Genomic DNA, 288,358 nt, shown 5'->3' on the forward strand with positions numbered 1-288,358 from the left:
AATCGATTTTATCCACACTCAGTGTGGGAGGGTATGCTCAGACGTGAGTCCCTTGCTCATTGCACCATCAGGATTCAGGCAAGCCGGGCTGACGAAGGCTGTGATGCCAGAAACCGGTCCCCGGAAGCTTGTTTCCTTCCCAGTATAAGAATTGGCTTGGTAGTTTGGTTTGCCCTGTTCCCATCATGCACTGGGACAGGTACAGACTAATTTGCATGTAGCCAGGTTCTGAGCTGGGATGGTGCAGTGAGCTAAAAAACGGTGATGGATTAAAACCATGATCTCTTGACTTGGTAAGAGTATTCTGCATCATTCAGAAACTCTGTCCATCACCACCCCCTTTTTCCCAAATCGATTTTATCCACACTCAGTGTGGGAGGGTATGCTCAGACGTGAGTCCCTTGCTCATTGCACCATCAGGATTCAGGCAAGCCGGGCTGACGAAGGCTGTGATGCCAGAAACCGGTCCCCGGAAGCTTGTTTCCTTCCCAGTATAAGAATTGGCTTGGTAGTTTGGTTTGCCCTGTTCCCATCATGCACTGGGACAGGTACAGACTAATTTGCATGTAGCCAGGTTCTGAGCTGGGATGGTGCAGTGAGCTAAAAAACGGTGATGGATTAAAACCATGATCTCTTGACTTGGTAAGAGTATTCTGCATCATTCAGAAACTCTGTCCATCACCACCCCCTTTTTCCCAAATCGATTTTATCCACACTCAGTGTGGGAGGGTATGCTCAGACGTGAGTCCCTTGCTCATTGCACCATCAGGATTCAGGCAAGCCGGGCTGACGAAGGCTGTGATGCCAGAAACCGGTCCCCGGAAGCTTGTTTCCTTCCCAGTATAAGAATTGGCTTGGTAGTTTGGTTTGCCCTGTTCCCATCATGCACTGGGACAGGTACAGACTAATTTGCATGTAGCCAGGTTCTGAGCTGGGATGGTGCAGTGAGCTAAAAAACGGTGATGGATTAAAACCATGATCTCTTGACTTGGTAAGAGTATTCTGCATCATTCAGAAACTCTGTCCATCACCACCCCCTTTTTCCCAAATCGATTTTATCCACACTCAGTGTGGGAGGGTATGCTCAGACGTGAGTCCCTTGCTCATTGCACCATCAGGATTCAGGCAAGCCGGGCTGACGAAGGCTGTGATGCCAGAAACCGGTCCCCGGAAGCTTGTTTCCTTCCCAGTATAAGAATTGGCTTGGTAGTTTGGTTTGCCCTGTTCCCATCATGCACTGGGACAGGTACAGACTAATTTGCATGTAGCCAGGTTCTGAGCTGGGATGGTGCAGTGAGCTAAAAAACGGTGATGGATTAAAACCATGATCTCTTGACTTGGTAAGAGTATTCTGCATCATTCAGAAACTCTGTCCATCACCACCCCCTTTTTCCCAAATCGATTTTATCCACACTCAGTGTGGGAGGGTATGCTCAGACGTGAGTCCCTTGCTCATTGCACCATCAGGATTCAGGCAAGCCGGGCTGACGAAGGCTGTGATGCCAGAAACCGGTCCCCGGAAGCTTGTTTCCTTCCCAGTATAAGAATTGGCTTGGTAGTTTGGTTTGCCCTGTTCCCATCATGCACTGGGACAGGTACAGACTAATTTGCATGTAGCCAGGTTCTGAGCTGGGATGGTGCAGTGAGCTAAAAAACGGTGATGGATTAAAACCATGATCTCTTGACTTGGTAAGAGTATTCTGCATCATTCAGAAACTCTGTCCATCACCACCCCCTTTTTCCCAAATCGATTTTATCCACACTCAGTGTGGGAGGGTATGCTCAGACGTGAGTCCCTTGCTCATTGCACCATCAGGATTCAGGCAAGCCGGGCTGACGAAGGCTGTGATGCCAGAAACCGGTCCCCGGAAGCTTGTTTCCTTCCCAGTATAAGAATTGGCTTGGTAGTTTGGTTTGCCCTGTTCCCATCATGCACTGGGACAGGTACAGACTAATTTGCATGTAGCCAGGTTCTGAGCTGGGATGGTGCAGTGAGCTAAAAAACGGTGATGGATTAAAACCATGATCTCTTGACTTGGTAAGAGTATTCTGCATCATTCAGAAACTCTGTCCATCACCACCCCCTTTTTCCCAAATCGATTTTATCCACACTCAGTGTGGGAGGGTATGCTCAGACGTGAGTCCCTTGCTCATTGCACCATCAGGATTCAGGCAAGCCGGGCTGACGAAGGCTGTGATGCCAGAAACCGGTCCCCGGAAGCTTGTTTCCTTCCCAGTATAAGAATTGGCTTGGTAGTTTGGTTTGCCCTGTTCCCATCATGCACTGGGACAGGTACAGACTAATTTGCATGTAGCCAGGTTCTGAGCTGGGATGGTGCAGTGAGCTAAAAAACGGTGATGGATTAAAACCATGATCTCTTGACTTGGTAAGAGTATTCTGCATCATTCAGAAACTCTGTCCATCACCACCCCCTTTTTCCCAAATCGATTTTATCCACACTCAGTGTGGGAGGGTATGCTCAGACGTGAGTCCCTTGCTCATTGCACCATCAGGATTCAGGCAAGCCGGGCTGACGAAGGCTGTGATGCCAGAAACCGGTCCCCGGAAGCTTGTTTCCTTCCCAGTATAAGAATTGGCTTGGTAGTTTGGTTTGCCCTGTTCCCATCATGCACTGGGACAGGTACAGACTAATTTGCATGTAGCCAGGTTCTGAGCTGGGATGGTGCAGTGAGCTAAAAAACGGTGATGGATTAAAACCATGATCTCTTGACTTGGTAAGAGTATTCTGCATCATTCAGAAACTCTGTCCATCACCACCCCCTTTTTCCCAAATCGATTTTATCCACACTCAGTGTGGGAGGGTATGCTCAGACGTGAGTCCCTTGCTCATTGCACCATCAGGATTCAGGCAAGCCGGGCTGACGAAGGCTGTGATGCCAGAAACCGGTCCCCGGAAGCTTGTTTCCTTCCCAGTATAAGAATTGGCTTGGTAGTTTGGTTTGCCCTGTTCCCATCATGCACTGGGACAGGTACAGACTAATTTGCATGTAGCCAGGTTCTGAGCTGGGATGGTGCAGTGAGCTAAAAAACGGTGATGGATTAAAACCATGATCTCTTGACTTGGTAAGAGTATTCTGCATCATTCAGAAACTCTGTCCATCACCACCCCCTTTTTCCCAAATCGATTTTATCCACACTCAGTGTGGGAGGGTATGCTCAGACGTGAGTCCCTTGCTCATTGCACCATCAGGATTCAGGCAAGCCGGGCTGACGAAGGCTGTGATGCCAGAAACCGGTCCCCGGAAGCTTGTTTCCTTCCCAGTATAAGAATTGGCTTGGTAGTTTGGTTTGCCCTGTTCCCATCATGCACTGGGACAGGTACAGACTAATTTGCATGTAGCCAGGTTCTGAGCTGGGATGGTGCAGTGAGCTAAAAAACGGTGATGGATTAAAACCATGATCTCTTGACTTGGTAAGAGTATTCTGCATCATTCAGAAACTCTGTCCATCACCACCCCCTTTTTCCCAAATCGATTTTATCCACACTCAGTGTGGGAGGGTATGCTCAGACGTGAGTCCCTTGCTCATTGCACCATCAGGATTCAGGCAAGCCGGGCTGACGAAGGCTGTGATGCCAGAAACCGGTCCCCGGAAGCTTGTTTCCTTCCCAGTATAAGAATTGGCTTGGTAGTTTGGTTTGCCCTGTTCCCATCATGCACTGGGACAGGTATAGACTAATTTGCATGTAGCCAGGTTCTGAGCTGGGATGGTGCAGTGAGCTAAAAAACGGTGATGGATTAAAACCATGATCTCTTGACTTGGTAAGAGTATTCTGCATCATTCAGAAACTCTGTCCATCACCACCCCCTTTTTCCCAAATCGATTTTATCCACACTCAGTGTGGGAGGGTATGCTCAGACGTGAGTCCCTTGCTCATTGCACCATCAGGATTCAGGCAAGCCGGGCTGACGAAGGCTGTGATGCCAGAAACCGGTCCCCGGAAGCTTGTTTCCTTCCCAGTATAAGAATTGGCTTGGTAGTTTGGTTTGCCCTGTTCCCATCATGCACTGGGACAGGTACAGACTAATTTGCATGTAGCCAGGTTCTGAGCTGGGATGGTGCAGTGAGCTAAAAAACGGTGATGGATTAAAACCATGATCTCTTGACTTGGTAAGAGTATTCTGCATCATTCAGAAACTCTGTCCATCACCACCCCCTTTTTCCCAAATCGATTTTATCCACACTCAGTGTGGGAGGGTATGCTCAGACGTGAGTCCCTTGCTCATTGCACCATCAGGATTCAGGCAAGCCGGGCTGACGAAGGCTGTGATGCCAGAAACCGGTCCCCGGAAGCTTGTTTCCTTCCCAGTATAAGAATTGGCTTGGTAGTTTGGTTTGCCCTGTTCCCATCATGCACTGGGACAGGTACAGACTAATTTGCATGTAGCCAGGTTCTGAGCTGGGATGGTGCAGTGAGCTAAAAAACGGTGATGGATTAAAACCATGATCTCTTGACTTGGTAAGAGTATTCTGCATCATTCAGAAACTCTGTCCATCACCACCCCCTTTTTCCCAAATCGATTTTATCCACACTCAGTGTGGGAGGGTATGCTCAGACGTGAGTCCCTTGCTCATTGCACCATCAGGATTCAGGCAAGCCGGGCTGACGAAGGCTGTGATGCCAGAAACCGGTCCCCGGAAGCTTGTTTCCTTCCCAGTATAAGAATTGGCTTGGTAGTTTGGTTTGCCCTGTTCCCATCATGCACTGGGACAGGTACAGACTAATTTGCATGTAGCCAGGTTCTGAGCTGGGATGGTGCAGTGAGCTAAAAAACGGTGATGGATTAAAACCATGATCTCTTGACTTGGTAAGAGTATTCTGCATCATTCAGAAACTCTGTCCATCACCACCCCCTTTTTCCCAAATCGATTTTATCCACACTCAGTGTGGGAGGGTATGCTCAGACGTGAGTCCCTTGCTCATTGCACCATCAGGATTCAGGCAAGCCGGGCTGACGAAGGCTGTGATGCCAGAAACCGGTCCCCGGAAGCTTGTTTCCTTCCCAGTATAAGAATTGGCTTGGTAGTTTGGTTTGCCCTGTTCCCATCATGCACTGGGACAGGTACAGACTAATTTGCATGTAGCCAGGTTCTGAGCTGGGATGGTGCAGTGAGCTAAAAAACGGTGATGGATTAAAACCATGATCTCTTGACTTGGTAAGAGTATTCTGCATCATTCAGAAACTCTGTCCATCACCACCCCCTTTTTCCCAAATCGATTTTATCCACACTCAGTGTGGGAGGGTATGCTCAGACGTGAGTCCCTTGCTCATTGCACCATCAGGATTCAGGCAAGCCGGGCTGACGAAGGCTGTGATACCAGAAACCGGTCCCCGGAAGCTTGTTTCCTTCCCAGTATAAGAATTGGCTTGGTAGTTTGGTTTGCCCTGTTCCCATCATGCACTGGGACAGGTACAGACTAATTTGCATGTAGCCAGGTTCTGAGCTGGGATGGTGCAGTGAGCTAAAAAACGGTGATGGATTAAAACCATGATCTCTTGACTTGGTAAGAGTATTCTGCATCATTCAGAAACTCTGTCCATCACCACCCCCTTTTTCCCAAATCGATTTTATCCACACTCAGTGTGGGAGGGTATGCTCAGACGTGAGTCCCTTGCTCATTGCACCATCAGGATTCAGGCAAGCCGGGCTGACGAAGGCTGTGATGCCAGAAACCGGTCCCCGGAAGCTTGTTTCCTTCCCAGTATAAGAATTGGCTTGGTAGTTTGGTTTGCCCTGTTCCCATCATGCACTGGGACAGGTACAGACTAATTTGCATGTAGCCAGGTTCTGAGCTGGGATGGTGCAGTGAGCTAAAAAACGGTGATGGATTAAAACCATGATCTCTTGACTTGGTAAGAGTATTCTGCATCATTCAGAAACTCTGTCCATCACCACCCCCTTTTTCCCAAATCGATTTTATCCACACTCAGTGTGGGAGGGTATGCTCAGACGTGAGTCCCTTGCTCATTGCACCATCAGGATTCAGGCAAGCCGGGCTGACGAAGGCTGTGATGCCAGAAACCGGTCCCCGGAAGCTTGTTTCCTTCCCAGTATAAGAATTGGCTTGGTAGTTTGGTTTGCCCTGTTCCCATCATGCACTGGGACAGGTATAGACTAATTTGCATGTAGCCAGGTTCTGAGCTGGGATGGTGCAGTGAGCTAAAAAACGGTGATGGATTAAAACCATGATCTCTTGACTTGGTAAGAGTATTCTGCATCATTCAGAAACTCTGTCCATCACCACCCCCTTTTTCCCAAATCGATTTTATCCACACTCAGTGTGGGAGGGTATGCTCAGACGTGAGTCCCTTGCTCATTGCACCATCAGGATTCAGGCAAGCCGGGCTGACGAAGGCTGTGATGCCAGAAACCGGTCCCCGGAAGCTTGTTTCCTTCCCAGTATAAGAATTGGCTTGGTAGTTTGGTTTGCCCTGTTCCCATCATGCACTGGGACAGGTACAGACTAATTTGCATGTAGCCAGGTTCTGAGCTGGGATGGTGCAGTGAGCTAAAAAACGGTGATGGATTAAAACCATGATCTCTTGACTTACTAAGAGTATTCTGCATCATTCAGAAACTCTGTCCATCACCACCCCCTTTTTCCCAAATCGATTTTATCCACACTCAGTGTGGGAGGGTATGCTCAGACGTGAGTCCCTTGCTCATTGCACCATCAGGATTCAGGCAAGCCGGGCTGACGAAGGCTGTGATGCCAGAAACCGGTCCCCGGAAGCTTGTTTCCTTCCCAGTATAAGAATTGGCTTGGTAGTTTGGTTTGCCCTGTTCCCATCATGCACTGGGACAGGTACAGACTAATTTGCATGTAGCCAGGTTCTGAGCTGGGATGGTGCAGTGAGCTAAAAAACGGTGATGGATTAAAACCATGATCTCTTGACTTTGTAAGAGTATTCTGCATCATTCAGAAACTCTGTCCATCACCACCCCCTTTTTCCCAAATCGATTTTATCCACACTCAGTGTGGGAGGGTATGCTCAGACGTGAGTCCCTTGCTCATTGCACCATCAGGATTCAGGCAAGCCGGGCTGACGAAGGCTGTGATGCCAGAAACCGGTCCCCGGAAGCTTGTTTCCTTCCCAGTATAAGAATTGGCTTGGTAGTTTGGTTTGCCCTGTTCCCATCATGCACTGGGACAGGTACAGACTAATTTGCATGTAGCCAGGTTCTGAGCTGGGATGGTGCAGTGAGCTAAAAAACGGTGATGGATTAAAACCATGATCTCTTGACTTGGTAAGAGTATTCTGCATCATTCAGAAACTCTGTCCATCACCACCCCCTTTTTCCCAAATCGATTTTATCCACACTCAGTGTGGGAGGGTATGCTCAGACGTGAGTCCCTTGCTCATTGCACCATCAGGATTCAGGCAAGCCGGGCTGACGAAGGCTGTGATGCCAGAAACCGGTCCCCGGAAGCTTGTTTCCTTCCCAGTACAAGAATTGGCTTGGTAGTTTGGTTTGCCCTGTTCCCATCATGCACCGGGACAGGTACAGACTAATTTGCATGTAGCCAGGTTCTGAGCTGGGATGGTGCAGTGAGCTAAAAAACGGTGATGGATTAAAACCATGATCTCTTGACTTGGTAAGAGTATTCTGCATCATTCAGAAACTCTGTCCATCACCACCCCCTTTTTCCCAAATCGATTTTATCCACACTCAGTGTGGGAGGGTATGCTCAGACGTGAGTCCCTTGCTCATTGCACCATCAGGATTCAGGCAAGCCGGGCTGACGAAGGCTGTGATGCCAGAAACCGGTCCCCGGAAGCTTGTTTCCTTCCCAGTATAAGAATTGGCTTGGTAGTTTGGTTTGCCCTGTTCCCATCATGCACTGGGACAGGTACAGACTAATTTGCATGTAGCCAGGTTCTGAGCTGGGATGGTGCAGTGAGCTAAAAAACGGTGATGGATTAAAACCATGATCTCTTGACTTGGTAAGAGTATTCTGCATCATTCAGAAACTCTGTCCATCACCACCCCCTTTTTCCCAAATCGATTTTATCCACACTCAGTGTGGGAGGGTATGCTCAGACGTGAGTCCCTTGCTCATTGCACCATCAGGATTCAGGCAAGCCGGGCTGACGAAGGCTGTGATGCCAGAAACCGGTCCCCGGAAGCTTGTTTCCTTCCCAGTATAAGAATTGGCTTGGTAGTTTGGTTTGCCCTGTTCCCATCATGCACTGGGACAGGTACAGACTAATTTGCATGTAGCCAGGTTCTGAGCTGGGATGGTGCAGTGAGCTAAAAAACGGTGATGGATTAAAACCATGATCTCTTGACTTGGTAAGAGTATTCTGCATCATTCAGAAACTCTGTCCATCACCACCCCCTTTTTCCCAAATCGATTTTATCCACACTCAGTGTGGGAGGGTATGCTCAGACGTGAGTCCCTTGCTCATTGCACCATCAGGATTCAGGCAAGCCGGGCTGACGAAGGCTGTGATGCCAGAAACCGGTCCCCGGAAGCTTGTTTCCTTCCCAGTATAAGAATTGGCTTGGTAGTTTGGTTTGCCCTGTTCCCATCATGCACTGGGACAGGTACAGACTAATTTGCATGTAGCCAGGTTCTGAGCTGGGATGGTGCAGTGAGCTAAAAAACGGTGATGGATTAAAACCATGATCTCTTGACTTGGTAAGAGTATTCTGCATCATTCAGAAACTCTGTCCATCACCACCCCCTTTTTCCCAAATCGATTTTATCCACACTCAGTGTGGGAGGGTATGCTCAGACGTGAGTCCCTTGCTCATTGCACCATCAGGATTCAGGCAAGCCGGGCTGACGAAGGCTGTGATGCCAGAAACCGGTCCCCGGAAGCTTGTTTCCTTCCCAGTATAAGAATTGGCTTGGTAGTTTGGTTTGCCCTGTTCCCATCATGCACTGGGACAGGTATAGACTAATTTGCATGTAGCCAGGTTTTGAGCTGGGATGGTGCAGTGAGCTAAAAAACGGTGATGGATCAAAACCATGATCTCTTGACTTGGTAAGAGTATTCTGCATCATTCAGAAACTCTGTCCATCACCACCCCCTTTTTCCCAAATCGATTTTATCCACACTCAGTGTGGGAGGGTATGCTCAGACGTGAGTCCCTTGCTCATTGCACCATCAGGATTCAGGCAAGCCGGGCTGACGAAGGCTGTGATGCCAGAAACCGGTCCCCGGAAGCTTGTTTCCTTCCCAGTATAAGAATTGGCTTGGTAGTTTGGTTTGCCCTGTTCCCATCATGCACTGGGACAGGTACAGACTAATTTGCATGTAGCCAGGTTCTGAGCTGGGATGGTGCAGTGAGCTAAAAAACGGTGATGGATTAAAACCATGATCTCTTGACTTGGTAAGAGTATTCTGCATCATTCAGAAACTCTGTCCATCACCACCCCCTTTTTCCCAAATCTCAGCATTTGTGGCAAGTCGTGGTAGAGTTTAGGGCCCAGATACGCAAATGCACGGCCACCTTGGTAGGTTTTCTCAACTCCAGATCCTGATGTCTAGAGCAGAGTGAGTGTTTTGCAACGTATCTAGACACCAAAGGTCTCAGATACATGGGTCCTGTGTTTGAAAGGCACTTGCGCATACAACATAAGGCCTTATAGGATAAGACCTTAAATGTCGGTGCACCAAATGCGTGGTCTTGAATCTTTAATCCACAACCAGATACACCCTGTCTCTTTTCTTACTCTTGCAGGTCCCTGCTTTCACCTTATGTGATGGTTTTCCATCTTTCTCATTCTTTGCCTTCAAGTATCATTCCCTCTCTTGCTCACAGTCAATGTTTGAGAAGGAAAAATAAGTGCCGGCCCCACCGACAAGCATTGGTTCAAATTAAGCAATGAACATGTGCAATTGGTGAATTTTTCATCATTGTGAGTTGCATAAATCCGAATGAGCTACATAATGCTTTCCAGCTAAATACTGAAGAGCGAACTATTACTATTTACCAGGTGCACAATTTGAGCCCAGGGGTTGATCCAACTGGGAATGGGGCTAAATGTTTTCTGCAAATTATATCTTATGCAGAACTATTTTCTTAGGGTTAAATTAGGGTAATATACATGACATAAATTATAGCAAATGTGGATTTCATATAGATGGTGCAAAACACAGTCTTCCACAGACCTTAGTGAAGAGTACAAAAGAAAACATTTTGCAACCTTGCTCACTCCTTCTTGCAAACTGATATGGAAAAGGGTAACGAGCTTGGAACGAATGCAGGTTACCTTCAACTAATAGGTCAGGATATAATAAAAACAGCATTAGTGAGGATGACCTGAACAAGGCTGTTCCCCTCCGTACCTCTTAAGGATGATATGCCAGTTACCCTGCCTAACTTCAAAACATAGTTTCAAGGAGTGCATGGAAGTCTCGAGCTGTGCCTGCCCAGACCTGGCCCAGTTCCCAAAATGAAGGAAGACTCCACTCCATGAAGGTCTGCATTCCTTGGCCCTCCACGCCTTCACTTCTCACGGTCACATTCAAGGACTGGACCTGGAGCAGGATTTTGGTAGAATGTGTAAATTAGGGGGGTCTTGGATTGAAGCATTGGTAAGGAAAGGGGGGGGCACAATGCACCAGTGACATAATAATGTGTATTTACATGTAAGTGGATGTAAAAGCCACGTCCTGTTCGAGTTCTCCTCGTGGTTGCCGGTGGCAAAGTCTGCAGATATCCAAACATAAGCAAATCATCATCGAGCGGTGGCTAGTAACATCAGCGGTTCTAAGAGGGGTGCAGGGGTGCCTGTTTCTCTAATTAGTGCATCACAGAGAAAGGCTCAGCCCCCAGGGCTACACCTAATGAAAGAAACTGTTGTCCCTCAAGGGGGAAGTGTGAACCTCTACTTCCTTGGAGAAAAATATTTTTACCATCAAACGATTGGTTCCATTTCTAAACAAGACAGTTTTATTCAATTGTGTTCGATAATAGAAACAAGCATTGCGATTGTATACTCAAGCCAATTTGAAAGTAAAAAGGTGATCCCTAACGGCACCACTGCAGTGCATGTTGAACATGCCATGGTCCCCTTGACTGGTCATCCACCTGTCTGCCTCCACCAGTCTGGAGCCTATCACAGCCATCATTTGGCACGCCTGTGAATCAACTCTCATCGTGTGGATGTCATCAGCTTTGATACCACCTTGAGCCCTTTAATAAGGTAACAACTTCCTCACACTCGGTGATTAAAATGGAAATATAAAAGTGCAGGTACTCACTATCACAGAGTACCTGCTTGCTGCTGAGAAGTGTGACACGCTCCTATTTCTCCTTCTTTTTCTACTGTTTACCTCGTGTTGCACCGCTGCTGTGAAGTGCGTATAAAGCACTGCATTGCTCACACACTAGAAAGTTGTTCGCCTCTATTGACTTCATCTGTCATAAACAGCCATTTCGCACTCCTTGTAGAAGTGGTGGGACAGCATCTGCGCTGTTTGGAGAGTGAAAGTAACCAGGGCGCGGTGACGTGAGGCGCAAGACGCCGCGAGCTCAGAAAGGAAAGAGATGCCTGCTCCTGGCGTCGCGCGCTCAGCATTATTGCTTCCTCTTCAACGCCGCAATACAATACAGGAGCCTGGTGGGCGCGCGACGCTTCCTGGAATTGTGCCGGCGCACGAGCTCCCCACACAAACAAACCGAGCTGGGGAGTCGGACAATTAGGGGGAGGACTAGCCCCCACTGTAATACCGCCCTTAACAGAACTGCCATGGATTCTCCCACAAATTTTGTTCGACTGACCAAAGACGCCTGAACTAAACTCACAAACACACGAAGAAGCCTATTTGCCCAACTTTATAACGAATGCGTCTTTTTCCAGAGCGGTTTTTACATATAAAAGGCCACACATGAACTGCAAGCATAGCCTCGATTTGTGTTGTGAGGGACTGGTGAGGCGAGGCCTTTTACCCATTCTTTTATTACCTGGGTAAAGAGCAGCGGAGGGAAATGAAATGGCACGTTTTTGACTTATCTCCATTGTGCTCAAATTACCACAAACAAGCATAGGAAAATTCACCTGATCAGTGAGTGATATACTCAGGACAGGCCTTCATCCCTCCTCCCCTTTCGCTGTGATGGACCCTTCCGCGCGCGTGGAGGAATGTATAGAGGAAAGGCCTATCTTCGCGGCGGCAGAGGGGACACGAGTGTATTCGGGCCTTGACCCCAGCGCCTGTGTGTCTGAGCCCAGACTGCTGCGTGCGCAGAGGCGCCGGCGGCGTCCCACTGGCTACCCTATTCTCTATTTACTGAGTTCCGTCACCAAACAGCTCATTAATATGAGCCTGACAGCAGCAGTCAGGATGTGGCCATCCATCAGAATGATTATACAGGGGGAGCAGAGAGGAGCCCAAACACTTCCCCGAGATAACTGCAGAGTGCATCCAATGTACAGCAAGCGCCACCCCCTGTCCTGCCAAGACGTCTTCACTGTAAAAGAACACCACCCACGCCGCTCCGGAGCGGGCCTCTGGTCCCCACTGCAGAGCATCCACCGTCACTCTCATAGCCCGGCCAGGGAGAGGCCTGCCTGCAGTGCAATGGACTGAGCATCGCCGCCCTCCAGCCAGCGGCGCAGCCAAATCCCCACACACCTCGGCCAGAGAGAGGGCCTTCCTACTGTATACATACACAGTGAACAGTGCACACACAACCCATCTGGAGAGAGCCTGGCCCGACTGCACAACACAACAGATGCCTCAACCCAGCTCGGGACACTGCACCCTCATTGAACAATAAACAACAGCAAAAGCCCAACTAGAGTGAGTGAATCATTCATTCATTCCAAATCTTTATTCGATCAAATACATTTGATGATAAAAGCACAGGTTAAAAACACAATGTCTTAAAAGAAGCACTAAGATTTCCCTCCCTCAAATTCATTGTGAGCTCTGAGATGGAAAAGCACAGTGCAATAAGCTTATTTCATCAGCTGGGAGGGCTATACTTTCGATTGCAATTAAAAAAAAAAACAGAATTTCTCAAGAAAGCAGGTAAAAACATTTCCCCCCCTCTAATTCATTATAAATTCTAAGTTAAAATTATTTCATCAATGGGAATACTATACAATTGGATTGACGTAAAAGCAACTCACGGTGCTTGGCACATCCCCCTTCCTCTTTCTCATGCAAGCCAATAGGAAAGTCGCTACCAAATAGCAAAACAACGGATCAGATAATGATTTCAAGAAATACAATGCCACCCTACACTGTTTAAAATCCCTTTGTTTTAAAATTGGGGTGAGGTTATCGTTCCTTTCTTTTTTGCAGAGCCTGCAAAGGACTAAGTGCAGCTCTGTCTGTGATGAATGATTGTCACAAGGACATGTATTTAAGTCTGAGTGATTAAATGTTTTTTCCGGGTACCCTATCATCAGGGGGATCATGTTCAAGGGGAACCTCAACAATATGAATCTGTGTTGCGGCCAGGAGACATTTACTAAATATAAAAACCCCTCCTCTGATAGTGTGGGATTTTGATGGTATAAACAGACTGATCGTTTCTCTTTATGGTGTTCCTTTCGCTTGAACTCAGACGACAATAAAAACATGTTTGTGACCTTTTGTTTGGAGACCTTTTGACAGGCCAGTGGGTTATAAAACAAATCGGGGAGGCCGATCTCCTTTAAAGTGCATTCCACATAACTAAGCTATCTAGACATCTTCCACTTGTCCATACCCAAGCAACTCTTCACTATCGTTTGGGTGAGTGTCACTGTCTCCCTCCGCCAGATTGAGTGCCAGAGTAGAATCGGCGCTAACTGTATGGGATCAGAAATGTGTGATAAGGCCAATTCCAAGTGTAAAGTATAGTTTGAGATTGAGGGAGGAAGTCCCACTAAGGATTTGAAGAAACTGTTTTCAGTGGACTGGAGTACTGTGGATGATGCCATACCCCACACACCCGCCCCATAGGTCGCTGCTGCCTTTACCTTGGCCCGATAGATGTTTTTCATAGGTAAAAAGTGAGTGAATCCTTACTGTACAACTAACGTCATCACCCACAGCCCATCCAAAGAGAGCGCTCTAGCAGAGTTTCTACCCCACACCAAACCTCTTTCACTAATGAAAACAAATGCAGACCACATAGTTTTTAAGGTAGAAAAATGGTTGCAAGTTTATTAATCAACATGTTGTAACACAGGTGGGTTAACTAAGACTATCAGGAATTACAGCCTCTCATTGAAACCAAGTTTAGCGAAGCCTTACTGCTGACACTGCAACCTCACTTTATAACAAGCACAACCCAAACAACAGCCAGAGAGAGCGACTTCTTCCGGTAGAAGCACAACTCAAAGCCCAGCTACGAAGAGGGCGCCATTACTGTACAACACTGCGCAAAGCCCAGACAGGGAGAGTGCATCCTTCTTACTACACAACAAACATAATTATGAGTCAAGTTAAGGAGAGTGCAGAGCTTGACTGTTCAACAAACACAACTCAAATCCCAGCTGGGAAGAATGCAACATTACTCCACAACAAACACAACTCAAAGCCCAGCTAGGAAGAGTGCACCATTACTGTATAACAAACACACCCCAAAGTCCAGCTAAGCAGCCTGCCCCCCAAACACAACAAAAAGACCAGCTGGAGTCAAGCTATACTGGCTGATGAGGGGTGAAACCCCGAAACCGGTCCTAGGATGCGTGTTTCCAGTCCAGAGAAGACCTGGCCTTGCAGTTCGGGCTGGACTGTTCCCATTGGGCGCAGGGTCAAGCCTGATTTGCATATGGCTGGGTTCAAACTGGAATGGCATGGGTAGCAAAATAACGATGCATATAGGCCCAGATCTCTGTACTGGGGTGAATGTATGACATTGTTCTGCATTCTGTCCATCAATTGTTCTTAATAGGTATGAGCATTGCTCTTGAGCTATCTGAGAATACATTAGTTCTTGACTGAAATTTCTGTAAAATAAAATTAATTTCCCTTTCACTAATCCATATTGTTATTTAGAAATGTTCTCAGGGATACATTTTGATATGGAATCCAGCTTTATTTGGCTGTCCCTTCTCCTCTTCGTAAGAATGGTGTTTTGCAGCTAATTTAAAACTGTTTGAAAATCTTTCCCATCTCTGTTATGAGGCCCCTTTCTCTTCCTCCTCTTTGTGGTCTCAATTATAAAGAAACAGTTAAAAATATAAAAATAACTTAAATATGAATTTAGTCCTCTACTTTACAGAGCTTACAAATGCACTTACCTTACAGTCCCTCTGCTTGGTCTCATCTCATCGAAGGAGAGCCACGTCTCCTCAGCATCCCTTTATCCTTTCACAACAAGCACATCTTTACAAGGTGTGAGGATATCACTGATCGTCACGTGGACCAGTGTCTTCATAATGACACATGGGTGAACACTACTCCCTTCACTGAAGTGGAAACACTAGCCGTAGCCACCAGAGCCATTTAAAGTGCCTACAATCTACATTAACAAACATAGTCATTATCAAAATTAGTCTATTTTTGGCTACCTAAATGATTTTCATATCTCATTTTCCCACTGGTGTGATGTAACTCACACTCAGATATATACACAGGTTTATTTTTCTCAGTTCCAATGGGGCATCTGCTGTATCAAGTTGATTAACTTTTGCATTTAAATAATAAAATATGTACATTTAATACCTTATATTGGTTTTATTTATGACTTATCAGCATCCCTTAGAGTTTTTTGACAATTCTTGTGCTGCCTTTTTCTGACTCGTAAATTCACCCTTTACCATTTATATGAACTAAAGTGGTTGGTGATATCAAGTCAATCTGTTCATTTAATTCTGTGACCTGCATCAGCTTCAAATATCCATTTTGTTCCTCCTGTTTCAACCTTTACATCTGGTCATCTCGCCTAGTGTATTTATTGCTCTGTTCCAGGATTAACCAGCATATATTATTCTCATCTTTGATACCAAGCTATAATTCAGTGCTCAGATCAATGCAGTGACCTCCGGGGGCTACTATTTGCTTCAGGTTCTGAAAAAAATACTTCAGTTTATTCCGACTGAACTTCAGAAGACCGTAATGTTGGCCCTAGTTGGGTCGAAGTTAGATTATTGTAATACACTCTATGTAGGCATTCCTAAATATTCAATAAAAAAACTGCAGTCTCTCCAAAATGCGGTGGGAAGAACACTTTTAAACAGTCCGAAGTTCATTCAAACCTGTGGCGCATCTACTACATGGCCTGCACTGGCTCCCTGTGGAGAGGAGAATTTCAATGCATAAGGCACTTCATGGTACTGGCCCCCTTTGCTTTCAGGAGCTATTTACATGGTATACTCTTAGTAGGATGTTGAGACTCAGCACAGAACACAAGGTTCAGATCCTGGGAATTAAGCGATTAAAATGGGGCGGAAGGACTTTGACATTTCAGGGGGGAAAGTTATGGAATTCCCTGCCTCTGGCCCTCCGCTCCCAACAAAGCCTGCAGCTGTTCAGAAAGCAGCTGAAGACCTGGCTGTTCCCGCCGACTTAGCCCTAACGTCTGGTGGCTGTTCTCTCCTTTCGTCTTGTTCTGCCCAGCGCTAAGACATCCTTGGGTATTGCACGCTTTACAAACTCAATTCATTCATCATGGAGTATTTCTTTGAAATCCTTAATCAGGAGCTTGTTATCAGCATGTCCCTATTGCCAAACAAATTTCAGGTCATCTGGTTGTCGCTTCTCACAGTCTGCCCAACATGCAATTTTACACAATGGCATAATATGCCCTAAATTACAAATTTATGTCTACATTTAGTGTCGTCCAATAATTTTCTCTACATGGTTTTGTATTAAAAAATGTTGGTTCTCATACTAAATATACATACAGTGTACAAACTGCAGCTGTTATTACCCATGTAGGATGGAGCCCACATTCTTCTATAAATACACTCCTTTTAGGAGGGTTCTCATGGTATTTGTGATCTAAGTGCCAGGTCAATAGAAGAGTGTTTTTGGGGTTACCCTACAGGAACCTCAAAAGATTTTTGAAAAGTCACCTCACCCACAACTTCTCATGGCATGCTTCATTATAGGCAATTTTGCAAACCATGGTAGGTTTTTATTTTAATGTAGACAGTGTGGGCGCCTACTCCTTCACTGCCATGTCCATTTTTTTAAAAGTTCCCTATAGGCCAGCATGTCCTTTTTTAATAAATTTCCTTCTAAACAGCACTGAGAGCCTACTCTCGCGCTGCCATGTCCCTATTTTTGTTATTTCCTTGTAGGTAAAACAGGGTACCCACTCCTGCACTGCCATGGCCGTTTTAAAATTTCCTTGTAGACAGCGGGAAGAGCCCACTCCTGCGCTGCAATGTCCTACCATAGGGTCTGCGGAGGGAGGCCCGTGACACCACAACCCGCCGCCTCCCCCAGCACCCTTCTTGGTTCTGGGTAAGCTCTGGATTCTCTTGTTTGCCCCCCCCCCCTCCTCATACATCCCACATGATCGATGTGAACAAATTTACAATTAAGATAGATTAATGAAACGTTCCCATAGTCTTTTTTCCTTCAAACGTTCATGCAAATGTAATTCAACTATGTTCATGAGGGGGTAATTACATTTTCAATGAAAGTAATGACCCCACCCAATGTGGATGAAGATGTCAATATACAATCATATATTTCACAGAATATACATAAGGCCCAAGTGGGCTTAATTACATCTATCATATCTAAATGTATTGATCCACATAAATATATATTTATAGATATATATATATATGAAAGGTCCACAGTTGCCCAAAGGTGCGGGGCGCACTCTACCATCAGCACGTTCAAATTGAGGTAAGAAACAGAAGCATCCAGCGCCAGCAGCGCCTGACGCATTTCGGGCTACGCCCTTCCTCTGAGGCTTGCTGCATACTGAATGCCTGCCAACATAAGGACTCCAGCAATACTCCCATATTTAATCAAAATTGCACTCAGGTGAGTATCATCATCACAAAGCTTTCTGGGATTGGTAGTCCTTAATATAAAACCCCAGTGGGCTGAAAGCAGGCATAAAGTAAAATGTTTCCAAATCATGGGTGCTTCTGCTGACATCTCACCCTTTCAAGTCAACGCCAGATGTATCAGCGCTGATCTTGAGACCAGCAGCGGAACCATTCAAATCCCCGGCGGTGCGCCCCCCGGCCGGGTCGGCCGTAATTTATGAAAGGTCCACAGTTACCCAAAGGTGCGGGGCGCACTCTACCATCAGCGCGTTCAAATTGAGGCAAGAAACAGAAGCATCCAGCGCCAGCAGCGCCTGATGCGTTTCGGGCTACGCCCTTCCTCTCAGGCAACTATAAGTCATGCGACCGCAATCCTCTGCTGATGACGTCAGATATTACATCACTGTATTTAGACACTTATTTACCCATGTCTTCTTCCATTAATCTTTAGCTATACATATATTACAAATATTTATTTTTCAGAAAGACACATATGTCATCAGTGATGTAATATCTGACGTCATCAGCAGAGGATTGCGGTCGCGTGAGTTATAGTTGCCTGCACTAACTATAACGGGGGAATTTCATTGTTTTTTTACGAGGGAAATGTCCAGCTAACTATAACATGTGTGAAACCTATGGTTTTTTAAGTGAATTTGCAAGGTTTTTTAAATGCTAATTCCTAACTATAACGTGTGTGAAACCTATGGTTTTTTAAGTGAATTTGTACGGTTTTTTAAATGCTAAGTTATGTATTCATTAATTTTTTTTTTTCAGGTTTTTCACCGTGCGCGCACCGTGCGTGCACTGTGAGCGTTCCGTGCGTTTCGCGCACCGAACACCCACAATGTGTTGTGCGTGCCGTAAAAAAAAAAATAGTTTTTTCCACTCTGGGGGGTCCTTCAGTGACCCCCTGACAAAGGCTAGGGGGTCAGGAACTGTCCACCCTGCCCCCTTTTCACGTTCTCCACCTTTGTTTTTCACTGCCTCAGACTGCGAGAGACAAAATGGCGGCCGACACTTCCTGATTTCGACCGATTCGAATGTTTACTGACATCTAACAACCAATCAGAATTGCGCTCGCGCACGTCACTGTGCGCGCACCGTGCGCGTACGGTGCGCGCCTATAGATATATATGTACTTTTAACTGCAATTTTCTCAGGAACTACTGAACTGATTGACTCCAGATATCCAAAAGGCACATCCCTGACCTGAGGACTACCTCTCTGCCAAATTTCAAGTAATTCTGTTCAGCCGTTCGGGCTGTACCTTGGACTAAAGGTCCCTATGGAAAAATGCATGGGGAAAACGTGTTTTGGGACCCCCCTTTTTTCTCAGCCCCCGCTTGACGAATCACCCCGAGACTTTCAGGGTAGGAGCGGAGCGGAGCGCCCCACCTATTTTGAAAATTTCACAAGGATTCGTCATCCGGCGCCAAAGTTATTCAAAATAGAATTTTCATATTTCCTATGGAAACACGGTCCTAACTATAACTATCTACTGGCGACCGCCAGTAGATAATATGTATATATATATATATAAACATATATATACATATATATATATTTTTTTTTTCATTCATCTGCAATTGAAGGTCGTGATGTGCTACAGTCAGCCTAGTTGTGTTCCTTCCCTGTTTTGCTAAATTAAGCTAACTTGGTATCAAACATGCTGGTTGTATGTATTCACCTCCACTTCATCCAATTAACAATTTTCCACTCAGTCCATTATACACCTGAAAAGTTATGGACAATACACAGAAGTCATTCTTCAGCCCGTATTTGTTGCCGAGCAGAGAGGGGCACAGTTTCTTCCATGTGATTTGAGATGGCCCAGTAATTCAGTTTTAATGGAGCACCATTAAGGGAACCCTGTCCACAGTGGTTGGTTGGCCAGCAGAGCTTGACCCCAAGCATGAGCTCCTGGGACTCATGTAGAGACAGGGTGGCGCTGGGACTCACATTCCTTTATTGGATAGGTTTCCTATTGGTAAAGAGGGAAATAGTGAGCCAATAGCAGTCACCTCAAGTCCAGCCCATGGACAGCCGCCTGAGAGAAATGGACCACTGAAGAAAGCTTAACTAGAGCTAGAGGGTGCCCGGGAAAGCATAAGAAAATATGGGGACAGTGGGCAGACCATTTCAACACCTTTGGAACCAGATGCAGATGTTTAGTGATGGGACAAGAGCCTCTAAACTATCTATGACACCATTGTGGGGTTGTGTCTTGATAATATCAGTCAGTGTTGCTGCTGAGTGTCATCAGATACATTGTTCAATGTTTGTCGTAAGCAAAATCTAATCAGGAGAATCTTTCACAAAAAATCTTTAATCCATGGTTTCTATTGAGGCCCCAGACTATGTTGCTCACCTACTTCAAATGTCAATGGCATTCCATCCACAGGGGTCTTGGTGAACAAAACCGAAACCATAGTCACATCAGCAAATTCAGCTACAGCCTGTGCCATCTGGGCATCACATCATCTGCACAACCAACAAAGGAGAACAAGGAAGGAAACCAGTCCTGGGCACAAGAAACCCACTTATGCAAGCTAAGCATTACAGCAGAATGATGTGCTGCCTTCAGCAAGGAAGACTATGTAGAAGTGAAGCCATCAATGCAACATGACCAGTGAGGCAGATGGTGGAGCGGGTGGGCAGCGCAGATGGAAACAATAAAGTGACGCGTGAAATGCTTTAATTATTCTCAGCCACTGGTAATTACTCGGAGCTGTATTCCAATCTATCATTTTTCTGTCCATTATCCACCTCAGACAGGAACAAGGCATACGCAAATGATCCTTGGCCCTGCTCCAACAGACACAGTGGAGCCCAAACTGGCACACCAAGTCCCCTTCAAATGGAAACACAAGCAACTCCAGACCGGTTTAGTCTATTTAAGCCTCATCAGTGAAGCCTTACTATTGATCCCCTCTGTCGCATCCTGTCACAGTCCGCCTTTGTCCCGCCCCCGCAGTTCTGGCGCAGAAATGCTACAGTGCTTGTATCAGAAGTTCCAACACTCCATCCCTCTAAAATTCAATATAATTTTCTAAAAGGTGATAACCGAAGAAGCGCAAATGTATGACTTTTTTCTTGAAGTTTTGCGTATAGTGCCTTCTGTTTTCATGAAAGTTCATGTTCGTCAGTCAACAAGTTCTAGGTCAAAATGTTTGTACTCTTGGATAGAAAGAATGCAAAACACACCTCACATCTGGGGCTTCCATCTATTTCCAGACCTCCTTTCCAATTATTTCCTAACATCAGCATGGTAAGAACACAACAGATACTCTATAGGATGGAAAAACGAAAACAAATGTAGGGTGGAGTGTGTGAACGCATTTAGATAATCCATGCAAGGGCTTTAAAGCAGATCTGCATAAAGGGAGGTCTGCAGAGAAGGGTGGGTTTATTCACCTCATGTTATGCACTCCTCCTGCAATAGACATCAAAACATCTGATCACCAACACCTAAGTTGCAATCAAGGAGGTGCAGCAGCATCATTTTGGCTCTACCCTTACACGTCACAACTACGCATAATATACGTGCACTTAGCGCCATATACTCTGTGCCTTAATGTTAATAATGTAAAGTGTTGCACTTAAACACATTACTGAAGTGCATTCACTGTAGAACTAGAGGTTTATATACGTTTGTACACTAATGTTTATTCTAATTGTGAAGAGATGTAGTTTCATGCATATTTACAGTTATGATTCAAGTTATGTTGCATTTATTTGAAAGCATTGCATCGCTTTCCTGGTTACATTTGTAACGCTGCATTTATTTGGAAGTAGTGTGTGCATCTACAACCATGGAACCGAACAGGCACATTATAAATACTTGCTTTAACTTGACCATAGTAGGCCTGCGATCTCAAAATGTATTTCCTGCTTGAATTCCATGTCCTCTCATCTGCAGGTGCTGCGCTAAAGCTTCATTGGTGAGAAGAAAGGACTCCTGCGCATTAGAGATAGAGAGGCATGAGAAGAACATCTTGGCATAAGTGTGGAGAACTGCTAAAGCTGTGAATAAGCTGTATATGAATTGCATATTTGCAACAAATGAGGTGCTCAAGGCCATGTGAGTGTCCAGGTTTCATGAGATGGGAGAATTTGTAGATATTGCTAACTTAATGAAAGGCTCACCGCAATTGGTTCATGGACAGGTGGTGTGATGATCAGACCATGAGAATGTATCTGTGTGTTTTAATGAATGTATACGCTGTTAATGTATACGCTGTTAATGTATACGCTCTTAATGTATACGCTGTTAATGTATACGCTGTTAGAGTTGGAGGAAAGACCCCTTTGCACGTTCAGAGGTGCTGATTTCTCTGCTTGCGCTTTCCTTGCGCGTGTAAGGCTCTATGCGAAACACTTGTTCTCTTTAGAGGTTTTCTACTGAAATACTCACAATGCTGACACCTTTCTGCATTTACATCCAAAGTTGACCATTACCTTATGACCCATCTATAGGTAGATTCTAATTATTTTAAACTACTTTTCAATTATTCATGTTTAGGGAAGAGCAGAGCGTCTCACAGGAGCACTGAACTCTATTCTTCGTTACCTGCTTTGTTCTTACAGCCATCTTTATTGGACTTTTGCTTTGAAGACCAAATCCACATCGGCGCATTAATATACTTGTTGTAATGCTTCATGTACATAATACTTTCCTGTTTTGCTTACTTGGTGGTTTGATACTTAACGTTTATTAAATCCACCTTAACCTTGATTATTGATTGCTGGCCCTTAATGTGTGACCAAATAAAATAGACTGTTAAACTGTGATTTGTTGAATGCTAACTCCCTTCTCCTCTCAGTCAGCCACCAAGGTCTATTAGATGTAAGTTGTAACCGAGGGCCAACTCTCCAACAGAGGCAACAAGAGGGCATCAGATGGCACACTGAGTAGCACAAGTCTCATAATACTGACGCGCCAGCTTCTCCATACTTCCTTGGGAGGCCACATTTAGTCCTCCAAAGAACAACTGGGCTGCTCATGCATGCAAGAGAACATAGGCCTTATCTTGCACCAGACTCCTAGACTTGCAGGATTTGAAGCTACTGCAACAAAACCCATCTGAAGAGTCCGCTCCCCACCTCCATCAAGGCCCCACTTTGCGATTGACCTCTCAGTTCCTGGTGGTCTTCTCCACCTCCATCAAGGCCCCACCTTGCGATTGACCTCTCAGTTCCTGGTCATCTTCTCCACCTCCACCAAGGCTCCACCTTGCGATTGACCTCTCAGTTCCTGGTGGTCTTCTCCACCTCCATCAAGGCCCCACCTTGCGATTGACCTCTCAGTTCCTGGTGGTCTTCTCCACCTCCACCAAGGCCCCACCTTGCGATTGACCTCTCAGTTCCTGGTGGTCTTCTCCACCTCCACCTCCATCAAGGCCCCACTTTGCGATTGACCTCTCAGTTCCTGGTGGTCTTCTCCACCTCCACCAAGGCTCCACCTTGCGATTGACCTCTCAGTTCCTGGTGGTCTTCTCCACCTCCACCTCCATCAAGGCCCCACTTTGCGATTGACCTCTCAGTTCCTGGTGGTCTTCTCCACCTCCACCAAGGCTCCACCTTGCGATTGACCTCTGAGTTCCTGGTGGTCTTCTCCACCTCCATCAAGGCCCTACCTTGCGATTGACTTTTCTGATCCTGGTCTTCTCCACCTCCACCAAGGCCCCACGCCGCGATTGACCTCTTAGGTCTTGGCGGTCTTCTCCACCTCCCATAAGGCCCCACTGTCTCATGAGCTCTGCCTTCCACCACCAAGGCCCAAGAACTCAACATGACACCCAGGGCCTCTGGGGAGAGCGTTCATATTGGTCGCCTCCTCTCTCTGCCACCAGTCAACCACTCAGAGCAGCTATGTGGTTTTACCACTGCACTTACAGGAAAATATGACTTTTCACCTATAATAAAGGAGACTGTATATATTTATGTACAGAAAAACGCCTCAAACCCTCGCTATATGTTCAGTAGTTAACACAGTAATGCAAGGCTGGAGTCTAGGAATGTGGGGATATTAACACCAATTACTAAATTGCCCTTTCCTTTAAGGCCAAATGTAAAGATATTTTGGGAGTATCACCAACGCCTGACTTTTTTATATGTCATATTCAAGTACTGAGAAAGCAGACAGATTTGAGGAACATTGTAAAACTCCATTAAGCAAGCCTCAGTTACACGCTCGCCAAAACCCGACGTCAGACGGGAATGATTTGCAGCAGGAAGTGGAACTTTTCTTTGTTTGCCTAATTAGAGTAAAGGATATTTTAGGAGGCCGAAACTGAAAGTAACATAATGACGTGCCAGATCTTTTTTTGCCAAAAAGTGGTAAATTAATACCTATGCATTTAATACGTCACTTTGGGAGCTGCCATGCTCTGAATCCTTGCTAGCTGCCCTATATGTTTCCTTTAATCTTCTGTACTTTAAAGACATTTAAAGAGGGGGAGTATGCCTCCAAGGTTATTCTCTCCCATTTGAATTTCTTTGCAGACAGGAAAGGGTCCCCCCTCCGTGTTTCCTGTGTGCTGCACTGGGCTGCTGGGCACGCATTCTCAAGGTCATGGCTGCCAGTATTCTGTGTCTGGGAATGTGAGCCGAGGCCACGTGCATTCATAGCCCGAGCTGCTCTTCAGAACACTGGGCTGGCACAGCGCGAGCTTGTGCCACCCGGACCGAATGCCAGGCTGCTTGCAGGAAGCTGTCACCGGGGGTGAAACTGCCCAGGCCTTGAAGTGGACGAGGCGTTGTTGCCGCGAGCTGTTCATTTATGCTGGCTAATGAGCAATACATTCTTTTTTCAGCCAAGGCAAGCCAATGCGTAATGAGGCTTATGTTCCATGACACAGAAATGCATCCTTTGAAACAAGGGCTCCGTGATTGTTGTTCGCTGTTGAATTATCATCGCCATCAGTTTCTTCACCTGCCAGAGGTGGGTAGGACGAACGTGGCGCACAAAAGGACTGGCCCATTGGGCAATCTGGCAGTGCCAGATGGGCTTGTCTGACTGATTAGTGTATGGGCTCGTTTTTGGGTTGTTTGTGGACCTGTTTTATGGTCTGGTGGGCCTATTTTTACTATTGATTTCTCTGATATTGCCACAAACATTGCCTGCAGCAAGCACAAATGCATGCAGTCTCCCATACATTGCAAAGCATCCATACAGCTTGTCTTTACAAGTTCAAACTCGCCTAATTTTTCAATTTTGGCTTCTTTTTAAGCTATTCGATTACCTAATGGGGACCACTTTCATTTTGGTGCCTGGGCCCATCTCCTATCCCAGTTCAACCCTGCATGTAGGCTTCGCGAAGATAGTAGAGTAGAATTCAATCGTGTATATCACGTCTTTTTTTATTTCTGCTAACAAAAAATGACATTTTAGAGAGAATTATTATATGCATCCAAATCATAGGCGCAAACTATGGATACAAAACAGAATGGTATGCCGTTCCTACCGAACAGTACAGGTAAATGTGTGTTTAGAGAATTATTCTGTTCGCTCTAAGCAGGAGAAAATGTCCACCTTTCGGAAAGAGACCCTCACACACCCAATCATATCGGTGTCTTGCTTCATCATTGGCTCTGCTCCTCATCGGGTCGGCGCTGCAATACCCGATCGTCACCAATGATGGGGCCTTTTAGCATATATCTTTTTTCCTGGCCGTTGGGTGAAGTGCGTGTGAGGGGCCTAGTGAGTGTAGATGTAAAAAAGTGGAGTTAAAACAGGAAATAAAGGTCCACCCAGAACAATTTTAATGAATGTGGCCAGTATCCTAATTAAAATAAAAGTGCGGGCACCCCTGCTATAAGGTTATAGGGAAATGCGCTAAGAAATTAGGTCAACATGTTTCTTGCCATTTAGTCATGTAGACGGCAATTCTTCAGGACCAATATCAGCTCTATCTACCCTTTTTGGTGGTGGTCCAAATTAACCAAAGTGAGTGACCACACATACAGCACCGTAAAAAGTGGTACCTGTAGATCTTAAAACATCAAGCTGTAAAAAGAAAGAATTATAGAGTTTACTATGTCATCCCATATCAACCTCTATCATATTCAAATGAAATTACTATTCCCACTCCAGAGAGTGAAACAGTAGAGAAAGCGTTGGATAGCGTAGGAGTAAAAATTACCAATCCCACTCCAGAAAGTGCAACAGTAGGGAAAGTGTTGGATAGCGTAGGGGTAAAAATTACTATTCCCACTTCAGAGAGTGCAACAGTAGGGAAAGCGTTGGATAGCATAGGTGTTAAAAATAACATACTTATAAATCAAATAAATATTGTAATTAAATAATGGTTTATTAATAAATTAACAATAAATAAAATAAACATTAAAAATAAATTAATAATTACTTTCATAATAAATAAATACTTCCCACCCTATTCCCCAATAAACACACAACACACTCCACATAAAATTCCACACAATTAATTAAATGTTCTATTAAGCAATTAATAAAAATTAATTTGCAATTAATAATTAATTAACAAAAAAATTCATTATCAATACCAATAAATAATATTTAATAACAATTAATACCCCAAATGATAATTAATTAGCAAACACATTAAAAATTAATACCAATAATTAGAAATTAATAATTCGTAAATTAAAATTAAATTACTTCCCACCCTATTACCCTATAAAACCACAACCCGCTACAGAACTAAAAGACAAAATGTAATTAAAAATAATAATTCCTAAAAATTAATATTTAATTTACTATAATTAAATTACTTCCCACCCTATTCCCCATTAAACACATAAACCGCTACGGTACTAAAACGCATAATTTACTTTTTTTTTTAATTACTAATTTCTAAAAAATGTATACAAATATTTTAAAAAACAGTACAATACTTAACAAAAAATATAGAACACATACATATAAAATACATAATAAAATACATAACACTAATATAAATATCGATATTATTAATATTGATAATTTTACTATCGATATTACTAACTTCGATATTTGCAACATCGATATTTCTTACCTTAAGTTCTATATTCTGGTAGTCGCTATTCTTGATTTCAATACTCTGTCCCTACGATATTTAAAACTCGATATTTATGTACTTCGATATTAAACAAATCGATATTTTAACTGTTCACCATGCTCTAGTCTTGTCGGTCAACACAGGTGTCTTGCAACAACTCCATTGATCTCACCCATTGCACCATAAGTATGTTATTGAGTAGGGTCAAAAGAGGGTCTGCTGCAGATCCCTCTGGGTTACCGTTATGTACTCTTGGCGCACCAGTCACACTACATACAAGAGTTGCTAATGAGCGCTACGATGCTTTATGGTTAAAGCTGATACAGCGCTGTCCCAGCCACAATCCACAACGCCACAATCCACGCCGGGCATCCCCAACCATGGATACCATATTAGTAAAGAATTATGCATTTATTAAAAAAAATAGAGCAACTAATCAACACAATTTTTAAGTCTATGCCTGCTAGAGACGTCTTGGGGACATTCAGAAAGCTGACCTAGGAATACATTCCGTCCATTGCTGACCACTGTCTTTCTGGTTTGTAACTCACATTTCTGACTTTTTATTTACTGGATTTATTTGTTTTAGGCTGTCCAGCTTGAGTCTGTCCCTCCCTTCAGCTAAACCTTGTTTACTGTAAACAGGCCTTTAAATCTTTTTTCTCATCTTCTCACTTTTGCTGTGCATTCAAAGACAGAGGTCAACTGTTAAGCTGTCTTTCAAAGTAGCTTGGTGCTTACTTTTATTTCTCTGACTTCAAAGCTAGAGAAATTATGTGACAATCCTACTGAGTATCCATGTAAGAGGAGAGGGCGTAGGATGCTCTATTTTCTAGCACACACCAGTGGGGCTGTAAGCAGCACCTGCCGCAATGTCAATAATGCATGGTGTGCATTGGCATGCACAACGTGACAGGCACCGCGCGGTGCCTGCTACCTTGTCCATGCCAATGTTGGTGGGGTACTATAGGTACCCCCAAATGCAGCCATGGGGGACCGCAACGGGCCCCCGAAGCGAAATACGCATGCCTTTCTATGGCAGAGACTAAAGGCATTGTAAATGCCACATACTAATATGGAGGCGTTGCCACCATATTAAGAGCCTTTTCCGCCTGGTCGGGAATCCGACTGGCAGAAAAGCGGCGGACGGTCTTTCCGTCTGCCGCGGAGCCCCTCACCATACTAATTTAGCTGGAATGATACGGGGCCATTGGCAGGCGGATCACCACCGCCTGGCTGGCGGTGGCGATCCGCCCGCCTTCCTAATGGGGGCCTAGGCGATGACATTTGCACACATTATATTTTGTGGCCAGTCAAACCCTATTTAAAAGCCCCTCCACTCTTAAGACACTACAACACGCCACGCTATGTCACTCAACTCCATGCTACTCCAGTCTACATCACTCACTCCACAACACAGCACGCCACATCACTCTATGAGCTAGATGTAAGAAGCTTTTTCCAGCTTGCAAATGGCTCGATTCGCATTTGCAACCTGAAGTAAGCATTTTTAAATGTACAAAGCCCTATTTGCAATTCGGTAAGCTATTACTGAATCACAAATTGGGTTTGTGAGTCTCTATTAAGAGGGGGCGTGGAAAGGGCGTCCCTTCCTAAAAGCGAGTCACACTGGTATGTAGGAATGTTTTGCCACCGGGAATGCGGGTGCAAAACATTTGCAACTTCAAGTTGATGGTAACCCATTCGCAAAAGGGAAGGGGTCCCCAGGGGACCCTTTCCCTTGGTAAATGTGGGCGCCAACATTTTTGAGAGCAGACAGTGGTGTTACCGACCACTGCCTACTCTTAAAAAATGAAAAGGAAGCTTTTAATTTTTCTTTTTTTAAATGCATCCTGTTTTCCTTTAAGGAAAACGGGCTGCATTAAAAAAACGTACCTTAATTAAAAAGCCGTCACAGACATGGTGGTCTGCTGACCCAAGGAGCCCACCATCGCTGTGAATACCAGCCATTCCCAATAGGTCACAAATTGCAACCTGCCTCATGAATATTAATAACGCAGGTCCCTTGAGACCCATTGAGAATCGCAAACAGCGCAACACACACTGTTGAACATAGATGTTTTCGATTTTCTAATAGCAAATTGCACATATTCTCTATTAGGAAATCACAAACGGAAGTCTATGTACATCTGGCCCAATGCCCCCCCACTCCACACCACTTTCCCCACTCCACTGTACCCCACTCCAATCTACTCCACTCCAATATACACCAATGTACCCCACTCCACTTCACTACAATCTATGCAAATCTACTCCACTCCACTCCAATCTATCCCTCTCAAATCTACCCCACTCCAATTTATCCTACCTCACTCCAATCTATCCCAGTTCAATCTACTGCACTCTAACCCAATCTACCCCACTCCACTCGAACCTCATCCACTCCACTCCACTGCGATCCCATCCACCCCACTCCACTGCAATCTACCCCACTCCAATCTACCCAACTCCACTCTACCCCAATCTATCCCACTACACTTCAATCTGCCCCACTCTAGTCCACTCCAATCTACTCCATTCCACCTCACTCTACTCAATCTAACCCAATCAACCCAACCCCACTCCAAACTACCCCAATCCATCCCACTCCAATCTACCCCAGTTCAACCCACTAAACTCCAATCTACCCGACTCCACTCCAATCTACTCCACTATACTATACTCCAATCTACCCCAGTCCGATTTGCCCTACTCCATTCCAATTTACCCCACTCCAAACTCCATTGCAATCTATCCAACTCCTCTTCACTTTAATCTACCCCACTCCACTCTACCCCACTCCACACCAAGTTACCTCACTTCAATGTACCACAATCTACCCCACTCCACTCCAATCTAACCCACTCTACTCTACCACACTCCACTCCAATCTACCACATGCCAACCCAATCCACTCCACCTCAGTCAAATCTACCGCACCCCACTCCACCCCAATTTATCCTACTAAAATCTACCGCTCCCCAATCTACCCCGCCCCAATCTACCCTACTTCACCCCACTCCAATCCACCGTACTCCACCCCAATCTACCCCACTCCACTCCAATCTACCTTACTCCAAACTACCCCACTCCCATCATCTGTCTTCAATCTACTTCACTACAATCTACCCCACTCAATTCCAATATACTGTACTCGAATCAACCCAATCTACCCCACTGCACTCCGCACCATTCTACCCCACTACACTTTTCCCCAATCTATTTTATTCCACTCTAATCTTAACTCCACTCCAATCTATCCAACTTTTCTCCATCCTACTCCACTCCAATCTACCACGTTCCACTCTGCCCCAATCTACCCCACTCCAATCTACCCACTTCAATCCACCCAATCTACCCCACTTCACTAGACTCTACCCCAGCCTATTACAGTTTACCCCAATATATCCCACTCCACCTTACCCCAATATATCCTACTCTACTCTACCCCGATCTATCCTACCCCTATCTACCCCACTCCCCCACACTAATCAACCCCATCTACTCCATTCTAGTCAACCCCACTCCACCTAATCTACCCCACTCCACCATAATCTACCCCAATTCAATCTACCCCACTCCAATCTACCGCACTAATCTACCCAACTCACCCACTCCAATCTAACCCACTCCAATCCACCCCACTCCAATATTCTCCATTCCACTCTGTTCTACCCCCTCCTAGCCACCCCACTTCAATCATCCCTCTTTAATCTACCCCACTACTATCTACCTTCACTCCACCCCACCCTAATCTACCTCACTCTACTCCACTCCACTCTAATTCAACCTACCCCACTCCACTCTTCCTCAGTCTATCTCATTTCACTCAAATCTATCCAAATTCACTCCACCCCTCTTCACTCTACCCAAATCTAACCCACTTCAATCCTCCCAATCTACCCTACACCACTCTACCCCAACTACTACATTCCATTCCACTCTACAATCTGCCCTACTCCACTTCACTCCAATCTACCACACGCCACTCAAATCTACCCTACTCCAGTCCAATCTAACCCACTCTACCCCACTCTGCCCCAAACTGACCTACTCCAATCTACCCCACCTCAAACTACCCCAATCTACCCTCACTCCATTCCATCCTATCCTACTATAATCCACACAATCTTCCCCACTCACTACAATCTACCCCAACACACCCCACTCTTCCCCAGTCTACCCCTCCCTACTACAATCTACCCCAATATATCTCACTCCATTCTACCCTAATTTACCCTACTCCCACCAACCCCATTCCAATATAGCCCACAATAATCTACTCCAACCTACTCTATTCCAGTCTACCCCACTCCACCTCAATCTACCCCACTCCACCTCAGTCTACCCAATTCAATCTACCCCACTACAATCTACCCCACTTCATTTTAGCCCACACTAATATACCCCAATCTACTCCATTACAGTCTACCCTACTTCACCCCAAGCTACCCCAACTCAATCTATCTCACTCCAATGTACCACCTCCTGGTCACGGACCTGCTCTCTACCCCGTAGCTCCGCTGGTGTGCCGTTACTACAGTAATGACGCTGCCCTGACTAGCAGGGTTCGAGTCCGCTCTCCGCCGACTTAAATAGGTATCGTGCCCTGCTCTGTGAGCCTGTATTTGGCCTCATTTTGTGACTTGTGCCTTGCATTTTGCCTTTTGTGCCTGCCTTGTATTCTGCTTTTTGTGCCTGCTTCCTTTTTTCTTTTTCCTCTGTGCCCACTTCACCTCCCTTTCCCACTGCTGCCCCAGTGGCCCCCTCCCCCTGCCACTTCCCGCCTCCCAGCTGCGCTTTCCCTCCCCTTCTCTATTTAATGCGCGTCAAAGGCAAGCCCATCTGCTCCCATCAGCGACCCGATAGCGACCAGTGCCAGGGACCCTGGCTCTACGACCACCCACCACTACGACTCAGCTGCCCTCCTTGCACTCAACCCCAGAAGGAACAACATCTGCCAGCTGATCACACCTAGCACCACCCACGGCCAGTTCTCCTGCCGCCACTGCCGGCTAACCTTCACCACCCTCCACACCACCTTGGCCGCCGCACCCACGTCAGACGTCAACACCACCGAAGCCCTGAAGTGCATCCTCCTCAACGTGCGCTCCCTGCACAGACACGCCTTGTTTATTGAAACCTGGACCAACGCCTCCTCCGCCCCCGGCATCACCACCACCATCCTCGAAGGATAGAAGATCCAGAGGAAGGACCACCCCAACCACCATCGGGTGGGGCTCGCCATCGCACATAAGAGCGCCCTCTGACTCTCCACCTCCACCACGAGTAACTCTTTCTCCACCACTGAACACCTTCACTTCCAGGTCCAGACCAGCCCTAGAACCACACTTCATGGCACACTCGCCTACAGACCCCCCGCTGACCTCATTGCACCCCACGACATTGGCTTCATGGACTACGTACTCATCAGAGACCTGAACTTACACCTCTACAACCCCAGAGACCCCAACTCCCCCACCCTCCTGAGCAACCTCGACAACCTCGGTCTGAAACAGCTCATCATCACCCCCACCCACATGGCCGGACACATCCTCGACCACATCTTCCAGGAGGGACCAACATCAGCTTCAGCCACACCACGCAACCCCCATGGACAGACCACCACTGCCTACACTTCCTCGTCAACAAATCCACGCCACCCAAACCTGCACCCCGCCCTCCTTGAAGAAACTGGAGCAAAGTCACTGAGGAGCAGCTCAACTCCACCCTCAACCTCGATGCCCCCACCACCTTAATCGACACCAACCTTGCAGCCAAGGAACTCCACAGATAGATCTCCAACTGAGCAGACAAGCTCACACCCCTTCGTAACCCTCACAGACAGCCCCCCAGGAAGGCCACCTGGTTCACCACCGACCTTCAAGAATCTAGACGCACCTGCAGACGTCTCAAGAAGAACTGGAGAAACAGCAAAATGCCGGAAGATCGCACCACTTACAAGAACCCATGACGGAATACCACCTATGCATCAGATCCACCAAAAGAACCTTCATGCTGAATAAGATCCTCGCCAACTCCAGCAACTCCAAGGAACTCTTCAGCATCATCCAGGAAATCACCAAGCTCCCCAGCGAAACCACGGACATCACACCATCCCAGGATCTCTGCAACAAGCTCGGCTCCTACTTCCATCTGAAAATCAAGGCCCTCTACGACAACTTCAAAGACCAAACACCTGACTCCGAAAACCACCTTCTACTCCAGCAACACAAGCCAGCCCACCATCTCCTTCTGGATCCCAGCCACCACCGAAGACACCTCCTCAACCATGAAATGCATCCACTCAGGAGCCCCCACGGATCCCTTCCCCCTGCACATCTTCCACAGAGCCACCGCCACCATCGCTCCGGAACTACGACGCACCATCAACACCTCCTTCGAGACCGACATCCTTCCTGATGACTAGAAACGCGCAGAAATCAGACCCCTGCTCAAGAAACCATCTGCAGATCCCACACCGACCAATCTCCCTCCTCCCCTTTGTGGCCAAAGTAACCAAAAAGACTGCCAATGCCCAACTATCAAACTTCATCAAAGAAAACGCTAACCTCGACCCCTCCCAATCTGGATTCCACAGCAACCACAGAATCGAGACCGCTCTACTCGCCACCACAGACAACATCCGCACCCTCCTCGACCAAGGCCACACCGCGGCCCTGATCCTACTTGACCTCTCGACATCATCTCCCACCGCATGCTCACTGCCAGACTACACCACGCCGGCATTCAGGGTACTGCCTTTCACTGGATCCGCTCTGTCCTCACTGGCAAAATCCAATGACTCAGACTGCCACCATTCCTCTCCGAACCCAAGGAATTCAACTGCAGAGTACCACAAGAATCGTCGCTCAGCCCCACACTCTTCAACATCTACATGGCCCTCCTCGCCGCCATCGTCAGGCAGCACAGACTCAGCATAGTATTCTATGCCAACGACACCCAGCTCACCCTCTCCCTCACCAAGGACCCCATCACCACCAGATACAAATTCAAGCAAGGAATGAAGGAAGCCGCATCCTGAATCAGCAGCAACTGCCTGAAGCTCAAATCAGAGAAGACAGAGGTCCTCGTCCTCGGACCCTCCTCCTCTGCATGGGAAAACACCTGGTGGCCCAAAACCCTCAGCAGCCCTCCCATCCCCAGGACCACACCTGAAACCTCGGCATCATACTCAACTCATCCCTCTCCATGACCCGACAGGTAAACGCCATCGCCTCCAGCTGCTTCAACACCCTCCGCATCTTCCGAAAGACCTTCAAATGGAACCCCCCCAAATCTAGGAAGACCGTCACCCACGCACTCATAACCAGCAGACTGGACAATGGAAATGCCCTTACGCCGGGATCAACAAGTCTCTGCTCCGCAACCTCCAGACCATTCAGAACACCGCAGCCAGACTAATCCTCGGTATCCCTGGACACGAACACATTACCCAACACCTGCGGAACCCCCACTGGCTCCCTGTTGAGAAGAGAATAACTTTCAAGATACTCACCCACACCTACAAATGCCTCCACAACACCGGACCCCAATACCCCAACGAGAGAATCTCATTCCACGTACCCAAGAGAAACCTCCGATCCGCCGACCTCGCCAGAATCCCGCGCATCCGCAGAGCCAGAACTGGTGGAAGAGCCTTCTCGTACATCACGGCCAAACCTGGAAGGCACTCAAGACTTGGCTCTTCGACTGAACGGAGCTGCTTACTCCCCCCTAGCGCCTTGAGACCCTCACAGGTGAGTAGAGTGCTCTACAAACCCACTGATTGATTGATTGATTGATTGACTCTAATCTACCCAACTTCCCCACTCCAATCCATCCAATTCCAATCTACCCCACTCCAATCTATATCACTCCACTCTACTTCATTCCAATCTACCATACTCCGGTCTACCCCATTCCACTCAACTCCAATCTACCATACTCCATTCCACTCTACCTAATCTACCGAACTCCACTCCACTCCACTCTAATTTACCACACTCCACTCAAATCTACCCTACTGAAGTCCAATCTATCCCACTCCCCAATCCACCCCTCTCCAATCTAGCTCACCTCACTACACCCCAAACTACCCTACTCCAATCCACCCCTCTCCAAACTACCCCAATCGACCCATCACACCACTTCATTCCATTCTAACCTACTATAATCCACCCAATTTCCCCACTGCGATCTAACCCACTCCACTCCACTCAAATCAACCCCCACTCCACTCCAATCTGCTCCAATCCACCCCATTCGAATCTTCCCCAATCTACCCCACTCCATTCCAATCTACCCCAATATATCCCACTCCACTCTACTCCAATATGTCCCACTTCACTCTACCCCAATCTACCCCGACGTACCCTATCTCTATCTACCCCACACCAATCTACCCCACTCTAATCTACCCCAATGTACACCACTTGTCTACCCCGCTTCACCCCAATCTACCCCACTCTACTCCAATCTACCACAATTCAACCTAGCCTACCATGTTATCTACCCAATTCCCCACTCCAATCTACCTTACTCCAATCTACTACAATCTACCTCACTCCACCCCACTCCAATCTACCCCAATCTCCTCCACTCTATTCTACCATACTCTACCCTCACTCCATTTTGCACCTATCTACCCTCTCCACTCGACCCCCAATCTACCCCATCACACTCCACCTCAATCTACCCCACCTCACCACACTCCACGCCACTAACTTTTAGCCATACATAACAGCAGCCACAATATTGTACAACATGGCTAAAACACCTTTAGCTCGCTCATAGGCGAGACCTATTGGCTTTGCCAATGCTTGTTACAGTATAAGTGCGAAGTTGAGTATATTCTGCGTATTTTAAGGCACTAGTATTCTTATTTGCTCATTGTATTTGCTGTACATTAGCAGTACGTAGAAATCTTGTGCCACTTCCTTGATGTCCATCTCTAGAATACCCTTCCACTCCTTGGACAGGTTAACAAAAAATCGTACATATCATTTTGTCCTTAAAGAACTGTCTCACTGAGTTATCTGCATATTAAGAAATGATAATAAATATTTCAAACAGGAACAATTACCTATGGACACAATCAGAAAGTAGACACAGGTCACACATGCTGCACATCAGAGGTTCAAAGAATTACTGTGTTTAGGATAAAGAATGTAAATATACCACACCCTACTGATAGCATCCTACAGAACTATCTATAATGTAACATAACAAGGAGGTTTCTCTAGTGCCAGCAGTACTGTTGCTATCAGAATGTCTGTACACATGCAGGAAGCACTGGTGTTATCAGAATGTATCTGTTGATGGAGTGAAATGAAATGAAATGAAAAGACCATTTATAGAGCGCGGTAGCTACCCTGAGGCGTCCAAGCGCTACGGACCAAGCATGTGGGTAGTGGGCTTAAGGGTTTATACTGATCTATTGAAAAGCAGGGTTTTTAGTTGCTTACGGAACCGCAGAATGTTGGGCTCAGAATGAAGAGAAAGGGGAATGGAGTTCCATAGGATGGCCGCGTTATAGGAGAAGAAGCAGCCTCCACACCTGGTTTTCTTAATCCTGGGTATCGTGGCGAGGAAGGAGGAGGCTGACCTGAGCTGTCTGGTGGGTTTGTAGGGGGTGATAAGTGAGTGGTTGATAGCAGCCCCGGTTTTCAGAAGGCTCGATGAGCAATGCATAGGGCCTTGAAGCCGATCCTCTCCCTGACCGGGAGCCAGTGGTGGTTCCTTAGGCCGGGTCTGACGGAGAGTCTACGGGGTATCAGGAGCAGGGTTCGGGCGGCACAGTTTTGAAGAGTTTGGAGCTTGTGCAGGATGGCTTGGGGGGGCCCCTAAATAGAGAGCGTTCCCGAAATCTAGCCAAGACAGAATGAGACCCTGAACCATTATCTGTCGTGGTTGGGGCGGCAATAGGGGGAGAATCTTCTGCGGGAGTAGACCAAAGCAGGTGGCAGACAGTTTGACTGCTTGATGATTAAAATTGAGGGACTTGTCCAGCCAGATGCCAAGGCTCTTTATTTTGTCCTTAGGGGTGGGGGCAGGGCCGAGAGAGGTCGGCCAAGATAGGGTGATAGGAAGCGGAGAGGGATTGCCTAGGAGCATCAATTCGGTTTTGTCCCCGTTGAGTTTGAGGCATGATGAGGTAATCCATTTGGTCACCTCCTCGAGGCAGTCCCTCATGCTGTTTTGTGGGGTGGAGGATTGATTGAGAGCCACCACTAGCTGAGTATCGTCGGCGTACGTGACGATTTACATTCCAAAAGGGCGGACTATCTCAGCTAGGGGGCTCATGTATATGTTAAACAGGGTAGGGCTTAAGGAGGAGCCCTGTGGCACTTTGCAGCCAAGGGGTTTATCCGGGGAGGTAAAATCTCCCTCGAAGACCTGGAAGTAGCGGTCGGAAAGAAAGGATTTGAGCCAGTCCAATGCAATCCCTGAGACTCCTAAGTTAGTGAGTCGATGTAAGAGGATATTATGGCTAACAGTGTTGAAGGCTGCGCTTAGGTCGAGAAGGATGATTGCCGCGCATCCTCCCTGGTCCAAGATGTTTTTGGCTTCCTCCGTTACTGCGACTAGGGCGGTTTCAGCCCCATGCATGGGCCGGAATCCAGTCTGGGAGGGGTCGAGTAAGTGGTTGGTTTCAAGGAATTTTGCCAGAATGGTGTTGGCATATTTTTCCAGAATTCTGCTCAGCCATGGCAGTAAAGATATTGGGCGGTAATTAGTGGGGTTGTATGGGTCTAGATTAGGTTTTTTCAGAAGGGCTTTGACCATAGCACGCTTCCAGGAAGGCGGGACGCTGCCAGTAGATAGGGATGCATTAAGTAGGTTGTTTATGGTGGGGAGGATGTTCCCAGTGGTAGTCAGCAAGGTGCGTGGAGGTGCTGGGTCATTGGGGGAGCCAGATTTTACCTGGCGCAAAAAGGGTTCTAGCGTGGTGGGGTTAAGAGGGGGAAAGGAATCAAAGGTGGACCGGGGCTGGGATCCTGGCTCGGAGGGTAAAGGAGGGGTTGGGTCGGTCGAGGTGGGGAAAAAGAGGTATAGATAGTTTGAATTTTTGGGTGGAAGAACTCCGCCAAGTCATTACAACGGGTTTGTGTCAGAAGGTTTGTCCGGGAGTTTGAGGAGGGTTTTTGCAATACGATAGATTTCTTTTGGTCGGGAGACAGCTGCGTTAATTTTGTCTTCAAAGAAAGTGGATTGGGTATTTTTTATCTCATTTTTGTAGGTTCGGATCGCTTGTCTGTAGGCGGCTTTCCTGGATGAAAAGTAGTCCAGCCCCCACTGCCTTTCTAGTTTTTTGCATTGGCGTTTCAGGTCGCGCAGTTCGGTGGAGTACCAGGGAGCGGTTTTTGTAGAGCGCTTAATTTTGGTGCATTTCATGGGGAGCACAGAATCAAGTGAGTCCGAAATCCACTGATTGTAATCCTCGTTTGCTATGGTGGGGTTGGGATTGTAGGGAGGTCTGGAGGTTTCGAGGGCTGCCTGCCATTTTTCTAAAGGAAGCTTAGACCAGTTGCGATCTCTACGAGTGTCGGTGTTGATGGGGGGATGGGAGACGGCGGTGGCCCATAATAGGGGAATCAAAAAGTGATCCGACCAGGGAAGAAGAGAGGGGATTCCTACAGAGAGGTTTTCACTGTTACTAAATACAGGGTCAAGTAGATGCCCCTTAATGTGGGTAGGTTTGGAGACAAGTTGTGTCATTTGTAGTGCAGATAGACTTGAGGATAGTTCTGAGGCAGTGTGGTCCAGAATGTTATCGAAATGGATGTTGAGGTCGCCTAGAAGTGTAAAATTGGATGAGCTACAGGCTAGGCTGGCAATGATGGTGGGAAGGTTATTGGTGAATTGTCCTAACGTACCGGGTGGGCGGTATACGAGTATACCGGAGAACGTGCTGGTGGGGGAAAAGTCAATGGCAAAAGAAAGACTTTCGCAGTCAGGTAGTGTGTTAGGGGTGCTGCGGCACGTATAGCAGTCTCTGAAAATGATCGCTAGGCCACCTCCTTTCCCTGTTTTCCGGTCTTCCCGTGAGATTATATATCCCGGGAGGAGAGTCTGGACAAGGTCGTGCTCTGAATCCAGATTGAGCCAGGTCTCTGTGAGGTATAGGACGTCAGGATGAAGCTCTTCTAGTAGTAGGGAAATTTCCGTGGAGTGTTTAGGCAATGACCTGCAGTTCAGGAGGTACATGGTTATTTTGGTCTTTTTAGTGGGTGGGGCCGAATGGGGATGGAAGTCGCAGTGTGGGCACGGTGTATGTGGGTCGGCAGGGTTCCAGAGAAGGTGGCAATTAGCGGGGGTTGTTCCTCTAAGTTTGAGAAGGGAAGAGGAGCTATAAACTACTCTACGGGATGAGAGGCGAGCTGGGTTTGTGGCCCCTGGCCCCTGCCGGCCGCGGACGGGCGCAGACGGGCTTGCCTTTGGCGCGCCGCCGGCGCTCCCGCTGCCCGCGTCCGCTGTGCGTTCTGCTCTGCATCGGTTTATGTGGGGAATGGGGAGGAGACTAGACCGCAACCCTCCAATCGGAAGCGACTTCCCTCCACACGATCGGGATTAGGACCCGCGGTGGACCGGGGAAAGCAACCTGGGGGTGTGGCGATGTGAGAAGCCCTCGTGAGTCAGGTATTCTCTCGGTATAGAGGTTTTGATATTTTTTTAAAAACACAGTGCAGCAAAAGAAAGTGACAATAAGGAGAATTGGATTAAAACAGCACAATAACAGTGGTAGCAGCGTCAACAGCTAGCGCCAAGCCACTACCTCAAGCGCGTCCGCGGAGTGACCTTGGAAGCATGCACCCAAACAGCTGGTAGCATTAGGTGAGGGATAAATATTCCGATTTTACAGTTGGATCAACTATGTGTTTTTGAGATGCGACCTATTAACATGTTGGTCAGTTTGCAAAACACTACACTGCTCGCAAAAATTCCAGTGTTTAGTACATCTGGCCCTATGATTCTTAGTGGCTCAACGCAAGGTTCTACTGGCTGTAATTTGAAGAAATAGTTTAACACGCACAGAGTCATCTTTTGCACTAACATTATGCGCAAGATCCAATGAACACAATTTTATTTTCTTTCTCCCCACCATCCTCACACGCGTTCACATATACTAGAGCAGGAGAGCCAGCAAGTGGGGTAGGAGTAATGTAAAAGGAGAGAAAACAGAGACACAGGACTCCACACACTCTGCCTCCTCACTTATGGGGTTAATGAAGGCTTCAGGATGTAGTGGATCGCTACAGTATAGATACCTTAAGTAACTTGTCATTGCAACACTGAACAAAACTGAACAGCTCCAAGAAACCAATTGTGTATGTGTGCTATAACATAACATAATATAACATAATTGTGAAATAGTCTGTCTGTGCTTTGACTGGATATTGGGAACTCCTGAAAGCTAAACACAAAGACTTAAGTATCTTAGGAAATGTATATTACCCAGTGGCTGTTGTTACTGGGTATTTATAGTTAGGATCAATTGTGATTCCATAGGAAACATATTTGTTGTGTTGCTAATAACTTTGGTGCTTATTATTTTGCTAGTACTTGATGCTCCCAGGAAGGCTATCCCGCCATTTACTTGGCGGTTTCCACCTTACTCACTGCTGGACCCAGTCTTCAAGGAGGAAATGGCTGACGCTATTGAAACCTTTTTCAATATTAACGTGGAGACTGAAAATAGCTTTCAGGTAGTATGGGAGTCCTTCAAGGTCTATATCCGGGGGGTGGTTATGTCTAAGCATTCCGGGGTTTTGCGCTCTATTCGGTGAATGCTAGCTGATCTCGAACGGAGACTGGGCGACCTGGAAAAAGGACAACAGTTGAATAATGATGAAGCCATATCGAGTGATATCAAAGCCTTACTTGAGGAATATCATGAGGCTGCAGACAGTGAAGTCAAGCATCTCAGGAAGTATGCCACGGCAAGGGTATATGGGGAGGGAGATAGCCCGGGCTCGGTATTGGCATGAATACTAAAAGCGAACCGCAGCAAAACGCTGGTCACCGAACTTAAGTCTGCAGAGGGCGAGACATTAACTGATGAAGTGGATATAGCGAATAGGTTTAAGCAATTTTACGTGGAACTGTATGTGTCCCGGTCATCCGGCACGGAAGAAGAAATCCTCACCTATCTTGAACGCATCAAATAACCGTTTCTCACCAACACCCACCGCGAGTTTCTCATGCGCCCCATTGAAAAAGAGGAGATCCTATTTGCTCTGTCCAGTATGAAAACTAATAGCGCCCCGGGGGCGGATGGCCTTTTACAAACACTTAATTGATTTGCTACTCCGTTACCTCTCTGAGCTTTTTGATGATATGTGCGTGTTGGACACAATGCCGCCCTCGATGAGGTAGGCGATTATTGTGGCCACTCCTAAACCTGGCAAACCATTAGATGAATGCGGTTCCTACCGTCCGCTCTCCCTGTTAAATGTAGACAGAAAGTTGTTTGCTAAGATACTCGCTAACCGGTTAGTACCACTGGAGCCAGTATTGGTGGCCCTGGAGCAAGCTGGGTTTATTCCGGACAGGAACCTCACATACAACCTACGCATGGTGTTTGGCACATTTCAACACACTAACCCGAGCACCAAAGCGGTCTGGTCTTCCTAGATATGGAGAAGGCCTTCGACTCTGTCGAATGGCCCTTCATGCGACAAGTTTTAAGCAGGATGGGTTTGGGCGAAGTCTTTCTCCAACTGATTGGGGTACTTTATAACTCTCCCTCGGCGCGAATCAAAATTGGCGACTTGGTGACGGACTCAATCGAGGTTTCTAGGGGCACGAGGCAGGGCTGCCCGCTCTCCTCAATCCTATACACATTGGTAGCTGAACCATTGGCCTGTGCTCTACGTGAGTATCATAGCCACAGGGTTGTCCGCTTTCCAAATTATAACATCATAGTGTCCACTTACGCAGATGACACATTGTTATATGTCCGTGAGCCGGAAAACAATCTTTCCATCGTACTTAGAGAGGTGGTGCACTTTGGAGCACTGTCGGGTCTGCGTGTAAACTGGCCTAAGTCAATGATGTTTCCGATCACCTTAGCCACGCTACCTTTCGAACCGAACTATCCGCTACAATGGACCACCGATGCGATTCGATATCTCGGAGTCCGGCTACACACGGATTTGGAGAATGTGTTCAGAGAAAATTACGGCACCGCGGTCAGTAAACTGGAGCACGATGTGGAAGCCTGGATTAAACTACCACTGTCTTTAATTGGTAGAATCTCTATCATGAAGATGGTTGTCCTGACAAGATTTTTGTTCCTTTTCACGAAAATTCCTATTGTTTTGCCCGTCTCTTTCTTTCGGAGAGTTAACACACTGTTGATAAAACTGGCTTGGGCAGGTAAACAAGCGAGGGTGAATTGGCAGATACTCACTTTACCATATCACTTGGGGGGGTTGGGCGCTCCAGATATAAAATTGTATTATACAGCGGCGCAGGGTGCCCTAGCTTATTATTGGATGCATAGTGCGCCGGATAATCCGTTTCTGCGTAAGGAGAGTCTCTTCGCTGCTTCCCTTCCCCTACTGGCCCTGATATTTGAGCCTACCGACCGCAGAACAGGGATACTAGACTCGCTTAATTCCACTTGGCATGCACGGCATAATATATTGCATATGCACGCTGGGGCACAGCTCTATTCCCCTGACATGCACATAGATTGGACCCTTTGGTTGGCTCCGTGCAGGGATAAAGGGGTTATCCGGACGTTACAGTCATTGAGCATAGCGACGACTGGTGATTTATTTCAAGACGGTGTAGTTAAATCCTGGGAAGATGTGGAGAGCCCTGTGGTAGCTAGCACTATGCTCCAACGGTTTCAATTTCATAGAGTGCAGAGAGCACTGTGCAGTATTTTAGGAGACGAGCTACTGGAACCCTCTGAAATTCCAGAACTGACCTACATAATTAAAGCTAAGTCACTCCGGAAAATGGTCACTAATATATATAAATTAGGTATGTGCCATCGGGCGGATCAGTATACTAAGGCCAGACTTGCCTGGAAACGAGACTTGCAGCGGGATATAGATGACGTTATGTGGACTTATTGTTGCACTAGCACTAGGCGTATCTCATTACAAGGGAGACATAGGCTGATTCACTTTAAGTATGGTAATAGGGTGTACTACACACCAGAGCGCTTACTCAAGTATGGATTACGAGAGACACCGGCTTGTGAAATATGCAGAACACTACCTACAGACTTTTTCCATTTGGCGTGGCAGTGCCCGGGGGTGTATGCATATTGGGAAACCATATTTCAGGAGTTGGGGAACATAGTAGACACAGAACTTGCCCGGTACCCGTTTCTTGCCCTACTAGGGTATACTAAACAACTGCCCAAATCAGTGCATAGGTTGGTGGATATGGGTCTCCTTATATCGAAGAGGCGAGTAGCAATGTGCTGGTCGAGGGGCCCCTTACCCACGGTCACACAGTGGTCACAGGACATGCTATACTGCAGCACTTAAACTGAGACTTTTAGTGAATTGCTCCCTCCCAGAAGTAGGCCCAAGACTTTCTGGGGACTTTACACAACCTATCTACTTACCAAACACTCGGACCCTGCAGATGCTAACCCCACGGACCTTGGGGGCACTGCACTTGCCGACACTGCTTAGTCTGTACCAGGCAGTGCATATCTGTTGGAACCTCTTGGGGGCAACACCGAGACTGAGTTTAGATGACTCTCCCCCACTGTCACTGTTTCTGGGGGGCGAGAAGTTCTAGTTTAGTACTGACCAGCTGGATTGGTTCCGTGCCCCTCCGAGTATTCACCCTTAAGCAACATCTCAACCCTTTAGGTGAGACTGGACAGCACAGTACGGTCATAGGCTGAATGGGCATAGTTAAGGGAGCTTTTGTTACATTTTGAGTTTTCTTTAACTTTTTTGCGTATATGACATTCTTTCATTCTTGGTCATTAATCGCTGCCTGCCCCTTGGGTTGTTGGCTTAAGAGCTGTGTTAGCATACTCACTAAACCATGCTGCCGGCCCCAGGGTTGTAGGTGAATGGCTGTGTATATATGTGGTATACGCAATAAAATTCTTAATAAAAAAAAACTTTGGTGCTATTTGACGAATCGTCATGAATCTTTCCAAAAAAAGTGCTACTTTTTGACTAGTTTATGCATGGAAACCCTCAAGGTCATCCATCAAGCGGGAGCTAAGAGGATTCCAAAATGTGCATTCCCCATTCATTCTTACAGAGGAACTTTAGACACAGCCACAGCCTAAACCACCAACCTGATTTAAACCAAATTTGGCAGTAAGCTAGATCTTGTTCCAGAAAGAGTGCCTTTTTTGTGTTTTGGTGTCAATCTGTTCAGTAGTTTCTGAGCTATTTATGATCAAAAACGTTGTATATCTAGGGACGCGGAGGCTCAGCATATCCTGACAGATCTGAAACTGAGATCTGATTGGCTGCCACCAGCTCAACCAGGAAGAAGTGGCAGCCATCTTAGGGCTCCACTCCTGAGTCCTAAAAAAGTTTTTTAAATGACATGAGGGGGAGGGTAGGGATACCCTGACCACTCAGAGGGACCACACCTGAAGCCCAAAAAGTTTTTAGTTTTTTAAATTTGTGCAGCAAATTTACGGAGGATCTGCAGAGACACACGTGCGGGCTTGTGTGCTTGTTTTTTAAAATCCCCCTGCGATGTGCCAGGGCCTGAGGGGTATGAGGCATTTACTTTTTCGAGGACGGGGTGCACCTGGCCTGCCGCACCAGGCTGATTATGACACTGGGAACACCACTTCCCGGGGCCCAACACTTTATTTAGAAGAGAGGGACATGCTGCTCCCCTCCTCAGGCTCATTTCAGACTCAAGTACCCCTTCCTCTGGGGTCTGATGTCTTTTTCAGCCCCCTTCCCTGGGCCGTTTTTGGCCCAGGGGACCCCATTCCCCAGGACACTACTTATTTTTGAAAGGGAGAGGGCACACGGCCCCCCCTCCCCGGGCTTCTATCGGCCCCAGGGATGCTCATGGCCTATGGTCCAACATATTTTTTAAGAGGAGGGGGACCATGCAGCCCCCCTCCACAAGCCTTTAAAAATCCCCGGGAACCCATGCCCCGGGCTTCTAAACTTTTGAAAAGGGTGGGGCTGCGTGGCCCCTTCCTGAAGCCATTAACGACCACGGGACCTCATTCCCCCCGGGCCGGCTCACTATGTCCGAGGGAACCCACACCTGAGACATTGCAGTTTCCCAGCCTGCACGGGCAGGGAAACCTGTGTTTGCTCCCGTATGGGAGTGGGAGTATTTTCAAAACTCCTGCGACACTGGAGGGAGCTTTGACCATGCTCCCACTGGCTGGGAGCAGACTTTTGATCTGTTTCCCTGCCCGCACTGATGCAGGCAGGGAAACAGATAAAAATATTGCTCCTGCCAGAGTGAGCATTAGAAGCTGGTCCCTCTGGGCGTGAGCAACACCCGCTCCCACTGCATGCGGGGAGCTGGCTGGGTCCTCGGGTGGGTGATCTGGGTGGGCATTAGGGCACCCACCTTTAAGTAATGAGGGCCCCAGTGGATTGGCTCCCCAGGGCCAATAGTGGTTCAGGTTGAGTGGCTATGCAGCCCCCCTCCTCTTTTCTCTTAGTAATGGCCCTGGGGTTCCCAGGGCCTATCAATGTTCAAGAAGGGGGCCACATGACCCCCCCTCCCCTTTAGTTTAAAAAAACGGCCCTGGGGGATGGGGTCCTAAGGACCTTTCAAAGGCTCCAGGAGGGGGGCATGCAGTCCCCTCCCCTTTATTTTAAGTAGTGGCCCTGGGATCTGGGGTCCCCAGGGCCTAATAAGGCTCAGGGAGAGGGGCCACATGGCCCCCTCCCTCATAATAAAAAAAAGGCCCTGGTGATTGGGTCCCCAGAGCCTAATAAGGATTGGGTAGATGGGCCATACGCCCCTGGGTCCTGCGGGATGGGGTCCCCTCCCCTTTATTTTAAGTAGTGGCCCTGGGAGACGGGGTCCCCAGGGCCTAATAAGGCTCTGGGAGAGGGGCCACATGGCCCCCTCCCCCATAATAAAAAAGGCCCTGGTGATTGGGTCCCCAGTGCCTAATAAAGATTGTGTAGATGGGCCATACACCCCTGGGTCCAGGGGGATGGGGTCCCCTCCCCTTTATTTTAAGTAGTGGCCCAGGGAGATGGGGTCCCCAGGGCCTAATAAGGCTCTCGGAGAGGGGCCACATGGCTCCTTCCCCCATAATAAAAAAAGGCCCTGGGGATTGGGTCCCCAGGGCCAAATAAGGCTTGGGGAGAGGGACCACACGCCCCCTTAGTCCAGGGGGATGGTGTCCCCAGGGCCATAATAGGTTCTAGGAGGGAGGGCCATGCAGCCTTGCCCTTAAAAAAAAAAAGGCCCCGTGGGATGAGGACCACAGCACCAGGCCCTGCCGCCAACCCCTGCCACGCACGTTCGAAGGCTGTGAGTGGCGAGAGGTTGGATTTACGTATGGTAAATAAATATTACTTTACATTTAAAAACCCAAGATGTTCACTGAAAAGAACAAGGGTTAAAGTAACGTTATAGTTAGGTGAAATGTTCAGTAACAGCATAATGTTTTAAACTAAAATCCATTGAAATTCACCAGTTATAGTTATAGTTATCTCAATTAACTATCACTCATGCCCTAAGGTAACTATAACTAGCGCCCTCTCCATGCACTGCTAATTATCCTACATAATACATCACCCATGACATCTTCTATGGCAACGTTTGTAGTGAAATTATTCATGAGAAAACTGTACATGGAAGAGAAACCTAAGGACCCTCAGTGTAGATGATCTCTAAGTACTGATTTCTCACACACATAGCTAAATAATTTTCAGAACTGAGGTTCCTCAAAAAAAACCTCTCTCTTCATATGGACGGACTCTGGTACTTGCCTCATCAATTTCTATTTCAATACCAATATGCTTCATTCATTTCTTTGGACCATACATTGGGCTGATTTGGCCCACAATTTTATTGCCAAATTAATAATTGCAATTATCATAATACAATGAGCATGAGAATTTTTGTTATTAAGCTACGTAATAGATACAACTTTGATGGAACAAGTAAACTGCAAACCATGTGACTGCAAGAAGGAGAGAAGGGCAATTAACGCCATATAACACACCCTTGCTGACTATTAACCTGAGAAACCTGTTGTAGCGCTGGCGCTTTGCGAGCGCTGGGTACCTGGAATCACTGGCCTCTGGCTTTTTAAACTTCCCTCGTTTTTCTATATTATTTAATTTTCATGTGGAATTATTCCCTGGTTTTAATCTGTAGGTCCCCTGCTTGCACTATAATTTGTTTTGCTCACCGCTGTTGGGCGGGTCCACCTCCCGGTTGCATTGTAGTTGATAGGGCGCCATCTTGGGAGTACTAGGAGCTGAGCGTGTGGCTTGGACGCTCTAGCTCTCCGTAGGACCATAGACACTAGATAAGGGAGTCATGGCTTCGCGCAGCGGACTCGCGCAGCGGGCTTGCCGGACTTCCGCCGGAGTTACGCCTGAGTTCAGCCCGTCTGCGCCCGTCCGCGCTGAGGACGTGCTGTTGGGCGGGCTGGCCGACCGAACTCCGCATTGCCCGCCACAGATAGTGAGGAATTATTCTAGAGGTGAGTTACTTTCCTTCAGGCCTCGACCGTTAGCTTGCCATTTTTCCCTTTCCCCTGAGGATTTGAGATCTTCCTCCTCTTGTCGCCTTTGTGAGGCGGTTTTTTCTCCATCTAAAGGGATCGGGGGAGGTTCTGTTAATCTATTAGCTAGCCGGACTATTACACAAACCAAAAAGGGTTTCTTGATTAACGCTAGGTCGCTTATCAAGAATAATATTGCGTTCCATGAGTTCGTCACTGATAGGCAGCCAGACTGGGTTTTTGTTTCGGAAACCTGGGCCTCCGACTCTTCTGGCCATGATTTATTACTAGCTATTCCGGAGGGCTTTACGATTCACAGACAGGATAGAGTGGGACGTAGAGGGGGAGGGCTGGCAATTTTGTGTAGAGCCCCACTCTCCTGTGTGACAAAGACTGTCTCTGAGCCCTCGGACTCTTTCGAGGCTATGTATTTTTGTATCTCTTCTTCACCTACAGTTTCCTTCACGGGCATTCTCGTCTATAGACCGCCTGGTCCCAGAACTAGTTTTTGCTCCGATTTACTTCGAATGTTAGAGTCTTATTTTGGTAAGTCGCAGCTCACTATTCTGGGGGATTTAAACTTTCATTTGGAGAACTTTGGAGCAAGTGACACACTTCAGCTGATTAACTCGCTAGAAGCTTGTGAGCTTAACCAGCTGGTGAAAGGCCCCACTCATCGAGCGGGCCATACACTAGACGGGGTCTTTACTAATGACCCTAGACTTTCAGCTGGCTCTCCCATTCCCTTGGCCTGATCGGATCATCTGGCTGTACCCCTTGAACTCACAATTCCTATTGAAGACCCCCATAGCTATGCCATCAACAATAGAGTCTGGAAAAGGAGTTATAAAAATATTACCACTCAAGCCCTCGCTCCTCTGATAAAAGGTTCTGGGGCCCTGTCCTCACGAGATGTTAACGTGGCGGCCCAGGAGTTGGCTGATTCCATTAGCAGAGCGGTTGATGTGCTTGCCCCCGCTTCTTTGCGATATGTGGCTCGTCGTAAACCCTCAGCGCCCTGGTTTACAGAGTCCCTAAGACTCCTCAGACAAACCTGTAGAGCCAAGGAGAGGAAATGGCGTAAGTCTTGGGATCCTTCTGACAGAGAGGATCACAAGCTGTCTTTACGAACTTATAAACTTAATGTGATCAAGGAAAAACAAGTCTATTTTTCTAATTTGACGGCTTCCCTCTCTTCGTCTAAAGAATTGTTTAAAATAGTTGACTCTTTGTGTTCTTCTCAGTCACCGGACCCAGTTGTGGACTCGCAGGAGCTATGCAACAATATTTCCGAATTCTTTTACAAGAAAATTTCGGATATTCATCAGGACTTGGCAACTCAGAGGATTCTATCAGATGATGGTTCCCTCCTTGCGATTAAGGCCGCGGAGTCCTGGAGGAAGGGACCTAACAATAAGCTCCTTACTCTTTTTCCGCCGCTCTCTCTTGAGAGTCTCAATGCCCTTCTTGATAGGACTAAGTCTGCTTCTCCTGCTGATCCCTGTCCCTTAAGAGTCTTAAAGGATTGCAGGACGATCCTTCTGCCTCCATTGCTGGTAGTGATGAATGAGGCCATAGCCCAGGGTACTTTTCCTGTGACTTGGAAAAAGGCTATAGTCAGACCTCTCCTTAAAAAGCCTTCCCTTGATCCGGGAGTATTGAAGAATTTTCGACCAATCTCTTTGTTACCTGCTCCTGCCAAGATGCTTGAAGCACATCTCAATTTCCATCTATCCACCTTTCTTGACTCCTCTGAGTTTCTCGACAGTTCACAGCATGGATTCAGGAAATTCCACAGCACTGAATCTGCTCTGACGATGGTGGTAAATAACATTCGCTGCAAGGTTGATGGGGGTCAGACAACTATTTTAGTTCTCCTGGACCTTACTGCAGCGTTTGATACCCTGTCTCCCTCCATCTTAACATCTCGGTTAAGGGAGGCAGGGGTGGCTGGGCCGGCTTTAGGCCTTCTTGACTCTTTTTTACATCTGAGAGAGCAAAGAGTCATGCTTGGAGACTTCCTCTCCCCTGCTAAATCTTTGCAATGTGGGGTGCCTCAAGGGTCTGCTTTAAGCCCAACTTTATTCAACTTTTATGTTGCCCCCCTTGCTAGGTTAGTAAGATCTCAGGGGATGGAGGTAGTCTCCTATGCTGACGACACACAAATCATGGTGTCCCTAGCCCACCCTGTCAGTGTTTCGGCGTCCAGTTTTAGGTCCTGTATGCAGTTGGTCGCGGACTGGATGGTGTCAAACTCCTTAAAACTGAACGCCGACAAAACTGAGGTCCTTGTCTTTGGTAAAGACCAAGATATCTGGTCTAGTGATTGGTGGCCTACATCTTTAGGAACCTGCCCTTCCCCTGCTAAGTCTGCTAGGAACCTTGGAGCCATTTTTGATACCTCATTGACTATGAATCTCCAGGTCAGCAGGACGGTTTCTACATGCTGGGGTGTCATTATGACCCTAAGAAAAATTCTTCATTATCTCTCACCATTGGCACGCAAGCAAACTGTGACTGCTCTTGTTGGCTCGAGGTTGGATTATTGTAACGCACTCTATGCGGATACTAATAAACATCTCATCCAGCGCCTTCAGGTCATGCAGAATGCTGCTGCTAAATTCGTTTTGGCTCTTCCGAAAGATTCCTCTGCAACTGCTGCTAGGAAGCACTTACATTGGCTCCCCATCCATTTCAGGATTACTTTGAAACTTCTCTGTCTTACATACAGAGCTCTTTCCGCCGGCCCTTCTGATGCTCTGGGGTCCCTTCTGGTACGTTATATTCCTAGCAGATGTCTCCGCTCTTCAGAGGCTAATCAATTGGTAATCCCCCGAAGTAAGAAGGTGAGATGGGGTAGTAGAGCGTTTTCCATCGTTGCTCCACGACTTTGGAACTCTCTCCCTTTGCAAATTAAGTCCCAACCCTCTTTGGTCCTTTTTAGGAAAGCACTTAAAACCTGGTATTTTGTGAAGGCCTACCAGTAAGTTCCGAGTATTTTCTGAGTCAGTACTGTTTGGTTAGGCGCCTTGACGCCCATTGGGCTTAGTTGCGCTATACAAATTTGCCTCATTCATTCATTCATTCACCTCCCAGTCATAAATGGTGGTTTGTTGCACTTTGCCACAATTAGTACTTTGAAATTGTCCTTTTTCAAATAGCTCTTAAAATTTTTAATTGTGCTTACCTCTATAAATAATGCTTTCCTACTGGGAGGATTGTGGGACTATTTGAGCACAGTTTTTCACCCACTTACGTACTACTTTTATTTAAGTAACACCCTGCGCTGATATTAATGATTTTACATTCTACGCATACGTTTTAGATAATTACATTTTGTGATGAATTTGCTACAGCAAATTTATAGCTAAGTGATTTTCCTGCTATGGATGTGCTATAAAAAAACCCATGGCAAGCTTTGAGGTGCAATTTAAGTTGTAGGGTCAACCTAAAGATGCCAGTGGAGGTATCGCCGCCACCACTACAAACATGGCAGGCAAACACAACTTAGTGATTACATCCAGGCTGAAGGACCTATGTCCCTCGGATCTGCACCTACATATACAACAAGAGGTGCTCCAGGAGTGAAACATTTAATGGCAGATCCACCAGCCCATGGCAGCATGTTGGACCCGCCACCACAAATGTTTTTCCAATGACCGACCCCCCCAAAGTATGTGTCCTTCTTTGGACAAATATAGCAACTGTCCCCGCACACGCTAACAGTTTCTTCATGTTTGTGGTCCTTCTTATGCCATTCCCTCCGTCATCGTGTCTACCATAGGGGTTTCCTGATTATGGTCCTGGTGGCAGTCCCAGGAAAACCATATTTAACACACCTTCTAAAAGAGGAGAGTGAACCAAGAGGGGGATGGATGGAACACTGCCAGGTTTAACTAACTATCCCTTTTCTGGCCTCTTGTAATCTAGATAATCTTTAATGTCCATGTTCAAGTCAGCTACATTATCCAGTAGCAGATAATGACTAGTAATATATTTACAGGTGTACGAAACTTGATTTAACAATTCCTTAGAAGGTCCTTCCAATGCAAAAGGCAGCATTGACTCCTCACCTGGTACCTAGACCCATAGCAGTCATCTTAGCATCCAAGGTTTGTATCAAAGGATCAAGAGAACAGTCTTTCTTGAGGTCTGAAATGTATTTATTACATGTGCTTCTGCATCTCTTTTACTGATGAATAATGCTCAAAAATCCCTAGTGCCTAAACATGCATAAAGAAGGGTTAGTGCCTTGATATAAATGTAAATTTTCTTATCAGGACATGAAGTAGAAACATAAATATATTAGAGACAAAGGTGTATGCATTAGTACTCATGCACAGATAGCCAGACAGTTCAGACTTTCTCAACGTTTCCTTTTCTGGCTGTAATGCTACAAAAAATGTACAGTAAGTAAATAAATGAATAGCAGCCCAGTGCCAGCCTCCATGCTGCTTCGATGAATGAACAGATGCAATTCACAAGCGCCTTTTGGTAAATCATTCAAGTAAAGTTATCGTAGCTACACATGTTTGTGTGATCTCATTCCATTGGCGTTTGGCTCTTGAAAATATATGACGCGCTGATCAAGAAGTCTGGATTCGCCAATAGAAATGGAAGAAATGCTGAGGCCATGATTATGAGCTGGAGCGGCTCCTCTGTGATGGCGGAGGAGCATCGCCCACCTCTCAGAGCCTGCAAATGATAAATAAAATGATAATAAAATAATGGAGTCTGTGGCGGGCAAGCCCAGGCCATGGCAGGGATGAGGAGTAGCGGGCACTGTAAGTGCTCATGTCGGTTTGGCTGGCCGTCTTAGGTCAGCCAAACCGACATGCGCACTTATGTTTCTCCAATCCAGCTGTGCTGCACAGCCGGGTGGAGAAGAGGCACAGGGTTCCTGAACGAACATCAAACCAGCCCACTCTGGCAAATCCCGGCACTTCTCTCATGCTAGGACATCATCTGGATTGGGTGGGGAGACTGTGCTTTGTGGCCCATCGACTGTCAGGATCAGAGGAGCAACGAGGTGGCCGGCAGCAGTAGCGGCAAGTAAGTTGTTTTATTTTATTTCCCAACCCCACTCCTCACCACCCTGATCCTTTGGATTGCCAGCAGCTGCCACTGATTATGAGTGGGTCAGAAGTACGAGTTAGTTGTTATTTAACTCACCTTAATCACTGGATGCATTAAATAGCACACTCATCGTTAAATTTCCACAGGTCAAACCCGCCAGAACTTAAGAGGGAAAAAGTATACCGTATTTACCATACTATGCGTATTTGGTGCAGTCAGCATCAAAATCTGCATTGTATTCCCCCATAACTCGCGATAGGCATTATTTATTGCATCCAATAAATAACGAACCCTGCAGAATTGTTATTTGCTATTTATGAAGTTGTATAAATAGCACCTTGATTCGAATATGACTCTTTACATCGCACATTTTACTCTGCGATGCATTCACAACGCGGTTGTTACAATGACCGCGTTGTCACAACACACTGCCATTACAACGCAAGTCGTTACAACGACTTGCGCTAGATGGCGCGCTGGACTTAGGAATAGTATGATTTACTATTCCAACTCCAGTGTGTGCAACATTAGGGAAAGTGTTGGAATAGTAAATCATACCATTCCTTAGTCTAGAGCGCCATCTAGCGCAAGTCATTGTAACAACTTGCGTAGTAATGGCAGTGCGTTGTAACAACGCGGTCATTGTAACGACCGTATTGTGTTTGCACGAGGTGTAAAATCTGCGATGTAAACGTTGTTTCCCCCTTGATTCCGATAAACTCGAAATAAGGGCCCATGTGTCTTTCTGCTGGGGTTCAGTCTCATGGGTAAGTGCCAGTGGTTTCGATAACACCCTGCTGGCGGATAATTTTTGTTTCTAAAGCTCTAATATGCCAGAAATACTAAACAAGGGTTTGCATACAAAAATCATGTCACATCATTAATTTGACTGAGATTCTCATCAATAGATTTCTAGGAAAAAGGATATTTTTCAGCAATGCGTGAGATGGAACTATACTGTCTCCATGACAGCAACTTCATTGCAGTGGGAAGTGAGTTCAAATGATAAAACAGTGGCTTAACTCAGCTCGGGCCTACGTTTGGGCTCAAAGTCCCGAAGGATGACGAGTGGAAGTGCAATTGACGTGTGCTGTGGGGATTTCCCTTCCTGTCAGCTCTGGTTTAAAGCCTGTCAGCCCTGGCAGATCCCACTGAGCTGAAGCTTGGTATTTTGACCTTCTGGGTTTTTTTAAGCCATGCTGTCCAAGTAAACAGAGGTGATGTCTGTTTGGGAAAGTGTCTCTTGGATTGTGATTCTCCAATTAGATAAGATACTCGGCCTTTGTGTAGACAGCATCCTCGACCAGATGATGATTTGCACTGTGTCTCCTCTCCTGTGTCCTGTGGGGTGTCCTAAGTAAGGGTGTGCTGGTTTGCTGCTGCTGGGTAACCATTGAAGTAGAAAAACTAACACCCCATTGAAGGAACTTTCACTTTTTCCATCTGTCATTCATTCTCTCCATCTCTTTTTAATTGGTGTTCCTGTTACATCATACCCTCTGTGAAGTAATATAACATTGAGCTGTCTGATTGTACCCACACTGTACAACAATGTGTTAACCCGATGGAACAGTAGTCACGTGGACATTGTTATTGTGAACACCATGTGTTAAAGACAATAGGTTTTTAAGGATGGGTTATTACATTATGCTAAAGCCTGACAGAAGGTACTTTGTTACATATTATCTCACAGATTGCTGTACTAGACAAGGGTTTTGGTGTTGGCGATCTACCCCCAAAAAGGGTCAGGATAAAAAGTGTGCAGTACAGTAATCCTTATTAGAACATTGGGATATTCAGAGCTCCGTTGAAAACAGTGGGGTGCTCCGGGCTTCTAATGGCCGGTGGAATCCCGGAGCTCTCACATTCGAATGGTTGTTCACAGCTGTTGCTGCCATGTTTAGAAGGCAGCCATGTTTTCTTTTTTCTACTCGTATTCTTGTATTTTCTCTTCCATATGTTGCTGAGTTTGTGTGGTTGAAGATGTTATACAAAGTAAGTCAGGTGATTTATTTAATGTTAATCTTTATCCAGTGTGGAATTGTATGTGGTGTACAATCTCACAATGAGAAAACACAAACCCACTCTGCAATTGGACATTTAACATTTTTGTTTCATACTACATAGGTAAAACTTTTTTTTCTATGGATAATCCCCTTCTACTACAGACCCAGGAAGACTGAAGGTGTTCTATTCCTGTGCCCATCTGGAAGAGATTTACTTGAGCCCTTTGTAGAAACACATGTTCAACCATTCCCAAGGTGGGAAGGGATCAGAGAGGAAAGTGTGAATGTTCACCTAGACCTTAGTTTGATCTGTGGTCTATCTACCAAGTGGAAATGAGATTTTCTCCAATTCCATGTAGGCCCATGAGCATGTGCACGGTACATGAAGTTGGCTGGAGCTAACGCGTTTACTCCTTTGAAAAACAGGTAGAATATCTTAAACTGGATCTCTTCTTTCACCTGCAGTCAGTGAAAAGATTTCTTCGACTGCCAGGATGGGATCCCTTTTCTCCATCACAAAACAACCCAAATAGCTGAGTTCTGCACCCGCTAAAAGTCTAGTTTGCTAGGTAGACTAGCATACTAGGTTTTGAGGATTCAAAATGAGTGCTAACAAAGGCACCCATCACCTAAGCCCTGTAAGCTGTGACACTAAAGTGGGATGCTTGGTTGAAAAAAGCAGCTGCTGACTACTGGGCTAGTCTTGTTAGACAGAAACATATCTTCCTCAGTTTTGACCTCACCAAGAATTCCCTTTAAAGCAATAACTGATGCATTCTTACTTGAGAGACTAACATACATTATGACTAAATGGATATATGGTTTATGTAGTACAACTGCTACTGAAAGGTGGTCCTGGTGTTAAGACTTGGCTGAAAAGGGGCGACTGCTTCCTAAGGTTTTAGATAAATATTTACAAATAAAAAGCACGGATTTAAGTTTTTTTCCATAACAATACCTTCGGATTTATTAAGCCGAAGGTCCAGAGGTTACGAATTAGAAAGTTAAGGGGCCAAAAAGGCAAACAAGCATTTACTCATGTAACTACCACATACTTTCAGAGGACAAATCAGCTGGGAACTCGAGGAACTCAAAATACTAGAAGGCTAATAAAGCTTGATCAGGTTCTGACTGCATGTAGGGCATTTATTTGTCAAAGCTTTGAATCATCAATCAATCAGGGGAATTGTAAGGGCACTACTCGCCCGTGAGGGTCTTTAGATGCTGGGGTGAGGGGGTTTAGCAGCTCTGTTCAGTCGAAGAGCCAGGTCTTGAGTGTCTTCCTGAAGGTGTTCAGGGAGGGGTAGCGTCTGATGTTGATTGGGAGTTTGTTCCAGGTCTTGGCCGCGATGTACAAGAAAGCTCTACCCCCAGTACTGGCTCTGCGAATCTGCAGGATTGCGGCGAGGGCGAGCTAGGCGGAGCAGAGGTTACGGTTGGGTGCGTGGTAGGAGATTCTCTGAAATATTTGGGTCCGGTGTTGTGAAGGCATTTGTAGGCGTGGGTGAATATTTTAAAGGTGATTCTCTTTTCTATGGGGAGCCAGTGGAGGTTCTGTAGGTGTTGGGTGATGTGCTTGTGTCGAGGGATGCTGAGGACGAGTCTGGCTGCGATGTTCTGTATGGTCTGGAGTTTACGCAGCAGGGACTTGTTGATCCCGGCGTAGAGGGCGTTTCTGTAGCCCAGTCTGCTGGTTATGAGTGCATGGGTGATGGTCTTCCTTGTTTCGGGGTGGATCCATTTGAAGGTCTTTCGGAGGATGCGGAGGGTGTTGAAACAGCTGGAGGTGACAGCGTTGACTTGTCGGTCATGGAGAGGGAGGACTCGAGTATGATGCCGAGGTTACGGGTGTGGTCCGTGGGGGTGGGAGGGCTGACGAGGGTGGTGGGCACCAGGTGTTGTCCCATCCAGAGGGGGGGGATCAGAGCACGAGGACCTCTGTCTTCTCCGAGTTGAGCTTTAGGCAGCTGCTGCTAATCCAGGATGCGACATCCTTCATTCATTCCTGGAAGGTGAGCCTGCTAGTGATGGGGTTCTTGGTGAGGGAGAGGATGAGCTGGGTATCGTCAGCGTAGGACACTATGCTGAGTCCGTGCTGTCTGACGATGGCGGCGAGGGGGGTCATGTAGATGTTGAAGAGCGTGGGGCTGAGCGACGATCCTTGGGGTACTCCGCAGTTGATTTCCGTGGGTTCAGAGAGGAAGGGTGGCAGTCTGATTCTTTGGGTTCTGCCAGTGAGGAATGAGTGGATCCAGTCAAGGGCGGTTCCCTGTATTCCAGCCTGGCGGAGTCTGGTGGTGAGTGTGCGGTGGGAGACAGTGTTGAACACTGCAGAGAGGTCGAGTAGGATCAGGGCCGCTGTGTGTCCTTGGTCAAGGAGGGTGCCGATGTCGTCTGTGGCGGCGAGTAGAGCGGTCTAGAAGACTAGTCAGATCACTTCAAACATGCATCTTTTATAGATGGGAAGCCAGTGTAACATTTAAGGTGTTTCAAGATAGACTGTCGAAGAGGAAAGTTGAGAATCAGATGGGCTAGTCAATTTTGGACGACCTGCAAGAGAAACAGGGGTTGCCACCACAGAGACTTGGCATTCAAAGGAAGGGTGCACTCCCAAAACGAATACCTACATTTCTTGCAGATGTCAACCAACCTGAAAGGAAGACCACTGAAAACTGGTAGGTTTTCCTCATTTTATTGACATGCGTATATAATACACGCTGAAGATATGCAACAGACCATGTAGGATGAAACAGCCAACTGCCCGATCGTTCCTACCAAAACATTCCAGGCTCCTAATGTTCTGCCCCACAATTCTAGCCCCAACACATCTTCCCCTTATACAGAAACACAAATGAAAAACAAAAATATTATAACTGAAACTCACATAAAGAAACATACACAACCGACCAGCCCAGATGTTGAAAAATAAAACAAAAATGTACAGGAACGACATAATTCTGAGTAAGGATCCAAGGGCCATATGTATCAAAATTGGTTTTGCGATTCTCAAAATGCGATTCATAGCGAATCGCATTTTGAGAAGCGCAAAACCCGATTTAAATAAAAGATCGCAAAATATTAGCGATTCCCAGAAATTTGCAGAATAAAATGCGAATACCTAATTTGTGAATCCTTAATTAAGGAATCGCAATTTAGAGAATCAGCAATTCAGGTGCAGCCTGATGACATTGCAACCAGGAAGTGTGACTGCCCATGCTGCACCTGATTACCAGAAGCCGAGTGAGAGGCTAGGAAGAGAGGGAGAGAATTGTGCACTGCAAGTGAGAGAAAGAGAAATGGATCCCCAAGATAAGCAGCAGGAGGAGAATGTAAGAAAAAGGAAGCACAAATTTAGTGAGAGGGAGCAGGAGGTGCTATTCCAGGAAATGGTAGTTAGCCATGAGCTCCTGTTTGGAAAGAAATCCCTACGTGTGCCAGAGGCACGTAAAAGGAAAATCTGGCTGGAAATCCAAGAGAAGGTGAATGTCTTCGGCGTGACCCACCGCACTGTTGAGGACCTCTGCAAAAGGTGGTACGACATGCACCAAAGATCAAAGGAAAACGTGGCGACAAGGTTGGCGGAGGAAAGAAGACTGGTGGGGGGACATCCACAGCAACTGAGTCTACGCCCCTTGAGGAGTTGGTGGAGGGCACCCTCCAGCCCAAGAGTGTCAGTAGCGTGGCTGACCTGGACAGCTCCGACACCCCAAACACTAGACAAGGTAAGATGCATGCCATTACTCCCTGATATATCATCACCTCACTCACACACTCAGGAAGCACCCAGACACCAAGCATGAATGCAAATCCAGTACATGTTAACAAGCACACCCAGCAATGCATTATGGGAGATGTAGTGCACAGGCACCAAACAGTGGAGCAGTGACACACAGCAAGGTAGAATAAGGATGAGTAATACAGGAAAGGCTAAAAACAGACAGATAGTACTAATGTAATTCAAAATCTGAGAACTGTATTGCATTACCAATGCGACTCAGGACACCAAATTAATGTCTGCATTTACATTCACAGCACCACCTCAAACACAGGAATTAATTGCAGAAGGTGAGCATGCATCCACCAATGAAGACCAGGCAGGGCAAGAGCAGCAGGATGAAGGCAGACCAGCAATCCCTGTGCCATGCAGAAGGCGGCTCATAGTGCCACCTCTCCCACTTCTGGAGGCAGGACCGGAGGACACAAGTGGCGACGCCCAGCCAGTCCAGAGCCAGCATGCAGGACAGCACACAGCACAGTCCCCTGTCCATCCTAGTGAAGGAAGTGGGTCCAGACACAGGGCGCGGCCGTCCACCAGTGCTGCTGCTGTAGGTGAAGACACACTGTTTTCCGGGCTTAAAGGCATCAGGGTCAAAGTCCAGCGCCTGCAAGCTAAAGCATTAAGGTCAATCCAGAGCCAGTTTGCCACACACAATCACAACATGACCGAGATGAGGGATGGTTTCATGGGCATGACAGGTGCACTAGAAGGACTGTGTACAGAGATGAGGAGAGACCAGGCAGCCAGGCGCAGGGAGAGACAACGTCTCCACAACCGGCTGGAGATGTACACCAAAGCTGTGAACCGCCTGTCGACTGCCACGTCCCTGCTGGCACATCGGTGTGTTAGCATGCAACATGAAATGGCTCACTGCTGCCAGGATGTGGCTAGGGGCCAGGCGCAGGTCACACATGCCGTGGACCAGCTGTGGGCAGCTTCCACAGGTGGCACAGGACCCCTGAGCTCATTGGAGAGTGAGGATCAATCCAGCAGGAGCAACATAACTCCACCAATTCCCCGGAACAGACGGCAGAGTGCGCGGCAGGGGAGAACAGCCGAAGACTCAAGGGAGAACAGTGGGCACCCTGAGTGAGGGGCAACAGGCCGTGCCTGCAGGAGATGAAGTGTGATCAGTTGTAAATGGCAATGTGTGAGGCAGCACATTGCCTCCAGACTCATGTATGAAGGACATCCTTGCACTGTGACTCTAACATGTGCATGCAATTGTGATTACGTCAGGCTGTGTGACAGATATGTTCCTGCCCCAAAGGGAAAAAAACACAGTTGTGCACCAATCTGTAGCATTGTGTCCTCATTACTCACCTAGAAATAGTTCTGTGTGATCTCATCTCGTCTCTGGCGCCCATTAGCCGCACCAACACCACTTGCTGGTCTGAACCATGGAGCTGGGCCCTCCTCATCTGATGACTCGGAATCTGTGAGCTCCACTGGGGTGCCTTTCTTGGTTGCGATGTTTTGTAGCATGGCACATGTGACCACGATTTTGCAGCATGTGTCGGGGCTGTACTGTAGCACTCGTCCACTCTTATGAAGGCCGCGGAAACGGCTCTTAAGAATTCCAAATGTTCTCTCAATGGTACAGCGTGTGGCTGTGTGGGCGCTGTTATACCTCAGCTCCCCTGCAGTGGCTGGATTCAGGTACGAAGTCAGGATGTAGTCACGTACAACATACTCACTGTCACCTGCAGGGTGACAAGAGTTAGGTTAAACACTGTCCAGCCCCTTCAGACCTTTACTGAATGTGTGTTTGAAAGCCATGCAGGTAGCCCTCACCAAACTCGCCATCTGTGAGTCGGCGGTTTATTCCACTATGGCGAAAAATTAATGAGTTGTGTGTGCTGCCAGGGTATGTAGCAACAATATCAGTGATGACATGTTTGGCATTGCACACTACCTGTATGTTCAGGGAATGATAGGACTTGCGGTTCCTAAACACATACTCATTCTGTAAGGGGGGGAGAGTGCGACCTGGGTCCCATCTATGCAGCCAATTACGTGGGGGAATTGGGCTATCTGGTAGAAATCATGCTTGGTCTGATCTAGTGCCTGTTGTGTGCTGGGGAATTGGATGTGGTGATACAGCCTCTGTACCATTGCATCAAGGAAAGCGTGGAAGAAACGCGACAGTGCACGCTGAGAGATCCCTCCTGCTGTGGATATAACCCCCTGAAAACTCCCTGAAGCCAGTAAGTGCAGTGAGCACAGGACCTGTATATGGGTGGGAATGGTGTGTACCCTGAGTGTGGGGTGTTCTAGTATGGGTTTGAGCTCCTGTATTAAATCCAGGATGCTGTCTGCCAGGATCTCCTCCTCGGTCTGCTAAAACAGTTTGATGCGCGCTCTGAAGATTCTTTCCTGGCGTCTCCTTCTCTGTGCAGCAGCTCTGATTCGCAGCCTCCTGGCTATCACATACAGCCCAGCCTTTGTGAAACCCCCTGTAGCATTGTGGGCCTGCTTATATTGGTTGCACCCGGTTACCACCTGATCAGAGTTGGTTTTGCGATTTGCAAAATTGCAATTTTCGCAAATTTTCAATTTGTGATTTTTACTTGCAATACGTTTTGCAATTTTGCTATTTGCGAGCAGGTTATTAGCGAATATCGCAAATAACGTGTCGCAGATTGCAAGTTCTCATTTTTATTCGCAGATTCCCTGCCTCACAAAATTGGTAATCGCAAAATTTGCGATTACCGTTTTTGCGCACCGGATGGCCTTCTTACATTTGAACACTGTGTTTTGCGATTGCAAACACTGTTTTTTTGCTAATCGAAGTGTTTGCGATCGCAAAACAGCTTCATACATATGGCTTCAAATTGGTAACAAGCTACACATTGTCCTGAAAATGCAAGGGAGGTCTCCTAGCAGAAGGTGATCTTAACACATGGGTATTTCCAGCATTCACAACACCACGTGTATTTTCGGCACCCACCACACCACCATCACCTCTCACACTCACATTTCCCCTCCATTGAGAAAACAACCTCTCCTTGTTCCACCATTTGTTGTCTTCCAGAAAAAGCACACGATCCTTGACTCTCAGAACTCTTTTGGGTTGTGAAAACTTGGAACGACCCTTCGCCCCTATTCCAGGCAGACACACTTTAACCATACCACCAGGTTTAATGGATAAGGTATGAACCCTTTCCAGGCTCTCATCATCAACATACTTATTATGTGCAAGTTCTCGTCTCACCTTTACAGATGCAAGATCCCTTTCCTTAATGAAATCCCCCATCCAAGGACCAGCTAACTTAGTAGCCGTTTCCCGTCCCTTGAGAAAGTTAAAAGGTGGCACACCAGTGGCCGCATTGGGAGTGGTTTGAATTGCCCACAGTAAATCCCTAAGCTCACTACCCCAATTCAACCCACTGGTGATAGATAACTGTATGTTGTCCTTGATGACCCGATTGCACCTCTCAACCAGGCCATTGCTGCGGGGATGGTACAGAGACGTTTTGGTGTGTTTCACACCCCAATGAGATAAAAACTGCTAAGAGTCACAAGACATGAACTGAACACAATTGTCCCATACCAGCTCATCAGGCGCACCTTCCTTCATGAACACAGTTTGTAGAAACTCTACAACAGTAAACGAATCAACTGATCTCACAAACTGTACCTCTGGCAACATGAAAAATTATCTATAAGCACAATTCCATATCTGCAACTTTCCTTCGCTACAGTAATGGTTCCAATAATATCAACCCCCAGATTGGACCAGGATCTGTCGGGAAATGGTACCGCACTCAACCGGATTAGGCATGGTGATCTGAGATTTGTCACTAATGGCAAAGGCCATTCATTCCCTCACAAAATGCCCCACCTCCCTGTCAAAACCCAGCCACCAAAATGTGTCCCAAATCCTTCTTTTCATTGCCCTCATTCCAACATGGCCTTCATGAACTAAACCCAACACCTTACCACGCACCCCCAAGACACAACCAACATATCTCCTCTCCTCAACAACCCATCCACATTATTCAACTCAGCAAAATAATGCTTGAAAGCGCCCACATGCGCAAAAGACTTATCCTTAAGCCAAACCATACCAATGTGATCCCTAACATCCACCAAATCGCTGCCACACTCCAAAGCAGTTCTCCACTCAGTTTCCGAAATGCATCCATCGGTAACACTAGAACAGTACTAACCATAACAAAATCATTACCATACTTGCCTTAAACTTTCTCCACCTTATCCAAGGACAAACAGTCAGCAAAAATGTTCCTAGAACCAGGAATGTACTCCAATCGATACTGAGACTCCATAAGCCTGAACCGACACATATCAATTCGTGGAGTAGCATTACAAGTATCTTTTGTCAAAAAAAGGTTGACCCTGGGTTTGTGGTCCATCCTGATGGTAAATTCCACACCCCACAAGTAAGTTCTAAAATGGTTAACTACCCACCAACAAGCTAATGCTTCACGCTCGATAACCAAATATGTGCTTTCAGCCCCTCGCAAAGCACGAGAAGCAAAAGCAACTACTCCATCCTTCCCTCTACGAATCTGCAACAATACGGCTTCTGCCCATATTGACTAGCATCAGTAACAATGAGCAAATAATCATGAGTGTCAAAAGGCTTCAAAGGAATAGCACTAGCCACTTATTTTTTGATGACGTCAAACTCAAGAGCTACCTCCTCTCGCCACACAAATCTTTCATTCTTTTTGTGTCCATTCCTTAACTTACATGTCTTTTCCACACACTTGGGTATAAAACGGAAATAAAATTCAAACATGCCAAAAAACGCCTGTTTTTGATCTTTTGTAATGGGCACTGGGAAGTCAGTAATAGCCTTCACTAACCTGCCCTTAGTTTCCACCCATTCACCAGAAATCTTGAAGCCCAAATAGTCCACACACTCAACTGCAAACATACACCTTTGCAGTCTCAAACTCATGCCTTTATCTCTCAAAATAGTCAGAACTAACACTAATGACTTGTCATGAGAGGACATGTCTTGACCAAAAATAAGGATGTCATCTTGAAAACAACGAACATTGGGTATACCCTTGAACAACGCCTCCAACACTCTCTGGAAAACAGAGGAGGCAGAAGCCAAACCAAAAGGCATGCGTTTAAATCTAAGTGCACCCACCGGCATGATGAAAGATGTTAAGGGCCTCGACTCACGCTTTAGTGAAATCTGGTGATAAGCAGCCATCATATCTAAGCTCATGAAAACCTTGGCACAATTAAGAGAAGTCAACAGTTCATTAATATTGGGTAGGGTATGCCTATCTACCCAAATTCTCTCGTTGAGGTCCCTCAAATCAATCGACATCCGCAACCTCCCATGTGCCTTTCTAGCCAACACAATAGGCGACAACCTCTCAGAACTTTCAATGGGTTCGATAATGCCTTGCCCACACAAAACATCCAATTCCTGCCTGAGTTCCTCTCTCATGTTTAGTGGCACATGTCTCACTTTATGCACCACCGGACTAACCCCAAACTTCAATATGATTTGATGAGAAAAACCCTTAGGTTTTTCTTGAAAAATCTCTGAAAAAGCTTTGACCCATGAACAATCGCTCACATTTGCTACACACTCACTCTTCAATAGCACTTGCTCTGGACTGTTGGGATCAAGGATTATTCCTAACTCCCTCTGCTCCAACCACCCCGATAGAAATGATTCATATTTGGCCACATATACAATGGCATTTGCTTTGTTACCTTTAAATTCCAACACCGCATCAAACTCATCAACAACCTCCATTGATTTCCCTCCATATACATTAGGCCGCACATTGGACTTCCTCAATTCAATACCTCCAAACTGTTCCCACTCTTTCATACCAATGAGGGTGAAAAAGGAACCTGAATCAGCCATTAAGTTAACTGCAACATCATCTATATTTACCAAACCAAATGGTCTATTGACCTTTCGCAGTTTAATTGGCATCACATATTTTTCCAGGTCATCATCAACCTCTTGTACGCAAAATACAACATTATCATCATCCAATGCTTCAGATGTATTTCCCTTGTGTCTCGCGTTTTCAACTACATTGATTTGTTTGGAACTACTCCTCAGGTTACCAGATTTACACACATTTGCAAAATGCCCTCTTTTGTTACATTTCGCAAATATTTTGTCTACGGCCAGACACCTCAGGGATTTCCCAAGATAATTCCTACTTCCACACCTGTGACATTCTATGACTTTCTTCTTAAAGTCCCCTTTCTTATCCTTACGCCTCATGGATTCCCCCACCGGAATAGCATGTACTTGTGTCCCAAGAGACATGTATTCCATATAACTGGTGGTAGCCTCAATGCTACTAGTGACCTCCACTGCTCTGTCCAACGTTAGGGCATCCATGGTCAACAACTTTTCCTGAACCATTTACTCTTGGTTTTTTCAACAATCTGGTCTCTGATCACTTCTTCCTAGAAAGCCCCAAAATTGCAGGTAGCTGCTAAAATTCTTAATTCGCTAATGTAAGATTCCACAGATTCACCCGACAACTGTTGCCTATCAAAAAACTTGTGCCTTTCCATAATGATGTTTTTCTTTTTCCTAAACAATGAATCCAAAGTTTTAATGGTGGCGACATACTCATCTAAAACATCCCATTGCCCAACACGCTAATGCTAGAAAGATGTTTCAACACCTTCCTGCCTTAACGACCTAAAGAATGCCTTTGAATAGCAAATTTCTTCTTTTGCTTAAAAATCTCCCCTTTTACGGCCTCCAAATATGCTTCAAAACCTTCCTATCATTGTTCCCACTCAATAGAAGGAGACCCAGGGGTTACTAAAAAGGCTAGAGGAGGAATTACGCTTTGCTTCATGTTATACGTGTTTCACAAAATAACAAGTGCAATAGAATGCAATGACAGTACAGTGTTCAAAAGAAAATCAAATGAACTTATAACACTTGAACCAAACAATGTCTACTGTAACCAGAGCAAATAACATGCAGAAGGGAGCGAATCACCAAAATCCGCACTTTGAACGAGTAAAGCGAACCAAAACCCAAAAAGTTGTGCAAAATGCACATGTAACAGAGAATGTGCACTACACTGCACAACTATTGTTATGTACACAATAAAAACTGCCAACAAGAATTTCAGTTATGGAAATCAGAGAAAGTGCCATCAGGAATTTCAGTTATGAATATCAGAGTGTGCGAATCATCACATCTGCACAAGACATCCAAAGAGAATGATAAATAGCTGTGCGGATCACCACGATCCACTGCACAGATTACCTTCTGAAAATCCGACGACGATGTCAGGCCAGCTAGGTGCCGCGTTGCCAGGCACCTGCTCACATTTCATGCACATCCAACAGTGCGTGTACGTTGCGTTGCTGGGCCAACTACCAGAACATGTTACCCAGAGAACTGACATAAACTGACTCACGTTACTGGGCCAACCACACAGAAATGGTGCGCACAGGCGTAAAGAAACAAAATCTGTCACACCAGCTCCAACTGCTACTCCAACATAGTAGCCTGGAAAACATGCCTGAAAGAACACCAGACTCCGTTGAGGTGCACCGCCTCACAACTGGAACCACCATTGACCGGCAGACGCAAAACTCGTCCATTGCAGTACTGTGGGAGTTGTTCCCGAAAATGCCGACAACAGCCAAACAGTTCCTCGGTCGGTCGCAAGGGCTCCTCTCCCACTCGTCGCCAATAAAAAAGGAAGACCACTGAAGACTGGTAGGTTTTCCTAGTTTTATTGAAGTGCGGAACAAATCCACGCTGAAGGTATGTGACCAACCAGACAGGAAGAAACAGACAACTGCCCAATCGTTCCTACTATAACATTCCAGGCTTCCAATGTTCTACCCTACAATTCGAATCCCAACACAACCTCAGCCAGCCACCAAAGCTGGGCAAAATAGAAAGGTGCTGTCCATACAACAGAATCACTGTATGTTCCTATGGCAAAGGAATGTAATAATTGGAGTATTCAATTCTTTAATTTTAGCCAATCACGGACAAGTAGTCTGCTGGATCTTGTCATTTACAAACATTATTTGTGTAGGTATAAGACAAACATTGAATAGAGAATTCTATACCTCGGACTTGCCAGGACTTAGTGCTACAATTGAGTATAATTATATTGGGGAAGCTGTCCATTTGTTCTATGCCAAAAATTATATACTTAATGTTGATAACAGAACAATTTGGCATAGTTAGCGGAATTTAAATATAAATCCTCAGATTCAAAGACAGTGTAACATTGCAGTTCAGAAAACATCAAATTCACATTATCAACATCCCATTCATCCAATTGCAACTCAGGTACTATTACATCACCCATGAAAACTCGTAACACATATGGTATCTGCAGGGTTTCCATAGGACCGAATATATTGAATGGTACTTTATCCCATACAATTCCATCAGTGACTTGGACCGCTGAAAATGTTAATGAGGGACTGGTCTCTTTTCATTTTATGCGAGGAAGAATATGGGGCCAACATCCCTTCCATCAGTTCTGCAGCGGAACGTTCTGGGAGGTAATGGCTGTTAATCAAAAGGAAAAAAAACTGTCACAATCCAATCCACATGAACAAAAATACCATTGAAAAAACGATCCAGATATATATCCACGGTGGAACTAGATAAATGTGTTTTAACCGAGAGATGAGGGAACAAAACCGCACTGGTGGTGGAGGAAAAACAGAAGACAAAGAACTGTCCGAAGAATAGTTATCTTTATAGATATAGTAACCAGAAGAACTCAGCTGAAATAAAGGAGGATGTGATTCTGGATGGGGACTTGGGGCTTGCATTGTAGAAGGAGCCTCATTTGGAGGATCAGAATAAACAATTTCCATTGTGGGATGTGAAGAAGGTGTATCAGGTACCAGGTCAGCTGAAGACTCGACAGGAGCACGGTAGGAGGGACCAAATTCTTTCTTGATCGCCACCTTTGCACGAACCAGATCACTAACTTTAGGAAGCCAGCCAGAAACAGGAATCTGAACAGCTGCATCTGATTGGAGAGTCAAAGGGAAATGACTATTAGCCAGAGCATCATGAAAGACAGCACAGTGGTTATCTACATCAAAGATTGCGGCTGCCACCACAACATGTAGGCCATCAAGGTCTGGAATATACATCTTCATGCCAAAGAGCATTTCATATGAGGTACACCCACTTAGAGATCTTTTAGGGAGGTTATTAAGCACTTGTTGAACCCCATAAAGATGATCTAACCAGCCACGCCCCATACCTGATACCCTTGCCATTAAAGACTGCTTTAAGTCACGGTTTATCCTCTTCACATAAGAATTGCCCTTTGGCCTCTATGGAGACGAGAAATGCACCTGCACCTCCATGGACGTCATTGAATCACGATACGCCTTAAAGGTGAAAGCTCGACCCTGGTCTGAATGGACAGCACCACAGGCATAAGTCCCGACAAAGACCTGCAAATCTTTAATAAAAGTTTCAGCGTCAGCCGAGCGCTGTGGCCAGACCCAGAGAAACCTAGAACAAGAATCCACTGCAACCAAAATATATCTGAATGCATTATCTGAAACAAGGGGACTGCAATGATCAAGATAAATGCAGCCAAACAGCTGATTTGAAATATAGAGGTATGTCTGAGGTGGATGGGTCACAGTTGAACACTTAGTTTGTTGAGAAACGTCACAACATAGGACATACCGGCGAGTCTGCTGGTACAAACCCCTCCACCAATAACGTTGCTGTAAGAGTGTAACAGTGGCAGCGACTCCTGCATGAGCAGAAGCTATACCCTCATGAGAGGCGAACTATCTATGGTCGAGGTTGGGTATCAGACGATCACCAACCCCAGGAATTGTCACAAAGGGAACTTTTTCAGAAGTTAACTGATAAGAATACTTAGAAGGAAATCCTTGAGGGAAAGAAGAACCATCCTGGGATGCGGTGATGGCAGCTAGAATGTCATCATCAATTTTAGTCGTAGAACGCATAAGTGTGGCTACTGCATATTTGGACACTTCATCAGCCATTTAATTCCCAACAGCGTGCGCACCCGCACGTTGATGGCCCAATGTATGTACAACATTTGTAAGAGGAAGTCAATCTTTAAGACCAGTCACCTTAACACAAAGCATTTTACACCTTATTGCGGTACCTATAGAATGGCAAAATTCATTTTGGTTCCAAAAATGCAAATTGTTGTTAAACAACTGTACACAAAAGAGTCACACACCAGGAGGGTGAGTGACTAAGGATCAGAATGCCCGAGAGCCGAAAGCAAAGCTCTTAACTCGGCCAACTGTGCCTTACAGTCACCAAGGGACTGAGTATGAATCAAAGTGGAGTGAAAAACTCAATCAATCATAGTACCTACAACAATAGCGCAAGCCGCAAGATAAGTCTGCTTAGAACCAATGGCCGGTTGTGCCGAACCATCAGTGTAAATGATACATTTACACAGATCAAAAGGAAGAAGCGAAGAAGGCAGAGGATGAGCAGGTTAATATTGAAGAAACTCTTGTGTTTGTAATGAAGAGTCAAAAACAAAGGTAACATCAACAGATATTAAAGACTTAGCCCATTGAATCCAACAGGGGTAAAGTGCTTTAGAATTAGGAATGCTAGCCTTTGTGCCTGCCTCTTAGGAAGGCACAGGCGAAACCACAAAGATGCGTTTACCTTGAGCGAGAGGCCAATTTTTAACGATTGCTATCTGCACCACAGTACATATTTGTTTAGTAGAAGAAAAACGCATTTCAGCAAGAGTGTAAATATGCAATTTATAGGCAATGGGAACAGTGTCACCTTCATTAAGTGTTACATAAGTAAAGCCAATTTCACCTGGCTATATCCGGATGGCCAAATTTGTGATATTAAGCCTGGTTCGTAAGAACTGCATAGCAAGTAGATCAGACTGCAAATCACGTAAGACAGCAGTATGTTCCGGAGTCAAGAGGAAGCAGAAAAAGTTGGTTGTATCAAAGCATAAAGAGATTAAGGGGCATATTATCAAGCACGGCGTTAAAATTATCGCTGCTATAGTGGTAGAAAACTGCTGCTAATACGGCGATAATGGGGTTGATATTATGCCTCAGAGCATTCCCATAGAAGCCCATGTTGACACTAGAACATGGGCTTCTATGGGAATGCTCAAGGGCATATTATCAAGCCCATTATCGCCGCTTTAATGGCAGTTTTCTGCCGCTAAAGCGGCGATAATTTTAACGCCGTTTCTTGATAATATGCCCCTTAATTCGCTAAGCATAATCAGGCATGTAAGTTCTGCCAAAATGTAAAAAACCAAGCAGACTACAATTTCTTGAAGGTAGAAGGGGGTTGCAATTGTGCGCATTTCTCAAAAAAATGGGGAGCCAAACCCCTAACCTCATTGGTTAATTCATAACCAAGAAAAAGCACAGCAAGAAAAGCAATGTGTGAGTTTGCAAAATTGAACTTGTGACCAAGTTCAGCTAATCACGTATTAATGCGATCCACTCTCACTAAATGAGGATTCAGTTCATCATTGGTATGGTATATGTCATCGACATAGGACAAAGCATCAGGATCAACGTCATGTAAAATTGACACAATATGCGCTACAAAGACCGCAGGCTATTCTTATACCCCATGGGTAAACAGGCGTAGCACCTCTGGGAACCGAAGACGATAAACGCAGACCAATCACGTCTCTCAGGAGCCAGGTTGTGATTGGAAAAAACGTCAGAAATATCAAGTGTAGTTTTAAATTATTTACGGATGATATTATTAATCAGGGCCATACTATGTGTGTTCTGTACCACAAAAGTGCTTGTATGACTATTCAAATGTCTGTAATCTAAGACCATGTGATAAGAGCTTTCAGGTTTCAAAACCGGAAAAGGGGGAGACACAGGGCTCAATTAGTATACCCTAATACTCCAGCTGAGTAAGGATGTCTTTAACAGACCCTTTAGCATCACGTTCAATCGGATATTAAGGTTGAGGCTGAGGGGTAGAATGTATTGGAATAACATGTAACGCAGAATCCTTATCCCAACCAGCCAGGTTGCGGTATAAGGCAGGGGCCAAAGCAAGGGCCCACTCAAAAGCATTAGCATATTTCGTTTCATCAGGGACAGGTTGCGAAAAAGAAGGGGGGATTACATCTTTGACATCAACATAGAATCCGCGGGTCCCTAGAAAAAAAATATATATATACAGACAAGTAACCAGCGCAACCCAACAGGAAAGCACAGATGGAGGAATTCCTATTTAAGTGGACGGAATCCCATCACCCACCGAGGTGGCATGCTTCATCATTTGGGATCTCCTCTTGGCTGCAACCTGGTGCAGCCAAGGAGCTACAACTCCTTGCTAGTGTAAAGGAGGAGCTTGCGGATGTTTTAGTGTTATCCGGGGGCTGGATCTCCTAAGATCGATGGAGCATGAAACAGTGTGGTGAAAGTGCGTGATGCAGTGTATAAAGAAAGTGTATTAAAATTGACAACCAGGAGAAAAAAGAATTTATTAAGTATCGCGTGGTATCATGGGTTAAAAGCAGTAAGAGCGCAGTCTGAATAAATGTGCGAGTGCGCTGGTGAAAATGCTGAGAAGGTCTACATGTTTCAGCCAACCTTGATCACAAATTGATCATGGCTTTCTTCAGGACCTAGTTGTTACTACTGCAATACTAAGTGAGTGAAAACTATCACAAAAACAATTGGAACGATACAACCAACAGTATACCTGTGTAATACTTAAAGTAGAAACTACAGGGATACGTGGTGAACACCCGTATTAAATCGGGAGGACTACCCACCGCTCCTGGAAACAACTCAGGGCGTGAGGCAATGCTCTGTCCGTTGCTACCTCGGGCTCGATCCTGGTCGTGGTTTTTGTGATAGTTTTCACTCACTTAGTATTGCAGTAGTAAAAACTGGGGTGCCCGTGACAGGGTCCAGGGTTTTCTGCACATACGCCATTGCCCTATAGGAGCCTGTGTTATGGCTGGTTGTCAGTCGGAACACGGACTCCTATAGGAAACAATGGGACTCCGACCGAACAGTGTTCAGTGGCATCGTGAAAATGAATTGGATGAGAGGCAATATGATGACACAGGTAAATCAAGTACAATACAAAACAAATCACATATCAATGTTTTGTATCTTCCGTCTATTATTTTCCTTGTTATACTTCGTAAAAACAGCCAGCCAACGCGTTTCACCCAAACATGGGCTTCTTCAGGGCTGTAATGGCATACAATACAAAACCATATTTAAAAACAGGCAAAACAAAAAAAAGAAAACAAAAAATCATTCTCTTAGAATTACTATACATTAGTGGTAGACCGAGAGGAAGAGGTGAAAAAAAAACAAATGTCTTCAACCAATGGTTGTATAGGCAAACCACATTTCGAAACCACGTGTGATAACAAAAAAAGATCCATAAACTGAAATTTCACACCAGTGAAAGAAGAGAATACCTGAGCAGTGAATGATTCTAAATCAAGACAAAAGAAAGAGAATTGATTCGTAATTAAAATCAAGTGAGACCAAGAAGAATGTAGAAAAAAGGAAAAATGAAAATAAGATGAAAGAGAAAAAAAAAAGGAGAAGGAAGAGAAAAAAATGTCTTTAACCTAAAGTAGGCATAACTACGACGCAACTACAATGGCTATTAAAGCTTACCAAAAGAGTGTGAGTATAGGATATGTCTTCTGGCGAGCAAGTCAACAAGCAATAGGACATTGATTCTGTCAAACTATATTAGACAGAAAAACCTTTCATTAATAAACATTTGTGACCAATAATACAAGAAAAGCACAGACTGAGAAGCCAATGTAAACAGTAAACATACCTAAAGTATGATGAAATGATGTTCAATGAGGCAAGAGTAATCGATCAATGTCTGTGTAAAGAATGATCTGTAGGGAAAAACAATCTCAAATCAGTGGGCGTTCTCTAAGAAATCAGGGAACATTGGAAAGTTGCAAGCAAAGCAATCTGCCCTTCTCATTCAAGGAAATTCCTATGTGGTACGTATCACTCTACTAGAATATCCTAAACCCATATTTTCAGAGAGATCGTGTAAAAACAGAAAAAAAAAAGAAGAAAGAAGAAAAGGCTGCCAACCTCCGAAGCCAAACTTCACACAAAACAACACTAAAAAGTGCAACTATTAAGCAGCACGAGCTGCTAAAATCCCTAATTTACCACGTGTGTATCGAAGCAAGTGGTTCAATAAAACCACACTGTATGTATGAGTATCAACAAAGCTTATAGTGAAATCCGACCTAACGTAAGTGATAGCTCTACATATGTGGATAGTAAGTTAAACGCCACATTGCATCTGAGACAAAAATAAAACGGTAACTACAACGAATGGTGGACATAAGCCACCAATGTACTGACACCAAAATAAACCATAACCAAAATGCAAAGAACATCCAACAGCGACCAACAGAAACCCCCGTCGGTTATGTTCACCTCTATGCCACACAGCAATTCTTAGGAAATAACGGGGGATTCGTAAAAACTAGTCATTATAAGCTATACCGCATGCCCAGCAAAGGGGTACCACCAGAGTCCCTGTGTCAGTCCACACTACTTAATACACAACAAGGCAGCCAGTTCGGAGTAATCCGAAGGGCTGTCGAGTACAATCATCGATATACACAAACTACGTACAGGCAACTTACTGAATGTCGGTATTGGCCACATCGAAAAAGGTTATCCGGAGCCGTCTCCGTAAGCGGCGTCCCATACCAAGCCTGGTAAACACGAAAAGTGTACCTAACGGCTAAAGAGCTATTTAAAGCATCTGCAATCACCGGACCGCCATCCAGGAAGTAAATTAGTTGAAGCCCTTCCGGGATCAAAAACGTAAGCGGAAGGCAAAAAACAGCTAGAACAACAACCGAAATGGCTAACAGAACCTTACTTCCGGTTCCATGCCCGCATCGAAAGTTGGTCACCATCTATTAATCAGCAATACGTTCAAAAGCACCGAGTAATTGGTGCAAAGTGTAAAATGCATATAACGTTATTTAGATGACAACAAACTGTCATCTGACATACAAATGCCATACAATTGTAAGACTAATAAAATTTAATCAATGCTATACGAATGAGAAATAAAGATGCCAAATAGTCACAAATTCCTCATTCCTTAGTGGAGTAACAATGTTGGCAGCACAATAAACTTCTTACTGTAAATAATGCAGTCCAAAAAAGAAACAACACACGAACTACTCGCCACCAAAGGCAAAGTGAAAGTAGCTAGTCGTAGTGAAATATGTGTAAATAATGAGAAAATACACAGAGAAGAATCAACAGAAGCGTCACGTTAAATACCGTGGTTAATAATTATTTAAGACATTGTGTTGAAAAGTAACCAAAATTTGTGGGATGATTGAAAACAGGAACCCACTATTGTATAATGATTCCAGAAAATGGAAACAAAAAAGCGCATTAAATCAGGAATAATAAAAATGATCATTACAAAAAAGGGAACCCACAATGATGTGTGCGTCGAAACTATGCGACCAAATAGGTGTAGACTAGAAGCACAAAGCTCATAGGGTACAATACAGAATAGCAGAAAGAGTTGTTTTCCACAAAATTGATGCTTTGGTTACACACCCAATTTGAAAAAATCATGTTTCAAACAGTATATTAGATGTACATGTATAGCAATTAACAAGAGAAGGTTAAAGGCAATACAGATCAACAATGACAAAGAATGGACCTTGAAACAGTAGTATGACTCTGATCAACGATATACACATAGGAAACATCAACTGGAGACCTTACGTTCTGTTGACTATGGCCACACATTGTTTAGAGAAAATAATGTAATTCCCTATTGACATTAAAGCCCTGGGTTGAAGAACGTAAAGTACAAATCCATCTAGCCTCCAATTGCCTCAGCATGAGTGCCCTGTCTCCACCCCTACTGTTACTTGTAATGGTATCAATACCATGGAATTTGAACCGAGCCCGGTCCACACCCACTGTGCATTCATGCGAGACAAGGGCATATGAAATGTCCCCATTTAAAGCAGCTCTGCGGTGTTCCTGTATTCGAACCTTCAGTTGTCTGGTCGTGCTGCCTACATAGATTTTGCCACAGACACAGAGGATGACATAGACAACGAAGGTGGTAAGACAGTTGATGAAATGTTCAATCTTATGTTTGGCATTACTATTATAGCTAAACGTTGATGTTTTATTGCATCCCAGATGACAGATATTGCATGTACTGCATACATAGAATCCAGTGGGTTTACTCAACCATGAGTGTTGTTTGGTAATCTCCTGTAGGGTATAGCTCGGGCATAACACATCCCTAATAGTTCTACTTCATCTGAATGTGATGGATGGTCTTTCAGTGATCATGTTATCAATTCCTGGTACCCCTTTGAGAAGCGCCCAATGTTTACCCAGAGACTTAAAAACCTTGTGGTTTAATGTTGAATAAGTGGTAATAAAGGCCAATCTCTGAGTCTCATGATCAGTTTTCTTTTTGTGGCAGTTTAACATGTCTTCTCTTTTGATGTTCTGCACTTTACTAACCGCAGTCTCAAGTAACTGTGCATGATAGCCTCTTCTTTTTAGTCTGTCTATGGTCTTTCTTGAGTGTTCAGCAAACTTTCCATCTTCACTACAATTTCTGCGAATCCGCAGAAATTCCCCATATGGGATTGCTTTCTTTGTCGAAGGAGGATGTGAGCTGGTGAAATGTAGAATACTGTTGACTGCTGTTTCTTTCCTATGTAAAGTGCTGTGAATAGTACTCCCTTTAATGTACAGTTCCAGATCTAAAAACTGGATTCTTGTTTGGGACATTTCAAGAGTGAACGAGACATTCAGAGCATTGTCATTGAGGAAGTTGTGATATTCCTTAAGTTCAGTCCCTGCGCCAGTCCAAATGATAATAATATCATCAATGTAGCGACCCCAGAATTGGATATGTTTAGTCCAATCTGACGCCACTACAGACCATACATGGGTGCGCTCCACCCACCCCATAAAGAGGTTGGCGTATGAAGGCGCAAATTTAGAACCCATAGCAGTACCCTGCTCTTGTTTGTACCATGTGGTGTTAAACATGAAAAAATGATTATCAAGGATTAAGTCTATAATCCCTAATATCATCAGATTGTGATCAAACAGACTAGCACGTCTAGTGGAAAGATAAAAATCTACAGCTATTTCGCCAAATTCACGTTTGATACACGTATATAGGGATCCCACATCTAATGTGGCAAACCACATTTTGTCATCCCATTCCAAATCCGAAAGTTTGTTAAGTAGGTCAGTACTATCCCTGATATACGAGGGCAAATTGATGACTAACGGCTGCAGGAATGTATCAACAAATTTAGCCAAAGCCTCTGTCATAGAGCCAATGCTCGAAATAATAGGTCGTCCCGTTGGAAATGGCATTTTCTTATGTACCTTGGGGAGCAAGTAAATGCAAGGGTACCTAGGGTTACTTATGGACAGAAACCTGTATTCTATATCCGATATGAGTCCCAAATCTTTCCAATGTGTTAGTTGCATATTAATCTTGATGGTAGCAGCAGTACAAGGGTTAAGAACAAGCTTGGTGTAGTGTGTGGTGTTGTTGAGCTGTCTTTCAACCTCCTTCTCGTAGTCAGTCCTGTTCATAATGACAACGTTCCCTCCCTTATCAGCCTCACGTATTATGATGTTACTATTTTTACGTAGATCCTGCATAGCTGTTCTCTCCAGTGATGTAAGGTTATCTGGTAAATGTTTTTTGAAGCTACTGCCATGTTTGTCTTCTAGATTGTATAGTTCTTTGGTGACTAGCTCATGGAAAACATCTAAGGTACTTAAATGTGCACCCTGGGGCATGAATTTGCTGGTATTATGAAGACCACGAACACATGTATAGTCTTGATCAATATTCATACTAGCCAACACATGTTCATAGGAGGAATCATTGTCAGTGTCTAATGATAGTAGAGTAGCTACATTTTTGACATGTGAAACAGTAACATCAGTACATATTGCAGGTGCTGGCACGATAGACCGCTCATAGTTGTTGACAGAAAAATGACATTTAAGTTTAGCATGTCTTACAAACTTGAAGAGGTCGACATGCAAATCCGTGAACAAACCCCCATACACGGGACAGAATCCAAGACCTTTATTCAAAACATTGACTTCATGTACATTCAGAGTATAGTCAGAGAGATTTATGACCAAATTATCAACTTTAGAAGTTTGGGCAAAATTGGGCAACATACCATTGTCATTTCCAGTTTCCAATAAGTGTGTTCCACTACCCCGAATGTTTAAATCTATCGTTTGTTCATTTGGCTTTTCTGAAATCTTGTCAAAACGCGATCCTTTCCTGACGTTTTTTCTCCTACCCCCTCTCCTGGTTTGTCTCTTGGTTTTTTTATCCCAATTCGAAAGCGGAGAACCTCCTCTAAACAAGCATTTACAATGCAATGGTTTCGGCAATATTATAGGCAGAGCTATTGGTATTGCTCATTATTTTTTTATTATTTGTGTATCCCTAAATAAATGGCATTGTTATTTCTATTGGCATTAGTTTTTTTTTTTTGCATATGTGATACCTATTGCATTAGCAGAGAGAGAGTGAGGTAGTGAGATAGAGAGAGAGAGTGAGGTATTGAAATATAGAGTGAGGTAGTGAGAGAGAGTGAGGTAGATAGAGAGTGAGTGAGGTAGTGAAAGAATGAGTTAGTGAGTGAGGTATTTTCTGACGTAGTGAGATAGAAACAGTGAGTGATGTTGTGAGATAGAGAAAGATTGAGGTAGTGAAAGAGAGAGTGAGGTAGTGCGGGATGTTGTGTGGCGCTTAATGAAATCATGCTGATAGGAGTTATGTGGCATGATGGCTCTGTTGGAAGGAATGCAAGAGAGAGGCGACAGAGAGAAGGAAAAGCTGGTAAGGATGAGAGTGCATAACATGGGAAAAAGACAGAATGAAGGGGAGAAAAGAAAAAGGAAGCAGGAAAAGTGGATAGAGCGGCAAGTGAGAGACAGGCTAGAGGATGGAAGAGCGAGGAGGGCAGAAAGGGGAATGAAAGGAGGAAAAGGGACAGCAAGAGGAGTGCGAGAAAGGAGAAGGAAGAGAAAGAAAGGAGAAGAGTGGTAAGAGTAGAGGAGGAGGGAGGCAGACTCAGAACGGGGAGAGCTGAACCGGCTGCAGTCAGTGCAGTCGATGCTGGTCCGCACATGAGCCTCACTGAACTCTTGATGTAATCCCTACATGTTCATGTTAAGCTAGAGCTTTTGAACTGTAGTGTTCAATCCGTGGCTTTGGGATTTTCTTCCACAGCAGTCAATCAGCAAGCAGGTTCCCGGGGATGCGAGCGTACCGCCATCAGAGCCAATCAGCAATCACGCTCCGCTAGACTTTTACCGGTTCCTAAAACAAGAACTCAACTGCCACTCGGCATACCTCCGAGTCAACCTCTAACATATGCCAGAGCTTATCTGCTGACACCCAAACCGGCTCGCAGGAAGGGCGGGGTGGCAGTGGCCAGCCAACCATATCCACCAGCAAGGCCCTCGATCTCTGAGACCTGCGGGTGTGCCAAAACACAACTCACAGAGGGAGGGGCCCCGCGGGGAGTCACAAGAGCAGGCTCACGTCCATTCCGAATGTCTCTACCTGAGCTTCTCGCTCGCCCTTCACTGTGTGATGCGATGCCCCTGGAGGGAGGGGGGGAGTTTGGCTGTAAAGCCCCAGATTCCACGCTCGGCTCAGTGGCCTGTTTCTCACCTGCAAGCCAGTTCTTGAGCTGCACGTTTCATTCGCTGCTTTCCGGCACTCGTAGTTCGAGTGTTTGAAGCAATGCCTCCGCATGAAAAGAAACTAGCTGAAAAGAAGCAGTACGCTTGACACCAGCAACAGCAGACCGAAAAGGACCCCAAATGGTGTTCTGGAACTTAACGGTGTTGCTGATCCGGAAGGTATTCCTGACGCCTCTCACAAAGCTCTAGTACACAAAACTAACGAGACACAGAAGATGGAAACACGGAACAGGCACTGATGTGTCGCATTTGTATAGCACCTCATACCCCGACGAGGCTCCAAAGCGCTTCTGGGCTACCACGGAAAAAGCCACTCAGTTTGCTGTGCCTGCTTAGTAGATTGTGGATTTATACTGTGGGTTGTGGGCCAACGCGTTTACAAGTGCAACACACATTAACACAGCACACATTTTACCTCAAAGATCAGTAACATCCTTGTCCGATGGGTATAGAGAAAATGCCTCTCCCTGTAATAGATTACAACCTTTAAACAACCGCTACCAGTACCTGGCGGTAGTAGCCGCCATCGACTATGCGCTAAACCACACCCTGTGTACTGCTGGCATTGAGAGGAAAACTCGAGTCCATGTCACAGAAGAGATGCGAGAGGAGGACGAATGAACAAAATGGAGGCAGGGTGGCACCGTTCTGACACAAAGGAAACGAGTCTTTCAAAGGGGAAGTAGGTAGGAGACACCACCGCCTTTCTCCGAGGCGAAGCAGAAATGCCTCGGAGAAACGCAGTGGCGTTTTCAGATTCGGGGGTGTGTTTCTTTTTCTCTCCTCTTGCCATTGGCTGGAGGAGAAGAAAAAACACGCCTGAGAAAGGGCGTGGCTAAAAAGTGGAAAGAAGAGCACGGAACACGCCCCCGAATCTGAAAAAGACGGAGCCTATTTGGAGGGACGGCTCTCTCCTCCAATGGCTGGCCTCCGTTTAGGTAGCCAGCCAATGGAGGAGAAGCAAAAAGAGAGGCGGGCTAAATAGCCACTCTAAGAATCATTAAATCTCCGACTTCCGGTTCTGCCTTCAGCAGACCGGACGGTCCTCGACCTAAAAAGTAGACGAGCAAGCTCCTGGAGCATTCAATTCCGTAATTTCGTCCCTGCCTGCGTCCTCAATGGAGGAGGCATCTGAATTTAAGATGGTACTAGAAATGCTACCAGTGTTAGATGGAGCCGCCGTTTTTTCTTTGGGGACTTGTATGTTATCAAATTTAGCAGCAAATGTAAAGATGCGACCATGATCATAATCTTGGTCATCTCGCATAATTTTATTAAGCTTCCTATTCTTGACAGCAGTTTGGTGACTAGTAATCTGATCTTTAAGAATAGCATAATTCTTTGTTGTTGCTTCTGCTAGATTAAGCTGTCTAATCTCTTCTTCCGGGGTTTTAATCTCAGCCTGAAGTTTAAGGCATTTTCTCTCAGCATGTGTTATCAATATTTTCATCATGTTGAAAGATGAATTATGTAGATTGTCCTCCCAATCTGATAGGAGGTCTGGGTCAAGATCATCGAAATTAGGAAACGTAAGTATTCTAAATCCTCTAGGGACCTTTTTGTTTTCGAGATATCTTTTAAGTGTGACCCCGTCCCACCATTTGGAGAGCTCACTTTTCTTAAGCCTTTCAAGCTTCTGGAACTTGAATTTAAGGCCTTCTTTTTTATTCAGTGTTACACTTGAAATGGCTTGTTTGATCTCGCTACTGGGTTTAAAAAGATCTTTAGCTAATTCCTCTCTATCATCATCAAAGTCATTTTGAGAGAGAAAGTTTTGACAGAATTTGATAACAGTGCGTCTGGTGGCATCGTAATCGGTCAGGCGAAACCACCGACCGTGAGTCGGTCAGCTCCGAATCCGAGACGGTGCGAGATGGTGCCGGGCGGTACGTTTCCGCCCGACACCGTAATGAGGCCTTTCATGTTCAAGTATTTTATTGAGCCTCCAAATCTAAAAGTCCTGAGATAATTACAGCCTGTTCTTCTTATTTGAACAACAAATGCACTGGCTCCCTGTCAACAAGAGGATATCCTTCAAGCTCCTCATCCACGCACACAAGGCACTCCACAAGACCGGCCCAGCCTACCTCAACAGACGACTCAGCTTCTACATCCCCAACCGCCATCACCGCTCCGCCGACCTCTCACTCGCCACCGTCCCACACATCCGAAGAACAACCACCGGCAGGAGATCCTTCTCCCACCTCGCCGCCAAGACATGGAACACCCTCCCACTGAGCCTACGACAGACCCAAGACCTGCTGACCTTCAGGAGGATGCTCAGGACCTGGCTGTTCGATCAGTAGTGCCCCCCCCCCGCCCCCCCAGTGCCTTGAGACCCTCGCGGGTATGTAGTGCGCTCTACAAATGACTGATTGATTGATTGATTGATTGATTGATTGATTGATTGATAACTAGATGTGTGAATTTCTGGGATCTTCAACCCTACTTTAATAATTGTCTGGCCCCACTGTTCAGAGCTTCTGGCCCCACTGTTCAAAAATTCAGGCCTACCAGGTTAATTAGCCACACGTGTTAATTTATGATCACTCAAACCACCCACACCGGATCGGTTTCTTTTGTATAGCGCTCATTACAAAAGTCTCTTGGCGCTGCAAGGATGCTGCAAGTCCTCTTGCCTGTCCACAGTCCTGAAGAAATAACTTAGAAAAGGCATAGGCCTCGGGGCCCAACTACAGAGCGAATAACCTCCTCCAATCTCAAAGAGACCTTTAATGAGGTCCACACTGATAGGACCTGCACTGCACCCCCCATAAACACTACTTATAAAGAGTACTGTGGGGGCCGCCATCTTGCTACGGGAACAAATACCAATACCAAACCAGCCTATGGTTGTTGTCAATAGGCTCCATGTGCTCGTATAGGTGCACTGCACCTCTCCATAAACACTACTCGTAGAGAGTACTGTGAGTGCAGACTGGGGCGCCGCCATCTTGCTGCGGGAACAAATACCAAACCAGCCTATGGTTGACAATAGGCTCCCTGAGCTTGTAAAAGTTAGAAAAAGACAGAACGACCGGGTACAGCGGAATTGTAAAAAAAATTACATGGGCTACTCACAATGATTTTTGGGGAGTAGGAGTGTATTCGCAGCCATATAGGAGTATGTAAAGAGTACTCATGTGGTACTCATTTGCATACTCATGAATGCTTCTGTATATCAGCCACTATATTGTTGTATCCCCCTATATTAAATAAATATGGGCTCGGCCTGCCTGCCTCGGAGGGGGGTTGGGGTGCATTCACATTACCTCCAGTGAGAAATTACGGTACTGACGAAGACTGACACTGCAGTAATGAAGATAACTGGGAACAACTGTAAAGCGCTGTGAATCGCTCGGTAAACGCTCTAACCGCTTCAGACCTGCACCGAAATTACTGAAAACGAACTTGGGGAGAGAGCCAGTGTGTGTGCAATTAATTTACTGTGCATGTATGTATCCTGCTAATTTTAAGATGTATATATTGTTCAGGCTCATCCCCGCCCCACTCAGAATAACAAAAAATATGAAAGAAAAAACACGTGCATAATGACGTCAAATGAGTGTATTTCATTTTACGACGTGCATCTTGTAAAAACTACGTTGGTTTATTTGTTTCCATAAACGACCTCGAGCGGCGGCGGGGGTGGCTGCCGCCTCTCGCTCCCGCTAGGTGTCTTCGGTTTGTTTTCGGTTCTGTGCCTCTGCCGGTCACTGCTCGCCAGCACCTCGCCCGTGTTCGTCACGAGTTGGCGCTTTAATTGCCTCCATTGGACGCTGAACAGTTTGTGATCGGACAGCGCCGGGTGCACAGCACAGAAGACGCCGGAGGTACATCTGTCGTACAGGGTTTCTTTTTCTGTGTACCTGTATTTGTGCCGCGGGGGAGATGGTGGTGGGGGCTACATTACCAAACTAACCCCAGGAGACTGGAGATCCGCGTGTCTGAGCGCGTGGCTCCGCTGGTTGTGTTGCGTGTGTTAAACTCCACTTACACACCCAGGCTCACTGTATGTTTTTTGTTTTTTTTTAAACATATTTTCCTACCCTGGATCGAACCTTCAACGGGAAAGTTTAACTTGCATTCCCATTTGATTCTGATGAAATTTAAATGCACACCTATACATACATTCTGCATGTCCTCAAACACCCCATATATTCAGAGTCATGTCAGAGGACCCCCGTCAGATGGTAAAGTGCCCCCTATCGTGACAGGTCGCGCTGATTGATAGTAGCAATAGCAGTGCGGGACGGATAAAGTGACGCTTCCCGTCGCTGCCCCTGCCGTGCACATGGCCTCTCGTCCCCGCGCTGCCGGCTACAAGGGGTTGAGGGCTGCGGGGTTCACTGCTTCCATCGCGTTGTATTTATAATTCCGCTCCGTAGAGGCTGCTATAACTTTAAGGATATATTTTAAGCACACTTCCAGAAACGCTCCACAAACGCCGACAGGGCCCTTATGTCGTATTTTTTTTTAAAGTGAAGGCAAGTCTTTTGAATCGGAGATTGGAGGAAGTTTTCTGGGGGGTTTATTTGAAAATGTGCATTTTTTTATTTCGCGTTTATCCCTCACTGATCCGTTTGTTCCAGTTCTGGTTTCTTTCTGTCATTCGCGCTGTTTTCTTCCTTTCTTGTTTCATTTGCCTTCTGTTCCTGTTTTCAATTTTTTTCTTTTCTTCCGCCTCTTTGACTTCCTCTTTGTTTTCTACGTTCCCTCGTCTATTTGCAATATATTTTGTATATATCCTCTTTTTATCCGGCCTCGTGTTTTTTTAGTTTCTTCGTCTCATTTTCCCGTTTCCTTCCACTTCTCAATTATGTCTTGCTTGTAGCTTCCTTATTTCTCTTTTGTTTTTTACTTTGATTTCCTTCGCTTCCTTCATTTTTCTGTTTTTGTATATTTCTTTCTTTGATTGTTATTTTCACTTTTCTAGTTTCTTTTTTTTCTTCCTTACATTCTTCCCCTCGTTTTCTTTGATGTATTATTATTATTGTTTTTATTATTAATATTGTTTTTATTATTAGTCGTAGTAGTAATATTATAATAATTATTATTGCTTTAATATTCACTTTTCTCCATTGCAAGTTTATTCTTTCATTCTTCCCGAGCGCATTTCTGCATTTTCCTTTTCTGTCTGACCTCCAGCGCATTTCTTCATTTTCCTTTTCTGTCTGACCTCCTTTCCCTTGTCTTCTTCGCCTTTAACCACGGCCTATCCATCGAATGTGAGGTATTGGAAAAGCAGCGCCCACCGGCCTCGAGCCCCACAGAGGCGCGCCGAGGGCACAGTTTGAAACCCTGCTGCCACTGGCGATGACCGGGGCGCCAGAACCACGGTGGGCACACGCAGGCGTCCCTTTCCGGGTATGTTTCTGTAAACAACTTGAGGCTTTTTGAGAAATAAAAGGAATATTTTATTGTACATAATAATTGTTTTTATTTAAATAAAAACAATAATGTATTGTATATAACCCTACAGACCCGCGACGCTATTCTTGAACGCTTCCTATGTAAGTAGCGGACTAGCAGTGGTCGTCTCTAAATCTTAACAACACTAACCCTTTGTAGCGCTTAGAAATGCCAGAAGGGCGCAGTGAAGCGCTGTGGCAGCAGCCCTGTTGTAGTTCGTACAGTTTGTATACATTAAGGGTTAAGTCTGTTTAGCTCACGGCGGTGGTGTTGCTTGCACAGGTGCTCCCCCCACCCTCCCCCCCACACACACACATCGGCAGAGGGCTGCTTCGCTGTATTTCGGTAATATGGCCAGACTAGCCCCTGTGCAGCTAAAAGCCCACCCCGCGCTAAGAAGTGAGGGGGCTCTTGTCAGGGTTGGGGCGGTGAGCGCTTTCTTTAAGAGACTTGTGTACTCCGTGCTCCCCGGGGGCCGGGGCTGATTGCGTTGCAGGTAAAATGTGTGTGTGCACAATGGGCCTTCACCGCAGCCAGTGACATCCTGACTGGAGAGAACACCTGGGGGCAGATTTACAAGCCCCTTGCGCCACTTTTGCGTCACTTTTAACATGGGAAAAGTGATGCAAAAGTGGCGCAAGGGGCTTGTAAATCTGCCCCCTGGTGTTTCTACTGGAGTTTTTAAATTGTAGGCCCTGAGGTGAATTACTTCGATGTGATCCCGGCTTCCACTTGTACCCACGTTGTGTGACTGTGTGCACAACATATGTCTGAGCCCCAATCCTGGAGTGCTGTAACACAAAATGATGGGGTCCCCTGTCGAATGTTATGAAGTACCACTCAATCTTCCATATCTTAGAAATATTCATTGACCCTGTACCTGCCCCCACACATATAACGGCATCCATGCACACCCCCCTCCCCTCGGGGGCGCCCGCATACTGTCAGCAGTTGATGTTCCCGCTTTATTTTGTGTTCTCTTCACGCCGCCTTGCCCGTGGTTTCAGTTCCGCGCCGGCCCCCCTGTCCCTCTGGCGGTCGCACACATCTCAGCTGCCTCTGGGGGGGGGACGAGACGAGATGTCAGGGTTTTCTGAATCACCGCTCCTTGGATGTCTGTGTGTCACCCGCGGTTCACAGTCGAGTCCCCGTGTAGTTACTCCTGCCTGTTTCTCTCTCTCAAGGCCGCTAATGTATCAGCTCATTCATTTGTCATTCATTCATTCGCGAACACGCCTGAATGGGCATTCATTCATGTGTCTATGTACGTGCACATTACCTGGCAGGAGGGTTAAAGACATGGGCTCAGTCACCCCTAACAGACACTCGCGGCCGCAGGCTCGGAGCCCACCAGTCTATCCTCATTCAGGGTCAAACAATGAACACAAAATCTCGTTGTGTAATTACACTCAGCCTTTCATCCTTCACGGGTCAACCAATAAGCAGTGTAATCCCGCGCTGCCTTTCAGCCTTCTGATACCACTCGGGTGCTGTGTTCCTGCCCTCGGTGACAGTGCAGTGTGCCATGTGATATATTGTGTGCATTGCCTATATGCAGCAGGTGATGGTCGCGTGCTAAAAGGAGCCATGGAGATATTTCCCCTGCAGATATTTTCGTGCCAGTTGCTTGTTGCATACATGGCCTTACCTAATATAGCGCTTTAAAGCAGTTTCTAGCACAATAAACCGCTCCGACAAAGGGCTGCCGGGTCAGGTGGCAGGGAGCGTAGTATCGCTTTGTAAATCACTCGCCCAGGCGGGTGCCCTGCGAAAAGAACTGTTACGACTCGACTGTCGGTTCGTTTATGGTAAAAGAGTTTCTAAGCGCTTCTCTCAAATCAACGATTACGTATTCGCTTCCTGCAAGGCCGATTTAGCATTTCGTGTTCCAAAGGCGGACATAATAAGTAACAATAAATTGTTCAAATGTAGCACCTGTGGTTTAAAGTGATTCGAGGGCAAACCGCTCTAACAAGCGCTTTGTAAAGCAAAGTGCTATAACAAGGACTAGGATGAATTTATGAATCGATCTACGAATCAAAGGCTGGATGCCTGTGCGCTGTAGTCTTCGAGTAACGTGTCTGGTCGAAATATACACCCCCAGGCAGGGAACTCCATACAGGCGGCAGCTGACGTGCGGTGTGGCCGCACAAAGCGCTAGATTTGTGAGAAGAGTGGCCTGCGCGTGACACTTGGATGAATGTATTTGCGCCCAATTATATTATAGAATGTCAAATGGATAAAAAAGGAGACGATTAATAAACACATTAATGGGTACGTGGGAATTATAAATACTCTGATCATGGGAGGGATGAAAGTCAAATCTGCTCGCGAAGGCACGGGGGAATGCCTCACGATTGTTAGAATTCATCGGAAAAATTAAATTAATTTGCAATGGTCACATTAAATTAATTTGCAATGGTCACGTGGAACCAATGAAACCCCAAGTTGTGGGCTTCTTCCAGCCGCTTAAAGCAGACCCGGTATATCAAATGCAATATTTTATGCGGAGACCTGAATCCCAGTGCTGTGGAGACATGATACTCCCGAGTCCTGTGCGGACCCTGGTGCAGGGGACATTTCACAAGTATCGCTCCGTCCACACACTGCACCTCGCCCGGGAGTGAATGCATACACGATACACGTCCAATTGGATTATAGCATGTCAAATGGATAAAAGGGAACCGAAGTCTAAAACACATGATTGGGAGCGAGAAAAAATAAAATAAATATATATACATATACATAAATAAATATATATATATATTTGTGTATATATATATATATATATATATATATATATATATATATATATATATATATATATATATATATATATATATATATATATATATATATATATATATATATATATATATATATATATATATATATACTCTGCTCCCTGGGAGGACTGAAAAGCAAATGTGCCCCGAATGCACAGGGGAATGCCTCACATTCGTGTGAATTCATCAAAACATTTTTTTAAAATTAGATGTGTGTCTTGTATTAATGACGTCTAACTAATGAAACCTTCAGGCTGTTGCGTGCTTCTAGGCGCTGCATGGGTTGACTCTCGAAAATATTTATCAACTACTCACCTACAAAAAAGTACTAGTATGCAGCCTGAAAACTGCCCCCCTCCCCAACCCCCTGCCTCATTATCACGAACTGCAGTGAAAAGCCAGTGTCTGCGCTGTCGTGACATGATGCATGCAGGGAACGTGGGCGCGCACAGCCCCATTCATCATAATTAAAAATAAACGGCTCATTAAGTCACCTACTCATCCTTCACGCCTTCTGCAGGTCGCGGTTTTGACGCTCCAAGGCCGGCCACCGCTTTTATTCTCCATAGGGGTTCAGGGGGGCTGTATGCATCATGCTCATATCACAACGCTACCCACACTAAACCCTCACACGTGTGCTCTGTGTTGAACCGGACCCTACACATATTGTCATCGCCGTCACCATTTTCAGTTTCTGAACAGAACACGTGCTTTTTCCGGTTCTGTCCCATTTAAAGACGCTGGAAGCTTAGAACACACACATATATATATAGATATCGCGATGTGTTGCCAATAAGTTAAGTTAGATGTCATTGGGTAAGGGTCGGGAGCACATCACATTTGCCATGAACGTACTATGACTGGCACGATTGTTGTTTAAAAGCGCTTGGAAACGGCAGGACTGCACGAAGCGCTATTAATGGCATCGCCGAGATATCGTCTTGCACAGACTTTGACAATGCACTGCGTGAACATCAAGCACACGTACCTACACGTGCAAACGCATCCTCACCTGGACACAACAAATGCACGTGCAATGCCAGTCCGCGTGGCATGTACCACGCTGCCCCCTTCTTGAAAGTATGCATTTTCATTCATAACAAGAAACACACGTCTGAAGCTTGGCCCTGACGAAGCGCACGTGCCTTAAACCTCGACAGAGGGGCAGTTGGCGCTCCGTTTGTACCCTGTGGGTGTGAGTGAATAATACTTTATTTGTACTTCACAGCTCCTCACACCACCACACACGTTATCAAGCATATGACACAGGGCTGTGCTGAGGAGGTCACAGGGGCAGCTGCGGGCACGGCTTGCACTAGTGTTTGTTAATCCCTGACCCTGTACGGTGCGCCTCGAAGCTCTTGCGTTCCAGGGTTCGTTCACTTCATCTTTCCAGACAAAAAAAAGCGGTTTCCGTTCTTTTTATCGGAGCTCCACAGGTCGTGGGGATAATTGACGTATCGTGGCCTCCTTCTTCGCGTCGATTGTGTCTCCTGCACAGCTCGCTGTCCAGTCATCGATAAACGTATCCATTCATACAGTGACTCGTCCCGTGCTGTCCATGTGTTTATTCTTGTGCCCCAGATGCAAGCATTCAGGACGGAGAGGCTTGAGGCGAGGTGCAGCGCCGAGAGGCCGAGGCCTTGGCAGTCGCTGCGCTTTACACCGTCCCTTGGATGCGGCGCGCTCCCCCCGGCTCTCCCAGAGGGCTCTGCCGGGGCCCTCCAGTTACAGGGAGCTGTGCCCCAATCAGTGCCCGGGAGAGTCCCAGGTGGCCCCCACCGAGGTCAGGGCCGGTCTGAAGCGGCCAGGAGATGGCATGGCCCTCAGGGGCCACCGGTCCCAGGTCAGCAAGTTCACCCGCCGTGTTCCCCTACTGCCCCCTTTCTGGCAGCACCAGGCCGCGTTCAGCCGTGGCTGTCCCTCACCGACCATGGGGTGCGGCTCCCGTCTGTCCGCCCTCTGCTTTATTCGCCCCTATGCTCTCTCAGCCCCCACACCCCCCTGCCCCTGGTCACTAGTCTGTTCACAGCCCCTCCTCCACTCTCACCTCTCCTCGAACTCTCCCCCCTCTGCCGACCTTCACACCCGCCGCTGCATAACACCCTCTCCTACCTGCAGCGCCTCGGCTGCCTCCTCGGGCTCAGGTGTCCCTTTCCCGCCTCCACGCCTCCCCCTCTCGGCAGAGGGCGCTGCACAACCCGGGTCCACGTTCAACAAACTTATTTCTACCTTCGCCCATGTTCCAGGAACTCCTCATTCACCGCCTTCCCACCCCTTATCCATTCACCCGCCATTCACCCCTCTCTTGCCCATTCACCGCCCTCCCCCTCCTGCCCATTCACCGCCCTCCTGCCCATTCTCTGCTCTCTTGCCCATTCACCACCTTCTGCCCATTCACCACAATCCTACCCATTCACAGCTCTTTTGCTCATTCACCTCTCTCCGGCCCTTTCACCACTCTCCAAACACTCTCCTGCCCATTCACCGCTCTCCTGCCCATTCACCGCTCTCCTGCCCATTCACCCCTCTCTTGCTCATTCACCGCCCTCCTGCCCATCACCGCTCTCCTGCCAGTAAACGCTCTCCTGCCGATTCACCGCTCTCCTGCCCATTCACCCATCTCTTGCTCATTCACCACCTCCTGCCCATCACCACTCTCCTGCCAGTAAACGCTCTCCTGCCGATTCACCGCCCTCCTGCCCATTCACCGCTGTCCTGCCCATTCACCCCTCTCCTGCCCATTCACCCCTCTCCCACCAGTAAACCATTTCCTGCCCATTCACCACTCTCCTGCCCAGTCATCCCTCTCCCGCCATTCACCCCTCTCCTGCCCATCACCCCTCTCCTGCCCATTCCTGTGCTCCTGCCCATTCTCTGCTCTCTTTCCCATTTACCCCCTCCTGCCCATTCACTGCTCTCCTGTTCATTCAACCCTCTCCTGCCAGTAAACCCTCTCCAGACCATTCACAAACTCTCTTGCCCATTCACCCCTCCCCTGCCCATTTACCCCTCTCCTGCCCATTCACCGCTCTCCTACCCAGTCACCTCTCTCCAGCCAGTCACCCCTCTCCTGCCCATTCACCGCTCTCCTGCCCATTCACCGCTCACATGCCCATTCACCCCTCTCCTGCCCATTCATCACTCTCCCGCCATTCACCCCTCTCCTGCCCATTTACCCCTCTCCTGCTCTTTTCCGTGCTCCTGCCCATTCTCTGCTCTCTTGCCCATTCACCCCTCCTGCCCATTCACCTCTCTTGTCCATTCACCACTCTCCTGCCCATTAACCTCTCTCCTGCCATTCACTGCTCTCCTGCCCATTCACCCATCTGCCCATTTACCCCTCTCTTGCTCATTCACGGCTCTCCTGCCATGTCATCCCTCTCCTGCCCATTCACCCTCTACTGCCCGCCCACCTCTCTCCTACCCATTCACTGCTCTCATGCCTATTCACTGTTCTCTTGCCCATTCACCTCCCCTGCCCATTCACCCCTCTCCTGCCCATTCACCACTCTCCTGCCCACTCACATCTCTCCTGCCCATACACCACTCTCCTGCCCATTCACTGCTCTCTTGCTCAGTTACCGCTCTCCTGCCCATTCACATCCCCTGTCCATTCACCCCTCTCCCGCCATTCACCCCTCTCCTGCCCATCACCGCTCTCCTGCTCATTCACTTCCTCCTGCCCATTCACTGCTCTCTTCCCCATTTACCCCTCTCCTGCCCATTCAAACTCTCTCGCCCGTTCACTGCTCTCTTGCCCATTCACCGCTCTCCTGCCCATTCACCTCTCCTGTCTTTCACCCCTCTCCTTCCCATTCACGCATCTCCTACACATTCACCCCTCTCCTGCCCATTCACCCCTCTCCTGCCCATTTACTGCTCTCTTGCCCATTTACCGCTCTCTTGCCCATTCACCGCTCTCCTGCCCATTCACCCCTCTCCTGCCCATTCTCCACTCTGACGCTTATTTCTACTTTTGCCTCTATTCCAGAACCTGCACATTATCTACCCTCCTAGCCATTCTCGACTCTCCTGCCCATTCGCCCCTCTACTGCCCATTCATCCCTCTCCTGCCCATTTGCCCCTCTTCTGCCCATTCACCCCTCTCCTGCCCAGTCATCCCTCTCCTGTCCAGTCACCCCTCTCCTGCCAATTTACCCCTCTCCTGCCCATTCCGCCCTCTCCTACCCATTCACACCTCTCCTGCCCAGTCACCTGTCTCCTGCCCATTTACCCCTCTCCTGCACAGTCACCCCTCTCCTCTCCGTTCTTCACTCTGACATTTATTTCTATGTTTTGCCTCTATTTCAGTACCTGCCTATTATCTACCCTCCTACCCATTCTCCAGTCTCTTTCCCTTTCCCACATCTCCTGCCCATTCTCCAATCTCCTGCCCATACTCCATCCACGAACTGCCCATTGAATGGGTCTCGTCATCCCCTGCTCACCGACCCCTTACTGCCCGTTCATTCCCTCTCCACTGGGCCTCCACCCAGAGACGTTTTAATGCATGGGCAAAGTGGGCTCTGGCCCAGGGCCCCAGCCTTTGAGGGGGCCCCCTGACAGAGTCAGCTCCATTCTCCAGAGTTTTGCCCTAATGACCTTGAATATTTCTTAAATAGAGTGTTTTAAATACTGTTTTCCTTTAATTTATTTTCTATGTACCTGATGTATGAGAGTCTAATACAACCATTTTGCAGAGAAATGCTGTGTTTATGTTTCATGCAATATGCATTAAAAAATGTATTTTAGCTCAAAACAAGGCCTAACATATAAGAAATGGGAGGACCTCAAAGAGATTATTTGCAGTAATATTGGTGAGCTGCTGCTATGTTACCATATTGAAAACACACATAACTATCCCTGAATATTAGATATAAACACATTTTTGGCCGTATTGCTGAGAAGTGATGCATCGCTGTGTGAAAACAGGGATGCACCACTTCTTAGTGCGCCCTCCTTGCGACATGAAGCATCATGTTGCAAGGAGGTACAGATACGTCAGCATTTCTGAAGTATCTGTAGGCGCAAAAGTGATGCATTGCTGGGCTGTGTCTGAAAATAGACGCAACTCCAGCAATGTGTTCTTTCACATGGGGCAAGCCCCATGTGAATGGGCCTGCATCAGTCTTATGCCTGCTGTGAGGCAGGTGTAAGATATTGACGCATTTGCACTCTAGAAGTGGCGCAGTGAAATCTGGTAGATTTCACTGCATCACTTCTACGAGGCTTACTTACGTGGAAATGCCCATCCTGCATACATTATACCTGGCGCAGGAATAATGTGGTGCAGGGGTTTACAAAGTGACACATCTGCCTAGATGCGTCACTTTTTAAATAGGGCGCAACATGGCACATTTTTTACGCTGCTAGTGCGTCACAAAAAGTGACGCACCAGCAGCGTAAAAGTGAAGCAAGGCCTCATAAATAAGGCCCTTAGAATTTGGACGAGTGTTCCTTTGCACTGTCAGGGACCTAATGAAATGAAATAGTGTATTTAATAAAGCACGCAGCTACTCAGACTAGAGTGTCCTGGCGTATGACTGCAAGAGAAAAACACACGTAAAAGACCTATCAGTTATTAAAAAGACAGGTTTTTAAGTTCTTCCTGAAAGAGAGTAGGTCTGTGGTTCGGTTCAGAAACTTAGGGAGTCTATTCCACAATGTTGTGCCTAGAAAGCCAAGGGATCTGCCCCCAGTGCGGGCACAGCATATTTTAGGCATGATGGCCAGGTTGGCATTGGAGGATCTTAGGGGTCTAGATGTTGTGTAGCGATTAACGCACTTATTTAGATAGCCAGCTCCTAAGCTGTGGAAAGCTTTAAAGAAGATGGTCATCGCTTTGAAGTCGATCCGTTCTTTTATGCGGAGCCAGTGTAGCGATCTGGGTTTAGGTCTCAGGATGGCTCTGGCTGCCGCGTTTTGTACCACTTGTAGGCGCTGGATAAGGGATTTGGGAAGACTGAGGTACAAGCTGTTGACATAGTCAAGCTTTGACATCAGCAGAGCCTGCACAACGATCTTTCTGCTTTCAAGCGGTAACAGTGGCAGGAATTTGTTTTGCATCCGGAGTATGCCAAAGCAAGCGCCAGTTAGGTTTTGGATTTGAAAGCGCAAGGAGAGTGTCTTGCCTATGACAATTCGTAAGTTTTTTACTTTCTCCGTTTCCGCGGGTGGGGTGGCAGATCTTCTGGCCACCAAGAGCTCCAGTCAGGCATTTCTGGATTACCAAGGAAAACAACTTCAATTTTGTCAGGATTGCACTTCAGCTGATTGACCTTAAGCCAGTTAAAAACCTTTGTGAGGCAAGACCTAATCATTGCCCCATCAAAGTCGGTTCATTTTTCACATGTAAAAATCAGCTGAGTGTCATCAGCATAGGAAACAATTTTGGCGCCCTCTTCCTCTACCAGAAATGCAAGGGGGGATAGATATATAATAAAAAGGGTAGGACTGAGAATGGAGCCCTGAGGGACACCTACATTCATGGCTGGAACCGAGGATGAGAAAGGGGGGAGCCAGATGTCCTGAGATCTATTTATTTATAAAGTTTTATATAGCGCGAACAAAATCCCAAAGGATATCAGAGTGCTTTACATAGGATGGAAGGCAGGACATAAATCTAATAACGACATCAAGTAAGAATGCACCACATGAATAATAGCATAATTCCCAGACAGATGAATCAAGGAGAGTAGTACAATAAACAGGTATAAAGCAGGCTACAAGGGGGGCAAATAATGAGGAAAAGAAGAGCATAGATCCAATATCAACATCAAGTAGGAATAATGGCATGATTTCCAGACAAATGAATCCAGGAGAGTAATACAATAAACAGGAAGACAGCAAGCTACGAAGGGAGGCACATAATACGGTACAGAGGAGCAACATCATTGCCAAGAAGGATGACATCCATGTTAAGACGGTCCCCCCTCAGGCCGATGTTAGCAAGTCTCTCCCGGAGCCTCTCATGTGGGACCGTATTGAAGGCCGCCGACAGACCGAGCAGTATCAGAACAGCCTTGCCTCCATGGTCCAGGTTACCCTTGAGAAATTCAGTTACTTCCAGCAGAGCAGCCTCTGTACTGTAGTTAGCCCTAAAACCAGATTGGGGCTCATGAAGGAGCTTCCCATCTTCAATGTGTTTTTGGAGGGCCTTGTTTACATGCTTCTCTCAAACTTTGGAAAGGGCCGGAAGAAGGGAGATTGGCCTGTAGTTGGCAGGGTCCGTCGTTTTTTTTTATCCGTGGAAGAATCTTAGCATTGTTCTATAATTTCAGCATGTTGCCTGAGGAGAGGGAAGCATTAAAGAACTGGTTTACCGTGGCGTTTATGGTGGGAGCTAATAGGTTCAGGATATTTGCTGGACATGGGTCAGTAGGAGAGCCAGACTTAATGCTTTGGAGAAGGGTCGGTGATTCTTCAAGCTGAAACTCAGGGAAAGCTAGTAAAGATGGAGGATCCAAGAGGTGAAATGTGCTATTAGTACTAAGATAAAAGGGCACTTCTTCCTCTGAGATGTTAGTGAAGGCTTGTTGAATCACGGAGATCTTTTTGTGGAAGAATTGAGCTATTTGCTTAGACTATTATTCTGTGCATGGCCCTTCCTTTGTGCCTGCTTTCGGGGCGGTAAAGGATTTAACTATAATAAAGATTTCCTTTCTCTTATTTTTGTCATTTTCTATCTTGGTTTGAAAGAAGTTTTTCTTGGCTGCCTTCACGAGAATGTAATGAGCTTTTAAGGTGTCTTTATACACCTTCCTGTCCTCAGGTAGATAGGATTTACGCCATTTCCATTCCATTTTTCTACAATTTCTTTTGCTACATCTGAGGGAATCGTTAAACCATGGAGCTGGTGGGGCCGACCTCTTTGAGGAGTGGGAAACAATTGGTACTGCTGCACCAATGTTGGGTCAGAGCCATGAATCTATTAAGAGGGCGTCCGAGTCGGGGCAGCCAGACTGCTCTGGTGAGGAACGACTAAGAGCGTCTGCTAATATCGGGATGGATATTTTATGGAACGTCCTGTAATTAGGGACCCTCTGCCCTGCCTTAGCCCGAGAGGGCTGTGGCAGAGTTGGGAATGACAAATTTTAATAGGAGGTGGTCAGACCAGGTAATGGGAAGAGGTAGGCTTACTGATATTTCAAACTTGTGAAAGATTTGGTCTAGGGTATGGCCCTTCTCATGGGTGGCTGAAGAAATAGATGGGAACATGTTGCAGGCCTGCAGCATCTCCAACAAGGAAATTGTCTGAGTTTCTTTTCCATTATCCATTTGTTTATTGAAATCTCCCATAATAAGGCAGTTGTATTTTAAGGTCAGGGAGGTGGTGGCTGTATTAAGTGTATTAATACAATTTCCAATTGCACCAGGAGGTCCGTAAATCAGAAAACCAGCTATGCTATAATGGGGGGATAAGGTACAGTGGAAGCCTAAGGACTCTGCGCCTTCGATGTTTTCCATCGGGATGTGGGGGCAGTTTATTTTTTGATTGTAAATTATGGCAACACCGCCCCCCCTTCCCACTCGGTCGGTCCCTCCTAAGGATTTCAAAACCCGTACGGATGGCCAAGGTGATAGTAGGGTTGGAGGCTTTAGACAGTCAGATCTCAGTGAGAAAAAAAAGATCAGGTTGTTCATCTAAAAGTAGGTCATAAATGTGTGGTTCATACTTTTGCATAGAGCGAGAATTTAAAAGGGTGGCCTTTAAGTCCTCTGTTTTCTCATTGTTTTTACACTTATTGTTGCGTGGGAGTATCTTGGGTGCGAGTTTCCTGAGATGGAGGAGAGACCAGTTGTACTTATTGCGTCGAAAGTCTACCTCCAAGCTCAGATCAGCCGTTGTACACTGACATAATGGTAGCCGCCTAAGGCAAAGCAGTATTTCCCTATTGTAAAATAGAGGAAGAAACTCACTGCAGGGGAACTGGGCAGCATGGCCGGCGATGGACGCCGAAGGGACACTGAAGGGCGCAGATGGGCTTGCCTTTGGCATGCCTGCTGCACGCGTCTGTTTGCATCGGGAATATTTAGGCTAATGCCTATGATGCAAACTGGATCGCTAACGCAGCTGAGGAAGCGGAAACTGCGTGGGCGGAAGTGAGGAGCCCCATATTAGCCCCAGCCCTCTGCACAATCGGCGTATCAGCCGCTGCGGACCAGGACTGGAGGAAAAGCGAGATGCGAATTGGAGCAGCAAAGGAGGTGTAGGCAAGCAGAATCAAGTAAAGTGCAAGTGTGCGTAAGTAGGAGAAATTGTTAAAAAGCACAGAGTAATTCAGCCACACATACAATTTAAAAAGTATTAAAAACCTAGTAGCAGGGCAGGAAACTCTAAATCCTACAGCTGTCAGCTGCGCGCATCCGTTTGCATTAGGAATACATAGGCTAATGCCTATGATGCAAACTGGATCGCTAACACAGCTGAGGAAACGGAAACTGCGTGGGCAGAAGTGAGGAGCCCAATAGAAGCCCCAGCCCCCCGCACAATCGGCGTATCAGCCGCGGCGGACCAGGACTGGAGGAAAAGCGAGATACGAATCGGAGCAGCTAAGGAGTGTAGGCAAGCAGAATCAAGTAAAATGCAAGTGCGTGTAGGATGTAGAAATTGTTAAAAAGCACAGAGTAATTCAGCCACACATATACAATTTTAAAAGTATTGAAAACCTTGTAGCAGGGCAGGAAACAATAAATCCTACCGCTTTCAGCTGCACGCGTCCGTTTACATCGGGAATTTATAGGCTAATGCCAATGATGCAAACTGGATCGCTAACGCAGCTGAGGAAGCGGAAACGGCATTGGTAACGTGGGCTCAAATTGGATCATAAATTCAAAGCTGTTCTGAACAGGGGCCCCAAAATATGTTTGGCCCAGGGCCCCCAAAATCCTTAAGATGTCCCTGCCTCCACCACCCGCTGCGTCTGGTCACCCGACTCTTGTGCCCACCTCGGACTCACCCCCTTCTGGTTCACCGCCCTAACCTCTTCTACTTGCCCCACCAGCTTTCAAATGTTTGGTAAAATGTGCAACACATGTGTTACTTTGTTTCCATTACCCACCTACCTACAAGCAGGGTAGCTGAAATTATACGGCTGGGTTGAGTAAATGATGTGGCAAGAAAAGGCACATTATGCAAGATTATGTGGCATAATCGTGATAGTATTACTTCATTATTTTGTCAATTTTACACTGATTACTATCTGGGCATTAGTTGCACCTCTTTAGGGCCAGTTTAACACCCAAATAAAGCAATAAGCAACAGAAAGGTGACCAGTCCAACTTTGCAACGGGCCTTCCACTGCGCAGCAACACATGTTGCTGCAGTTTTAGTAACTTTTGAACCCTTTGAGCTAGAAACATATTTTTTTGTTTGTTAAAATCTGCAGATTATGCAACAGATGATGGATTATGTGGCAAATGTGGAAAATCTATAATTATGCGAAAATCACTGCAGCAGCACAATACCATAATTTCAGTGGCCCTGCCCTGCCTATGGGCTATATTCAATCTACTGACAGCTCCACCCCATAACCCCCACACCCCCTCCCCACCAAAAGCTCCTGGTACCTCCTGTCCGCTCTTCCCTCACAATGTTACTATTACAATTTCACATTCCCTAGTCTCCACCCCCTTCTACCATTCTCCAAAACACTTCCAAAGCATGAGTGAGGAGTAAGATTGTAGGGTGGCAGCCGGGCCCAACTTCCCAGACTCCTCAGGTTGTAGGTGACAGTCACACAGAGGTTCAAGTCAGAGACTGCACGAGAAATAAACTGCATGGATGTTGGCAACCTTCAGGTTTTAACGCAAGCATTATGGGCGGGGCCAGGGTTGAGAGTCTATTAAAAAGGATGGAAGTCCACAGTGACGTGTTCAAAGGTGTGAGACTCACGCACAATGGGTGAGGTTTCAGACGTCTATGCACTTGGTGAAGAAGCGCTCTGATACCTGATTGGATTCGGGTCAAGTTCGCGCTATATAAAACTCTGTAAAAACGAAAAAAAAGCACACGCCTACATGTGAGAGGACCAAAAAGGAGGTTTTGTTAAGGGTGGTCGTAAGGCGTGTTATTCAGCAGTGTCATCACACAGAATTACCTAAGAATTCTGTGAGATTCCACAAAATTACATAAAAGTCATTCTGCATTTAAAGCTCTTTCTTAGCAAAAAATAGGCGCACAAATGCATTTTGTGCTAAGAAATATAGCCAAATGCAGCAGAATGTGCATTTACTGTGCGATTTCCCCCCACAAAATTCCTCTTAATCACCTAAGCAGGAGTAATCGCCTTATTGACAGTAATTCCGCATCCAAGAGCAATGCGGAATTTCCGAAACGACTGTCTTTACTCCAGTTTGATTGAAATTTCTCCCAGGTCTAGATTTTCTTTAGCACTTGAAAGGTGAGCAATTGTATTTTAAAACTGAAGTCCATGGGGAGCGGTAAACTTAACTTCTTTTCTTTGTATAGCGCTTCATATGCCGAAGCAGGAGCTACATGCACAAACTACCGACCTCAGAAGGCTGAGTTGACCTTGATGAAATGAGGACACTGACCCTCCGATCACTGCAGACGATGGGTTAACTCACAGACCCACCCTGACATAGGTTGAAATATGATTTTTTTACAGACCCACCCTGACATAGGTTGAAAGATGAATATTTTACAGACCCACCCTGGATAACTTGAACTAGGAATATTTTGGACGTATGTCACATGTCTTTAGAAGGATATGTTGTATTTTTCCATTTATTCCTCCAAAAATAGCCCTCCAATGAGAAAATGTTTAGGAGAGCGAACCCCTCCCGCGTGTCTCCAGATGTTGGAATGTATGAGGGCAGGGTGCACCCAGCTTGTCCTGACCCTGCCCTTGAGGTTGACAGGTATGAGGGCAGGGTATACCTCGCGTGGGTGTCATATTAATGTCCCTGGCCACGGATGCTGGCACCTGTGAGGGAAGGGTATACCTACCGTGTCATGCTAATGCCCCTTGTCACGTATGCTGGCACCTGTGAGGGCAGGGTATACCTACCGTGTCATGTTAATGCCCCTTGCACGGACGCTGGCACCTGTGAGGGCAGGATATACATACCGTGTCATGTTAATGCCCCTTGCAACGGACGCTGGCACCTGTGAGGGCAGGGTATACCTACCGTGACATATTAATGCCCCTTGCACGGACGCTGGCACCTGTGAGGGCAGGATATACATACCGTGTCATGTTAATGCCCCTTGCAACGGACGCTGGCACCTGTGAGGGCAGTGTATACCTACCGTGACATATTAATGCCCCTTGCACGGACGCTGGCACCTGTGAGGGCAGGATATACATACCGTGTCATGTTAATGCCCCTTGCACGGACGCTGGCACCTGTGAGGGCAGGATATACATACCGTGTCATGTTAATGCCCCTTGCACGGATGCTGGCACCTGTGAGGGCAGGATATACCTACCGTGTCAAGTTAATGCCCCTTGCCACGGATGCTGGCACCTGTGACTGCAGGGGGCATTCAGTGGTCGATGTGCATTCAATGCGAGCTCTGAGCCTGAGTGCAACAGGGGCAGGTTCGGTGAGAGTAGGGCTGGTTTAGGGAGTGTGGGGGCAGGGCCGGAGGGAGGGCGGATGAAAAGAGACACCACGGCTAGAAGGCTCGCTTCTTCATTGGACGTCGGTTCCTGGTACCTGCTTCTATGAGCCCCCCCCCCACACCCCTCCCCCTCCTTTTCTTCCAGCCTTTGGCAAACCAAGATTGGCATTCACGGGGTCAGGAACGGGTATTTTTTCTAAAAAGTATGGAAACTGTTTTGGCAAAATTAAAAAAAAGTTCTGGAACGACGTTCCCAACCGATCTCTGGATATATCCTGGCTAATCCTGTCCCCTGCGCCCGATGTTGGCACGAGTGTGGTAGGTCAACCGAGTTTGCCCTGTCCCTTGCCCCTGATGGTGGCACGTGTGTGGGAAGTCATACCCGGCTTGCTCCGTCCCATGCCCCCTCCCGAGAGGGGCGAGGGCACCGGCGTGGCCGCCCGCGCAGCCTTAGATACATATTTGAGTTTCCAGCAGAGCACTGGCTGGACTTTGGCTGCTGCGGGTTTTTAGCCGGAGTGATGCCTGGCGCCGGCTGATGGTGCAACAGATAGGGCTCCCCACGTGATAGGGGGGAGAGCCCGGCCACAGTGGGGAGGAGGGAGGAGAGGGAACAGGCTTGGAGGCGGGGGTGGCCGGGGATCCGCGGCCGAGCGTCCCGAAGAGGTAGAGCTGCCGACTGGGCGCTGAGCAGTAACACCCCCTGAAGCCCCTGCAAAGGGGCGCTCCTGCACAGGGCAAGGGCGGGTCCGGGGTCAGCTCCGGACCAGAGACTGCCAAGACCAGTGCCAAACCAGGGGGCGCCAGGGAGCCCGCAGGGCGCCCGAGACTCGCGGAACCACAGGGTCTCCTGAGAACCAGCAGCGGGTCCAAGACTGCCAGGTCAGGGCAGAACCAAGGCGTCTCCTGACGACCAGCAGCCGGTCGAAGACTGCTTCTGCCAGGACAGGCTGAGCCAGGAGGTTCCTGGGGGCCGGCAGCCAGGCCGGAGGCTCTTCTAAGGCCAGAAGCAGGCCAGACCCAGGGGTATCTGGACCAGCACGAACCTCGAGAGGGCCAAGGGAGGAGGCCCTAGGCAGGGGTTTCTGGACCAGCACAAGAACCAAGAGCGGCAGGCGGACCCGGCGTGGGTCTAATGGCCCGGAAGGACACATCAAGCCCATGACCCCAGGGTTCCACCGTACGGGATATCGCGCATCTGCCAAGGTGGGTAGCGCTTTGTAGCTTCGCTCTCACCTTCCGTGGTGTCTTGCAGCTAGAAGGCTCCGCTCCATACCGATGACATGTCACCGGTGTGCACCTGTAGCGACGAGGCTCCATTCCACACAGGTGACATTCCATCAGTGTGCACATGTGGCGACGAGGCTCCTCTCCACACCGATGACATGTCACCGGTGTGCACCCGTGGCGACGAGGCTCCATTCCACACAGATGACATGACATTAGTGTGCACCTGTGGCGACGAGGATCCTCTCAACACCGATGACGTCATCAGTGCACCTGTGGGGACAAGGCTCCTCACCCCACCGATGACATGCCAACAGTGTGTAACCGTGGCGACGAGGCTCCACTCCAAACCTGTGACATGCCATCAGTGTGCATCTGTGGGGACGGTCCTGCTCCTGACTATGGCTTTGAGGGAGTGGAAAAGGCGCCTGTTCGTTGAGATGTTCCCACTGCTGCTGTAACACCCCCCACCCCCGTAGTTCGTTGCTGCCCTCCTCCTAAGTGACCCTCGAATTCCTGGGAGAAAAGAGGGGACATCCATGTGAATTACCGCAACCTCTTCCTGGGTGCCTGTGTGTCCCGTCCCACACCCCTGCCACCCACACACGGAATCACCTCACCCCTCGGTGTGTGTCAGTGGCCTGCGTACCATACCTTTACCGCACTGTACCGCGCACAAGTGTTCCTGCATGTCAGATCTTTATTCCCAACATTGCAACTCACCCCGGAGTTCCTGCACTCCACACATGCACACTGCACCTGACTTGGAGTGCCTGCACTCCACACCTCCTCGACACTGCACCTCGCCCGGAGTGCCTGCACTTCATACCTCCTCCACTCTGCATCTCACCTCGAAGTGCCTGCACAGTGCTGCACTTCATACCTCCTCCACACGGCGCCTCACCCCGGAGTGCCTGCACTTCATACCTCCTCCACTCTGCACCTCACCTGAAGTGCCTGCACTTCATACCTCCTCAACTCTTCACCTCACCTCGAAGTGCCTGCACTTCATACCTCCTACACTCTGCACCTCACCCGGAGTGCCTGCACTTCATACGTCCTCCCTCTGTACCTCACCTGGAGTGCCTGTACTTCATACCTCCTCCCCCTGCACCTCACCCCGGAGTTCCTGCATTCAACACGTGCACACTGCACCTCCCCCGGAGTGCCTGCATCTCATACCTCCTCCACTCTGCACCTCACCTCGAAGGGCCTGCACTTCATACCTCCTCCACTCTGCACCTCACCCGTAGTGCCTGCACTTCATACCTCCTTCACACTGCGCCTCACCCCGGAGTGCCTACACTTCACACATCTTTCACACTGCACCTCACTCGGAGTGCCTGCATTCCATACCTCATCCACACTGCACCTCGCCTCGAAGTGCCTGCACTTCATATCTCCTCCACACTGCGCCTCACCCCGGAGCGCTTGCACTTCATACCTCCTCCACACTGCACCTCACCCCGGAGTGCCTGCTTGTCATACCTCCTCCACTCTGTACCTCACCCCGGAGTGCCTGCACTTCATGCCTCCTCCACTCTGCGTCTCACCCCGGAGTGCCTGCACTTCATACCTCCTCCACACTGCGCCTCACCCCGGAGTGCCTACACTTCACACATCCTTCACACTGCACTGACTCCGAGTGCCTGCATTCCATACCTCCTCCACACTGCGCTTCACCCCGGAGTACCTGCATGTCATACCTCTTCCACACTGCGCCTCACCCCGGAGCGCCTGCACTTCATGCCTCCTCCACTCTGCGCCTCACCCCGGAGTGCCTGCCCCCCGGCTCCCCTGACGCCGCGCCCGTCCGAGAGTTTCTGCTTATCTCGCAGTTATCTCCCCACCATTGCATTCCGAATTGGCACTGAGGGGCGGAGGGGTGTCAGGGGAAGGTGTTTGTCAGCTTCAAATAATCACAGATAAGTTCTGCCATGCCTCCACCGTCCCTTCCCCCCAAATGCCCCGTTGCAAGTAACTAACTAACCACCCTCGCTGCTGCCCGCCCCACCCCAGCAATAGTGGACCAGCACCCCCCCCCCTCCCCCCCCCCCCACACACACACACACACTCTGTGGTACGTATTAATATTAAGGACGCGCGCCTCTGATTGGACTGCACAGCCCTTAACCATTAGTGTGTACCGCTTAGGCCGAATGCCCATAATGACGGCCTTTCTTTATTTATTTGCAAGATGCGTGGCGTCTAGAGGTCGCTGCTTGGCAGGAATGGCTTCTCCACCACAGTGTGTCTCCCCACCACCCCCGCATACACCACAACTGCGTCCTGCCCTCGCCCGGGTCACTCCACAGCCCTCCCTGCTACCACGGATGGTTCGTAAAGCACCGCAGAGAGAGGCCGAGGTCTCCCGGAGCCCGGTTCTTGGTTAGCTCCATCTTCTGAGCCGCGGCTGCCAGCACGTGTTTCACGTCTACACGCCTACTGCGCCCTTCAGACCTGCTCAATAGCCATAATCGGTGGTTAGTCGTCTGTGCGCATGCGTGAATGCGCCTCTGAGAATGAATGGGTGAACTGACGGGGAGGGGGACTGGGGGACTGATGGAGGGACGGACGAAGGGCTGGATGGATGAATGGCTTTATTTCGTATGAGTACGATGTACAGTTTATTGAACCTCTGGCTGTCTCAGACAGTGGTAGGGTGGGGCTGAGTCCTGGTTCCAACATTTACAGATAACACACACACAACGCCCGCCCACTGAGCGCTGTTTCCATTCCTGAGGTTCACTGCAATCCATTTATTTTACCCCCTAAGTAACAGGCGTGAAAGTGCAACGCTGCCTCTTTAGGCTGAAAGGGCCTAAATCAAGTAATACTTTAATTCATTCGCAGTACATAGTGACTTTTATCGTGGCTGCCCTCGAATAGTTTTTAAGCTAAATGGTACAGTTTCGCTTACCCATTAAAACGAGTGTTTTTTTCTATTTATTTTATTTTAGGCTGCTAGTAAAGAAACACACCTGCTCACACATACACAACTGTAGAGTTTTCTGTATACATATGCACAGGTATACACATACAGATGGGTGATTCATATATATATATATATATATATATATATATATATATATATATATATATATATATATATATATATATATATATATATATATATATATTTACGCTCCAATATTTCTCTCTTGCAAAGAAATAAAATATATATATATATAGACATACAACACCCATCTGTATGTATATACTTGTGTGTATGTATATAGAAAACATCGATATATATATAATATGTATGTGTGTATATATATATATATATATATATATATATATATATAATATATATATATATATATATATATATATATATATATATATATATATATATTGCATAACAAATAAATATCCACTACCAGGGTCCATCCAGTATTGGCATTGAGTGTCACTGGTGGCATTATGCACCTCAAGACCAAAAGTCGGGCAGTATGCAAATGTCACCAAAATCTGAGAAGGAAGTACAGAGCCATATTACTTGTTACCCTTTTTGTATTTTTTTTTAAATATTTATTTTGAAAGAGTTCGGCGGAAAAACGTTTCCAGAAAGCCTCGTTAACAATGGACAAAGATTGGAATCAGTATGTTTAAGTTTTTTTTTTTTACCTTTCATTAATAAGTTGTTAATAAAAATATTTAATCAGAAGGCCTGTGGATTTAAGCAAATCTATGGCTACAGTTTTCTCCGCATAATTTTGAATTCACTGCATTTACCACATAATTTGCCTATTTATCAAAAAATGTTGTTTACAGCTCAAATGAATGAAAAGAAGACTTCCAAAGAATTTCCACATAATTTGTAATTTTTGCTCCAAAATGTCGATAACCTTGCTGCATGGCTTGATCCTGCGCCTCGCATAATCCTAGTAGCTCTGGCATTTGTAAAGGTCTGCAGTAAAAACACACATTTGACCCAATAATTAACACTTCCTACTGAGAACAAGTGCACTAAAAAGCGATCCTCTTATTTCCCAGTGTAGGCTATATTACTTTATATAACCAGTGCACATTAAGGCGGTATAGCACAGACTGCGTATGTTGCTGCAAACCATGTAATATGCTATTTATTACGATTGCTGGGGAAGCCACATCTACTGAGGCTTAGCCCCCTCTAATCTCAACAAGGGTAATAAATAGCTCGTTACACTCTGCACATCCGCATATATATCACACGAAGCGTGGTTTTCAAACCTCACATTTCACCGAGGTGACGTCATGCTTATGAATTACTTTTTCATAGTTCACAAGCATGACGTTGTCATTCGTCGTGCATTTCATGTAATTGGACGCCCGGGTCGTTGTTTATTCCTTTTCTTTGCCTTCCTGGCAGCTAATTAGCCTCGAAACCTGGCAATCCATTTAAAGGGTAAAAACCTACAAGCCCTCTGATCCGCCTCGCTAGTGCCCTCTGTACAACGAGCATTCTCTCCACGTAAGGTAAAAAATAGTATTTTATTGACCTCCAGGTCCCTAGTTAGATCTATTTTGGGGGAATATGTCAAATTTTCTACAGAAATATTATGTTCTCACTAAAATAAATTAACATTTTTGTTTTGCTATTTGTACTAAAACTCCCTTTAATCAAAACTAGGACAACAAACTTAAAATAGAGTTTTCGATCATGTAAATACAAGCCGTTATCTTAAGAGGGGAGCTTTTGAGGTTTAATGATTGGTTGAGCTTTTTTTCATGTAGCGCTACGTGAATGTTCTCAGTTACGTCAGGGCGCTGTGTTTGCTGCTGTGCAGTGGCCGGGGTGGGCCCGAGAGCTGACACAATCACCCGTGTTTATCAGATACACTCTGCAGTAATTCCATCAGGGCAGGCGTTCACTCCAATTATCCCCCGGTGACCTCACCTGTATTGTTTTACCTCTGCCCCGCGCATGTTGGGGTTTCACTTCAAAGGGGGAGCATTAGCATCACAAAGGGGGCGGCGGGCCTGCAGACAGACAGACGGGCCACCCCGGCCCCTGGGAAGGCGGCGGTGCTGCGTCTCTCGCCTCCAGGGGCCCCGACAAGCCCCTAACCTCGTTATCTCTTCTGACTTGAAGCCAGGGCCGGTCTCAGCGTCTCCCCTTCTCTTTTCTAGGTGCCTGGAGCCCGCCGGCCAGCGAGGGGAGGAGACAAGGCGGTTTTAAACTTGGAAGCGGCATGGGAAGATGAGCAGCCTTTACTGCACCTCGACAACTGTGTGATCTTGGCCCCACGCACCCGGAGGTCCGGTGTCAGCGGAACACGCATGAAACTGTGGTACGGATACAAGATTCCTGGAGTCACTGGGACCCGGGGCCGGACTGAGGCGGAAGTCCCGGTAGTTTATCAGTGGCGGAGCTATTAACCCACCTCACAGCATCAAGGCCCCCGCGGGGGGAGAAGCCCTGCTGTGACCCAACCGAGTTTACAAAGAACTGGGGCCCTACAGTGAGGTACAGAGGCCCAGATCTGCCCCGACTCACTTATAAGGATCTGAGGCGACGAGGGGCCCAGCGGGGCAGCACCTGCGCCGTGAGGTTCAGGCTGAAGCTCAGGGGGTCTCCCACACCTTGAGGAGAGGGTCATCTGTGCATCAGCTGAGCGCCAACGTCCAGGATTGTATGTCAAAGGATTGGGCTTCTGCCAACTAAACTCTCTGACGCGGCCCCTTGGAGGCCCCCACCCCCAGTAGTGTGAAACAGGGGCCGCTACTGAGCTACCCGACGGCGTACCTGGGAGGACCAGGCTCCGTGGAGGGAAGTGCCGAGCCATCTCCCAGCTGAACACCCAGGAGCTGGGACTGTATCTGGAAGGAACAAGGACCCGTGCGCGTGGAGGGGGCCCTTACCCTGACCCGGATCCAAGGTGCGCGTGGAGGGGGCCCTTACCCTGACCCGGATCCAAGGTGCGCGCGGAGAGGTGCCCTACCCTGAACCGGATCCAAAGTGAGCGCGGAGAGGGCCCCTACCCTGACCCGGATCCAAGGTGCCCGTGGAGAGGGCCCCTACCCTGACTCGGATCCAAGGACCCCTGCGCGTGGAGAGGACCTCTACCCTGAACCGGATCCAAGGTGCGCGTGGAGAGGGCCCCTACCCTGACCCGGATCCAAGGTGCGCGTGGAGAGGGCCCCTACCCTGACCCGGATCCAAGGTGCGCGTGGAGAGGGCCCCTACCCTGACTCGGATCCAAGAACCTCTGCGCGTGGAGAGGGCCCCTACCCTGACTCGGATCCAAGGACCCCTGCGCGTGGAGAGGACCCCTACCCTGAACAGGATCCAAGGTGCCCGTGGAGAGGGCCCCTACCCTGAACCGGATCCAAGGTGCCCGTGGAGAGGGCCCCTACCCTGAACCGGATCCAAGGTGCCCGTGGAGAGGGCCCCTACCCTGAACCGGATCCAAGGTGCGCGTGGAGAGGGCCCCTACCCTGACCCGGACCCCCGCGCGTGGAGAGGGCCCCTACCCTGACGGCGGCCCGGATCTCTTGCAGGGATGTATCAGGGCCTCTCCATGGCGTCGAACCACGGCCCCCCGTCCTACGAGGGGGCCGGCTCCTTCATGCACAGCCCCTCGGCCGCCTCCCCGGTGTACGTGCCCACCACCAGGGTCGGCTCCATCCTGCCCAGCCTGCCTTACCTCCAGGGCGGGGGCTCCTCGCAGCAGGCCAGCTCCGGGCACAACGTGTGGGGCCAGCCCGGCTCGGAGCCCCCCGTCTACAGCCCGGGCCCCTCCGGGCCCTCCCGCTTCTCCTTCGCCTCCAGCCCCCCGATCAGCGCGGCCTCGTCTCGGGAGGTGGGCTACAGCACCCCCCTGGCGCTCTCCACCAACGGCAGGGACCAGTACAGCCGGGGCCTGGCCGGGTCCTACCCCAGCCCCTACCAGGCCTACGTGAGCCCGGACATGGGCGGCCCCTGGACCTCGTCCCCCTTCGACAGTCCCATGCTGCAGAGCCTGCAGGGCCGAGGGGCCCCCGGAGGGGCCCGGCACCCCAACCTCGGTAAGGAGCATCATTGTTATTATTACAGTTATTATTGTATTTTATTGTTATTATTATTATTATTAGAATATTATGATTATTAACCACGGGCCGGCACCCAACCCAGCTAAGGAACATTCTGAGGATTAGATTATTATCCAGTGGCCCAGCACCCCGACCTAGGTACATATTATACTCATTATTGTTGTTATTATTATTATTGTTATTAGTCCTAACAATAATATTATTATTATCCAGGGGCCTGATACCCAAACCTAGGCATGACAAATTATTATATTTATTATTATTATTATTATTATTATTATTATTATTATTATTATTATTATTATTATTATCCAGAGGCCTGATACCCTAATATAGGTATGGAGAAATGATCATACATTGTTATAAATTGGCATTGTCATTATTATCCATTTTATTATTATCCAGGGGCCTGGCGCCCTAACCTAAGTATGGAGCAATAATAATGAAAATAATCGTTATTAATACTATGATTCTGTGCTGCTTTATTATAGACGATGAATTTGAAATATTGGTGTTCCACTGATGTGAATGGTGGGGATTGATTATAAAAAGCCTAGTGCCCAGGCCTTATATCCTTCATGTCAGGGCGCGCATTACATTCCCGAGCTCGTTATTGTGCACAAGAATTAATAACAGTGATGTACATTTACAAGATGTTGTCCGCGCCGTCGCTTCGGGCTCTCGTTTTGTTATTAACGTTATTATTTTTGTCATTGTGATCTTTGATACTAATATTGATATTGCAAATGACTTGTTCTTATTTTTACTGTCAATGAGATCAATAACAGGACTCAAAGTCCACAGTTGTAATATGAATATAGATCATCCTTGCGTCATATATTAGATCAATGGCATTATCAATATTACTACCTGCTTAATACTCCCACCATTGATGACAATGAGGAAAGATGCTGATTATTCTTGTTTGTGCTTTTTACTGCTAATAATCAGCAGCACATTTACCCCAGCGAGACCACGGCGACGATGATGACTAACATTACTCATTGTTGTTACTATTATCAGTAATACAACTATTGTGTTCCTACTACTATTAGCACTACTATTGATTCTAAACAGCTGGACAAAGATGGCGAGGATGATAAAGGAAGAAAATGCGGATTATCATCATCATAATAATCACAATTATGAGGATGTTGATAAACAGCTTAATTATCCCAGCAAGTCAAATGATAATATTAGTACTAATAGTACTAGTAACATACTAATATTTATGATAAACAGCTTAATTCTTCCAGCGGAACAAACACACTGAAGGGCTTATTTACAAGCCCCTTGCGCCACCAGTACGTCACTTTTCCCATGTTAAAAATGACACAAAAGTGGCGCAAGGGGCTTGTAAATATGGCCCTCAGTGTTATTGTTGCTGCTGTAATAGTGTTAGTAGGAGGAGGGGGAAGAGCCGTGCGTGAGGACGCATTGCGCGCTCCTGCGCGGACTGTCTTGAAACTGTGAATGGACAGCTCTGCGCTCGCTCTCTGCCTCGCCTTGAAGCTGCAGGCCCTGCTCGCGCCGCTGCCTCTAGAGTCTAGGTGGATGAACCGCTCCGCGCTCGCTCTCTGCCTCGCGCTTGACGCTGCAGGCCCTGCTCGCGCCGCTGCCTCTCTGTGAATGAACTGCTCCGCGCTCGCTGTCTGCCTCGCGCTTGACGCTGCTGGCCCTGCTCGCGCCGCTGCCTCTCCGTGGATGAACCGCTCTGCGCTCGCGCTTGACGCTGCTGGCCCTGCTCGCGCCGCTGCCTCTCTGTGGATGAACACCGCTCCGCGCTCGCTCCCTGCCTCAGGCTGGACTCTGCAGGCCCTGCGGGCGCTGCGGCCTCTCTGTGAATGAACCGCTCCGTGCTCCCTTTCTACCCTGTGCTGGACGCTGCAGGCCTAGTTCGCGCCGAGGCTCGCGCCTCGGCCTCTCTGCGAATGACGCTGCAGCCGGACTTCGGTTGAGCTCTGCATCTGGCACTGGAGCCGGCCTCGGTAACGAACATTCCCAGAGTGTGAACAGTGAAGCCACTAGCGCTGTATTCTCATGAAGATTGTTGTGTCACAGACGCAAGCGCGTTCACTATGGGAGTGTCGGTGTTTATGAACCTGCGCGTGCCACTACATTGTAATGCTTTGTTTTATACTGTGGTGAATATTTGTAGGAACGGGGAGGGAGCGTAAGCAGTCTGGAGTCTTCATTTTGGAAGACAAGCCAACTGAAGGCCTGGTATTTTGTTTGTATTAGTGGCAGGTCAAGACTGCAACGCACATAACACAGTTCCCCAATTGAGTTCAGTTATTTCTAACAACAGTACCCTTTAAATGCATTAAATCTTCAAACAGGCATTATTATTATTAGTGGTAACATTGGTAACATTATAACTATTAATTTGTATGTATTATTGTAGTTAATGCTACTACTACCACTAACCATAATAATAGCAACAACAGCGCCAGCTGTATCGAAATCACTGAACAATAACGCAGTGTACACCTTTTTTCCACGTTAGTAGGAGCTAGAAACACTGGTGGTGCCGTGCGCGGGAGGGGGGGGGGGGGGGGGGGGGAGGAGGGGCAGGTCCTTACTCGCTGAGTAGCTCAGCTCATTAACCCTCAGGTGAGAGGAGGGAGCGCACAGCACGGGTGAGAGGCTTGTGAGGGAGCGCACAGCACGGGTGAGAGGTTTGTGAGGGAGCGCACAGCACGGGTGAGAGGTTTGTGAGGGAGCGCACAGCACGGCGCACAGCACGGGTGAGAGGCTTGTGAGGGAGCGCACAGCACGGGTGAGAGGCTTGTGAGGGAGCGCACAGCACAGGTGAGAGGCTTGTGAGGGAGCGCTCTCCCCGATCTACCAATGGTGCTTAACCGAGCGCACGTCTGCTGCTCGGGTTGTTTGTCGGGTGCTTTGGGCGAGGAGTAGAGTGTTTTTGATAAAAGTATTTTGTAGACAGGGTCCCGCGGACTTAGACGTCACACACGCGTAGGTAATGGCTCAGCACCAGCAGGTAAAGTACTCGAGCAATCAAAGTCACCCAGACTAATCGAACGGATAATCGTTTAAGGAGAAGTGTCTGCGTGTGCTTGTGAGTCTGTTTTGTGTATTGTGATTAATGTGTTGTGGATTGTGTCTGTAGTCTTACCTCCAGAGGTGGTGCTCGCCCAAGCCACACATACACAGCTCCACTTTCAGACATGTGCATTTTCCACATCACGTTACATGATTTGCTTACATGAGCACGTGCATGCCTCTACAATACACGTTTACAAATCTAGGTTTCACGTAATGTCCTTGAATTGCCTGTTTGTGTATTCCTTTATGTATCTGTTTGTGCGCCAATGTGTTTGCGTACACAAGTTTGAATGTATTCGTGTGTGTGTCAGGGTGTATTTATTTGTGCGTGTGGGCACTGGGTAAGTCTATTTTTAGATGTCTGTAAGTGAGTTTGTATTGCATCTCTATGTGAGTGTCTGTGCGCCCGCAATCGTGTCTGAGTGTTTAACTTTTTATGTATTTGTGTGTGTCAGGGTGTATTTGTGTGTTATGTGCTTGTGGGCATGTCGATTTTTCTGTATGCGTGTTTGTATTGCATCTTTCTGTGTGTGTGCGTCCGTGTGTGTCTGCGTACTTAAGTTTGAATGTATGTGTGTGTGTGCGAGTGTGTATTTGTGCGCGACTGTGCGTGTGGGCGAGTCTATTTCTCTTTACCTGTATACATGTCTGTATTGTGTCTTTCTGTGTGTGCGTCAGTGTGTGTCTGAGTACTTAAGTCTGAATGTATTTGTGTGTGTGGGCAAGTCTATTTTTCTGCGTGTTTTATTCGTGTTTGTATTGCATATTTCTGAGTGTGTCTGTGCGCCCGTGTTTGTCAGTGTAGTTAAGTTTGAATACATTTGGGTGTTTGGTGTATTTGTGTGTGACTGTGCGTGTGGGGAGTCTGTTTCTGTACCTGTTTGCGGTTTAAGTTTGACTGCATGTGTGTGCGTGTCTGTCTGTGCGTGTGGAATGGAACTAAGTATATGTCAGTTTTTTGGGATGGGATTCCGTAAGGTCGCCTCGTTGTAATATTAAACAGCGAACACAACAAACCAACATTTCCATGTGCATCGTAAACTGTTGACTCTATAAAACCCGAAGTACCGGTCTTCCTGCGGGTTTAACGCACTTAAATGTTGATGTCAGTGTGAAGTTCCGGCATTTTTAAATGGCTCCGTCGTTGTGCAAGTGAGGCGCAATTTTATAACGCACACGAGAACGCGCGCTCCTTACTAACACCAAATATTATTTAAATTCACCGACCAGTCCAAGCTGGGCAACATTTGATAAATCTAGTAGCGTGTTTGGTTTTAGACCCCTTTTTTAGTTGCATTGCACGACCTGATAATTACAGAGCTTCGAAATGGCAGAAGTAGCTTTTAAGCGCAATATAAAAATGTTATTACCATGCGCCCAAAGATCCACTGAGTGCGGTTTCAGGTTAAGCAGAATCAGGTATAAGTTTGTGGGATTGTGGGGAGAGGAGTAAACACCAAAAGCTTTTATTTTCGCGACACATCCTAATGTCTGGAAAAAGCGGCATGGCTGGGGAAAATGTATACGGAAATAGTTGTCATTTCAGAGGCGTGACATGTAGCAATAGTAATAGTTGTAGTAATCGTAGTAGTAGAAGAAGTGTCATTATTGCATGGGTAGTAATGTTAGTATTATTAAATATGTTATTGTTGTCGTTATTGTTATTATTGTTCGTAATATTACATAAGAACACTTTTCTAAATTCGGAGCGTAGACTCTGTTGAAGCGGAGTGCATGCGTCGGTGGTTTATTTAGGAAGTTTGGTTTTTGGGGAGTGCATCGTACTTCAAGGAGTAGGGTGTGAACTAAAGCGAGTTTATATCATTTCATACGTTTAACGATGACGCCTTTTAATAGAATTGATGATAATACGAATACCCGTAAAGGCAGAAGAAGCTTGGTTCTAATTAGTAAAACGCTAACAGTGCGTCGCCCTAAAGCGGCCAATAGAATCACTAATGTAATAGTGGGCAACTCTAAAATGCATTAAAAGATGAGAGGAGTTGTCACAAAAGCTTCCAGTGATGGGAAAGATACACCCCGCGCGGTGCAGTCTCTTGGTATCTTCCAAATCAGAAACGAACGTATCAAACCGGAAAGGTGAGCTTGTGCTTCCGGGATACGGGTTACAACGGAGACGTGCCCGTGGCGTAGGGCAGATGTGCGACGTACGAGGTGTGCGTCTATTGGGGCTCGTGACTCGCTCGCTGCATATCACCTACGCAGGCGCGCGCCAGGGGGCGCACTCTCTATTCGGACAGCGCGGGAGCGCGCAGTGGAACACCCACTGAGACCGGGGATATTAACACTTGTTTTTCAAAGGGCACCTTTCTTAGGGTCAGGCTGGCAGAGGCTCAGGCAGTAAAAGATACCCTGTTTAGTGTTTACTCAATGCTTCAAGAGGCGAATGGTAGAAACACTGCAGGAAATTGGGACGGTTATTATTATTACAGTGATTCTTATTATTTGCTATTGTGCGCGCGCCGGGCACTCAATTTTGCTGGCTCTCTGAAATTAAAAGATTATAATTGCACAGTTCAGTGGTACTCAAATGGTATGATAGTGGCTGGCACGCATTTTGCGGATTTACTACACAGTGGTCAGAGTACTCGGTTGTCTCTCCCCTTCAGGCAAGCACAAGAGCCACTGTCTTGGGGAACCTGACATGGAGACAGTGCAGTAGACAGAGAGAGACAGAGAGAGGAGAGGTTCATTTGTCCAGTGACCTTATTGCTGAAAGAACTGGCGCTGTGATACTCTGATTTAACGCTCGCCGCTTTCACCTCCTGTGAACTGCAGGTCTTGAGCTTTCCTCCCGGTAAGGTGGATGCTGCCTTCCAGATTACCGAGCTCAGCAAGTGGCGTACCATCACAGCCGATAATAGTAACGCTTGATATTTACAGCGCATAGAGGCTGTAGACGTGCGCCATGAAACGCTAGATAAAAACACATTGCAGTTGCGTCACTGCTCTGCGCTGCAACCAGTTACCACCGCACTGATGAGAGTTGTAGATTCCATGCCCCCACTGGTGACAGTGGTAGATTCCATGTCCCAGATAATGAGAGTGGTAGATTCCATGTACCCACTGATGAGAGTGGAAGATTCCATGTCCTCAGCATGTGAGTGCCCATTTCAGCATCTGCATGCAGAGGGGCCAACCGCCATACCAGTGTGTGTACCCCTCCCCTCTGTACACACACAGCTTTCGAGCAGGACACGAAGCCACCTGTGTGTTCTCACCCTGTCATTAATCTGGGGTTTACTGTGAGGTTTACAAGGCATATCACAGAGCCAGACCACTATCCTCTAAGCACTTAAGAGTAGTATATATTATTAATACACGTAAGCAAATCTTTGCACTCTCACCCATAGTGTATTTGGACCTTCATTTATGCTCTGCCCCCACACATAAGCAGTGGTGAACAGGCGTTCACCCCGAATTAAGTGCTGAAAAACTCAAATACTAATTTGCGGATTGTAGACATAGCTACTGGAATTACGAAGCAATGGGAGGGGTTCCATAAATTATGCAGCACAAAAAGGCGACGTATGTACAGTATACAGCAAAATATATCACACTGTACGGCATTATTTCCCCATTTTGTCATTTTAACGCTTATCAACGCCGGTCAAACATTGCACCTGGTTAGTACCAGTCTAACAACGGAACACAGCAATCTACAACAGCGAGGTGACCAACTAACCCTAGCAGAGGTTTGCACCACGCCCGGTAATGTTATGCATCTTTTGATCCCTTTGAACTAGAATGAATATGTTGTTGGAATCTACAAAGGCGCAGCAGTTGGTGCATTATGTGGCAAGTGTGCTAAATTCATAATATGCCCAAAAAACGCTGACTCTGCAGATTCGGATAATTCCAGTGGTGTTGAATTTAGAATCATTGCTGCGTTGTAACATATTCGTATGGAGAACAGAATAATGAAAGTAACAGTGCTAATAATGATAAGAAAAACAAGTTGTTTTCAGTTTCCGTAGCACATACTGCAAACAACGACATTTGTAACAACAGTACTACAACTTCTAGTACTACTATTAACAACAGTATTATTAAGAGTGATGGTTATATAATATTAGAAGTAGTAGTAGTTATGGTAAAACTATCCACTTTAGTAAAAGTAGTCATAGGGATTTAAGTATTCTTATTACCAGTACTACTGATATTGGTGGTCTAAGTGGTAATAGTCCTATTGATTATGCTATTAGTGCTTATGGTGGCAGTAGTGGTGGTGGGGGTAGTAGTGGGTGTACTAGTAATGGAAGTAGTAACAGTAGTACTGATAGTAGTGGCAGTGGTTTTAGTATTGACAGTACAAGTGGAGGTAGCAGTTATGGTAGCTGTAGTAGTAGCAGGTATAATTATAGCTTTGGTGGTAGCAGTAGTAGTGATAGTCTTCTTAGTAACATTAGTCGAATTTGTTGCAATCATAGTAAATGTGGTAGTAGCCACAGTAATAGTGGAAATGCTATTAGTGGTTATTATAGTGACAGTAGTAGTAGCAGTGATGGTAGTGATAGTAAGTAGTGCTATCAGTAGTAACACTAGAAGAAATAGTAGTAGTGGCAGAATTGATTGTAATAGTAGCACTGGTAATAGTAGTAGTGACAGTACGAGTAGAAGTAGCAGTAATGGTAGTTGTAGTAGTGGCAGTTGTATTAACAGTAGTAGCTCTGGTAGTGGCAGTAGTAGTGATAGTTTTAACAGCAGTAGAGGAGTTTGTTGTGGTAGTAGTAGTGACAATGGTAGAAGTCGCAGTAATAGTGGTAATGCTAATGTGGTTGGAGTAGCAGTAGTAATTGAACTGGTGGTAGCAATAGTAATGGAAATATTAACAGTAGTACTGATATTAGCATTGACAGCAGTTCCAATGGTAGTAGCACGGGTGGCAGCAGGAGGGAACGCAGCAGTAATGGTGGTTGTAGTAATGTCCGCTGTAGTAATAGTAGTAGCAGTGGTGGATGTACGGATATGTTTGCCTGTCTTCGTCAAGGTATCCACACTTTTTGGGTGAATAATCCGAACCACAACACATCACTTTAGTATGATGTCAAACATACAAGGCAAACTACAAAGATTTTTATTGAAATGCTACAGTATCTAAATAAATACTAAATGCAAATTACATATGTAGAGAGTGGTTCTTCTAACAGTTATTTGTTCTTACACAAGAACAAAGCATTGAATTATTTTAATCACTCGTGTGTCTTTTGTGATGATTTTTTCTAACCTTAGAACAGTAGTGTGGAAATTCAAAAATAAAAAGAAGGTGCCAGATTCACACAAGGCATTCAACTCAGTGATCTCTCAAAAAAATTCTGATAGTGGGCGTACCCACAGTTAGTGCAGAAAGTGCATTGCCGTGTTTAACGCCCCTTGGACTCTGGACTGGGCCTGCACAAGAACGTAGGAAGATGGACATGATGTCTTTGGTTAATTTAAGTAAAGCGATTCTTTAAGTGCTTGCAGAATTAGCTACAAGTGCGTATGCTTAGACCTCAAGCTAATAAACTTGTACATGTAGGCTGGGGAAAACAGGGCGAGTTTCCGCGTGGCCATAGTGATTAGAGTCAAATAGCGCAGGATAAGTTTGCACGTGACCACTGTGAAGTGATGCTGCAGGGTCAGTCTGCAACATGTGGGTACAAGGCATACCCTGGCAAGAAGAGCAGAGATGAATCGGGGGCCTCATAACAGATGTTCGACTTGTGAGTAAATAACCCATGCACCAGTTACAAGTGGAATGGACAACAGTCCAAGATGGCCACCCTCCATTTTGAATAACAACTTGTTCATTCTTAAACCCAGAGGTGAGCATTCATACACCACAGGCGGGCGGCATAAGGATGAGCCACTTTATTACGTCTGTGGGCCCTTGTGACGGTATGTTTTGTGATATGATTAGTCTTCACTTTATATTAACGTTCTTAAAGGACAGCTTTCCAATAATATTCTTTCACAGCTTGCCCAGGGATTAACTGCATTTATTTTACGATATAGCATTTGTCTTTATACACCTAGCTCTGCAATGTGACTGATAATTGTGCCACAAATTACCAACCTCAGCTCTCCTTTCTTTCTTGGAAAGATTTTAAAAGGACATGGGCAATTCTTGAAACCAGTAACCATTAAGAGCCCATGTTTTCAATGTTAAACTGAAACCACACTTTGCAGCATTCTTGTTACTCGTGGCTGTAACACTAGGACTTATGAAATATGTACAGCTGAGGGGCACTATTCTACATGTAGGATTTTGCCTGTCTATGTAAGTTTGCGTGTGCATGTTCCAAAATCTGCCTCAAAATGGCCCTTAGGACATAGGGTCTTTTGGCTACTATGTGTCAAGCAATAAACTATAACATAACTGTAACAAACATTAAAATGAGTGTAATAATTATTTCAATACAGTCTTGCCTACTATGTAGTCGATATTGCCTCTGTTTGTGTGTTTTTCTTACTTTCCTGGCCGATTCTAGTAGTTCCACACTGTGTTATGGCTGTGAGCAAAAAATTATGGGGTTCTCTTAAAAGGGAACAGCCCTTAGAAATTCACTTAGCTGGGTGCTTGACACATTTACAAGGACATTGGGCAGTCAGGAGCCCCAGGAGGTGTGGAAACCCCATGCGCCACTGTAGCTGCACAGGCATACCTTGCACCTGAATGTGTCCCAAGTATTGAGGATATTTCTCAAACTTTCCTGTTTTATTAGGTCGAGCCTGGGCAGCGCATGTGCTGCTCTGCTAGGCATGCTGTATTCAGGTATGGCCTTGAAGCTCCACCCACTCTCCGCTCATATTTGTCATTGGCTTTTGTCATTGTCCTTCGTAATGCTAGCTTCTGATTAGTTACTAGGCTTGTTAGTCACTCCTTAGTACCGCCTTGTCTTCATTTATAACCTCCTATTAGGACTGGCCCTTTTACTTCTGTTGTTACATGTTGGGTCTTATTCAGTCTGTAAGCACTATTTCCTTTAACCCGTTCGGTGAGCGCGTCGGCCAACAGCCGTCACGAGCACTACCTGACTAGTGCTGCGCACGTCCGTTGGCCGACGAGGCCCCGCCCACTCATTAAAACTCCAGCGGTGCAATTTGCGTCGCGGTTAACGGGTTAATGAGTTTCTCCTACTGCAGGTAGCACATGCTTTCCTGCTAGATTCAGCGCGCCATGCACACTTTCACTTTCCAAGCAGCCCAGGGCAATGAAATGAAATAGGTTTCGCATTTACCAGTGTTTGAGCTATTGGCATTGTAAATGACAATGCCTTTTATTTATCTGTTAATTATCAAAACAGATAAATAAAAAGCATTGTCATTTACAATGCCAATAGCTTAAACTCTTGCAAATGCGTGACCTATTGCATTGCTAATACTTGTTTTTTTAAAGAGATTCGTAGGTCTGTATTTATAATGGGGACATGAATCCACAATTCCCAATATCAGCAGTGCTTTTGACAAAAACACCAAAGTCCTGATTACGACTAGGTCACAACATTTCAACTCCTACTCTGAATTGTAAGACTTTTTCATAACCGGTGATTACCAAGAGTAATAAAGTCTTTATCTCGGTTAATTTTCGGCAGGTCAAAGCTGCCGAAGCTTAACGGTGGAAAAAGGCAAAAAAATAAACAGGATATCCAGATTTTTGGGAAGCCAGCACCAAAATACACATAATTCTCCATTATTGGGGAAAACCTCAGAACAGATACTAGTTATCGCACTGATAAATTCCAAACCTCGGGATACTGGATTTTATCTGGTGCAATAAATACAGAACACCTTTCCTTGGCAGTCGTAATCAGGGCCCAAGACTGGTGGCATATAGCCAATAGACAACTATGCGTTAATGAGTCTGAGTGCTAAGGATTAATGTTACTTTTTATGAAATTCAAGTGTCGGCTCTGCCCTCTGTTAGAAAGCCATGGCCTAGGCTGTTTCGACAGTGAGTTGGCACCCGTCTTTCTTGTCTAGCCACATTGCAGATTTCCAATATTTATGGTGATGCTTTCAGTGGGGCTACTGAAAATGCACATTGGAGAAAAACTTGGTAGACAAGTGAAACAAAACAAGCAAATCAAAAAGACCATTAAACATTTCCATGCGAAAAAGTCGGAGAAAATAAAAAATCAAAACAGAAGAAAGCAGTGGCACATGCAATACGTCTGGCTGCCAACCTTTTGTCTTTTTCAATGCTTGTTTTGTTTTGTCATGGTTTTTGTAAAACTTTATTGCCGAGGGTAGTGCTGGGCACTCGACAATATAAAAAAATTAGCTAAACGCAAAAAAATGTTTTGGTCTCAAAAATCACTCATTACCATTGAGGACACTGGCATTAAAGGGAACTACCTTGCGTGTGGATGTGTCCCTGTGAAGGAGCGGAATGCTGTCACTCACAGTGAAGTTATGAGCCTCGCACATTAGCAGCTTTGAGCGTGGTGTGGGTGTTCAGTCTAACATGAAACATTCAAATTGGTGATTATGACTCATTTGACTTTGATGGCAAGCTCACAAATGCCAGCTCTTGCAGCTCAAGGAAGGCAGAGATGGAGGGAGGAATGGGGAGAAGGATGGTGGAGAGACAGAAGGATTGATGGAGAAGGGAATGGATGGAGAGATGGATGGATGGTTGGAGAGAAGGATGTATTATTTTAAGCCAAGTATCACTGCTGATGTTTAGATATTTTATTAACCCCTTCGCCGCGGCACGAATTCCGCCGCGGCGCTGGGGGGGTTCGGGGTCAGCGCGGCGCCGCCATGCTCGTGACGGAACCACTCCGTCATGAGCCACGGGCGCGCTGTGCTCATGACGGAGTGGTTCCGTCATGACTCCGCCCACTTGCATTGATCGCCCGCACAGGCGGGGAATCAGTGCCGCGTGGGCGGAGCGGCCGCCAACGGCCGCAGCATGACGGAACCACTCCGTCATGAGCACACGGCGCCCGTGGCTCATGACGGAGTGGTTCCGTCATGAGCAGGGAACGGGTTAATGGCCATCCAAACAAACTACTGACTATCTAGATAGCCTCTGATTTGATAAACCTCCTGAGTTTGTCTCCCTCCCTCATTGTTTTGTCAAGGACATTATGTGGTCTCTTTAGGTATTTAAGTGTCGCCTATGAACAGCTTTAGCTGCCTGTAGTCACAATGCCTATTGTTTACAATACCAATGTTTATCATTGGCTGGCTTTCTTGACAAACTCGTTTGCTTGTTTCCTATTCAGCAGCCTTCTTTCCTCTGCTTCCTAGACCACAACGGTTTTATAGTGTTTCTGATTGGATGAGTTGCATCCTTCCACTGCTTGAAAAGGGGGAACTACTTTTTTCTTTTTCTTTTAGCACTTTATTACACTGCATATGTTTTGCCCTTTACTTGCCTTGTCTGCTTGTTTTGTTTTACACATTCTCCCCCTTTATGCTGCACATGTTGCTTTCCCTATACTGTTGTCTCACCTCTCCCCATGCTTCTGTAGCTTTTTTTCTCCTCCACCAGTTCTTCCGTTGCTTTGCCATCCTTCCCCTCTGTTCTATTTTTCACTCCAACCAGTTTCTCAGATAATCAACCACCCCCTCTCTGCTCCGACATTGCTTTGCGTGTCCCTAACCTTTAGCTCATCACAGCTGCTGCCCCATGCATGTTGCTTTCCTCCAAATTTCGGTGTTGTTTTCCATCCATCCATGTTCTTCTGTTGCTTTTTGACCACTGCTAGTTTCTCAGTTTCTTTGCCAACACTGACCGCTTCTCTGTTGCTTATCATCCAACCAGTTGTTCCGTTGCTCTGCCACCTATTCTTTCTCCTCTATTGCTTTACGTCTTCCAACCCCTTACAGTTTCGCTGTTGCTCCTCTACCCCCCCCCGTTCCTGCTTTTTATTTTTCTTATATAAAAGAAATGATACCTTCTTTAATCTTGTGAAGGTCTGGCAGCTGTGCATTGCTAATCGGCTGTTCGGCGCATAATTTTTCTGTTTCTCCACTTCTTTTTAGGTCGAGACTGGGCAGCACATGCACTGCTCTGCGATGCATGCTGTATTCAGGTTGAGACTTGAAACTCCGCCCACTCTCTACCCATATTTTTCATTGGCTTGTTTCATTGTCCACTGTAAACTGTGGCTGTCCATTGGTCAAAAGTCTTAGTAGTCCCTCCTTAATACCGTCTTGTCTCACTATGTAGCCTCCCATGGTGACACACCCTGTTACGTGTGTTGTTATTCGGTAGGCTTTAATTACAGCCTCTGAAAACTATTTTCTCAAATAACCTTGTCACGCTCTCTCCTAGCCCTTTGAAAAACATTTTTATAGCATGGGTGCCGAACACATTTGCAATGCAATAGGTCTCACATTTGCGAGAGTTTCAGCTGTTGGCATTCTAAATGACAATACCTTTTATTTATCTGTTTTAAAAACAACACTGAAATAAGAGGAATTTATTATATTTATTTCGATCAAATATATGATCATTTACATCATAGATATCAAAAACACATCATATAAGTAAAAGAGTTAAAATTACAGTGCAATACATCAATTTAGAATAAAATTGCTTTAAAACATCCCATAACACAGGTAGCAGCATTATAGGTTTTAAAAAACAATCAGTTTTTGTCATATTAAGAACAATTCATAGCACAATTCAATAGGATTCGTTTGTTATTCATTGTCATGAGTGGTTCGCAGAGACATTTTTGGTTATTTTTTATCTCTTCCACCAAGTGAACAATAGGTATCTTGAGATAGAAAAAAACAGCCATCTGGTAGTATCAGACATAAAAATTATTAGTGTATCATTTGGACGTGTGAAAGATAATAACCAACTTGCAGGTATAATCCAGTTTTTCTGATGATCTGCATAGGTCGGACAAAAAAAGAGAAAATGTACAAGGGTCTCAGGGGAAGTATGAGAGGTGGGGCATACCGGCAGTATAGATGCATTCTCCCAGGTGCTTCTTCTTGAATTTAGGGGCAGGGATCCATGCCTTAATTGGATATATAGGGCTCTTGCCTGGGGTGGTTCAATAGCATCCATAAACGGTTCAAACCCAACCCATCCTTTGAAGTCCAAATAAAAGGAATTGTCATTTACAGCACTCTATTAAATGCAAGACCTATTGCACAGCCAATGCTTGATTTGTATTTTAATTTACCATTGAAAAATGGCTGTTGGTCTTCTTGAAATGGTAAATTATACTTACAAAAAAGTCAAAAAGGTCTCCGGGTGCCACTGAAGGCCACCTTGGAATGCTTTTTGTGTAAAAAAAAAATAGATTTCACAATGGCCTCCCCTGTGTGCGCACACACTAGTGTCCATTTTGTAACAGTTTTTTCGCATATAGATAAAGCATTCCAAGATGGCCACAGGTGTAGGCAGTTCATGGTGGTTTGGAGAATGCTGGTAAGACGATGATGAAATGAGCAGGAAGTAGGTTTTAAATGCAGGTGTTTGTCTTACAAGGGCAAACGAGGCAAATGGTTCACACTGGTGTCTATATATAGAGTGTCATTAAGATAGTGAACACTCCAAATTATTTAGTGGCATGTCGCGGGCATGCCTAACTGGTTCCATGTGCATTACAGTTTGTTGTGATGTTGGTGGAGAATACATTTAGTGATTGAATGAACACCAGCCCTGTACTGGTTTGCTGCTCTGCTATATGCACTAGTCGCTGTCGATCATAACACTACCGCCCAGTGACCTAACGCAACAATGATGTGGCTCTTAAGCAGTAATGTGGGACCCTTAACATTTTTCATGATCCGTGTGCCTCATACATGTACATGTGGATATGGACCGAGCAGAAGCCCCCAGAAGGGCACACCCCCCGTAAACAGCAGGAGCCTCATGGGTTTACATTACACTTATGCTGCTCCATGGTTTGGAGAGGGAGGAAGAGATCTTGGCACGAATGAACAGATAGAAAGCATGAAATAACAGACCAGGAGCAATGTATGGTGTCATGTGAGCATCCCTCTGCCTCCCTCTTCATCCTCTTTCAAGGAGAAGGGGTAGCAAGCAAGACAAACCGTTGTGGCTGCTCAGATCTGTGCTTTTTAGGTCTCGCCTGAGCTATCGCGTAAGCGATGCTCTGCGAGACATTTAGTAGGTGGGTTTAGAAAGTGCTACCCATATTTTTGTGCTGGCAACAAGCTGCAGTGCACGGATGACGCATTCCCCCCTCCCTTCTCGCCCAGCCATCTGCCTTCAGCCCCATATCCACCCCTCCCCCTGCTGCTGCACGCATTGCGATCGCAATCACTTTCGCTTTGAGAGTGATCGCGATCGCGATGACTACACATACATTCGGAACTAACTGAACATCACCTACGAGCCCGCTGTATTGCAGGGATCAGCAATCGGCACCCACAGATTCCACTTTTTTTAAAGAAAGGTTTGCCGATATTTTCTTTCTTTAATTTAAACATGAGCTATTGAGACTGAAAACCAGCAAATGAAAAAACACCCTATCCAAGAATGTAAGAACAACGGGAGTCACTTGCGGGCAGATGTACACTAGGTCAGCTTACATTCCCCTTTTGGTAACCCGCTCTGCGAACCCACCAGCGGATTAAATTGAAAATGGTGTGTAGCCTTGAAACTGGTTTCCTGCAATCAATTCTCTAGGATCTCGCCCAGTGCTGAATATTTGAGCCAAGACGCCAAGGACTTTTATATACATCTGATCCCACTTAGGTAACAAATTCGGGGTTCATAAGTTCCATCATGAGTTTAAATTTCGATTTTGAAAAGGTTAGCATCAGCTAATAAGGCCCTCGACCTAACTTCTAGGCCCACCCCCCAGGAGAGGCTTCCAGGTGAACAGCCTTGACCTCTGTCTCTGGTCCCAAATCGCCCAGAGCAATCAAACTTCAGTGAGGGCTACCTTCTGAAAGCAAACTTCTTCAAACCAAAGAGCACAACAGGGGTCCCAATAACCCTACTTGAGTGGATACTAAAATCACGTAGCACGTACTGTCTTGTCTTGGCGCCAGGGCACTCCTTCGAGTAACCAAGCGATTCTGTGCCTTTTTTCTCCTTCTGTCCCCTTCGCTGCCCCCGTGAGTCTGTTCCTTTTTCTCCTTCTCTCCCCTTCGCTGCCCCATGACACAACCACACACACAACCACACACACAACCACACACAACCACACACAACCACACACACACACCACACCCAACCACACACACCACACCCAACCACAAAAAAACAACCACAAGCACACACACAAGCACACACACAACCAAAACACACACAACCACAACACACACAACCACAACACATACAACCACCACAACCACACACACACAACCACACACACACAACCACACACACCCACACCGTAGGTGCACACTTTCACCGGGCACAAACACCACCAGCCGTCAGTGCACGCTTCCACCAGGCACACACCACCAGACGTCAGTGCACGCTTTCACCAGGCACACACACACCACCAGCTGTCAGTGCACGCTTTCACAAGGCACACACACCACCAGCCGTCAGTGCACGCTTCCACCAGGCACACATACCACCAGCCGTAAGTGCACACTTCCACCAGGCACAAACACCACCAGCCATCAGTGCACAATTTCTACTGGCACACACACCACCAGCCATCAGTGCACACATCAATTGTTAACGCATCCACAATTAACTATTGTAGCAATCGCAGTATGGTGCACTTTACTCTACATATTCATCTAAAGCGCAGCATGCCACCATTGCTACAAAAATAAAGACACATTTTTTGGCCCTACAAATTATAGACTTTGGTTGCAATTGGTGTTGCAATATTTAGCAATGTCAATAGCTCAAACTTAATTAATGCGAGACCTATTGGCTATGCCAATGCTTGTTTATCTTGAGGCTCTCTTCATGCTTATGAAAGAATTGGAGGCATGATAATAGTTATACATCCCCAATCAGACGGCCGGCCAAACACCTCATGCACAGTGAACGGGGTGCCCACCACTCCCCCACCAGCAGTGTCATTCCCTGGACCCGCCCCCAAGACTTGTGCGAGTCCTGTGGGCGGGTCCAGGGGATTAAAATAAAATGAGAACCCGTTTTATTATTGTTTTATTTGCTGATAGGGGTGGCGCTTCCCTGCTGTAATGGAGAGGCCGCCGCTGCAAATGAGGCATCTTTATAATTATGTGATGAACGGTGCGGTAGCACAATCGCATAATTGCAGTGGCCCTGGTTATAAGGAAACTGCTGTGAATCGAACTGGCTATAATACATTTTATGTTTAAATTCCTGTAATGATTCATTATAGCGGAATACTATTGGGTGGGACTGTTCCCTCCACTAGCTCTGTGGATGAAATGCATTCTTTACAGGGTTCTGTGTTTGCCCCTTGGGCACAGATTTAAATCCTGGTCATTCCACTCAGCCTTTCCCCTTGTCCAGATCAATAAATACAAGGAGTACTACTGAGTACAAATGAGTTAAGTTACACCATACATCCATCAGTGATGTCAAGAAATCACCTGAGGATGAATGGGTGCTCTGCAGAAGCACCCGATATGGGTATTGTATTGTACTGTTATGGGTTGGTCCCTGCCCCCCTGGTCCCCTTTGGGAACTGAAATTCTGGCACGATTGGGGCGCTTTGGCCACTGCACCCTCTTTACTAGTGATCGTTACAGCCCTGAAGGGAAGAGAAGGATATCTGCGTATCACCCTACTACAGAAGGTGCGAGAAAATGAAAAATAGTGCACTGTGCACATTAAATTCTTTATGTTATAAAGTTTATTTTTTTTGCAGAAATCAATTGTTTTTTGCCTTATTGTTTTCACTGCGGTTGACTTTTCTTTAATGTTTTAGACATTAGTCAAAATGATAGCGAGCCCTATTAGCTTTGCCGATACTTGTTTCATCTAAGAGTTTTTCCCATGATACTTAGGAGGTCATTATGATAGTGGGCGGATCGCCATCGCCCGTATGGCGGTGGCAATCCGTCCGCCAAAATCTTCTGCCCACATGACTTTTCAGGGGGGCTGGACCCCGGCGGTCGGGAAGACCGTCTGCCGGTTTTCCGCTGGTAGGCAATCCGCCTGATTCCGCCATGGAGAGGCATGCTGTTTTGTCTTTGGGGGCCCGTTGCGGGCCCCAAGGTTGTTCGGGGTGGGGGGTGCACATGGGGGGGTACCTATGGTACCCCCCTGCATTTGCATGCACAAGGTGACAGGCACCGCGCGGTGCCTGTCACGTTGTGCATTCAAATGCACAACATGCATTTTACACATTGCGGCGGGTGCTGCTTGCAGCACCGCCCGCCACAATGTTTAAAATGCAGGATGCGCCTGCCAGTCTAGCAGGCGCATCCTAATGCCACTAGCGGGACCGCCGCGACAATGGCGGGCGGTCCCGTTTCCCGATGCAGTGGCGGGCGAACATAGCCTGCCCGCCATCGTAATAGGCCCCTATGTATTGGTGTCTTAATTGTTCTAATGAAATACGTGTGGTTGTTTCAATATTACTATTTATTTTAACTTCTCAGTTCCTATAATAAAACTTTAAAAATTCATACGTTAAACATAAGGTACACGTTCCTATTGTAAATTATGCACACGCAGCTCATACTTACGCCAAAAACTCACTCTTATATTTTGTTTTGTAATCGGACAAATTTTACTCATGTGCACCTTAAATGTCCATGGGGAGCCAAAATCCATTTTTGGGAATCGTATCCATTGGTGAACCTGCTCCAAATGTCTAGAAATACAAAACAGCAGGGAAAAGTGTGTTTCCTGGCAGAAAAAGACCTGACAGACAAAATAAACAGTTCCTGGTAGGATCATTAAATCTAGTACATGCACAAACAAGACAAAAAGGGTAACAGTAGACCTATTTAGTATCCAGTCAGATTATTAAAAAATGTGAATTGGCAATCAGTGAATGGCTCCTGCGCCCTCAAGGGCTTGGTGCTCAGTGTACAATGTAACTATCTCCCCTGGCCACAAAATACAGAAACGCAAGGCCTACATTTTTGCTGCAGCAACACCCACAGTGTCTGATAAACCACGTGAAGAGCGGAATGTGTTATGGGCAGTAACAATGTTTGTGCCTTCAGTCTGGCAGGAACAGAGTCTTCAGCCAGGGCCTGTCTGGAATGCTGCTGTCAGAGGCTCAGTGCCTGCCTCTGAGGGCACACTGAAGAAGTAGCACAGAGTTCAGCTTCTTTCATGCAAGCAGCTTTCTGCCTTTGTTTGTGTCTCTATGTCTCTGGTCTTCTGTTGATATTGATTGATGTAGGCCAAGGGTGCCCAACACTGGTTCCCGGTCCATCCCAGATTTTCAGAACAACCACTCAAAGGAATGTCATTTGAATTCATTTCATGTAGGGTTATCTTATGCAGATAGCGTGAAATTCTGGCATGGATCCTCCCAACTGGACCGGCACCTCAACCAACCCTCAAAGTTCCACACTGCAGTTTCACATAAGTCTTAATTTTCTCATTTCAGTGAAACCTCTACATCACCCCATTATCAGGTTTAAAGTCTTATCTCATGTCATGTTATGTGCATTTATAAAGTGTACTATCACGCCCAAGGTATCCTAGCGCTGAGCAGGTGTGTGCCTAGCCCTGTCTGTAGTAGGTTGGTCAATTGAAAAACCAGGTCTTCAGCTTCTTGTGGAAATCAAGAAGAGAGGAGGAGACTCGGATGTGGAGTAGGAGGTCGTTCCATACTTTATGAGTAATGTAAGAGAACACTCGTCCTCCTGATCTGGTTCTGTGCATGTGTGGAATGTGTGTGAGTAGGTGTCCTGCGGAGCGGAGGAATCAGGGTGGCTGGAGGAAGGAGATGTGACTGTTCAGGTAGGTGGGGCATAAGTTGTGTAGTGACTTGAATGGGTGTGAGGAGTTTGAAATGAGTGTGTTTGTGTATCTGGAGTCAGTGGAGCTCCTCAAGGTGTTGTGTGATGTGACTTCCATGTGGGAGGTTGAGGATGAATCTGGCTACGAGTTCTGGATGGGTTGTAGTCTTCTGGTGAGTTGCTTGTTGTTCTCAATGTAGAGGGTGTTCCTGTAGTCCAACTTGCTGGTGACTAGGGCGTGAGTGAGAGTTTTGCTAGTGTTGCTTGGGAGCCATTTGAACACTTGATCAGCTCATTCAGCCTGTGTTATAACCAGGCAGATGACATGCAGCTTTTCTTAAAACTGGGAAACCGTAAGGACATATTGTAGGAGAGTAGGGTCTGCTATCCTATGGTCACCCCAAATTTTTGCTTTTTGCTTCACTGGTTTTTGACATATTGAGGCTGTGGGCCTGCTAATCAGACCCCCAGCCTGGTGTTCTCTCTACTAAATTGACACTATGCACTTTAGGTGCATAACCAATTGGAATTGGATCACCCTGTGAGCCCCTGTACCAGTGTACACTAGGTACCCAGGGCATTGGTGTATCTAAGGCCTACCAGGGGCTGAAGCATGTATTGTGCCACCCCTGGCCTGGCCTAGCAATTTGACACAACTGGCTGATCACTCAGCTGGGGTAAGTTGGTGTATCCACCTCTTACTTAGGTGTAGTATACCTATACCTAACCTTAAATGGGACACATGTTAACCTATAAGTCACTCCTTAACAATCCTGAAGGCAGAGTGCTTGGTTTCATGTGAGATGGTGCTCTGGCATGAGCTGAGCCTGTCTGCAGTGGTCGGAACAACTTCCTTCTACCGTTTCCAGATATCGCCATACCATATACTCTTAAGTGCCTTATGAACCTCGGGGTTAAATGTTATCTTTGGTTTGGTTATATCAAAACATGTCGAGTAAGGTGTCATACGAATTGGAATACTAACCCCTCGCCATTTCTGGCGACGGGGTTAGCATTCCACCCTTCTAGAGGGACACGACATGTACAGAGCCTGAAACCCGGGTAAAATCAGACATAGCCTCAGCTCCACAAAATGGACGCTGCCACCACAGACACAAGTCTGCCCTCCTGCTGCTGGGAGTCCTTCCAGCTTGGGAGACGTGGACAAAGGGTTTCCTGCCAGGGGAGGTGCGAGCACCACCCCAGACAGGATTTTGTGTATTGGTCAGGTAGGGCTTGAATAGAATCAGACATGCCTGAGGCTCACAAGGAGCCTTGGTGCATATGCCAGTTCAAACCGGTCCTGGGGCACACCAGCCCCAGACCTGGGGCGAGCTGGACAAAGGATTGGGGGTGTAACCACCCCCCTTCCTGGTCCCACCCTTAGGGAGGGACCTAGCAGGTAGTCCGGCCCCTAGAATCCGCTTAAAGGTAGGAGCTGTGTCCTAAGACTTCAGACATCCTGTAATCAACTTGAAACTAAGAAGAAGACGGGAACTTCGACGTTCTGCTGCACAGAAGACTGAAGGAAATCTCCCCTATGGTCAGGGAGTGACCATCTTGCTAACGCAAGCACCATCCAGCAAATCGACGTCTGCTTTGCCGCCGCCTCCCGCCGGAACCGAGCCCAGAGACCGACAAGAACTGGACCTCCAGACCTCTCATAGCCCGATCCACAGTCCCTGCAAAGGAGGAACCCGTGGAGGCACCGAGACACGTGGAGCCAGCCATCTTGGAAGACACTCGACAAGCTGCAAGCGCGACAACAGAGGCTCCCTCCAAGTTGTGCTTTGGGTCCTGAGAAGCCCAATATCCAAGCAGCATCTGCACCAAAGGTGAGCCCTCCAGCATCTCCACGATCTGTGTGGGGCCCCTCTGCACTTTGCGACTCGACGCGCCTAACCAGTCCCTGGCCCGTTGGCTAGTGGCCATCTTGGCGAACCTTTTTGAAAACTACGATGCTGGTCTGGTTGCTCCAGACTGGCCCCTGCTTCCCTCCAAAGGAGCAGCCCCTCTGACCTTGCTGGTCAGAGCTACAAGCTTTCTTCGATTCCTGCGACTCCTGCTTTTGCCAAGGCTTGTTTGCTTCTTTTGAGTCGCCGACAGCGAGAGCCAGCGTGGGACAGCTCGAGAACCGACTCCTGGACGTCGCCGACCTTCAGGGACCACGTGGCTGCAGAGACAAGCTACACCTCTTCACCTGTTTGCACCCGACATCGCCTGGTACCTACCTGGTGCCACGCCGGTCACTGGCTAGTGACTGTGAACACTGTCCCCTCTGCTTACAGGTCTTCTACACTTCCGATCCACCCTTGGATCCACCGCATCTCTTCTGGACCGACCGCCTGCAGCATCTTTGTCATCAGGCTCCATTGAACAGATAGACGAAACCCGACGCACTTCGAGACCTATGCACCCGCTTCCTGTGGGTGAGGTAAAGCTGGCACTCCGGTGCCCAAGTGTAGAGTAACATCTCTAATGTCTAGGTTTGAAGTCTTGATTTCGTAGTCCAACCAGAAGACCCTTCTAGCAGTAACTTTTGAACTTTTACGCACCCATTGAAAACCTATGGGAGCCCGCGTGTAACTTTCCTCACTGCACACGCGACCCGTGGACCTCCTGGTCACTAACTAAAGTTAGCTCCTTGTAGGCCCAGCGATTCTAGAGGCCCTAGGCCTTTTCCCTGTCCTGTTCGTGGTACTTATACCACTATTTTAGTATATGGTTTGAACGGCCACCAGGGCCTATCCATATAAAGTGCAACTTCTGTATATTGTGATACTTTCTTGTTTAACGATTTGTGCTCCTGTGCTCATAAAGAGTATAGGGGATACTTTGAGTAATAAATACATATATATTTTGAATATATACCTGTGTGGTGTCCTTTCAGTGGTATAAAGGGGGGTTACATATGGTAAAACAGCTTGCTTTACATGCCTAAACGAGTTTAGCCTGAAAGACTGCGTAGCCTACGCTACCACTAGGGCAGCTGGTCCGAAAAGGTTGACTTACAACCACACCATAAGGGTTGCTTGGCATGGTACAAGGTGGTCACTTTAATTAGTGAACATCATATACCAGGCCAACTTCTCACACATATACACTTAGAGGCTTGACGAGTACCTCTGTGCTGTTGATGGATGGATGATAGTCAATCACAGTAAACCTAGAGCCTCCAAGAGATACCTCATAACATGTGATGACCAGTCTGCAGCATTCCGGACCAAGGAACTGAATGTTCCACCAACTACTTCAAGGGAGGTAAGACACCTCGGAGTAAACATAGGCCACAACCCATCTCTCGTCCCAGATGTGAATGAAGTGTTATCCATGCTATGCGGACACTGCGATGCATCTTCCCTTAGCTGGGACACCCACAGAAAGTACAGGACATTCCCACCCTTTTTAATGCCCTTGCCCACAGAAAGTAGGGGGCATTCTTATCCCTGCACTGGTTAACCACACACATGGCCTGTACCTGGGAGCTCCCTGCTTCCCACTATGCAAATTGTAAAGGGTCTAAAGTACCACAACAAGATTGCTTCTATGCCATCAGCAAGGGGAGAGCACATGACACTGGTGGTTCATTATTGCATTTAATGCTGATAGTCAGAGGCTCCGCCTTTAAGACACTGTACTTCACCCACAAAGCCATCCAATGGAAAGGACCTGCAGCAGCACTTGCAGTAGTGTGGCCACTGTGTCATGGCCCCTGTTGCAAGCAATGAAATAGGCCCCCTGCTGTCTGAATTATAATATACAACAATAATCAGCACCTCGTGCTCTTTCTGAGTTATCGTGTGAGCTGCAGACAGTACAGCTCTAAACACAGAGAGGCAATTAAGGGTCTGTGTTTCTGAGCTTTGTTGTCTGCAACTCATGCTCTTTCTCCATTGAGCCAGGGCGCTGCAAAAAGGCAAGCCCCTCCTGGTACTGTCTCAAATTGGTGTTTCGCAAAATGGGGACCAGAGCCATGGCCTGGGTGCCGTGTGGCCCCTCGTAGAATGTTCCCCTCACATCAACTCAACCAGGGGCGTTAGACAGGCAGTCGCGGCTCATAGTGGAATTGCTGCGGGGCGGGGGGAGGGCGAGGGTGAGGGGTAGTAAACTTCGGCATACGGCTGACCAGAGTTAAGTACATCCATAAATAAATAAAAACGAATTACAATGCACGCGCTGCAATGCCATTTGTAGTGCAGCGCGCACATTATAATTCGTTGTATTTATTTATTTATGTACTTACCTCCGTTCGGCCGTATGCCGGAGATTACTATCACCCACCCTGCCCATCCCCCTCCCCCGCCCGCCGCCCGCAGCACTCCCTTCAGGAGCCGCTGCTGTAGACAGGGGAGCATTTTGGCTCCCTTCCATTTTCTGCTCTACATTGACGGGATAAATAAACATCTAGTGGATAAAGGGAGGAGGGGTGTGGCCAACCGCCCAGCATGGCGGACACAAACTAGTAGAGCTCCGTAGCTAACCCTGACACCGTGGCATTTATCCTGTTGACATTGGCCCACCGGAGCACGAATAGCGTCGCTCTAAACATCGGAGAGCCTCTGGACCACGGCGACTCTGCTACCGAGCTGTTTTGAAGCCTGGTTTCGCCTGTAGCGATCGGAAGGTGACTGAGGCCGCACCCACACTGCCTTGGAAGCTGCGGAGTGGCGCAGGTGGGAATAACGGCCCCACAACACGGTAGCAGCGGATTTGGACGCCTTCAGCGGGCATGACTTTCCCCCTCCCTTTACAGAATTATCGTGGGGGGCTGGGGGCTCAGTCAATGGCCCTGCTGACTACTGCATAGCGACCGCACCGGCACGGCCCAACATGGCGGATGGAGGTCGGCGGCCGGATTACACTCGGCAGCACTGGTGAGAGTGAAGTGTATGGGGCCCGAGAAAACATTGCCCTTGAACCTGTTCCTCGCATTGCGGCAATATACGAGACAACGACGTTTCCTGGTCGGCAGTTGAGGGGAACCTGATCAATCCAGAGTTGCTGAGTGCACTGAGGACTGAGGCACGTCTGAGTGAGTAAACTGCTATGCAGTGACTGGCAAAGACTTTGCAAATGAGATGCATGGAGCAGCCTGGGTGGTGCGAGTGGCCTAGAGTAACATGGGAGCGATGCAGTTGGAAGATTACTGATGAGGCCTGCGATGGACTGATGGATACCAGGTCTGTCTTAGCCATACTCGGATGAGGAGACGCATGACGGTGACTGCTGGGAGCCCCATTGGCAGTACAAAAGGTTCGGCGCTCAGAGGCCTGTATGGACAGGTACCTGGCTACTGCAATCCGAGACTGATCCCCCACCCACCCATCTGTGCAGCTGCTTGCCCAAGGCTGTATTAAGACCCAGGGAAAGGCCGGGCTGGATGGTCCTACGGTATCGGCCTTAACTGCGCACGGTGCACCTGCGCTACGATCATAGTGAGGAGAGGCCAGGCTGTGATTGAGGGCGCCGCGGTTGGATGTCAGCTTACTGGAATAGGCCGGGGTAGAATGCTTTGGTGAGAAGACGGCAAGGTGCCCCAGGTACCGGGAGACTGTGCCCCACGTGGTGTGATACCGTGTAACTACTGTGGGTTATCGGGTAGTGTCTCACAGGCGGTGTAGTGGTGTAGGAGTCGAGACGTACGCCGCCCTAACCATTGATAAAATGGGGCGTACCAAGGCCAAACAACCTGAACCCCCGCCCGATGACCCACCATGAACAATGCCAGACACGCAGACGCACAGTCCGGACCTGGATGTGGTTCCGCCCAGAGAGCCCACTCGAACTGAGGACAACCTGGATTTAATATTGAGAGAAATAAAAGACTCCCGAGCTGTTATTGGAACGCAAATTGGCACGCTGACTACCAGTTTTAATCTCTTGAAAGCAGATCACAGGAAACTGGCGGACAAGGTCAAATCTAACAGGCTAGCACTAGATGACCTTATACCCCAACAACCGACACACACCTCTCAAATAGAACAACTGCACCAACTGAAAGGTCTCCAGGATAGGGTGGACGACACAGAGGGATGATCGAGGCGCAACAATGTGCACATATTGGGAATACCGGAGAGAAGTAAAGGGTCCCACCCCACCCAATTTATCGAACAATGGCTACGAGAACGGGTGGCCATGGTGGGACTCACAGAACATTACAGTGTGGAACGTGCACACAGGGTCCCAACCAGACCTTCCCTCCCTGGGGCAACGCCCGGGCCGATCATAGCGCGTAACTTGAACTATAAAGATTGGGATACAATACTGCGTGCGGCCAGAGAGAATGCTCCAATAACATTTAAGAACAAAACAGTTTCTCTTTATCCGGATTTCACTCTGGCAGTGCAGAGAGCGAGGGCTACATTTCAAGATGTAAAAAAGAAATTTCGGCTCCATCACTTGAAGTATGCCGTATTGTTCCCAGCTCGCCTCAAGGTTCTCTATGATCAAAAGGCCCTGTTGTTCGACAATCCGGAAGAAGCCATGGACTGGTTGGAGATCACTTTGTCGCCGCCAGGTTCACAGCACTCGTTACAGTCCAGCCGACGGCAACAACCGAAGTCGCAGCGGGTGCGACGAGACAGATCTGACAAGAGACGACAGACAGGTACCGGAAGCGGAGGACACCCGTCACAAGAGCAGATATTGGACAGCCAAAAGGAAGAGATACTGATGGCAGTCGCATTAACAGCCCACAACACACAATCGGTGGCGGAAACAGTGGACTCCTCTCAAGATGCGAATGCCCAGTCTGACTCTGAGACTAGTATGGCACTGTTCCCCTTGGTCACCCCGCAGACTGCCAATGATTACCTGGGGTGATGGAGTTGGTCTTCTCCTGCTGCCGAAATGGACTGCTAGATGAGTATATATATATATATACAACTTATGCTGAATATACCTATTGTGTGGTTACCTATGCATTGTTGCCATGATGGTTGGTTGTGATGTCTATAATACTGGTTCCATAACGGGGTGTTGGTTGGAGCCCTAATGTAACTGAACATTGAGTATTGTATGCAATGTGCTAAGAGGCGGTTGGTGGCCACTACCCCTAAGGCAACTGCACTTAGTTATGGAAACTACAGAGTTCTTGTTGAGTTCCTTTTGATGGTTTGATCCTCTTCTGTTGTATGGGGTAACCTAGTATTGGGAAGTTTCTTGGGGATCGTGGGCTCGAATACATGTGCTATACGGGGTGTACTGTGTGCTAAGAACTATACCATGAGCAATGTGTGCCTTAGACAGCCAGATGGTGCAACCTAATAGATATAAATACACGTCCTGGAATGTGAGAGGTATGGGATCGATACACAAAAGGCATAGAATTCTGGCACAATCAAACCAAAGGAAGGCACACATAGCCTTTATACAGGAAACCCATCTAATAAAAGCAGAGGCAGATAAGCCTCTGAAGAAATGGAGGGGCCAATTATTTTCTACTTCTTACTCTGCATTTGCTCGGGGGCGGCGGTATGGTTCAGAAAAGGCATCCCCTTCACGCTCCTGGAACAAAGGGCCGACTCCAACGGGAGGTATGTGCCGTTGCATGGTTTGTTAGATGGGGAACATATAGTGGTAGGGAGTATTTATGCCCCGAACACGGAAGAGGACAAATTTCTGGTGACCCTTAGTACAGCATTGGTGGGCTGGGACGGATATCCATGGGTCTTGGGCGGGGATTTTAATGCAGTGTTGGATATAGAATTGGATAGATCACACCCTCCCTTGCAGGGCGCGGGATACAGGAAACAGGCAGACGCGCTCCAGGCATGGGCTGGTGGGGTGGGGAGTAGGGTACGTATGGAGGGAGAAACACCCAGTGGACAGAGAATACTCATTCTTTTCAGCGCCGCACGGCCTCCATACTCGAATTGACAGGATATTGTGCTCGCTGAGGTTACTGGGCGCAGTTTTGGACACCACACATTTGGGCAAAACATATTCGGATCATAATCCGATTGAGGCCACATTAACTTAGGGGAAGGTCCCGACGCCCATCCCAACATGGAGATTACACCCCACACTACTGGAGGACTCGGTGTTCCACAATGCTCTCTCTACGGCCATAACCCACTACTTTACTGAGAACACTGATACAGCTAGCACACGACAGATTGAATGGGACGCATTCAAAACTGTGATACGGGGGTGGCGATCAGTACAAAAATTGGTGTATGTGTGGCGCTTCTTGACAGACTCACGACAGTAGAAAATAGGCTGGGCACACTGGAACTGGAACAGGAAGCGGTAACGAATGACACGAGCAAAACAGAGTTGCAGGAATTGCATGTAACACATGCTGAGCTTTTGGAGGAGCTCCGTGTTCTAGATTATCGATTGTACACCCAGAAACAGCATGTGAATGCAGATAGGGCAGGCCCCTTGCTTGCTAGGATAATTAAGGATGCACCACCAGTATCTCCCATACTCAAAATAGTTACCCCGAAGGGGGATGTGGTGCGCACCCAGTTGGAAATTAATGGTGTTTTTAAATGGTATTATGAGCAGCTGAATGCGACTCCGGGTGAGGCTGGAGAGGGGGAATATGAGGCGTTCTTTGATGGACTGCAGCTCCCAAAGTTAGGTGATGAACACGTAGCAGAATTAAAACGGCCAGTCACAAACATGGAAATCAAAGCAGCAATTAAAGCCCTTCCCCTTAACAAATCGCCGGGTAATGACGGATTGCCCATTGAATTCTATGCAGCTTATTCTGAGTTGTTGGTTCCTCGACTACAGGAATTGTATCGAGCGGCGCTAGAAGATGGCTCCCTTCCCTTCACTACTTTGCAGGCGAAAGTGGTCTCCCTTCTGAAACCAGGTAAGGACAGCAGGGACGTGGCAAGTTATAGACCCCTCCCACTCCTTAACACGGATTACAAGATTTTGAGTAGACTGTTGGCAACTAGACTATTGCAATATTCCCCCAGACTGATACATACTGATCAGTGTGGATTTGTACCGAACAGGAGTACAGCGCTTAATATTCGGAGGCTCCACCAGATAATGTCCGAGGTGCCTATGGATGTTGCTCCGCGAGGCTGTATTTCCTTGGATTTACGGCAAGCATGTGACTCCCTACGATGGGAATATATGTTGGACATGCTGCTAGATTTGGGATTCCGCCGGAATTCACGAACTGGGTGCGACTGTTATATACGAACCCAACGGTCTGGGATGTATGACGTTACAACGCATACATTTACATCGCGGTACATTACATCGCGGTTTTTACAACGCAAGTCGTTACAACGACTTGCGCTAGATGGCGCTCTAGGACAAGGAATAGGACTTAGGAGTAGTATAATTTCCTATTCCAACTCCAGTCTACGTACAGTAGGGAAGGTGTTGGATAGTAAATTATACTATTCCTTGTCCTAGAACGCCATCTAGCGCAAGTCGTTGTAACGACTTGCGTTGTAAAAACCGCGATGTAATGGCATTGCGATGTAATCCCCGCGTTGTAAACGATGTTTCCCAACGGCACAAGCTCGCACTGGGATCCACATCTCCCAACAATACCAAGTAGCAAGGGGTACTAGACAGGGCTGCCCGCTCTCGCCCTTGTTGTTCATTTTAGCGCTGGAACCTCTATTGCACAAGCTCCGTACCATGGCGCGTCACAGGGGGATACACATAAATAGAGAGGTGCATGTGGTTTCGGCAAATGCAGAAGATATCATTTTATTTATTAACAATCTGGACGAGGTCTATGACCCTATTCCTGCACTTTTTTCGGCGTTTCAGATACTTTCGAGACTCACAATAAATGAGAACAAGTCATATGTCTTTTTTTTAATGACGTGGCCAGGACCGAACCAATTAAATTTGGTTGTTGGACGTTCCAAACAGCGACTGTTACTTTTAAATATCTGGGTATCCAAATATACCGGGATGTAGAGGATATATTGGATGGCAATTTGACTCGATGCATAACATTGCTCCGAAATCAAATTTAGTTCTGGACTTTCTTACCGCTATCGGTAGCTGGACATGTAGCTATAGCTAAAATGGTGATGCTACCAAGACTGTTGTATTACCCATTATGATTCCGCTTCAGACATTTAAACTACTAGACACCCTGCTCATTGAACTGATATGGGGTTTGGGACGTAGACGTATAGGGCTTTCTAAATTACAGTTAGACACAAAGCAAGGGGGTATGGGAGTCCCTGACATGAGAGCTTATTGGTATGCAGGCCAGCTGCAATGGTTGGTGTACTGGATAGCGGGCCGCAATTTAAGAGAAATATCCATGACTCCCCAGGCGTGGAAACGTGGGGAACTACATGCACTGCTGCTACCAGGCAGCAAAATTCCATTGACGGCGTCACCACTTTTGCGGACGGCTCTGCTATATTGGAAAAAGGCCACGCGTTACACTAAAATAACAACACCATATGCCCCAAACATACCCCTAATGGGCCTTCCACTACCATCGGGGAGGGTGACTCTTCGACATATAGAGGCATGGGTGGAGATGGGTGTGTCCATGAAAGGCGCTCTTTTCACCCACGGCACATTGATGAATCACAATACATTTGTACGCAGACGGGAGTAACAAATAGTTTGTTTCTGCTGCATGCACACATTTGTCGCTATATCAAAACGGTTTGGACCCCGGGAGGGGAAGAGCCGCTGATGCAGGCACTAACACACATGCAGTACTTGATGGGAGCCGGCAGTCACCTGACGAAGTGGCTGTGCAGGGGTATCCACACACATACGTTAGGGTCACTACAATTGACCCGAGATAAGTGGGACATGGATTTTGGCCGCACACTCACGGATAAGGAATGGGGATGCTGTTGGAACACTCGCGTAAGGTCTCTAGGAACCCGAAGTTTAAGTTTATACAGCTGAAGATTGTGCATCGTGCATACTTGACCCCCGCAAGCTCGGCCTAATGTTCCCAGAGGTATCGGGTTATTGCCCCCGCTGCTACGCCCCTAATGCCGGTTTACAGCACATGCTGTGGGACTGCCCGAGACTCATTCACTATTGGTCATCAGTGCAGGAACTGGTAAATAGTGTAGCGCTGACGAGAAACCTTCGGTCATTGGAATGTTGCATATTAGGCATAGGTCCCAGGGGGAAGAGGGGTAGCCCTGCCCGCAGGTTTGCGCACCTTGCACTGATATTGGCAAAAAGAAACATAACCCTGAGGTGGAAAGCTACCAGACCGCCCCAATTATTGGATTGGTACAATGAGATGGTTCGATGGGGAAGGGCGGAGGGAGCCGAACTTCAAAGAGAGGAACAGAAAGGGATGCGAAAGATACCTATCTCACTAGACTGGAATGCAATGATGGAGGAATTTGTGCGAACAGAATTACCAACATAGAAATGGAGTGTATAGCCCGAGGATGCAAGCTTTGTCAGGTGGTGAAGGCGGAATAGGGTATGGGACAGGATACCTCTCCATGTTATTGCTCAGGTCATGGACTTTATATGTGACGATATGTACCACAGTTTCACCATGAGGGATGAACACAAGACATGTATGAAAATGCTGGTTTGAGCCCTGGGGGTGTGGTGAGTGGATGGGAGTTCCTTTCGATTTCTTTTGTTCTTGCGAAGATGCAATTTTTCTGATGAAAAACTGTCGGATATATCACTTGTATTACTGTAAAAATCAATAAAAATATGTTTAAAAAAAAATCTAGTGGTTAAAGGGAAAGATATTCTGCGTTTTAAATACAATCAATACCCCTTTTATTATACGCAGATGATGCGGTGCTTCTTGCCCGCACCGCTAACGGTCTACAGCTCCTATTAGATGAGTTTTGTACTTACATGAATGAGTTGGACTTGCAGGTAAACCATTCCAAGTCCTACCTTAAGAACAAAATCAAAGCGCTTTATGGTGGGGGGAACATAACTTGCAAAAACTAAAACTTTTAACTATTTGGAAATTACTTTTAGTTCCTCCTTTAGCTGAACTTCGTTATTAACTTTAAGAGGTCAACAATCAAAAAGGAACATTGACGCCATTTTAAGATTTACACACAAACTAAGACATAAACCGACTGAAGAGAAGCTGTGCCTGTAGAAAAAGTAAATGCATCTCAGCCAGGGTCTATGGCGCAGGGATTTGGGATAATAGCATTTGGGGGATGTTTCTGCATGCGGAAAATCATTTCACTTGCAGATTGTTGTCAGCGGCTGGTGGAACTCACACTTTTATGTCATGAGGAGCTAGGATTACTGTATCTGGAGCTTGCCCTCCTATCACTCTGGATCCAGTGCTGGGGATCCCCGGAGACAGGTCTCGTAAGAACATGCAATTCCCACTGCCTGTTCTTGATAGGGCAGATAAAATTGCTTGGCTCTTGTATTTGAGGAAACGTTTTCAGCTCTTAGGTCTTCTAGATCTATATAGTGGCCCACTTAGGAGCACGCTCAAACATAAAGAAGTAGTCAAGCAGCGGGAACTAGATTTCTCCTTGAATAAGAGATTGGAGTTGGCCGAGAAAGAGGAGTCATTTGTAAGATGTGCGCAGGTCTCAACAACTAGGAATATAGAACTCTATTTAATTTGGTTGCAGAATCCTTCTGACCATTTTTAACTTACCCTTTTGAGATCAGGCACATTGCGCCTAGGTTAGCCTTTCCCCAGCAAGGCCATTAGCAGCACAACTTACCTCCTTGCCACTGCGATATGGCCACTACGCAAAGCTCAAGTCACCTCATCCTGTTCAGCACTCGGTACTCAGCAGCCTGGTCCATCGTTCGGGTCCCCATTTTGCGAAACGCCAGTTTGAGACAGTACAAGGAGGGGCTTGCCTTTTTGCAGCGCCCTGGCTCAATGGAGATCTGTATTGCTCTGAAAGAGCATGAGCTACAGACAACAAAGCTCCCATTGCTTCGAGCGGGTCACAAAATCGAATGTGCTTGATAGATCGATAAAGGCCAGATGTAAAGATCCCCCTTTTGCCCTAACATATTTACTTGCAATAACTTAGAGATTAAGGCACTGATGAACCGTGCTAATGACTAGCCTGAAGCTGTATTGGACATCAGTTAACGTGTTATTTTCCTCAGCCCAGCTCTCCAGACGAGACTAGAGCACATGCCGCTGGTTCGTAACACTGGAATCGAGCAATGAGATGGGTCTAGAACAGGATGGGAGGGATCTATAACCTTTAAAAAAAAATTGTGACCACTATAGGTGAGGTGTCTTCCAGGAATCTGGAATTGGGCCTGCCATGACAGATCTGAAAAGGTTTGTTAGTAGGGGGGCCCACATATTTGTATTAGATCTAAAACTGTCCACCAGGACACCGCCAGGGACTGGTGCCCTCTCGGGGGCACACTTCTCAATTGCTGTAGTTACTTCAGGGACACTAATAGGAACCGGTAGACTTAATTGGGTTTTCCGTGTCAGATTATGGCTGAATCCTGAGGTTGTGGCAATCTCTTCAGATTTGAAGATTTTCGAGAAGTTGAGCACCCAGGCATCAACTGAAATCAGGGATTCAACTTTTGGTACACCTCGACCAGCAAAAAGGGCCAGTTTTATACTTCCCAAAACTTTGTATTATCCCTAGTTCTCCCTGCCTCTGTAAGATCATCCCATGCTTTATTTCTAATTTCACATTTCTTCATCTATAGTGGATTTGTAAAGTCTTCTTGCATACTTACCCTCTTGTATTTTGAGTGGGTGAGATTTGAGATACGTCAGCAACTGTTTCTGGGCATCTGAGCGGGCTGCGTAAACCATCAAAAGGGGGTAGACTCACAGGGACGCTTTGCGGAGGTCAATATATCCGATATCAATCTGCAAATATTCTCAAACTCACATCGAATGTGATCGAGTCTGAACTCATCCAAAAGACAAGTTAAAATAGAGGCCATATATCTAGACACAATATCACGATTTAAAAGGATGGGATCGATCGCATTCCGTTTAATCCTCAATCCTTTGCTATTAGACTAGCATAACCCATCCTTGTTTTTAGAATCTTTTGGAATTGTGTGGGAAGTCACAAAATGGGAAGAGGGTTATGATCACTCGTAGATTTAGGGACCACTTGAAAATCGCAGAGTTGGTGAGTAAGCTCAATTCAATAAACTTTATTCGGTGTGTATGAAACAACCACAAAAGTATGCATAAAAACAAATACGTTACAAATGATTAGTATGCTCAACTGATAACACTATAAAGAGTGCTTCTAGAGTGAGTGCCCAGGAAAGTTGGCAGGCGAGGCTTTTCCCCACAAAAAAGGTTAATAACAAAGGTTAGGTTATACTTCAAGATTAGGGTATTTAGGGCCTCACCATAAACAGTATGCTTAAAGTTTCTTGGTTTGTGTTTGCAAGCCCACACACTCTCTTATCACTATTGTGGCATAAAGTAATATTAGTAATATTAAAATACCCAACCCATATTATATAAACAGTACAGTTTGTTCCTGTTGAAAATCTTCTAAAAACCCATCAAAGTGCTCTATTGCTTCATTTAGGTTCTCTTTAAAAAGATTATAGTAAAAGTTGATTAACGTGATATCTGGCCCAGCTCTAAAATATAAAAGGATTATCAGAAAGTAAGGGGAAGACCAAAGTTCCGAAGCCGACATGCAGAAATTTTAACTGCGACAAAGGTAGCGATGACCCCCTTAGCTCTTCCTGCCTTTGAGGGCTAAACTGGATGAAAGAAGCATGGTACCCATCGATAAAGAAGATTTCTGTCACCATGGTTCCTATCAGCATATGATTTCAAAGGCACTAAGAAACACAACACACTCAGAGTTTGCAATTTTAGAGCTGGCTCCCGCAATGTTCCAGGAGATAGGGAAGAGGTGTGGCGCAGCGGCCAGGGCTACTGACGCCGGATGCTGGGGATCATGGTTCGATCACCGGCGGCAGGTCAGCCCAGCACCATGTGTCTCTGGGCAATAGCTCGCTTAATCTTCCCGACGGTCCCCAGCGCTGGGATGCCTACGGGTAGCTGTGCGCTTTACAAATACTGGATTCTTTACATTTTGGATTTTACATAAGGCTAAGACCATTTTGAGCGGGGAAATAGTCCTGAGTTACACCCAACGTTCCATCGGCCTCTAAATGGTGCAGTTCGCTTGTTGAAAAACAACTTCAATGTCTTGGGTGGGGGTTGCTTTTCCCACCCTTGTTGAGTTCCAGGAGGATAATTTGAGACATTGTGGACCTTCTTCTGCCGTCTGTGCCGCGTCCCGATTCTATAGCTCCATAGTGTGACTTGTGGGATCAGTGGAGGTCGCATGTGAGATTTCGGTAAGTTCATAAACTGAAACTGGGACCATAGTATTACCTGCAGAATCAGGGCGGTAACTGATGAGGGCTCAGGAAACTGGCAAACTGAAACTGAGGCCAGCCAATCAATATCGAAGAGGCCAGATAGTGGATTGCCAAGGGCGTATATGCTGCTATAGGACCTGTCGTGAGCTTGGTAGGGTCAATGGGCCTTCTAAGAGGTGGACGGACAGTAGAAGAAGCCCAAATGAAGGGCTAATTAAATGCTCCAAGTGATGCAGCAGAGAACTCACTAAACGGTGTTCCCTAAAATGTATAACTATGCAATCCCCCTTTCATTTTTTGGGAGATGGGCTCAGACAATCTTCTCTGCGGGCCACTATGATACCATCCACTAAGTCCGTCTGCCACCCTGTGATTTTTATGCACCATTGAGCTATTTTATTTTTCAGGCCCTCATAGTCTTCCTGGGTGCCTGAGTAGGGACCCCCCTCGAGGACAGCGACATATGGAGTACACTCGGGTGGAAGGTGAAGATGTCCATTTGTCTGCCTCTCTGGACCTGGGTGCCATGTGTGAACTGGCTGTGAGATTCTTCAGAAGGAGGAAAAAAACCTGTGGGTCCCGCTCCATGATCCGATGTTACACTGCTCATCACTATTGATTTTTTTCATTTGCGGGCATTTATTACAAATGGAAGGGGAGCAGCAACTGCGACACTGGAATGGGGGACATCGCTTACTGCAGTTGACTCATTGTTCAACCCAGCATTTACGGTCGACAGCCGGTCTGTGACTCAGACAGAGCTTGGACTTCATCTGCTAGGGGTTGAATCTGCCCCATGATGTCTGATGAAAGTTCCTCACAAGGGTCTCTAGCTTTACAAAGAATGAATTACAGCAATCTTGCATGCCTTTATTAAGTTTGTTCCTTCTAATAAAGTTGGGAACTTGCGGGGACGCAACGGCTTGAGCCCTTCTGCAGAACCTGGCAGGATTACTTGGTTCAGATGTTTTGGGTCTAACAGGACCATCCCTCTGTACTTTACCTTCCTCTCGCTTCCTCTTAGGAGGCGGAGGTTTGTTGGCTCCTATTTTTGTTGAACAGGAGAATGCAGGGAAAATGTCATTCAAATGATCATGAACTGTACAATGGTTCCCCATCCTGCCTGCGATGAATTCCTGCTTCAGAGTTTTAGTAGAAGGAGCCCGTCCCGAGATTTTCGCAACCTCCACTTCTGCCACTGTAGAGCCAGTACTCTCTTCCGGGGGCTGCATTTCAAGTAGTGTTGAGGGATCTTTTACCATTCTTTGCCTAGCATTGATACAATCCTTGATGGTGGTGATGGCCCTCATTGCTGAAGAAAGGTAAGAGGTAACAGAGGAAGTAGATGGGAAATCTTTTTCTCCTCTGCTTTTGGTTTGGGTCTGTTTCCTCATTTCCATGACTAGGGTGATTGTTTGGAGAATAGTCAGATTGATGTCACTGGTTAAATTTAACAGATAGAGCTTTATGGGCTAGAAGGCCTACCTTGGTGCCAAATCCTTCCACAGCTTTCTGGATTCTCAGGTTATCCTTTTGCCTACAACCGGAATCAAGAACCAAGGGGTGGGGCCTGACCTGTCCTCCTCTGGGCTCTGACGGGCTCTGATCGGCGCAGACGAGCCCACTTTTGGCCTGGACTTCGCCTGGGCGTGTCCCGTGCTGCGGAAGGCTGTGAGCATATAAGAGCACAGTTAAATGTCCTGAGGCCCCACCTAGCCTCGGTGCACACTGGGTTCCACTCCAGCGCATGAGGCTGCAAAAAATGCGAGTAGAGTGCGGACAGGGATATTTGCTTTGCGCATTGTGGGCGGGCGGGTGGATAGGGCTGCTCTGCACTATGAACAGGGCATGGGAGGAGTTGTTTGTCGACTGATGAGTGCGCAAAGACTGTTTGGTCGGCCCTCTCGGCTGCCTAAACCAGTAATGCGCACTCAGGCCTTCTCCATGCAGGCTGCATTGCAGCCTGCATGGAGAACATGGCAACCCCATTAGCCCCTGGCTGGGCGGTGTCCCGACCAATCACAACGCAGCGTTGTGATTGGCTTAGGGGAGGGAGCCTGGCTCCCTGCTTCCTGTTCCTGTCGGAGGCAGGAGATCAGGAGCCGAGAAGACACAGGACCCAGTGGAAAGGCAAGCCTAATTTTATTATTATTTTTTTTCCCCACGACCCCTCGCTACTGCTCAGGAATACATTGGGGTTCGGGCAAAACCAACATTTTAAAGCCTAATGTGAACCTAACTAAACCTGTTATCGGAAGTCAGAGTAATGACCAGGGCTTCTAGAATATTTTGGAAGTGGAGGGGTACTATGTGTCTGGGTTAACTACATAATGCTCCAAGACGCGATAAATTATGCAGCAATAAAAATCAAATTATGCAGCATTTTATGAGATCAGAGGTCAATTATGCAGCAGGCTCGGATATATCATCTAACTATTTTGGCAGTTTAGCACATGTTGCAACTAAATGGACCCAATTGCTATTAAAAGTACATAGTTTCTTAAGAAAAAAATTATTCACCAACCATTGATGAGCTCTGTTACATGAAAACACAGTTTTATTAACACTGTTTATTCCCTCCCTTTAATTTGTAAAAACGTACAGCTCTGCACTTTCCAGAACACAAATCTGCATATATACACTTATTGTAATAAAAGGTGTGCCTCGTTTATTCAGTGAACCCCCAGATGTTCTAAAACGTATGTTCATTCTCGTATTCACCCCTTGCTTAGACAGCGAAGGCTTTTCTAGCACCTCTTTTCTTTAAGCCCTATAGAACATTAAAATGTATTTTTTGATTGCGTATAAATAAATAGATCATGGAAACGCTTTGTTTGGGGGCCTCTCAGAAACACAACTGATTAGATAGACAGCAGCAGTTCCAGAACACTAACACAATTGATTTTTGAACCGTGAAGGAGAGTCCATCGCCCGGGTGTGAAGATATTTTGACATGTGCTATCTGATGTCCTTACAGGTAAACAAGCAGTGCTTGTTACAATCATCATTTACCACTGATTGTGAAAGCAGGCTTGTGGGACCTAAAGCGTGACACTATTGTATTACATTTTGCTGTGGCGGTGCTGTGTTGTGTTGTTTTATGTGCTGGTGAGTTTCTGTGTTGCATTATTGCACTCTGTTGTTCATTGGTACTGTGGCTGTTGTGTTGCATTTTGTCTTTACCGCTTTGTTGTGTTGTGCCCTGTCGTTCTTTGGTTGTGCTGTTATTTTGCTTTGTGTTATATTGTTGAGTTGTGCTCTTTTGTTCATTGTAATTACTTTTGAAGTGTCAACAATTACTGCCATAATAACATCCAAAAGCTGTATATTGTTCTAAAGTTACAGGGACAGCTTTTTAAGACACTATAGGGCCCAAAAGAGCGGCAAAGACCGTGTCTTAAATGAACACTTGTGGTGGTAGTATGACACAACCTTACTTTCCTTTCACACGTGTTCCTTAACAACGCTGGCGGAACAATGAATGTGTTTGAACCACGCATTCCATTTACAACACAAGTCGTTACAATGATTTGCCTTAGGGGGGCGCTGGACTTTGCAATAGTATAATTTACTATTACAACTCCAGTCCTCGTAACAGAAGGGAAAGCGTTGGACCGCTTTACCTGACGCATTTCGTTGTAACGACTTGCATAGTAAATGAAATGCATGGTTCAGACGCATTCGTCGTTCCGCCCACATTGCAAAGGCGATGCGTTGTTCGGCGGTCGTAGTATTTGCTATTTGCCACTTGTGGTCCTTGCTATGTGATGTGGCCCGTGCTCTCCCATCTTGGGAGGCTTGTCAACTGGTTACCTGGTAACAGCCAGAGTGCAGTTTAACATCTAGTCTTTCAGTGCTTTGCTGAAACCAGACCATCCTGCCGTAAAAACCTCTCCCTACTGGGAAACATCCTTAACCACGAAGGATTTTCTACGCGCTACGGTTACAACGGTACACTTACCACGTAAACGTCTTTACCACGCGTATGCCTTCCACGACCGTCTTTACCACGCAAGCTGCACTGGAACGTCTTCTTCTTCGTCCGGTTCAGTCCTTTTTACTGTCGGCGAAGACGTGTGTTAAAGGCTACAATTAGAACAAGCATTGGCATAGCCAATAGGTCTCGCCTTTGGGACCTTAGAAGTGTTTAGCCATGCAACAGCTGCATAACTAAACACTTATAAGGTCCCAAAAGCGAGACCTATTGGCTATGCCAATGCTTGTTTTAACTGCTTCAATCTATTGAAGCCTCACGGAGAACATCAAAGCGACCGCGAAAGTGAAAGTAATCGCAGTAAAACGCGACGCGCGCGCACATGCACTGTAGGTCTAGGCTGGCCTGGTAGCACTTTTGGAAGCCCTCACAAAATGTCTCGCCAGACCAGCGCATGCGCTGGGTCAGGCGAGACCTAAAAAGGGGGCTTGAGGGGTCTCCCCCAAAAATAAAAAAATATGCGAATGAAAAAAAAGGGGGCTGGGGGGTTATCCCCCCCAAAAAAACAGAACCTGTTGTAACGTCGGGAAGTGGAGGCAATCGGCGTCGTTTTAGAGGAAACGGAATGACGCTTCCTCTTTACGACATACGACGTCAACAAGGAAGATCAAGGAGAGGAGAGGACGTGAAGAGGTAAGGGGAATATAAGTTTAAAATATATATATATATATATATGGATTGAGGGTAACGTGCAGGGGTAATTATAATAAGGATTGAGGGCTGGGGGGGTCACATAAGGGTACAGCGGAGGGGTATAACCTTTACCAAGAGTATGCCATTACCATGCATGAATTTACAACGAAAATCGTTGTAAAAGTATGCGTGGTAAAGGAATATTCGTGGTAAAGGTTATGCATGGAAATAGCATTCCGTTGTAACGCTTGTGTGGTAAAGGCATGCGTTGCAATGGAATGCGTTGTAACGACATACAACCCTCCCTACTAGCCTTCAAAGGACACTACAACTAGTGACTGCACTCTTCTCATAGGTACCTGAACGAAACAGAACTCTCAGCCTAGCCGTGTGGCCTAACGGCTAGAGCGGTTGACCTGAGAGCTGGGGTACTGGATTCAAGTCTTGGCAGGGATGCTCAAAATCCTCTGATTGTGGGCAAACCACTTAATCTCCCTGTGCCTAACAAAATGAATGTGTCCGTCTGTAACGCAAATGGTGCTCATGTAAAGCGCTCTGATACCTTCGGGTCTAGTTCACGCTATATAAAAAAAAATTTAAAGTGCGGAAAAAATTAACACTGAACATTCAAAAGAGTGTCATTCTTCTGGAAAGCATTTAAGCACAGGAACTTCTGCTGGGTGGAATCCAATGTTGGCTGCTAGTAGTGACTCTTCTTGGCACCTAGATAGAGTTAAGTCCCTGATATAAATAAACATATCTCACTTGGAAGCACTTTAAGCTCCAAAACATCTGACTTTAAAAAGAAATGCAGCATGTTTGGGGTCCTTGTGTAGCATGAGTGCCCTCTTGAAATGGTGGCAGCTTTCAGAACAGCGTCTGTGATGTAAGCAGTGCTTTGTTTGCTAAGCTCAGGAAGTATTTTCACGATAAAGATGGAATCATTCTTTCCATACTGTAGGAATTGCATTTTAACACTTTAGGCATGTGTTTCTTGCAGCAGACAGAAATCCTCCCCAGTCCATCAATTGGGGATGTTGATGGTACCTTGGAGACATTGTCACATCTTGTAAGGCTTGATCACAGCTAGCAATAGCCGAAAAGAGACCAATTGGTTTTGCAAAATGTCCCTCATGTCTTTGTACACTTAGGGCTGTGATTTTAACCCCGTTTGATTCACTTGATCTAGAAGCAAATTGCAAATCCGCAAATTCTCCAGCAGATAGAGAATTAAGTGCCATGTTTTATCCATATTTGTATGGAAAATCCTGCAGCCGAGGGGTCAGGCCCTGGACATGATCTCAGCGCATCCTGAGCCATGGTCTTGTACTCCCAGGTCAATGATTGGGCTGCAGCATTCTGGACACCTCCAATGTGTAGGCAAGGGTGCCAGGCAGCCTGGCCTCAAAGGCTTTCGGAGTCATCTGTTGACTGTGAGTCAAGCAGGATTCTCACTGAGTTGCAGCCAATCTCGGTAGCTAAGCTTACCTGCAAGAATGAAGGCATGGGAAGGTACCTCCATACATTCGGGGAGTGTAGGGAAAGCTCATACTCACTCCATTTTTTCCACATATAAAGAAACATTTTACCATGAGGAGAAAAAAGAATGTACAAATAAACTTTCCCGCCATAATTACCAGTGGCGGCTCCTCCGCTAAGGTGGAGGAGCGTCGCCACACTGCTTTTAAACAGTGTAAATAAAGGAAAAATAAAATGATAATAACTTTACGTCCGCATGAATATAAGGCAGGCCGTCAAGGGCCAGCCACACAGTCATGCACACTTTGCATGTCAACAACCAGGCAGCATTACAGCCTGGGTGGAGAACATGCCCAGGCCCTCAGTCCCCGTCAGAGCGTCGAACCACGGCGCTCAGACCAATCAACAACGCTGCATTGCAGCATTGTGATTGGCTCAGAGGAGCCTGGGTGCATCCTGGGTGCTCTGTTCCCATTCCGGGAGAGTCGACGTTGGAGAGAGCGGCGACAAGCGGCGAGGAGGTCAGTTGTTTTTTCTTTACTCCCTATCCCCCCCATTGCCCTCTGCCCCCCTAAATGTGCCAGCCGCCACTGATGATTACGCCGTTGGATTGTCCACATTGCTAAACATTCTGCATGAGTGAGTGAAGAGATGTAAAAGGACGGCTGTGAGTTTTGTAGATTTCCAATGCATAATTCTTGGGATGTTTCAATCTACAAAATGAGATCTTTATGCAAAAATTAAGTCACAATACACATTTCACATTTTATTGCAAAAGAATGCAGTGATCCGGATATAACCTTATCCATATATATGTTTTATGTCTCATGCGCCACGTGTAGCACAGAAGATTGTACCTGATTAGGAGACTAAACCTGGACATAACTATTTCCTCTAATTCCCAACAGAGGAGTTTCCTCTAATTCCCAACTAAGGAGAGGGGCGGTTCCTGCTGATGGATGAAATAATTCTGCACGTTTGATAACAATATATTGAGTGGGACTTCGCATTCAACAGCTGTCCTCACAATGTGTAAGAGGTGTGTGCCAGTGACGAGTCAACTTTAATCCTGTTTGTAGGTTCTTTGCATTTTTATTCACAGGGTAGAGCTGTAGCCTGTGCCATGGTTCAGAGGGCCTCCCTTGCATACAAAGCACACTTTTAGTGACATGATGGCGATCCCAGCTTGATATCAGTAATTCTATTATGTTTTGGGTTTAATCCCTGGAGAGTGTTAGTGCAGAATATATTGTAATAAATAATGTTATCTGCATTTAATGAGATGAAGTCAATTGTGCTGCACACTCCATGGATATATCATCCAGCTATTTTGACAGTTTACACATCTTAATACAAAATGGACACAATTCCTATTAAAAGTACATTTTTCCTTAAGCAAACAAATATTCACGAACAATTATTGATCTGTCTTACATTGTTTCTAGTGAAAATCTCCTTGTAGCCAACATGCAGTAAATAATCCAAAACCATGTACCGCGGTCCAAAACGAATGACTTTTCAGAACCCCCACCACTAGCTAACTTCCTAGTGTTCAAACTAGAAATTGCCCCTTTGTCTCTTGTTAACTGACTCCCCTGGGCGTACTGTATTCTTCTGAATATGTTGCTGTGTCTATAGATGCTTCTGCGCAACCTCAAAAAATCCTAGGATTAGACCAGAAGCCGTGAGAATGGTGGATTTCCCGGGGTACTCACCTACATAATCAATTACATATGGCGTATATCCACACCTGTGGGACACTCCCCTACATAATCAATTACATATGGGGTATATCCACACCTGTGGGACACTCACCTACATAATCAATTACATATGGGGTATATCCACACCTGTGCTACACTCACCTACATAATCAATTACATATGGCATATATCCACACCTGTGCTACACTCACCTGCATAATCAATTACATATGGCGTATATCCACACCTGTGGGACACTCACCTACATAATCAATTACATATGGCGTATAGCCACACCTGTGGGACACTCACCTACATAATCAATTACATATGGGGTATATCCACACCTGTGGGACACTCATCTACATAATCAATTACATATGGCGTATATCCACACCTGTGCTACACTCACCTACATAATCAATTACATATGGCGTATATCCACACCTGTGCTACCCTCACCTACATAATCAATTACATATGGCGTATATCCACACCTGTGGGACACTCACCTACATAATCAATTACATATGGCGTATATCCACACCTGTGGGACACTCACCTACATAATCAATTACATATGGCGTATATCCACACCTGTGGGACACTCAGCTACATAATCAATCACATATGGGGTATATCCACACCTGTGGGACACTCACCTACATAATCAATCACATATGGCGTATATCCACACCTGTGAGACACTCACCTACATAATCAATTACATATGGCGTATATCCACACCTGTGGGACACTCGCCTACATAATCAATTAAATATGGCGTATATCCACACCTGTGGGACACTCACCTACATAATCAATTACATATGATGTATAGCCACACCTGTGGGACACTCACCTACATAACCAATCACATATGGCGTATATCCACACCTACGGGCAATTGCACATGGCGAATATCCACACCTGCAGGGTACTCACCTACATAATCAATTACATATGGCGTATATTCACATCTGTGGGGTACTAACCTACATAATCAATTCCACGTCGTATATCCACACCTGTGGGGCACTCATCTACATAATCAATCACGTATATCCACACCTGTGGGACACTCACCTACACAATCAATCACATATGGCGTATATCCTCACCTACGGACAATTGCACGTGGCGGATATCCACACCTGCAGGGTACTCACCTACATAATCAATTACATATGGCGTATATCCACATCTGTTGGGTACTAACCTACATAATCAATTACATATGGCGTATATTCACCTCTGTGGGGTACTCACCTACATAATCAATTACACATGGCGTATATTTACATCTGTGGGGTACTAACTTACATAATCAATTACATAAGGTGTATAGCCACACCTGTGGTACACTCACCCACATAATCAATCACATATGGCGTATATATCCACACATACGGGCAATTGCACATGGCGGATATCCACATCTGCAGGGTACTCACCTACATAATCAATTACATATGGCGTATATTCACATCTGTGGGGTACTAACCTACATAATCAATTACACGTCGTATATCCACACCTGTGGGGCACTCACCTACATAATAAATCACATATGGCGTATATCCACAACTATGGGACACTCACCTACATAATCAATCACATATGGCGTATATCCACACCTGTGGGACACTCACCTACATAATCAATCACATATGGCGTATATCCACACCTGTGGGACACTCACCTACATAATCAACCACATATGGGGTATATCCACACCTGTGGGACACTCATCTACATAATCTATTACACATGGCGTATATTCACATCTGTGGGGTACTAACCTACATAATCAATTACACGTCGTATATCCACACCTGTGGGGCACTCACCTACATAATTAATTTCACATGTCGTATATCCTCACCTGTGGAAATGTTTAGCAAAACTGTCTTAGACATATTATTTTTGTCTCCACAGAAAAAAAATTAACCGTGTAGAAACCGTTCATCCTAATTAATCCTAACATTCGTGGAGTTCCCTCCCATTTCCAGCACGGATCAGGATTTACCCCTGCTGCTAACAGAAGTAAATATCCATCCATAAACAGAGTGGGCCATAAAGTTGGTGAATACCCCCAAATTCACAAGTGTGTGTGTGTTCATCCAACTTTACATGTGATTCCCGGCCTGAACCAGCAACTGATCACCAGTGAGAGCAGATTTACTATCGGGTAATATTAAACCATACTGGTGTAATATTATGTGTGAGTAAATCAATTTACGAGTGTAAACATATGTTTTATGAATTTACCCTTGGAAATCATGCCATTTTAGCGCATTTTATTATTCAGTCCCCACAAGTTTAGAAACAGTGTTTAGACTGTTGAGTGTGTGGTGCTACACCTCGTAAATGTGCTGTTTGGAAGGTGGACTTGTATTTGTGTATTGATGTTGTATTATAGCCAAACACAATCAGTTCTTACATTGTGTAGCTCTGTTTTGGGGCACGGGTAGAGCACTTTGAGTCTGTGAGTCACCGTACAAGGATACATTATTTTATATATATTGCTTGCATTTATGCAGCTCGTTTTTGCTTTCTGGAAATTATGTGTCTGTTCGGATCCAGGAGCACAGTGACAGGGGAATGAGGTTTAACATTTTGAACTAGTAAATACAAAATTTCACCCTCTCATTGGGTATTTGGGGTGCCGCTGTATTTGCTTGTTGTGTTGCCAAACCGAGGGGGCATGTTTTTAAGTCTTGGTATGTGTTGCCGTATCTTTTATTTTTTGAGGTAGCAATGCTTTTATCATAAGGCCAGTGGGTCGAAGTTAGATTTTGCTTTCCAAAATGGTTGCAGTAGGAATGAACTGCATCCTAGAGTTAAGGTCACTTTAAATAATGCTGAGCACTACTCTTAAATTTGTTGCAGGTCCTCGGATCCTTCGGGCATCCTTTTAACACTTGTGTGACTGCTGCCAGCATTGGTCCTCCCCATCGACTTGCATTTACTTGGCAACACATATACTATTAATATTTGCTTGTAAAAGCAAAATGCTCCTCCTTTTCCCCTTGTATATGACGCTTATGGAAAGGAGGCGGGCATAGTTTACCTTTGATAACTTTTAGCTAAACCCAAACATGCTGATTGTGTTTGACGGACCGTGACTCAGATGAGAAACAGCTTTCTCCAGAAGACATTTTCTGAATGTATATTTATGTTTGTGAGCAGCAAATCTTATAAAGCTATTTTGAAAAAGTGACTTACATTTGTATAAAAGCTATGGCTATGTTTAACAATTATTGTTTAAAATTACAAGATGGGGATGCGCACGTGTAAAGTTACAATATTTAGACGAGCATCTGACTGACATCGCAGCTGAATTGGGACCGCCCGACAAGTAGGAGGTCCCACTTGCCAAATTATGATGGGACCACCGTGTAGGCGGTCGGAATCATAACTTTTTCCATTGCGCCTTGTGCTTTAACCCAAAAAGGGCCGCAGAGCAAACCACAATGGAAAAACAGATGTTTTTAAACATTCCTGCCCCATGTGCGGGGCATGGATGTTTGGAGGAACACCACAGGTGCCTGCCTGGACCCATAGCGGAGTCCCACGGGACAAAGTCCCATTTTGGCTGCCTTTCATGCCAGTCGGACCACCATGAAAAGGCAGGTGTAAATGGCCATCATAATCCCTACGGCGATGCCTGAGCAGGCACCATCCTATTGTAGGGTATTACGTTCCGACAGACAGTCGGACGGGCTCCTTGAGCCTGTCAGAAGTGTTGGTCGGTCACTCAGACCGCCACGCTTCAAAATGTGGCGGTCAGACTGCAGCACCAGATGTCGGACAGACCGCCACCGACAGGCCGTAGGTGGCGGTCCATCCGACATCATAATCAGGCCCTTAGTTTCTAACTTTCTTAGAGACTCGGGTCCTAGCTGAAGATTTCTGTGAGAACTATGCAGGGGCTGGAAATCTCTCTGCTTCCACTACAAGTGACATCGTAGAATCCTATTAGGCAACTCCGCTTTTCATCCATCCCAGATTGTTGTTGTGATTATATGAAGGCCCTAATCAATAAATCTGCTGATAAATACAGGGAGTATGCTGGTCCATAACATCGTTACCAGCAGACTCTTTGATGTATTTAGAAACTGGGCCTGCATCTCTGGGAAAACTGGCACTGCCGCACTCACCGCCTATCTCTGTCAGGAAAAAGCTGCTCCAGATATCTCTTATGGTTACATGGAGTTGTACAGTGTTACTGGCTCACCTCCTGGTATTACAAATGCATCCTAGTAATCAGTGGCGGCCGCCACAAACAAAGGGTGGTAGGGCGGGTGGAGGGAGCGCAGGAGGGGGACCGCGGGGGAAGGGTGTTAATAATATATTTTTTTTAAAAGAACTTACCTTAAGCTGCGGCCGCCTCCCGGGTCGTGTTGCGCCTCCTGGACTCTTCCTGCTCCCAGCAGGCACTGGGACAGACTCCCCATGCAATCCCCCGCTGCTCTCATCCTATGAGTGCAGCGCAGGGATTGGCCTGAGCGGGCTGAAAAGACACTCCGCTCAGGACAGGGAGTCTGTGCAGTTTCTCCAGCCCGGCTCTACAATGCAGCCTGGTTGGAGAGACCTAAGTGCGCATGTGTGTTTGTCCAGCCTGACACCTCAGGCCAAACACACATGCCCATTTAGAAGTGCACATAGCACTCCTCCTCCCCCTCCCATGCCCCGGCCCCGCCCCCTCCCTGCTTACGCTGGATCAGAGCCCGCAAATGAAAAATAAAACGATGATAATGCATTCTTTTGTTTTTTTAGCCAGCTAATTCTGAGCCACTGGGGTGACTCTCCTCCACCACTGTGGAGGAGATGGCCCTGCTAGTAATTAGGACAGATTTTAGTAAATGTGCAGAGTGGAAAATTTTTTGGGTAATCCGCTTACCGCACATATCTTACTAGGCAACTCCAGCTTTCATCTATCCCACTTTGTTGTGGGAAAAACAGTTGCCACTTGCTAGCCAGTTTACCCTCGAGGCAATTTAGTTTGTGACCTACACTAATTAAAGAGTCAATGTGGTTCTATCATTTTAACACAGATTAATATCTCATGTCACACCTTTGACACCTAAGTTGAAAAATGGCGAATGATCGCCTACCCCGCCCTCAAGACAAACCTCTCTGTCTTACATGTCCATGCGCGCCACTCTGAAGGGAGAACGAGTGCGCAAGCCACAGTTTGCCGCAGCCGTTGAGTGTTAATCGATGCAGGTTAATAATAACCGCAGAATAAACTCCCAGGTCTCAAAGTTCACCCACCTTGCGCAACGTTTCACGAGCTGTGGCGGAACAATGGCCGCGGGCCTTGGGGCCTCCACGTGGAGCGGCCCAGGTGGTATTTGGATGTCTCCTCACCCTCCACCCCTTCCAATCATGTCCCTTATCTGAAGTTTTTTTTCCCTATCTTCTAATGCCTGTCATTTTAGATAAAAGTTCAACCAATTCAGAGACGCTCCGAATGCTCCGCCAGTGGTGTGTGTAGCACTGCCTTGGATTGGCGTGTGTTAAAGTGTTGTGTGTGGCTGCCTGGAGCGCCTGACCTTTCAGATACTCTATCTGTACTGTGAGGAGGGGTTTGTTTTGCTACCTTTGATAGTTTGTGTTTGAACTGTCCAGGAATGGCCCTGAGTTGAAATCCTAAACAGGAAGTGGGAGGCCAGGAACATCACTGCCTGGAGGATGAAATGAGCATGGATTTCGGCCATCTTTTTCTGGCAGTGGCGTCATCGTCTATGACGTTTGTGGGGTGGGAGGGAGGGGCATCTCACACTTCTCTGTAACTAATAATAATACGATACGCTCAGGTTTTTTTAATATAGTGCATCTGCTACTTCTAAACACTGTAAATAACAAGTTAATATTACCCAAGCCCCCTATTCCTGGCAATTGGTACGTCGTTGAATTTTTGGCGACGAGACACCTGCTTCTTTGTTATTACTCATAATATCTTGCTTTTAATATAGCGCTTCTATCATTTCTGTGCACTGTAGATAACACATTACTATCACCCAAATTAATGATACTCGTTTACGTTTAAATACTTTCTTTCAGTCGAAGACCATAAAAGCAGTACAAAATAGAAAAACAATTGTGATATTAATCAGATAAGTACACACTAAAATTTTCAGATAAATGAGCCACATTGTTAAAAATGTTTAAATTAGATAAATTCTGTGCCTAAGGTCGTTTTTAGGAATGAAACACAATTTTAAAAACAGAGCTACGTAAAAAAATCTTTTGCTATAGGATTTTAAGTTTGTTGATAAATTATGTTTACTAGTCAGCTAGATAAAAAGGCACACTAGCAGATATCATAGTTATAGTCAATTCCTGTACTCAGTGTTTAGCTTCTGACATTTTCATGAGTATCCTCACAAGAATTGAACAGATTGCTTCTAAGAATTTGCCTACATCAAAAACCACATAAGACCCGGTGTCTGTCCTGCAGATGAGCAGAGCTTGTTTATGGAGCTGTATTCCAAGAAGTCTACACAGGGGTACTATCCGGCGTCTCCGTTGTGTGGTCTATGCTGGGCAGAAGAAGAGCAGGTGGGCCAGACAGACTGCCCTACTCTCTGGGAGAGACCTCCATTTACTGGCCGTAGCGGCTCGTAGTGGGAGTGCTGCGGGGCGGTGGGGCAGGCGAGGGGCAGGGTGGGGTGTGGTAAACTCTGGCATACCGCCGACCGGAGGTAAGTGCATAAATAAATAAAACGAATTACATTGTGCGCGCTGCAACAAATGGCGTTGCAGCGCCAGGAATTGCTACAGGAGCCCCAGAAGTTTGTCATCGCAATTGCTCCCATGTTTACTGGATCATCATTTGTTATTGACGTATAGATTAACACGTTAGACAATCAATTTGTTAAGAATTAAAAGATCACACCTTTTATTTACATCTGACAAAAATTGTTGCTACGATTTAAAATGTAAAAGACTAATTTTAAAAAAATTCAAAGTTTTTTAATTATTAAAATAGACTTCTCAAACTTTCCAATAAGTTGCCTGTAACTCTGAATATATATATTTGATGTATTTTATATTGAAAAAACGTCAGTGTTGGAATTGTTTTTTTCTTCTCAGTCATTCAAGACAGTTTGTAAACTGGGCCGAGACCCTCTGCCCATTACCAGTTTTAGGCTTTATTCTTTTATTTTGCAGTGAGATGCTGCTAGAAGTTTTTTTACTTTTAGTTATAGCTATTTCAGTAATTGTGGTGGCTCACATTTAGTGTTTTCCCCTTATTTAGTTATTTATAGTCACATTTAACAAAATATATTGTTGACATATATAATTTCTTTTTAAATATGTTTCAACACTTTGGCTCTTGATTTTTTGTTTTGTTTTTCTAGATTCCTTAACAAATAAAATCTTTCTATCGCTAGCCAGCTCCAAACAAATGAATTTATTTATTTTACATTACTAACAGAAACACAATATATCTTTTAACAACCCCAGCTCTTATAACAAATGAAACAATAAAAAAATCGAATATTTCTTCTAGCATTGCCTTTGCCAATCATCCTATGAAATAATAAAATTAACTAAAAATAGCAAATCACATTTGTAATAATCAAGTAGGTTTAGATTTATTGTGCCATTCTTCAGAATCTTTCTAGATGGAGATAGCTGGATCCTGGCAAAGTCAGTCCTGCCATGGCCGCTCATCCTATGCTATTCACAACGGGCATGCCCTGGAGAGGAGTACAACCTCACTGCAGATGTGCCTGTTATATTTGCCCATCTGGCGTCCGCAGTGGTCCCCAGTGCTGGGAACTGCTGCTTTAGCTGCCATTTTATTCTACCATAGGTCTCTAGCTACACCCAGTGCTTAATTTGTGAAAAAAAAGTGCCAGCACTCTCGTCAGGAGGCCACTGCAGCTTGTACCACACATTGCCCCTGCCAAGCTGCCAATAATAGTAACAACACAACTACTTACTATCACACTCCTACAAGTGTCACAATTTGGACTATTCCAGGCCCCCAAAGATATAAGAATAGTTTGGGTGAGGTAATACTAATTTTTAATGTTATATAGAATTTATAACCAACTGTTGTTATGGTCATCTATAAAGTAGTCAGACAACGCCACCTTGTGGCAGACTGTCAGAAGCACTTGTGTTGACAATTAAGAGCCGGTGTCGAGCACCATAAACCACCTGCTCAAATTAGGCACTGGCTAATGATGAGCTGCCCCCCTTCCCCCCTCTGTGTCAAAACCAACCTGGATTTGCTGTTTTTTCCCTTTAAAGGAGCGTGGCCTAACAGTTTGGCCTGTGCTGGTCTTATTCTAGCAAGGCCATGTCTGGTTAGCACATGGTTGGTCCTTGTCTGCAGTGGTGTCTGTATTTACTGGAGGTGGAGATCAATTTAAGCATTGAACCCATCACTTTTCGGTTTTTCACCATGTCACTAGTAGATATTCTTTACGTCTCTCTGATCACCTGCAAGCCACTTTTTCCAACATCACAAGAAAGACATGTTAAAATAAACTGCAATCAGCGCACATGCCTGTTTAATGTGTGGGTAAGCTGGGCTTCACTTTCAAAATATTGTAGAATATTTGAAAATATTTTAGAAAGGCTAACAATGCCCCACCAACTAAGTCGCGTCAGGAAAAAGACAAGCAAGGATTCACTGGAAATAATAAAAAATGTGTTTTTATGTAGCACCTCTTACCACTGCTGTGCTGTTTGGAAACAGTGGTGTTACTATAAATTCATTGTTTGACCTAAGGGATAAAATGTTCAGTTGGTCACAATGGGACTTGAACGCGTGCACAGGTTTCACTGAGATGCCAGCAGCAGGTGTTTAACATGAAGATGCATCTTGCCTGCTAAATTAAATACATTTTCAGTCTCCGAATTGATTTAGTTTACTATCTGATCATTCTTAGATACTAGATGCGAACTGAAGACATCTCACATGTTGTGAAGGCAGGTCATTTAAGACATATGTTAAGCAGTAGACATGTTTCGGGTTTGTAGCTAAGCTTTCTGAAAGGCGGAAGTAGTTAAAACTAACACTAAAGTCACTTGATTACACAACACAGTTCTAGTAAAGTATTAAATATCCCCCTTACGTGCAAGTGGCATAGTTCTTCCACACTGCTGGAGGTAAACCCCTCACCCCTCACACAAGCTGCTTCCTCACATGGTGGCCAGTCGAAGGACGCAAAGCTGCCGCGGTGTGTTCTCCTGCATCATACTACCCCAAAGGCAGGGGTTTTCTGTCACCTGTCATTAACAACATACATAGGACAGAAAGATTGAACCGGAAAATAATTTGCTACTGCTGAACCAACAAAATGCCTCACCTTCGATTGCGAAGCACAATATGTCGTTTTTAAAGGTGTAATGTTACGTACAGTGCAAGGTGATGTCATTAATTGAATTATTTGAGAAAATATGTTTTTAATGTCAATATTGAGGCCATTGTCAAAAGCTCACAGTCTGAGAATCCATTTACTTTCTTTTTACATTGGTATCAATAACCTACTACAGCCTTTTGTGAGGGGGGGGATGCTATAAGGCAGAACGCATGAAATCTTCAGTGCGTGGATGAGTGTCGTCACACAGCACAGTCCCACCGTTGACACCACTGTTCTATCAGTGTTTCTGAAGTCCTAGATGTATTGTGCTTCAAAATGTATATGTTGTCATGGGCATTGCTGGAATATACATCTCCATTATTGGCAATTTTGGTAAACAATTTACACAGCGAGCAATATCATATTTCCTGCATGTGTTGCATATTATTATGGGTTGCTCTGTTCATTTTGCACATTGTGCAGGTACAGAAATAACATGTGTTGCGCCAGAGAGGGGAAGCCATGAACACGCTCTTGCTGCTGAGACTGACTTCTCTCCCGTACACCACAATTTAGCTACATGGCAGAACACGTCACATTTTACCTCACAGTCACCGCCATCCAGCCCAAAGGTGGTTCCATTTATTAAATTATCCTCAACTCTACCAGAAATACCTCAGGTCAACCCTGATAAATCTCAGCTCTGCATACATTTTGCTGTAAAAATAAACCTATTTTTCCTGCACAGCGCAAACTGGATCACCTCTAGGCGCTGTGCAGTGTGGCCAGGCACGATTTCCGTGGTGGCACAGGGAGATAAAGTGGGATTGCCCCAGGAGCACACACTTAGGTTGTTAAGTGGGGGAAGCCGCGACTCTAACCCAACTCTCCTGGTTGTAATAACTGCTTTTTAGCCACTGGGCCCCTGAATGTTTTGTCACCGCCAACCCCCTTTTCGAAGAGGGTCTTTGTTGGCCTCACAGATCACAATTTGCGACAGCACCCTACACTTTTAGCATGTTACCTGTACTTTCAAGAAATGTACAGCATCCAGTGTTATGGCAGTAGTGGTTCAGTCACCCCTGCACATGCCTGAGTGAGGCGATCTGCATGAGCCGTGATCCCAGGTCATTAAATCAACCCCTTCTCTGGTACCACTAGCGGGTCAGTAATAAAGACACTGCTAGCGCAGGGAGACAGGCGGGAGCCGTCCAACCCTCAGCAGGGCCCGGCCCGGGTGCAGGGACCTCTGAGCAGGACATTCTCTGATTCCCAGAAGCACGCTCGCTGCTGACGCAGGCGGTGAAGAGCAGTCCACAAGTCCAAAATCCACGGAAGGCCACCTCCGCCGTTCATCCTTCGATAAACGGAGTGCCATTACATCGGGAGATAGTGACATCTGTTCCACACAGCGTGAAGAAGTGGGACAGGAAGCGCTATAAAAATCTCACCTACTCCCCACAGCCATGCTGACACCGCCCCGTTGCCACAGTTCTGGTCAGTGAGACATCACCTGGCCCCTGTCTGAGCCACTCAGCAAAGATAAGAGCTGCGAATGTAAAGCAGTTGTCACAACAGATTTACAATCTGATTACAGGAAAACAAAAGGTGCTTCCAGCGGCCCTGCCCTCGCTGGCACTGGGCAGTGTGACTGCGCCAAACATGACGGCCCACGCCCCTTTCATGTGCTAAGTGTGTTTGCAGAAGCCTCCTCTGCGGGCGCGAGCGGCCTGGGACATCAAAAGCTCGTCTGTGCGCCTCGCGTCTCTGGGGCGGTTCGGATTTGCCAAGGTGCCCATTGTGAGATTGGACCCTGAAGGCGAGTCTGACAAAAATCAGGGTATCCTAGGAATGCAGAGTGGTAACGTGCGTTAACGTAAACCTGTAAAGCGCCTTGAGGTTACGGCGGTTTGTCAGGAGCTGTGCGGCACCCACTTTTGTGTGATCAGTGGCGGGCCGCGATCACGTTATTACTAATACGTGAACCTCATGAAATTAACACCAACGTCGACTATCATGCCATGCACTCATTTCTGATGTAGATATAATGTCTCGGAAGTTTGGGTTTTGTTTTATTAGTGCTCAAAAGCGGTCTCCAGGCTTTCTGAGCGCTAGACAAAAAGAACAACCAGCTAGGTATTGTCATAAATGCAAATGTGAAGAGAACAAGAAAAGTTGTTCCACCTATCACAAATCACAGGTATATTTTCCTCATATTAACGCGCAGTTGACTTAATATGTGGCTCACAGTGAGAACGTGTTAAAACCAAGGGGGCGTAAATGTGGTTGGTGCATTTGAAGAGATCTGTTTTTTAATAAAGAAAACAAAAGTACTGTGTTTAGTGTCATATTTATATGATGGTAACGCTCGGCTGGGTTAGAAACGTCATGAAGCTGTAATCTTAATCGGCAGGGACGCTGAACATCCTGTGATTCTGGGCAGATCGCTTAATCTCCCCGTGCCTAAAATCAATGGGGCAGATTTACAAGCCCCCTGCGCCACCAGTACGTCTCTTTTCGTGACGTACTGGTGGCACAAGGGGCTCCTCCATATTTACAAGGACAGGTAAAGCCACCCTGCGTGACTTTTCCTCTCCTTGTAAATACGGCCCCTTTACATGCAGCACTTCGCGTTGAAGGGGCGTTCCATGGGTGTTGTTGTGGGTGTTCCCACGCAACACCCATGGAACAAGACACATCTCCAGATTTACGAGAAATCGTAAACCTGGAAATGCGTCTGAATGTTACGACACCCTAGGGGTGGCGTAGCGAGGCGCAACAAGGAGAAATGTTTCCTCGGTCAATGTTTTCTGCATTCTACAGCACGCCTTGAAAGAGGGAAATGCCTCTAGTGATTGTTTTTGTCCAGGAAGGGGCCCCTTCCTGGACAAAAACAATCTCCCCACGACGCAGGCATCCTTGCAACATGGTGCAAGGGTGCCTGCGCCAGCGCATGGCTTCAGTTTGTGCGCCAGCGCAGGGGGAGCACAGAGATGCCACACATTCTTGTAAATATGTCGCATCCCTGTGCTTCGGAAGTGCCGCAGCGTGGCGCAGCCAAAGGGCTTGCGGTGCCACACTGCGGCACCTCCTTGTACATCTGCCCCAATGAGTCCGTCTGAAACGCAATTTGTTCTCATGGTAAGCGCTCTAATACCTTCGGGTCGAGTTCGCGCTATATAACCCCTCCCGTCCCCAAAATAAACCGACCTACCTGGTGCCTATACCTGGGGCTGGAGCACAAACACATGGCACTTGTGAAAAGAAATATATTTAGCGCTATTTTTTATTTATTGTGACAATCAGAATGGAGCAAACGGCTATTTTTTTCAGCGGAGTGAAGCTTATTTTAAAAGGCAAACGATGCCACAACGTTTGAGGCAAACGAAGACTGTCCCGTTCTCCATCACATACGTAGGACACGTTGGGCAGAGACGGTGTGTTCGTTTTTTTCGGTAATTATACAGGCTTCAAACATCTTTGTTAATTTCTCTATTAAGCTTTTCAAGTAAAGCATTTCCTCCACATTTTACAACAATGGTTCACAGTCATTTTGTTCTTTTTTTCTACAATACACACATATTTCTGTGCTGGAAAAAAGGCTGCGTGCTTCTTTCTACCACGCAGGCAGCAAACATTGTCGCAAAACGTTTCCCTCGTTCGTTGGGCACCTCTGATACAATGATAGAACAACCCCCCTGTGCCCCCCACCAAACCAGGGAACCAGACCACAAACACAAGACGTGTCAAAGGAATTGTGCAGCACACATGCCGTGTGCACGAGGGAAGCACGCATTGCTTCAGCCCGTAAAACAGACGGATGTAGCAGCAGGCAGAAACGGAGGACATTCGTTTTTTTCTTTCACCTTTTCACTTTAACGTTTGAAAAGAGCCGCGAGATGGGTTCGTTCTGTCCCATATTCGGGAGCGAACAGAACTGGTTCTAAATCAGTTTGCGGCATTGTTTTCCCCGGTGCGTTACTTTCTGGAGCGTCGTAGGGACAAACCCTTTGAGTTCTTTGCAGCAATAATGATGCATAACGAATCCGTGCCCCGGGTTGTGTAAACTGTCCTGTAGCGCCGCTCTGTGGTTGGTTCAGCAGTCGATTGCTCATGGCTTAGCTTGAAACAGTATGGCAGACATACAAGCCCCTTGCGCCACTTTTGCGTCCCTTTTAAACATGGGAAAAGTGACGCAAAAGTGGCGCAAGGGGCTTGTAAATGTGCCCCAGTGACTTTAACGAATCACAACACAGAGGTGGATTCTTCCGCCTTGTGAGCTACCCTCAACAAAGCCATCGAGTGATGGAAACACAGCTCTGGTGTTTACAGATGTGCGTTGTTGCTGTGTTGTGCACCCTTCACCGTCGTTATTTCACTAGCCCTCATTACGTCACTACACCCCCTTTTTCTCATCATCTCCAATGCTTAATTTGTGCCGGGGTTTGCACACTGTTGGCATTATCTCTCATTTTGGGTGCCGGGACTTATTTTTCATAAAACCATTTTGACTCGGAGGAAGAGGGAGAAAGGCACAATAGAGAGAAAGAAAGAGGAAGACAAAGATAGGGAAATAGTGAAAAGGAAAATAACCTGGGAAAGTGAGATAAAGAGACTTGTGGTAAAATCAAGACTAGGCGGCTTTGGTATTCAGCAACCAGGGCATTCGGCAAAGCTAGCAGCTCCTAGGTAAAAATGTTGGCTCTTGTACTTTTAACGTTTTACAAGCTACGGACTGAGCAACCCCTCTTCATGAGTTGTAATAAATCCATTGAATCGCAATATCATTCCTTCCACAGACATTGTAGATGGTACAACACAAGGCTTTAAGTGGGCCTGGCCCCTCCGGGTCAGAGACCAGGAAGTAATTAAAAACAGACATTGAAATGACCCCCTTTAGGGCCCTGTATTCATGTCCTTAACTTTACGGGCAAACACACTGATTTATTTCAGAAAATGATTGTAAAAAATGGCAAGGTAATCCATGTTGTTTCTATTTATATTTCACATGCTTTACTTAGGGTCTTATTATGACTTTGGCGGTCCTCCAGCGGCGCCGCTTCCACGCTGTCTGCTGGAGGACTGCCAAAGCTGTGGTGCGACCGCCTCTGCATTAGGAGTTTAGTCCCGGTCGGACAAGCGGTGCTGCAGCGGTCTCACAGCAGAGGGCTATTAGGCTCATAGCAGAGTCTAATATGCAGCCCACTGCCGTGACAGAGCGTGCAGCACGTTCCTGCACGGTGTAGGGTGCATGCCACACCATGCAAGAACAAGTGTGCAATTCCCGGGGGGCACAGTATGTGCCCCTCTGCATGCACCCCCAGGCCCAGAAGTGGCACGGGGCCCTGTTAGAGGCGGTTGCCTCTCCCCCACGCTTTTCATGGCGGGCTCACCGCCCTGAAAGGGGTGGCTGACAGGTAACTCGTAATGTGCCGCAGAAGCACCACCAGCATGTTGCAGCATCCTAACAGCTGCGCGACCACCGCGGGATCCTGGATCCAAGGCAGACGCAGCGATCCTGTAGTGGTCTGACCGCCCAACTCGTAATACATAAAAACATGATCAGCCTGAGCGGTACAGGTAGTGGGATGAGGAAATGAATGGTAGGCGATTCATTGGTTTGGCAAAGACAGTATGGTACTTGCCTGGATCACAGATTGGTGGAGGTTGTTGTTGTGCATGGCTTGGGCCAGATGAGGAAGACGGGGGTGGTTGGCAGCCCCTCTGATTCAATCCACAAAGGACGGGATTCTAGCTTGGTATTGGATGTGGGGGGAGCTGGTGGTGCATGTGTCAGCAGACCATGGTTGATGGACATGCTATTTCAGGCATGAAACTAGCCTCCCATTCAGATGGGTAGTTAGCGTGATTGGGGTTGCACAGTTACATAGAACATTAAATATTTAATATAAATAGTAAGAGTGCACGAATACTGCTCATTTCACGCGCCATTACTGTGCATCCGTCTCCTCGTGCTCCAGGTGACCACAGGCTCATCATCTTCGCACAAGAAAACCCACCATGATTATTCGCATACAAACTGTTGCAATGAAGTGGGCCAACGGGCCTGCATCGTGTGTGATAGTCACTTACATTTTGATAAATATTACCATTTTGCCAGCCCGATTGTTGAAAATAAATGATCCCTCCCAATGCATTCGACTTGGGATTTTTTAAATAATGTCCTTCATTCCTCCCTCACTTTTTCAAATGTCTCGGAATATTGTTCTTGGAGGATGGCCATCCTAGTTGCAACTATCTCTGTTCCACTGTACTCCGGGATCAATTTCTACTGCTTTGAATTACCCAATATCTGAAGAACAGTGTGTTTGGTAAATATAGAGAATGCTTGCACTTGTATTTCTTATCAGCCTTTTATTTATTAGAGGCACATCTAGCTCAGACTACTTTCAGTATTTGCTGCAATCCTTTCCTTGTGAAATGCATCAATTCTCTAATTCAGTCTTTTTGTCGCAAATGTCTTCTCTACAATGTGTTAGACAATCTTTTTAAAAAAAATGGCATCTGCGTTGCAGATTGTTGCTGCCAAGCCGATGTTTGGGGAGCTTTTCATACTTTCTGCGGATGCAAACCCTCATGGAGTGAATCCTTGAAGTTGGTGGCTGCGAGCCGACCATAATCTTGCGCTTGTTGAAAATCAATACAAGCTCTATTTTTAGGAATGGATTGTGGAGGCGCAATTGTTTAGGCAGCCAATACAGTGCCTAGAAGTGGTGTTGAATGTTGTCAACTTTTTGATTAATCTTGACAGCAGACCGCCAGTTGCTTACAGACTCAAGAGCATAGTTCTGGACGGCTTGCAACGCATTTGCACCATGCAATGTGGTACATGCGAGACGCAAACCTCTGAATCAGATTTATGGATCCACGCAAAGCTACTTTGTAAATCGCTGTGATGCGCTACTCTGCCCCTGGGTAGGCGTTCCATGTGCGTTGTGGTGTGTTCCCGCATATTTTCCATGGATTTTGATGCATTCCCAGATTTACATGGACTTTTAAACCTGGGAATGCGCCAAAATCTTACACCTTCCCAGGAGAGGCGTAACGAGGAGAAATATATTTATTGTTCCTCGTTTTTCCTCTTTCTATGGGTGCTGCATTCCTGTCCCTTCCCAGTGATGCAGTTCAGCGCAGCAAGGTAGTTTGCTGCGCTGCCCCCCTTTTTCCATAAATTAGCACCTCAATGTGCCCATTGGAAAGTTTCTGTCTTGTAGGTTTTGGTTCACTGAACTTCTTGGATTGCTACCCTGGGACCATGTGCCGGGTAAATTCAATTCTATAATATTAAGCCACACTCAACTGATAACTTTTTTAATGTTAAAGTCTTTTATTGAACAATTAAATAATACATGCTGTCCATTTTTGAGCAATAGTTAATAGAGGTAGGACAAAACAGTAATCATAATATTTAATTACTCATAAAATACCAATTTAAAAACAAGAAAATACATTTTAATTAGAAATATTGCATTCTTCCTATAAAAATGAAATGAGAGAAGATGGAAAGTATAGGAAGAGAAAAGTGCATAAATGTTGCCCAAAGGAATAACAATTGCTAAATAAAACTATGTTTCATTACAGATACAACTGACCAGCAATACAATTTAATAAAATTATAATATTCTTTCAGACGTTTTGAGTGGTCCTCTGGTTCTGGTATCAATGATTAACAATCGGCATGAGCCAACAATGAGTGCCCTCCAATGATATGATTTAAGTATAATTTGTGTTCTGCTTTGTACTGAAATCACAATTTGCACTCATACTTGTCTCCACGCACATCAGTCTCAAATCTCACACAGATTCATTCTCTGTGCAGTTTGAGTTTTGTTTATTTAGAGAGTTTATATAGCGCTGGCAAGACCCAAGGGTATCAGAGCGCATAACAACATTAACAGACGGCAAAATAACCGTTTAGTGTTAACCATGACAAAGTTGAGCGTTGCATTCGGATTGGTGTTGAGAGAAAGACAACAATCTATACATTGAGCTGAGTGGCGATTACCAATATGCGCTATGCTTTACGGTCCAGATGGTCGCGGTGCCGATTGAGGAGATCCTATAGTTGTCTCTTAAAGATCAGGAAAGAGGGTTAGTTCTGTGATCTATTGGTAGGGAGTTCCAGATTTTGAGGGCATTGCCAAAGAAGGAGCAGCCAGGGCTTTTTGTTTATCTTTCCTTGGGGGGATGATAAGTAGGGTGTTGGTGCTTTTAAGGCTTCTGGGCTGGCCTGCCTTGGTGAGTTTTGCCACCAGGTAGGCTGGTTTACCAGTGTGAAGGACTTTGTGGGTGAGACAAGCAGTTTTGAAGTGACAACAAGCTTCAATTGGGAGCCATTTTAGATCTTTCAGGGACAGGGAGATGTGATTGTGTCTTTTAACTCCAGGGATCATCTTTGTTGCTGCATTTAGAGTGGTTCTCATGGGGGCTAAGTGGGACTTCTCTGTGCCTGTGAGGGTAGCATTCCCATAGTCTAGTCTGGACAGAGCCAGTGCATGCCCTACGGTTTTGAGATCATTTGGAGGGAGGAACGGCTCAATTTTATTAAGGAGCTTTAGGTTGCAGAAGGCTCTCCTCTCTGTATTCTTTATGTGTAGGATCATGTTCAGGCTTTGGTCCAGTGTAATTCCAAACGATTTGGCAAATCAAATGAGTTGATCAGCTTTATCCACTCTTGGACCTGGGGGGTCTGTCCGTTGTTGGAGAGGAGATGAATGTCCGTCTTTTCTTTGTTGAGTTTCAGGTGGTTGTGTGATAGCCAGTTTTGGATCTTTATGAGAGTATCATTTAGTCGGCTAATGTCATCTAGAGAGGGCATTTCCAGGTAAAGCTGGATGTGTACCGCGTAGAGGTGGAAGGGGATGTTTGCTTGTTGAGTATGATAGTGAGGTGCTCCAGGTAGATATTGAAGAGTGTTGGTGAGAGAACTGAGCCTTGGAGAACACCTCTGGTTATGGCAGAAGTATCTGAAGTTGAGTTACTTCTTTTTATTTGTTGAGAGCGGTCGGTTAAGAAGAAACGATGTGAACCATTGCAGAACCAGGTCGTCAGTTCTAATCCGTTGTTTGAGGGTGTTTAGAAGAAGCTTGGGGTCGACTGCGTCGAAGGCTGCTGATAGGTCTAAGAGGATGAGCAGACAGCATCGCCCAGCATCCAGATATTTGTGTATATCATCAGCTATATTTAGTATAGCTGTTTCTGTGCTACATCCCTTTCTAAAGCCTAATTAGTGTAAGTCAAGGAGATTGTTGGTGTTGATGTGTTGGTTGAGTTGGAATAGGACTCATTTCTCAAGAATTTAAGCCAGGAAGGGAAGGTTAGAGATAGGCCTGAAGTTGTAGAGGTCATCAAGGTCTGATCTTGGTTTTTTATCAGTGGAGTGACTTGGCTTAATTTTAGGCAGTCTGGCATAAACCCAGTACTTAGGAAGCTGTTTAGTTTCATTGTCCAGAGGGGTGTTAAGACATGATTAAGATTTTTTGGCACGGGGGCGGGGAGGGGTCTGCGAGGTGGGAGGAGGGCTTTGAATTTGTAATTAACTTAGAGATGTCCGTCACCGTATGTGGGTTGAATACCTTCCAGCTTCTGGGGGTTGTGGGGGATCCTGGGATTTGGTTGCACACATTGATCTCAGGATCTCTACTTGGTAGTTCGGGGAAAGAGAGGGGGGGAGTTTCCATCATCTGTTGTGGGGTGGGGGTGATTCCAGTAGATACTTGAATGTGGCAGTCTAGAGAGGACCAAATCATCGTAATTTTCTCATCAAAGAATTTAGCAAATTGGTTACAGAGTTCTCTGGAGACATGAAGGGCTTTTTTCGGTGGTTTGGAGGTCTGTTGTTTAATGATGTTAAAGAGATCTTTCGGGCATATTTTATCATTGTCAAGAGCGCTGCATAAGAATGCTGGTTTTTCTTTTATGATGTGATTTTTATATTTCCTGCATTCCGCTCTGAGCTGGTGCAGGTGGGTTAAGGATAGATTTGTTCGCCAGATTCTTTCTGCAGCTCTTAGTTGCCTTCTTTCAGTATTGAGGTCTTTGTTAAACCAGGACCTCGAGGGAGTGTCTCTAATTCTTTTTAGTATCAGAGGGGCTACTTGGTCTGGGACGGCTGGACATCGTTGAGTTAAAGTGGGTTGTGAGTTAATTCGTTGAGAGGTTATCTGTCGTTGAGGGCAGTAGTGATATCATTCTTTCTTCCATAGCAGCTAGAGGAATCCGGCTTATGTTTCTAGTCCACTGGAGAGCTTTCTTATGGATATTGTGTGGTTCTGCTTGGTTCATATGGAACAGAATGATATGGTGGTTTGACCAGTCGACTGGGAGGATGTTATCAATGGTTATCACTTTGTCCTGGGCTATAATGACGTCAAGGTTTGAGCCTCTGTTATGGGTTTGTTTTTCGCAGTGTTGGATAAAGTTATTGCTGAATAAGAGTTAATTCAAGGATTGGATGAATGTGTTTTTCTCATAATTCCAATGGAGGTGGAGGTCACCTAGGGTTATGTTATTGGCATTGGAGAGTGAGCAGTGAGTTACCAGGTCTGATAGGTCTTCATGGAAGGAGAGAGCGTTGGCAGGTGGGTGGCTGAGGAGGTGGCATTTCGTGTTTTTATTGTTTTTCATCATTATAGTAGTACTTAGATATTCATGTGCTGTAGGTGTCTGTTTCTACAATAGTGATGGTATTCTTGTGGTTTACAGCTAAGCCACCTCCTTGGTGATCCTCTCTGTTTTTTTTGATGATTGAGAACCTATGAGGGACTAGTAGGTCAAGGATCGGGTAAGATGATTCATTAAGCCAAATTTCTGTGATGAACGCAATATCGAGGTCATGGTTGAGGATGGCTTCAGCCATCCAGTTGCATGTTTGGATGCGGATATGTGGATGCGGATCTACAGTTTATGAGCAAGCAGTTGATATTTCTGCTGCTGTTGTGCTTCTGAGAGGGGGACCCTGGGGATTTTAGTGTGGTGTGCTGGCGGTCTATCCGTTTTTGTAGGTGATATGATGTTTCTCCCAATACCAATGATCACCTGAATCTTAGAGGTGGGTTTATTTTTCTGGTTGGCATCAGGTACTAAGTTTCGGCTAGCTCTGTTGCCTCATTGTGGAACATCCTGGGGCTCCATCGTTTCAGCCTGTGATCTTGTTTGTTGAGAGTTATTGTGATTCAGTTATTTTGGCTGTGTTTTAGATAGCTGAGGGAGTCGTCTGGAGGTACAGGAAGGGGAGAGGTGTGAGCGATGAGCATACTTAGAAGTTTTGAGGTTCATTAGGATTTTGTTAATACCCAGCATTACTTTTTCGAGTTGACTTTCCATAAGACTTAATTAGCTCATTTAGATCGAACCTGGCTATTTGGTTTAGTGATGAGGATGTGGAGGTGTTTAGCAGCGATTTGTCAGGTGTGTGGTGTTCTAGCTTCTCGGGGTGCAGGTTAGTGAAAAGGTGATCAGAGACCCCGTGGGTTACTTCCCTAGTCGGGTCGAGTGCAGAGAGCGAGTTGTGTGGACATTGTACTGAATCATTCTTCAGTTTGGTGAGGGGTGAACAGAAGTCATGATTGTCGTGTGTAGGCGCTGGCTGCTAGGTCGACATCCCTCGTTTGCTTTTTGTTCCTTTCATCAGGGAAAATACTTAATAGCCTATAAACAAATGGTAATTATTTCCATAGCATAAATCATCTGTAAACCTTGGGTCTCCTAAAAAAAGACTACATAGTTATCTCTCACGGACCAAACTAGTATAGCTGTTTGCAAACATTAAGTACGTGCCACACACACCACCCCTAACCTGGACTTTTCCATTCAGAGAGCACTCAATGTGGAGCAAGAAGATAAGTAACTTCCCACTTATAGGATTTACAATGGCAGTGGCGCCTGGCACGGATCAGGGGTGGTGGGCGAAGGGTGGGGGCAAGGGGGTAAAGAAAAATAAACGTACCCCCATGCCGCGTCTCTCCTCCGTCGTCTTTCCACGTCCGGTCTGAACAGGAAGCACCCAGGGTCCCATAAACCAATCACAACGCTACAATGCAGCGTTGGCATTGGTCTTAGTGCAGTAGTTCGGCGCTTAAAGTGGATCCGGAAGGTGGGGCATGTTCTCCACCCTGGCTGTAATACAGCAATACGGCTGTGATAAAACCTGGATGGAGAACATGCAAAGTGTGCATGACTGTTTGGTCAACCCAAGACGACCGGCCAAACATTCATGCGCACTTACAGAGTGGCCACCGCTCCACCCTCTGCTCTGTGAGCAGAGCAGTCCCGCCCCACAAAGCTGCCGCAACAGGAAAAAATAAAATGATAACATCGAGTTATTATCATTTTATTTTTTCTTTCTTTACACTGCGAAAAGTAGTGGGCCGACGCTCCTCTGCCTTAGAGGAGCAGCCGCCACTGTACAATGGACTAACATCACAACATGGGTGTTCTTGATTGTTTGATAGTTTGATGCGGTCAAAAGTGTCAAATAATCCCCACGTGGTATCCCATTCAAATTTGAACTATTTTTTTCGGAATTTGATCTCAAATTCGAGCATGTATTTTTTTTACAGATATGTGCTATGCAAACGTTCAAAAAACCCGGACTGACTCACTCTCCTGTTAGTTCAAGGCTACACAAGACTTCATGTGTAAAGGTGAAACGAGATTTTGATCTCACACTCACCTTTATATTGAACTTCACTTCCTGCTTTTCCATTAGCGCCTCCTAGTGGCGACTCACAAGAATGTCATGCTGTATCCCTTCACAGTTTTTCTTTCTCTTAAACAATTCCTCCATTCTGCCTTTTTAGGTCTCGCCTAGCGTCGCAGCACATGCGCTGTCGATCTGCGAGATCTATTGTTGTTGGGTTGACTTTGTAAATGGGGTCGAAGCTCCGCCCTTGCTTTTCATTGGCGCGCGTCACACTTTATGGTGAACGCACGCTTTTGATTTAAAGTGAAGCTTGCTTGTACCCTCCCTGTCTCCTTTAGGTCCTGCCCATCCAGACTCATACATAAGCACGCTTTCTGCAGACAAGCTGCGGCCCGGCACCGCAGGCACGGGCCGCCGTCAAGCACGATCCCAAGTGCAGTGACGGCGACCTCTCTGTCCCTTTAAAGGCTGTGTCTTGGTGCTGGAAACCAAGGTTTGACACGTTTTATTTGGTTAATCAGCGTGAAATCCTCAGCTTTGTTTTTGCAACCGGTATTCTGTTTCTGGAGCCAAATTGCTGAAACTGTGATACCGAATACCGTGGGTGTTAATGTTGGCACCGTCGGCAGATTCTACAGATGCCTCGCTATGCTACAACCTCCCACGCCACAGCCCCCCTGGCCACCATCCCTGTGAACCATGGAGACATGTTTCTTTTTTAATACTTTCTTACAGCATTTCTCAGGGAAGTCGCAGGGACGACAGTGTGATTTAAGCTGCCGGAAACCCGATGTCAAAGTGTCAGTAGGAGCAGAAGTTTTTAAAGAAAACGTTGCTTCATCGTGTGCCCGCTACTGCTGTAGCAGGCCAATTAGACGAGATGGGAGCCCAAGCAGGCTGTCGCCAGGCCTAGCTGCAAGAACAGCAAACAGGCTCGAAAGCAAGCAATTGGCTAGACAGAGTTTGGCCATCAGAGGACCCAGCGGTGCCACTGACCCCTGCGTCCCATGCCAAAGCTTGGAAGAGTCTGGGGGGTAATTCACTCTGACATTAGTTAGAAGCGCGAATTACCAGAAAGCAATTTATCAGGGAAAGTCTCGACACAGAAGAAGGGTAAATAAACCACTGGCAACATTTGGAGCCACTTTAAGTTGCAGATAAGCGGTTGGGCCAGGTGTTAGGCAGGGGTGGGGGCCATCGTCTTCCTGGACTCTCTTGGGGTCACTGGTGGCTCCCTGGTGTCCTCAACCATTTATCTCGCCTTCGAGCAGGAACATTATTTATTTATCTAGGTGTGACAAAAACTCAAGTATCTCGTAAAAAATGCGCCACACTTCTCCCAAAACAGACACTTCTAATTTCCTGTATGCAGCAGACAAAAAAACAACCCATTGCATACACGCCATTTTTTTTTACGTGGCTCGATACAAACGCAAGAGGCCTTTAAAAAACACTGTGTGAAATAATGACATGGGGTGAAATAAAACCATATTTCAGTGTGGTTACAAACATAGCGGTGGTAGCGTGAGCTTTTCTGCTTCATGGCGCCATTACCCATGTACGTGTCACTGCATAAAAGTGTAGCAATAACAGAGTGTGCTTTACTAAAATGCTAATCATGTAAAGCGCTCCAATACCTTCAGGTCAAGTTTGCGCTATATAAATCTGCAAAAATAAGCTCAGGGGACGGAGCGGGGAGAGACAGTGAGACAGTCACAGAACCGCCCGCCGGTGATCTCACCTAAGAAAGGTATGTGCACAAATGCACTCAATATGAAACATTTCTTTAACTTTCAAAATGTCCGGTTGCACGTAATCTATTTGCAGTGTTTATGTATTTATTGTGCACATATTGCCAGCGTTAGCAACACTGAAAGAAAATATGTCCTCATTTAGCATGTGGAAATTTACACTATTGAATAGGAACTGCACAGTCGCCAGTTCTGCTCCCCGTTTAACATGTATGTGCTGGGACATAGGTGGATTGTTTCAGGTGAGTAGAAGGGGACAGGCCACTAGAATGTCTCAAAGGAAATGTGTCCTCCACCTCCGCGTGTCAAAGTCCTTATGCTGCACTCCTGGGCGGAGTCCTCAAGCTCATTTGGAACCCGCGGTGGGGTAAGCAACTGCGCAGCTGCCAGTCCTGTTCTGGGGGCTGCTTTTCTCGTGGAACTTCCTGTCCTTGATTTCAGGTCAGGACAGTGGCACTACCCATCCGTGTGCTACAGCTGCACACTACAGAAGGGAGTAGGAGGCATATCCAGGTCGTGTGTGTTCTTTAATGAAATGTTCTGTGGGCCCCTTAGAGCCACTCCACCATCCTTAGAGCCACTCCACCATCCTTAGAACCACTCCACCATCCTTAGGCCCACTCCATCATCCTTAGAGCCACTCCACCATCCTTAGAGCCACTCCACCATCCTTAGAACCACTCCACCATCCTTAGGCCCACTCCATCATCCTTAGAGCCACTCCACCATCCTTAGAACCACTCCATCATCCTTACACCCGCTCCATCATCCTTACACCCGCTCCATCATCCTTAGAGCCACTCCACCATCCTTAGAACCACTCCACCATCCTTAGGGCCACTCCACCATCCTTAGGGACACTCCACCGTCCTTAGGGCCACTCCACCGTCCTTAGAGGCACTCCATCGTCCTTACAGCCACTCCACCATCCTTAGAGTCACTCCACCATCCTTAGAGCCACTCCACCATCCTTAGAACCACATCATCCTTAGGGCCACTCCATCATCCTTAGGGCCACTCCATCATCCTTAGAACCACTCCATCATCCTTACACCCGCTCCATCACCCTTAGAACCACTCCACCATCTTTAGGGCCACTCCACCATCCTTAGGGCCACTCCACCGTCCTTAGGCCACCCCAACGTCCTTACAGCCACTCCACCATCCTTAGAGTCACTCCACCATCCTTAGAGCCATCCCACCATCCTTACAACCACTCCACCATCCTTACGGCCACTCCATCATCCTTAGAGCCACTCCACCATCCTTAGGGCCACTCCACCATCCTTAGACCCGCTCCACCATCCTTAGAACCACTCCACCATCCTTAGGGCCACTCCACCATCCTTAGAACCACTCCACCATCCTTAGGGCCACTCCACCATCCTTAGGGCCACTCCACCATCGTTAGAGCCACTCCACCATTCTTAGAACCACTCCACCATCCTTAGAACTACTCCATCATCCTTACACCCGCACCATCACCCTTAGAACCACTCCACCATCCTTAGGGCCACTCCACCATCCTTAGGGCCACTCCAACGTCCTTACAGCCACTCCAACGTCCTTACAGCCACTCCACCATCCTTAGAGTCACTCCATTATCCTTAGAGCCATTTCACCATCCTTACAACCACTCCACCATCCTTACGGCCACTCCACCATCCTTAGACCCGCTCCACCATCCTTAGAGCCACTCCACCATCCGTAGGGCCACTCCACCATCCTTAGACCCGCTCCACCATCCTTAGAACCACTCTACTGTCCTTAGAACCAGTTGAAAAAATGTTTTCGTTTTACAAACATAAATAAAACACATTGCCATTTAGAATGCCAATAGCTTAAACTCGCGTAAATGCGAGACCTATTGCATTGCAAATGCTTGTTGATGTCTCTGGCTGTTTATTTAGGGCCCGGGTTCCCCGCTTTGTGCACGCGAGATGGAGTCAGAAAGTCGAGTACTTCAATCCGGATAACGTGGATTTTTTTGCCCGGGGACGACTCTTCCACTGGCCACCGGAGGCAGTTGTCAGGCCGGTGCCTCCCCTCACTCCGGCGGGACAGCGCGTCACTGTGATGCCTCAGGTCGGAGACAGCTGAGAGAGGGCCGGCCTGCCGGGGAGGACACAGTGTGAGCTAATGTGGCAGTCTTATTTTAGGAGATCAGTGGCCAGAAGCTGGCCCCTAGGCTGAGTGCTGTGGCCTAAGTTTATAGAGCATGGCCTAAGCGAGTTATCGACGTCACAGCGCTTTACATATTGCAAATTCTTTAAAGCTTTAAATGGCGCGAACTCGACCCGAAGGTATTGGAGCGCTTTACATGAGCACACAAAACACATTTATTTTTTTTCAGTGTCTGGGAGATTAAACAGATTCACATAGCACAGATTTACAAGTCCAAAACTTTATTGCATAACAGTATGATCTTCTGTACACCGAAAAATGAATCCTGTGAGGAAAATGAAGTGACAATCTTATAGATTTGAGATGTAAGGTCTGGCCAAAGGGATGCCCCTTCTAAGAGAACGTTTGGTCACATTTACTGATTGTAACAGGGCCAGGAGTTGCTCCTTTAATAATATTGTGTGTAAACCCAATGCATTTTTTTAGCATGTCTATTCGGCATGTGTTTGTTTAAATAATCATTTTGAAATCGTTTAGACAGTTCTAAAATAATCTTACAGTGATTTATGTGTGTATTTATAGCAGTTTATAGTCCAAAATGTAGAAAAATATTACATGTTGCAAATGTTCCCAATTTTGTAACAAGCCTTGACATAAAAATTACCGGTTCTGGTTGTAAAATACTGGCTAGGTGACAACCCGACTTTATAGAAAGGAATCATTTTGAATATATCTGTCGCATAGGAACAATCACAGAGTTGTGTTATGGGTCTTTTATAGAAGGTTCTACTTGAAGCAATTGGCAGGAACAGGGTGTCCCTTGCGAATTCTTTAAAACCTCTCTTTATTTCATATTTGAGGGAGCTGGCCTGAGTTCTGGAGGGATTGTGTTCCACATTCTTGGCACTGATCCAGCTATGAATGGCCAGAATTATTTTTATTTATTGAATTTGGGGATTTCCAGCTTAATCACTTGTTTCTGGATCTCCAACAGGGCTCTTAGTTTCTGTGCTAGATAGGTCGGTGAATGATTACCTCACTTCCTCCCATTATTGTGAGGAGCTTGAAACCCTCTCCTGTGTGCCTGCCCAAATGTCAAACAGGGAATTAAATAAAACCACCATGTACATGTTCAGCATGGTCGAGCTTAGCCTGGGCCCCCCAATAGTGGTGATCCCCCCCCTTTATTGCAGGGTTGCCTAGCCTCTGTTTTGAGTCTGGCTGGACTGAGTCATCTTATGGGTTCACAATAGTTAGAACAAACCTCCATTTGCACACAAGTTGGGCCAGGCGTGAGCACTCAATAGTGGATAAGTTAAGGTCTGACAGGGCCGTGTGATGGGAGAGCCTCCCTAGGCGCCGTAAACTAGCCAATGAGGAGGCACCGATAGGAATTCTAAACATTCGCCTCTCTCCTTATCACAAATTGTTTCAGGAAACGTAATTCCTCTGTCGGAGGCACTGCCCTGGAGCTCTGTTGAAACGAATGAAGTGCCTTTCGCCATGCTTTGAGGGCATCCCAGGCCTTTGGTCGCTTCCACACTCCGCCTGTGCTGTTGAGATTACATGTCGCTGTCTCTATAAACAGAGGTGCAGAAGTGCCTTAATGGAAACCACCTTCACTGCTAGATTAAGGGGGCGGAAAGCTGAGTGGTGCAAGACTGAAGCTGGCGGGAGGTGAAATCCCACTCACACCTCTGCGGCTCCTTTGGCTGCATCTCTGTTGTAAAGGTGAAATATTCAAAACTTCCCACAAATCACCCAGTTAACACCCTTAAATAGAAACCTGAACGCGCACCCATGCAAGCCAACAATTGCGATAACATATACGCTTCTTGGCAAGACATCATCTGTACACACCCAGGGCTGGAGTGACCATATGGGACACAACAAATCACCCAGTTAACACCCTTAAATAGAAACCTGAACGCACTCCCATGCAAGCCAACAATTGAGATAACATATACGCTTCTTGGCAAGGCATCATCTGTACACACCCAGGGCTGGAGTGACCATATGGGACACAACAAATCACCCAGTTTGATGAGATCCATGGGGTGGCAATGATGGTGGATGGATAGGGGTATCAACAGCATCTCTCCAGTCTGGCAAATAATTCCAAGGGAACACACACAGTTTTCGTACGGACGCATATATGATTTGTCCTCTTCCCCAAATCCACCTGGAGACAGCCTGGGGCAGATTTACAAGCCCCTTGCGTCATTTTAGCACCGCCTTTGTGTCCCTTTTTGGGATGCAGCAGCAGCGTAAAAATGCAGCACATTTACAAGTGACGCATCTAGGGAGATGCGTCACATTGTAAAGCCCTGCGTCACATTATAGCTGCGTCAGGTATAATGTATGCAGGGTGGGCGTTCCCACGCAAAAAGCCTCGTAGAAGTGACACCGTGCAATCTACAAGATTTCACTGCGCCACTTCTAGGACGCCACTGCGTCAAATTCTTATGCCTGCTTGAAGCAGGCATAAGGAGTGATGCAGTACAATAAGTATACGCCTCATTAAGCATTTCTGGAGTTGCGTCGTGCTTGCGACACGACTCAAGCAATGCGTGACTTTTACGTCAACAGATGCATCACAATTTTTTGACGCATCTGTCAATCCTTGCTCCATGGTATAGTGGCGCATGGGTTTCTCAGGGTGGCGCAGGGAAAGTGACGTATCTTCACAGATGCGTCACTTTCTTGTAAATGTGCCTCCCAGTGTCACTCTCTAGGTTGGTGTGAACAAATTTTCCAGATCTGCTCTTAGTTACCTGTAAACCACTGCTTACAACACAACAAATTATCAACAGCAAAACACCAACTATATTCACCCTGTTGCTTACAAATTACAACTCACAAGTAACACCCGTCACCTGTCTGCAGGGGAATCCTCAAAACCAGGATGAGAAGGTCCTGAACCGCACAGATGCTGTGAGTCGGAACCCATGGCAAAAAAGGACGCCATCTTTAAGCTTGCACCATTACACGCCATAAGTTGTGTAAAAAGGCGGGCTCCGTCTAATGGCCTCAGTAGTAACAGAGCAGAATCACGGTCATGAAACGTTAAATATCAGAGGCAACAGTGCAGCCCCCACCTGAGTAGTTTCAGAGCGGACTAGTCTATACTATTTGAGATAGTATTTTTTTTTAGTATGTTGCTTAGAAATATGGAAACTCACACGTGCAGGAAGAGCAGGGCTAAATTAGTCTATCACCACCAAATGGGCTTGGTTCTTTGACCAAACAAGCAATAACATTCAGGCAAGTTTTCAGTCTAGCCCAAAACTATGCCACTAATGTCCATACATTCTTTGTGCATACGTTTGCACCACATACATTTATCATCAGTACCCTGAAAGGCTGACTGGGTTTTACCATTTGGTGAGTTGGTGAGCGAGCCCCATCAGTAACGGAGGGAGATTTAGAAAGTAGCAAAAAACAAACTTCCATGGACCTGCAACACTGAGGTCATACTAACTGCGCGCTATACAAAGCCCAAATTCCCATAACATGACATTACATCATGTATATGTTCAAACTCACATTACATTTTTAGCTATTAGGTTTAATTTACGTTTGATGGGGAAACAGGACCATCTTACCTTTGACCCTGAAATATAATCTCAGTGGACAAGGGCACACCAGTCTTTGTCGCTAAGCAAGGCCTTGCAGCATGATGCATCAGGTGGTCACTGAAGTGGCCACTGGATCCCAGGGACTTTCTACAAACCTGCTTTGCCCCCGCCGCTCCCCCCATTTGACCAGAAGTTCAAATGGAGGACACAACACTCGGTGCGACATTATATGTCAGTGGCGACAAGAGATGAAAGTCTGTATTATTTCACGGTTGGAATAATACATGTTTTTTGAATCACATTGGCCATTTCATGCAGGTTTAGGCAGCGATACTCCTGGATACATATTTAGGAGTTATGCTCGTATTAGTTGTGCTTTTCACTCTTGCTTGTTTTCTTGCGTAACCCTAGGTTTGTGGATGGCGCTTGCTTCTGTTTCTCTTTCCAGGGGGGAGGTCATTTGTAATGTTTAGCTGATCCATTCATTTCCATATGAAACTCTTCAAATGGACTCCAGTATTCACTCCAAGGAGAGCCGCCTTTCGAGAGAAGTCCCCATTTTCACAAAGCTCACACTCTTGAAGCCGGCGCGTCAGATCCTCCCACTGCATTTTGTAGTACATGAAGCATTCCTCCCCTAGTACTGCTAACTTACCACAAAATGCAATTCACAAACTCACTGGTGAAGATCTTCACCTCTCCTACCTTTTTTTACTGTGCAGACACCTCCGCCTCGGTGGCAGAGATCCCCACACATGGAAGTATAATATTTTCTGGTAAATGTGGGAGAGAGCAGGGGACTGGTGGGATAAGGGGGGGGGGGGGGTAATTCTTAACAAATAGGTGGGTTAGGGGAAAATTAGGGCGGAGTCTCATATCTTAGCTTCCATAGGTGCTACTTCCTGTTGTCCTGTTGGGAGAGAGGAGGAGGTGGGGGAGAGGAAATCATATCTCACTCCTAAAGGTGCCGTTTCCTGCTAGATGGGGTTTCATGTCTCTGCCTCCATAGATGGTGCTTCCTGTTGGGGAAGAGGAGGAATTCGGGGTATAGAGGTGGGGGGAGTCTGGAGGTGGGGAGCCATATCTCACACCCATGGGTGCTACTTCCTGCCAGAGGGGGGTCCCATGTCTTCTCCTCAATGCGTGCTACTTCCTACTAGGTGGGGCTTCACGTCTCCACTTCCATAGGTGCTGCTTCATGTTGGGGAAGAGGAGGAGCTAGGGTTATGGGGGCGGGGGGGGGGTAATATCTTACTTCCATGGGTGCTACTTCCTGCTAGAGGGAGGTTTCCCGTCTTGACAGAAGATAATGGTTCACAAAAGTGCCAGTCCTGCTGGGAAGGGGATATGGCTCACAAATAAATCATTATCTGTTTTATCAGGATGACGGACAAAACACTAGTTTCTTAGCACCCATGCGTGCTGTTTTCAGCTTGAGGTGGGAGTATGGCTTCTATAGGTGCTTTCTCCTGCCAGACGGTGGAAGGTTCATGAAAGTGCCAGTATTTCAGCTCCAATCAGTGCTTGTTTGTGCTGCTGGGTTACATTTCCCATGAGGTGGGTGAGAGGTGTTCCTCAGCTACCATGGATGCTGTTTTTGATGGTGGGAGGGCACACACTTGTCTGGTTCCTACTGGAGGAAGTGTCTCACAAAAGTGACCTTATCTCAGCTCCCATCAGTGCTGGTTCCTCCTGTGGGGAGGGCACACATTTCCTTACTCATATGTGGGGCATATCTACAAGGACGGCGATAAATAGACGCAAAGCGCAAATAGCGCTTTTCTATTTATCGCCGTCTATCGCTTGATTATATCGTCCTGATAGCGCGTTATTTACAACACGTTTCCCCAGGGCGATATAATTACCAGCGATAGCGGGTAGATCGCCGTTTTGCAGGGAACATCGCTGGTTTTCCAGCGATGTTCCCTGCAAAACGGCGATAACCTTGCTGATACGACCCACAGGGACGTATCAGCACAATCCAGCCCCATTATAGGTATGCCTAAGTCTGCATTTTAGCAGACGTTAGTTTCTGGCGAAAACAGCGTTTTTCGCCCAAAACTAACGTCTGCTAAAATGCGTTGGCAGCTTTATAAATATCGCGATGTGCACATCAGCGATATTTACAAGGTTGTCCTACCCAGTGGCGCCCACTTTGTATCTCATTAGAGATGCAAAGGGAGGCGTTGGGTAAAAGAGAGCTAACATGCGCGAATGCATGTTAGCACCCTCTTGTTAATAGGGCGATATTTTAACCTCCGCTTTTTTGGCTTTGAAAGCCAAAAAAGCGGAGATAAAGCCCTTGTAAATATGCCCCATGTGCTGGTTCCTACTGGAGGGTTGTTCACAAAAGGGAAAGTTTCTCTGCTCCCAGAGGTGCTAAGGACTCTCCTGATATCTCAAGGTCGCAGGAGGTAGGCCACCCCCTACAGGACCTTCTTGTTTGTGCTTCAAGGTGAGTGTACATATGTTGCACAAAATCCGTTTTTATATCTTGAAAGTGAGAATCAGCAGGCAGCCACTGCCATTTGTCAAACCACAGACATATTTCTGTCTTCCACTTTTAGACAAGAGTTTTCATAAAAAGTAACTAATTAATATTGGTAAAGAAAAACAATTGTCTCTGTCATAATATCATCTGTAGAGGGTTGAGCTGACAGTGTGAGCTCCTAATCCCCCCTTCACTTGTGAGCACATGGAAAGGCCCCCTTTGCGGGCCAATGTCAGAGCCTTGCTGTGCTCCTGGCCTCCTTCCAGCCGGACCAGGAGCCACTGTAATCTCCCTTCAGACATCTGGTTTTTAGCTCCAGCTCATGTCTCAGGCCTCCTCTGTATCCTCCTGAGCAGACATTTCCTTCAGTCTGAGGGGATAGAACTGTCTCTGTGGCTTAAGGAGACGGGAGGCCTTCTGCCAAGCAAAAACTTGGCAAGAGCAAGCAACTTATAAACATTAATTTCTAGTTATTATTTGCCAGAGAGTGCTGTTTCAGCTGCCAGACAGGGATCATCCTTATGTGTTGTAATTTGTCTCTTTTAGTTAGTTTTTCAGTACCCTGACACTCCTTTGTACAACTTTATTTCAGACGCCTAATGTTTTTATTTCAAAACTGGATTGGGATGTGCTTGCGTCATGAGGTCAGAAAAAGGGCAGTCTGTCATCAGATCTAGGGAAAGAGATTGGGTCACGTCAGATGTGGAGGCAGGATGGGTCGGTCTGCTATTCCCGCTGTAGCAGCAGAGGGCAGAACTTGTTGCTAACGCCTCATGCCTGTGTCACCGACCACAGAAGCCATTATTGCCCCCCTTAAGGGTCACGTGCATTAGATACACTTTTTTTTTACAGAGTTTTATATCACGCAAACTTGACCCGGTATCAGGTATCAGAGTGCTTTACATAGCACCAGTTGCGTTACATGAGGGCACATTCATCATTTTTGTTAGGTACGGGTATATTAAGTGATTTGCCCAGAATAACAGGATGTTCAGCGTCATTGCCGAGACTTGAACCCGGTTCCCCAGATTCGAGGTCAACCGCCCTAGCCGTTAGGCCAACTCCTCTCCCCATCCCTTTTTGACCTCTTCCACTGCAAAACTGTCCTCCCCAACTCATGAGACTGAAGTTTCCATTTCTGTAGTGCTCAATCTATAGCCAAAATTCTAAATTGCCAAAATTCAAAATTTGCTAAAATTTATGAGCTAAAAATTCTTATGTTAATTGAACCCCTATATTTACCCCACCCCTTCCTTCTCTTGTGCTTTGTGACTGCTTTGCTACTACATGTTTGCTCCGTCTCACTGTTTCGAATATCTAGGGCCAGATGAACAAACGTTAGGAATACCGATTTCCTAATTAGCAGTTCCTAGTGGGTCGCAAATAGACCTACCTCATGCATATCAATAAGGTAGGGTGCAATTTGCAACGAATTAGGAATCGCAGCCATCACAGGGATGGTGGCCTTTCTGGGGTCAGCGGATCCCCACGTCAGTCATTGCTTTTTAATAAAGCAACTTTCTTTTTTATATGCACCCATTTTCCTTAAAGGAAAAAGAGATGAGTTAAAAAAGAAAAAATGAAACGTGGCAGTTTCATTTTTTAATAGCAGGCAGTGTTCCGTGGGACCACTAGCAGCTATTAATTTTCTTTTTTTTTTTACATTTTGAAAGGGGAGGAGGTCTCCAAGGAAGCCCTTCTCCTTTGCGAATAGGTTACCACGAGTTATAAACTGGTGGTAAAGTATTACTGTTTTGTGACCGGAATTCAGTCGCAAAACATTAATACGCACCATTCTGATTCGGCATTTGGAAGGACGCCCTTTCCAAATACCGACTCGGTATTTGGTAGCAAATGCAAATTGCAATTCGGTAGCAAGTTACCAAATCGTAATTCACCTTTTTACATTGTAAAAAGCTTTGTTTGTGGTCGCAAACACCTCGATTCTGCAAATCGGGGCATTTGCAACCGCAAAAATGCTTTGTACATCTGGCTCTAGTGATTTTACTTTTGTACTCCTCAGCTCCCATTTTTCACCCAGGTCGACTAGTAAAAAGGTTTTGTTTTCTGGTTCTTCCATTCCACATTCATTTTTGGAACTAAAAACAAACTTCATTTTTAATGTCACACCCACTTTTTCCAGATGTTTTTCATTTTCTTTGTTTTCAATTATTTTTTACTGCATACCCACAAAGCACTGTCCAGTAGATAAAATCGACTGCGCCTGAAAAATTCCATTTGGACTGCCCATGGGCATTTCTGTGGAATCGTTACAATATGATGGTCTCTAGCTTTGCCCCTCAATCTGAGCGTACTATGATTTGTGCATTATTGGGGGTGGCAATTGTACCCCTGGTAAATACCTTTAACACTGGATTTGATAGGTACTAGTTTTGCCATATATGTCCTAGTCTGATTAATGCACCACGACTTGGCAGATAATGAGCTAAACAAAGCATGTTATCCCCCTTCTCTTGTGTTCAAACCCCGAATGTATACAATGAGTCCACACGATTTGCACAGATTTTACCAGGTGAAAATGTTGTGGGCAAAAACACAGAGTGTGCAGATTTAGCCTGTGATGTAGTTCGCTTTCAACTCATACAGAGGCTAGTGACAGAAGTGTGATTAATGCCCAATTTGGAATAAGAGAGGGCCTTATTTATGAGGCCTTGCATCACTCTTACGCCGCCGATGCGTCCCTTTTTGTGACACACCAGCAGTGTAAAAAATGTGCCATGTTGCGTCATATTTATAAAGTGATGCATCTAGGTAGATGCATCACTTTGTAAAGCCCTGCGCCACATTATACCTGCGCCAGGTATAATGTATGCAGGGGGGAGGGCGTTCCAACGCAAGAAAGGGTCGTAGAATTGACGCAGTGAAATCTATGAGATTTCACTGCGTCACTTCTAGGACGCAAATGCGTCAATATCTTACACACATTTGAAGTGGGACTTGCCCATTTGAAATGACCCATTGATGGAGTTGCGTCACTTTTGTGACACACTCCAGCAATGCGTCATTTTTGCGCCTACAGATACGTCAGTAATGCTGACGTATCTGTAACTCCTTGCGCCATGATGCATAATACTGTAAATATGACGCATCATCGGTGTCGCAAGGAGGGTGCAGTGAAAAGTGACGCATCGCTGTGTTCTCGGAGTGATGCGTCACTTTTCCTAAATGAGGCCCTTAGAATTTGTCGCTAAAAGATGCTTCTGACTTTTATTGCTACTAAAATTTTAAAATTATCATGGTGACATTCCATATCTGGAGTAAAGTGCTTCAACAAACCTTCCAAATCCCTTTCTGCTTTTGATCTACTGTTCCAAGTTGTGAAAGCCGAGAGCTTCCATGTTCCATCTCCATTTGATCCTGAGATTCTGCCAGAGGGTACAGAGGTATACTCTGCATTCGCTTCCTTATACTGAGATGGACTTACAGTTAGCCAATGGTTTTATCAGAGCAGCCCTAGTTAATCCAGTATTAAACACATTAAATGTTCTCTTAGTTATGCTTATTACCCACTGGCGGTGACCACTCAATAGTGGGACCATGTTTCCATAGGAAATAGATTTTTTAGTTTGCTTATAACTTTGGGGCCGTTAGATGAATCCTCACGAAAATTACAACAACAAAAAGTCTCATCCACCTCAGCTCCTTCCTGTAAAGTTTCTGGGTGATCTGTCATGCAGGGGGCAACAAAAAAGGAGGGGTCCCAAAGTGCATTTTGCTTGTGCAATTTTCAATAGGAAAGTTAGGCACAGCAACAGCCAAATGGATGAACGGAATTACTCCAAATTTGGAAGAGCAAGCTAGACTATGTCCAGAAAGCATGCTTTTTAGGATGTGGTGTAAATCCGTTATGTAGTTTTAGAGAAATGAAAGCTCAAAATGTATGTGCTAACTTTACTAACTGGTTAGACAAATCTATGACCTTGCTAGCCACTCCCACCTCTTCCCGGTTTTCGAGAGCTTCGCCATCTAACCCGTGGTTTTCGCCTGAACTACGTCTGCTCAAACAAGATTGTAAGAAGCTGGAACGGATTTGGCGTTGTCAAAAGTATTGTCCTTTGGCCAAGGCCGCTCTGAGGGCCAGGCAAAAGATTTATTACTCTGCCATCTTCCAGGCAAAAAAAGAATACTTTACTGAACGTATTGAGCAGGCTGGTAATAATTCAAAGGAGATCTTCCACATAGTCCAGAGCTTTACATCCCTTGCCGCTCTTAAGTGTTCGGGCCCAGCTACGGATGACTGGTGCAACACCCTCTCCTGTTTCTTCTCGGATAAAATCCGTCTAATACAGCAGTCCCTACCGGTATGTGCAGCTTCCTGGAAGGAAGATGCACGGACTGTGCCTCTCCAGGGGGCCTCGAACCACGTCCTGTCGGTCTTCTCTCCGGTTGATCTTGCTAGTACTCTTAAATTACTTAAGGGCCTCAAGTCCGGCTCCCCCTCGGATTGCTGTCCAGCTAGATTGCTGGCAGCAGTCGCAGAGACCATTAATGCGGAGGTCAATGCTATTATTAACCTCTCCCTTGGGGAGGCTTGGGTTCCACCGGAATGGAAACAGGCCAAAATTCTTCCTCTATTGAAGAAACCGTCCCCCGACCCCTCTCTGCCCTGTAACTACCGTCCTATCTCCCTTTTCCCTAGCCTTGCCAAGGTATGTGAGAAGGCAGTGACTAGACAACTCTCCGAATTTGTGGAAAGATCTGAGGCCCTGCACCCAGCCCAGTCTGGGTTTCGGGCTTCTTATAGCACGGAGTCAGCGCTAGTTGAGATCTCGGAGGCCATTCGGGACTGTTTAGATGCTGGTGGCAGAGCAGCTTTGGTGATGCTTGATCTGTCAGCTGCATTTGATACGGTGCCGCACGCCAGACTACTTTCCCGCCTCTCCGAGATTGGGGTCTCTGGCTTGGCTTTGGCCTGGCTGAGGTCCTTTCTGGAGGGTCGTACCCAACAGGTTTGGCTGCCTCCCGCTGCCTCACCCCAGCAGGAGGTCTCTACAGGTGTCCCCCAGGGCTCGTCCCTTAGCCCCCTCCTCTTTAACATTTATGTTACACCGTTGGTCTTTTTGGCCGAGAAGTTGGGGGCTAAGGTGATAGCCTATGCTGATGACACCCAGCTTCTTTTCACCTGGAGCAAGGGGGATGATTCCGTGCGGCCTGTGCAGAAGTGTTTGTCTGCGGTATTTGGTTGGCTTGCCAGGGCTCAACTCAAGTGCAATGAAGACAAATCGGAGATCCTTCTTTACGGGTACTTTCCCTCGGACTTCAGATGTAAGATTTTGCCCCCTGACTTTTCCCCTCCCTCTTCCAATGGGAGCTCCGCTAAAAACCTTGGAGTGTGGTTCGAGGACAATTTGTCTTTTTCGGTCCAGGTGAAGAAGATCTCGGGTAGTTGTTTTGGCCTTCTTAAAGTTCTCAGGAGTTTTCTCCCTCTTCTCCCTAGACCGGCTAAGGAAACGGTTGTTCGGGCCTTGGTTCTGTCACGTCTGGACTATGCCAATGCCCTCTATGTTGGCCTACCTGGCTATTCTTTGAACAAACTACAAGTGATCCAGAATGCGTCCGCTAGGCTCCTTCTTGGTATCGCTAGAAGTTGTAGTGTCCGCGCTCATCTTCAGGCCTTGCATTGGCGCCCCTGATTGAGAGGGTTAAGTTCAAGGCTTTGGTCATCGCCCACAAAGCCCTACATAATTTGGGTCCCATCTATCTGCAGAGGCGGTTTGCCTTTTATGTTCCGACTAGAGCCCTTCGCTCATCAGCTCTTTTACTTGCGAGGGTTCCGCGCTTCTCCCGGTCTAGGATTGGGGGCAGCTCGCTTGCTGTCAAAGCTGCCGTTGCCTGGAATGCTCTTCCTTTTTCCCTGCGGAATACCCAGGACCCAGGCTGTTTTAAGCGTCTCCTTAAAACCTATTTGTTTCCATAAGTCTCCTCTTGCTCTTTACTTTGGCTCTCCCCCCCTTGGCTTCGCGCTGGGACACTCCTCGGAGTAGCTATTGCGCGCTATAAAAATATTTAACATAACATAACATAACATGTATATTTCACACCATGGAGGATTTGCAGGAGCCAACAGATCTAGAGATAAGATCTGATTGGCTGCCACCACATCAACAAAGATGTGATGGCAGCCATTTTAGGACTTGGGGACTCAGTCCCCTGTCCTGAATTAAAAGAAAAAAACATATAGGGGTACAGGGAAGGGACGCCCTTCCCCCATAGACTTGGTGGCTAAAAATGTGTTATTTTTGGGGGGGGGTGGGTTAATTTGTGCTGCGGATCCATAGACCAGAGAAAATAAAACGTAGGGTCTATTATGATATAGGGCGGATCGCCACCGCCATGCAGGCGGTGGCGATCCGCCATACATCATACCCCGCCCGCCACCCATTTCCCCCCACCATATTAGTATGGCGGGGGGACCCCGGTGGACGGAAAGACCGTCCGCCGGTTTTCCACCGGTCACAGAGGTGACCGGGCGGAAAAGGCGCCTGATATGATGGCAGTGTCTGCTAGACACCACCATCCATATTAGGAAGGCAGCAGGAAGCAGCCTTTCCATGGCGGCGTGTCTTGAGTTGGGGGTCCGTTGCGGGCCCCCAGGATGTTGGGGGTTGGGGGGCACATGGGGGGTACCTATGGTACCCCCTGCATTTGCATGGACGAATGTGACTGCAAATGCGCACATGCCTTTTTCGTATTGTGGCGGGTGCTGCTGACAGCACCGCCCGCCGCAATACAAAAAATGCGGGATGCGCCCGGCGGGAGCATCCTAATTGTTCATATGGGACCGCCGCACCCTTAGCGGGCGGTCCCATTTCTCGGGGCCATGGCGGGCGGACTTTAGACCCCTAAGACTCCATCTGTTTTCAGAGTGAGGCCCCGGGTTGGGCAAGGGTCCGGGGGAGGGGTTTGGTGGTTCTATTATTTATGGGTATGGAGGTCTCCAACTCAAGTCTTTTTCAGGTCCCCGTTCCCTAGGGCAGAGTTTCATTAAAAGGGGAAGGAGTTGCTCAGCCCCCTCCTCTCTGAGCCTTATTGAAGCCACGGGTCCCACTTCCCACGAGGCTATACTTATAATTAGTGGAGGGGGATGTGTGGCCCCCCTTCCTCAAGCCTTACTGAGGGCCCAGGGACCTCATTCCCCAGGGCCGATATTTATGGGGTAGTGGTCAGCGGATGCCATCCTCGAGGCTTATAAAGTCACCGGGGACCGAATCCCCCAGCGCTGATCCTTAAACTTATGGGAGGGGGGCATCTGACCCCACCTATCCAAGCTGTCCATTGGTCCCCCGATATCCGAGGTCACCAGTGTACTGGGGATCCCATCCATGAGACACTGCTGTTTACCGTCCGGGAGAGTGCAGGCATTCAGTGCATTCCAACCTATAGTTACTTTGTTGTTTTTTGAGTGAATATGCATATCATTTAACTTGAATGTGTAAGGTGGACAGAAAATGTATGTTAATTGGTTGTTGTATTTATTAACAACACAAAAAGTAAAGTAAAATCTTATTTTTGTGCAGTGGAGAATCCCACAGTAGAGTCACTCAAAGGTCAAGGATTCAGCTCTCCCAGAGTAAGAGCATAAGAGAGTTTCTGGTTTTTGGAGACTGTATAGTGAGCTGCAAAGGGACAGCCCTGTTTAGAAGACTTGATGTTACACGTTTTGGACCTGGCCTGATCTGGGGCATATCCTGTGACGGCTCTTCACTGTACACCTGCATGAGGCGCGGCTGCCTGCCCATCCACACTGTTACCGCTGCCCGCTTCACTATTCTGCACCACACCAAATGCCACTCTGATAGAGTGTGGTGGATGAAGAGACAGTGATAATTGGACAGTGGAAAAGAGAAAAGATAGAAGGGGTGGGAGAAAAAGTAATACTTGAAAAAGCACTAGGGTCACAGGGGTGTTCCAAAAAAAATGTAAAGCAGAAAACAAGGGAGCTAAGCACTAGAAGTGCACTGCAGTGGTAAATGAAGTCTTCATCACAGGTTCATGGGCAGCATAGTTGGGTTTATTCTCACAAGCAGGTTGAATAAATTGTTCAAGTACTCCAGTAACACCAGACCCTACCAGTAGCTAAATGACCGTTCCAGCTCAGCCTCCAAGTCTTCTCTGACCTTCCTAGCAGATCCCGGTGGAACATGGGAGGGAACATTCCACACCCTGACGTCACTTCCTGAACCAGCAAACAGGGCTGGGTGACACAGGATTCAATGCCCAGGGAGTGGTGGCCTGGCAGGGGATGCTGTGGTGAGAGAGCCCAGGGGGGAGGGACATGGTGAACAAACTGTGTACAGGGGACATAGAGAGTCTGGAAGACTTTCTTAAAAGCAGCAGGCGGCTTGGGACTATTGAGGAGAAAGAAAACCATCCATCAGAGTTCACACCGGACAGGAGGAATGTCCTGCTTCAATGTTACAGTGAGTGAACATAGCTGTCTTTAGAGCGGTCTGCCTGCCCACTCAGGTTGGAGCAGCTCTTAGTTATAGTGTTAAGGATGAAATGCAGTGTGCTGGGCTGCAAAGTTTATTTCTTGAAGATACCCCTAATTCTTTCCAATAACACTAGTACTATCTGAAGGTCACAACATTTTCCACATATCAATTTTCAGATGAAAAAGAGAGAAAACAAAGTTTGCAAACAGTCTTGCATTTTTAAAGTTGTGAGAAAAATGGTTTTAAAATGAACTTGCAAGGAAACAGCATACTCGGGTTCAATGCCAAGTAGCACTAACAAGGAAATATTGCTGGCATGCATGAAAAAACTAAACCCATGCATAGACGCAGGAAATTGTTCCTTTGCGTCAGTTACCTGATATTTCTTTTCAAGGCATCCAGGTGACACACTTGAACTTTACATATGTAAACACCATAGTCCCAATTCTCAAAACCATTTACCAACACAATTTTATCATTCATGCACAAATAACATTTTTTACGAGTGCAAAAAACTCGTTTTGCATTTCTCAGAAATAGTTTTATACTTTTAAAAGGTTTTTTTTTTAAACGAAGATTTTTTTACGCTATAAAAAAATATTGCATGAAGATTTTCAAGAGGGCAAATCTATAAATTCGGTTGGTGAAAGAGTTTAAGAAAACATCAGTCTTCACACAGATGTGGATACTCACAAACATGCCTCCCACTCCTACTCCCCCTAGAAGACGTTAGAAATGCTGCTAACTAGGGCAGGAGTAAATCTTTTTCCAGGGTGTGGAGGGAAGAGAAGGTGAACACCCTCAGAACTGATGAGGGTTTAGAAAAAGGGTTTCTCCAAGGGGTAAATGTTTTCTCCATAGAAAAAAAAGAAAAGTTATTTGCACTGGCGCTCCAGAAGCGAAGGTTGAATTCCCAAAACGCTGGCAGGAGTATGCCTGGGATTGGAAACGTGTTACTGCTGCACGTTTCTAGGAGTAAAGTAGAAAGAAATGTGAATTTCTGAACCGACTAAGGGGCATATTATCAAGCACGGCGTTAAAATTACCGCCGCTTTAGCGGCAGAAAACTGCCGCTAAAGCGGCGATAATGGGCTTGATAATATGCCCGTGAGAATTCCAATAGAAGCCCATGTTGACACCAGAACATGGGCTTCTATGGGAATTCTCTGCGGCATATTATCAAGCCCATTATCGCCGCTTTAGCAGCAGTTTTCTGCCGCTAAAGCGGCGATAATTTTAACACCGTTTCTTGATAATATGCCCCTTAGTCTCTACTAGTTGAGGCCATAAACCTCCAGGTGTATATGTACTAATTTCTGTGTGAATCGGTCCAAAAGTCATTAATGCTGTTAAACTGCGCTAAAACGCGACGCAGATGACCTTATGTGAAACTGATTACTATACACTGCCTACGAAGATATCCCTCCCATGCTCTCTGGCGTAGAGCGCGCTGCACGCTGCACGCTGCTGAGCCAAGTTTGTAGCACACTCTCTGGCATTAAACACAACTTAACAACTCTACAACCCTCTTCCTCATCCATGCATCAGAAGATTTAGTCAACCGGTCACCCACTTGGAGACCTCAAAAAGAGAGATAGAGAGAAACACAGAATTCTACAATAGAATATGGTATGATGGCCTTAAAATCTTCAAACTGACCATCATTTTTTTTTCTTAAAACACAAAATCTTTTTTTAAATATTTTTTTACTTAGTTGTCTTGACAAAATGGTAAGAGGAATATGTGCTAGTCGTCAAATACCTGGAACATATTGTGCAATGATATTGCTGCCAAAATATTCCTCAAGCAAATGTCACGCAATAGAACATATGTATGGGCTTTACAAGGGCCTGACTGCACTGTTCATTGTATAACTCTGAGCACGCATAGGAAGCCGAAATGATATATTTCATCAGCACAATCGCTGCAGCATTTCATATGCATTCTTGTACACTAGTGTGGAGTTCCACCCTCACACTTCTATGCACTTCTGCAAACTCGATGAAACCCAAGTGTGAGAGGAGCAAGCCACCCCCTCGAAGCTTTTCATTTTTAAATGATAATGCCATGGCTACTTTTGACCAGAAATTCAGGCTCTTTATGTGTCAAGTTGTGGGAGGCTATTCCTACTGATCTGGTCTTTCACAAAGATGATGCAGGGAATGTTTTGCATTTTGCTGCCCTGGAACAGCAGCCGCCCAACGTGTCCTTCCAGTTTCTATATTGTAGAATTGACAGGTGCTATCCAGGCAATTTTCTCGAGTTCCTAGGAGGTTGCATCTAGACAACTTTTTTATTTCATGGACCAAATTCTGCGAAATTCAAGTATCTCTCATTAGGTGAATTTCACGAATCCTCTTATTGATTTTGGAGTTGTGCTATTTTGTGAAATGTTCATGCGCGAGACTGGTCCGAGCAGGAAATGTTGTTTGGAAACTACTTTTTATTTCTTTTACTTACAGAAAACTGATATATGGTTTGAAACAAACCACATAAACAGTAAAAACCTACATCAATAACTTATTACACAACTCATCAAATTTTATTAAAAATACTCTGTAAGTTGAATCGCAAATTGATTGCGGGACATAATAGTGATCGAATTGCTTAGTGTGTAAATAAATGTCAACTTTACATAGGTCTGAGAGGATTTATAGAATGTTTAATATATTGGAACCAATTTCTTTTTTTTAAACTGTCCCAAGATCACAACTCGGGAGGGCACGGGTGTAGCTTGGACTGTAAGATGGGCTGGTGGTGGAGGCCTCAGATTTTTCAACAATCACGCTGGCAAGTAGGGAGCATGAGAGGCGAAACAGCCATAACATTGCATGCGATACATCGCATGCTTTTACAACGCGGTCATTACAATGACCGCGTTGTTACAGCTCGAGCCATTACATCGCAAGTCGTTTCAACGACTTGCTGTAGCGGGCACACTGGTGTTGGATTTACAATTTAACACCTTCCCTGCTGTTGCGCATACTGAAGTAGGAATAGTAAACTATACTATTCCTAAGTCCAGCGCGCCGCCTACAGCAAGTCATTAAAACGACTTGCCATGTAATGGCTTGCGTTGTTACTACGCAGTCGTTGTAACGACCGCGTTATAAAAGCATGCGATGTAACGCATGCGAAGTAACAGTACATTTTCGCATGAGAGGGGCCTAAGGGACAGTGTAATGGGAGGAGAATGCACACCGGTAGTAGTACTAATTGAGAGAGAATGCAGACCGGTATTAGAACTAATTGAGAGAAAACATGGATATATTTGCAAGGGGATAGCGCCACCAGAACGTCACGTTTAGCGGCTTCTGGTGTCGCTATGCCCTTCTCCATACTTACAAAACGGCGCTAAGCCACTTCGAGTGGCTTAACGCCCCCTTGTAAATATGGCCCCTTTACACACATCACTTTGCCTGTGAGGGGCGTGCAATGGGTGTTGCTGCGGGCGTTCCACTGCAACACCCATTGCTGATGACACTGCCCCATATTTACAAAAACGAACATCATGCAACAGCAAGTGTTAGATTGGCGCAACAAGGAGAAATACTTTTATTTCTCCTCATTTTTGCAGCACACATAGAAAGAGCAAAACACCAGGAATGAATGTTTATGTGCAGGGAGGTGTTCCTTCCTACACATGAGCAATCATTAAATAATGACGATTTGCTACTTCTATGTATGCTGCAGAATGCAGCATACATACACGTAACAAAGAGCCATTATTGATTGTTTATGTGCAAAACGACCTTTCTGCACATAAACAATCATGCCCTGCAACTCAGGCCCCCTTGCACTGTGGTGCAAGGGTGCCTGCGATGGCACTAGGCAGCTAATTTTAGTGCCAGAGCTAGGAGAAACACAGGGATGCGCTGCATTTTTGTAAATACAGCGCATCCCTGTGTTTTGGAAATGTCTGAGCGCACGGCTGCCAAATGTGGTGCAGCTCCGCCCACCGACGTTTCCTTGTAAATATGCCCCACAATATTTTGTAAAATAACCAACATTTTTGAGGACATTCAAAGTAGAGAGGGAGAGAGTGTGTGTGCGTTTATATCTGTGTGAGTATAAAAAATCCTTTTGAAATCCGACAGACACCTCACCGTACCCGAGTGAAAGCACCTGTACCCAACTATCTATCAGAAGATACATCATTAACATCCCCCCTGAAGCTACACCCCTGCGGGCCAAGTCTCAAGAATTGAAATTCGGCGTCACCCAGTAAACAAGCAGGTTTAACAATAAACACTATTCTCTTTCATTCCAGAGTAAGCATTGTGGACTCTAATACAGAAAATCTGCAAACCCCATTAATGTTCTATGAACAGCGTATTAACGCATGTTGTGGCAGGCTAATATTACCAAGCCAGTAGGTCTGGCAAATCAGCTTTTTTTTAGGTCTGGCGCTTGTCAAGATCTATTGATTTTACCGCTGACCTCTTATTGTGTCATTCACATTTTTCTTCCGCCCACTACAGTAAAGAGCAATAGGTCATCCCACTTCAGCCATTGGCAACCTCAGTGTGAGATAACAGCATTCCGCCAATTCACAAGCACACACAAAGTAGTTCCCTTCAGTGCCAGGAGGTCCTATGGCAATGAGTGATTTCTGAGACCACACTACTTTTACCTGTAGCCGCCATGTTTGTTTTTTTCAGATTGACCAGGCCCAGCAGCTTTGCCAATATTATTGTTTAGCAAAGCCCATACTAAAACAGAACAAACGCTAACAAAGTCAAAAGGAGATAGCCAATTCCAGACCAATTGGCATTACAAATGCTTTTTTATTCTTTTTTTGCAAACAATTAGAAGGCATTAAAAGATCATAAGGAATAGAAAGTAAAAAGGCTGCTGTCAAGATGGACTACATATATTTGCGCCACCAGCCCCTACACTGAAGTGGGCGGGGCCTCGTTTACTATGTTTTGACGCACAGCAGTGCAGCAAACCTTCCTGCTGCGCTGCGCTGCCGTGCGTCAAAATAAAAGGGCAGGAATGCGTCGTATCTACAAGATACAGCACATTCCTGTCCTTTTCCCCTGCGCCGGCGCACAAACAGAAACCATGCATCAACGCAGACACCCTTTAGTCATGTTGCAACGGTGCATCAACGCAGACACCCTTTAGTCATGTTGCAACGGTGCCTCAACGCAGACACCCTTTAGTCATGTTGCAAGGGTGCCTCAACTCAGATACCCTTTAGTCATGTTGCAAGGGTGCCTCAACGCAAACACCCTTCAGTCATGTTGCAACTGTGCCTCAACGCAGACACCCTTTAGTCATGTTGCAACGGTGCCTCAACGCAGACACCCTTTAGTCATGTTGCAACGGTGCCTCAACGCAAACACTACTTTTACCTGTAGCCGCCATGTTTGTTTTTTTCAGATTGACCAGGCCCAGCAGCTTTGCCAATATTATTGTTTAGCAAAGCCCATACTAAAACAGAACAAACGCTAACAAAGTCAAAAGGAGATAGCCAATTCCAGACCAATTGGCATTACAAATGCTTTTTTATTCTTTTTTTGCAAACAATTAGAAGGCATTAAAAGATCATAAGGAATAGAAAGTAAAAAGGCTGCTGTCAAGATGGACTACATATATTTGCGCCACCAGCCCCTACACTGAAGTGGGCGGGGCCTCATTTACTATGTTTTGACGCACAGCAGTGCAGCAAACCTTCCTGCTGCGCTGCGCTGCCGTGCGTCAAAATAAAAGGGCAGGAATGCGTCGTATCTACAAGATACAGCACATTCCTGTCCTTCTCCCCTGCGCCGGCGCACAAACAGAAACCATGCATCAACGCAGACACCCTTTAGTCATGTTGCAACGGTGCATCAACGCAGACACCCTTTAGTCATGTTGCAAGGGTGCCTCAACTCAGACACCCTTTAGTCATGTTGCAAGGGTGCCTCAACGCAAACACCCTTCAGTCATGTTGCAACTGTGCCTCAACGCAGACACCCTTTAGTCATGTTGCAACGGTGCCTCAACGCAGACACCCTTTAGTCATGTTGCAACGGTGCCTCAACGCAAACACCCTTTAGTCATGTTGCAACTGTGCCTCAACGCAGACACCCTTTAGTCATGTTGCAACGGTGCCTCAATGCAGACACCCTTTAGTCATGTTGCAACGGTGCCTCAACGCAGACACCCCTTAGTCATGTTGCAACGGTGCCTCAACGCAAACACCCTTTAGTCATGTTGCAACTGTGCCTCAACGCAGACACCCTTTAGTCATGTTGCAACGGTGCCTCAACGCAGACACCCCTTAGTCATGTTGCAATGGTGCATCAACGTAGGCACCCTTTAGTCATGTTGTAATGGTGCCTCAACGCAGGCACCCTTTAGTCATGTTGCAACTGTGCCTCAACGCAGACACCCTTTAGTCATGTTGCAACGGTGCCTCAATGCAGACACCCTTTAGTCATGTTGCAACGGTGCCTCAACGCAGACACCCCTTAGTCATGTTGCAACGGTGCCTCAACGCAAACACCCTTTAGTCATGTTGCAACTGTGCCTCAACGCAGACACCCTTTAGTCATGTTGCAACGGTGCCTCAACGCAGACACCCTTTAGTCATGTTGCAACGGTGCCTCAACGCAGACACCCCTTAGTCATGTTGCAATGGTGCATCAACGTAGGCACCCTTTAGTCATGTTGCAACGGTGCCTCAACGCAGACACCCTTTAGTCATGTTGCAACAGTGCATCAACGCAGGCACCCTTTAGTCATGCTGCAACGGTGATTCAACGCAGGCACCCTTTAGTCATGTTGCAATGGTGCCTCAACGCAGACACCCTTTAGTCATGTTGCAAGGGTGCCTCAACGCAGACACCCTTTAGTCATGTTGCAACGGTGCCTCAACGCAGACACCCTTTAGTCATGTTGCAACGGTGCCTCAACGCAGACACCCCTTAGTCATGTTGCAACGGTGCCTCAACGCAGGCACCCTTTAGTCATGTTGCAACTGTGCCTCAACGCAGACACCCTTTAGTCATGTTGCAACGGTGCCTCAACGCAGACACCCCTTAGTCATGTTGCAACGGTACCTCAACGCAGGCACCCTTTAGTCATGTTGCAACGGTGCCTGCGTTGTGGGGAGGATTGTTTTGTGAAGGAAGGGGCACCATCCTGCACAAAAACAATCATTGATGGCATTTTCCTCTTTTTGTGTGTGCTGCAGAAAGCCGGACGCATAGAAAGAGGAGAAATAAAAGTATTGCGCCACTCATACACACACCCTGGGGAGGCGTAGGATTCTGTGGCCTTCTCAGCTTTACAAAACATTGCCAACCTGGGAATGTGTCAGGTTCCATGGAGGTTGCATGGGAACACCCACAGCAACACCAATGGAACGCCCCTGTCGTGCAGAGTAATGCGTGAAAGGGGCCCATATTGACGAGGCCATAAAAAGTTCTGCAGGGTGACTTTACGAGGCCTTTTAAATATGGGCAAGCCCATTGCGCAGCCGGTGCACAAAAAGAGTGCGCACCAGCGACGCAATGGGCTTGTATATGAGGCCCGGCTATTTTGAGCTGAATGTGCACATGAGTGCAAGCAACATGTCGTCATCATAGTGAAGAAAGTCAATAAATGAAGTGCATGTCTTTTTATTATGTGTTTGGGGAAAATATGAGGCTGCAGAGACAGCTAAATCTATGGCTAGGCCAAATCTAAAACGCTTTTCCTATGAAACATTACCAGCATTAGTGAAACCAGAATATTGAGCTGCTGTAGTCTGCTTTAACTGATGGGGCCTCTCTAATGCAAGCCCTATAAGGGGTTTAAATCCCGTTCACACACGGTAGAATATTTATCGCACACTCATCCCGGGCATCAGACTAATACTGAGGCTCATTAGGAGTTAATGAGCGCGTAAACACTAATCTGCATAATGCAAATGGCAGCATCCAGGTTGTTGACAAAAATGGCGCTGTTCAAAGGGGGATTTCATAAGATTACAAAATAAAATATTTATCTGCATGCAGCTGACATACTGTTCACAAATAACCTGATATCAATATAGGAAAATGACTGAAGGGGCACTGATGAATTCACAGTCCGCCTGAATTGTGCACCTTTGTTAAGCACGTGCATTTATTTCAAAGGCTTTTTATTGCAGCCTTGAAGAAGCGGCCTGAAGCCTCTTGTATCAACCAGTGAAGCAACAGTTCAAAAAGTAGAACAAAATGTGAAAATCAGAACAGAAGTCAAGGTTACCCAGCTCCGTATGATATCAGAGTACAAACACTCGCTGTAGGAACTCAAGGTCGTAGGGAACACTCCCTGCGTGCCAAGACCCGGGAGCCCGAAGGCCCTGGCCCAGCGTCGTGCAATCCAGACATCATCATACCCAGCAAAATCCGCATTTGCCATAGAATGCAGGCTCGTGATGTTTCACGAGTTAACCATGTTTGTTTTTGTTTTATATAGCGCGAACTCGACCCAAAGGTATATAAAATTACAAAATAAAATATTTATCTGCATGCAGCTGACATACTGTTCACAAATAACCTGATATCAATATAGGAAAATTACTGAAGGGGCACTGATGAATTCACAGTCCGCCTGAATTGTGCACCTTTGTTAAGCACTTGCATTTATTTCAAAGGCTTTTTATTGCTTCACGTGAGCACCAGTGCCTTACAGACCGACACATTCATTTTTGTTAGGCTTGGGGGGAGTAAGTGATTTGCCCAGAATCACAGGATGTTGAGCGTCCTTGCCGAGACTCGAACCCGGTTCCCCAGCTTCGCGGACGACCGCTCTAGCTGTTAGGCCACATCCTCTCGCAACCTTTATCACTGCTGTAGCTTTCTTGCCTCGAGAAGGATACTTCATCTCCCACTCCCCTGTGCCAGGCTAGTCCCCAGGGTCAACCCCACTAACCTTGGTGCTCAGTAAACACCCTTTTACCCCTGGTGTCTGGGGGATTGCTCACAGGTGACAGGGAACAGTTGTCTAAACCTGCCTTGTTGCTTCTATAACCAAAAGATGCACCTCCTGCTATAGAAAAAACACACATTGCATATAACGTATTGCAAGCTTCAGAGTGTAGTGTTTCATTGACAGATAGAGTTGTTAGGCACTAGACCTGAAAAGGTAGCAGCTTGTGACTTACTAGCCAAAGAGTTCAGAATTGGCACACAAGTGTCTCTTATTTTATAAAGCCGAGTTTGCCTGGAAATGATGCAACTGGTTAGTTTTGTCTGTGCTGGGCTAGTTATCTTCCCTTCAGACTGGGGCCAGACTCTGCCTGATTCACAGTTCGGCAGACGGGGTACTCCATCACAAGCATTGCCAGTGCTTTATTTGTAAAACATTAAGTGCCAGGGCCCTTCTCGGAAGGCCACTGCAGTTTGAACCACCCATACCCTGCCAGCGCTGCCAAGGATAGTACCAACATAACAACTAACCATCGCACTACTACAAGTGTGACATTTCAGACTATTTCAGGCCACACAAAGCTTAATATGGCATGAGAAGCTGCTTTGATTCATTTTCAATGTATATCGACTTAATGAACACGGTTGTTGTGCTCATCACAAAATTAAAAAGATAGTGCCACCATGTGGTTGACTGTCTCTAGAGCCGGAGTGACAATTAAGTGCCGGTGCCTAGCACCGCAAATCACCAGCACAAATTAAGCACTGAACATGATGTATTACAAGTGCCATAGGTTATAATGCAATCGTAATACAGCAGAAGGGATATCCGTCATGTTTGTAGTGGAGTAACTCGTCTGCCGAACTCTAAATTGGGCCCTCTAGGTGCGCTGGTATCTGCTAAGGCACCTTTCACTGCTAAAGCCAAAATCCTGATGGCTGTGCATGCAACCACCAAGTCACAATAAAACACTACCACCAGAGAGCCATGTTCTCAAAGTTGGAAGGGTGTAGAATGGTGCTCTGTCTCTTGTAATGGATCTTAATGAAATTTCCATAGAGAGGACTACATTCTACTCGGGGACCTGAACTTCCACCTCGACAACAGAAACGACCCCGACTCCACCACTCTCCTCGACGACCTTGCCATTCTTGGAATGAAGCAGCTCATCAACACGCCCACAGCGGGTCACACCATCGAACCCATCTTCGCGGGAGGAACAAACATCCACTTCAGCCACACCTTCCAGCCCCTCTGAACGGACCACCACTGCATCCACTTCCCCTTCAACACCACCACCGCACCCAAACCCGCCCTGCACCCGCCACGACGGAAATGGAGCAAGGTCACAGAGGAGCACCTCAACAGCACCCTCTGTTAAAACCCCCCTATCGCCACGACAGACACCAACTCCGCAGCCAGGGAACTTCACCGCTGGGTCTCCTGGTGCGCCGACAAGCTCGCACCCCTCTGCCCCCCACCAAACAACGCCCTCTGAAAGCCGCCTGGTTCACCACAGAACTTCAAGAAGCCAGACGCTCCTGCAGATGCCTAGAGAAAACCTGGCGAAACCTGAAAACCACGGAAGCACGGAAAAGGAATACCACCAGTGCATAAGAGACACCAAACAGACTTTCATAAGAGACAAGTTCCAGAACAACGTGACCAATGCCAAGGAACTGTTCAACATCATACAGCAATCACAAAACCCACCTGCGAAGCCACGGATGTCACACCTTCCCAGGAACTCTGCGACAAGCTCAGCTCCTACTTCCATCTGAAGATCAAGGCCCTCTACGACAACTTCAACAAACCCACAACAAACACCACTCCACCACCCACCGCCGCCGATGAGCCGACCATCTCGTCCTGGAATCCCACCACCGTGGAACTCATCACCGATACTATGAAGAAAACTCACTCAGGAGCCCCTACAGACCCCTGCCCACCTCACATATTCCACAGGGCCGCCTCCGTCATCGCACCCGAACCTGGCCGCATCATCAACGCCTCCCTCGGAGCAGGCATCTGCCCATAAGACTGGAAATGGGCGGAGGTAAAACCCCTCCTCAAGAAACCTACTGCCGACCCAACGAACCTGAAGAACTACCGCCCCATCTCTCTCCTCCCGTTTGCAGCCAAAGTCACAGAGATACTCGTAAACGCCCAGCTGACCACCTTCATTGAAGAGAACTCCATCCTGGACGCCTCCCTGTCTGGATTCCGCAGCAACCACAGCACCGAGACCGCCCTCCTTGCCGCCACTGACGACATCCGCATGCTACTAGATCAGGGACACACTGCGTCCCTCATCCTTCTAGACCTCTCAGCAGCCTTCGACACCGTTTCACACCACACGCTCGCAGCCCTACTTCACAATGCAGGAATACAAGGAGCCGCCCTCGGCTTAATCCAATCCTTCCTCTCCGGCAAAACTTAGAGGATTCGACTCCCTCCCTTCCTCTCCAAACCCACGGAAAGCAACTGTGGAGTACCCCAGGGAACATCACTGAGCCCCACACTCTTCAACATCTGGATAGCCCCACTGGCCGCCATCGTAAGACAGCATGGGCTCAGCATCATATCCTATGCCGACGACACCCAGCTCATACTCTCTCTCACGAAGAACCCGGAAGACACCAGACTCTGCTTCCAGGAAGGAATGAAGAACGTGGCAGCCTGGATGAAGGACAGCTGCCTGAAGCTAAACTCAGAGAAGACCGAGGTCCTCATCCTCAGACCCTGCACCTCCGCCTGGGACAACACCTGGTGGCCCTCCGCCCTCGGGAGCCCACCGACCCCCACAGACCACGCTCGGAACCTCGGCATCATCCTAGACTCCTCCCTCTCCATGAACCGCCAGATCAACGCCGTCACCTCGACTAGTTTCAACTGCCTTTGCATCCTCCGTAAGACCTGCAAGTGGATCCCCCCCCCGACTGCAGAAGGGCCGTCACCCATGCACTCATAACCAGCAGACTGGACTACGGCAACGCCCTCTACGCCGGAATCAACAAAACTCTTCTACACAAACTCCAAACCATCCAGAACGCCGCAGCCAGACTCGTCCTCGGGACACCACGCCACGAACACATGACCCAACACCTACAAGGCCTCCACTGGCTCCCCGTCGAGAAGAGGGTCACCTTCAAACTCCTCACCCACACCAACAAATCCCTCAACAACGTCGGACCCAAATATCTCAACGGCAGAGTATCCTTCCACGTACCCAAAAGGAGCCTCTGCTCCACCGTCCTCGCCCTGGCAGAAGTCCCCCGCATCCGCAGAATAGAACTGGCGGGAGAGCTTTCTCCTACATCGCAGCCAAAACCTGGCACAAGCTCCCTGTGAACATCAGACGTTCCCCGACCCTGCACACGTTCAGGAAGGACCTCAAGACCTGGCTCTTCGACTGATCTGGAGCCGCCCTCCTCCCCCCCCCAGCGCCTTGAGAGCCTCACGGGTGTGTAGTGCGCTTTATAAACCCCTGATTGATTGATTGCTTGATTGAGAGGAAGCCAGAAAAAAAGCTTCAGGTGAAGGATCGTATGATTGTTGAAGGAGTATGATTGTCGAAGGAGTATGATTGTCGAAGGAGTGGCCCTTATCTTTCAATGCAAACCATGAGAAGCAACTGTGTGCCTTATACAATTTATGAAAAGGCGACTCCATTTCCGCCATGAAATTGAGGGACAGAAATCGGCAAACATTTCTCTTCAAAGCTCCATCCTTCTTGACTTTATGAGGCCTGCAGTAATATCTCTTTGTGCATATCTGACACTAACAACTGGGCTTTTTGTTTTCCTGCTCTCCACAGTGGAAGCCAGCGCCTAGAGGTAATCAGTTTGGCACTATATATGTGTATGTATGCACTTAGTCATACCAAAAGGTAGAGAGTAAGGAAAGAAGAACTGAAGGGAGAACAAAAGCAGAGTAGACATGGCGTCCACGGTCACAAAGTCTGCAGGATGGCGTCTGCCCTACGCTACCTTCACACTCTCTCTTACCAGGCCTCCTGCTCGCAGCAATGAAAAGGAAGCAGGATGGCGTCTGCCCTACGCTACCTTCACACTCTCTCTTACCAGGCCTCCTGCTCGCAGCAATGAAAAGGAAGCTGATGGCCGCAGGGTGTGCACAGGCCTTTGTGTTCTGGGTTCCTGCAGGATATTGTTGAGCGAGTTGCTGCTTGTACAAATATTTTTATTAATTCCTGTTTTCTCAAAGAAGGAATGGGGCAAAACTGTCAGACAAGGCCAACATTGGCATTATGTGAAGCCAGTATCCTATTCCTCCCTTACCTGTCTTGCAGAAAGTCCTTACAATTCATCTCTTCCAGTTTTTATCTGAATTTCTTACTATTGTCAAGTTTATATCATGATACTCTTTTGAAGTTCCTACATTCACTTTCCCACTTATTGTGTTAATATTGGTCCCTTCTAAAAGTATGGGGAACTATAAACATGAGTCTAACATTTTGATGTAAATGTGGGAGTAACAAGAAGGAGTGGCTGAAAAATGGGGAATATCTACTATAAAATGGGAAGAGGAAAGGGAACATTCGGCAGAGGCTGAGGTGTGGGCACTGGCAGATATAAAACACATCTACAAAAGGGTAAGTCACTTGCAATTCAGTAAAGATAAACCAACATCGACTCTGATATCCCTACAGCCCAAACCGGCCCATCTCTAGTTTAGCCAAACCTTGGAGTAAATCACATGTCACGCATGGCCACTCACAGATACTGGAAGGAAATCACATGGAAAACAATGGAAGCAGGGAATAACGCCAATAGTACAAAGACCAACACCTAAAAAACACAAAAGAGAAATAAGAGAAAAAAATGGTAATATAGCTTCAGATATTGAATCCAACCATGTACACCCAGCACAAATGTAGAAAATAATTAAAAAAAAACTAAAACTATAAAATGAATTTACAAAATAGTCAGTTAACTATATGCATTGATACAAAACATGTTATGAAACTGTAAACATAACATTTGCACATACATGGATGATAGATATGCTAATTGTTAATGAATTGTATAAATCACACTCATCTCCATCTAACACTACTCTACACACCGAAGAACCCGTCATAACACTGTGCGTGTCCCAAACAAATGCACACAATGACTCAGAACACAATTGTAGCTGGTGTCTGACTCCACACTGTCTTGCAGCAAGTGTAAGAGACTGGAGTCCAGGGGCGAGCTCTGTTTATGTCCCCCCAGCAGTAATGTTTGTCAGGTGTATAATTGTTTCTCTAGTGATGGCTATTTTCCTATTATTTTCACTTTATAGTTTTATACAGCATAGACAGAGATTGCCCCGATGCTATATAGAATGACATTTGATCGGGTCAAGCCTAAAACACATATGTAAAGTTACTATTCACAACTTTATAGTCGTATATTGAGTTATGTGCCCTACGCCCTTTGTGCAAGGGTGTGGGCACACGTACCTCTACTACTAAGAGTAAATCTCCATATGCCACTGGTGAACTGCATTTTGGCAGAGATTTAGGCCTAGGCATATGTATCATTCTACATGTGCAGACATTTCCGCCCATAGAGTTACCTTTGTGAATAATACCCAAGGTTTTTAGATTGAATTTCAATAACCTTGAAACTACAAAGTATATTTTCTAGTTTTTAACTTTTATTTTGCATTTACCTTCTTTTTTAAAACATGTTGATCCCACCTTTGACTTCCCTATCGTGCCTTTATCCTTCACCCCTCCTTCCAGTTTTTTTTTATTGCATCTACATGAGAAACTGCTCCCATCTCCTATTTTGGGTTTCTGCACATCCTATGCTTTGTTATGTATTATTTTGCTCCTTCTGTCCTGTTCAACAGGCAAAGGCTTTATTAAGCATATTTTCCTGACCCTATAGATACTTTTGGGAGCTTTTTTATATTTAATTTCAACATTACTGTGTTGCATTTTTTTGGTCAAGCCTGGGCAGCGCATGTGCTGCTCTGCGAGGCCTACTGTATTCAGGTATGGACTTGAAGCTCCGCCCATATTTCTCATTGGCTTGTGTCATTGTCCATTGTAAACTGTGGGTGTTAATTGGTCAGTAGGCTTAGTAGTCCCTCCTTAGTATCGCCGTGTCTCATTTTGTAGCCTCCAATGGTGACACCCCCTGTTACGTGTGTTATTACACAGTAGGCTTTAATTACAGCCTCCAAGCAATAGCTTTGTCCTACCTCCTGTTGCAGGCGGGACACACTCTCTCCTAACACTTTTAAAATAAAAATTAATAGCATGGGCGCCGAACGCATTTATAATACAATAGGTCTCGCATTTGCGACCGTTTAAGCTATTGGCATTGTAAATGACAATGCCTTTTATTTATCTGTTTTAAAAACAACACATAAATAAAAGGCATTGTCATTTATAATGCCTATAGCACAAACTCTCGTAAATACGAAACATTTTGCATTGCAAATGCTTGTTTACTTTTGCAGCGTAAGTAAGATCTCAGTGAAGCAGAGAGAGCCTCTAGTTTGCCCTTTTCTTAAATGGCCAGATTCCAATAGAGGCAGCGCTTAATATATTTTTTAAAAATAAAAATAAAATAATTACAGCAGGTGCCAAAGTTTTTCTTTGGAGTCTGCTGCCGACACTGCTGAATGGTGAGGTCACCGAATACCAATGCTGCATATTTGCGTACCCTATGCCCCTTTTCATCCACCACCCTAGTCATTGGTGTCTCTTTACCTCAATCTTGTAGGATTGTTTTTCATTGATGCTACCCAGGATGTCATGTGATTTTTTCCAATTCATCTTGATGCTGTCACTTTAAGTGTACTTAATGTGCATCTCATTGAGTAGAATGAGGGGCACATTTTCCTTTCCTAATAGAGAAAGACTTGAACATAGTCCAACTGTTTTATCATAAAAGTTTTTATACTATCTTGCGACACTACCTAAAGAAATTTGCAATTAGGGCTTTGAGCCATGAGCAAAGCCTGCTGTAAAACTGTTCAAACACATGAGACCAGCAGAAGATGGGTGGATATATCTGAGCCTCTTCATTCATAGCATTATTATGAGTATATTTTTAGCACAACATGAAGTTGTGACAAGGAGAAATGGGACCTGTCACTGGCACATTCTATCTCCTGAGCTCTGTTTATGCTCTCCGCTGGAAGGCGGCGGCGGGGGGACAGCCCGCGGTGTACAGGAGGCGGAGTGTTCAAGGCTGTTCAACATTTCATCATCCGCTTTACGAGAGAACAAAGCATAAATGAACTTTTTATGAAAAATTGTGATTTCTACTCTGTTCCAGGCACTTTAGCCTTATCTTCCCCAATGACCGGGTGAACATCAGTCAAAAACTCACTTAAAATATAAAAAAATACATTTGGATGTGCATACAGGGGTAACTATCACTGACAAAACTTTTGTTAATGGATATTATGGTCTACTACGATCACAAACAAAGAGCAAATTCCAGGAAATTAAGTTGAGTTGAAAGAACAGAGCTGCGATCTAAAATTTCACTGAAATTAGCTAGTTATGATTAGCTATGCAACCATAAGCCGTACGCAGAGTTGATTAGTTCAGTCCTGACAGCCGAGATATTTTTAGAAAGGTGATGCAGAGAAAAAGACTGTAGTAACAGTGACTTTTAGTAGGCATCTTGCACACATACAGTGTTGCTGAAATGGCAATGACAAGATGTTTTTAAAAAGAATGTTCAGAGATAAAATGTTAAAGCATCACACTGTTGTTTTATATGTAGAAGCAAGCCTGCAGTACCACTGACCAATACTAGGTGTCCCTGCAGTTATTTTGAGTCGAGGCTGCAGTACCTCTGACCGACACTAGGTTGCCCAAACTTGTTTTAGATAGGGAAACAAAACCAATTATCAGATGCTCATTCAATTATTATGTACTGAAAGGTAAATGCACATTTTAAATAGCCTCATGTGTGCTGCTGTATTTTATGAAAAATAATTTATTTACCAAAACGGTGTTATATTCTCTGAAGGGGCAAATATCTTCAAACACTTCTAACAGATATCCCAAAAATTCCCTTATGTACATATAATGTGCCTGCCATGCCAACCTATGCACTTCTGCATGACATCAAGGCGGTGCTATGCGATGCTACTGGTGGAATACCAGAACGTGTTTTCAAGGTCAATCAAGCTAATTGGCAATCTTGCTGACACGGTTTGCTTTTAGAGAAAGCTGTAGGTAAAGTCTATTTCACTAATTAATAATTACTATTGTAGCCTGCCTACTTGTAAGGGATTTGCGGCCAGAACCTACTATTAGCATCCTCTGAAATATGAACATAAATCTACCCTGGTTCGTACAATAGAAAAAAATATGTTGCTAGAGATAGAGGCTTTCATAATAGCCCGAATAGGTGAACACAAGGATGTGTTACAAGTTACAATCACATCCTAATACCAACACTTTGCCGCATATTGCCACAGTAACCCCACAACATTGGCATGATTACAAATATTTAGTGTGAAAGAGGAAGCCAAGGGCTCTGATTAAACCATATCATAAATCGAAGAATAGTGTAACACAGAAGCCATTGGCCGTGTGGAATATGAGATTAAGAGCTATGTAGCTTGTAAGGAGAGCCATCATCAGGCATACGCCTTGCAGATATATTAATAGCTGCAACAAGTATGATTTAAAAAAAATCTGCAAGTTGCATCCTTGAGTGCAAATGTGTTCCCAGAAAAAATCGATAATGGTATCTTTACAGATCGATGGTATGACTATTAATCCTACAAGAGACATGGGCTAAACTGAAATATGAGATCTGACCAAGGATCGGATACCGATCACCACTGGGCTGAGTTTGCGGCAACTAGGAAAACAATGAAATTGTTCTCTTTGAGGGTAGATTATCAATACTATCTCAGAAAAGGAATAATGGGCCAGGGCAGATCTTGGTCCGGTTTCATCATTGTGCCAGTTATAAATGTGGTATTGTTTACTGGGCAGACGCTCCTTTGAGGAGCGTGTCCATGGTTCGGTTTCATTAGCAGGATCCGATTAAGTAGAGGTCCATCTCCACTAGGGATGTGTTTGGTGACTTTCTTGGAAGGCTTCTGTTCAACCACATCCAGGAAGTTAGCTGAAGAACCCATTTTGCAGATGAGCTTGCTGGATGGAGGGAACAGGTCCTGTAAAACAAAGGTTGCGGCTTCATCTAATTTGCACCTATTATGCCTCGACAAACAACAGTCCTTCTCTTGTAGACCTAAGATCAGCTTTTGATCTCGCAGACAGGGCAAATTGTGGATGGCATGAGGTTCGATCTTGCAAAAATATATGGGTGATTTCCAGATGTGGCCCATGCAGGTAAGAGCGGTGAGACGGTGGGGCCGGGTTGGGGGAGATTCGACAGACGACCACAAGGGAAAATTAAATAAATAACTAATTTCCCCTCGTCGTCTGTTGAAATCCCGCCCCACCGCCCTCCACTCATACCTGCATGGGCCACGGCTGGTGATTTCTAACGAATGGTAAAGCATGGGTCCACTGTGGCAGAGTGGGTGAAAGTCCTGATCATCCCTCGAGGACCTCAGGAATCAGCTTGTTTTTCAGCGACACTGAACAGTACTCAACCTCCTTCAAGCTGCCTAAAAATTAATATAGTCTCTTCCTCAATAGTCTTTGCAGATTTTGCAGTCTTCCTGATCCCAAATAGTAATATCCATGCACTGAGCCCTCAAGAGAACCTGAAAATAAGGGTCTCTGTGTTGACCAGTTGTAAAAATAAAATGTATGGTCTTCTTGTGAGCTTCCCCCAAATACTTCTATTTAGATCAGTGATCCTCAAAGTGCGGCCCGGGGGTCACATGCGGCCCTCCTGACCTCTACTTACCGCCCAATGGTCAACAGCAGCGCTCGGCTGCTGTTTACTTGGCTCAGCACTAACATTAAAAAGCTGTTAAATAAAGGGGCAAGCATTTATTTGCAGGTTAATTGAAGTTAAAGACAGGATGTAAAAAGGGCGTCCTGCACAGCTTAACTTTAGAAACACCTTCATTTTTAAAGACATCGTGCAACTAACCTGTACAAATATGATAAAGGCTCTTCAAAATTCAAAAAGATTTTCATCAACATGCAGAACCGTTTTACCTTAGTACATCAGATTATAATAATGTATTGAGAAGTATTTATGTTTAAGTGATAGTTTTCAAACATTAATTTAGAAACATTCATGCTTCCTTCCACCCTGACATGCAATGGCAATAGTGAACTAGGAGACAAGTCTGAGGTCCCATGTACCCTCTGGGTGGCCTGGGTTGCTATCACACATGGACTACATTTTACTTTATTAAATCAAACACATGAGAAGGTATTTTGCAGCACACATCCTGTATGTATTTCAAGGTCATAGTATATGTGATAGTGAAGAACAAAGGAGGGAAACTGAACTAACACAATTGTGTGGGATCACACAATTTGGTCAAAGGGGGGAGCCAGGATTAATCTCAGGTTTAAAAGTGTGCAATTCACCCACCTTACACATCCATCCCTCCCCAAACGCCACCCTGCTGGCATCAATGGGACCCTCAGTCACACCACAAACCAAACTTTTTGGCCCTTGGGAAAATGTTTGTGAGTATACCTAAGATTTAGATTGGGTGACTGCTTGGAGCACTTGGCTGTGGTTTTTTGGGACAGCCCAAGTAGCGATTTGAGAGAACTAATGCAAGCTCTTAAAGAAAGTAGAATTATGTAAGAAAAGTAGCAGTGGCAGCTGGCATCTACCGGGATGGGGGGCCATGCAAGTGGGGGAAATATATATTTTTTAAATAAATAAAACTTACCTTACTCGACATGACATCCTCACTCCGGACCTCTCTGTCACTGGAATTGGATGCTGGAACTGCCTTGCCCAATCCTGGCGTTGCTCACATACAGCCTGTGAGCAGTGCCATGATTGGAGGGCGCGGCCTCACTCGACACTCCACAGAGCCCTGGAGGTCTGCACTGTCTCTCAACCCAGCTGTCTTAAGACAGCTGGGTTGAGAAGTTTAAAGTCCACATGTGTGGCTGGCGGTCTCAAGGCGGCCGGCTAAAAAGACATGCGCAGAGCCAGCCCACACTCCTCCCTGCTGAGTGACATGCTACTGTTACTCAGCAGCAGCCACGCCCCTTCCTGACGCTCGGCTCGGGACAGGGGATGAAAAATAAAATTTTAATTTTGGGGGTATTTTAAAGTGGAAAATCCAAGAGAAGGTTAAAGTGGGGCAATGCTGCTCTTCTCTAACGGGGAAATCGCCCCTGAAAAGTAGTCCACTCTAAGGCCACAAATCAGTGGCTACTTTCATCTGGGTAGCTTGGGAGCTTAGGAAGAAAGCAGTTATCGCTGTAGAACTGTTGCCAGTGATGTCCTGGGCTACAACTGAAAATAGTACACTTTGCACAGATATGTGAAAATGAGTCAGGACACCAGGCCTAAGTTTTTGGGGGTTTCTGCAGTAGCTGGGGATGCCAGAACACCTGATCAGTTTTTAAAATGTGTTTAAGAATTTTAAAACTATTTTATATTTGTATATTTATTCATTGTGAAAGTAATTGTTCATGTTTTTGGTTTTTGAGTTTATTGTCAGGACTAAAATTGGTGCAATAAAATTAACTGACATGTTACATACTATAATCTTTTAACCAAGCAGTCTTATCATTCCGAATGTTGATTATACTCCTATAAATAGTGTTGTAACATTACAGACTTCCTCTGCGTGTAATAAATGTGAATTATTACTTCTCATATCAACTGTAGAGCAGACCATGTCCTACTTATTACTCTGTAGCAAGGACTCCCAGTAACGCCCAGTGGTACAACTACCCTTTGTGTTGTATATTAGTATTCAAGAGTGCGTCACAGCAGAATGTTATGACTAGCATTCATTATGTACAATACAACTGGATACATTATATGTGACGTTCCTAATGATTTCAGCTACTATATCATTTGTGATGTCACGTGAGGTCACGGCCAGTAGACCGGGTAAGCAGTCATAGTTGTGTGGCTCACCATCAGAGGTTCATTTCAGTGGGTTTTATGTTTTGGGTCATAATCTCAACATTTCTGGAACTGAACATGTTTCTTGGGATCTTTGTGTTTTTTTGGTTTTGCCAATATGTACTTTGTGGAGTGCAGTACACTTGCCATCTCCACACCATGTACCCAACATCCCACACGCAGAAAGAAATGAGCCCGTGGTTCTAGGCTCACGGTATGGCTGTCATCTGTGCCCAAGTGCAGTCTCCTCATCCTCCGCTGGGCATAGAGGATGGCCTCCAGCCACGCCCAACTGTTACCAGGCCTTTCCCTGACCCCCCTCTGCTGCTCCAACCATTTTCCGGGGCCTTTAATTCTGCCCAGCAGGCACTGTGAGGTGGGCATGGCAGGGACATCTTAAGGATTTTGGGGGACTGAGGCCAAAAGTGTTTTCGGGGACTCTGTTCGGAACAGATTTAAATTTATGATCCAATTTCAGCTCTTTCGTGCCCTCCTTGGCCCGGTCGCTGACAGTGAATATTCTAAATGTGTTTACGTCTAATATTCAGGGATAGTGATGTGGGTTTTCAATATTGTAACAGCAGCAGCTCACTAATAATATCTGGGACCCCCTCCCATTTTTCCTACGTGAGGTCCTTTTTTGTTCTACAAGATACCGTTTTATGGATGTTGCAGGAAACATCAACACAACACACAACATGTCTGTGATGGACTCCCACAGTTCACCCACATTGAAAATAAATTAAAGGAAAACAGTATTTAAAACAGTTTGTTAAAGAATTATTCCAGGTCATCAGGGAAAGACTCTGCAGAAGAGATACTGGCTCTATGGGGATGCTGAAAAGTTGGGGCCCTGGGCCAGCGCCCACTTTGCCCATGCCTTAAAACATTTCTGGGTCATGGCCTTTGATATCCTCAAGGTTATTTGTGACGTCATCTGTGACATCACTTGTGATCTTATAGGCTCTGCATTGAGGGTATTTAGGTTGTGTAGCTCACCATAACTGGCTTTCTTCAGGTTTTGTTTTTTTGAGATTAAGGGCTACAACGTCACATGCCTTTTACAGATGATGTCTATGTTGAACTTCTCTAGGCTTCTATTCCTCTAAATGAATTGTTCTCCTTTTCTGCAGAGTTTTATGATGATTTCGCAGAGGGACGAGAATGTGTCAACTGCGGCGCCATGTCCACGCCGCTATGGAGGAGAGACGGCACGGGTCACTACCTGTGCAATGCCTGCGGACTCTACCACAAGATGAACGGCATCAACCGGCCACTGATCAAGCCCCAACGAAGGCTGGTGAGACTGACCTGCTGCATGCCTGAACTGGGCTCTGGGGTTAATCACGCCTCCCGTTTTCTCTCTTCAGTTGAGGGTAAAAGGTCGAAATATAGCATCATTGTATTTACTGGTTTAGTTAGAAACTTTAAAACAGATATCACTATAGCAGGTGGAGAGACAGAGTGTAGCAAGTGACAACAAGATGGAGTCCTTTCCATAAAAAAGCAATGTCAGGCATTAATCCATGCTCCTGTTTTTATAAATCCTGACCTACATGTCCTGTAGAAGGGGCTGAGGAATGAATTGAGGCATAAGATAAAAGTTATATTAATGTGTGTGAGGGTTAAACCAGGGGCAATTGCTATGTCAGACCATGTTAGTGAGCTAGAGGGATCTTCCCAAATTAGAAAGGCAGATGTTGTAATACCAACACATTTCAAGCACCAGATGAGGTGGTAGGAAGGATGGTAGACCCAAATCCTTTAATTCCCCTTGAAGCCTTGTGATATTTCCAAGTGAAATCCTTACCTTATCTCTAAAATGGTAAATAAAAAGCAGACGAGGACGTTTGTTGGGTCCTAGAGGTAAACCATGTTCTGGTTCAACCCATGTACTGGTGCTATGTGATGTTTCTTCCTTCCGCGCCCCCTGTTCTTTCGCTGTTTCCTAGGTACACAAACCTCCGGTTCTGGTTTACGCTTCATCCCATTTTTCCATGCTGCCTCCATCTTTTTATCTTTGTTTATTGTAATTACACCACTGCGCCTCTATCCTCATCTGCCTGTGCCGTCTCACGGTCTGTCCGCATTACATATGTGTCCCCTGCAACAATTTCTTGTTGGCTAAATGGAACCACAGTGAAAGAGACACACCATCACTAGTGCATCTTCAAGTTTATATTTCATTGCTCTTGAAAGTAGATCTAGGAATCAAGGACGGATCGTCCTTTAGACATGCCAATTATAGGACTTAAAAGTACAGAGCCAGGTAAAAGTTCTAGTCCAGAAGTCAAAGGTGTAATTGTACCGTAGATGAGTTGTGTTCATGCCCAAGTGCCAGTCTTGGCTCCAGAGAGGCTTGTCGCTCCACTCTAGAGATGCAGCCATGCCCAGGATGCATCAGCAAGATTTGGAATTATAGTTGGAGTGACAGCTCTTCCACGTTGACTAGAATCTCCAGGAACCTCAACCTATGTGACCTCTTTGTTCTACTGAAACAACTATGATATGTTTCTTGGCCCGCTGCCATGGTCACTCAGTAGCATGTTTTTCTGGCTCTGCATGTAGGGCACTGGGGGCTGCCCCTCCATTAACATTAGTGGAATGTGGTTATATTGGGCATTCCTTACTGTGAACCCTAAACCATCGTCTCCAAAATAACAGAGGGGCATGATTGCCCTCGACCCTCGTTTCCGAGAATACTGCTCTCAGGGACTAGTTCTGTTTTCATTTTATTCTGGCCTTGTTCTTCATCTAGATTGCCATGGGCAGTCTTGAGCGTGCTGCTATTTGTTGCCAATTACTGGATCATTGTTCACCTATCCTCACTTTCTTACTGCTCTCCTTTATTTCTCACTCCTAAGCCCCTCCTTCACTGCAAGTCGAGCAGATCTACATCAGTACTCCATGGCTTCCGCACAGTGCCCTACAGCGCATTGTGGTTGAACAAACCCTTCCCACTATGATGACCCTTCCCACCAGGAGGACCATATTTTCTATACATCACCTCTACTGTCCAATTCCATCTTACCTTGAAAGTGACCTAAACCATGACATCAGAGTTCCCCAAGAGGCTTTGTTGCAATACCGGACCACTTCATCACTTAGGTCTTGCAGTTGTGAGACTTTACCAGTGTGAGGTCTGCACAGTTGTCAGTGGTGAGATGACTAAGGTAGATTTGGCAGCAGCTGAAGAGATATCACACTTATGATAGGATGTGGGAATCACAGCCTGGTCAGTTGCTTCACAGTGTGACTTGTGGTAACATGTAAGGGACAGATGCTCCAATGTTGTGCAACCAACCACCATGGAAGGGCATTAAAGAAGATGTAGGACAGCTGAGTTCCTGCGATCTCAAGGAGTGAGTTCATCCGACGGGTGTGAGACGGTGGCCGAGCATTACAGGTTCACTATCCTCTACTTTCATCCACCACTGATCGTAAACCCAGCAATAGTTAAAGTATCACATTATGGTAATCTATAGGGAAGGCCTGGTAGTAAATTGATCATCTGCCTAGGAATTGGACGTACAGTAGATCACTGTATAAAACATTCACAACACCCCAGTTGAGCAGTGTGATTTTTGGCATGTCACTCGACCGCCTCACGACTTCCTGGAGTCACACTCGATTATTAATACCAATAACGTAAACATGCATTGCCATAAAACATTGACGTACACATAGACAGGCCCAGTTAATTTGTAACTTTTCTTAATCTTGATTCAACCTGAGATTAGTTATATTTAAAAAAAACAGATCAGGTTTCCCCAAAGCATGGCTCAAGGAACCAAACAGAGGCAAAGAGAACAAATAGACAACAACACCGAGAGATATGTCACATAATGGAGCTTATTACATCACTGCTAAAATTGGCTGACTAAAGAGTTAAAAAAAGAATTTCTGATAGGACCTCATCCACCGTATGTTCCCTCAAAATCCAAATTGTCATTAAAGCCTTTTTACAAAATGTATGGATCAGCAAAATGGTTCGGTAAAGAACCTATAAATGTATGCGCTCAGTATGATACACATGTTAACAGTGTAGCTAATGATTGCACCAAACCAAATATATTTAATAATTAGGAATTGTATGTACACGTTAGGACTGAAACTGTTAGTAGGGTCCCTCTCTAGTTGATTAGTGTCAGACTCGTCAGTAAGTGGCTACAGCCTAGATTCTAAACGGATACTCTGATTCCACCCACACAACGGACAGTCTGACCCCACCCACACCCGCCGCCCCTCACACGCACTACTGTGAACATCGCTGTGGGCAGATGATCTGGTGCATGGTTTATGTTTCTAAGAGTACCATAAAGTCCTTTATTGCACCTAACCTTCAATGGCTTGTGGTCTGATGCAAAGTTTGTCCTGATTTTGACCTTTATGCTTAAAGAATATATGGGTGTTGGAACTTTAAAGAGACTGCCTGGTTCCACAAAGTTGGATCACTCTAGTAGCAGGTCTTGGCCAACCAGTAAATCCCAACATTAACAACATAAACGTCCCTGACATTTTCTTTCTTTCTGGGTTTGAATCCTCTCCAAGCCTCCCTAGGTGCTCCAGAACACACTCCTTGTGATACCCTTCACTCGCCGATTACCAACATCCAACCACATCTTAAGCATACATGGCTTGGGCTGCTTTGCAGAAGAGAAGATAGAGGGGATTAATGGTTGCGGACAGATAGAGTTCTATGAGGTGTTATGTGTTGATGGATGAGGCACAGTACTACACATTAGAGGAGGGTTAAACAGTACAGTGAATGGGACAAAATGTGTGGAACCAGCATGTTATGGGACGAGCGCGGACCGTGATCAGTATTCGCCTAATGAAGACCGACATGGTGACGCTATTGAAAACTCCCTAAGTCAGCTTGAAGCGTCCTGTATTTCTTGAACTATTTGCATCACAAATGGAGGTGAAGATCCCAGCTGCAAAGAGTCCTACTCCATCTAGAGCGGACCGTGCAAAGCCAATGGGAAAGGACCACTAGGTCGCAGTGGCATTCACAATCATCCTCAAAATGCTGAATCAGCATATCCAGTGTGCTTGTCCAATCAATGAATGTCTACGAACACACGACTGGGGTGGCTACGTCCCCACAAGTTATAACAAACGTGTCCATTAGCTTGCATATGGCCCCAAAGAGAACAGAGAATGCTGCATCACATGTCCGAAAAGTGTACACGGAAATGAACAAACTGTAGCACTTCTTGGCCACGGCAGGGGTACAAAGCTTTATACAAATACAACAATTAAATTAATTAAGCAAAAAAATTAATCAAGCTGCATCAAAATGTCTTGTCTTCTTTCACCAATTATCGATTTCGGTTAGATCTAATGATTTCCAGACATTAAGATCCGAAATCATACAGACCTATTTGTCCCTTGAAAACTTTTGCGTCTTTTCTAAAATAAATGTCTTTTTCGAAACACACCCGTACGCTGCAGAGTGCTGAGCAGGGGCGGTTCTTCCTTGAGGGCGAAGGATCCTCGCCTCACCTGCTGCAAGTGCAGCAGGTAAACACACAATAATAAAATGGTAATAAATACCATTATAATTTGTCCCAGGCTTGCGCTGTTAGTGCAAGGGTGGGGGCGGGCTGAGTGATTCCTACAATTTTGCTATTACTGCAGCCCGCCAGTGCGCATGTCGGATTGGCCACCTATATACAGCTGGCCAATCTGACATGCTCCCTTCAGAGCAAGCAATCCTGGCACTTTAAAACAGCTGAGGGATTACAGGCACAGTCCCCCAGCCTCAAAATAAGCATGGGTGAGCCTACTCCAACCAATCCTAGAGCTGTGCTTCAGCTCCAGGATTGGTTGGATTCACACTGCACAAGAAGGGAAGTCCTTCCCTTTGCTGCTATAGTCACCAGGACCCCCCGCGAGGAACAACTAGGTACAGCTGCCCGTCGCCACCTGCTGCAGAGGAGCTGTACTCAATCAAAATATGAAGAGTCCCGTTGTCTTGCCACAATTTCACTTGATACGGGCCAGCAAGTGCAACATATTTGGTGAGTTATTCAGGCATGGTGCTCCACCATATTTCAATGTTGTCAGCCGCCACTGGTGCTGACCAACATATCCTGCAATTAGTCCAGCTTTAAAAACACCTCAACATAAGGGAACATTTCCGAAGTGGCCTCAGGACACACAGAATACTACTAAAATGCTAGTTAAAAATCAAGATTTATTTTTTTAATAAAAAATACATTTTCTGTGTGATTTTGCCTGTTCATGCCAGTTGCAGGCATATTTCAATACGTGCCTTAGGCCTGTACATGTGGTGTGTTCAGAGATTCACATTTTGCATGAAACTCCGAGGGCCTGTGCTACACATGCAGGGCCCTTCCCCTTCTATAGCAGCTGGTTGTGAAAACACTCTCACTCCTGCGAAGCCTGATGTAGCAAGACTTAGCAATGGCTGCTGTGGCACATCAGGAGAGGGCCCGCTTATACACCCTTCGTCTCAACCTTAAGCAATATTGTTTGCTTTAAAGTTGCAAAACAGAATAAATGAGATATGGGAGCAGCTTGAGATACTCAGTAGCTTGTTTGTTAACTTCTGGATTCTCTTTTTGGCGTATGGGTTTCGGGAACATCTAATAACCGGCACAAAAAAAACATTAGTTAATTCCACGTACATCTTGGAATTGGCTATTAGTTCATGTCTAATAGTGTATTTTGCTGGTAGATGATATTTTTATTTACACAGGAAACTTTCTTTGTTTTTCCACTCAATATGCCCTCAGACCAATGACCAGAAAACACATCTATCACCTTGATCCAGTACAACTTCTTCTCAAATAGATGGTTGCTACACCTAGGAGGACTTGCTGAAATCTTTATTAATCAGCGGCGGCCGCCATAAACAGAGGGTGGTGAGGCGGGTGGGGTCGCGGGGGTAGGAGGGGGAGAAATACATTTTTGGGGATTGTTCTGAGCAGGCAGGAAAGACGCCCTGCTCAGACCAGGGAGTCTGTGGGGTTTCTCCAGCCCGGCTGCACAATGCAGCCGGGCTGGATAAACCTAAGTGCGCATGTTTGTTTTGGTTGGCCTGAGGCAGCCGGCTAAAACACATATGCACACTTAGGGAGTGGAGTGCACGTAGCATTCCCCCTCCCATGCCTAGGCTCCGCCCCTCCCTACAGCGATAGCGCAGAATCGGCAAAATGCAAAATAAAACGATGCAAGAACATTGTTTTATTTTAAATTTGCTGGCTCGCAGCCAGGCGGTGAGGCGACGCTCCTCCGCCATTGCAGAGGAGCCGCCACTGCTCTTAATAGGGTCACAATACGTAGCATAACTCACCAGAGCTCACAGAGTGCCTTTATTTTAATACTCAAGTAAGTCTGAGTTTATTGTTCAGTTAATTAAAACTTACAATGCAACATACAATCATGAGATAAAACATAATAATAACACATAAAATCCATCATCAATGTATTGGATTACCCAAGTTTTCCTTCGTTAAAACTCAGCCTGAGCAATAAGGAGAAATCAGTTAGCCGGGGTCACAAGTCGCATCGTAATGATCCACATCTTGTACCGCCAACTGTGGAATATAATCCCTCTAGCTTTGCCCAACAAAGGTTGGATAAAGAGTGCTCTAAAATCACAGCGCATGGGCCTTACCATTCCAATATAATTCTCAATAACGATAATACTAACAATTTGTGTTATAAAGCGCTTCATATCACAATGCAATTTTGAAACGCTGTAAATAACAGGTGTTGTTATAGTACAATTCACTTTACACCCCTTAATTAATCTCTGCTACTTTCATAAGGGAAATTTAAAAAAGAAAACGGTTGTGTTCCATTACAAACATAACTGGGAGCAAACTGCAACTTTGTAAAATGGAAACTCAGTCTAGTATCCCGTAGGGCTTTTAAATGTATCGCACCAAGTATCTCGATGTAAAACATTGCAAGGAGGTGAAACATTCCAGATGGCAACAGATGTGGCCCTGTGAAAGAAATGTTCACAATTATGTTCTGTTCAAATCTTTCCTTACAATAAAGCTAGTATAGGAAGCGAAAAAAAGGACATGCGACTTTTTGGGGAGGTGGTAGCGAGGTGCTACATAATCTAAGAAGAGCTGACAAAAATGTATGTTTGCTGTCACCTTATATTTTCTGTTATTAATTATATTTACTGTTTCATAATCCGCTTTGTTGTTCAAGAAAGGCAAGCAGTCGTTGGGGCATATTCTGCGGGCAGTGCTGCCCTCTAGCGGTTCCGGTGCTGCAGGATAATCTGTTGGAATACAGTACATTGACTCCGCTCACAGAGTTGAAAACACACTTTCTGTTACCGATTCCCCTTTTATGACCCCCGGCCCCGAGACAACATCGCAAGGGAAGGCCACAGGTGACGCTCATCTCTGGAAACGGGGGAAACAGTCAGAACAAGCATTTGCAATGCAATCGGTCTCGCATTTGGGATTTTTAGGTCTCGCCTGACCCAGCGCATGCGCTGGTCTGGCAAGACATTTTGTGAGGGCTCCAAAAAGTGCTATCAGGCCAGCCTAGAGCTACAGTGCATGTGTGCGGGCGCGCGCTTCGCGCTTTACCGCGATTATTTTCACTTTCGGACGAGACATTTTGTGAGGGAAAAAGTGCTACCAGGCCAGCCTAGAGCTACAGTGCATGTGCGCGGGTGCGCATGTCGCGCTTTACCGATTACTTTCACTTTCGGACGCTTTGATGTCTGATCGAGATCGCGATCACTTTCGCGGCCGCAGGGCCACTTTGATGTTCTACGTGAGGCTTCAATAGATCGCAGCAGTTAAAACAAGCATTGGCATAGCCAATAGGTCTCGCTTTTGGGACCTTATAAGTGTTTAGTTATGCAACTGTTGCATGGCTAAACACTTATAAGGTCCCAAAGGCGAGACCTATTGGCTATGCCAATGCTTGTTAAGTATGTATCCATGCAGCACAATATCCTGGAGGTTTCGCTGCCAGGGATTGAATAGCTAGACAATTATTACACATTGGGTGATGCAGTGTGATTTACAACTGCAATTGATATTTAAGGAAAAAAAGTTTAACTTTTTTTTATTTTAGTGAAAAAGTAAAAAGGAGATCAGCTCCGGATGAGAGGAAACATTCCCATTCTCATCTTTGGCCCTCCATTGAGATAAATGTGCACCTAGCAAACTGCAAAATTACCAGTGCTGTTTATGCAGTGGTCACAGAGCGAGCTAATGAGGTAAACAGAGCCGTTTTAACCTGCACACTCTATAAGCAAGATGAATACAAAAAAACATTTTAGACATTTTTGAAGTTGTAAGCCATCATACAGGTTCAGCCTCATGTTGTTTTCTGTGAAGTGGCTTTAAATGTTGAAGAGACATTCTTTCAAAGAGATAAAAGGAAATGCAATTAATATCACTGGAGTCGCAAGATTGTCTTTAGCAGAACAGTCAGCACTCTTTAGCTTCAGAAGCAGTGGAGAGTGCAGAGCAGACAGTTTAACTTTGGTAGTAAGACCCTGGCTCAGTGGCTCTCCCACAAACCCTTCATGCAGTGATGAAACCAGCCTGGATGTGACATATGTCCTGGACCTTGCTGCTTCTGTCAGTCGGGAGATGAATGAAGCAACTTCTGGTGACGCCCTTTGAGGCATCGGAGCCAATTACGCTCCAGTGTTCCTTTTGTAATTAAAGGTTGAGAGTGGAGTCCCACATTCTGCAGATTTACAAGTTAGTTACAGCCTAGAATGGAATGAACCGACTCCGTCAGGGTCCAGGCGATGCGATCCCACCACACCTGTCTGCAGACCTCCACTGCGGTCATGACTCACAGGTTTGAGAAACGTGCACTCTCTTCTGACGTCACAAGACCTCCAACAGGTGTGGGAGAAGTTATAGTGTTCGGCTATAATTTTAAACTGGAGAAAGCAAACATAAAGCACTCACTTCCGAGAGCCTTTATCGCCAATATCTGTTGTCTACTGTTTATAAGGGCATGTGTCCAATTCTCAGCCCTCACTCCAACACCCCTAGCCTCCCTCCATCCAGAGTATTCACTCTCTCTAAAGTACATCACCGCAAGTATCCACCACCCAGTATGCCCACTGTGCAGTGTACCTCTGGCATGGCATTCCCTCCCAGCCCTGCCTACTCTCCACTGATGGCCATTTTTCCGACCCTCAGCACAGACTCAGGTGGGACTCAAAGAAGGCACGGACAACACAAGGGAGGGCGGGGGGTGGGTGGGTAAAGAAGGCACAGACAATGGGGTGGGTGGGTAAAGAAGGCACGGACAATGGGGGGGGGGGGGGGTTAAGATCATGGATTTTCGGCCACACCCTCAGAGAACAAAGAGTTGCAAAAGAGCAGACAAGTTCCTGTCTCAGGGTCAGCTAGTAGGCAGGTTCTAGTTATTTTGGGAACTGCCACCTTGTGTAAAGAGAGGGCTCAGAATAAAACCCATCCTGGGAACATTACCTCTCAGCCCACAAAAGATGTGTGCAGGGGTGCAAGGAACCACTGAAAAAACCAAGCATACAATACTCACACACATATATGGCTATATTTAGAAACATACTCTCACAGAAGCAGTGCACACGCACAGTATGCAGCAACAGATGTTCAAACACACAAATATGTAATCACACACACAATAAATACATGTACTCTCTCGCACAAAAGTAATAATTTCTTGAAATTTACACACGCAGTCGCATACACATATTTTTAGGCACACGCACACAAAGTAAATGAGATTTCGCAAGCTCGGGTAATTTTAAGTCCAATGGCTTGGGCAACCTCAAACCTCGTTTCGTGCAGCCAAATTGAGCGTAGCCTAGGCTTCATCCCTCGGATGCACCACTCCCACGTTGAAGCTCTTGGTAGGAATGGAAACGTGAGACGTGGCAGTTATATTAAAAGTTAACAAAAAGTGGGTTCATGGATGTCACAGGCTGTGCAGGAATTCAGAGACGGGCAAGGTCCCGCAAGTGGTGTGTGCGGCACCCGCATTATAAAACAACAATGGAAGTGAAAGCGCACACGGTGCGCAGAAAATAAGAAGCATTGGCAAAGGTGCAACTTAGCGCGAACTTGAAAGAGGCATCTACGGCTCTGGGCCCCTCGATGTATTTCCGAAAGCCAGCCAGTCTCACGATGCGAGCTGCCCTGATTGATTTTTCATGGCCACAGGCGGGCTGCTCCCAGTGCACCCGGGAGGCCCGCCCGGTTTTGCTTTCCTCCTTGCACTTTGCATGGCAGCTGCAAGTTTTTTCTGCCACTGCTCCTGGGCACCTCTCTCTCTAGGGTACTGGTGGCGAGCAGGTAGGAAGGGGGACGGGGGGTCCAAGATGTTACGACTGCAGGGGAGTGGGAGACAAGGAAGAAAATAGTGCAGGAGTAAAGGGGCCGATAGCTGTGGAAGGCTACAAATGATGACATGCTCGTCCGGAGGAGGGACTAACAATGCCCAAAACCAATAAGAAGGCAGTATTTAGGACCTAAGCCAATGAAAAGGATGGGCCGGAGAGTGGGAGGAGCTTCCACGAAGCTTCCACACTATAGTGTATACTGCATGCCTTGCAAAGCGATGGCAGCGCATTCGCTCTGCCACGCTAGCGAGACCTAAAAGAGCATAGAAAGAGTGCAGAATTAATTGCGCGCAAAAACTGATCCCAGGTGATATGCTTCAGTTCTTCTGTCAGAATAGAAGGCAATTACACCTGGTAAGTACCCCACTCTGAGTAATGAGTACCACAATGAGGAAATATATGTAAAATAGCGATTATGAATAACTCATAATCACCCAAAGTGCTTTTTTTTACTTTGCATTGACAATTATGAAGAAACCATTATAACAAACCTCAAAACCCTTACCATGGCCTTAATTATAACGCTACCCATAACATTCTAACCCATAATCTTCACCTTAATCCTAAATTGTTTTGTAGACCTAATCAAACCCCTAAACCAAATTACAAACAAAATACTAAATGTAACTGTATACCTAAGCACGGGTCAAACCCTTTACTGGATCACTAATGAAAGTTTTTTTTAATCCAAGTTAATATTGTAATTTTGGTCCTCTTACAAGTCCGGTGGTCCACGGACTGCCAGACTAGTAAGGGCGCGGCAGGAATGGTCTTCCGACCGCCCTATTGCAACCAGGGCAGTCAGGCTGCCCTGGGGCCATCCCCAATCATATTACGAGTTTCCTCACCGCCACACTTTTCATGGCGGTTAGGAAACAAAGTGGGCCCTACACGGCCTCCTTGTGCCACTGCACCATAGGGAGCATGCAGGGGGGCACTTGTTGTGCCCCCCCTGTGTGCATGCACCCCAGTACCTAGTAAGGCATTGACTGCAGCAGTCCATGCCGTGCAGGTACAGATTTTGATGTTCCCATTGTGGTGCCTATTTCTTAGACATCGCCAAGAACCACCCGCCAAACAGGAGAAAACTCCTAATCTGACGGGCGGTCTAACCACGAGTTTGGTGGTGTTGAGTGGCTCCGCTCCCACACCGCCAAATTCTCAGGGCCCGATTCACAGAACTAATTTAAGACAAAATCCTAAACTTACTACCATTTTGGTATTCACAGAAGGCACTTACTCATTTCGGTATTCACAGAAGTTAAGAGTCCTAACTTTAGGACTCCTAAATGCCTTCTGTGAATACCGAAAGTCTTAAAATTAGGCTTTTTCTCAATTTAGTAGTAGTAAAGTTAGGACTCATAACTTTAGGACTCCTAAATGCCTTCTGTGAATACTGAAAGCCTTAAAATTAGGATTTTTCGCAGTTTAGTGGTAGTAAAGTTAGGAGTCCTAACTTTAGGACTCCTAAACTGAGAAAAATCCTAATTTTAAGACTTTCGGTATTCACAGAAGGCATTTAGGAGTCCTAAAGTTAGGACTCCTAACTTCTGTGAATACCGAAGTGAGTAAGTGTCTTCTGTGAATACCAAAATGAGTAAGTGCCTTCTGTGAATACCAAAATGGTAGTAAGTTTAGGATTTTGTCTTAAATTAGTTCTGTGAATCGGGCCCTTAATGAGGCCCTTAGACTTTATCTACGCACATCATTTTGTAGATAATTGAACTGAAGCACAGATATGTAAACTATTTGCCCAGGATGACAATATTCACTAAAATGCTGAAGTAATGAGCAGAGATTTACTCCCTTCACAGTGGTCAACTTATCCACTAAACCACACCCCCTTTCAATGACAGGAGGAGCCAGTACTCAGAAAGGAAGGTTGGTAAAAGTCAATTGGTTGCAAAAACGTTGTAATCAAAAGTAAGGTCAGAGTTTATTAAGGCAAATCGGATCTGGTCTCACGGGATGTCAAACCATCCCATGGTAGCGTGAAGTGCAGTGGTGAGGCGCTTCTTGCCCTCTGGGGTCAGATTAGTAGCAGTACCCATGTCCGGTGTTCAGGCTCCTGAGAGGGACCCTATGGGAGCTAGATCTACTCTGGGATCACCCCTGTTAGCGCTCTGCAGAACTGCGGCTGGGGTCACGCCGGGACCGGCGTTCACATCTGTGACTGAAGGGAGGTGGAAGGACAGTAGGTAAGCCTGCCAACTTTGTGTGTGTTTGGATGCTCCCAGGCCTCTGCAGTTTTCTCTACGGAGGGTCCCTAATTCTAGCTGTACCTCATATTTCACTAGGCCAGTCCATTGTGGGGTGCTAGGTCCTCTGGGTGATTTCCTGTTAGTTGATGTGGTCTTTTTTCCAGAGGGAGGGCTAGACTGATAAAACTGTTACCTATCTTCCCTATCCTAGGGTCGAGGGATTGTCCCAGGAGGCAGCTCTTAGGGTTCAGCAAATTAGTGAGACCTGAAGGTCTGTGTTATGTGGGAGGACCAGACCATGTGAGGAAGGCCTGAGTCATCAGAGCTGCATTTAGGGCATGTTGAAAGGGCACAGTGGTGAATTAGTCCTAGATAAGCTCTCTGTAAGAAGTGGACTTGTAGGCGGAGTCACGGATTTCTAGAGACTTGGATGGGGTACTGGAGTGCCGCAGCCCATTCCTTGCCAGTAATGTCCTGACCTATATTCCGGGACCACTTCTCTCTCTGTGACGGGAGGTCCCCGACCTGGTCCTCATGGAGGGCCACATACGCTAAGTTCCCAATGTGAGAAGCAGGATCAGAGTAGAGCTATCGATAGGTACAGAAATTGCCGGTGGGTCCCAAGGGTCATGTACTGTGCCCAGAAGTTTACCATATTTTAGGAAGAGGCCGGGGGAAGGAGTGGCATATGTGTCCATTATCTCCTCGTATGTCGTTAGGTTAGGTGGCCAATGTTGTAGGGGATCCTCCCCTCCCCCCGGTTGGTAAGCCCGACGTAGGCCACAGTGTCCCCAGTTTGTGGTCTAGTAGTTGGGCTTCCCAGCAGTGCAAGCAGCCGTTCTGGCAGAGATTGCCACCGAGTTGCGCTCGCCCCAGCCGCTGCTGCTACTATAAAAAAACAGGGTCCTTCTGCTCATTATATTATAGTGCAGAGAGTCAATCCTCCGGGCATCTGTCTGCTCGGCCACCATGCATGTCCACTTGGTCTCACAAGAAACAGGTTGGTGGAGTGGTGCACCGCTTATTAAAACGTCAATAATAGTTAAGGAGTCAAATAAGCCTTAGTAGGTGATAAGTCCCTTTTATTTTCAAAGAAGATTAGCCAGCCAATGCGTTTCGTTCATAAAATGAACTTCTTCAGGGCAAAATAAAGGCGCTCTTGTCACAATAGGTTCGAAAACACCTAGGTCAAGGTGGGCACAGTACAGCGCACGGGCCACCTTGATAAGGGCCTGAATGCGCTATGTGCTTCTCAGCCGCACGACTCTCCAGCCGCCGCACGTCCTTCTTCCTGAAAAAAACAGGGTCCTTCTGCTCATTATATTATAGTGCAGAGAGTCAATCCTCCGGGCATCTGTCTGCTCGGCCACCATGCATGTCCACTTGGTCTCACAAGATGCAAGTTCATGCAAATGAAGGCAGTAATGCTGATACGAATGAAGGCATCCATGTTGGAATGGCCTTTGCTTTTGAATAGCCAATGTTGTCAACTTAACAGTATAAAAAGACTTAGCACTATAAAGATGTTCTCTGTCACAAACCAGTAATTCATAAATCGATACAATAAATAAATAGGTGATTGAGTGGAGCGAGGGTATTGGTGGATGAAGAACATGGCCTAGAGTTCTTTTCAAATATGAGGAATCAAATCCTCTACAGACAAATCCAATGGTTGCATTGGTATTAGTTTGAGCTTGAAATTTTATCTGATTTCATACATTTAATCAGTTTCATGTATGCAATAGGGTGTGTTCTCTGTCCACAAACATACACAAATCCATGAAAACAACCTGGATACTCCCCCGTGCACCATCACTTTTATGCAAGTTCCACACACTAAAGGCTGCATGTACGACCATTTTTATCGGTCCCAAACGCAGAATAGGGCCATTTGCAACTGCTAAAATGGATTTTAGCATGTACTAACCCTATTTTGTGAGTCTGTAACCTATTACTGACTCGCAAAATAGGGTTTGCGAGTCGATATTAGGATGGGGCATGATAGGATGAAGGCGTCCCTTCTTCATAGCAAGTCGCATGAATGTTTTGAGACCGGAATGTGGCTCCAAAACATTCATATTTTACCGACTCTGTGAAGGAGGTGGTAACCCATTTGCAAACTGGTACGGATCACCAAGGGACTCCTTCCCCTTTGTGAATGTGGGCGCCAACATTTTTTAAAAGCAGGCAGTGGTCCCACAGACTACTGCCTACTCTTAAAAAATGAAAAGGTAGCTTTTCATTTTTATTTCTGAAAGGCATCCTGTTTTCCTTTAAGGAAAACGGGCTGCATTTAGAGTTAAAAAACAATGCTTTATTTAAAAAGCAACCAAGCCCCAAACCTCAGCAGGCCACCATCCCTGTGATTACGGGCCATTCCAGTTGGGTCGCAAATTTCAACCTGGCTCATGAATATTGATAAGGTAGGTCATTTGCGACCCATTAGGAATCTCTAAGTGCACCTGAGACACATTAGTACATCGCATTTTGTGAGTCCCTAATTGTGAGTCGCAAAGAATCTCAATTAGAGACTCAAAAAACGAATGGTCCTTTATGCTTAGTGTCTCAATATTTTGATGCATGCTTCACATTATTTGTATATTTCATCTTGGGTATTATTCAACAGTATCTCAATTGGATGAGTTGATAATCAAAATACATCCAATAAATCCTGATTCCAAATTACAGGGCTTATTTATAAGCCCAATGCGCCGCTGGTGCATCACTTTTTGTGACGCACCGGCAGAGTATTCTGCTGCCCCATATTTACAAGGACATGAAAAGCCACACTGCGCGGCTTTTTCTGTTCTTGTAAATACGGCCCCTTTACACGCAGCACTTTGCGTGAAAGGGACGTTCCATGGGTGTTGCTGTGGGTGTTCCCACACAACACCCATAGAACCAGACACATTTCCAGATTTACAAGAAATCGCAAACCAGAAAATGCGTCTGAATGCTACGCCTCCCCAGGGGAGGCGTAGGGAGGCACAACGAGGAGAAATGTATTCATTTCTCCTCGTTTATCTCCTCTTTCAATGCGTGCTGCATTCTGCAGCACACATATAACGAGGAAATCCCCTCTTATGATTGTTTATTTGCAGGAAGATGTCCCTTCCTGCACATAAACAATCATTACAAAAATGACGTTTTACAAGTTCTATGTGTGCTAATGAAGCACACATAGAAGTTGAAAAACGCCATTTCAGATTGTTTTTGTGTTGGAAGGGACCCCTTCCTGCACAAAAACAATCATCCCTGTGATGCAGGCACCCTTGCACCATGGTGCACGGGTGCCTGTGTCGGTGCATAGCAGCTAATTGTGCACCAGCACAAGGGAGAGCAAAAGGATCCGTCATATCCTTGTAAATAAGACCTGTGCTTTGAAAGTCCTGCAGCGTGGGGCAGCCAAAGGGTTTACGGTGCTGCGCTGTGCCACTTTATTGTAAATGAGGCCCTACAAAGTTTTCATGTATGCCTTCATTATTGGCCCCACCGGCCAGTTTCAATTAAACTGCCTCACCCCCACACTCAGAGAACTGCCAGTTGTTCCTTTGGTACGAGATTGAACAGTGATGTGGTATGTGCTGGACGGAAATGTTTGATCCCACATAGATTTCTTATTTTTACCAAGCCATCTGGGACTTTTCACTTGCTGATCGATGGAGAGGCACAGTTCGAAGATGAAACCCATGGACTTGGCACTGGTTGTAATTTCGGGCGTTGCCTGGTGGGCAGCATTGGTTTGCGTTCTCTTGTTGATACTTGTCCCCAGAGGTGAAAATGTGCCCATACTTGGTAGGATTTAGCTTCAGATAGAACACAGACATTCACACAATTCGTTTGTGTCCAAGAAGCGTCTCCGTCCCAGCATGCCAGATGCTGATCACATCTTGAGGGAGTTGTGTGTTCTCTGCACACTTGTGGTGGGAGACACGTTGTGGAGCCAGTAGGACGCATAGAGGTTGCATGTAGAGATTACACACAACTGGGGCAAGAACCAAGCCTTTTGGGAGCTCAAGGGTAGCTGAAGAATTTGGAAAGGTTCAACTCAAGATACTGTTGAAAATTGGCTAGTAAGAAGATGGGGACTGTATCCTGTAAGAAGAGAGGGTACCAAGCAGGACTCGGTGATTAACATTGTCGCAGGCAGACGAGATCAAAAAAGACCAGAAACCAAGGATGACTTTGATCCATCATATGCAGGGCACAACTGGTAACTTGCTGTGTCAGTGTATTGGCAATCAGATATCAATGACAGACCTGAGTGAAGAATGCCGGTCTATGTCACAATGAAGTTGTAGTGCCGCTTATCTCTCGAGTACCTCGTGAAGCGAGAGGGGATAATGAAGGGAGGTAGTTGACAAGGAGGTCTACACCCATGAGGGGTGTCTTGTTCTGGGGGAGGATTTGGCCTCCTTATAAGTAATATCCTGACATAGGGGGAATTAAAGAGGAATCTATCTTTCCACATTGATATCTGTGGGTAATTCCCAATCTTTAGGCCATGTTCTTAGCACATATTCTGCCAGGTTGTATCTGACAAATGTGCCCTTCGAAACTCAGCGGGTGCACCGATACCGCATGTGGCATTAGCACACAGTGCAGCAGAAACACACCTTGGCTGATGACTCCCATTACCGGCAATACAGGATTTCTGAGAAGAGCCTGACGGGGTCATTCTAAGATTGGCAGTAATACCGCATCAGTAATTTTGCACCCAAACCTCTTGATATTGCGGTAATAAATGAATCCAAGATGCAACATTACTGTACTATTTCAAGTAGTCCTCTATGGAAATGGAAATTACAGTGGAAATCTGTGTTTGTACCAGATTTCCACAATTAATTCCAGATTTCCAGGCTTTAGTGCAGGGATATTTTTTCACCAGGTTATGCCTGGCAAATATTTCTCAGGAAAATTATGTGAGTGTGGTAATAACCCGTGCGGATGACTTGGAATCCTGATATGGCGTGTCACTACCTCTCAGAAGGCAGGCATTAGTGTTGAGAAAGTTTTGAGAAGTTACAGGACTTGCAGCTAATGAACAGCAGTCGCTTCTGGGTGGTCACGTACTGTCATTTGTCTGTAATGCCTAACAATACTAGGAAGTCTGTTCTATCTGATATTTCTAAAAACATGCTTCACTCTTATTTACATAGCTAAGCTAAACACTCCTGGCATCAAACGTTCAAGCAGTGAGTGCTCTGCTAACAAAAGACAAGTGGATGCTTGAGGGTCTGGGCAGTGCTTAAGGGGAACTGTTAAGTGCTCGACAAACACTCCTACACGCGCACAAACACATAATGCTTATTGGACCCTGCGTTGTGCCAATTGCACCTCATGTGCCTGAGAGGATGTGATCCAAGGCAGATGCACATCTGCCCATTAGGATGTCTCCCTGCATAGTAAATGGACTGAAAGCAGCTCAGTGTGCTTTGGCCAAGTACCTCACAACAGATTAAACACATGGGCTAACAACAAGATCAATTCATGAAGAAAGTAAGAAAGGTATGGGAGGAGGTGTCTGCCTTCTCCTGAAAGTGCCATTTACTAGTTTCTGCTATTCAACATTTCCTGAAGTACCTCTGGAAAGCTGCACCGGGAGTAGGTGGCACAGGTTTTAAGTCCTACTCTACGGAAGGGCAGGAGAGCTTTTCTGCACACTCTTATTCCTGGTGCAGAATTCTCCATAGCAGAGAACCCCACACACTGAAATCAGGGTCCACTGGGCAAATGTACTTTTTTTTCTCTGCAGGGTAGATATTGCACCTTATGGAGGAAGCCCCTTCCCTTACATCCACACCAGAAATGGAGGTGATCTGTTCTCCTTCCTCTGGAAGAGCAGTTACCATATGCAGGGGCAAATCTCTGACCGTGTTCAGGGTGGGAAGAAGTCAGGCAGGAGTTTGGGAATGCACACCAGTGTACATGTTTATGGTGTTCCCAAGCTTCCAAGCGAAACTAAGGAGCAGATTTAATTGTTGGCAGAGATGGAACTCTGTCGCAACTATGAAGAGTTCCCTCCCGGCCAACACAGGGGTCCGCCTGCCCGATATATATGCAGGCAGACCAAAGATTTGACTACAACGATGACTACTCCATCACCGCCGTAGCCAAACTTCTCAGACGGCCTTATGGAGTAATGGCTGTCGGAGAATTGGCTACATGTCTATTCGCCCAATTAGGATGGGCGGACATATATAGCTGTTTTTTACTGTCTGTCACCGCCAGGCAAACCCTTGCCGTAAAGAACAGCAAAAAAATAAATGTACCCCACCCCCCCTCGCCATGGGAGGTAACTCCCATGGCGCAGGGGCATTATGTTTTTATATTCAAAATGAAAATCACGCTTCAGGATTTCTTTTTTTTTTTTTAAAAGAAAAGAAACTCGTTTGGTGCAAGATTCTGTAGTGCCAACGGAGCCCTGCACCAAACTGCGAAAAGCATTGACAGGAACCGCCATGACAGCAGTTTTTGGCAACGTAGAAATGGCCACCAGGTTGGCCGCCAATTTCTACATTCAGCAGACAGCATCCCTGCCAGGGATACTGAGCAATTCACTCCATCGCTATGGCAGAGAAACAGGCCTCCCGAGGAAATGTAAGTCAACTCCATAGTCTTGGAATGCCCGTTTCCCACTCTTTCAGTGAAATTTAGGACTGTAGCTATCTCTGCCTTCCTGGCCTAGAACTCAACCCTCGTAAAATGATTTACACCTCCAACGACTCCCTCTGTGACATGTATAATAAAAGTTTATCCTACGGATTAGTTGTTGAGGGCGTTTAGGTTAAATAATTCTATAGAGTAATAAATAAACACAGGAAATGCCTAGCCTTGTGAAGGAAATAAGTTGAGCGTAGGATCCCAGGACAAGTATCTAGAACTTGTATGAGGAGAGGAAATAGCTATTTTTGAAAGTAAAGTAGGTGCACTAGTTGTTTCTGAAGCTAATACCATACAGGAATGCCTTGTGAGCCGGGTCTGGATGTTCAGTGGACTAATGCATCCACTGCAGGGAACTGACCTCATGGACACAGGTTATAATCCAGATGTGTGTACTCATCCTTTCATCCTTCCAAGGTCAATAAAATGAGTAGCATTGAGTTGGGTAACAATATTCAGCACCAAGATACCCTTCTAGGTTGATGTGCAATTTACAAATACATATTGTGTTGACAAAGCCAAGTTATTACCTGCAGCGGGTGCCAGATTACCATTACTATCCATAAAAGCAAGCCCATTGCCTAGGGCAGTGGGTTTTACCTTTTGACTTCTGAGGACCCCCACATAATCATTATTGGAACCTGGATACCCCCACTAAATAGTTTTTGGAATCCGGGAACCCCCAGTGAGTCATTACTGGAAGCCGAAGACCCTGGCCTAGGTATTTTCGATGACAATACAAAAAAATACAGAAACAAGCATTCATCAAAAAAGTACCGAAATGATGATTAGTTCACAAATATTAAAAAAATAAAAATTTGAATTGTAATAGGAAGGTTGGATTATTTCTAAATTCAATTGAGGCCACTCATCAGGGACCCACTGAGTAGGCTCCACGGACCCCCGGGGGTACCCAGACCACAGGTAAAGAACACCTGGCCTAGGGCATAGAATGTATTCATCTGCCCAGGCTGCAGAGGAGTATCTGTGTGCCCGCTCAAGTGTCCACGATGGCCCTATTTGTAGGGAAGGCAGTGATAAATTGTTACTTCACTCAAGGTTGCATAAGTACATTCTTAATAGTCCTTCAACTGAAGCTAAGGTTAGAAAGAGGTTTACTGAGAGATCTCATTATAGATTCTTCGCTGATATTTATGCTTCTGTCCATTTGTTGCAGTCTGCCTCCCGCCGTGTCGGACTGTCCTGTGCCAACTGCCATACCACCATCACCACTCTGTGGCGTCGAAACGCAGAGGGCGAGCCAGTTTGTAACGCCTGCGGCCTGTATATGAAGTTGCATGGGGTAAGTTATGTTCTTTTTGTAGTTCGCATGAACCAAGCGCATATTTTGCCTGTTTCAGTACATCTCAGGGTGATCTTTGCTATTTGCGGGACTTCCAGCTACAAAAAACAGAGCAATATCCAGGTCACCAGGGCTCCAGCTCCCACAGGCATCAGCCATGCTCATACATTTGCTAACCAAACTTGGAACAGAGATGGAAGATCTGGTTTTGAAGATAGTATGTAATTCTAGTGCCACTAAGATAATCAGGCAGTGGAGTGGTAAAGTGTCAAATTTACAAGAGTGGAGGGCCTTCTCTATTAAGTCCTGAAAACTCACCCTAATGCACAACAGCGATGGTGCACTAAGGGGGCGATATCAACAAACCTACTAGATTCAGGGCGAGGACAACAGCAGTGTTGGTGATCCGGCAATGCGTCTCTGACGGGACGCCACATCTATCAGCGTCTGAGGATGATCAGGATTAGGAACTCGCAAATTAATTTCATTGCTTTTATGATGCCAGGTATGAAAAAGATATAAAAAGTGTCACATATACTAAAGCAAAGTTGGTCAAAATTTGATTCTGTTGGTGGACAGCACACGTAGACCTCCTAAAGGAGAGGGAGAAGGATTTGTTCTACCTGTCGAAGCTGTAAATTGTCCATGAATTTATTTCATTTGTATCAGCTGAATTCAGTTCACTGACAACCATGCATTTGGCTTCTAGGTGCCAAGGCCACTAGCAATGAAAAAGGAGGGAATTCAGACCAGGAAACGGAAACCCAAGAATCTGAACAAGGCCAATACACCAACAGGTAAGAGAGGTTAACTACGTAAGAGTGAGAGATTAACTAATTACAGGGCCGGCTTTAGCACCGGTGGCGCCCAGGGCGACAATGTTTTTTGGCACCTCCCCATCCCAATGATGACCTGTGCAATGGATTCCCACACTACCACCACCCCTTAACAGCCTCCATACCCACTCTCACTCAGATGCATTTAATTCGTTTTATAGTGTCACTCAGAAAAGTGAAGGGTGTCAGAGCACTTTACATTGCACACACATTACTCAATCATATGTGTGTAAATCAATGTATAGGAAACGTTACATAAGACAGAGTGGAAGGATTTATATTGCATCCATACTGGTAGGCAGTATAGTTTAGGGGGGGTTTGGTCTGGAGAAGCACACACTCTGAATTTAAAATGTAAGGCCATGGTTGGGGATTATCTTTAATAATTGGATATTATCTCTACCCAAATCATCACTTTGCACAACATTAGGATATTGAAAGTCTGGGGGGAAAAATCAATACGCTCTAATCTATACTTGGTCTGCAATTCAGTTCTATGATGACAGTTAATAGCTCCCTGTTTTTTTTTTTTAGCATTTTAACTTATAAACTGGAAGTAACAAAAGGAAGTCTCTGATGAAAGCAATAACCCCCTGACCGATTTACGTTATGGTCACTTAGTGATTTGCATGGTCACATTCTTTGCAGCAGGCATATTAACCCTCTGCACTACCTTAAGATGAATCAAAACATCCACCAATGAAAACCTCCACTAGACAAAACTTCGTTCTCTCTCCAGCAACAGCATCAATCACCGGAGTAGGTTTGACATTTTTATTGTTGGCTGAAAATAGCTTGAGGTCAGGAACGCTGCAGCCGGTGCTTTTAAAAACAATGTAAACTAGCAAACAGGCGCCCCCATGCAAAGTCAGCACCCGGTGCGGTGGCACCGGTCACAGCGCCCTAGAGCCGGCCGTGACTAAGTAAAGGCCAAAGGTGTGCAGTACAGTAGCCATTCCTACCATTTTTCAAAGCCATTGTGAAAGTCAAAAACTGGGGATTGAAAGGCTTGAATGAATCTAACCACTGGCATTTGCTACAGCCGCATTCCATTCCATTGTATTATTTTTGCTCACTATCCAATTGCAAACAAAATTCAATAATAAGATAAGTCTATGCCATGCACCAAAATGGGCATAATTTTGTTTTTTATTTTAAGGCAAATACATTTTTTAAATGTTGCAACAGTAGAGTTCAATTTCCATTAATCTCTTCGGTGCCCATGACGAGCTGGACTCGTCATGGGCCGCGGTTGCGCTGTGCCCATGACGAGTCCAGCTCGTCATAAACCCCGCCCGCTAATGTAACGGCCGGCACAGGGCGGGGAAAGGGGCGGGCACTGAAGGGGTTAAACTGGGTAATGTATTCAAAACAGCAATACAATAGCAGCGGGCTTTCTGTTTGTTATGGTCTGGCTTACCAGTGCAGCAGTCACAAGAGAATTATGTGAGCATCGCAAGGAGAAGGGCTTTGTTCCGCCTACATGTTGGGAGCTGAGAATACATATTTTGATTGGGCAGAAGTTGTGTGCTTTCGCAAAAAAGGGCTTGCCCTCCACACAGCGGTGACCATTTTGTTTATTTATCCAGCTGTCTGAGCTTTTACGTTCAGGAGCACACAGATGACATTGTAATGCTATTACAGTGTCTTAGAAAAGAAGATAATTTATGGTGTTTTTCTCTGGCAGCAGCACAGATGGGAGCAGGGCAGTCATTAACCTACATGGATTTACGTCTAACTTGATAGTGCCAATGGTGCCTGTCCTTTTAACCTTCACCAATATTATTCTACGGTTTCTTTGCTTCCATATAAATACACATCCATTCCCATGCTATTCACTTGTAAAGCTTCACATTACCATACAACACTCCTTTAAAGCCAGGCCTATTGTTATTGCCAATGTTTTTTATGTTCTGGCTTGCTAGTGCAGCTGTCGCAAGAGAAATATGTAAGCTTCACTAGTGAGGGGCTTTGGCTCAGTCCACATGTTGAGAGTCAGGAGTACATGCTTTGAATGGGCAGAAGTTGGGTGCTTCCACAAAAAAGGGTTTGCCCTCTACAGAGTAGTTAGAATTTAGTTTATTTATTCGGCTGCCTGAGCTTGAACTTTCAGGGGCTTACAGACGCTATTGTAAAGCTATTAAAGTGTCTTACATAACTAGATAATTTATGGTGTTTTTCTTTGGCGGCAGCACAGATGGGAGAAGGGCAGTCATTAACCTACATGGATTTTCAAGTCTGGTTTGACAGTGCAACTTTTCCCTGACCATATAACCTAGACCAAAATTATTTTACAGGTCTTTGCTTCCACACAAATAGATATCCACTCCCATTATAGCTACTTGTAATATATCACATTACCATACAACATTCGTTTAAAGCCAGACCTATTGGCTTAGCCAATGCTTGTTGAAGTAAGTAGCTGAGTCAAGACCACGACAGCCATCATTCTGTTTAAACCTGTGACCAGTATCAAGTAGATTATTAAAGGGCAGAGGTGGGGATGAGAAACCGAAACTAAATGTATAGACAAAAAAACGGTTAAATTACAGGCTGTCTGAAGAGGTACCCCACTGTCTAGAGCTGTGGACCGCCACCGGCTATACTGGCAATTAGAAGAATTCAGAATGCCTCAGAGCAAACACAAGACACAAGCATGCAAGACCTTCAGGGCACACCCCAACAAGGTAGCATTACAACCCCGTTGTTGAGGGTGATAACAGATATAGAACCTTCTGTGAGCCTATAATGAGTGAAAAGGGACTTTAGCAATCGTTATAGTCCAAAGAAGCGGGGCTATAATGCTTTCAGAGCATGGCGCCCCCTGAAGGTAGCATGTTCTCAGGTAAACAAGGAATAACAAACACTGGAATGCGGAATCCAAAAACCTGTCCTGGCCATAAGCATTGCACACCACTGTCTAGCTCCCAAGCTCCAGGGTTCTACTATTCAGTGTTGCAAATTCAAAACACACATTTCGAAGCAAGGAATCATTTACCTTAGGTCAGCCATGCAAGATGCAAAGGAAATGCTGAAACAAGGGTGCCTAGTTTTGTGCTCAAGCCCTGCCTGGCTGCAAGAGTGTCTCTGGCTCTTTTCCCATTGATGGATGAATGTCTGACGCGCTGATAGTTACCTTGGACTCGCACCATTGGCAAATGCCGCCACAGCTAATTCAAATGTATACACCTGCTCTTGTCGTAACATTCAAAATTGACACAAATTTGCATTGTTATAGCATGATGTACCATTTCATTAATACTCCTATGCTGGTAAGCGTGTAAAAGTAATGAAACAAAAAGCAATAAACAGATTTAAAAAAAAAAAAAACAAGGGTGTCCAGCTGGAATTATGCTACCCTGTTTGTGACTGAGCCCCTCACCCCCCACACCCTCCACAGACAAATATACTCCACTGCATTTCTGTACCATCAGACACTGATTAATGAGAATAGGTTTTAACTCCTTTATGGTATACTGTCTCTCTTGTCAGTCCTTGATCTTGTCCTGCTGCTGAACATGTTTAGAACCAATCTTTGAATTAAAACTTTATTCCCATTTAGGATCAACCAACAGTGAGAGTCTCACATCTACGCCCAACACCAGCTACACCAACTCCAATGTCACCACAGAAGACCTGCGCCCAATCAAGACAGAACCAGAAATCTCATCTCATTACGGACACCCTATTTCTCAGGTATGAGTGATACCAATGCAGCTTGAACTAAGCCGAGCGTGTATGTGTAGAGCTAGGTTTATTCATAAATGCATAGAGGCATGTGTAATCGCTTGTTTTGTAATTCTGTTTGTTTACCATAATCACGTAGCTTAACAGCCTGTGCTGCGTTTTGTTTTCCAGAATTCTGTTTCTTCAATCTCAGGGCATTTGAGTTCTCTACACCCTTCTCTATCAAGCCTGAAGCTCTCGCCACAGGGACACCACTCAGCTGCCAGCACGCCCCCACACACCAGCTCCAAGCATGACTCCTGGAACAGCATGGTCTTAGCCTGAGCCCAAAGCAAGAACCTAGTTGTGCAAAGTACTCCATCCCTTTCAGACTCCAGGTTCATCTGCCCGCTCCTCGATAACACGCCGTGCTCGCCGCTGTTCATCTTGTCTTACTGAGGGGTATAAGCTGCAGTTCTGCAAAAGAAAAAACAATCCCTGAAGCACTCTTTTCTCATGGATGCAAAGTTTTGAATTCTAATAATAATATAAGAAAGGAAAAACAATGTCAAAACAATCCTAGTCTCCAAGCGGGTTCAAAATCAGCGTCACTACCCAAGATCGTGGCGCTTTCAGACTACAGAAAGGTGTGTAAACGGAAGAAAATGGAGACGACAGAAAGGTGTGAAAATGGCCGGTTATTGTCAAACTGGACATATTTTCTTCTCATGAGGATATTTGGTGGACTCATCATATACGCTGTGTGGAAGAGGTTATGTCGTGCCGGAACTGACTTAACGTTGCATCTCATGGAACCGGCTCCAGAAAATAGTTGGAAAGTTTGACAGGCCAGGACAGGATCTTTGATTCAGTCGCTCTAAAAGCCATGCCCGAGGCACCGGTATAAGGCCACTGTGGTTCAATGGTTCCCTCACAAGCAGATCTGAAAATCCCTTCAATTTAGTAATACGTCTAACTGCTTCATCAAATGAGCACATACAACCAAGGTTGGGCTTGTAAGTGAGAAGACAGATATACAGGACAATACAAGACAAAACGGTGCAAGGTGTGTTTTAAAAGACTCTTGAAATTCACTGGCGGTATAAAGTACTATTAAGAAGTTTTCTAGTTGTTGTTATTAGGTCTGCTTTCGTAACACGTAAAACATCTTGGCTAGATCATTTTATTTAAATAGGGATGGTTTCAACAGCGACTATAACTTAAATGTATGCCATCCATAATGTATTGCATCATATTGGAGGGTCACTGTATTTGCCTCAAGAATCATCAATTCAGTATCATTATTAACTCTGGGATATTGTACATACAAATGACGTTTTGCTCAGGTGACCCCTCCAGGACGAGGCGTTGTGTGCTCCATCAATGATAGATAATCAATGACTCCTTCAGAACGGACAGACAGGCCTATTGACCGTTTTTTGCCTTTCTTTGTAATTCTTCGAAAGAGGAAAGGGCAGCTTTTAGAATATCACTCAGCAAGTAGCAAATATGTATTCCACTCCTGTGAGAAAATCCTAGAAAAAAAAGAATGAGTGATAGAGAAAATTGCATCTTAAGAGTTTGTGTTTTTTCAAATTTGTTCTAGAAGTTGAAAACATCTAAAAACTGATTTTCATTTGTAAGTTGAATGGAAAATTTTAAAATGCGTCTATACGGCAAGAGCATACAACACTATATTTGATGTACTGACAACTGGGCATCGGATTCATGCTGTGTGAGAGCCAGAGCCAGAAGATAAATTCACTAATATATACTCAGTGTGATATTGGTAAATGTGGCAGTAAAATATACAGTTCATTGTAAAAAATCTCAACTTAAAAAATAAAGGCTACAAATTAAAAAATCTGAAATGCAGACTGCAAAAATACAGACCATGCAAATATATCTCCAGAAATGTTGACCAGTTGAAAATTTCCAAATCCACTCAAACACATTCTTCACCTGTTAGACTAAGTTAAATTAAAATCCTAATTCCATGCATAGTATATGTTGGGACAAGAGCTTGTCAATTGGATATGGTGCAGGTCAGGATTTTTAATTGATGTTTTTCTCTAGTCGTTATTTTTTTTGTCTACATCTTTGTGTCATTATTATTGGGTCTTTATTTTAATATTCTATTAATGACAGTCACAGTTTGCATGGCATCGGATCACAAGAATGGCAAGTCCTTTAATCTCTGTTGGAAGCTCTCAACCATTTGCAGAATTTCTTCGAAGAAGACAAATACTTATTCAACAGAGAAAATCCCAGGATATTGATTCTCACTAGGAGGGGGAATGATCTCGTCCAGTAATGCAATATAACCCCAAGCGTTTGCTTGCGTATGGAACATTCGAGGGAAGTTCGAAGCAGATCCTTTGGGCTCACATGAAGATGCAAGGCATTTGTGATTGTTCCCCTCTTAGTTAATGTGCAAATTCCGTACACACTATCCGCTGTAATTAAAATTGAGCTTTTATTAACAGTACAATTGATTGATTTATTGTTATACCGCTTATTGGAGAGAGTAAATTATTGGTTGGAGCGAGGTAGTCAGTGCTGATTTTCTCTTCTTATCATTGCCAAGTAAAACTCTGATGGTGGGATTTTTTATATTGTTTTGTCTGATGGTTCAAAGGAAACGACACCACTTTAAAATGCGGTCGGATTTAAAAAGCTTTTTCTTCTGTATGTCTACAACATAAGTTGTTTTTATGGTTACCAGCTCAATCTCTTAAAAGCAATGCGACGGGAAAAAACATTCCAGGAATTTAGGCTCAAATGAGATGCTATGAAGAAACATGTGAATGATAGTTATTGTGAAGACGAGATATGAAGGCCACAGGAGCAGATCTGAAGACAGTTTTTAAATGTGAGAGAGACCTCATATCCACAAACCATTTTGCACCATGAATATTCAGAGGGGCCAACCAATTACCTTGAACATTCAAGAGAGCTCTTTCAAGCAAAGGTAACTTGAAAAACGTATTTCCCGTCTGGGATAGGGCAGGCCACCTTCATGTCGCAACATTAAGTCCCTTTCATTCTCCAAAAACCCCAAAACCAGGCCAGATTACACATGCTCATACATATTAAAAGGAATTTATTTTCTCTTTCTAATGTAAAAGAAGTCCTTCTATGGAGCTATAGATATAGTGGAATGGCCCTTAAATGCATTGCACAGGATAGCACTTCTCTTACAAGGGGAACCATCGATTAGGCATGACAAACACTAAATAGGGCCTTGAGGATACCCGGTTGCCATTTATGGCAAGGGTCACAGACTAAGAGGACCAACGTCTATTAAAGTGGTCTTGCGACAAAACAACGAAACAGCTGGAATGGTCAACAACCTTTACATGGGAGACCCAACTTAGGGATTCCCAGAGATTGTGCGAGGTGAATAAATTAATGGGTTTTGGCAGCTGGGACATAAGAGAAGTCAGGATGCTTGGTGACGTTTGAGCTGTGCAGATGCTAAAGGAAGAATACGAGATGCCAGTGAGGGAGGTCTTTCACTACTCATGCCTCATACATGCACAGAGGGTTGATACTCCTAAAGATACTCAGGTCGAGAACATTAATCCCTTAGAGGATGGAATACTGCCTGACCCTCTTCTGCAATCTCTTTTATATATATAACAAAAAATAATCAACAGTCTCTCTTAGAGAAAGGTGGGGGCTGGATCTCGAGTACCTCTCAGATGAGGAATGGAATGAAGCGCTGCAGGTGCAAAGCGGAGCAGCAATCAAGGCTGGATTCAAATGAATACTCCTTAAGGTGTTGCACGGAGTCTATTACACAAGGGAATTGTAGGACGAGTGGAAACTAGCGAATGTCTCAGACGGTGTGGCCTGGTGGGTTCATTCTCATACTATTTCTATTTCAGATTGCTTAGGAATTAAGGACTAATGGGGTAAGGTTATGGGATGTTTGTTTGGGTCTCATTGCTCCAATTAACTCTGGGAATTAAATTGTGCATTTTGGGAATCTAGGCGGAAGAACTTTGAACAACATACCAGTGCCTATTCTGCAATGTATGCTGCAGCAACATATGATGGACGGAATGCTGAAAAAATCAAACATTCACCCCCAGTCAAGGGATCTGGGTTAAATCTTTTGCTCTCTATGACTCCCCAGTTTGGACCCAGCCATATGCACATCAGTCTTGACTGTGATCCTCCTGGGAACAGTGCAGTTCGAACTGCCAAGCCCTTGACTGGAAACAAGCATACTGCAATGTAGACACAGTGCTGGCCTGCCATAAGATAGCAAAACTGTGGGGTCTGCTCTGCTCCCCCACTTTGAGTACTGGAGCAAAGATATGTACTGGTGTATGGTAGCCGACAAATCAGTATACAAGGTACGGAGCCATCCACATATATTTGACAAAATATGGGGCCCATGGAAAAGCTAAAAGAGTATTTATGAACCCTCAAGATAAAAGAGATGGCACGTGTACCCTTGAACCGAGATGGATATGAAATGGAGATGATTGAATTGTACCTGCTGTGGAATTGGTTGGTCAAGACTGTATTGTATCTTGAACTGAAGGGGGACCATGGGGATATGCAGGAGTCTACCCTAATGTGTCCACGCCTCATGCCAGGTTATGTTATGGTTTAAACAAATAGAGCACTTCAATTATGTCTAAAGACTTTACACATAATACAAATACATGTATTTCCCCAAAGTCGTGAGAAGTCACAGATGGATGCAAACAAACACACTTTGCATGCAACTCTTGGTATCGAATGCAGGGTCTTGATACCTTAATTGCAACACAAGGCCTTACTAAAACTTTAAGAGGGAAAAGTTCACGAATTAATGAAAACTTCCTGCTCAACCCTGAAATCTAAAAGCCCATGGCTTGTGATTGGCTGAATTGTGAGTCACTGAAATATTTTTCCTAAAGCTTCTTTTTATGGAGGGTCACTTTCTCCTCTCAAAGGGAGTGTATGTTTCTTCCAATTTTACCAACTCTCTTCTTTGGTATCCTGTGGCTTGCTTCCCACTTCTGTCTCTCTTTCTCTCTATCTAATCACTCGCTTTCGCCCCTACTCGTTGCTCAACGCGCAACCCTATGCTTTAACAAAAACTCATTCTTCTAACTATATAGCTTGGAACAAAGTAGATAAAGCCATGCTTCAGCCTTATCTAGACGAGACACGTCCACAGCTGAATCTTGATTCAGAATCAGCTGTCATTAAATATACTGACTGGCTCAGTGAAGCAATTAAGGTCTCAGTACCCACTGGGAAAACCTCAGGTAATCAGAATTCTCCATTGGCCCCTTGGTTTACCGACGCCCTGCGCAAGGAAAAACAAAAGTGCCGTAGAATGGAGAGACGCTGGAGAGCAAACTACGACACAACAGAAAAAGAGATGTATAATACTGTCTTAACCCATTATAAAAGTTTACTAAGGGCGGAAAAAAAGGATTTTTTTACTAAACAAATCGAGAAAGCTAAAAACCCCTCTAAAGAGCTGTTCAGGATAGTAAATAAATTGGCGTTGTTACCAAAGATCGAAGGAATCAAATGCGACCAAACTTTTAGCGATTCGATTGCAGCAGCCTTTAAATCCAAAGTCATGGATATCTATGACGCTTTTGTAGCCACGTCTGATCACAGCCCCACCAAATCTCTCATCTGTTCCGAATCTCAGAGGAACCATTTTTGTTATTTCTCCCCTACCTCACCAGAGGTGATATAAAAGCACATAAAAGAAGCCAAATCCGGGTCGCCAGCTGACCCCTGTCCACCTGCAGCTCTTAAAGAGATAGTAGAGGTGGTGAGCTCTGAACTTACAGAGATCTTCAATACCATGTTCAGCTCAGGCAACTTTCCATCTATATGGAAAGATTGCTCCATTCTCCCTCTGTTGAAGAAACCTAATCTGGATGTGTCCAATTCAACTAATTATCGTCCTATAGCCCGTCTGCCTCTTCCGGTGAAAATAGTTGGAAAAAATTATGAATAAACCACTATCCCAATTCATTCAGGATAATAATCTGCTTGATTATTCCCAGTCGTCTTCCGACAGGAGCACAGTACCGAAAGGGCACTGATAAACGCCACTGAGGAAATCAGGGCTGTGATGGACAGAGGGGGTACAGCCGCCCTGGTTCTCCTCAATTTGTCAACCGCATTTGATACAGTTGACCATAATCTTTTGCAACAGCGTCTGGAATCGATGCGGGTCAAGGGATTGGCATTGACCCTACTGTCCTCCTTTCTGAAGGAAAGGAAATTAACAGTTACAATGGACAGGTACCAATCAGAGCCATATGTTTTACCATGTGGAGTCCCTCAAGGATCTTCTTTGAGTCCAACTATTTTTAATGTATATGTCTCGGAACTCACCCCTTTGAACCGAGAATTTGGCTTCAGATGGACGTCATATGCTGACGACAACCAGATAGTCGTGGCAGCATATAGGCAACAAGCCTCACCCACCCTACAGTTTCAGAGCTGTATGGGAGATATAAATAGATGGATGGGAACTCATTGTCTTAAGCTCAACTCTGAAAAAACTGAGGTGATAATCTTCAGTAACTTGCAACTTAGATAGGACAATCTTTGGTGGCCGGCAGAGATGGGTGAAGCACCTAAACCAGTGCAAAAGGCGAAACATTTATGAGTGTGGATTGACAACAAATTAGCACTATCACACCAGACAAATGCTATTGTCTCTGCCTCCCATTTTCTGATTAAGAAACTCAAGAAGATCTTGCCATACATCCCCATGGACTTTAGAAAGATGGTGGTAACAGCACTAGTCCAGTCAAAACTTGATTATTGCAATGGACTCTACCTAGGTATGCAGAAGCAATATCAAAAAAAGCTCCAGACGGTTCAAAATACAGCTGCCCGGCTGTTGAGAAATATTTCTAAGTATGACTCAATGTCCAAGGAGATTCGTAGACTCCACTGGCTCCCGGTGGCACAGCGAATCAAATTTAAATCTCTTTGTTTAGCATACAAGGCTTTGAACCACACAGGACCTCTCTCTCTCAGAAACCTCTTTGCCTGGTACCAACCGTCCAGACAACTGCGCTCTTCAGGCGCAAGACTGATGAAAGTACCAAGAATACAATCAACGGGTTAGGGTGGCCGAAGTTTATCGTACGGCACAGCAAAACTATGGAATATGCTACCTGTTGAACTTAGAGGGGCTACCTCCCTCGCCATTTTCAGGAAGAACTTAAAAACATGGCTATTTAAGAATTATTCACCGGACTGGGTGTACTGCATTCATAGCGCCGAGACACCCTCAGGTATTTGCGCGCTCAACAAGTTTAATTAACAGTAACATTATTATTAAGGGTGCCTACCACTGCCCTCACACCCCTCCCTTTTTACCATGTGTCATTAAATCCTGGATACAACAAACACAGCCTACGAAAAACATCTAATAAGTCTCCTTTCTGGGACAAGGCACAAAAACACAAGTCTCATTGCTAGGTATAACCATGTTTGGACCCTCACATGTATAACTTTTAAAAGCCTATGCCACAGAAAGGAGCCAGATGCTGTTTGTATTTGTTTCTTAGCATAAGGGGCTTATTACGAGTGACTCGAAGGGGCACCGCGGTGCCATCTTCCGACTGCCCTATTAAGAGCAGGGCAGTTGGGCTCCCTAGGGCCACCACAATCGCCGGAACCAGCACAATCGCCAGAGATCCCTGGTTTGTAGCACAGCACTATTAAGGCCGCAGCCGCTGTGGCCCCACCAAGTATATTACGAGTTTCCTCACCACCACACTTTTCATGGCGGTGCAACCGCCATGAAAGTGTGGCACGAGGAAACAAAAGAGGCCCCATCGGGCCCCCTTGTGCCTCTGCGCCATGGAGTGCATGCAGGGGAGCACATGTTGTGCCCCACTGTGTGCATGCACCCCCAGTCCATGCCCTGCAGGAACTTCCTTTGGCGCTCCGCCTGCGGTGCGTTTTTTAAAGGCTCCACAGTGGGGCTGCCAAAGAGCCGCCCGCCAGAGTAAAAATAAGTCATATTCTGGCAGGCGGTCTTTACATGCTTTGGCCAGTGTGGCGGCCCCACTCCGAGAGTGCCAAAGTCATAATAAGGCCCTAAGCCTAAAGACCACCCAGAGGTGTAGAAATGAAATATGTTATGAGGTTATTTGTGACATGATAGCTTGCTAGTTTGACATAAAAAGAGCAAGATGAGTGCACTGCAGCATCCACCACACATGCCTGTGAGGACGGTATACAGACATTCCCCATCTCTCCTCATCACAGATGCATTATCCTCCGTCTCCTTCTTCCTTCCTCATCTTCATAAACATTTAAAAAGGGAATAGGGTGGTAGTTTAAATATGGGCTTCTCTGCATAGCCGAAGAGGCAGAGGTATGGAGGAGATCCCCTTTTTAATTAACAAAAGCTCAAAGCAACATGTTGGTATATAGAGTTTGTCCAAAGAGACCTGGAGGCAGACACATTATCAAATGTGGACCACCCCCAGGTCTGTATAGCCACCCACACCTCAAGCACAGCTGACAAGCTAGTGTGGAAGAAGCAGAGATCAGAGGTACAGCGGGGTCAAAAGAAGCAGGTAGGAGATTGCTTATGAACTCCAATATGGTTTGCTGTCAGATAAAAAAAATCATGATAATTAAAAAATAATCACTATTTGCTACAGGTTGTGGACCTCCACAGCCTTAGAGGTCTTCAGTGGAAGATGTCTAGCATGCAAATCAAAGAGGGGCTACAGAGTAGGGCAACGCCTCCTAAGGGTGTTTCTTAATACATGTGGTGGCTTATTCTGTGCACGTCCAAAAGCTTTAGGGAAAAGGGCTCCACTAGTCATGTTTCAGGAGAAGCATCATGGCATATTTAAAGAGGGCTTCATATTCACTACTTATCACGTGACTCTTGCTTTCAAATATAACAATGGATGTTCCATGAAATTATAAGCCAGTCTTGGAGCTCTTCACTTGGTTTAGGAATAACCTAACGGGGTTAGGTTATTCCATTTATAACCCAACCCCAAGGTTAGGTTATAAATGGGCTTTATCCATTTATACTTGTAATGTCAAAGTACTATAAACAAGTGAGAACCAAGGTGTTCTGTATCTAGGTCCAACAGAGGAGCCTACTGAATCTGTAAGCATGTGCATATGTATGTATGTATCTATGTGTGCATGTGTCTTATAGCTCTATGGTTCCAAAGAATCGGCCTATTGAGCATGTATTTATTATGTATGCATGCACGTATGGTGGTAAGCTATCTGGCAAAACCCAGCTACAAAACAACAGAGTGCAGGAGACAATGTGGGTTTTAAAGTGGGCACTCTGGAAGGAAGGGAGACGGTAGAGGCGAGTGGAGACAGAGAAGTCTATGCGAGGAGTTACAGTGGCCAGAGGAAACCTGCGCTGACAAGGCGTACAATAGCACGAGTGACTGTCAGAGGTTTCTGAGGTCCCGTGGTTGCCCTGTGACAAGGTGTTGCTCAAAGAGATGAGGTTTCAGCCCCTTGCAGCAATGGAGACGGAATGGTTCGGGTGGGATTTTCAGGGTACATCTGTCAGTCAGTATGAGGGGGTTGCTGGGTGATTGGAGTGAATGGACAGGTCCTCATTCCAGGGGCTCACTCCTAGAGATTCTGGTTCCTTTGCTCAGTGGTTGCAGTGGCGAACAGAACCAAAACGCTGTGGCAGAAATAGGTTGTTTCTACTACTTGGCAGCTTCCAATGTCTTGGAGTGAACTTCAGAGTGTAATAAACTCTCCTCGTGTGCCACACTGGGAGAACCCACCGATCTTGGAGTACAGCTCAACCTTCCCTTTTGAATCCTGAGAATGGAGGTGCATTAGTGTGTTAGGTTTCTTCAATTTCCACTGGAGAGATGTAGAGATACAGGTTTCTGCTACAGAGTCGGAGCCTATGGTTCTCATCACTGTTTTGATGCCCATGTTGGGAGGCATTGTTTCATTCCGAACAAGACGAACATCAAGCAGGATGGTATCATTTAAGTTTAATGGTAAAGATGAAAGGAAAACAGCACAAGGTGTCTCCTGGTGACTGCTCCAGACTCCACCTGAAATTAACTGGAATCTAGATCCTTCTGCAATAGATGCCATGGAAACATTCTATAGAACAACTATGAATATATACAATAAATATATTTAAAGAGACTGTATTTGTATTACTTGTATTAATAACTGTACTAATTAACACATAATTAATACATAATACCCCCCTTTACTGTAACCAGCAAACAGAACTGTACCTCCTTGTCCTGTGGCAAACAGAATGTGAGTCAGACACCTATTACTGCCGAACTCCTTTGAAAGTATTCCTTAAACACTCATCATCAGACATAATCTTCAGTACACTGCACCCATTTTTATTTCAAATAATATCACCACCCACAATTCCCGGCTGATACACAGCTACTCTCTGTATATTTCATTTTTGACCATTTTCCAATTAGACATGATTCCCTCTAACAGCAACAACCATGAAAGGCCCTTTAAACGTCAATAGATTGAGTCCTCATCTCCCAGATGTGACTTTCACCCAACCACTCACCTCTTGACATTGCTCCCTTCTGATTCAAGTCTTCCTACTTCCTCACCAATCATTTCTGCATCTACCAACCACGTAGGCACCAATTTAGTTTGACCCACCTGACCTCTCATCAAAGAAGATTGTGTTTTGCCTGTTAATCTATTCACACACCCTCTATGCGCAGCAACCGCCTCCATAACTGCATCTCTTCAGCCATCTAAATCACACCTTTAATCATCTGGTTGGTCCTTTCACCAATACCATTAGACTGGAGATTGTAAACAGATGTTCTGCAACGTCATGTCATAATCCTTCAAGATTTGTTTCATCTCTTCAGATGTCAACTAGGTGCCATTGCCTGTAACTAGATATGATGGGACACCTTCACAAACATCTTTCTGAGCAGCCTTATGGTATTGGAAGTTGTTATGCAGTTCATAAACTCCACTTCCACCCAACGTGAGTGAATATCTATGATGACAATGTCAAATCTCAAATTGTGAGGTAAAACATATATGAGACAAATGATGTACAAAGACACCTTCTTTCAAGGTTGACCAAGATCCTGTGAATGTGACTACACCACCGCACTCTTTTAATCTTTTCTCGCTTTCCTTGCAGACCTTGCACTCATTCAACAGTTGTATTATCTCTTCATACATTTTAGGCCACCAAAATTATTCCTTGCTTTACTAATAGTTATAGACTATCCCAAACGCTTGTTATGGACAATGGTACATACTCTCTTTCTCAAGGAACAAGGAGGCAAAAACCTCTCACCTAGCATCAATACTCCACATCCCCCAACCCTCATTTCACTAAGAATATTTTACAAAAGGACTCACAACAACACTGAAATTACTCTCTCTGACATGCTCTTTACCCAACAACTTTTTAACTACAGCCATAACTTCTTTACTGATGGCCCCATTGCACAGTGCTACCATATTATCTACAGCAGTCACAATTTCATTGCCAATGTTTTCCCACTCACCCATTAAACCTGGCAAAGGTAATCTGGACAAAAAGGACACCTGTCTTTTCAGTCAACCCGATATGTTATTCTATATTTGTAGCTTAGCAGATGGGAGGCTAATCTTGCAGAGGCATTTGAGCCACCTCCACGCTGCAGGACGCAAATTAAAGGTTTGAAATCAGAGCACAACTTCACATTCATTCCCCAAATATAGGTCCTGATGCACTCCATTGCCCAACCAGCTACTAATGCCTCTCCCTCGATGATGGAGTATTTGCGTTCAGTGTCAGATAAGGAGCAAGTGGCACTCAACTGATGTGCAACAATGCAGCACCTAACTCACTGCCCTCGCATCTACAGTGATGATGGTTTTACAAATAATGTTGAATGGCAGTAAAATTCATGCATTATCAATTTTATTTGTCACATTCCGAAACACTGACATTTGCTTCTGGAGCCACTCAGATTTTGCCCCTTACCACACAAACAGTCTCTGTCTGTTTTCTCAAAAAACATTCTTACAAATTTCACATAATATTCAACAAGGCCCGTGAACGACCTCAGACCTTCTTTGTCTCTTGGTTCAGTAGTATCCCTCATAGCCTTGACCAAGTCAGCTTTACGTTTGACCTCTTGCTCATATATAGTGTATCCTAGGAAGTCAACTCCTTTTTTCAAGAACTGGCTTTTCTCTTTAAGTAACATTAAACCCGCTTTGCTCATGTGTCCATCACTGGCCACCAATAGTATGTCCAAAGTCTTTTCTTTGTTCCAGTATTTCACGCATACCTCTGATGGGCAAACGTAACAAGTTGTCAGTCAGTCAGTCAATCCACTTTATTCGATTAGTTAAAATCATAAAAGTACAAAACAAACAGACATAAACAATATTACAGATCATTTAACATAATAATTAAAATACACGGACAATGTTGCAGTTCGTTTAAGCTTATTTAAAACACTATCACAGGATAAAAACCCTTATCCGAGTTACCAAGTTTTTTTTTCGTAACAAGATGTGATTTTAACTCCATTGGGAGAATCTAGGCATTCCCTCTCAACAACAAACCATAGTAATAGTTAATTGTTCTTTACCTTAGAGAACATTTTCACTTCACTATCCAGGATGTTCTCTATGGACCAACCCTCAGAAATGTATTTCTTCAATGACCTTAGACAACGTTCAAAACAACATACCCACTCTTGAAAGGAAATCACTATTCCTGAAATCATCACACCATCTATCAAACCTACACATTCCAAATTGTGTTTGTCTGGGATTACTTCCAAAGGATTCCTTGAAGCCCTACAATTCTTCCCACCTAGAATGTGTGCTCACACAAAAAAATGCATTTGTAATCCTTTACAACCACATGACCAGCATACGAGTGGCTTCGGTAAAACTTTTTTCTGTCAGTAAATAAACTAAGGGCTTATGATCCGGTAACCAATGAAAATGTTCTTCCCACAAGACGCAGAAAAATGATTAGTCACCCACACACAGGCTAGTGCTTCTCTTTCTATTGTACTGTATTTATGCTCAGACTTAGACAAACACCTGAAAGCCAATACAATGGAAAACTTTTTCCCTCCTGTAATTGAACTATAAACCACACCTATTCTCGCACCACTTGCATCTACAGTTACTAAAGAACTAACATAATTTCTGTAAGTGTTAAGTGCGGGGGCTTCAATGATTGCAGCTTTCAAAACTTCAAAGTGTCATTCTTTTAACCTTCCCAAATGTATTTCACACCTTTTCTTAGCAGTTTCCTAGTGGTTCAGCCTGGAGGGCAACATTGTCTCCAAAACGGGACTAATACTCACAGAATTTTAGGAAGGTCCTTATCTTTGGGAGCTCTGCTGTTCTTTGTAGTCTTCACTAAGTTTTTTTTGGCTTAATGCACTTGGAAAAAAATGTGATGACCTAAGTGGTCTACTTCTTTCACTAAAAATTGACATAATTTCTCTTTTTTAACTCTAATACATTTGTCCTGTAAAATGTTTAGCACATCTGCTAACACCAATAAGTGACTTTGTTCTGCATCTGTAAAGACAAATATCATCTTGGTAGACTACCATATTATCTACACTCCCAAAGTTGTAATGCATCAGCTTTAAACAACTGACACAGCAAGGCTAAAACAAATGCCATGCAAAGAAATCTAAGGGCTCCAAATGGTGAACTGAAAACAGTGAGGAATCTGGATTCATCACTGAGCTCAAATTGGTAATAAGTCTCCCTCAAATCCAAGTTTGAAAATACTTTTACTTTCCCCAGTTGAACTAACATTTCTTGGATCTTAGGCAGGGAAAAGCAATCCAATACAATACTTTTACTCAATGACCTAAGGTCCATACACAACGTTAAGTCCCCAGGATTCTTCTTGGCCACAAAGTAGGAGCAATCAATTGAGGGTTCAACAGGTTCTATACCAACTTCACAACACAGCATATCTAAGTGATCTTTCAATTGTTTCCTAATACTCAACGGAACATTCCATATTTTGCGAAAAACAGGAATGGCATATGCTTTCAAAATAATTTTATAGTTGTACCCTTTCACCATGTCAATTTTGTCCTTAAACAAAGGCTTGTGTTCATCCTTTAACAGTCTTAATGAACCAATATGATGAGAACTTGTACCAACCAATGTAATGGGATATGTGGTGCCAGACCTCAATGCCATTCCAAATTCAACCTAATCTCTCTACCCAAGTATACTGTACCCTTTCTTTGCAACATAAATCTTTGTGTAAATTACCGTGTCCTTGCAAGTAACTTTGTCTTAAAAACGGGACACTGTCCCTTGATGCCATGTTCTGCACTTGTGTATGTGGGTGCTTGTGATGTCCTGCTTCCCTCTGATGTTGTACAACTGTTCAGGGTGTGGGTTTGCACCCTAGTTGGATCTTTATATGACATAATACAATAAAGATATATCTTTTTTTTAAACTTTGTTGCATGTTTAGGTTGAGTCCCCCAAATGCCACAGTCTGTATATAAGAATAGTATAATGGTGATGGTTGACTCTGGGGCATATGTACAAGGAGTAAACGCCGCCTTAGCTGCACTTTTACGACGGTTCGGCGGTGATATTTTTATCGCCATATGTACAAGCTGTCGCTAACCTCTGTTAGCGGCAGCTTTCCGGTGAAAACGTCCATAGAAAAGATCGCCACTTCTGTTAGCGATAATGACATGCAAGGGAGGCATTCCCGTGCAAAAACGGCCGCTAACCCCACTTCGCGATATTTACAAGGGAATTCTTGAAGGCAGGAGGACCAATAAAACTGCCTCTAACTGCAGTTAGAGGCAGTTTTTTAAGACCAGAAAATAGCTGGTCTTAAAAACGAAGATAACTCTTGGGGCATCATTTCAGCAGGTTTTGGTGCTGGACAGCGCTGCAAGCAATGTTGCTGCACTGCCCTGCGACAAAACTACAGGGCAGGAATGCGCACCATCAATAAGATAGTGCGCATTTCTGGGCCTCAGTCATAAAAAGTGTTGCAGCGCTGCGACAAGACAGCGTTACAACACTTTTCACTACACCCTTCTTGCAACACCATGGATGCGCTCTATTCACTGGACAGCGCACCATGATGCAAGTAATGACAGATGCGTCTGGAATCCTGACGTATCTGTCTGCGCTAAAGTCATGCATTGCTGCAGTTGTGTCACAAGCATGACGCAACTCCAGCAATGCAGGGGGCCAGCCTATCCATGTGGCACTGCGTCACCCTTGCGCCTGCTATCAGGCAGGCGCAAGGTACTGACACCGTGCCGTCCTACAATTGTTGCAGTGAAATATGATGGATTTCACTGTGCCTCTCCTATGAGGCCTTGTCGTGTGGGAACGCACACCCTGCATACATCATACCTGATGCAGGTACGATGTGGCATAGAGCTTCACAAGGTCACGTGTATGCCTACATGCGTCACTTTGCAAATACTGCGCAACGTGGTGCTAGTTTTGCCTGGTCTTTTCTTGAGGGGTGCCAGGGTGTCGGCGCAGTTGGAGACCCATCGGTGGCAGTTGCGCGCCGCAGTGTTATCGCCTGTAAGCGTTGGCAGAGTGGTGGAGCTGAGGGAGTTGACGAGAAGTTCTTCGGTGGCCTTGATCCAGCTGCGAAGGGGGGCGATGATGGTGGTGGTGTATGGTGGGCATGGTGAAGACATGATGTATACAATGATGGTCGGTACAGGACAGTCCGGTGGTGTGGCTGTAGTTGAAGTTCCCGCTGGCTGAGTAGACGTGCTCGACCGTATGTCCTGCTATGTGGCTTGCTGCGGTGACTAGCTGCTTGAGTCTGATGTTGGGGAGCTTCCCAAGGAAGGGGTGGTGTTCTGGTCACTGGGGTTGTCCAGGTGGAAGTAGAGTTCATCGAGTAGGATGTCGTCGGTGGATGGGAGAGCCTGGGGTGCAATGAGTTCAACAATGGTATCAGAGAATGGGAGGGGTCCATGGCCTGGGGGGCCTGCAGATGAGGGTGCCGCAGAGGATGGGGTCGGGGTTGGTCCGGATCTGGAAGATGAGATGTTCCATGGTCACCGTTGGGTCATTGGAGTGCGTAGTCAGTCGGAGTGTGCTTCTGTAGGTGGTCCTTGCGGTTGATTTCGTAGCCTTCAGCAATGGCGATGTCCGGTCCAGAGTGGAGGTTGGCCCTGACAGGCGGTGTGGCATCCAGGGTTGATGGCGAGGAGGGTGCTGGCGTCGTAGCGGTGAAGTGTCCGAGAGGAAGGGACCATGGTGCTGAGCGCGGTCCAGGGGCAGACGGATGCAGACAGGCCCATTACAACGCAGGCATTACATCGTAATGCCTTTACAACACAACTACAACAAAGCAGGTGCCTTTTCATTGCATTCCATTCCAACGCATTGTGAGGTTAGTAATGGTGTTTTTTAGGTTTTAGGGTGAGTATGGGTTTCAGGGGTCAGAGCTGAAATTTGGGGTGTATTATAGGGTAAAATATGAAATTTGGGTTTTGTTTTGGGGTCAAATATGAATTTTAGGGTGTGTTTTGGGGGGTCAAAGATGAATTTTAGGGTCCTGGGTGTGTTTTGGAGGGTCAAAGATGAATTTTAGGGTCCAGGGTGTGTTTTGGGGTGCAAGGGTCAGTTTTAGGATTGCACTCACTGAAGTGGGAATAGTAATGTTTTCATCTCCGCTATCCAGCACTTTCCCTACTGTTGCAATATGCATAGTATTAGAATGGGAAACAACCTTTACAACGCAGTCATTACAGAGCACTAGCTTTACAACGCAGTCATTACATCGCAACATCCTTTACATCGCATGTCATTACAACACAGCCATTACATCGCATGTCACTACAACGCATGTCACTACAACGCAGGCATTACATCGCAAGTCTTTATAACGCATACCATTACAACGCATAGTACCCTTACACTATCCGACACTTACCCTACTGTTGCACTCACTGGAGTTAGAATAGTAATTTTTACCCCTACACTATCCAACACTTACCCTACTGTTGCACTCACTGGAGTTAGAATAGTAATTATTACACCTACACTATTCAACACTTACCTTAAATGCGATGTAATGGTATGTGTTGTAATGGTATGCTTTTTAATGGTATAATGCGATGTAATGGAATGCCTTGTAAAGGTGGTTTCTAAAAATATGATGTAATGGCATGCAATATAAAATAATGCGTTGTAAATGATGTTGCGATGTAAAAACTGCATTCGTTGTAAATGTATGCGTTGTAATGTCATACATTCAATTAGAATGCATAGTAATGGAACTCCTCTGCTACGGGTCCCACCTTCTCCTTACCTGGACATTGACACCGTGGCGCAATCAGCTGCACTCTCTCCAAATCTGTGACTCAGCCAGCAGGAGCCTCAGCCAGGTGAGATTTCACTAGCCTGGGTACAGCTGTCACCATCAAGTCCGCTGGGGAACCTCCTGATGCAGGTGATGCAGCAGGGCCCCCTTTGGGTGAAGATGCAGCGCTCTCGCCACACAAGTTCAGCACAGCTCAGGAGCCTCACCCTCCACAGCGTATGGCCAGCGCAAATTCAACCGGCCTATGATGCAGAGAGGCGCCGCCCACCGTTGGTAATTCCCTCCGTGCACCTCAGTGTAGTGGTGGATCGTAGTATGCGATGCAGACCTCCCTACGTTGGTGCGCAGGAGCCCCTCTACCATTCACAGCTCAAGGGGATCAAGGCGGTCTTCTCACACAGGTCAGCAACGTGCCTCTGTTCACCACCAGATAAGGGCGATCGCCGCGCCTCAATGTATACAGCCACGGCTCATTGACTCCACAACACCTACGCATCCCACTCCAGGCTCCAGACTCAGGTCCAGCGAGGCATCCAGGCTCCGGACGCAGGATCGGCGAGGCATCCAGGCTCCAGATGCAGGACCAGCGAGGCATCCAGGCTCCAGAGGCAGGACCAGCGAGGCATCCAGACGCAGGACCAGCGAGGCATCCTGGCTCCAGGCGCAGGACCAGTGAGGCCTCCGGGCCCCAGGGACTGTCTGCGCTTTCAAGGTTTTGGATGCCATGGTGTTGCGAAGACTGCGCAATGAAAAGTGATGCATCACTGGTGTTGCACTGCGATGCGCCTCTTTTCATAGATGTAGCCCTGCATTTCCTCTTCCCCTGGGACTCTGGGTGGTCATCCTGGATGTTGGGGGGCTTGAGGGGGTTGTTGATCTGTGCTGCACTTGGCCCTGGCTGCTCAATTCTGCATTCCATTGTGATTTTTGGCTATTTCTCATTGGATGTCGACTGGTTGGCTACTTTTGGCTATAGAGGCAAAAGAAAACTCAGGCAGGGCTGACTAACATGCATTATTTTGCTACTAATGGGCCTTTCATTAGTTTTCGCCCCCGAATGCCGGAATTCCTATCGCCATCACGCTAATGTTACAGGCAGTTTTCACCGCTGATCGCCATGTAGCAACGGCTTGTGAATACGTCACTAACAAGGCGCTAGTTTTCTGCAGTAAGAAAACTGTCGCTAACTAGCGCTAGTGGTAGTTATCGCCAGTCCTTGTACTTATGTCCCTCTGAGTCCACAATGACTTCAACCTCAACATCACCAATGATTATGGCATATATACAGGATCATCCCCACCTTTCCTTGCAGGAAGAGAAGAATTCACTATCTTGATGGACAATAGTACTCTACTGCAGTTCCTTTACGTTCGTTATTTTTCTTAGAAAGTAGGTCATGCTCATGAACCAATTTCTGTTCAGGCCCTAGCAAAATGCCCAACTTTCTTACACTTTAAGCGGATCTAAACTACTGCAGGACACCCATTTTGATTGGCTAAATGAGTTTTAGATTGATATCTAAAACACGTATCTATTAAAGATGGATCAGACTTGTCAGCTGTTCTGGTCCTAAAATGTGAGAAAGAATTGTACTTCCGTTTGGTTACAATAGTTTTTATACAATCAACTTTGCCTAATTGTTTAAAGTTTCCCAACTCTCTAGAGGCCATAATGGACCTTTTGATGCCCGGGGCAATTTTTAATGTCTCCTCCAGATTTAAATTTCTGCAGGAAAGTAGCTTTTAAAAAAACAAAAGTCCTATCAAAGCCGTTGGCGATAATTTGATCTCTTAAATAATTATTCAGGGCCCCATCAAATTCACACATGGAAGTGAGAATTCTAAGTTCTACTAGGAATCCAACAATAAGCTCATGTTGTAATTGACAACATGTGAAAAATCTATGTCTTTCTACAATAATACTGGTGTCATCTTTGAAATTATGTTGCAACCTATTAACAGCTTCCACATAAACCTCCTAGTGAACGGTCACTGGAGGAGTTAGTGCCGGTAGGTGGGCAATTTTTCTCTGGCCTTCAGAGCCTAAGCGGTTATATAATATGGGTAGTTTCCTAATGGGATCATATTTAGTTCCATCAATAGCTATTAGTTTGCTGTCAAATGTTAGAACAATTTTTTCCATTTTAATTTTTTTCACCTGTTTCAGTAAGAAAGGAAGTTAGAATATATACATTTTGCATTGTTTAATACGAGAAGCAAAGTATTGCCAATAATGATGTTGTAAAACATATTGTAGAATTTTAACTTTAACTTACTAATACCGGTGTGCTGATTTAACAAGTACTGTTATTTCAGCTGATTTTGTAGCAACAAACACCAGTCAGGCTATGCAGCCAAGCCGAACTGAGCTTTGATTTCTCAATAACAAATGATAAGTAAGCACGGTGATTGACCAATCAGAAGTCCCTTAACACAAACACTTCAGTGGCTGGAACACAAATCGCCAGAAACGAAACGAGAGCAGAGCAGTACCACTGACTAGAAACATTTCTAGCATTTGCAACAAGAAATTTAGATTTTATTAAGGACACGGAGGCGAGGATTATGCTTCTCTATCTTTACTACTTGTAAAAACAGCAGCCAATAAAGAACAATAAACACAAAATACTACATTTCCCATGAGGCTTTAAACCATGCCTCCATCAAACCCACCAATCAACAGTGGTTATACTCTACAAAATAGCAAGACACCATCTTCCTGCCTCTTTCTTTCCGAATAAACAGTCATTAGAAGCAAAACATAGTCCCATCGAAAACAAGCACACAGTTCCAAACTTTCAACGGAGGGTTACCAGAATCCAAGAAAGATATCCAGGCAGAAATGTGACTTCAGATGATTGATGCAATGGAACAGAGTATCACTTGCTGGAAACTTCCAAACCTTTAGCATTAAATCGGTTTTGAATAACGATCCTGAAAAGAGAACACAGTTTGAGTCCCCTCAAAAACGAGACGTCAACAAAGGGGAGGGATGACATATACTATGCATCAACTATATAATATGATGACAGCAGTGACACTTTTAAACTTACCTGCCCCAACGGATAGGATAATCCTTGCCTCTGTGTCCTGAATAGAATCTAAAATTCTTGTTGCAAATGATAGAAAATGTTCTATTCTATGGCAGGACCAAAGGCTCTGATTATGCTGGGTCAAACCTCACCAATAACAACAGAAGAAACATGCACAATAGGTTTATAATAAAAGATTTTAAACATGGAATCGGATGACCAATCAGCAGCATGAAAAATATCCTCTAATCTAGAACCCAGAGGAAAAGCTTTGGAAGCCATGACCCCTCTTGCAGAATGAGCTCCACACACAGAAATGTCAATCTCAGCTTCAGACATGACCCAACGACCCCAACAGGCCAAGGTTGCCGCTGACACCTAGCGAAAAGGCTTTTGAATTGCTAGCAATAATGGACCAAGAGGATCAGTTCTATGAGCCAAAGTATGTGCTTTGTAAACTTTTTAAAATTTTACTAGACATAATTTAGCATTGTGAGGGACAGCAGGATAATCAATAGAGTGTAACATGTGTTTTGTTTATTTAGAAATAATAAAAGAAACACCAACAGGAGAAAACAGCCTAACTGCAAGGTCCAGAGCACTTACGTCCTAAACTCGTTGGCATGAAATCAAGCATACCAGCATAGTCAATTTGGCAGAAATTTGTTTCAACGTCAAATCTTTATTATCAAGCCAGGATTCTAACAAGGATAAAACATTTGTAACATCCCACAGTTGAGTATATTTAGGTATCGGAGGACGAGCCACTCTAATACCTTTCAGCAGTTTACATACCAACGGGTGAACACCCATAGGTTTGCCATCTATAGAGTTATGTCCAGCTGACAATGCTGATCAGAAAATAATTTACTGACCTGTAACATAATCCAGATTCAGCACATTCGGAAAGGAAATTTAGAACATCTTTCAATTCCGATCCCACAGGATCCACCTCCCGTTGAAGGAAGCAACCCACCCAACGTTTCCATGCAGAAGACTATCGTTTGCAGATGGAAGGAGCCCAAGCTTGGTGTATAAATTCGGCAGCTGCTGCCGAAATTCCTTCAATTTGGTCCCGTCTCCTTAAACTTTCCAGACTATGAGCGTCAATTGGTCTTGAAGAATTAGAGGATGAGGTAAGCCCACTGGATCCAAGAGTAACTGAGGAAAAGATGGAAGGAGGATGGGAAGAGCTACAGACAATTCCAAAAGAGTCGGAAACCATGATTGTGTTTTCCACAGAGAAGTAACTAAGATCAGGGTCGCCGAATGACATTGGACCTGGGCCGCTACCCTTGGAATCATGGCAAAAGGAGGGAAAGCATAATTAGTCGGATCTCCCAAAAAATGGAGGAAGGCATCCATCCCCATCGGGTCCGGTCTCCAACTGTAGAACTGCAGAAGTTGAGTGTTGAGCAGGGATGTAAAGAGGTCCATTTGGCAACGAACCCGAATTGACATCATCTCCTAAAAGATGTGAGGATGGAGTTTCCAATTGCTGTAGTCCCTCAGGAATCTGGAGTTCCAGTCAGCTACCATATTATCTTTGCCCGGAAGGTATTCCGCCAGAACCATGATCTTCTGAGAGAGGCAAAAATGCAAAACGTCTCGGGCTATATTGGCCAATAGGAGTGAAAAAGTGCCCCCTAAGCGATTGTTATAATGAACCGCCGAAATATTGTCCATCCGTAGGAGGATGCAGCAATTGCTTTTGATAGGGGATATTGATTTTATGCCATAGGAACCTGCTAGAAGCTCCAGACAATTGATATGAAGTTGCAATTCTTCGGCTGACCAGCGACCGCCTATACAGAAATCTCTGCATCTTGCGCCCCAACGACTGGCATCCAACTCGATGACCACCTCTGGGGATACTCCGAAAATGGCCTTTCCATTCCATGCTTCCTTTTGAAGATGCCACCATTGGAGTTCTTCTTGGGCTTCAGAAGAAAGGGAAATCAGGTGATCGTAAATAAATCCTTTTTGCAAATAGAGATTTTGAGGCGCTGAAGAGCCCTGTAGAGTAGGGGGCCTGGGAAAATCACTTGAATCGGCGATGCTAGCAACCCCACAATTTTGGAAAGGGATCTCAAAGACAACATCTTTTTCGACTGAGTAGATTTCAGCAGCCTCTTGATGGATTTCACTTTCAGGGGAGGGGCGCCTTGATGAAGTCTATCTGAAAAACCAGGCAATCCACCTGGTGGGAAGGGACCATCATGTATTTATTGGAGTTCATCAAGAAACCCAGATTTTGTAGGAAGGACACTGTCCAGGACAGGTGCAGCAACAACAGGGAGCGACCCTGAGCCAGGAGAAGCATGTCGTCCAGATGGATTATCATTCGAATGCCCATCTCTCTCAAACGGACCACCACAGGCTTCAAAAGCTTGGTGAACACCCTAGGGGCTGAACTGAGGCCAAAAGAAAGGGATTGGTAGTGGTACAATTGACTCTTCCATTGGAATTGCAGATACTGGTGATGGGAGGGAAAAATGGGAACAGACAGATAGGCATCTTTGAGATCTATAAGAACCATCCAGTCTCGTTCATGAAGAAGATCTCTTATCAGATAGATGCCCTACATCTTAAAGTGACGATATATCACATGGGTGAAGAGTCAGAGGTTCAGAACTAATCGTTGACCACCACCATTTTTTATACCAAGAATACGTTGCTGCAAAAACTTTGGGGGTGAGAGGCATCCGTGCAATTACCTGTTTTGACAGGGTTCCTGAAGCTCGGAGTCTATAAATGATTGTCTTGTTGGAAAAAATGAAGAGCGGGGATGAGTCTTGATAGGGAGGGAGAAACAATTCTATTTGGTACCCCTGAACCGTATTCAAAACCCACAAATCGGAAGTAATCTTTGCCCAATTGTTGACAAAATACCTCAGCCTGCCCCCCCAGGGGAAGGTGAGGAAGGGGCGAGGGAACCATTACCTGTAGATTAGTTGTCTTCGTTAAGGAAACCCCTGTTGACTCCTCGATTGAAACAGCCTCTGAAGCCTCTGGACCTGGTAGGGTAGAAACCTGTTTGGCTCGTATCCTGGGTGTACCCTCTACGTCTGGGGTTGAATCCACATGGAGGACCTTGCTGGCTGAAGCGGCCGGTCAAGCGTCCTCTGCCATGACCGGCCCTGCCAGATAGGGAGTTGAAGACTCGTTTGAGTGAGGTTTGGTATTTATCCAGGGAGGTGAATGTGTTGCCAAACTTGGTTATATCCTTGAAAAAACAGTCCCCAAACAACTGGCCTTCTGCCAGGGGGCCAAGTTCTGGTATCCCCAGTTTGACCAACTGAGGGTTAATTCGAAGGAGGACAGACTTGCGGTGTTCTGAAGCTAACGCGTAGTTAGCAGTGCCTAAGAGGCAGATTGCCCTCTGGGTCCAGACCACTAGAACTTCAGGATGGCTTGAGCTTGGAGGGCCAGTTCCAAAATGTTTTCTAAGGGGCCAGAAACGTCAAGGAGTTGTCCTGGCAAGCACAAAGTGCTCTATCAATACTTATTTTTGGGTCCTTATTACATTTCTTAAGGAAGGGTCCTTATTACATTTCTTAAGGAAGGTCCACATGGAAGTGTCAATGTCCGGAGTGAGAGCAGTCTTGTGGGGTAGGTCTGGACGTGAACATTCAAAGCGTAACCAGGATCTGACTTCTTTGTCAAAGCTCTTGTGCAGGTTCAACTGTATATACTCAGGTTCTGGGGGAGCAAGGGTCCAATTGGAGGACCGAGGATGTATAATGTCAGAAGGATCGAAAGTGAAGGGGGGAACTTAAGAGGGAGAAATGGAGCATTTGCGCTTCTTAGAGCGTTTTCACACCTGGGATCCTTGAGAGGGAGAAGTGCCGTGTTTGTGTCAGTGACCGGACAAGGAGCAGAAGGGACAGAGGGGGCAGGAACAGAAGAGGGGGTTGGTAGGAGCGTCGGCATTATATGCATGGTGTGGTAAGTTCCCTCCAGTCACTTTAGCGATAACCATCACATGAGGCCAAGAGGGGACAGAATGAGAAGAAGGAGGGGAACCCTGAGGGTGGAGGAGGGGATTTGCACCCTGCCTGCTCGTCTAAGCATTGAGCAATGGGAAGGAGAGCTGAGCTGAAGGCCTTATCTAAAGACTTCTGAACTGACTTGTCAATAATGACCTCCATGCCATCGTCATAACAATAGTCTTCGTCCTCATCAGGGTCGTAGGTCGCTAGACCTTGGTCATAGGTCTCATAATATGAAATCTTGTTAAGAGGCAGTTAACACCCCACACACAATCCCCATAGGGAGGCCTAAGGTCCACCAAAATAAAATGTATCTACCAGAAAAATATGTTGAATTAGGCAAGGGGGATCAGATATCACAAGCATTGCAGCCATGCTCAGCTCAGATTCGGGGTGTCACTGGGAGCAATCAGCTGGCTGCGGGCTCAAAGACGTTACCACAAAGTTTAGCAGGACTTATAGGGAGCTGGAGACAGTCCAATTGCCTGAAAACTCTGTTGAGTTGAAAGGACTATTGCCCCGGTAACTTGAGCACTGCAGGAGGCCCCTGTTATTTCAGCCCAGGGAGAGGCGGCTCCAGCATTGCAATCAGACGTTGCAGAGCATGAGAGAACTTCGGCAGCCTTCAGAGAAGTGCGCAGGCCGAGGGGCCGCACCCACAACCTTGCCCCCGGACGGGGCTGCCGCCTGTAGTGCGGCTGCGCAAGAAGTGCGGGGAAGGAAAAGTGAAAGAGAGCCAGCAACGGCATAGAAGAACTAAATAAATAAAAGTTGACACTAGGAAACTGCTAACTACGGGTGTAACATGCACCGAGAGGGAAACTAGGGACAGACCGAGGAGCGGTCTTGAGAGCTAAAGCGGGCGCGGAACGCCGATGGGACTTGAAACAAAGGGTTAGGAAAGCCGATTATAAGCGGCGAAGCCGCCGGCAAACATTCACAAACAATCCAATAAAGATGGTTCCTCGCTATTTTTGTAGAGTAATAACACTGTTGATTGGTGTGTTTGATGGAGGTGTGGTTCAAAGCCTCATAGAAAATGTAGTGTTTTGTGTTTACTGTTTTTTATTGGCTGCTGTTTTTACAAGTAGTAAAGCTTGAGAAGCATAATCGGAGACAACGGTCCTGCCCTAGAATCATAGGCTGTGCTCCATGTAAGTTAATTGCACCCCAATTAATGTGAGTTAATTGCAGTCCAATGCGCTCCAATACTTGGTTCTAGACTAGGGCACACCCGGAGCAGCTGGCGCACGAGAGGAGCGCAAGAAGATGGAAGATTCCAAGGAGCGCTTATGTCCGGGCGCAAGTTTACTCTACCTCCGAGCTGAGGCCGGCAAAGACCTGGCTCCAAGGCACACGAGGAAGCATTGGGCAACAGTGTGCACGCAAGCGCAGTAGCATGAATAGTAGTTCTAATTAAAATACCGTAAGGTCAGAGTTATAGAAATTACTTAAGTGCGAATGGCAGCTAAGTTAGAGCTCCCCTCAGTGCACAGAGTGGAAAAGCCGCATACAATACAAGAAGAAAACAACTAGCACGTACTGGTGCTGAGCTGAACAAATGAGATGCAAGTCAAGCAAGATGGTGAATGAAGTTGAATGGTAAAGATGAAGGGAAAGTAGCACACCACACCCCCTGCCAACATCTCCAGACTCCACCAGAAACTGACTGGAACCTGGAACCCTTGACAAGAGATGCCATGAACACATTCTAAAGAAAAACAATACATATATTTAAAGAGACATGGCTTGATTAACACATAAATAACACATAACAGGCGTATAATAGAAGAAGCAGTGAGGTGAGTAAACTTTAAAGCTGAAGTCAACTGGTGGGTAACTACGGGATAGAGCTGATGGCCTCTGGCAGCTGAACTGGAGAGAAAAAAACCCATTCTGGCGAACCCTGTAGCAGCACCCTTTGCTACAATCCTTACAAGCGACCATCCAATAAATCACTGTTACTTTGGGGAGGTTTGCCTCTCTCATCATGGATGTAGAAAGAGCCTGCAGCTTAGGAGCTTGTGATAGGCTTCAGTTCCATAGAATGAGCTCTTCCCGCAGGGAGGGTGAGGGGCAGGCCAGAAGGCTGCAAGCACTGAAGTAGCCAGCGACTGGTGATTGAACACCTAGGATGGTAACTCTCTGGCAATATAGGTTTAGGAATTTGAGGATGAAGGGTGGGGTGGTGGGCGGCTGATTATGTGGTGTCTCTTGTTTCTGCTGTCTGGATGCTGTAGGATGCTGGCTTTAAGATATACAAGGTATATGGATGAGCAAATGTGTAATGCAGTTTAAGCACCTGCTTCATTTCTGTTGGTAGGACGGCGAGAAATCTGTGGCAAATTCATCCACCCTTATACCCACTGCTGCCCAGCCTCCTACAACATCCAAGCAACAGTCTCTTTTGGTGCCCGCAACACACACCCTGGCTCTGTCATCTCAAAGGCAGAAAATTCATGAACGGCAAGACAACGTGAGCATGTCTGGCATTTTGGAGTCCTATTGTGAGGAATATTCTGATGTAATTTGTAAAAAGACAACAGCGTCCTATTTCCCCCACACTGTTGAGGGCTGAGGGGTCGGTGTCCGGCTGGAGCACCAACAAGCCTTGGCTGCAGCAACCCATGAAGATGGTCAAGAAAGGTTAGGGTTCGGACCAGCAAGATCCAGGAGACTCACCAAACACAGGGGAGTCAGGGCAAGCCTGGAACAGCCAGGGGAGCCCAAAAAAAGCACAGGAGTCGCGAGGGGACTTCGAGCAGAATTACAAAGCAACTGCCCATGGAGCACTCAGTGCAAGGAGGCCGAAGTTCTTTGGTGGAAATGGTGCCAGAGGTTGGGGCTACTTGGAGCCAAGTGCACTTGTTTAGGGAACACCAACAAGCATATGCACTTGCAAAAGTACGCAGTGCACAGGGGTATGGGTATTGCAGCCCCCACGCGGGATTCTGACCTCAAACTTGGTGAAAGGGCAGCTCGGACCTCTTGGGACATGGAACCACCTCCTGTGTTGCTGGAGCCTTCAGAGTCTGAAGGAGCTCAGGATCAGCAGACAGGTCAGTTGCATTATGGTGCCTGCGACTGCAGGGGAGTGACTCCTTCACTCCAAGGGAGATGTCATCGGTTGTCCATGATGCTCCACAGGTCCTGCATGGATCCTGTATTGTGCACGGGCACAGATGATGCTTCAGACTGAGAGGGAGATGAATTTGGGCCTAAACGAAGTCCAGCGAAATCCAGAGTGTCCAGACGGTCGAAGTTTAGCGGTTTCTGGTTCAGAATCTTGTCCACGTCGAATCTAGGGTCCTACAGCCAGGTGAGCCCTTTTGTACCCACGGGAGAGGGTTGGACAGATTCCGGGGACCCTGCCAGGGGAGGGTCAGGACAATGGGGAGGTTACTTTGTCCAGTTTGGCGTTAGAGCAGGAGCCAATGGCTTCCAGGACTCATTCATGCACAGGGACACCAAATGTGCCCCTCATGAAGACTTTCGGTCGATGGCAAGCGCACCCATCCAGGCCTAATACACTAAATCCTGTCTGGGAGGTGGTCACACCTCCCTGTGACAGAATGCCTATTTTTCTGCCTTACCCTGCTCTAGCTTGGCTCAGCCACAGGAGGGCAGAAATATGTCTCTGATCGGCAGCAACCCTTTTGGGCTGCCCGGGACTAGAAGGCTGGTACTGGGACCAACAGGGACCTCACAAAGCTCGTTTCTGAGGGGTGGAATCATACCTCCCACACCGGTTACCAGTGTGGGGGTATGATTCCACAATGTTTGATATCAAACACAATAGGGTTAATTTCAGCTGTTTTAGAGTTGGTCATTACGCGGTCGCATAATGCCACTCTATATGTCATAAATGGCTGATACACTGACAACCCGGGAGAATGGACTCCGTAAGCTGCAGGGGTGTCCTTCTCATGCAGGTGCAAACTCTCACTTAGAACCAAGCACCCTGCCTTCAGCATTGTTATGGCCTGCTATAGGGGTGACTTATAGGTTTTAGGTGCAGTGACCTATAGATATAAGAAACCTATATCTAAAGTAAGAGGTGCATGCACCATCTTACACAGGCTGCAATGGCAGGCCTGTAGTTGCATTTTGCATGACCTTCATGGGTGGCATAATACATGCTTCAGCCTATGGAAGGCCTCTGGGGTACCTTGCCCTGGGTACATGGGTACAATATACAAGGGACTCACAAGGGTACCCCAGTATCCAATCTGGAGTGTACCTAAGTACATGACATAACATTATAGGGAAAAAGCAGATAGACTGGGGTCCTGATTAGCAGGATCCCAGTCTGACAGGTCAAAACCAGTGTAACATGAAGCAAAAAAGTGGGGCTAACCATAAGAAGCAGATCCTACTTTCCTATACCTTCAGTACATGCCAAGGGAATCACTACCTCCTTCAGCCAGCCTGGATGGCTGCTCGGATCTGTAATATATCACTCAGTAATGCAGGCAGGACTTTGAGTCCCTAGTGTGCAAGAAAGACATGGGGCAGGGTGCAATGGACTGACCGCTGTGAAGTTTTGTCAAGTTTCCCTCATGATTACCCGAGGAAAGAGCGTCTCTTCCCAGTAGCCACTATACCACACTGCACGTAATAGTACATATGGAATTTCTCTCAATGAGTGTCCCACTTAGGAGGAAAAAAACACTAAGGGTGGAAAAAATCCTGGCAGTTTTCATATTAATTCAAGACCCTGCAGACATTGATAAGCAAGGCACCAAACTCTCCCTGACATAAGGAAAAAGGGAAGAAGAAAGCAAAGGCATCCAATCAAGCTCCAAAGGGAAGTGAGGCTGCAAAGAACAAACATCAGTGACAATAGTAGCAAGTGGGCAAGGAACACAACGTAAATTAAGGGAACAAATGCATTGTGAAACATCCTTCTCTCGATAGTGCCTCCTTTATATAGGATTCAAACAGTTAACAGTGAGGTAGCCCGGCGCCCGACATTATTTATTGTACTCGGTGCTGCATTCATATTTAAGTTGAAACTTGAATTACTTAATAGGGATGGATACTGAAGTATGTCATCAACCACTCAAAGCAATTTTTCCAAGGAGGCCATAGACCTAATAGTAATTAACACTCTCTTTTCTCTACCTCAAATTTAATTAACTACACAGATGAGGTAAGGGTTTAGAGGATCATTAAGAGTTTGACACAGTGGGAGACCCACCATAGGTGGGCAAGGCTCCAGCCCCAGCCCCACTAAATTCACAGTCCCCCCCCCCGCCTCCTTTAGATATGAGAGGGAACCACTAGATTTTCCAAAACCTAGCCTCAGTTGGCTCTGCTACAGGAAACATTTTTATGAGTGACCTATCAGGAACACATTCACCAGCCACTGTATGAAAAAAGGCCCATCACTTTTAGACTGGCCATCCCAACATATAGATTATTCAAGTCTGGTCTGCCATGCTTCACAGAAAAAATTAACAATGGTCCTCAAGCACAGAGAGAAACTATGCATCAGGGCTGATGCTTTTTTTCCTATACAGAAAAAAACAATTGCTTTGGGGTTTGTTTCTTACACAGAATAAAATGTCGGCCCGCGACCAAGACATGACATTCATAGTTTTGACTAATGTATTCCAGCCGCATTTATTTTGCAAAATAATGCCTGTCAAAATGGCATGGTATCTGTAAATATGGCAGGCACTCTCATATGCTGGGATGGCTGCCCACCCATCTGTAAATAACTCTTTGTGGTCATGAAGCCATTATCAATCCGCCTGTCCATCTGTCTGTCCGTCCCTCAGTCTAACGACACATGCATGCATGTGTGCTGTTTGATGGTATGCACTGTCTGGAACTTTATTTGTGTGTGTATTTTATATGTATAGGAGTCTCCAGCATGGTAGTCTTTTATGTCAAATCTGTTTATTGAAAATTAGAGCGATACACAGGCGTCACCGTACAAAGCTTAAGACAGTTAAATGTTGCTGAGAAACTGTGAGGCCTCGTACATTAGAGATGGCATGAACATTTGACAAATGTAATGTATCTCAATGCATAGATAAATCGGAGTCTTAGCACATAGAGGAGTACATAGAGTTGTCCTCAGCAATAGGTGGGGATAAGACCTCGTTGGTGACAAAATAACACAATTGGGAAAGTGGGGTGGGGAGAACGGGAGAGAATGTCAGGAGGGAAGGGGGTTGGTAGTACTGTAGCCTGGATGTATCCGTAAGGTGAAAGGCTTTCTTACATTGCTAGAAGGTTTTAATAGTGTCTCCCTCAAATAGATCCTGAATCGTGCGGCATTCACCATCCCCCCATATTGAAAATGAATGTGGTTGTAAGGCCGGAGGGAAGGTAGGACTTCGAGCCACTGGGAAATTAGGGAGGAAAAAGACGTGAGGCCCCTAGGGATTGCTATTTTGTCCCAGATGTCGAGGACCGTCTTCGTCGGAGTGGCTATGTATGCACTACGGGCCGGGCTAGTCTGGGGAGCCAGGCCAGGTCTCAGAGGGGTCTAAAGGCAACAGGGCGATCCATATGGGTACCAGTTTCACTTTAACTAATGACCCACTCCGATATGTAGCGGAGGTGGGACGCCCAGTAGTACTCTATAAGGTTGGGGCAAGCTAGACCCCATGGTCCTGAGGCATCATGAACAGCTTGTTGGAGAATCTCGGTCATCCATTTCCTCAGATGAAAGAGTTCAGATCGCATTGGAATCGTTGGATATCTACTTGTGGAATGGAAGTAGGCAAGGTTTGGAATAGGTACAGTACTTTTGGTAAAATGGACATCTTAAGCATGTTGGTCTTTGTGTATAGGTACCTGTTCGAGTATTGGTCTGTGTGCCCAGGTGACTGCATGACTGGTGATGCCTGCAGGCTTGATGGTCCATGGGCATCGGCGCCTGTAAGCCTGGTGATCCATGTGGAGAAGTGTCTCTCAATGTGTTAGTCTGAGTAAACATATATGTATGTAGGTGCCTCTGTCTTCATATGTGCCCATAACATGTGCATGGATGTTGAGCATCTCTGTGTTAATGAACTTTTATACTGTCATGCCTTGGGTTGATCCTATGAGCATGAGATCAAACACATATCCTTACAGTGGGTGCTTTACTCCACTGAGCCACCAGACCATTAGCATGAGACTCCATAAACACTGTTCGGGTGCACGGTTGTCGGTTTGTAGTGTGGCCTATGTTTGAAGCAGGTTTGGGTCATGCATGGTGCTGCTGTAGATGGGCGAAGAGTAGCAAGAGCTAGAATACTTAAGCTAATATACCATTGCTGTGATAGGTTGAAAGGCTATGGGTTACAAGTATGCTCATTGGGAATGAGGTTTTGGTATTGTGCATAATGAACAGTGGATTGCTATTATAATATTGATGCAGTTAATCAAGAAGTGGAAACTAGAGGGATGAGAGGGATATGTGTTTATGATAATGCTTCCATCCTTGTAAGGGGGGTTTATATCTGGGTCGTGGACAATGAGTGAGCAGCAATGCACATCCTCCGTGTGTGAGGGATTGATTCCTTATGTTCATTTGTCAAGAAAAGCAAGATCTTCGCTGTCATTCTCAATTCCAGGAGCCCTTGGATGTTTTTCTTGTCTTTGTAGGGAAGCAATTTTATCATTTTTCTTACTACATGGAAGAGAATGTTCCAAGGATGCGGGGCTTTGTATACGGTCAGGTGCTAAGCAGTGGTGATAGGCAGGAGAAAAGGGTTGTTTTCTGTGAGTATTTTTAAGTTTCACTTGAATGAAGGATAGACCGATGATAAATGGCCCTGTGTGCAACGAAGAGTTCCTGGAAGGAGAAGGATTTGGCCAGGAAATTCTTTGAATTATCTTGAGAAGTACGTGTGTGGCCCCTAAGTAGAGTACATGTGCAAAGACTAAGCGGGTCTGTACAAAGTAATGGTAGCCTACATATTCTGTAAGAAATGTAAGTTTGTGCAGAAATCCCTTCTTGTGACTTGCTTGATTTGAGGGGCAAGTGATAAACTGGAATCCATGACCCCTACCAAGCTTCCTGCTTCAGAAGATGATATCAGTGGAGAGATAAGTTCCTGTGAATAGAGGTTGTAGGCTTGTAGTACGTACATTCTCTCTCCTGTGTAGCGAGCTAGATCTGTCGAGGTAAGGCAAAATCATTAGATAGAGATACGGTATAGTATGGTTCCTTAGATGCCAAATTCCTGCTGTCTCACTGGTGGTGTACTGTGCCAACTGTGATGTTCAGGACCAGTGGTAGTTGTGAAACAACCTAATTTCTGTCCATTTCTATCCATGGTTGACTTCAGATCAACTCAGATGGAAATTGGAGTGGATCCAATAACACTGCTAGGAATTAATCTCACATGATGTTGAACGAGTAGGTTGCTTTAATCCATTAAGGTGTAGATCCAACTGGTTGTGTCTGCTGGATCAAGCTTCTTCATAGTGATGTAAGAGATCATGAGGTCAGACAAGCAGGTGTTTGAAGTTAGTGAATTGTTGCAGTCAGGATTCCTGCTGAGTTAGGGGACTTTGTGGAAAGTAGGATGTCCTTGAGGGTTTGAGCAGAGCAGGGCATTTTACAATGAGCCATCACTGTGATTAGTTTTCTTCAGTTCCTTGAATTGGTAGTCAGAGCTCTTTGAAGGAGGTGGGGGTGTGATGCCAGCCATGGAGTCACAGAAGGTTTGGTAATGAATGACTGTTTACTCTGAATGTCGGAATTCACTGAGGATTCTATGACACTCATTGGAAAGGTATGTCTTTGTAGATCTGCTGTCTTGGTGGATGATTGTTGATTGTGTGGTGCTGGTTTGTCACTCTGGGTACTTGCTTTCTTTTATTGAAGTAGTGCACTGATGTCTGTCTTCAACGTCTTCATCTCTTCATTGAGCCATTGGCTGCTTGTTCCATGGCAGTGTCATGAGGATGTCTGATGAGGTGTTAGTTTGTCAAGAATGCCAGTTTCTGAGCTGCTTCAGGTCTATTATTTGGTTGAGTGGTGAGATGGAGAGAAGGGAGTTTGAGTACGTTCCATTGTCTGTAGTTAGTCTTATTGGTCACTGTTGCTTTATTTATTATTTTTAAGGTGAGGTTGACAAAGAAAGAGATTAGGTGGTGGCATTCCAGGAAATGAGGAGTTTTCGGTTACTGTGATGAGTTCAGACAGAGAGAAGATTGCATCCCATATGTGTCCAGCTGAGTGTGTTGGTCCAGACACACGTTGGGAGAAGTTGAGTGTCTCTATATTCAATAGGATCTAGATTGGGTGAGGTAAGAGCAGGTAAACTAAGGGGCCTATTTGCACACTACATTTTGTAGTACCTTTAGAACTTCTAAAATAGTACTAATAACGTAACATGCAATGCTGTTCACAAATGTGCAGAGTTATGCAGCCACCGCTCCTCTCTTTTTCTGTGTGAAGATCTTTGCCCAACTGGCCACTCTCTGCACAGATAAGTATAAGTTATAGCAGTAAATGTGGGAAAAGTTACAACTGAAGCTAGTGGATTAGAGAGGAATAAGGATGTGTTTAAGGGGGGATTCGGTCAGGTTTAGGAAGGACGTGCAATCACCCACAAAAGAGTAAACCCATTCCTATTCACAACTGCACTTGTAAAGTTACTACAGCCAAAAAGGGACCCAAAACAGTGGTATACTACTCCAGCTCACTGCTGAATAAAAGTTCAGTACCACGCATGGACAACCACTGGTAAAGCAACACCCTCCCACAGAAAATAACACAATTAGGGACTTAAAATAAAAGCCCACAGGAAACAATGTGAAATAAAATTAAATTCTCTATAATAATTAAAAATATAATGAAATATGATTTAATGTTAAATACATGTAACCAAAATATTTAATAGTTAATTATAAAATAGTGCACCACATTTTTAACATTTTAAATGCATGTAACTTTCTTATTTAAAAGTAATTACATTACTTTTAATTAATTATATGCACCAATTTTAATAATTACATAAATGCAATTATTTGCATACTTAAACATTTATGGCAAACTTATTTTTTAATTTAAACTTAATTATTTAATTTAACATACAAAAATTAATTAAAGATTTAACTTAATTGAAAGAAATCTTTACTTTTAATATATTAAATTAAATAAAAATTATTTAGCTGAAGTTTAAATTAAAAAATAAATCCCAACTTAAAGTACAAACATTTATTTTTTAAATAAGCTGTAGGAACTATTAATAGTGTTGTATGGAATTAATTATAAGATTGAAAATATTTACGGTGATGGAACCTCCACTAATTCTGGGTAATGCAGTAAATACACCATCGAAGAATTATTACTGCCGGGAGAATTAACGGTGATGGAATTACCGCCATCATACCATAGTAGGCACCATATTTCTACGATGGTAATTCTGCCAATGGTGTAATGAGTAGTAGTTCACACCACACTGTACCTTTCTTGCCAGAACAACAAATATCCTATCTCAGGTGGTTCAGCATTACATAAAAAGACTAATAGTCAAAGGCAAACCCTGAACTCCATCGTTCCATCCCTGAAACCATTCCACTGATTTTCCCTAACCACTTCAGCTACCTTCAGAACCCACCAAACTCTCCTTCAATATCCACAGTAAGATGCCAAAATAATTTAGAGGCAAAATGCAACACTACATATTTCCTACAAATTCCCTGCACCCATATGACCATAAGGAACAAAACCAACCATCTTGGGTGTGGCCATGCAACAAACGTCGTGGACATTTCTCCTGGCTGCTCACAGTGGAGCCATAAAAGCTGAACAGTATTGCCCTCTTAGTAAATCTATCCGATTTCCCAAAAAATTAAACCATGAGCCCCATCCCCCTTAAGTAAGGGGGATGTGGCTGTTCTTCTGAGGAACAGCAACTTTCAGTCAAGAAAGAAGCTTCAATTCTGATGTGCGTGTCCTGCCAAGTCCTCGAGAGATAAACAAGGGTAGCCCAATCCTTGAACCTGGGGTGATATAATGTTTTAGAAAACAATGGTTACTAAGTGGCCAATGTGGTCCAAGGTAGACGCAAGAATTGCGCGAGAATTAGAACAGTATGTCTCAATCAGAATGGGCATTTAGTGCCAAAAGGAGCAGCAAGGAATTATGTTACCAGGGACACACTCCAATCAAATAACACGTTATTTATTTTCAACAATATACAAAAATAGTTCAGGTGCTCACATAAAAAAGTGACAGCAAGCCTGATGTGGTGAGTGAGGGTGACTTTAAAATATATACATCGCATTGACAATACAAGAGGGAGACTCATATTTAACAACTTATAAACAATGCAAGGAGTTCCTGTTGTAGAGGGTCGACGGCATTTCGATCTCAATGACTTGAGAGCATCTTCAGGACAGAGCGTATGTGAGCAAGAGGAATCTATAAAAAACATTTCACAGTATGTTCAGTTATGGCCCCTGGATTCACTTATTATTATAGTCCATTATTTTAATCAAGTGACGTTGTGATCCCAGTGAGAGATATTTAACATGTGTAATGTTTTAGATAGATAGATAGATAGATAGATAGATAGATAGATAGACAGATAGATAGATAGACAGATAGATAGATAGATAGATAGATAGATAGATAGATAGATAGATAGATAGATAGATAGATAGATAGATAGATAGATAGATAGATAGATAGATAGATAGATAGATAGATAGATAGATAGATAGATAGATAGATAGATAGATGAAGCAGAGAAATCTGGCTAGTTTCCAAGTTTAGGTGAAAAACAGCTCCTGTATAGAGCACTCTACAACACCAGCGACACTGAATCTACTCACCACAAATGTCTGTTTTTCTACCAAAGTTTTTAATCATAGGGTTAGCGCAGTGCCATCCACCTCGAGCTAGAAAGGGACAAAGTCTTTTGCCATGTCTACAGCAAAGTCTTCAAGCACAGGATTAGCACAGGGACATCTAGGCTCTGGGCTGCTGAGGGATCAGAAAAACGCACAGGCTTAATCCAGAGATGTTTTAAGGCATGGGCAAAGTGGGCTCTGGCCCTGGGCCCCAGTCTATTAGGGGGGCCCTGATTAAGCCAGCTCTATTCTGCAGAGAGTCTCGCCTGATGGCTTTTAATAATTCTTAAACAGATTGTAATAGACTCTCACACATCACCCATATTATAACTAAATGAAAGGAAAACTGTATTTGAAACAGACATTTTGCAGAGAAATGTTGCGTATATGTTTCATTCTTTCAGATCAAAGCAGGACCTCACATATTCCTAAATCACAGAGATTATTTGCAGTAATATTGGTGAGCCGCTGCTGTTACAATATTGAAAACACACCTGACTATCCCTAAATATTAGATGCAAACACATTTAGAATATGGACCAGTGTAACTGTGCAGTGTCGGTGACCTGTGTACACAGGGAAGAAAGGGGCAACATTACAATGGCGACGAGGAGGTGAAACGGCCCAGCGCTGCCTCCAGGGTGAGTGTCTCGTGGTCTGCCAGCCAACGACGCCCACAGGCACCACCCCTGACCAGCAGGAGCGCGGCAGTGTCGCGGAGAGAAGAGGAGAGAGCGCTACATTCCAGACGGGCCCCTCCTGAGCCGATTCCGGACCGCGACAACCCTACAGGGTGGAACCGCCCCAGGTAGAGTCCACGTGGAGAGGCGGTTGCACGCATCGTGGCGGGGGTCACAGGACGAAACGCGAGCGGCGGCACCACAGACCGCGACGACGACCCGGACGCAGGGAGCCCCGACAGCACCCAGGGGTCGAGAAGCTCGAGTCCACGACCGCGGCGAACGGAGGCAAGGAGGAAGATGAGTGCCACTTCGACGGGACTGCCGAACCCGATACCCTTCCTCACGAAAGCTGGGGTTCCAGATATGCCATGGGAGGATTGGAAGCCGTACTTCTTGAATTTCTTGTTCGCCTTGGAAGAAGAAAGTGGCGCTGAGTTCTCGAGCTCGCGCAGGAAGAGGATGCTGCTACACCATTTGGGCCCTGCAGGTCAGAGGGTTTACGACGATCTGGTGAAGGTGGTGCGGCCCGCGGCGGATGACAATGTGTTTCAACACGCGATCGACGACATGGATGCTCATTACCGCCCGACAGTGTGTGTAGCCGTCGACAGGTACAACTTCTACCACAGAGCGCAACAGAAAGGAGAGACGATTGACCAGTACGTAGCGGCGTTACAGAAGCTGGCCCTAACGTGCAAGTTCGGAGCCTTCCAGGAAGAGTTGATTAGGGACCAAATAGTAATGCACGCAGCGAATGCGTCCATTCAAGATAAGTTGTGGGCTAACGGAGAGGAACCCCTCAAAACGGTGATAGCCATGGTGAAGAAGGCAGAAATGTCCAAGAGATGTGCGGAGACAGCGAAGAAGGACCGCTACCCTGAACAAACAGTGTGCAGGATAGAAGACCGAAAAGGCCACGAGAGACAGACGACGACGGAGCAGCACAGCACGCGACAACACAAGAAGCCCATGACCCGGGGCGCGAAACAGCAGACGCAGGGACAAGGGAGCACCAACGGGTGCTACAGATGCGGCAGCGAAAGGCACGCCGCCAACGACAAAGGGTGCCCAGCGTTCCGGGCCAAATGCACGTACTGCGGGCTGATGGGGCACTATGAGAGAGTGTGCCGAAGGAAGACGTCAAGGCAGCAGGTGAAGTACGTGGCGCAGGAGATGACCAAGGAGGAAGAGCAAGAAGGGCAAGAGGACGACGAAGAGATCCTGATGATAGATGACCAGGTCTTGGGGATCGACGGCGCGGTCGACAAGAAACCGAGGTGCGCCATGACCATAGGGGGCGTAGGAGTCACCATGGTCGCAGATTCAGGGTCCCCCTACACGATCATAAAGAGGAAGATATGGGAGGAGGACTTTGCACCTGTCACAACACACCGACTGCGCCCCGCGGACATCCACCCGGTGACATTCACAGGGGAACCCATACCCATGGTAGGGTATTGCCCTCTAACGTTCGAGTTCCAGGGCAGGACGTGTGAAGGAAAACTGTACGTGGCAGAAAAAGGACCATCAGTGTTGGGATGGAAAGATCAAGGGAAGCTGAAAATAAAGCTGAACCCAGGAGGCCGCATACAAGTGCTCATGATGGAGGACGACCCCAAAGTGGGAGCAAGGCAGTGGAAGGAAGAGTTCCCCGAAGTCTTCAGAGACGACATAGGGAGGCTAACAAAGTTCACGCACAAAATAAATCTCAAAGAAGGAGCCCGACCAGTGTCCCACAAAGTGCGAAACATCCCGTTCCGCACCAGGGAGGCAGTACAAGAGGAACTGCAGAGGTTGGAGGACAACGGGATCATCGAGGCCATCGATAATGCGGAATGGTTGGCCCCCTTAGTCGTGGCGCAGAAGCCGAACGGGAAGGTGAGACTATGTGTGGACCTCAGGGAACTCAACAAGAACATTGTAGTGGACAAGTTCCCCCTTCCCCGCATCAATGAGATGTTAGCTAAGACCAAGGGCGCCAAGTGGTTCTCCACTGTGGATTTAACATCTGCGTATCACCAGATCGCACTCCACAAATCGTGCAACCACCTCACATCATTCATTACACCTTTCGGGTGCTACAAGTTCCTACGGATGCCGTTCGGGCTCGCCTCGGCAGCGGCGGTCTTCCAAAAGTTGATGTACCGTCTGTTCAACAAGATGGAAGGTATTCAGTTCTTCCAGGACGATATCTTGGTGATGGGCGCCTCCACGGAAGAACATGACCGGAGGCTAGCGGGTGTCTTGACAGTGCTGGAACAAAACGGGCTTACGGCCCAGTGGGACAAGTGCAAGTTCGGACTGGGGAAAGTCACGTACCTGGGACACGAAATCAGTCAGGAAGGCATAAAACCCAAGGCATCCAACGTAGCTGCCATCAGAGATGCACCCACGCCCACTAGCAAGGAGGAGGTACGGACATTCTTAGGGATGGCTGAGTTCTACAGCAAGTTCGTATCCCACTTTGCATCAAAGACGCACCACCTGAGGTCGATCCTGAAGGAGAAAACAGCGTTCTCATGGAAGGAGGAACAAGAGAGAGAGTTCGAGGAAGTGAAGAGAGAAATCTGTGGCGCCATACCCATCCAAGGGTTTGACCCGACGGCTCCCACGACCTTGACCACAGACGCTAGCGACCGAGGCCTTGGAGCAGTGCTCACGCAACAGTCGGCACGAGGAGTGACAGCGACAATCAGCTTCGCGTTCCGCACGCTGGCTGACAATGAACGCAAATTCAGCGTGATTGAAAAAGAAATGCTGGCGGTCGTGTGGGCAGTGGAAAGATTCCGGCAGTTCCTGTGGGGAGGACGGTTCCTCTTACGAACAGACCACAAACCCCTGGTTAAAGTGCTCACGTCCAACGGCCACGAGCACGCTACCCCAAGAATTGCGAAGATGACACTGCGACTCCTCGACTACGTGTACGACGTAGAGTACATCCCAGGCACCAAGAACCGCGTGGCGGACTACCTGAGCAGGGCGGCGGCAAAGGAACCGGCAGAGGCGCAAGACGCAGAGACTTGGGCCGAGTACGCAGTGGCGTTCATGAGCGATCACGAAAGAGCAATCAGCAAGCAGGAATGGGAAGAAGAGTATGGGTCCGATGAGAAGGTGAAGGCGGTCAAAACGTACGTGACGCAGGGGTGGCCGGAGAAGAGGTTGCTTGGAGAAGCACTAAAACAGTACTGGGAAGTCAGGGAAGAATTGTCGCTGGGGGACAACCCGTGTTTTCTGTTCCGAGGCAACAAGGTAGTACCCCCGACGGCGCTGAGGCCCAGAGTGGTGGCTCTTGCCCACGAAGGACATTTGGGCATCGTGAAAACGAAGGGAAGAGTGAAGGAGGACTATTGGTGGCCAGGGTTGGACCTCGCAGTGGAAAGACACGTCAGAACGTGTGAGCAATGCAGCAATGCAGACAAGACGCAGAAAGTGCTGCGCCCACCGCTGGGATGCTTCGACTTCCCGGAAAACCCGTGGGAAGAGATCTCCATAGATGTTCTAGGTCCCATACAAGACGCCAGTGGCAACCAGAAGTACCTCACCGTGGTCGTGGACAGGTACTCGAAGTGGCCAGAAGTCCATGTGGATGACAACGCAGAGACAGATACCATCCTGGGATTCCTCACGGAGGTGTTCATCAGAGAAGGGATCCCCAAGGGAATCCTCAGTGACAACGGCCCACAGTTCGCATCCACGAAGTGGGAGGCCTTCATGGACAGGAACGGGATAACTGTCAGGCGCACGCCGGTCTACCACCCTGCCGGGAACGGAGCAGTGGAGAGATTCAACAGGGTGATAATGGGGTCAGTGCAAGCGGCAATCGGCCAGGGAGCAAGCTGGGAGAAAGAACTCAAGCGTATGCTATGGGCGTACCGGATAACTCCCTCGTCCACAGGCTACAGCCCATTCCGCATTCTGAGAGGAAGAGAACCGTTCACCCGAGACAATGTAGCTTGGAAGAGGCTCACGGTGCAGAGTCATTGGTCGCCGGCAGTGGTGCGCAGAAACTTGGAGAAAGCACAAGCCGTATACACGAACTACTACGACGCAAGGCACAACACCAAGGAAGCCGCCTTGGAGAGAGGAGAGTGGGTGAGGGTGAAACTGCCTACACAGGGAAGGAAAGGGGATAGCAAGTTCACGTCCCCCTTCCAAGTGGTAGAACCCTATTCCACATCAGCCTTACTAAGTGACGGGAAGATTTGGGCACAAGATCGGATGGCAAGATGCACCAGAATCAATGAGACTGAACGGAACTTGGAGCTGGACGGCGAGGCAGGAGCTGGGGCCACACCGGCGGGGAAAGGCGAGAGTAGGAGACCAGAGGGGGAAGCAGGAAGCGTTCCCAAGGGATCCTGGAGTCCAAGAGGAGGGGAAGTCGAGACTCCGGGACTGGGTGACCGAGGGACTGAGTTAGGTGGGGTTGAGCCCCAAGAAGCGTGTGGGGAAGCGGATCCGAGTGGGGGGGGCAATACCCCGACCGCAGGCGCAGGAAGCAGGAGGACACGCTGCGGAAGAAGAGTACTGCTCCCACGAAGGTTCGAGGAGTTCAGCCTAGACCACAAGTAAGACTGTTCTAATGTTAAGAGGGACAGTGACTATTGTGTTGTAAAGGGGGGAGATGTGGTGTTGCGGTCTAGTCGACGGCACGCTAGGCGTGACGTCACCGGACTTCCGGCGGCGGCCATCTTAGGGTCGCATTAGCGCGCCGATTCGAATAGCAGAAGGAGCTCCGTGCCGGCGCTCCTGCTGGAGATGTGTATTTCGTGAATAAACCCCTCAACCTTTGCCAACTGTCTTGGTCATCTGTGGTGGGGCATTGTACACAGGGAAGAAAGGGGCAACATTACAACCTGGCCAAAGAGGGCATGAAAGAGCTGACAATGGATCATAAATTCAAAGCTGTACCGAACAGGGGCCCCCAAAATACGTTTGGCCCAGGGCCCCCAAAATCCTTAAGATGTCCCTGGATTAATCATAGTGTATAAGCGAAGAGATACCGGAGGGCCAGCCAAAAATTACCGGCCGATACGTGCCAATGTAAATTATTCACCGATGAAAGTGTTTGTGAAAAATGCTCCTAAAAGCGTACCCCCCAACCGTGCTGCAGCAGGCAACCGGAAAGAGAAGCCGAGCCTTCAAACCCATATCCTGTTCTCCAGTGTGGGTGTAATACAGCTACTGTACAGTAGGTGGCAGTAATATGTCTTGTTGAAATGCTCACAGTACCGAGATTCCAAAAGCAAAACTGACTGACAAGGCATCACAGATCCTTAACGTTTGCGCGTAAATTTTTATTCTTGCCTTTTCCCTGCTTCGAAATTCAGTACAAAAACCACGGTCTTGTTAGGATGATTCTGCTCGTCATTTTACCAGCAGCTATGACCAAAATACATTGATTTACCGTATTTATTGAATGTAGCGCGCACAAAACCAATATATTATTTACACACAACACGTAGTAGCGACAAAGCAAAACAAGCATTGGCATAGCCAATGGGTCTCGCCTTTGGGACCTTACAAGATATTACTAAAGAGATGTCCTGGCCTTTACTTACAGGTGTCAGTTTGCATGATTTGGGGGAACTGTGTGTTTTACCCAAAATGCAGTCTGCCATTTAAATAAGTATTTAAATTGTAAAAGTGCCCTCAAACACACCATTTTAAATGTGATGGAATGAACACGTTTAGTTTTGCCACACATTTTACTTTGGCGGCTGAAGTATTGCAGCTGAACGAACAGACAAAACCTTTCAAGCTGCAAGTAAGAATGTTTGGTTAATTTTATCTTTGGGATGCCTTAAAGTGGGCCAAGAGTGCCAGCAGCTAAATGAAAGATGTTTGCATTCCTCTTCAGGTCAGTGCCAATGTGACTGCAAAAAGTCTAATACCCGTGCAAAACTGCCCAGAACCAGTGCAACATTGCATCCCACCTGTGCGTTTCATTGCATCCCACCTGCGCGTTTCATTGCATCCCACCTGTGAGTTTCATTGCATGCCACCTGCGCGTTTCATTGCATCCCACCTGTGCGTTTCATTGCATCCCACCTGCGCGTTTCATTGCATCCCACCTGCGCGTTTCATTGCAGCCCACCTGCGCGTTTCATTGCAGCCCACCTGCGCGTTTCATTGCAGTCCACCTGCGCGTTTCATTGCATCCCACCTGGGCGTTTCATTGCATCCCACCTGCGCGTTTCATTGCATCCCACCTGTGCGTTTCTTTGCATCCCACCTGTGCGTTTCATTGCAGCCCACCTGTGCGTTTCATTGCATCCCACCTGTGCGTTTCATTGCTTCCCACCTGTGCGTTTCATTGCATCCCACCTGTGCGTTTCATTGCATCCCACCTGTGCGTTTCATTGCATCCCACCTGTGCGTTTCATTGCATCCCACCTGCGCGTTTCATTGCATCCCACCTGTGCGTTTCATTGCATCCCACCTGTGCGTGTCATTGCATCCCACCTGCGCGTTTCATTGCATCCCACCTGTGCGTTTTAGTGAAGTGTCTCTGCCCACATGTGAGCACATCGGAAGTTAGATGTTTTAAGATAAAGCTTCACTAGTGTTTAAGAGGGAAAAGGTGTGACTAAGAACACAGACATAAGCAGTGCAATGTAGCATACACTCATTTGAAAGTGAGATACACATGTTTTATATCATGTTTATACATTTTAGGAACGATTTAAACAATCATTGGCAAAGCTAAAAGGTTTCGCCTAAGCAGGATCTATTGACTTTGTCAGTGTTTTTGTTTTTTAAAATTATTTAATATTTTTGATTTTTGGAGAGACTTTATCATATACGCAGCAATCATTTTCAATGCTCGCATCAAGCACAGGCTGTAAGATTCGAGCCAGACCCATGGCTTGTCTCTGGTTCGTGTCCAGTTCATTTGTTGGCTCGCCCACCTGTAATAGTTAGAGAGTCAAGAGTGGTGAGTACACGAAAGAAGATCTGTTTGGCGATCCAGGAAGGACTCATAAATAAATGCTGGACAGATGCGTATATTCAATTAAAGTGAAGTGGCCGGTGTCCCTCAGTGTAGTGTCCATAATGTGTGCTCAGAGGAGTGTGCTTACCGGGAGAACCACGTTTAGAAAAGCCGCTCAGATGAGAGGTGGAGTCTGCCTGCATCACCTTCATCTAACAACCCAGTGCTTGGGCACCTCGGGAGCTGTACCTTGCTCAGAACTGCAACCTTAAATCTAACAGGCTGTGTGTGGCACAGGCGGAGGCGCAGTATTCTCTCAAGGAATTTCTGAGAGTCCGGCCGGAAGGCAGAAGCCTGGCGCGTGACATGCCCAGGGACACATTGCTGGCGCAAACAGAGCATGAGCGGCATCCCATAATTATGTATCCGGAAGTGGAACACGGAGCATTTATTTATGAATTTCTTGAAATCGGTTCTTATGTTTTTGATAAAATAAACTTGTAAACAGCTTGTACCTTACAAAATCTTTTCCAACTCCGTTAAAAACCAGTCAAAGCCAGAAAAAAAGTGTGCTTGACGGCAAGCAATCGAGTGACAGCCGTGCTGCACCTGAACCTACACTGTATGTTCTCATTCTGAAACAGTTTGTAGGAAAGAAGAGCCTTCTATGGTGTCTCAAAAACGCACAAATACACACCTAGGAGTGGATGGGGTGATAATCAAGCCACATGAGGGAGGCCAGCGGGAGACATAAAGGACGGTGGAAAAGGGGGTGGTGGGTGACATGGAGGGTGGGTTACAAAGAATGGAAAGTGGGGGGAGGATGAGGGTTTTGGAAACAATGGAAGGTGGGGGTGGGTTAAACCAAGGACTGAAAGCAGGGGTGAGGAAGAGGCGCTGCAGGCACATGATAAATTAAAAGAGAGAATCGGTGCTTCGGCACCTCGGGAGCTGCACCTTGCTCAGCGTTAGCCCTTAGATCCACCAGGCTCTGTGGGACACCGCTCATGTGCAGTATTCTTACAAGGAAGGAACCTCTGAGAGTCAGCCGGGCAGGATGCAAATAGGAAGGCAGAAGCGTGGTTCGAGACAAGCCCAGGAATAAATGGTCGGTGCGAACAAAGCATGGGTGGCAGTCCACAAGTGTGCATAATATTCATCAAGCTCCCTTAAGATTTCATAATCATGACTTGTACACAAGGAACTTTCTGTGCCGATTTCAGTTCAATGCGCAAGTACTTCAACGCCTAGTTTCAGTCTGATTGCCAAGTCTGCCGGTAAGAGTCCACCAAGCCAATGGCAGCCAGCTCACGCGCAGCCTTTCCAAGTGCAACGAGAGTACCGCTGGGCAAGTAGCTGGCGTTTCCTAACACAAGTAATAGATCAGTTCATTGATAGTGGATCGTTATACATAATCATCGTGGTAACTGTGTGAAAATCCTGAAAAATGTTGTCACAAGTGCATCTGGATTCAGTTGAATTCAACGGGTAAAAAAAACATCTACAGAACACCCTCAATGGATGCATCGACACGAATAAAGCTGTGATCGTCGTGAAGAATGGAAACTGAAAGAAAGTGCGCGTGAACATTCATTGCACAGGTGCATCGATGTACTAGATAACTCCGGTTAACATGTAAGTGGCTGAATCCTGGAGCCGTGAACTGTGCGTGGTGTCTAACGAGCCGTGAGGTGAGTTATATTAATAACAGGAGATACGAAGATTCCAGTTGGTGTGTCTGTAGAAACGGGGGGAGATATTATTGGGTCATTCTTGGGCTATAAGCAATGTGTGTGCATCAAGAGCCCTGAGGCAAAAGAAATTAAAAACGTGAAGTTGCAGGTGAAGCGGAGCTGGTTGCTGTGTCTGTTCACTGTGGAAACGGGGGTCGGAAACTGTGAAAAAGTAGTGCGGGGAGTTAAATAAGCTCTCATGCTGCTGAAACCCAGACCGATGTCCTGACAAAACAAAAGCATGATGTTGATTCAAGGAGCTTGAAAGCTTATATGTGCACTCACTAAGAAGTATCAGCGTTTCTCGTGTAACCTGATTCTGGTGGCGTTTACTTTGTGGGACTAATGCCGCGTATCTAGCAGCAACAAGGCAGCCATCTCCCAAAGAGGCTTTTTAAAAAATACATTTTTTAACGCACGGTACAATACAGTGGCGTGCCCCGGGAGGTGGTGGCGGGGGAGGGCATTGCACGAGCCGCTATAATTAAAGATGAGTTGGGCGACCTGAGCACAACAAGACGCGCAGCTGCCATGATTTAATGTTAAAACAAAACAAGTGGCCCATGCGCAAATTGCTTTCCCACCTAATAAGTTTCCCCATATCCTAAGCACCCATAAGGATGCTGCTGTTACACCACTTTTAGCCAGCAGAGGGCAGCATTGGCTTGACCGTTGTGAATGCGTCTCCCATGTCTGAGCTGAGTTACCCTGAACGGAAATAAGAATAGAACAAGTGGCGGCAAAAGTGAAAGTGTTTGCCTTGACGGAGCGAGCAGAGGGCACCATCTGTTTGAAATTTCATGACAAACAGATGTCGCCAGAGCTCGCTCCTGCAAGGGAATCGCCAAACGTACACACGTTGCATTGAAAGCAATGCAATGCGTGCACGTTTTTGGCCTAAAAAGCAAATAGATTCCAAGAGGTCTCTCCTAAGCATCGCATGCGCGCTGCATAGGCGAGACCTAAACACAGGTGATCTAGTAGGAAGAGAGCCAAGCACAATTAAACAAGCACTAGCAAAGCCAACTTTCCTCAGTTTAATGTGCTGACGCACGCAGTGTTACACAGAAGGTATTGGGACGGGAATATCCCCTAAATAATATACGGGTTGTTCCCCTGCCCTGAGTGCCCAACGGAATGTATATCTGGTATCCTGACTTTTATTTTGGCTCTAGCCTTACGCTAATCTAAGCATGTGCACAGTGGCGGCTCGCAGAGGGAGTGCTGCGATCGGTGGGGCGGGGGAGGGGCAGGGTGGGGGGTAGTGAAGTCGGACATACGACGGCAAGGAGTAAACTAAGTAAATAAACAAATACAACTATTTACCTTGTGCTCCCTGCATCGCAGAGTTGGTGATGCAGCGAGCGCAAGGTAAATAGTTTTATTTACTTACCTTACTCCTTGCCTACGTTAAGTCCGACTCCATTATCCCCCCACCCTGCCCCTCCCCCGCCCCACCACCCGCAGCACTCCCTTTGCGAGCCGCCACTGCATGTGTACAGAGATCTAAGCCTGTCCATTTATATGTAAGATCATGAGCCTGTCCTGTGAGCCTGGAGAGCACAAGCAGTCGCAGTAGCATCCTGTTTTTTTTGTGGAAGATATCAGTATTGGGACCAGACCTTATTACCTGTGTCCCTGAGAATGAGGCCTAGTAGCCCACTTGTGCAAAGTTCAACAGTTTTGTTTATGACCATAATCTTGCACTAACATCCTATGCATGCTCATGTGTGGAGTGTGTTACATATATTTGGTCATCAGTTGCGTGTATGAGTGAGCCTGAGTAATGGAGGCCAGTGGCATCCATTTTGCATGCCCCGAACTGACATAGCACAAGATGGAGTGTGAGGACGGTGCTCCCAGACAGTGTAAGTGTTTTGCCAACATTCCTGTAGCTAGAGGAAAACTAAAGTGAGGCAGATGGATGCATGGCTACCTTTAGACGTTCCATGGGGCCTCTTGTTAGCAAGGAGCTGCTGATTAATCTTACAGAGCACTGCTATTTGGTGGATGGTAGGATTGAGGGGTGGGACAGCAGCCTCTGGTGCAGCAACCTCTCACCTCTATGTGCCCCCGTTTTGGGTCTCCAGGTTGAAGGCAGCCCAAGTGCTGCCTGCTGTGAGAAGCATAATTCGAAACAAAGGCTGTGTTTGGAGAGTAGCCAGAGGAGGACTCTTGAAAGGAAGAACCACCCCAGACCGGTTCTACATCCTCTGTCTAGAAGTTGTGTGTAAAAGTAAGGCCCAAAACTCACCACCTTGATCCAGTTCCACGTCCTTTATGATCCGCAAAAAAGTGCTGTGCAACCAAGGATGGTGTCTGCTTCACAGGCAGTCACTCAGAGGTGAGAAAACATCACTAAAAGTCTGCACTGTGCTGGAAAACCGTGGATCTGCCTAAAGCAAGTAGGGGCCTACCTGCCCACTGAGAGAGGTAAGGAGTCTGTCTGACTCTTCAGGGAGAGTCTCTGCTCAGGAAAAGAGAGGTCCAGGGTGTCCCCGATAGGTCATCCAGAGAGAGCTGACTGTACCAGAGCGAGCTTGGGAGGTCCTGTGTGTCCTGTGAGCCCCTGGTCTCTCATCCCGGTTCATGGTAGGAACCACTACTTGCAATAGGCCTAGGAGAGGTCATATATACTGCGATCACAATAGGCTCAGGTAGCGGATTACAGCTGCAATAATCGCTCTAGGCCTGGACGGGGTCATAGTCAACATAGGCCCGAGCGGGGCACCATCAATCTCTGGTCCATCCGGGACAACTGCAGTGACCACCCGTGGCCCAACCCAGGCTGCATCTGTCATCTGCCCAGTTGGTGTCATATCACTGTAACCCCATGAGACTGCCGCAGCTGGGTCTGAACAGGCATCAGGGCTGTGAGCTCCACTGGCTGAGGCTGGGCAGGCGCACTGACACAGACAGCCTGTGTTCAGCTTCCTGCTCGGAGCAGCTAAATTTTGGCTCGCTGCAGCTCTCACTTACAACATGCTGGAGGAACATCATTTAAAAAAAAGGGCGAACAAGAACTCAAAACATGCCCCCATATCAAGAGGGGCTGAGACTAAAAGAATGAGGGTGCATTTGACTGTGTGCCTCAGCGTTGCACCTGTGCTTGATTCATGCTACCACCGGACTTCCACAGGGAGGGACCTAGAATGAAGATGGCCACCCAGGAGAGAGTAGTAGTAATCGGATCGGGAGGGTGTCCGCCTTGACGAATTGCACTCAAGGACTTTGACTTGTATGATTACTGGGATTTGTGTAGTATGTAGTACAACTGTGTGAGTGAAGGACTTCCTTGGTCGACCTTGCTATCCTGAAAGTCAAGTGCAGAAGGAGTTGTACTTGGCTCAGGCTGCAGAGCTTTAATAGGATGGGCCTCTGGACATCAGTGACAAACCAGGTCAACTCACATGCCCCTGCCTGCCCTGTTCCCATCCAAATGGGGTCTGGGAAATGGCTACATTGATAAGTAATCCGTTATGCAGTCCAATGTGAGCATTCAAGTGGAGGCAGAAGGACTCATCCAAGCAGCCATTAACATTTGGCATGAGATGAATGTTCCAATGGATCAAACCAAGATGTGATTGACAAAGTCTCAAGTCAATGGCTAAAAGAAGGCGGCTGAAGAAATCGATGACCTAAAAATTGAGATTACAAAACTAGGACACAAAAAGATGAAGGTTACACCAAAATGGAAGCAAGTGCTACCAGGAATATATGCAAGCTACTATTCAATGAAAGTGGTGCACATTACATGAATGCTTGAAACGTCCATCAAAACTATAGCAATACTAACACACAGAACAAAGATTACAACAAAAGGCAAGCATGTGCTCAGACAAATAGTGATACAATTGTGAATAATCTAGAAATGATATCACAGTGTTAAAAGACTCGACCTTCAGTCTTCAAGACACAGCAGGTAGAGAAAACAGAATGACAAAGACAAGACTAAATGTGAACAAGTTAAGCTCTTTTTTTGATTGCAAATAAGGAGATAATGGTGCAGACAACTGATAGAATGGCATAATATACTTTGGGTGCCCATCTGGGGGAATGACTGGTTCAAGACACGTTTTTGCAAATCAGAGAGAATTTAGGCAATAGATTTTCAGAGATGTACAAAGTACATTTGCAAAAAACTGTTACCTGACGACAAAAAAAACATTGGGGCTTATGTACAAGCCCCTTGCGCCGCTGGTACATCACTGGCGGCGCAAGGGGCTTGTAAATAAGCCTCAATATTCTTCAATTTGTGCACCAAATACTACATCAGACGCTTAAACAGAGGCATCAAGGCCGTGCAAACAGTAAATTATCTGTGTTGTATTTAGTGCCCAATTTAATGTAAGACTCTAAGAGCTCAAATTACAAAGCCCTTTGCACATAGACATTCAACTTACATGTGCAAATGTCAGTATTTACGAGTGAGAATTCCGTTTTTGTGTCCATACAACATACATTTCTATTTACTTACATGTGATATCATCCCATTAGGGTGTGACATGATAAAATGAGCTCCAATGTAAGGTGTTGTAGGTGCAAACCCATAAACCTATGGGCGAGTGGGCATCATTAAGCTTTGCGTGGCCCATTCTGATCTGAGGAACAGTTTGCAGATTTACTCCTTGCCATGGACAGTTGTAATTATGTTTACAGTCTGGAAATTAAAAGGGTACACTCCCCCCCCAAGACGGTGGGAGTTTGAAGGATTAGTTTAACAAGGAGTACAACATTTCCCAGGTAAATAGTGCAATTGCACTAATTCATGACATTTTCTATTATGATATTTGCGTTAGTGTAAATGGGAACTCTCAAACGTTTTCCTGGAGTACTCTTGGGAACCTGTGGCTGTCACATCTCATCAGGGCGAGAAAGCAAAAGACACACAGTTGATGGACGGAATGCAGAGCAAATCAAACATTCACTCCAGTCAATAAATCTGGGTTAAATCCATTGTTCTTTTGCTCACCATGCCACCCCAGTTTAGACCCAGCCATATGCAAATCAGTCTTGACCCTGTGCCTCATGGGAACAGTTCAGCCCAAACTGCCAAGCCAGGTCCTCCCTGGACCGCAAAACAAGCATCTAAGGCAGTGCGCATGGGTTTTGGCTGCCTGCTAGGTTTGGGTGTCGGAAACCCCATAATGCAATCCCAAGGTGCTCTTCTAGGAGGTAGTGTGGTCGAGAAACCTTAGGCTTATGAGAGGTGAGTGTTAGACATCTGATGCATGCACAGTCAA

The 288,358-nt window shown here is 45.9% G+C and overlaps 1 protein-coding gene across 2 annotated transcripts; it reads left to right on the forward strand.

Annotated features, from left to right (window-relative positions):
* The first annotated feature begins 81,879 nt into the window (after window positions 1-81,879).
* GATA4 (GATA binding protein 4) lies at window positions 81,880-240,093 on the forward strand. Of its 2 annotated transcripts, none has more exons than XM_085610436.1 (7): window positions 81,880-82,084; window positions 105,384-107,261; window positions 212,708-212,874; window positions 232,978-233,103; window positions 233,813-233,900; window positions 237,502-237,635; window positions 237,798-240,093. In XM_085610436.1, exons 2-7 carry the CDS (start codon window positions 106,757-106,759, stop codon window positions 237,948-237,950), a joined length of 1,173 nt encoding a protein of 390 aa, XP_085466562.1. In that variant the 5' UTR covers window positions 81,880-82,084; window positions 105,384-106,756; the 3' UTR covers window positions 237,951-240,093. The 2 variants fall into 2 exon arrangements, with proteins under 2 accessions (XP_085466562.1, XP_085466561.1); XM_085610435.1 differs by lacking the exon at window positions 81,880-82,084 and adding an exon at window positions 99,631-100,247.
* Window positions 240,094-288,358: the final 48,265 nt, after the last annotated feature.

The sequence above is a fragment of the Triturus cristatus genome, chromosome 6 (assembly GCF_964204655.1).
Source record: "Triturus cristatus chromosome 6, aTriCri1.1, whole genome shotgun sequence".
Classification (NCBI taxonomy): Eukaryota; Metazoa; Chordata; class Amphibia; order Caudata; family Salamandridae; genus Triturus; species Triturus cristatus.

Coding starts and splice junctions, on each gene's coding strand:
- GATA4 (XM_085610436.1), top strand. CDS start 106,757: ATGTATCAGGGCCTCTCCATGGCGTCGAACCACGGCCCCCCGTCCTAC. Junction 107,262..212,707: donor GGCCCGGCACCCCAACCTCG/GTAAGGAGCATC, acceptor CCTTTTCTGCAG/AGTTTTATGATGATTTCGCA. Junction 212,875..232,977: donor TCAAGCCCCAACGAAGGCTG/GTGAGACTGACC, acceptor CATTTGTTGCAG/TCTGCCTCCCGCCGTGTCGG.